General features: G+C 49.9%; 1 protein-coding gene, 3 long non-coding RNA genes and 1 pseudogene across 8 annotated transcripts; 1 reads left to right on the forward strand and 4 right to left on the reverse strand.

Annotated features, from left to right (window-relative positions):
- Positions 1 to 1,092: 1,092 nt before the first annotated feature.
- On the reverse strand, positions 1,093 to 55,729 carry LOC122237155. Its single transcript, XR_006215367.1, has 4 exons — positions 55,010 to 55,729; positions 38,329 to 38,475; positions 24,500 to 24,795; positions 1,093 to 1,497 (listed from the first exon to the last, which is right to left on the reverse strand). It is a non-coding gene; the product is annotated as an uncharacterized LOC122237155 (long non-coding RNA).
- Positions 55,730 to 55,824: 95 nt separating this feature from the next.
- LOC122237156 lies at positions 55,825 to 57,514 on the forward strand. The gene is made up of 3 exons (XR_006215368.1): positions 55,825 to 55,891; positions 56,125 to 56,281; positions 56,973 to 57,514. It is a non-coding gene; the product is annotated as an uncharacterized LOC122237156 (long non-coding RNA).
- Positions 57,515 to 64,374: 6,860 nt separating this feature from the next.
- Positions 64,375 to 150,807, reverse strand: LOC122237157. 4 transcript variants are annotated; one of them, XM_042980150.1, is made up of 4 exons: positions 150,057 to 150,807; positions 148,961 to 149,124; positions 67,206 to 67,381; positions 64,375 to 64,438 (listed from the first exon to the last, which is right to left on the reverse strand). In XM_042980150.1, the coding sequence occupies exons 1-4, from the start codon at positions 150,088 to 150,090 to the stop codon at positions 64,402 to 64,404; spliced, it is 411 nt and encodes a 136-aa protein (XP_042836084.1). In that variant the 5' UTR covers positions 150,091 to 150,807; the 3' UTR covers positions 64,375 to 64,401. The 4 variants fall into 4 exon arrangements, 2 of the variants coding, with proteins under 2 accessions (XP_042836084.1, XP_042836083.1); XM_042980149.1 differs by lacking the exons at positions 64,375 to 64,438; positions 67,206 to 67,381 and adding an exon at positions 118,398 to 119,074; XR_006215370.1 differs by lacking the exons at positions 64,375 to 64,438; positions 67,206 to 67,381 and adding an exon at positions 123,045 to 123,187.
- A 2,140-nt stretch (positions 150,808 to 152,947) lies between these two features.
- On the reverse strand, positions 152,948 to 153,496 carry LOC107180100 (annotated as a pseudogene).
- A 39,390-nt stretch (positions 153,497 to 192,886) lies between these two features.
- On the reverse strand, positions 192,887 to 232,755 carry LOC122237158. 2 transcript variants are annotated; one of them, XR_006215371.1, is made up of 5 exons: positions 232,623 to 232,755; positions 230,217 to 230,477; positions 216,637 to 216,781; positions 215,794 to 215,899; positions 192,887 to 192,999 (listed from the first exon to the last, which is right to left on the reverse strand). It is a non-coding gene; the product is annotated as an uncharacterized LOC122237158 (long non-coding RNA). The 2 variants fall into 2 exon arrangements; XR_006215372.1 differs by having other exon boundaries at positions 215,790 to 215,899.
- Between the last annotated feature and the right edge of the window lie 13,541 nt (positions 232,756 to 246,296).

Consider the following 246,296-nt stretch of genomic DNA (forward strand, 5'->3'; position numbering starts at 1 on the left):
GTAAATTTTGTTTAAAAAAAAAAAAAATTGTTTTTAACGTTAAATTATTATTGAGAGACGGAGAGAGACAGACCATGAACGTGGGAGGGGCAGAGAGAGGGGGGGACCCAGAATCCGAAGCAGGCTCCAGGCTCTGAGCCGTCCACACAGAGCCCGACGCGGGGCTCGAACTCGCAAACCGTGAGATCACGACCTGAGCCGAAGTCGGACGCGTAACCGACTGAGCCCCCCAGACGCCCCTAAATTTTGTTTCATAAAACACAGATTGTTGTTTCGAGCCACTCAGTTTGTGGCACTTTGTTACGGCGTAGCCCTGGGAAGCTAACACACTGACCCACCCCGGATGGTTTATCACTTGGCAAACATCCCGCACAAAAGCTCCCCAAAATGGGCACCAGGAGGCGCCATTCCAGAAGCTGCTCCCTCTGCCTTCCAGGCACCTGCTGTTCACCCGGAGATTGAGATGCCAGGCCTCCCTCCAGCATCCTCGTTGCTACTCTCATTAGACCGTCACTGTCTGTTCTGACCTAGGCTTCGGATTTTCTAGAATTCCCTTTCCCTCCGCTCCAACCCCTGCCAATGGAGCAGCGCCCTCCCCCACAGGTGCACAGGTGCTCTCTTGGCTCCCGCACGGGTCCTTCCCTTCCACCCTGTGACTCCAAAGCTGCCTCCCACCGGGAGCTTTCCTTAACCCCCCCCCCACTTGGAGTCGATTTCTACCCCCCCGGGTCTCCCCTAGGCTGTGAACTCCTGGGAAATCAAGAACCATAGAGCAGAGGCATGGCAAGAAATGAAAGCAGAGACCCTCGCCCTTGGTCAACCACCCCTCTCTGCTGCCCCCCACCCTCGTGCACCCAACGGGCCCGCCTCCCGCTTCCCTCCTGTCAACACTGCCTCTGACCCCACTTAGGCCCTGCTCTTGGCCTGTGACCTCCCTCTGCCACACCCACCCTGGGTTCACATTTTCTGCCTCGTGGCTCCGTGCTCCTGACTCCATCCACATAACCATTCTGACCAAGTGGATCAAGCGCACTGACCTTCCCCCTTGACCTGCCCGGCTCCCGAGCCATGCCCGACAATGCCACTCAGACCTGGAGCTTCCAGAAGATCCCCCTGATCGGAGGTGTGAGTACCAAGTGCGGTCACCCACGCCCCTCCCACCCAAACCACGTGGCCCGTGATTTTAGTCACTAATACTGGCCGGTGTCCTGTGTGATGCCGGCAATGACAATCGTCATCATCGCTCCCAGCCGGGCCAGGCCAATACGCTTCCGGGGGCACGACCGGGATGCACCCCCACTTCCCTTCGGGCCCGCGCGCCCCCCGAGAGCCCCGGGAAGGCCCCGGGCCCGAGCACACACCCAGTCCTGGCCCCCGTCCACTCAGTGTCCTTTCTCATTCTGAGTCGGTTTCTGTGGTGCTGGAAGATGTTTTCAAAATGATGCGAGCATATTTCTGAGGTCAGCTCCTAATCAAAAACGACTCCCAGACGGTGCCCTGGTTTAAAAAGAAAGAAAGAAGAAATGAAGTGAGTCATCATCCAAACCATCTGAATGAAACAAAGACACAACAAACTCCGCTTTCCTCCTGCGCCAGAAGAGATGAGCTCAGCCTTGCAGAGAGGCAGCTGGAGGGAATTAACGGGGATCTCCGGCTCCCCGAGATAGCGGGGACCGCACGGCCGACCGGGCCGTGACTCACGGCCAGAACCACGGGGATACGGCCACCCCGGGCGGCCTGGACCCCTCGGAGGGGCCTGCGGCAGGGGCCGCGGCTCCCAAGGGGGCCCTGGGGACCCACGCCGATGGGGAGACCCAGGAGTGACCATGGAGAGACCCCCAAAGCTGGGGAGATTCCATTCTGCTAGACCGGGTTTCACAAAGTCCCAGACGCCCCCAGTGGTGATTCTCTTTGCAATGTCGGTGACCCCTCCTCCCGATTCTCCCTGGGCCCCTCTTCCCACACCCCTCCCTCTGGGGGAGAACAGCCACTTCCCCGGGGAATCCCGGGGCTCCCACTGAAATGATGAGTCTGCCAAGATTCTGAACTCAGAGGACTCCGCCAGACGGACGTTCCCCCAGATTTGGGAGGGAGGCGTGACTGGACAGAACTGAGGGGTCAGGCCAAGCTGGCTGCTAGCAGCGGGTCCCAGATCCGCCGTAACGGTCATTGCAAAATGTGTGACTTCCAATCAGGACGGTCAAGACGGCCCACCGCCCTTAGAGCAGTAGGTTTTTTGAAAATGGAAGTGATTTCTTGAATGATAGCAGTAACAGATGCACATGTACACGTGATAACACTTCTTTTCAATAATGAAAGTATTAGGCGCGAACATGAAGACGTTAGTATCTCAGGATGTTACGATCAAGGGGGAGAAAAGTGTAACACGGCGTCTCGTTCTACCAGAGGACTCGCCAGCCCCTTCCCCAGGGCTCATAGTTCTTGGTTTGGCTTTTCTAGGTTTTCTGATGGTAAAGTTTACCTTGAACGCTCCGTTTGCTTCTACTTCTTGATCTACCAGCGTTAGATGGCAGTGAATGATTCCTCCCATTGAAAGGTGAGGGAATCGGGGCATCTGGGTGGCTCAATCGGTTAAGCGTCTGATTCTTGGTTTCCGCTCAGGTCACGATCTCATGGGTTGTGAGATCGAGCCGCGCATCCGGCTCTGGACTGACAGCGCGGAGTCTGCTCGGAATGTTCTCTCTCCCTCTCTCTCTCTCTTGCTCTCTCTCTCTCCCTTTCTCTCTCTCTCTCTCTCTCTCCCTTTCTCTCTCCCCTTCTCTCTCTCTCCCTTTCTCTCTCCCTTTCTCTCTCTCCCTCTCCCTTTCTCTCTCTTTCTCTCTCTCTCTCTCTTGCTCTCTTTCTTTCTCTCTCTCTCAGAAGGTTGACATAGATCCTTGAGCAGTTGTTTTCGTAAAGAGTACAAGGATTGTAAACGTTTGAATTCTGGAATGTCTAAGAATATCTTAATTTTGTTTAGCCATATGCAAGGAACTCTAGATTGAGAATCTTTAGCCCTCGGATCATGGTAGGCCTAGCTTCATCTTCTGGCATCCACGCAGGCGACAGATCTGGCGTTCATCTGATTCTTCGTCTTTTGTGGTTTGACACTTTATTTCCCACAGCTTGGTTGGTAGCCTCTTTACTCTTAAAGTTTTGTTTTTTTTTTTAACGTTTTTTATTTATTTTTGAGACAGGGAGAGACAGAGCATGAACGGGGGAGGGTCAGAGAGAGAGGGAGACACAGAATCTGAAACAGGCTCCAGGCTCCGAGCCGTCAGCCCAGAGCCCGACGCGGGGCCCGAACTCACGGACCACGAGATCGTGACCTGAGCTGAAGTCGGACGCCCAACCGACTGAGCCACCCAGGCGCCCCTACTCTTAAAGTTTTAAAACTTCCCCTGATGTCGGTAGGTATGCATTGTAAACGGAACCTGGTGGAACACGTAACCTGCAGACCTTAAGTCTTTCCTGGAGTGCGGCGAAATACTCCTCTCGTTTCTTTTATTATTTCCTCCCCACCATTCTCTCCCTTCTTTGGAAATTCCCATTTCACAGGGGTTGGAAATCCTGGATTTATCCCCTCTGTCTCAACTTTTCTCATATCTTCTAGTGTTCTCCCTTTACATTCTAGGCCATTTCTTTGATCCTGGACTCCAGATACTAACTTGGTCATCGGCTAGATCTTAGTTTTCAGCCCGCTCATTGAAATTTTTGAGCACGATCAGATTCCTCTCATTTTCTTCCCCTCTGACTACTCCATTTTCACACCAACCTACTCCTGTTGAGGCAAACGTCTCTCAAATCCTCTTAAAGACACAAACTAGAATGAAATCTTTGTTCTCCCCTTCCCTGAATTATCTCCGCTTGCTCAGAGTGAAGTATTCCGTTCATCCACTGTGATCCTTCCCTTTTGTGATACTTGTTTTCCCCACGTGCCTTGAGATTCCCCTGAATGTTGGTTTCCATTTACAGATAAAGGATCAAGTTGGTTAATGTCCGTAAGAGGCCTGGTTTTCCTCTGCAGCCCCAATTGGTTTCCTTTCCCAGTGGGTCTCTCCTGGGAAGGGTGGGACAAGCCATGGGCTGTGCCTACGTGGGCAGGGCACGACCTCCCTCAAGCCTCCCTCTAAGGTACAAGGGCAGAAAGCCAACAGGCAGGCAAAGGAGATTCCAGCTTGTCAGAGCAAAGAGGATTAAACGAACAGGAGTTCGTTTTTCTCCAGCAGAAGGAGGCCTGAGGGCAGGCAGTCGGCAGATGTCAGGGTGGCTCAGTGATACTGATCGAGATGCCCACTTTTCGTGTTTGCCAGATGGATGGCTGTCACACCTTGAGCTTCTGGTAGGAAAAGGAAGACCAAGGAAGCCGGAAGGAAGGGCATTTATATCAGGAAACTGAAAGCCACTCCAGAAATCCCCAACAGATTCCTGTGCACATTCGTGGTCTCAAGGGAGCCTGGGAGATCAAACTTTTTAGCCAAGTACTTTGCGATCTTGAACAAACCAGGGCTCCTCTTAGGAACAAAGAACGAGGGTCATCTGGGTGGCTCAGTCGGTGAAGCGTCCGACTTTTGACTCCCACTCCAGTCATGATCTCACAGTTCGCGGGATTGAGCCCCGTTTTGGGCTCTGCACTGACAGGGCAGAGCCTGCTTGGGATTCTCTCTCTGCCCCTCCCCTGCTCACGCTCACCTCCTCTCTCTCTCTCTCAAAATAAATAAGTAAGCATTAAACAAAAGTGTAAAACTTAAAAAAAAAAAAAAAGGAAGAAGGAAATCAGATGCTGGGTAGGCTACCAACCGTGTGTACGAGGGGTGTTTCCACATCCTTCCCCCTGGGGGCGCTGCTTAGTGTTTCCACCAGCCCCATGCCCATGACAGAGACCTCAATTTTCTCTCCTCTCTCAGCCCTGTAGCAGAGATTGCTATCTGTCCCCTACTGTTGATTCCCTCCCTCCCTTTTAGTATCAGAACTCCTACTTTTACTGGACAACTGGCCACCTAAAACAGCCACCCTTCTCAACCTTCTGTTGCAACTGCCTGTGCCTGGGGGGCCAGGTCCCAGACGATGGAATTGTGGCGGAAGTGAAGGATTCAACTTTTGGGTGTGCTCGTAGAGGGAAAAGAGGGGTGGACTCTCCCCTTCGCTCCTTCCCATTGGCTAGGCTGCAGATGTGGTGGAGAATTTTCCAGAACACCCCCGAGGATGGTGAAGCATCAGCGCGGAGAGGGTGAGGACCCGAGGTAATGGACCCCTCCTTAGTTCTGGCAACAGATTCATGTTGTTTTAGCCACTGCTGTTGGGCCTTTGCTGCAAATGTTCAGTCCAAACAGCCACCTTAAAGATACCTTCTCAGTCCCATTAAAAAAAAAAAAAATCACCATCACCAGTTGTGGACAGAGTAGTAGTCCCCGAGATGTCCACATTCGAATCCCCGGAAACTATGAATAGGATGTAAGCCTGAGATGGCAAAAGGGGCTTCAGGGATGTGATGCAGGATTTTGCGATGGAAAATTCCCCTGAGTGACCTGGGGCAGCCCAGTGTCATCTCAAGGGTCCGCAGAAAGGGGGCGACCAGAGGGTCAGAGTCAGAGGAGGAGATGCGGTGACAGCGGCAGAGGTCAGAGACCGAGATTTCAAGATGCTGCCGGCTTTGAAGATGGAGGAGGGAGCCACAACCCAAGAACGCAGCTTCTGGAAGCTGGACAAAGCAAGGGAATGGAGTCCCTCTGGGAACATGTAGGAGGAACTCGGTCTTTCTGACACCTTGACTTTAGAATTTCTGAACTCCAGAACCGTAAGATACTGAATCGGTGCCGTTTTAAGCCATTGCGTGTGTGGTTATTCGTTACCGCAGCAAGAAGAAACTAATACACTAGTGAGAGACGCCGTCCAGGAGAACGTAAGAGGCGCCATTCGTGGAGCGTTTCATCCGGCCCTCATCACGCAGACGCGTAGGGCGAATGACTCCACTCAATCTTCACAACCCTCCCATCACGCCCATCTTACAGAAGACGCGGAGATTCAGAGAGGTGACGTAAGCCGTCCGAGGTCACACAGCCAGTTAAGTGGCAGAGCCCGGTGCTCGTCTGCCATCATCCCACCGAAACGTCAAGAAGGGTCAGAAACGTGGCTCGAAACCCGTGCCCTGCCCGCCAACCTGGGAAGTAATGCCTTATTTTTTTCCAACTTGTCAGGATATCCTGCTCATCCCCTAAACCTCTCTCTTCTGGTTTAAAATAGCCTTTGCTCTGCTGCAGTTCGGAGGCTCAGAGACCCCTCATTTGTGGCTGCCCATAAGCACACCACGGGCCTCCTCCCTTTGTCTGGAGGAACAGTTCTCCTGTGACGACACAAGCATGAGTCAGGGTGCTGGCGGGGACCTGGGGCGAGGGTCCTCCCAAGGGCAGCCAGGCTCAGGAAACCACAGCCAAGCCTGAGGGCGGGGGGGGGGGGGTCCACACCCTATCTCAACACCCTCTCAGGACCCTCTAGGCACCTCTCCCGTCCAGGCCACTTCCGAAGGGGTCGGAGGGAGTTCCGACACTCAGCCGTGAGTGACGGAATCCCTCGTTCTCTCCCACGTTTGCTCTCTTTGCTTCTCTGCTGCAGGGGCACCTCTCCTGAGGCCCAAGGCTACCACTGCCTGGTCGTCTGTGGAGGGGAAGGGCCCCTCCCCTCTCTGTCCCAGCCACAGTCGCGGCTCTGCCACGGTGGGTGTGTGACTAGAATGCATCATGTCCACGGTCTCTGGGGCTTCCTGCTGGCCCGAAGGCTCTCACTGACCACATGTACAGTGGGTGTTGGTCCACGTGTACTGTCATAAACCCTCGGACCCTCGTCTGTAAAAGAACCTACCTTATAGGATTGTTTGAGGATTCAACTAGATAATGCAGGAAAAGGACTGAGTGCAGTCTTGGCACAGACAGCTCATAATAATTCTTGGGCTTTTAATTATTACCACCCTTCTACTTTGGTTCTAACAAAACTCATTTCTTTCCTGTCTTATTCCCCAGGTTTAGGTTTCCAAATCTAAGGCAGAGGTTGCAAACTAGTGGTCCCACAAGTTGTGCCGAGCCTGGGATGTGTCCTCTTTGGCACACCAGGTTGTCAGCCCACACGGTGGTTTTAAAACTTGAGATAGTTGCCAAAGGAATTAGTTAGGGTACAGGTTCAGCTGCTGACCTGGAGACCCCAAATAATAGCAGCTTAAGGAAGAGAGAATTTTCTCTTTCTCTCTCTCCCAGAATTGTTTGACGACGAGCAGGTGGCTATGAACGCTCCATGGGGCTGGGGACTCAGGCTCCCTCCTTCTTGTTCCATTTCCTTTCCAGAGTGCTACCCTCCAGAGTGGCCACGGTGGCTCACCATCATGTCGTCTGGGTCTGCATTCAGCCAGCAGCAGAAGGGCAGGGAAGGGTGTGCCCTTCCTCTGGGGGGTCAAGGCCTTGCAGTTCTTCCAAAGCCCACATCACTTCTGCTAATGGCCCATTGGCCTGAACTTGGTCATTTGGCCACACGTAGCAGCTGCTGGAGGTGAATCGTATTTGGGACGGCCACGGGCCTGACAAGAATTAAGAGGAGCTGTTATCAAAGAAAAAGGAGAGCATCAACTTGGGTGACATTTAAAAATTGGGGAGTTTTAGATTCTGGGGCACGCCGATTACAAGTAGAACTCACGTGCACTGGGCATCTCTCTTGTGCTCTCCTTGCACTGGCCATGTGAGTGGCATGCATCCGAGACTGTGAGCTCGCCCCCCCCATGAAGCAAAGCCCAGCTCCTTCCTACGCTGCCCAGTGCTGCTTGCATGCTAGAGACAGCTTTGGAATGGCCCAGCGAGCACATTCCACAAACCACCGTACCCCCAGCCCCCACCCGAGGGTGACCTCATCCCACCATCTGGGCAGGCAGTGTCCCCTCTCTCTGTTCCTTCCCTCCTGATCGCTGAGGGCCCAAGGCACATGCTTCTTCCCATCCGGTCCTCAGGTTGGGGACCACAGAAGGTGCCCAAACATACTGCTGAGACTACCTCTCACTCAGACCCTGGGAAAGGCCACCGGCCACCCGTCCCCCTGGCTCTCCACTCCCACCAGCCCCAGAAGCAGAAGAGCCTTTCAGAGAAACTGGGCTGGTGACAGCAAGGGGAGGGTGCCGGGCCACACCCGGGCCATCCAGTGGCAGGGTCCACTCCCCTGCCCCCCCCATGCCACGGCCCCCCAGCTGCTGCGACAGGAAGACCAGTGGTGTGTGCCTTCCACCTCCCAGCGGGTCGTAAATATCGCTCCTGGAGGTTACTGGGCCCCACGCTCCGTCCTCAGCCTCTCCAAGGGACACGAGGAGGAAGGACTGAGTCACGGCCCCCGGCCCTTTCTAAATTGGACTTAAAACGAAAAAATAAATAAAAGAGGGAAAGGGCCTGATTGTTTTTCAGAGCAGAAGAACGAGCTTACTCTGTGCTCACAAGCCTCTAACAGGACCCGAGGGAGTGAGCTCACGGCAGCCGTTCCCCTCACCGAACTTCACCTTCAAGGTGAACCCAGGAGCCAAAGAAAATATTGTGATAAAGTCTAAGGTACTGCTGATGCCTGCCCGGCCACTCGATTAACTGAACTGAATGCAAACGAGTCTCCTCGCTTCTTCCTCTCTGCAAATTTGGGTTGGGGGAGGCAAGCACTGGGCCCCCAGCCCAGTGCTGCTCACCATACACTACTCGAGGCCCTTGCTCACTTCTTCCCTTTGTCCTTTCTACACAGATCTCGGGGTCGCTGCACAAGCCACAGGGTCAGGGACAAAATGAAAATGCAGGGCCCTTGTTCAAAAAGCAGGAAGAAAAGTGCCAATAAAGATACCCAAGGTACTGAAATAGAAAGTATTTTCCTTTCTTGACTTGTCATGGGTGTTTCTTTGCTATTTGCTATTGTTCTCCGTGCAGAAAAAACTTAGAATGATTAGCATGGAATTTTGTTGCCCGGCTGTATATTGCAAAACTCCAATTCTAAATTCAAAGAGAAGGGCATTGAGCCCGCCAGCAGAATCACCCGGATTACATGACTTGTATTTTGTCGCTCATGCACACACACACACACACACACACACGTTCCATCCTTGCCAGTGCAGGGGAAACACCACACAGAAACTTCTCTTCTGGACACGCGAACATTCTACCGGCCCCCCTCTGCCTTCTGCTCGCCGCAGAGAGAGGATGGGCAGAAAGGAGAAGGAATCACGGGTTGCGCAATCCTTCCTTTCCTTCCAAGGCTCGTTTCCAGGATCAATGACTGACCAAAACAGAAGTTCCATGGGTAAGACAGGGTTCCTTGGTTGGTCGGGTCTCTTTCCGCATTTGCCTTTTTTTCTACATTCCAAGCAGGTTCTGGTTCTGACAGAAAGCCTGGCCTCTCAGGGCTGTCAGTGCCCCTCCCCCCACCCCCCAGTTACCACTCGGCCGGCCGTGAGTCTAACACGCATCCCTTGGACATCCCCTGAGTCTCGATGAACTCCCATGGTGGTGGGCGTCTCAGATTCCGGATCCTGGGAACAGCCGAGGTCGCCTTGGCTCTCACACATTCCGCCTCCGCCCCCATCCCATCGGACTCCACTTACCAAATACCCGTTCGAAGATAAATTGGGAATTTTTAGAGGACAGAAGTGCCAGATGTGGGGCTGATCTGAGCACGAGGCCTCGGTGCCCAGCCATGACGCGGATCCTCACGTCATGTTTATCTTTCTGACTCGCAACGTATCTGCTTCGCACAGCAAAGCGGGTCTGATATGTGACAATTACCGCCCGGCCATGACACTGGCCGTGAAACTTGCTGGATGTTTCTCTAGGTCTAGGTCACCAGAGAACTCATCAAAACCCTCCGGCGGGTTCTCGAATGGGTCCCCATCCTACCTACACCATAGCACATTCTCCCTACTGGCAGCTGACCCCCACCGGCCCCCCTCCGCCTCCTTTCTCTGCTGCTCGCTCACCCTGCCCCAGGCCTCTTTCCTCGAACAAAGCCTTTCCAGTTTTGCACCCGCCGTTCCCTGTCCACAGCTCCTCTGTGACGGCCTGTGCAGCCTTGAGGTGCCGGGTGCAACGTCACCTCCTCCAAGAGCCCTGCTCTGACAATAAAGTACCTCCCAGTCCTTCTTCATCAGGCACGTGACTGATTGCCCAGCGACTCCCACCAGGGCTACGCTCGGTGCTGGTGGGTTTCAGATTGGGTTTCCGAACCAATCACTGGTTGGGGGTTAGATGATCATGACTGGCTTAGGCCAGGGGTGGGCAAGTCTGGCCCACTGCTTGGGTTTGTTAATAAAGTTTTACTGGAACACAACCACGCTCACTTGTTCATGTATCATTTTTCGGTTGCTTTCTGGCCACCACAGCAGAGTTGATTAGTTACGACAAACACTGTGGCTTGGGGGCGCCTGGGTGGCTCAGTCGGTTGAGCGTCCGACTTCGGCTCAGGTCACGATCTCGTGGTTCGTGGGTTCGAGCCCCGTGTCGGGATCTGTGCGGACAGCTCAGAGCCTGGAACCTGCTGCGGATTCTGGGTGTCTCCTTCTCTCTCTGCCCCTCCCCCACTTGTGCTCTGTCTCTCTCTCTCAAAAATAAATGTAACAAAACCAAACCGAACACTGTGTGGCTTGCAAAGCCTTAAATATTTAATCTCGGGCCCTTATAGAATATGTTCGCCATCCCCTGGGTTAGACCGAGTTTACTCCCGGGTCTGGAGATGGGGTCAGCCTCTCTGGAGTCTCATGGCTGCGTCAGAAAGAGGTCGATGCCTAAGCAGGGTGAGGATGCCGAGAGGCAGGAGGAAGGGGAGGAATGAGAGTGATCAACCAGCAGGGGCAGAAAATACTTCTGAGGACACAGATTTTCTGTAGGTTTCTTTTGGGACACGTGCCTTTGAAGCCCTGGGCCGCCATGTAAAGAAACCCGGCCACCCTAAAGCCACCACACTAGACACGCCCTGAAAAGAGATCGGCCAGAGAGAGCGCTTCCCGGGAGCCCCCCGTGTCTGAGCCGACGGCCGGCTTCAGCATCAGCTTCTGCTGGCATTTTCACTGGCATTCGTAGCCGCTGCGAGCCAGCGAGCCTTCAGGGGTTCCAGATGCCACGTTTCTCGTGAGCCTCCCCAGCTGACACCACATAGAGCAGAGAAGGGCTGTTCTCACCGAGCCCTGCCCGGTTTTCAGGTTGGCGAGATGAATAAATACTGGCTATTTTATACGCCCCCAAAGGTTAAGCGACATGCTCAAGGTCGCCAGCTCGTAGGTGGCAGGATTTCACCTCCGTTTACCTCTCTCTGGAGCTCCTACCATTCACCGTGTGCGGATGAAAGGAGACGAGACGTGAAAAGGGCTTAGCCCAGCCTCGGGCACACACGAAGCGCTCAAGGACGGGGCCACGGTCACTGGCGTTGTTATCTTTGCCCTAAGTTGCCCAAGACCCCCCAGTAACTTAGAAATAACTGGGTCCTCCGCTGCTTCTTAGCCTGCTGCTTTCCACTCTCACTCCCATTTCTGAAGAGAGAGGACATGAGATGTTTGCAGAGCACTTAGGGAGGCGTGTGTGAAATGCTACAAAATATATGTATCAGTCTCCGCCCTGGTTCCCGAGCCAGAGCTCCTAAAACCCGTGTAAATAGGGATGCCAGGAGCATCTTCTGTTGGGCTGTTTGGTCTCTGACCCCAGTTCCCAGAGTTCCTAAATCCCTTGGGATTTCCCGGGTGACAGCGGAAGTTTTTGTTCTAGTGGTGGTCAGCTCCCGGACGGGGGCTGGTCACTAGAAAGAGCCGACCAGGATTAGAAGCTTGGAAATTTTAGCCCCCACCCCCACCTCCCGAAAGAGGACAGGGGCGAGAAAACGAGTGAATCGTGACTGTGTGACGAACACTCCATAAAAAGTCCCGAAAGTATGGGATTCAGAAAGCTTCAGGCTTCGTGGACATATCCAGGTGCCAGGAGGATGGCATGTCCCAACCCCACGGGGACGGAGTCCCCTGTCCTCTTCCGGACCTTGCCCCGTGAACCTCTTCATCTGGCTCTTCACGGATACCCTGAAAAGTATCCTTTGTAATCAATCGGCGGTAGTAAGTGAAGTGCTTTCTTGGGCTCTAGCAAATTATCGGACCCGAGGAGGGGGCTGTGGGACCCCCCCCTGAGCCGCTGGTGGGCTAGAAGCACAGGCTCACCTGACCGGCAGCTGGTGTCAAAGTCGCCAGGGGAGGGGGAGGCAGCCTCGCGGGGCTGACCCCGCGGCCTGGGGAGTCTGTGCCGATTCCGGTTAGTGTCAGAATCGGATTGAGTTGTAGAGTCGCAGCTGGTGTTGCGGAATTGCTGATGGGGGAAAACCCACACACCTACTGTCAGAGTGCTGTGAGCAGCGTGTGAGAAAGCAAACAGAGAACAGGGTTTTTTCCCTTTTCAGTCTGGCATGTGAGCCTGTGCCGTCAGCCCCAGCTGCCACGACCGATCGGTACGGGTTGAAGCGAAGAAGACAGCCCGCCGAGCGCCCGCCCCTCTGGTCTCTGCCTCTCCCCGGCCCCATCTCCTCGTGCCGCCAAGATTTATCCTCACGTATGGATCCAGGGCCGACGGGTCACCCCAAACCAGGGACCAGCTGAGACTCATCTGAGATACTAAGCCCTCATCGGCCCTGGGGCCGCCCCCCAGAAGCTGACCTCTCTCCCCAGAGAGGCTGGCTCACGGGGCAAGATGCCTCGCTGCATCTGGGCAGAAGCAGTTGACATCGGCTGTCAGGACAGAAATGTCCCAGGGCTCGCAGAGGTCGGAAGCTCTGCCGTCAGGAAGCAGACACTAGACTAGCCTTGTGACTCACTGCTTTCCCAAGGTCAGGTATCATTTTGAAGGTCAGCTACGCCTGAGGCTCTGGGAGCCATGCCCTTATTTGGTGAAGCTTACAAGTGGACCTCTTGGCGACCACCCCTTGCCCCCATCCCTCGAGCCCTGGCCTTTATCTGAATTTTCCCTGAGTGCACTCGACTCCTTAAGAAATCACCTTGAAGTGTTTGGTTCTAAACTCTGTAGATGCCAGACCTCATCCCTTCCCCACCCAGGGATGCCCTTGGGGCCGTGGCTGAGTCACAAGGCATCTGGAGTGACATTATCCCGGGGCTGGCATCAAAGTGGCTGTCCTGCTGGGAGGCTCCCTCCTGACTCCATCCAGGTCCTGTGAGTCAGATACAGACTTGTGCAGAAACACCCTGCGTGTGTATGTGAAGCACCACCCCAAAGAGCAGGGCTTAGGAGAAGGGCTTAAAGCTCTGTGTGAGTCCAAGCTCCTGCCCATCACAAAAATGTCCAGTCCCTGGAGGCAGGAGCCTCCCAGGCAGGCAGCGTTTTGCAGCAAGCCTGTGCTCTGTACCATTTCTGGAGCAGCCTGGACGGTGGTGTTTGACGAAGCGTGTGCCCCTCTAGGCCGCTTGCACTGGAATCACGTGGGGATCTTGTTACAAGCGCGGATTTCCGAGCCCTAAGCCAGACCCAGGGACTCAGAATCTCAGGCCTGTGCAAAGGAGCCTTCACGGGACTCGGGGCCACCAGGCCAGGAGGCTGGAGGCTGTCCTCGCCAAGCACCTGCTAAGCACTCATCAGGGGCCTGCTCGGGGCCAGGCACAGTCCTCACCCCTGGGGACTCATAAAAGAAAATGACACATAAAATGTAAAACAAAGGGACAGAACACAAAATGAAAATAAACACAGAGAAAGCCCCCGCCCACATGCAAATTTCGGTTGAGAGCATGTGTGTGTCTTGCTGTTGCCTTAACGGGGAGGCAGAAAGCAGACAAAAAAAAGAATGAGATTACTCCAGAAAGTCCTAAGTGCTGCTCGGGAAAAGAGATGGGATGATAGGGCACAGCGGGAGGCGGAGGGCTGTTTTCGGTAGCAAGACCTTTCTTGGTGGGTGGCGGTCACAGGGAGGGTGGAGGGGGGGAAGACCTGAGTCGTGAAGCCAGGCATGGGAAGTGGGGGGAGAAGGCCCAGGTCAGGCGTGCTGGGCACTTTGCGTATACTGCCTCATTTGACCCTTGAGGCATCCCTGGGGAGGGTTACTAGGGACCCTCCCCCTCCCCCTCCCCTTATGCAAACCTCCCCTAGGGACCCTCCCCCTCCCCCTATGCAAACCTCCCCTAGGGACCCTCCCCCTCCCCCTCCTCTTGTGCAAACCTCCCCCTAGGGACCCTCCCCCTCCCCCTCCCCTTATGCAAACCTCCCCTAGGGACCCTCCCCCTCCCCTTATGCAAACCTCCCCTAGGGACCCTCCCCCTCCCCCTCCCCCTCTGCAAACCTCCCCTAGGGACCCCCCCCTCCTCTTGTGCAAACCTCCCCCTAGGGACCCTCCCCCTCCCCCTCCCCTTATGCAAACCTCCCCGAGGGACCCTCCCCCTGCCCTTATGCAAACCTCCCCTAGGGACCCTCCCCCTCCCCTTATGCAAACCTCCCCTAGGGACCCTCCCCCTCCCCCTCCTCTTGTGCAAACCTCCCCCTAGGGACCCTCTCCCTCCCCCTCCCCTTATGCAAACCTCCCCCTAGGGACCCTCCCCCTCCCCCTCCTCTTGTGCAAACCTCCCCCTAGGGACCCTCCCCCTCCCCCTCCCCTTATGCAAACCTCCCCTAGGAACCCTCCCCCTCCCCTTATGCAAACCTCCCCTAGGGACCCTCCCCCTCCCCCTATGCAAACCTCCCCTAGGGACCCTCCCCCTCCCTCTCCCCCTCTGCAAACCTCCCCTAGGGACCCCCCCCTCCTCTTGTGCAAACCTCCCCCTAGGGACCCTCCCCCTCCCCCTCCTCTTATGCAAACCTTCCCCTAGGGACCCTCTCCCTCCCCCTCCTCTTATGCAAACCTCCCCCTAGGGACCCTCCCCCTCCCCTTATGCAAACCTCCCCCTAGGGACCCTCCCCCTCTCCCTCCTCTTATGCAAACCTCCCCCAGTCTCAGTGCCAGCCCCATCCTTCCAGTTTGCTGGAATGCGGCACCCCAGAGGGCTCAGACAATAGAAATTCATCTACTCCCAAAGTCTGGAGAATGGAGGACCCATATCAAGGCACAGGTCCTGTTCCTCCTGGGGCCTCTTGGGGGGCGTCGATCCCGTACCGCCCCCCACCCCCAGCTTCTGGTGGATGCGTTAGCCACTGGTGCTCCTTGACGGCAGCCCGCTGTCGGTCAACTCCACTGTCCAGCCCTCCCGACCACGGCCATCCCACGGGGCTCCTGTGGAAGGAGGCCCCACTTCTCCTGAGGCTCCCCCCACCCCAGGGCTACCTCCAATGTTCCAGCAAGCCGATGGGAGATCAGGGATGAGATGAGAGCAAAGTGATGGTGGAAGGGCCCACATGGCGGTATCGCCACCTTGAGGGAGACAACGGAACCGGATCGCAGCCCTGGAATGCTTTTCTACTGGGACAGGAGGGTCGTAGAGGTCAGCAGACTGCGAACGAGGGGGACAGGCTCTCGGTGACGGTGACGGAGCTGCCCCAGGGGCCGTGCTGCCTCCGGAGTGGAGCCTGGAGATACACCCCCGAGATCCCAAAGGAAGACTGCTCCTTCGGTTTTGCTGAGCCCAATTTATTAAAGCCAGTAAGTCACCTCTGACCCCAGATCACAGTCCCTCTGGAAGAGGAGAGTCTGCCCCAGGAAATGAAGCCTCGGGGTCAGTGAAGGAGGCTGGAAGCACCAGCGGACTCCTTGGTCCCCAACGCCGTGCCGGGTGGTCAGAACTCCAGTTCTTCTGGGCTGCTGTAGTCACACTGCATCCCCGATGGTGACAGAGACCTCACTGTCAGCCAGTGTCCAAGACTACACGTCTCAGCATCCACTGAAGCTAGATAAGACCGCAGGACTATGATTTGGCCCAGGAGATATAAAAGGAGATTTGGTGGGTTATTGCCAAGACAGCTCTGTAAAGGGGAAGGTGTGAGGGCCCTTGGCTCCTCAGTTTCTTCTGGCAGCTGGCCTAGAAGGTCGATGTGATGGCTGGAGCTACAGCAGCCATTTAGAATCACGAGGTGACCTTGAGGATAGAGGCCACATGCTGAGGACGGTGGAGAAAAAGACAGTCTGGGTCCCTAATTTTTTATGAAGGAATAATAGACTTTGATCTTTTTTTAAGGCATAACATATTTGGGTTTTTCTTCTGTTATGTTTAGTGAAACCTAATCCTAACAGATATAATTGGTTTAAATGGAAATCTGAAGTGAGACTCTTCGTCTGAATTTTTTTTTTTTTTTTTTTTTACAAATGCAGCCCTCCGCATTTGGGAGGTTTAGATTTTAGAAAACCTCAAAGCTCTCTGTGTTAATGGCACAAACTTGGGGTGGGGAGAAAGAAAGGAAATAGGTCTGGTACTGCCCTATTGCCCAGTAGACAATGCTAATGACAGCAGCTGTAGGGACAGAGAAAAGCGGTTTCTTGGCTGGGGACAGGGGTGGGGGCGGGGATGGGGGGCTGAGAGGTGGGGACAGCTGGAAATGTATTCTGAGGGTGGGGATAAAACTCCTGTCTATGTGATTAGCAGAATTAGATGTGGGTCAGTGGCCACAGCTGGAGTTTGTAAACAGTCTTTTGAGTATTTGCACATTTTTTCTGGCTTCATCAAAATGAAACATCATTAAAAACAGCTCCATCACCAATTGCCATCTCTGTCAGGGCCTTGGGAGGCGCCCTCCAGTCACGTCAGGCCGGTTGTAATTGGCTTTGAAGTTTGTATATGGCAAGTGCCTTTGATTGCAGCCCAAGAGAACTCGGGCGGGGGAAGCGACTTTGAGAGAACCCATCGGCCGATACGGCGTCTCAGCTTGACTACAAAAACATCCAGCAGTCACATAACACAGCCTTTGCTGAATGAACCTGAAAACAGGTTCAGGGGGGTGGCCTTCCTTGCAGCCATCTAGAAAGAACGACGTCGTCTTACGACGCCACGGCCGGGACCCAAACTATCCGAGGCCCGTGGGCCAGTCCCTGGGGACCCAGGCTCTGCAGCTGGGTTAATCGGCCTCAAATTCCTGTTCTCTCGTTTACTGGCCACGTTGCCCCACCCGACTCACTTCACCGCTCTGTGCCTCAACGTCCCCATCTATAAAGTGGGGACAGCGTTCGCATGTAGCTCATACGATAAAGCACTTAGGAGGGGGCAATACGGATGAGGGGCTGTTACGACCACCTGCTACTGCTGCATAGTTTCTACTTGAAGTGAATCCTCCTGGAAAGTGGTGTCTTTCTTTTTACGGCACGATGTTTAATTTGCATGGTATTATCATTATTCCATTATAAACTGAACAAGGAACAAGTTCAGAGAGTCTTTTCTGCCTCCTGTTCTTGTTTTCGAAGAACAGATGCCACATCGGAAAAAGTTAAAAAACCAAATACCATCAATTTAAAGTTTTAAAACGACTCAACGAGATATTTGCAGGCATATCCAAACCTCTCACTTCCACAAGGTCGATAGGTTTTTTGGTCAGGTTTCACCTTGAATTTGCTTTATAAATCAACTGGTTTCTTGAGTTTGCCTCCCAATTTTAGGTGAGTTTTTTGGTCAAGAAAGGAAATCCAGCGGGACTTTTGCTCTATGGGAAGGCCACAGGGTCTCTCCAGGGAGGAGCTGAAGAAGTCGGGTAGCGTCCGTGGAGTCTGGGGGGTGCTTTCTTTCCTCTTACTTGTGACCAGAAGGCTCCTGGCTCACCCAAGGAGACAGAGTTCTCAGACGCTAGCCCCTCAGGAACTGGCCGCAGACAGGAAGAACTCCCCAGGGGTCAGAAGCCAACTGAGGCCCTGTGCGAGCCACTAAGGTACCTGCGCAAGAAACGTGCTGACCACTTGGGCTCATGGGGACCCTGAAGGGCCATTTGGGGACACAGGGCTACAGCATACCCTTCCCAGAGTAGCAGGGACTGCTCTCCACCATGGCCATCCCCTGACGAGTCCTTGTGCTACCCGTCTCCTCATACCTTCTGGAAGGTCTATTACCCTGTGCTGGGCACTCATTACCCACCACAACTGGCAAAGGTCAAGGGAAGCGATGGAACCGAGGAGTCGGGGCAAAGACTTTCTGTTGACCCATGAGGAGAGGGCAGGGAGGAATGAATGAATGAATGAATGAATGAATGAATGACACTAACATTTATGGAGCAATAAATGTTGCTGACAGGCCAGGTATGTTCCAGGGGCTCTAAACATATCCCCTCCCTCGATCCCCACAATTCTACCAGGTGGGTCCTAGGACAACTCCCATTTTACAGATGAAGAAACTGAGGCACAGAGAGACGACTTTGCCCAAGGGCACAAGAGCTGAGTACTCGGAACCACTGCCAGCTCAGCAAAGACTCTGCTGAGCACTGTGCCCGGTACAAGGGAAATGACTTTGCGCAGAAACACACGTGGGCCGGTCGTCACGGCATTTTTCAGCATCTGAACTCATCTTAGGAAACACACTTCATTGTCTACCTGTTTCTATCTGTCTTCTCCACCAGAACGGTAGCTGGCTCCATGAGGGGAGCCTCAGGGGTCTCCTTCACAGTCTTACCGCTGGGCTACCCAGGACCTGGCACACAGAGGGCACTCAGAATTCACTCAACGAGTGAGTTAACCTAGAGCTGAGTTTCTTGTGCTCAGCACTATTGACGACTGGGGCTGGTCACTCTCTGCAGGGAGGGGGGGAGGGGGAGCACTGCCCCCTGCATCGCAGGGGGGTCAGCAGCACCCTGGGTTTCCTTCCACCCACGAGGTTCAAGCAGCACCCGGCCTCACTCCAACCCCACGGTCGTGACAACCAAGAATGTTCTCGAACACTGCCAAATGTTCCCCGGGGGGGGGGGGGGGGCAAAACGATTCCCAGCTGAGAACCACTGATCCAGAGCGTTGGAATGACCCCGCGGATACCCTACATGATCCCCCGAGAGGCAGAAACACAACACCCGAGCCCCCTGACGCATCTGACATTCAGGATGATCCCTTTGTCAAGACCCTGAAATACCCGTGATGTGAACAGGCACGACCGGGCCCCGAAGCTAAGACATGACTCGAGCCCACAAGTATGCTGCAGATCCCTGTCAGCACTCGAAACCCTGAAATCTATACATCTGTCGTGGTGAGCCAGAACACGGAGACCCTGAGTGATGTCAAGAGGCAAGGGCCTGCGCTTGGTCGGTCCAAGAAGTGTCCTATTTCAGAGGTTCTGCTGGTCGGGGGAGAGGCCCTTTCTCGGGAGGGTGCCATTTGCAGATGGCAGTGAAAACATGATGCAATCTGCCTCTGCCACAATTGGCGAAAGTGAGCTTTCGTGCAGAGGGTTCTCATTTCCTCTGAGTGGCTTGTTTCTTCCCAGGGACAGAGCTGGAGGAAGGCGTTCCGGAAGCGCACGCCTCTCCCGGTGCCCCTCCAACAACCCAGGCTGCCCCTTCTCCGGTGCTCTGATAGTACGTAGACGGAACGTAAACCTCCCACACGTAAAAAGCACGTAATATATAAATCATGCATTACACATAAATCGCGTGTAAATCTCATTTTTTTCTTATCCCCGGGTCTTTATTCATGACTGTCAGGTAGGATTTACTAACCCCACTTTCCTGATGACTAAGACTGAGGCATGGAGAGGCTAAGTGACTTGCCCCAGGTCATGGCTCGGATATTTTCTATCACAAGAAAACGGCACGACTGTCCCCCCCTCCACCCCCCCCCCCACCCCAGTCACTCTGACTATAGCAGTAGGTGTCCTTATGCCCCCACTCCCCTCTGCCCACACATCCTACCGACGGGCAGGTCCACGGGCCCTCCTTCCAGCAATGCTCCAGGCCTGGTCGCGGTCACGCGTCTCCCCTGTCCGAGGGCCAGGGTGGTCCTAAGGACCCATCCAGGTTCCGTGAGAAGGCCAGCAGACCTCGGCTACCTGCTCTGGGCCCTCCTCCCAAGATTCCCCTCGGCCATTCCTCTCTCTTGATCACGCCTCCCACCCACATTTATGGAGCACCTACTGTGTGCCCAGCCTTCACGCGTGGGCGCTGGGGATATGGTGGCCAGTCAATGAGGCGGAGCTCCTGGGGCGCCTGGGTGGCTCAGTCGGCGAAGCACCCGACGCTTCATTTCAGCTCGGGTCGTGATCTCGCGGTCCGTGAGTTTGAGCCCCGCGTCGGGCTCTGTGCTGACGGTACGGAGCCTGCTTGGGATTCCCTCTCTTTCCCTCTCTCTGCCCCTCACGCTTTCTCTCTCTCTCTCTCAAAATAAATAAACTTAAAAACAATGAGGTGAAGTTCCTGCCCCCACGGGGTGGACGTCTGCAGCCTGCGCTCTGCCCCGACCAGACCGTCGCGGTTTCTGCCACAGCAGCACGTGTTCTTCCTTCTGGGCCCCTGCTCAGTGGGTCCCCGTGCCCACCACGGCCTCCCCGTTCCCCTTCGCTTCCCTCCCAACACAGGGCTAATTCCCGCTCTTCTATGTTGGTTATCTGCTGCCGTGTAACAAAGCTCCCCCAGAACCAAGTGGCTTGAGACGGCATTTTTTTGTCCCGGGGTTTCCACGGGTCAGGAATCCAGACACCGTTACCTGCGTCCCCTGGCTCTGGGTCTCCCGAGGGCCGCCATCACCTCAAAGCTCGGCTGACAAGGCCTCTGGCTCACCCACGGGGCTGCTGGCACATTCAGTTCCTCCGGCGTCGTTGGGCCAAGGACCACGGTTCCTCGCAAGCTGTCGGCTGGAAGCACCCCGCCCCCACCCCCTGCCCGTCCCCGCCGCCTTAGTTCCGCACCATGGGGGCCTCTCCGCAGCACACGTAACGACATGGCAGCTGGCAGACGGAGTGAGCAGGAGGGCAGGAGGGAGTGCCAGGGAGATGGAGGTCACGGTGTTGTGCACCTAATTCTGGAAGTGATAGCCCATCACGCTGCCACATTTTATTCGCTGGAAGCAGGCCACTAGGCCCAGCAGTGCCCACACAAGGGGAAATCTGACACGAGGCTGTGAATACACGAGGCAGGCAGGGATCACTAGGGGCTGTGGCAAGAGTAGCCTGCCATAGCTTCTTTCGGCATTAAATGCCCATGTCTCCTCCTCCAGGAAGCCCTCCTTGCCTCTTGGGTTAGGAGCCCCTTCTTTGAGCTCACACAACCCAGGAGCCCCCTTACAACACTTACTATATTACTGTGTATATTACATGGATGAGCCCCCCCCCCCACCTCACCAGACTGGGGGTTCCTCAAGGACAGTAGGTCTGTCTTTACCAGTTTATTCTTCACTGTGTTCCTGGCCCCCTGCCGCTCCTGGGCACACAGTTGGGCTTGGTGTCTTTGTTTAAACTGTTTCTTTACTAGTTAAAAAGTAGTGACATATGTAAAAAAAAATTTTTTTTTAATGTTTTAATTTCTTTTTGAGAGAGAGAGAGACAGAGCATGGATGGGGGGGAGGGGCAGAGAGAGAGAAGGAGACACAGAATCCGAAGCGGGCTCCAGGCTCCGAGCTGTCAGCACAAAGCCCGACGCGGGGCTCGACCTCGTGAACCGCGAGATCACGACCTGAGCTGAAGTCGGACCCTCAGTCGACTGAGCCACCCACCCAGGCGCCCCACATGACATCTTTTAGTTCCACATTCGTTATCATAGATACATATAACAATAGATTACACAGAATTCATAACAAGATTAATCTTTACCGATCATCTAAGAGGGAGTAGCTAATTTATTTTATTTTAGTAACAGAATCCTGCCTGACTTCAAATTCCTGCCCCTTCCCTACGCTGCTTGTGGAACCCTGGACCCCTCCACTCAAATGTCCTCATCTGTACAACAGGGATAAGGGCAGGTCTTTACTAAGCACCTACTACGTGCCACACAGCCTCATTTAATCCTCCGAACGACCTGATGGGTGGACCCCACTGCTGCTGTTCCCCTTTAAGGAAGAAGGAAAACGGGGCACAAGGAGATGGAGTTACTTGCCTAAGTTGAAAGAGGCAAGAATTGGGGCGCCTGAGTGGCTCAGTCGGTTGAGCGTCCGACTTCGGCTCAGGTCATGATCTCACACTCCGTGAGTTCGAGCCCCGCGTCGGGCTCTGGGCTGACGGCTCAGAGCCTGGAGCCTGTTTCAGATTCTGTGTCTCCCTCTCTCTCTGACCCTCCCCCGTTCCTGCTCTGTCTCTCTCTGTCTCAAAAATAAATAAACATTAAAAAAAAAATTAAAAAAAAAAAAACAACAAAATAAGCATAAATTTATAAAAAAAAAAAAAAAAAGAAAGAAAGAAAGAGGCAAGAATTCGAGTCCAGACTACCCGGCTCCGGAACCCACCTAATTCATCGGGTTACCGTAAGGGTTAAGTGTGTACCCTAGCATATGGCAAGAGTTCAACAAACATTGCCGTGTAAGTTTAACTCCAGCTGAATATAATGGGAAGCCAAGTATAGTTTTTAAAACATGCAGGGCTCCTTTTCTTTTCACGTAGGAGGCAGCACGCCCCAGCCTCCCGCTTAACCATCCTCAGCACAGAACTTCCGTGTTCAGTGATGAGCCATGGTCCAAGGTGGCTGCCAGGGCTCCGGCCGTTACTTTGAAGATCCGAGCAGCAAAAAGGAGGCAAAGAGAAGGAGGGCCAAAAGGACTCACCTTCTAGTGAGTGAGTAAACTCTACGAAGAGCCTTTTGAGCCCCAGCTGGTGACCCCAGCTTTACATCTTACTGGCTGCCTCTAGCTGTAAGCAGGGGAGGGGTTGGGGCCATTTCACTGGACACGATGCCCCATTCAGTAAAACTGGAGTGAAGGAGGGAACAATGGATCTTGAGAAGGCAACGAAGGGCCCCTGCCTTGCATACTTTATATTGTCAGCGTAAATAAAACAAGAAAACTAGTTTGATATTAAGCTAATACTATTCACCTCGAGCCCCACACATGAGAACGGAGAGCGGAGCTGGGAATAGGGAGAAGTGGGTGCCCTCAGTGCCCTCCGTGCTCCTTAGTGTGACCTCGAAATTACCCGGGAGGGGCCCAGGGTACCACAGCACAACAGTGTGAAAACCCCCTCTTCACCCTGGTCAAGTGATTTAACCTCTCGGTGCCTTGGTTTCGTCACCCGGAAAATGGGGCTAACAAAGGCATCCCGCCGTAAGACTCTGAGAAGGCCCACGAGGGACAGAACGACGTACACATTAGCACAGCGCCTGGCACTCAGTCCACACGAAGTAAGTGTCGTGACCTCGTGGCTGTTGTTAATAACCTGGACAGAAACCTAACGTCTGGGCCTCTGACTTCTCAAAAAGTGCTCTACTGGCTTTTTTTTTTTTTTTTTTTTTCAACCAACGTACCGAATCCCACTGGGCTGGCAGGAGGCCACCGGGGAATCTGGGGCAGCACAGAACACAGCAGAGTGCCAGGGTGTACCCCACCGCAGCATTTTTCCACAGACTCTGCCGGCCTGGCCCCAGCTCACAGTGGGAGCCGTGCTCCCCGCAGAACGGCGCGTCCTGGGCAGACCGTGTGGTGCTGCCCGTGGTGATTCATGCACGTCTGTGGGGAGCCAGGAGCAAGGCCGACACACTCCACTGCCAACTGGGCCTCGGCTGGTCCCGCTTTCCCCCGGGGCCGGAGATCCCCAAGCTACTTTGCGAATCATCAGAGCCTTGGACCCGGCCCGAAGCCCGCCCCCCTGGGTCACTTACGGCCTGCACGCTCTCTCTCTCCCGGGGCCCGAAGTACGCGTGCAACGCAGGTTCAACAGGTCCCAATTTGGACAAAGCATCCCAGAGGGTGATGGCTCCTCAGGGGAACAGGCGAAGCGCCCCCCTCCCCCTTCTTCCCTTCCCACCCGAATTCCGACTGGTTATTAAGACCATAGGTTTGAGGACCTCAGACCTGGGTTTGATCTGTGGCCTCAGGTTAGTTACATAAGCTCTGTGGGCCTCAGTTTCCTTATCTGTCAAGTGGGGACAGTAACAGTGTCTACCCCATCTGGTGAGGATTGAAGGAGGCAATGCAGGGGAAGGGCCAGGCCTGGCACTGAGCCACGCCCGGGATCACTAGCCACTATGATCATCTCATCATGGGGCTTTCCGTGCCTCTGGTTAGGCCCCTTGTCATCTCTCTGACCTCACCGTCTACCGTCTTCCCCTCCTCACCTGCTCCAGCCACGTCAGGCTCTGTGTCGAGGGCACACTCAAGCTCCTGCCTCAGGACCTTTGCACTTGCTGATCTCATTGCCCGAGAGACTCTTCCACATAGTTCATTCCCTAACTGCTTTCAGGCTTTAGCCAATTGTCACCTTCTTAGTGAGGCCTTAGTGACTATCTTCTTTAAGACTGCAATTCCCTCCCCACCAGTCCCTTTCCTGCTTTATTTTTCTCCACAGCACTTAGCCTTCACCTGGCATTGTGTGGGGCACTATTCGTTTCTCCCCATGTGTGACTTATTTATTGCTGCATAATGAATTACTACAAAACTAAATGGCTTAAAAGAACACACATCGGTTCTCTTACTGTGTTTGTGAGTCAGATATTTGGGGGCAGCTCACCTGGGTGGTTCTGGCTCAGGGTCCCCCATGAGGTTGCAGTCAAAATGTCAGCTGGTGCTACAGTCTCATCCGAAGGCTTGACTGGGGCTGGAGGGTCTGTTTCCAAGATGGCGCCCGCACACGGCTGTTGGCAGGAGGCCTCAGTTCCTCACTGTGCGGACCCTGTCACAAGGCTGCTCGATGTGCTCGGATTCCCTCAGAGTGACGGATTCAAGACAGAGTGTCACAGAAGGCACAGTGTCTTTACAACCTGACCTCAGGAGTCACCTCCATCATTCCTGTGAATGTGTGTGTGCCTGTGTGTGAGGGAGAGAGAGGAGGAGAGAGAGAGAGAGAGAGATAAGTTACCCCTGTTTCACTGTTCACTGCATGTGAATACAAGGAGGCGAGGAGGCCATCCTAGAGGCTGGCTACCACCGAAACATGAATACGAAGACAGCAGGACCTGCTGCTGTCCTTGGCACATAACAGATTCTTAATCCATCTTGTCGGAAAACCGACCGACTTAACGAACAGCACAGGTGGAACTCAGTCGGCCAAAGCAAAACAAACACACCTCTCCGAGGACGGGCGGAGCATGGCCTCTCCAACGAGACTTTCTCCCAGGCAGCCTGCGAAGGACTCCAACCACGTGGTGGCACAACCGCAGGATGACGGGGAAACAAAAGAAAGAGCAACATCTCCGAATGTGGAGCCGCTTCTCCGTACTTCCAGAATGTTCTGATGTGAAGGACAGACGTGAGGATGTGGGGTGAAGGGCAGAAGGTCCAGCCGCTTCACTGCTCGACGACTAGAGTTCCGGTTGTTATCTTTAAAGGGGAGTGGCCCCGCCCATCCCGCCTAGCACCCAGGGGCATAGCTCATTTATCCATCGGTATTGGTCATTTAGTCATAATCCCTGATGTCATGGATCCACAGTTTAGTGAGAGACTCGGCAGGACTGGTACCCTCTGAAAACAGCACCGTACGATACGACACTGTGGTTAAGTGCCTTGGTGAACTCCCTTTTCATCTGATGGACAGCCACTGTGCTATGTCTTGTGTGTATTATCTACAGGAGTTGGTAGTTTTAATTCCCATTTTACAGGTGAAGCAATGGAAGTCTCAGAGAGGTTAAGCCACTTGTCCTACGTCACACAGTTAGTAATGTGAATCTAAGTTTTCTGACCCCCAAGCCTTTCCTACTATATCGAAGTTTTTCTTATGTGTGTTTTAAATGTCCATTTATACTGACAGTCGGGAGTGACTTAAAAATATTTTTTTAATGTTTATTTAATTTTGAGAGAGAGAGAACAGAGTAGGGGCAGAGTGTGAATAGAGTAGGGGCAGAGAGAGAGAGAGGAAGACACAGAATCTGAGGCAGGCTCCAGGCTCCAAGCTGTCAGCACAGAGCCCGACGTGGGGCTTGAACCCATGAACCGTGAGACCGTGACCTGAGACTAAGTTGGACACTCAGCACAGACTGAGCCCTCCAGGTGCCCCTGGGAGTGACATTTCTTTCTTTCTTCAAATGTTTTTTTAATGTTTGTTTATTTTTAAAGGAGAGACAGACAGAGTGTGAGCAGGGGAGGGGCAGAGAGAGAGAGGGAGACACAGAATCCGAAGCAGGCTCCAGGCTCTGAGCCGTCAGCACAGAGCCCGACGCAGGGCTTGAACTCACAAACTGCGAGATCATGACCTGAGCCGAAGTCGGAGGCTTAACCGACTGAGCCACCCGGGCGCCCCGAGTGACATTTCTAACAAACGCCCAAATCAATTCGTTTACTGCTATCTACTTTTTAATGTAATAACTGTGGCGGGGTTGGATTGTGTCAACTCCCCCAAGTTAGAATTCCCAGAATTCCTTTCCCTGTACAGTTTCTGGCATGGGCCTCAGGAGACATTTTGGGTAAGACTGGGAAGGTAGAAGTGAAGAAGCATAGATGCTGTTTTTTTAAAAGTTTCGTTATTTTGAGAGAGAGAGAGAGAGAGAGAGAGAGAGAGAGAGAGAGAGAATCCCAAGCAGCCTCTGCACTGTCAGCATGGAGCCCAGTGAGGGACTCGAACCCACAAACCGCGAGATCACGAGCTCAGCCGAAATCAAGAGTCCGATGCTTAACCGACGGAGACACGCAGGTGCCCCGCAGATGTGCTGTTTTTATTCTTGAAGGGTGGGGTGTGGGGGCCTGGCTGTGGCTCGCCCACCCCAGCGCTCATCTCTGGCTCTCCTGGCCGGCCCGGGGCCCCAGGAAGCCCCCTCCCAGCTCCCGCAGGTGTTTTTTTCAGTCCTCCGAATCCCGGGCAGGTGCCTGTTTAGTTGCGTGATGAAGGATGCCACCTTCTCCAGACGATCCCTTGGGTGGGGCTTCTGGCCTGTCCTTGTGGCTCCGGGGTGTCCTCGAGCCTGCGTCTCTCACTCGCCCTGTCTTCTTGGCAGCGGCCCTGCTGACGTGAGGCCCCAGCATCGAAGAAACAGGCTCACACAGGCTGTCGAACCACCTCCCGTGTTTGCATAAGGTCAAATCCCTACGCTAAATCCTTCCGGCTGATTCTCTGATCAAACCCTTCTGCAGTCATCGAAGGCTAATTCTCATGGGATGTCCTTTAAAACAGAATAACCCAAGACTATTCTCGCGGCGCCACTGTTTTCAAATAATGACATCGAATGCCAAGGAGCATGTAAGGAGTGAGGAACACCTACAGGCGTGTCACACATCATGGTTAGAAGTTCTGCTTGAGGTTTTGGAAAAAAACAAAAACAAAAACACGCTCGAGACGAACGGCAGGTCCGTCTGTCCGGAGAGGCGCGGCGGGACTGAGGTGGAAGGAAATCCCTATGCCCTTGACCCAGACCCTTTGCTTCTCCCAGATCACTTGGTGGTTTTTCCCCAGACCTGCCCCCGAGGCCGTGGACATGGCTGCGGCTTTGAGGGCAGGAGCACCTCCAAACTGGCTGCTGGCGAGTGTGGACCGTCTAGTGGAAAATCCTGATGCCAATTTCAGCTGTGTTGCAAGCACGCGGCCAGACAGGGGAGAAAGTGCCCGCACACGAGGAAGTGATGTGTCTCCTTGGACGACACGCCAGCGGACAGTGTTCGAGATTCATAAGCTTTTCCAGACTCGTGGAGCAGAAGATGAACAGCCTCACTTTTACAACCGCAAGTCGTACATTCTTGAGCTTGTACGTGTGTGTGTAAGTAGATGCTTTCAAATGACCGAATCAAGCACAACCCACAAACAATGAAAAGAACAGTAAGCAACCCTATGATTGAGCTTACATTCGCCTAAAGGAGAAAATACTAAGCAACTTTCCACCTAGCCAAAGAAGGGAACGGGAATGAGAAAATCCATTGAAGAGCCTCCATTTACTCAAAGGAGGGGAAAAATGAGTAAATCCATAAATAAAATAGTAAAACGTACTTATTGAAGGGAGAAAAGGACAATTAGCAAATCCATGGATGAGACTTCATTTACCCAAGAGAGGAAAGAACACTTTACAGAAACGTACACGATCTTCTGTTTTTTAAAGACGGAAAAACTGACCTCAACTATTTACTCCAGGGGTCGGCAAACGAGGGCCCGCAGCTGGCTGCCCGTTTTTGTAAATAAACTTTTATTGGAACACAACTGTGCTCATTCTTTTAGTTATTGCCTGTGGCCGCTTTCATGTTACAAGGACAGAGTTCATTAGTTGGGACAGAGGCATATGGCCTGCAAGCCTGAAGTCTTTATTATGTAATCCTTTGATAAAAGATGGCCGACCTCCGGTTTATTCTATAACCTCTGCGACCTGTGAAGCAGTCAACTCCTTCCCGATTGCTTTCATGTTTCCAATAAATAAATGACGCCTCATTGAGAAGTCCGACATCACCTCTTCCTCCCTGACCACGCCTACTGTTCAAGAACCCTGGGATTTACCTGGTCCAAAGGAGGGCCAGTCGAGCATCCCAACAACAGAGTTGGGCGGCTGGACCATGAACGACATCCATGGGGCCTCGTCGCCACTAGGGGTCACTGTTGAACACAGGCTGCACACATTCTCCCCAGCTCTCTCGTTCACGATCAGCACTGATCACAGACCCAACTGTACGAGGACTTCTGGGGCCTGAAGGAGCCCACCCCGTCCACCTGCCCTGTCGGAAGCAGCTCTCCCCAAAGTTCATTTGGGTTCTCAGTCTCTGGCCAGAGGCTCCCACCCTCCTGGGGATTTCCCACCTGGGTTTCTTATCCTCCTCTTCCCGTGGGTGTTAGGTGAGAGTTTCAGAGTCACTCTGATGGGTTTTCCTGACTTCAGACCTTGAGGAGCGGTGGTTGGATGCCTGAGCCCCTTCCTTCTCTGGAGATCCAGCCTCCCTCAGCCCCAACCCCAGCCGCTGAGCCTTTACGGCGAGAGAATGGCCTTTGCCAGGTCACACAAATTCTTTACAACCTCTCTCAAGCAACATGCTACGTGTCCCTGTCACATGAACTGAGAGAGACCAGTTGCCTTCTGATCAAAGGCTTACTGTGAGATGACTTGAGAAGGGGTGTGGGCAGGTTCAGGGACCTCATTACAGCCTGAAGGAGGGGACAACCCTGAGCCCACCGAGCTAAGCCTTTGCGTACATCTCACAGGTTCTTCCCTAGTGTCAGCGGTCTCTGAGATGCCTCCGATGGTCTCCACTGGGTGGCCATCGCATCCCGGATAATCCCGTCCCCCTGAGCAGTCTGTCTAACCAACACAATACCTCAGAGTCGGCGGGACATCACACTGTGCTTAGATTACAGAAGGGTCTGATTTCCATCTTGCTGGCAGACTCTCTCCCCTGTTGGTTGTGACGAAGCAGCCGTACCAGCCAACAGCTGGCTGCCATGGTCACGTGGTCAGCTCCACCCCGGGGAGGCCGCTACAGCGAGGAACCAAGAGAGGGGCTCCCCAACGGCCCACAAATCTCAACAACCAGGTGAGTGCACTTGGAAGCAGCTCCACCCCCGGCCAAGCCTTCGGATGAGACCCCAGCTCTGGCGGCCGCCTTGGTTGCAGCCTTGTGACATGCTGAGGCAGTGGACCAGCCAAGCCATGCTGGATTCCTGACCCAAAGAAGCTGTGAGGCTGTTTTCATCGTGCTGTCTTAGGCCACTGGGTTTGTGCTCAGTTCTTAATGCAGCAATAATGAAGATACCTGCCTCTAGCCCACACAGGTGCCAAACATCTGAAAAGCTGTGAGGTATTATGACTGTGTCTACCTTTTAAGAGTTCTGCATTTTTCAATAGCAAACAGCATGCAAATAAAACTCCTTCGTAGAAAACTAAAAAGTATGACCTAAACAGTTTAGTATTTAGAGACTGACTGTGAAGGCCCAAGCGGAGTGACCAGGTATTGGGCGGTATTATGGACTGAATGCTTGTGTCCCCTCAAAATTCTTATGTTGAAACCCCAACACCCAATGTGACGGTATGTGGAGGCAGGTCCTCTAGGAGGTGATTAAGGCAAGAGGGTGGAGTCCTCATGAATGGGATTAGTGCCCTCATAAAAGAGACCCCAGAGAGTTCTCTTGCCCCTTCTGCCACAGTAGGAAGATGGCCTTCTATGAACAAAAACATGGGGAGCGCCTGGGTGTTTCAGTCGGTTAAGTGTCCAACTTCGGCTCAGGTCATGATCTCGTGGTGTGTGAGTTCCAGCCCCGCATCAGGCTCTGCACTGATGGCTTGGAGCCTGGAGCCTGCTCTGGATTCTGTGTCTCCCTCTCTCTCTGCCCCTCCCCTGCTCGTGTTCTCTCTCTCTCTCTCAAAAATAAATAACATATTGGGGCATTTGTGTGGCTCACTCGGTTAAGCGTCCGACTTCAGCTCAGGTCATGGTCTCATGGTTCATGAATCTGAGCCCCGCGTCGGGCTCTGTACTGATGGCTCGGAGCCTGGAGCCTGCTTCAGAATCTGTCTCCCTCTCTCTCTGTCCCTCCCCCAACTGCACTCTGTCACTCTCTCTCCAAAACAAACATTAAAATTTTTTTAAATAAACAAAACATTAAAAAACATTTAAAAAAAAAAAAAAAAGAACAAAGGCTGTCACCCCAAACCTGCTGGTGGCTTAATCTTGGACTTCTCAGCTTCTAGAACGCTGAGAAATGAATTTCTGTTGCTTGTAAGCCACCCAGTCTGAGTACGCTGTTACAGGAGCCCAGATGGACAAAGACAGTGTCTCATGCAACCAAATCTTTTTAAGGCTAATATTTATTGCAGGCACACCATGTGCTGGGCATGGGGCTGAATTTGCTAGCTGTATTATTTCATTGGACCCCCCCCAAATCTCTTGTATTATTATTAGCTCCAGTTTTTAGATACAAAACAGACTTAGTGAGCAAGACAGGCAAAGATCCCCACCTTCAAGGAGCTGACGTTTTAGTGAAGGAGAGACAATCAGTAAATAATCGAATATGTGGGATCATGCGAGCTAATTATAAAGGCTGTAGGGGAAAAAACCCTCTAAGAGTGATAGAATAAAGTTATGGGGGGTGCTGGGTGGCTCCGTCAGTTTAGCATCCAACTCTTGATTTCGGCTCAGGTCATGATCTCAGGGTTTGTGAGTTCAAGCCCCACATCAGGCTTTACGCTGACAGTGCAGAGCCTGCTTGGGATTCTCTCTCTCTCTCCCTCTTCCTCTCTCCCTGCCCCTCCCCTACTCACTTCTCTCTCAAAAATAAATAAACTTACAAAAAAGAATAAAGTTATGGGGATAGTATCTTAGAGCTATCACGGAGGGCTTCCTCGAGGCGGTGACAGGTGAGTGGAAACCCAAGATCCAACACTGTAGGCAGAGGGCACAGCCGCTGCAAACACCCTGAGGTCAGATCGCGGGCAGGAGCCAAACAGCAGGGTGGGTTTTGAGGCTGAATCATCCAGAAGGTGGGCGGAGTGGGGGCTGGTGCTAGACAGGGCCAACATTATGCAGAGCCTGGCGGGAATGAGGGTTTTATTCTCTTTGTGAAGGGAGGCCCGTTCGCACGCAGCGATGGCGCGTCGTTGGGGGAGTGCCACCGCCCTGCTCGAACCTGGCCAGGGAGAAGGACACGGCCCCCTCGCCCCGGGCTCCGGATCTCCCCTTTCCAGGCTCTGCTCCCCCCTCCGCAGAACAGCCGCAGCGTGAGACGGCACACGTGGAAAGGGGCTGGTGGAAAAAGTGACTCACTGCCGGGCCTGGCAGAGGACCCTCCCACTGCCGTATCTGCTTTCTGTGGGAGTGGGGAAAAGCCACGTTCCACAAGGGCCCCAGGCCCGCTCCGGGTCGCACACGCCCATCTCCCCCTTCCTGGTGAGCTGCAGGTCAGGTCAGGGTCCTCGGCCCCCCCGGGTCTCCTCACGCCGCGCTGTGTCCCGGCCGCGGAGCCCTGGGCTTTGGGAGCGCACACCTGCGGTGCCCAGGACCCCCTCCCGCCGGCCGGCCCGCCAGAGCCCCGTGTGCCCCAGGCTCCAGAAACGTTTCTTTTGCAGTTGCCAGCTGGCAAGGCAGTTGTCGGTAACCGAATCCCCAGCCCAGGAAATGTGACTTCACCAGGACACCGAAGCCCAGGAAGGGAGACACTTCTGGGCCCTGGGCTGACCACAGACACCGCGGAGGGCAGTTCCGCACCGTGGCATCGGGTGACATCACTGCGGCTTGTGTCCGAGACGTGACACGAGGCCAACCCCTGAGGTGGCCGGACCCGGGGCGTCTGCGGGAGGTTTCCCCTCCGTCTGCCCACCAAAACCCCAGGCGCTTCTATTTCCGGCACCTCGCAAAGATGGATGTGGTGGCTGGGGAAGGGAATTAGCTGTTAACGGACTTGCCAAAAACACACATCAATTTCCAGCTCTATGGACCTTTGCGTGGAGGGGGGTTTGACGTTAAAGATTTATAAATTTATAAAATACTACCGCTAAAACGACTTGTTGGAGCCTTCTCCGGCACCCTAGAAAAACACGTAACCAAGGAAACGCCGGAAAAATTTCCACACCCCTCTGAGCAAACAGTGTTTCAACCCTGTTCTTTAAACGTACACACGGCCAGTTTCTCTACAGCCGTCGAGCTTTCCGCACAAAAGTCGCGTCACCGATGAAAGCGGATTTCCTGGGGGTACTTCCATTTCCTAAGATCCGAAGGGAATGAGCCAGGGCCTCTGGGTCCTGCTGGGCCCCGACTTGTGACAACGGGGGCTAGAAGCAGTGGGGGAACTGCGGGCAGTCTTGGGTGGCCGGTGAAGCGTCCGGGTATAGGATCGGAGACCTGAGTTCAAATCCCTCCTCCGCATCCCTCTGTTCAGGTAACACTGGGTGGGTTTCATTTCGTCTCCTTCTGGAAAATGGAGATAACGACATTTAGCCTTTCACTACGTGCTGCTGGGAGGACTGGAGGGTGCCATACGTGTAAAGGATCCGGTTTCGGCAGGGTGTGGCGATTATCAGCCGACCCAGGACATCTCCGCTCTGCGGCTGTACGTCCTCCAGCGGCCTGGGTGCCCTGAGCGCACTGTCCGCACGTCCAGCCCTGGAGGGGTGGCATCTGCCCAGGTGGCTCTGAGCTCCAGGCTCTCGGGCCCGAGTTCAAGTGTGTCACGAGCGGCGGGTCTGCACCACTGGCCTGTCTCTCTGAGCCCGGTCTCCTCTTCTGTCTCATGGCCGCAGGTAGCGCTCACCCAGCTGGGGCTGCTGGGCGGATCAGGGCGGCAAAGCCTGGGAACCTCTCTGGTGACTACGAGGTCCTAGATCAAAGTGAGCAGACGACCTTTTCCTGGTCCTTTTCTCCCTTTAAACGGAGTCTTCCTCCCTCACCTGTTCTCGGATGTGTAGCCAAACGGGTAAGAAAGCCAGTGCTGGAATGTGTCCAAATGTGCCCCTGTAAGAGCTCCAGACGAGGCCCCGAGACCAGCTCTAACCCCACGGCAGCCAGTCCAGGCAGAGGGAGAGGGCCCCCCCCCAAGTGTCACACGGACGGCAGGCCCGGGAAACAACATCAGGTCCTACGTCTGTGTTTGTCACGGACTCGCCCTCATACAGCAACCCTCCAGCCAGGCGGTCACAGAGAGAACACTTTTGTGATCTCAATTTGTAGGGTCACCGCCAAGCATTTACGGGCTCGCGGAATTTTATCATTAAGGATTTCAAGCCTACGACAAAGGACAGAGAGTCACCCGCCGCCCGGCTTGGCTCACATCTGCTTCATGACTTACGTTTTTTAATTTTTACTGAAAAATCACAGCTGTGCAGAAAAGTGCGCATCGACTGTGCACTGTGATCGGCTTGATGAATTTTCACAAAGCGAAGCCAGCATCCTGATTAAGAAACCTGTTACCGGTCTCCCGGGAACCCCCTCACGTGCCCAGGGTTTGTTTTCAAGAAACAAAGCTCATCGTTGTGACAGATCAAGTTAAGTCCTCAAGGGTAACTCCCCCCACCCTGCCTGCTTCTCTCTCGCGCCCGGTACCAATGTCCCGAATATGCCGCTCGTCATGCCCAGATCTGCCTTTACCTCGACAGGACTCAGGCACGCACACGTAAACAATGCGTGCTGTTACTCGTCGGGCTTAATGCTTTGCATAAGTAAAACACTACGCTTTCCTCGGTGTTTTGAGATTTGTCCGCACTAATAAATGTAGCCGTAGCTCATTCTCGCTGCAAATGTATCACAAAGCATGGCTCCATCGGCCTGTTGACGGACACTTGGACGGCTTCTGACATCGCTCTGTTACACATGCTCACACACGATGCTGGGATGCACACCCTTCCGCGTGGCCCCTGCAGGTGGGAGTGAGAGTTCTTCCAGGGCATCTAAGCGGAGGGTGGGCCCAGGGTGTCGCAGGGTATGTGTGTGTTCAATTTTGCCCTCCCCGGGGTGTGTGGGTGGGGGAGGGGGGTGTCAGAGTCACAGAAATTTTAAACTGGAGAGAGTATCGTTGACTTTCTGTCCAAAAGTCACAAGCTGTCAGCCAATGGAGCCTGAAGAGTCTGCATCGTATTTGAATAATGAATGTCAATCCCCGCAAATGGGCAGACTGCACACCAAATCTAGCCTCGAAGCTTGTTGCAAAAAACTGAAAAAGCTTGACAATTCTGGGCCCAGATGGCTGCAGAGGTGCTTCTTGGGGGGAGGACCTTGGAAGTCAGGCCAGGCAGAGAGACCCCCCGAGGTGCTCCGCACCAAAGCAAAGAGATCTGGAAGGCAGGGAAAGGTGCAGGGAGAGGGAGGGAGGAGCAGGGGGAAGCGAGGTGGGCACGCGGCTGGGGATGGGCCGGAAGCGTGGAAATGCCTGGAACCTTGTAAGATGGAGGATGTCCAGCATGAAACCGTGAGTTGTGTTTGGTTAGGGAGACGTAAGTAACGTCCTCCAGCGGCCGAAAGCTTCTCGGCTCCCAGACGCCTTCCTGGAGTGTGAGAGTCAGCCTCTCTGTGCTCCTTGCGTGAGATATGTCACCTGGAGTGGTGGCCCCCCGGGCCGGAGACCAGCTCTCATCGCAGCAATTTCAGGGGGAGCGAGAGTGAGGGCTGAGAGGTGCCCTGGGGAGCAGAGCCCTGACAGGCCACCGTCATGCTGAAGCAGCCCAGGGCCTCCCCACGCGCCGGGCGGTGGGGTTAGAAAAATGGGCTTTCTAGAGCCTGTTAAGAGTGGAATTAAACTGTATAAACCAAGGGGCGCCTGGGTGGCTCAGTCGGTTAAGCATCCGACTTTGGCTCAGGTCATGACCTCGCGTTCCGTGAGTTCGAGCCCCGCGTCGGGCTCTGGGCTGATGGCTCAGAGCCTGGAGCCTGCTTCCGATTCTGTGTCTCCCTCTCTCTCTGACCCTCCCCCGTTCATGCTGTCTCCCCCGTCTCAAAAATAAAATAAACGTTAAAAAAAAATTTTTTTTAAATAAAAATAAATAAATAAACTGTATAAACCGGATCAAAACTTACCCTTGTCTGTGACCACTGCTTCCCCTCCACTCCCTAAAAAGGACTTTCAGGATCGCCCACTGTTTTCTAGCATACTGTCTCTGGCCAGTCACACCGTCCATGGGCTACTGTTCGGACACCTCCCGTGTCACACCCTGCCCCAGCACGAGCTCTTTTCCCCACTCTAACAGTCAGTTCTGAGGTCTGTGGGGTCAGGCATGAGACCCCACCTTGCCGCTGGCTGTTAATAGGGCCTCCGGCATGATCCAAGCTGGCGTGTGCCTCGGTTTCCTGCTGATTGGGGCTACGGCACCTCAGTCACAGGGTTGTTGCAAAGACAAAATGGTGAACAGTACCCGCTCCCCAGGTGTTGGTCTGCCCTGCTGTTAGCACTGTACTGGTGGCTCCCAGGACCCCTCTCTCTGAGCCACGGGCAGTGGGACCAGCAGCCTGCCCTGGGTTCCCCAACCCCTGCACCGATCTCTCTAGAAATCCCAATGCCTTATCCTGCACACACCACACCACGACCCTGAGGTCAGGACTGGCACCCTCAAGTCCCCACACCCCAAGTGTCGGGCAGACAGACCCCCGGTACTCAGGCGCCCACCCTCAGTGTCGGCCGAATGGACCCCACTTTCTCCTATGGCTGCCTGGGAAGAGGTAATTTTCAAACCAACCTGAAAGGTAAAGAACCAGAAGTTCAAAGAGGTTAGCCCAAAGCCACACAGCCCCACGGGGGTAGAAATAGAAACCAAATCCAAAGTCCTAACTCTTCTCATCGTTACCCAAAGGCTGGGAACTCCATAATTTTCACGTTCCCCTTTGGCTTTTAAAGACGAAATTTTCATTTCAAATAGGGAGCGGGCTGTGGCCTTCCTCAACCCCTGAGGGGCCCTGATTAGGTGTCCAGGTCAAGATGTTTCCTGAGCCACACAAAAGCTGGTTTATGCAAAATCTAAGATCCTCACAAGTCACTTAGGGCTCAGACAAGCCTTTGTGACAAACGTCTCTCATCAGTTCCATCCCGACCCGCCTCCAGAAGTCTACGGAAGAAATAAGCTTGGCCTCCAAATCGTAAGGCACAGAGGCTCTTTGACTTCTTCCGGCCCCAGCCCCTTGGCCCATCTGATGGCTGCTCTGGGCCTCCGTCCAGGGAAGTGTGCGGACTGGCCTATAGCACTTAGCATCGGGCCCCGGGCTTTCCACGGACCCCTTAAGTCCCCAGTCATGGTTTTTTAAGTAAGCAAGTTACAACAACAGAGGGATGTAATCCATGATCAACGCGACTGTCCCCCGTGCACGTTACAGTCCCCGAATCTGCCGGCTGGAAGCACGGTGTCTGTGTGAGACAGACGCAGGTCTGATTCCCGTCCCTACGGTCGGGCAAAGGCCCCCGTCACTAAAATTTTGAAACATGAATGGGACTGACCGTGCAGAGCTGCCCAGAGGATCGAGCTAATATTTGTAAGTTGCACGGAAGGGTCCCTGGCACACAGCAAGTGCCCAGGAAGTGTTCACTCGTACCAGCATCACTGGGCCCTTCTCCTTCCGGGCTCCGGGATGGACGGATCAAGCCCTCTGCCCGCGTAGACCTCGGGCTCCCTGGAGCCTGCAGGACTCACCTCTGTGCAGCCACTAGAGGGAGCACTTGCCTAACACAGAGGCCTCGCCTCTGCAGGGCCTTCCACCAGGGACGCTGGAGGTGGCCACCTTCCCCGCAACATCCGCTGGCGTGGGGTGGGTGGGGGCGCGGACGGCCCCGCACCTTGGACGGGCCTCTAATTTACAATTTTTAATTTACTTGGCCTGAGAGTTCCCCTTCTCCGCTACCTCCCAGGGCGGGCCTTCTCCTTGCTGGTCTGAGAACCTTGGTTTGTGTGGCAGGTTCAGGGTGATCAACGATGACGGTCGGGCCATTTCCCTTGGGGGAACGCTCCATATCCCGGCCTTCCTCACAGCGGCCTCCGGGACCCAGTTCTGGCCGAGGGCTTGCAAGCGGAAGCTCACCGGGGCTTCTGGAAAAGGCTCTATTCCTGTTTGCGTCACAGACGCAACAGGCATCCTCCTAACCCTGTCTTCCCGCCTTGGATGCTGGTGGCTCCGGTGGCCGTCCTGACACTGTGAGGTGACGAACCACAGACAGATGGAGGGCAGAAAGACAGCCTGGGCCCACCCCTGAACTTCCTGTCCTTCCCGGGAACGTGCTAACACTCCTGCCCCTTCTGAGCCTCCAATGGCTACCCCATTGCTCTAAGGATAAGATCCCAGCTGAGGCTGCTAGGCCCCTACTATAGCCTGGTCTCCTGACCCTCCCTCCCTCCCTCCCATCCGTCCATCTGTCCATCCTGACACACCAGGCTTCTTCTCTGCTGCTCTACTATGCAAAGTCCACTCCTGCCCCAGGGCCTTTGCACTTGCTACTCCCTGTGTCTGCAATGTTCTGTACCCAAATTCCCAACCCAGGCTCTCATCATTCAGGTCTCAGCCCAGACGTTCTCTCCTCAGAGGTGCTCTACCCCACGACCTCCTGCTCCACCCGAGCACCGATCTGCACTATGTACCCAGCACTATCTGCAATGCTGGGTACATTTATTCGGTGCCTGGTTTAGTGACCTCCCTCTCGAGGAGAACTGAAGTTTCCAAGGGCACGGTGTGTGGCACGGGGTAGATACGCGGGGAACACCTGCCCAGTGAGCAACTACATTTACCTCTTTTGCTGGACCTCCTTTGAGTAGGTACCTGTTATTTGCAGTTACAAAAATTCTTGGCCAAGATAACGGAACGGAAAAATCACCCCCAAACCAAGCAACACAACATGTTCTGCTCTGGCTGCGGCGAGGTGAGCTCTCGTTCTGTCTTCTCGGCCTCCTGCCCTCCCTCCGACGCACACACCCTCCCCGCCTCACCCCGAGACACGGCTCGTTCATCTCACACTCGCATGTCATTCCTGGCGTTAACACTCACCTCCTGGGCCAGGGCCTTCTACTGGATTACGCAGTTATGGCAGCACGTCCCCCGTGGACGTTCATCAACAAAGTGGATGCAGGCAGTGGCTGCCTCTGGTGCCCCCTTAGCTCACAGGTGAACCGCGACTTCCCCAGCAGAGGGTTCCTGGAAAAGTATACAAACAGCCAACTTGGGCAGAGCCGCGTGCCGAAATGCATCCAAGGGCGTGCTGCTGAGAGGAAGGTTTGCGAAGGAAATATGAATCACGGCCCCCCTTACGCGGCTTTGTGCATTCAGAATTTGTTCATTAGGGTTTCTGTGAAAACTCAGGCTAGCCACGGCGTTCACAAGCACCCTGAGCCATCCAGTACAATCTCTCCAACCTGCACGGTGGCCGAGAGGTCTGGCCCTGCGGTCACACGAACCACCCATCAGCTGTGTGATATCCGGCCAATCACTGAACTGCTCTGTGCCTCGGTTTCCCCATCTGTAAGTGGACATACAACATAGAGCCGCTTGATGGAGAATGTAGTCCAGGCTTTTTGGAGTGTGATTTGGCCGTATCAGTTTAGATGAAATACGCAAAAGCCCTTTTACTCCAAAACGTCCCTACTAGGGCGCCTGCTGGCTCAGCTGGTGAAGCATCTGGCTCTTGATCTCGGCTCAGGTCATGAGCTCGTGGTTGGTGAGATCAAGTCCCACACCAGGCTCTGTGCTGTCAGGGCAGAGTCTACTTGGGATTCCCCCTCTCTCCCTCTCTCTCCCTTTCTCTCTCTCGCAAAATAAATAAATAAACTTAAAAAAAAAAATGTCCCTACTAGGAATCTAGCTCGAGTGAGATTTATGTTCTACACAGCAACCACCTAAATGTCCCTCGACAAACGTGGGGATTGAATAAATTCTGGCACCAGCAGAAAACTGAAAAAGTATAAAGCCGTTAAATTAACGAGGTAGAACTTACTGAAAGGCTCAGGATGGGGAGAAAAGCAAATTTTAGGACAATGTTATGACAAGATTCCTTTTAATTCTTTTGGAAAACTGTATTCAGCACGAGTATAAACTGTTGCTCACTTAAACCCATGGTCTCCAGGCTCCATGCCCTTCACTGTGGGGAGCGGAGGTGGCTTTGTCACTGCACAGAGCAGCCTGGCTGCCGGCCACGGGGCCGGACACGCACTTGGCTGTCCCGTCTCCACCGGCATCTGCCCCTGCCCGCAAGCGGGCGGGCACAGAGCTCCAACAAATACATACACGAACCCTTGAAATAATGCTCGTTTGGTTCTCTACCTCAGAGTCAGATGACAGAATCCAAATCTCGCCGCGTCCACCAGGGGAATGGGGACTCGGGCGCTGCTCTCCAACGTGGGGGGGATCCATTTGCTGGCGTGAGGCTTGGGATTCTAGGGTCTCAGGGGCCCACAGGACCACTCCGTGGACTCTCTGCCCCGTGTCCCTTTTCTGTCTCAGTGGTTTTTTTTTTTATATATATTTTTCTGAGATACACACACACACACACACACACACACACACACACAGCACGAGTGGGGGAGGGGCAGAGAGAGAGGGAGGAAGAGAATCCCAAGCAGGCTCCGCACTGTCAGCACAGAGCCGGGCGCGGGGCTTGAACTCACCAACAGCGAGATCATGACCTGAGCTGAAATCAAGAGCTGGACGCTTAACCGACTGAGCCCCCACCGGGCGCCCCTCTTCCTCAGTGATCTGAATGCTTCTCCTTTACCCCCTGCCCTGGGCTCCACCCTCTCTTTTCCTGGGGGTGGTTGGCTCTCTGCTTTCTGTCCCGGGGAGGGGACGGACGGCAGGGGGCAGCTGCAAATTCTGAAGGCGGAGAAAAGAAAGGAAGGAGGAGCCCCATGTGGGGATCAAGACTAAGGATGGAAAACCCGAGAAGCAGCCGGTTCTCTGTCAGCAAGTAATGACGCCCAAAGTGCCCCTTCTGCCTTGAGCGGCTTCCCAAAGACTGCTCCCTCCGTTCCTTCTGCCATGGGGACTGCAACCTCCAGGAGAGGGGGGAGGCGAGTGGGAAGAAGCCCACAACACAGGCTGAGTCGGGAGGACACTCCGGGGGGGGGGGGGACCTGGATCTGGGGGGGCAGGGCTGGGGTGGGGGCCGGCAGAGGGGCAACCCTCCAAGGCTGCACCAGCCCAGCATCGGACAGCGCGTTTTCTGAACCACACTTCTCATCTTCTTTTGACAGTTGTGTGTGTAAAACCCCTCCAGTTGTATATTTTTAAGTTTATTTATTTTGAGAGAGAGAGCAAGAACAGGGGAGGGGCAGAGAGGATGGAGGGGGAGGAAGGGAGAGAGAGAGAGAGAGAGAGAGAGAGAGAGAGAGAGAGAGAGAGAGAGAGAGAGGATCCCAAGCAGGCTCCGCACTGTCAGCACAGAGCCCGACGCGGGGCTTGAACTCACCAATGGTGAGATCATGACCTGAGCTGAAATCAAGAGTCAGACGCTTAACTGACTGAGCCACCCAGGCGCCCCAGAACTGCTACAGATATTAAGGAAAGAGTGGAACCAAGAATCCTGTTGGGGCCAGCAGGCAGTTTTGATTCTGAGATCTGCAACCAGTTCGTTCGTGGACTCTCCCGCAGGAGAGGGAGCCAAGGGGTTAGGGAGACAGCTCCCCAGAGGGCAGACCAGAAATACCAAACTTTTTTTTACCCCGGGCCAGAGAATCAAAATTTTAGATTATGGGTCAAGAGGCAGAACTGAATTATGTATGGTATTAACAAGATTTAAAAAAAAAAATCTCCACACATTTTTTTATTGATGAAATTCAAAATACAGTAACTAAGTGCAGTTTTAAAGAATAATACAAGTTTGGGGCATCTGGGTGGCTCAGCCGGTTGGAGTGTCTGACTCTTGATTTCGGCTCGGGTCAAGATCCCAGGGTTGTGAGATCGAGCCCTGCGTCAGACTCTGTGCTGACAGCACAGAGCCTGCTTGGGATTCATTCTCTCTCTCTCTCTCTCTCTCTCAAAAATGAAAATTAAAAAAAAACATTAAAAATGAGAATACAAGTCTACTAATGAGAAGAATGGAACGTGGATGAGAGTATTTTGCTTAACTGGGTTCCGAAGTTAGTGTTCCCTATCACTGAAATCAACCGCACAGTTTGACTTTTTCCAACAGTGTAAAAAGGTAAAAACTTTTCTTAGCTTTTGGGGCATACAAAACCCAGCAGGCACCCGGACCACTGCTGATTCCGGGGCAAACCGCCCCGGGGCCCTCAAGGCCCGCCCCGGAAACCTGGCCACTTCTCTAAACCTCCCAGGCTGGGGTACACAGCCAACACCACACGGGCACCCAGAGAAGTGCAACTTCCCCACGCGCTTTCTGTCGACAAAAACCAAAAGGCTAACAGTGGGTGGTTCTGATTTGCCTCGAAGACAGCGCCTCAAACTTGAATCTCGAATGGACTCTGTGCCACTCAGCCAAAGTCATGAGATCACCACCGGGGAGGAGCCCGGGTCAGCGGTGGGGAGACAGTTGAAATGCAAGTTCCAGGACCCAGAGAGGTTCCGTCCTCAGGTTCCGTCCACAGAGTCTGATTCAATGGGCCCGGGAGTCTGAATTCTAACGAGTACCACCTCCGACCGGCCAGGTGATTTTACGGTAGGTGGCCCACGGGTCCTACTTAGAGCAACGCTGGCAGAGAGGAAGGGTGAGGAGGTGGGACAGGAATGCTGAAGTCCTGCATCATGAACAACAGTGGCCGTGCCCGCAGGTTGCTATTACGGGGTGCCACCTTCCTGCCCTCCTGACCCGCTCCTGTCTCAGAGAACCCTTCCCTTCCTGCAGCCCGGAGCTAGGAAATGCCGTTCAACCCATTTAACTGCTGAGATGCCGGGAGATTAGGTAGCTCACCCCAAGTCACCCGGCTAGTAAGGGGTGCAGCCAGAACTGGAGCGAGCCAGCATCACTCCAGGGCCTGGATCTTTACCTCTACAGCTTCTATCAAGTGGCTTCTGGTGACACAGGGGCTCACAAAGCCATTCTCGAAACCTAACAGTTTGGCAACACTTGGAAAGGAAGGGGAGTGGGGATGACAGCAAGGCACGGGGGACCCACTACGTTTCCAGTTCTTCAGACACAATCTGTGTCATTCTCACAACAGCCCTTCGCAGTAGAGGTGACCATCCATGTTTATCACACAGGGACATTCCTCAAAGGCCGGGGTGCAGCAGCATGCCTCAGCTCACAGGTGATAAGAACAAGAGCCTACCAGGGTCAAACCGAGGTTGATCTGGCCCCAAGTCCGCGCCACTGATGCTCACTGCTATCAGTTTTCTCGAACCTCAGAAAGCCCTCGGCTCTGTATCTGTCAGCTCTTGCCGCATAACAAGCCATGCCAGAACTCAGCAGCACACAGTGAGAATTTATCATCATCTCACAGGTATGTGGGAAAGCGGAGTCGGGTTTTCGCTACATGTGTTTATTCTGATGGAAAGACAGCAACTACCCAGGAGTTTATTATTCTCGTGGGTACAGTCTGGAGCTACCAGAAAGGCAGGTGGAAGTGTGAGATCCTCCTTATGGTCTAGGCTCAAAACTGGCACACTGCCACTTTTACCCTCATTCTATTGATCAAAACAAATCACAAGGTCAAGGGCAACCTCAGTGCGACAGGGCATATGTTTCTTAAGCAGAGGCTGAAGGGAGTAGGAAGAAAGCGAATATTTGCTGAGCAATAATCTAAAGGCTGGAACTCCTCTGCTGTCGTGTGTCCAGATGTTCTGATACTAGGACGCCAAGTGCTTAGTCTCAACGCGGGAGAAGCCAGACGTTAATTCCGCGACAGCAAGGCAGGCGACAGACATGAGGAAACCAGACAGGGTGGAGGGGCCCCTGTCTTGACTTCGGCTCAGGTCATGATCTCACGGTTCACGGGTGCAAGCCCCACATCAGGCTCTGCGCCGGCAATGTGGAGCCTGCCTGGGATTCTCTCTCCCTCTCTCTCTGGCCCTCCCCAACCCATGCTCTCTTGCTTCCAAAATAAGTAAATAAACTTAAAAAAAAAAAAAAAAGGAAGAAAGCAGATGAGTGTAAAACAACAGGGGGTGGTGGGGACTATGACTCTGCCCAGCCACTCCCTGGCTCCTGCAGACGACCGCGGATATGCAACCTTTCCACTGACCCTTGCCACCCTGGCCCTGCCTCCTGAGCGCCTGACCTGCCATCACAGGAAAGGTGACCCTCCGAGAAGCAACATTCTAGAAGAAACTTGCTTCTGTTCTTGCCGTATGGCGTAAAGAGACGTTCTCAGTACTGCTGGAGGTCTACCCGAGCCCTTCATTACGCCTTGCTGGGCTCCTTCCCCGGGAAATCGGGGATTTGTTCATCCTGCTGTTTTCCTCCCCCAGAACTCCTTACCGTGGGGCGGGATGGAGGCACAACCCGGTGATTAGTAGTGTAAAAACAGACAGGTTTGGTCAAAAGAGATTAGGATGATAACTAAGTGGCCTAAACGTTCTGCAAGACTGCCGTGTAGGAGGAACGAGAGTGAAGTGTAAGCACAGGTTGAGCAGCCGTGAGCAGAAGGATGTGACTCTGGAGAATCAGGGCTGGGCAGGGACCCGGGCACCAGCTGTCCCCCCAACACCTGCACCGACCTGCAGGCATCAGGAAGGACGTCCGGCCAAAGTCTGGCTCTGCCCCAAGCCCGATCTCCCACCACTGCAGTCACGGTCCTGTGTGTTAGGTACTGTCCCCTTGTAGTAGAATCTGCCATTTGTGTGTATTTCACATCCAGTCCTCTTTTTAGAACTGAAACAGCGCCCCAACATTTTTGAGGGCCATCCCCCCCAACTGTCACCGTACGTGATAGGGTGGGGCTGTTACTTCTAGTGCTGGATGCCAGCAGGAGTCGAAGACACCCCAGGCCACAGCTTCCGTGTACATCTTGTGAAGTAGGATGCACGGCCGAGGCTGTGGGGGCCACCTCGGCCACCGGCAGCCAGCACACGGTCAGCCCCAGCCGTGCCAAGCCCTACTGGAGCCTGAGCCAAAGAAAACATCAGTCAGGCTGATCCTGTCTTTGTTTAAAAGTTTGATATTCTGAGGTGGTTCAGAGAGTTGAGCATCCGACTTCGGCTCAGGTCATGATCTCACAGTTCGTGAGTTCGAGCCCCGTATCGGGTTCTCTGTTGTCACCCTGGAGCCTGCTTTGGATCCTCTGTCCCTGTCTCTCTCGGCCCCTCCCCTGCTTACTCTTTCTCTCTCAAAAATAAATGAAAACATTTAAAAAACTTTTAATATTTTGCCTTGTGGATATTTGCCATGGATCCTTTTTGTATAGATTTTGATTTGTAAAGTATTGCACCCCAACGTAATTTATCTCGATTTCTCAGCTTTTTGGCAGCCCCTGACATTTTGCACCTGACCTCAGTGCCTCACCCTGTTCATGGCCCTGGTATTTGCAGGAGGAAGGCCTGGGCTCTGGTCCCGGCTCTGCCTCTTACAGATCTATGTGACCTTGGGCGAGATGCTCAGCCCTCCTGAGCCCTGGTTAATGCATCTGTAAAACAGGGGTGCCGATACCCACTGGGCTAGATTAAATAAGATGATGTATGTAAATATTCCTTGTAAACGGCGATTACCTGAATATAAGCGATCTTCTGGCTGAACACAACTCCTCCTCCAACAGTGAATAGGAAAATTCATTTAGGGTCTGGCACTGGGCCAAGGGATGAGACTGACTATCCTACCAAATGCTCACCACTGCCCCCTGAGATTCGGACCACAGGATATAAATCCTGTAGTTAGAGGTCCCCCAGCTCTCCCAGATCCCGTGACAGGCACAGACAGGGGCCACCCAGTGGTGACTGTCAGATCTGGGCAGAAGATACCCGCTGCATAGATTCGTCAGAGCGAGGGAGGGAGCAGTGAGGGTCAGGCTCGAGACCCAGACTCCAGAACTGAGCCAGGCTGATCAACATTGCTCATCACCACATTTTGAGGCTGGTGAATTTTTGTCACTTTGTGTGGCTCTGGATCAGCTTTTACAACTGAAAACGACGATAAAATTCTGCACTCGGTGCCTGCCTTAGTCACTACAGCGAGAGACCTGTGTGGCTCAGGCTGCTCCCGGAGCGGACCGCTGATGTCGGCTGCTGTTGGCATTCGGTGCGAATGGCAGGTGGAAGCTTGGTGCCATCCTGGCCAAACCCAGAGCAGAGGAAGCAACCAAACAAAGCTTCTGTCTACAAACGGGTGAAGCCCCGTGTGTGTCTGTCAGCCGCTCCCGGAAAGCTGAATGACCTCTTGTCTACAGGAGCCCTCTCGTGACCATGAGACAAGAGCAGTCAAAATGTGAAGGAAAGCAAAGTAGAAAGACGTAAAAAAGAGCGAGCTCAGGTTCAAGATGTCACTTCTGAGCAGCTAAATCCATGCCAGCAACTCCCTACCTCTGGGCATCTGGTGTGAAAAAACAAATCTCCAACCCCCCCCACCCCCCCCACCCCCCCCCCCCGGCGCTCCCTGCCCACCATACATCTACTCGTTTAAGCCATTGTTGGTCAGGTTCTTGCTGTGTGCGGCCAACCCAGTTCTACGTGATACAGCTAGGGATCAGCCTCTTGCGCTGTGTATAATTCGGCTGCTCTTGAGCAAAGTGTTGCCTGCGGTGAGAGTTTCTGGTCGTTGGTCAATGAAAACGTGTCTGCATATGCATTTAATGTGCAGATGGACTTCCGAAACAAATATCTTACGCCATGAGGCTGCACAAATCTCCCGTAGTCTGTCCAACAAACAGCCACGAACATGTGTTAACGTCACAGAAGCTTAATATTAAAACAGAGCAAACTGCCTGAAGGCAAAAGCAGATCTTATGTGCATGCAACTGACTGGCCAGGCCTAAGTAACATCTAGAACACCAGCAGCAAGGGACTCTGGGAAACGGAATCGGGCGCTTTCTTGCCTCTGCGTATGGGAAACAGAAGGACAGAATCAGAAATGGACGCTAAACACCAGTCCGTGCCACCTACCACCTGTGGCAAAAGAGGGGCATCCTTGTATTTCAAACATCTCTTAAGATGTAATTTCAGGGGCGCCTGGGAGACTCATTCGGTTGAGCGTCTGACTTCGGCTCAGGTCATGATCCTACGGTTCGTGGGTTCAAGCCCTGTATCAGGCTCTGCACTGACAGCTCAGAGCCTGGAGCCTGCGTTCTATTTTGTCTCCCTCTCTCTGTGCCCCTCCCCTCTCATGCTCTGTCTCTCAAAAATAAATAACACCTTTTAAAAAATTAAAATGCAATTTCACGCTTAAGGATTAGCACAGAAAACAAATACATACCCATAAAACAGAAATAAAAATCTGGTAGCTCTAACAGGTACTTAGGCCAGTTAGTTAGGTTCCCAGCTCCTCTGTTCTTTTATGTCTGAAACGGACACCAGGATCTCCATCCCAGTTACTACGTGGGGCGTCTGTGAAAACAAAGTGGGATAAGGCACAGGCGAGTATTTGGCAAGTGGTCCAGGGCTACGGCGTATAAAGAGCTTCGAGAATCTGACCTACAGCTACGAGTCCGGATCGGTATTTGGGATGGAAAAAAATTAAAAAGACGACAATGGTTGATCAAGGCAAAATATACCCAGCTATGGCAGATGGGCTGAAAAAATATGAGGTTCACTTGGGGAGAGATGACGTCAGCTTTTAGAGATCTCGGTAAGCAACCCATCATTCTATAAGGCACACGTGATGTGTTTTCAAATCACAGTCAAGGGAACCGAGGATCAGATGGAAACTGGCTGTATTCAGTGTTCCGTCCAGCTGAGTTCTGTCCCTCTCACCTGTCTTGGCCCTGCCCCTCCCTCCAGACCATCCCCTCTGTCTGTGGACCGCATTAGCTTCATCTAGATGCCCCCAACAACTTTCCCCCTAAGGAGACTTGTCCCTCTAATCTCCCTTCACAGCAGATGGGGGAAACACCTAAAACTCAAATCTGACCATTCCACTCCCTCATCAGTAAGCTCTCCAAGGCTCCCTGCTGCTCCCAGGATCTGCCCCGAATTCTTGCTATCGTCTTTCCACTTTCTTCTTATCCTCTGACTCTCTGGTTCCATCACATCCCACTGGGGCAGTTACTCAAATCAGGCACAACTTCCTGCTCGTATTATGCCCCTAAGCATCTGCCCCTGCTATTCTCTGGTCCAACTCCTATTCAATCCTCAAGTCCCAGCTCAGTGGTCACCTCCTCCAAGAAGCCTTCTCCGAATCCCACCTACTGTCAGATCGCTCTCCTTCTGGGCTCCCAGAGCTGCCTGTACAAGTGGCTTGTGTCCGTCTTATCATCAACTACACAACATAGAAATAATCCATTTATATAACTCTCTAAAACCTGAGCCACTTTCATCATCCCCCCCCCCCCCCCCGCAACACACACACAGGGACTAGGATATCATCGTCTCTGGAACGGTAACCTTGGCACATGCTTAGCAGTGGCTCCCTATGTGCCAGACCCAGGGCCAAACATGAAGTCCTCCTAACCACCCTCTGAAGCAGGTCATGCGGTTATTCCTGATCTACAGACAAGGAGCAGGAAGCCCTGGGAGGTTTAGGGACCCTGCTCGACAGCATGTGGTTACTAAGGGAGACAAGAATGCAAGAATCCAAACCCAAGTCTTTCAATCCCTGGGACTTGGCATGCTCCCTGGTAACTATTTGCTGAGTCTAAGTGCAATTCTGGGAGTGAATAAACACGGCAAAAGTACTCGTGAGAGCCCCTGGCTGACTGCAGCCTGGAGGACCGAGGCCCTTGTGTTAAAGCAAGAAGGGGGCCAGGGGAGGCCTTCAGTCTGTGACCCTGCATTTCCTCTCCGATTGCCAACCTTGTCCCAGCAAGTAGCCCTGCCCTTTATACTTTGAACATCTTTCTGGGGGATCCCCAGAGAGCAGCTGAGCCTTCAACAGATGCCCCACATGTCCATGTAGGTAAGAAGTGGGGTCTATGCCTTGCCCCTATCTTTCTTCCTTCTTGCTATGAGCCGTATCTTTGCAGTAACATGTGAGGGTGGGAAACTCAGAGACCAAGTTGCTTTATGCGGCCAGGATCACACCAATAGCTATTAGTCAGTACTCTTGCCATCAAACTGAATTTATGAATGCATATACCTATCGACTCCAAACTTAATTAGCTTCAGGAATGGCTGGATCCAGATGTTCAAGTGATCTCATTAGAACTCCATCTTTCCCTCCCTGTCACCCAAGTTCTAGCTCTTCTCTTCTGTGTTGTCCTCACTATCAAAGACACTTTCTCCCAGCACTCTGGCTGCCAGCAGCTTCCGGTCTCCATCTCACCCATTCAGCCAGTTCCTAGCAGGACAACTTCTCTTTGCCAATAGTTCCCATATAAGTCCCCAAACCAAATCTTGCTGGTCTGGCATGGGTTTCCTGTTTGTGTCTGAGTCACCAAGGTAGATCAGGGAGAAAAACACATTCACTGGCCAAGCCTCAATCATGTGACCACCTCTAAAAATGGTGGTGGGGTAGGGGGTAACAGGTGGAATTCACCCCTACCCAAAATGCATGAACTAAGGGTAGAGGCAGCAGTCATGCCCAAAGAGAATTGAGGTCCCATTTCCAGAAGTGACTGCACAGGAAAAATCAAGACGGGCACGACCAAAGGTCTAGGTGAAACAGGAACTCTTTCTTCTGCAGTAAATTTCTGAAGCCTGAACCTGTGTCAGGGGCCCTGTGTCTCATCCCAGAATTAGGGATTCCAAGGAAGGTCCCTGAAAGTCCCCATAATGCAGGACATATGGGTTGTTGATGGTGGCAACCTTCCACTTCCTCTCTCACGTGTCTGGGGAAGATGGCATCAGGATTCAAAGACGGGGAAGAGCACAAGCTGTAAAAATAATCTGCTATTAAGCTCTGTGCCGGCACCAACTGTGGTGGCATTTGGAAGATGAACCAAAACCGTTCCTTTGGAGATAGCAGGCACTTTCCAAGTGAGCTGATAAAAAAGGAAGGCTTGAAGTAAAGTGACATTTACGTGCTAGGAGAAGCAGATCTTCTTTCTTACTCCAAAACCATTTCAGGAGCTGGGCAAGGGGGGCGTTGGCACGCGCTGTGGGGAGCATCTGGCGGGGGGGGGGGCGGGGGAGTGGGGGGGTTGTTGCTCGGCGGCCAGGTGGGGCTCAGCCTCCCATCCCTTGTGCTCTGAGGGGCCAACGCTGCCCCCACCCCCATCTGCTACTCTGCTACTGGCAAATTTAAATACCAGCCTGTTTCAGCTCAGAGATGTGGAAATTAAGAAAGGAAACGAGAGGCGGCGGGAAGGAAAGAAAAGCGATAAATCACTTTGGACTGCTGCCGCATTTGAATGTGCGTGGCGAGAGAGGCAGATCCATGTAGGAGGCAGAGTCTGGGAGGTGAAAAGACCCAAGTTCAAATTATAGCTTCACAAAGTATGCCAAGAGGCCTGGGGCCACTCGCCTCACTGAGCCTCATATTCCTCATCTGTAAAATGGGAGCACACCTTTCACAGGATGTTTCTGAAGGTTCAGGGCCATGGATAGATGGCAGCTGGTACAGAACTGGTGCTGAAGGACAGTGATCCTTCTTGCTTCTCTTTCTTCTCCTAGGAGGCTGGGTCCGAGCCACAACACGGCTCCATCATCCCCCCACCTACACCAGGAGGCAGCAGTGCTCATTTCCCTTCCAATACATCTCCCCTGGCCTTCTGCTCCTGCCTAGCCCTACTCTGACCTCCAGCACTTTCTCCATCCTCAGGCTCCACCCACATGGGCTGTTGCCTATTTTTCAAGTACCCAGGGCTTTTTGCCACCTCAAGGCCACCATGCTCACTGTCCCTTCCTCTCCCACCCCTATCCTTCCTAGGGTCAGCTCCCTCTCATCATTTGGTCTCTGCCTAAATGTCACCTCCTCCAAGAAGCCCTCCTTGACCACCCTGGTGAAAGCAGCTGTCCACACTTCAGTCACACTCTCTGGCTCATCTCTTGAAAATGATCTCATTTATCTATTAGTTCTTATTCCCGAAGGAGACTATAAGCCCTAATAGCTAGGAAACACTTCCATCTTGTTCATCTGTGTGTCCCCTAGCGCTGGATGTGTGCCTGGCACAGAACAGGAACTCACATATTTGAGGAAGGAGGGAAGAAAAAAGAAAGGAAGGTGAGAGTAGAGAGGGCAAGAGGGAGAAAGTTGGAGGCACATCCTCCACCCCATTCTGGAGCTTCTATCCCCCATCCCAATCCCAGGTGCTGGCTCCCTTCACACCTACACCCAGCCCTCTCACCACCCCCCACCCCCAACACACCATACTGGACTCCAACGCCTGGCTTAACCCTGTGTAGACAGCTGCCCTCATATACAACATTCCACCATTAGAACTTCCTTCCGTCTCGAGGGCCAGTCCGGCTCACAGACCACCTTTCCACATCACCGTACTCAGGGGTCAAGCATAATAGTCATCCATTACTTCCCTCTGTCCCCTGTACTGCCCCTTCAGGGCACAGAACCTCCACTCAGCCACACTCAGTCCCTGGAGCTTGGATTGGAGCCCACCCCACCCCCTCCTCCAGGAGCTGAACACGTGACCCAAACCCGGCCAGTGAGAACACAGCATTGTCCTGGCCCCACCCCCACCCCCACCCCGCGATCGGCTAGGAATGGTCCTAAGACTCCAGCTGGGCGGCCCTGGACGTTGAATTCCAGGACCCTTACCACGTGTTGACCCGCAAAGTGGTGCTGTTCCTCTGCCAAGCTCCTGTAGGTGTAAGCCTGGAGCTGACGGCCATCTTGCCACAGCGTGGGACCAGCCTGCCTGAGAATAAAGCCAGCACGGAGGGTGGCAGAGCTCAGAGGCAGGCAGTTCAGATGGCATCATTCGAGCACCTGGATGCCTATTTACCCGAAAGTAAACGCCCCTCCTGAAATCTCCAGTGACCCCAGCCAGTGAACTCCCTTTGGGGCTTAAGGCGGCTGGACTTGAATTTGTCACTTGCCACTAAAACTGTGATTTGTAAAGCGACCATTAGTTAGTGGCTAGTGACTGAGACGTGGGGAGGCGGCCAGGGGGCAGAGACTACCAGTCACGGAAAGAGGGCCACCCTTCCCCACACTGGTCTGTGGCACACGGGGGGCGACGGTCCCCTCTAGAAGGGGGAAGAGGCAGACAAAACTCCAAAGGCCGACTGGAGCAGAAGTCAGCCGGGGCGTTGACCGGGGAGAACCAGCGTCTTCCCAGAGGGAGGGATTCCTGAGCGCCTCTGCTGGCAGGCCCAGCCGCTTGGAGAGCCCTGCTTCCCTCCAGCCCTCTCAGGGTTTCAGGCAGCCTAGAAATCTTTCAAGGCAAAAATAAATCCGAGGCACTAGTCGTATCTTTAGAGGAAAAAGACTTCCTCAGCCTTCTTTAGGGCGCACAGCATTTTCAGCACGCAGGATGCCTCCCACGTGCCATCCGCTCCCAGGCCCATATAAGGCACGCCTTCTGGATGCTCTATACACTCAAAATGGTACCTGAGGGCCAGCTGGGGCGCGTTCCAGCTCTCTCCGCCAGGCAAGTACTCACCTGAGCCCACAGAAGGAAACTATTCCAGAAAAATGGCCCCACGAGTGCGGGGGAAGGTGGGGGACGTACGGCCCAGCTCCCCAGAGCCACGCTTGGGAGCAGAAACACAGCTGGGGGCGTGAGGCACCAGCAAAGGCCTTGTCTGTGTGCCAGGTGTCCACTTCTCAGGAAGAGTGACGGCCTCTGGCGCTCCTGGGATCTCTGACTCTAGGGAGAACGTTCTTTCCCAGCTTCTGAGGCCCGGAGGAGGTCCTGGCCGTTTGGAGGCTGGGCTGGGATTTGCGGGGTCCCGGACTCGCCTCACTGGCTGCGGCTGCTCCTGAGGCTCAAGAAATGGCCTCGGGAGGACATGAGGAGAAGCCCCGTGCTGGAGCTGCAAGAATGTGGGCTTTCAAGAACCCAGCCCCGGGTCTGAACCACACCCTGCTGTTGGCCTCACTCTTCATGCTGCGGATTGGAGGCTCGGAAACCACCACCTTCTGGGGCGCACCTGTCCCTCCCTCTGAGCTCCAGACCCATAATACCAACCTCCAGCTGGACATCTTGGCTGAGACATCCAACAGGAGTCTCAAACTCCACACCTCCTAAACTGAACTCCCAGCTCTGGCTCCCCCTCCTCCCCCTCCCCCTCGCTCAGTGAATGAGGCCTCTGATCCCCCCACCAAATTATGGTATTTCCCTGATTCCTCCTTTCTCCGTCTTGCCACCCGCAGAAAATTAGTTACCAACTCCCGGTGATTCTCCCTCCTAAAGCGCTCACCCAGCTGGCACTTTCCAGCCCAGCCTCCTCTTGCCTGGATTATCTCAACAGACTCCTAACAGGTTTCGCTGCCCGCACTCTGGTTTGTTACTGACAGTTCACTCAGCAGCCAGACTGGCTGTCCCGAAACACGAAACACGAAGGCAGTCCTGTCCCTCCCCTTTCAACCCCCTGCAGTGGTAATCCTCTGCCAGCCCAGCAAGTCTCATTTCCTTGCCAAGCCTTTCCTGATCTGACTTCCGGCCTAGCAAAAATAAAGTATTCGAACGTTTTCTCTAAACCAGGCAAACTTTTTCAGTAAAGGGCCAGATAGTAAATATTTTAGACTTTGTGGGCCATATGGTCCCTGTCACAACTACTCAACTTGCTGTTGTAGTGCGAGAGCAGCTGAAGACATTATGTAAATGAATGGCTGCGGTCATGTGCCAATAAAACTTTATTTACAGAAACAGGTGGTGGGTGAGCGTTGACCCATGGACCATGGTTTGCTCTAAAGGAATGACCTAATTACCCACCATTTCCACATCTCGGGGGCCACATCTAGGAAAAGGGGATAATGCCCATATTGAAGGGTTAGTGGAGGATTTGAAAGAACTTGTCAAGTTCTCACATAGTAGGTGCTCAAGTGGTGATCGTTATCATTAAGTCTATTATATAAGTCTCTTTTTCTGCATGGTTAAGAATCAGTCAGCCCTGACTCCATAGCAAGGTTTACAAGGATAGAGACCCTTCTTTTTCTGAGGCCTGATGATGCACCATGCATTTATGGAGGTGACAGGAAACCAAACAGCTGAGCACCTACTATGTGCCAGGCACTGGGCTTCACACTGTAAAGTGGTCAGAATAAATCAAGGCAATATTCACCCCCTGAGGCCAAGTCTAAAGAAGTGGGGAGAGAGGGGAGAGCTACAAGAAATTCTTTGTTCATCCCGACTGCATGCCTGCTATGTGCCAGGCTTCACGCAGGCTCTAGGGTTGCCCAGAAGTATAAGGGACAAGCTCTGCCTTTAAAAAAAAAAAAAGGCACCGCCTAGAGAAATTGTTTCCTCCCGTTTTTAAGTTTATGTATTTATTTTGGGAGAGAGAGACGGACAGAGAGAGATTCGCAAGCAGGCTCTGCACTGTCAGTGTGACAGCATATGCAGGGCTCAAATTCACAAACCACGAGATCACGACCTGAGCCAAAGTCAGACGCTTAACCGACTGAGCCACCGAGGCGCCCCGGAACTATTTTCTCTTAAATGCTAAGCTTCTCCCTATCCTTGAAGCCACATTTCCTCCCCAAACGGAGACACAGATTCAATCCACCTTGGGTCCCTCCATGGCTCTCTAGGCAGGCCTACCTCCCCTCTATCTTCTGGATGGGACCTGGGGTTCTCACACTGAATGGAAATACAAGGGGTATGGGGCTGCGGGACCCCAGAGGTCCTGCCCCACTCTACGCCTCCTCCTTATCCTAAGCCACATGGGCATAAAACTCCCGCAAGTTCTCTGGGCTGTGAGCTCCTCAAAGCCAGGCCCTGTGGGGCACCTGGGTGGCTCAATCAGTTAAGCATCGTACTTCGGCTCAGGTCATGATCTCATGGTTTGTGAGATCCAGCCCCGAGTTGGGCTCTGTGCTGACAGCTTGGAACCTGGGGCCTGCTGTGGATCCTGTCTTCTTTCTCTCTCCCCCACTCTTTCTCTCTCAAAAAAAAAAAAAAAAAAAAAAAGAAGCCAGTCCCCATCTCTCATGTAGCCCTGTAGTCCCAGCACAGGGTCTGATGAGGGGCAGGCCTTCCACAGCGTGAGCTGGAAGAATGTGCACCCTCTTTGTTTCCACTTTTCCTATCCATCGCTGTGTGCGGCCCACAGCTCTTGTTTTTGTTCTCAGCATCCCTGGCCCTTCCGGCAATAGTGCCCTAGTCTCGGGGATGGGCAATGGGACGCCACCAAAACGCCGAAACATGCAATCGAAGCCTAAACTAATCAAAGCGTGACACCTCCTAGCCATGCCCACTACTTCCCGGACAGGCGCTTGGGCCAATGAGGGAGGAGACCCCCCCCCACTCTTTCCCACTTACTGTGAGCCCATGAGGAGTACTGTTGGCAGTTGCTGTCACCGTCTTGCTCCCGGGCAGAGCAGGAGGCAGAACCCAACAAGGAGGAAAAGCAGAGCTCAGTGATGGGCAGAAGCTAGGGTCCTGCTCACATTCACATTCCTGAGGATCAGTCTGCCCCGGATTTTTCTTTCACACGAATCAATAAATTCCCTCACCCTCTCTCTCTTTTCACTCAAGCCATCTGGCAACCAATTTTCTGTCCCATTTGAACCAAAAGTGTTCTAACAGACACCTCATTTGGGGCCCGTCTCCTTCTTTCAATGAGAATTCCAACGTACCTTTTAAGGAGACACCCTCCCCTCCTCTCCGTGAATCTTTCCCGGAGGCCCAGCTGGTTCATACGGGGTGGTCATTCACAACAGCATTCTACGGTCACTTCAAGGAGGATTAAGGATGACAACCTTGACGGCTTGTAGGACTAGCGCTGGGACTTGGTCTCAGCTTGTCTCAACATCCTATTTAGATTCAAAACCACGTGTCTCCTCATTTCTCGCAGAGACCGCCAAGCTCCACGGGGTAAGTCATGTCCGATGGATTCAACAAGCAACGATTAAGTGCCTGAGGTGTCCTACACGCTGGTGAGAAGCCGTGAACGCAGACATGAAAGCAGACGATTGCTTCTTATAAAAGCTCTGTGCGACGGGATGTTTCCAGTTACGAGTCATGGAGAAAGGCCACTTGAACTGGCTGGCGCAATGGAGGGGATCGGTATCACGCACGCAGAAAGCGCCGGTAAGCTCAAGCCTCCGCGTGGATGATCCAGAAGCTTCGCAACGCCACCGGTGCGCAAGTGTTTGCGGTTTCTCAGCTCTGCGGGCTCAGCGACACCTCTGCCAGGCCGGCCGCACCCCAGCGGGTCCACCCTTCCGCACGTAGGCTCTTTCCCCAGAAGGCAAGCACAGGACAAAACAAGATGCGCCCTGATTGGCCCCCCCCGGGTCACATGCTCGCCTGCGAACCAATGACTGGCTCGTGTGGAAACCGCTGCTCCCTGTAAGCCAATCAGGGCCTCCCCCTGGAGCAAGGGGGTGGAGTCAACTGTCCCCCAAGCGTGGGCCGCGTGGAGGTGGGGTGCGAGCCTAGGAGGGAATTCTGGAAGCTTGAGGAAGGCTGAAGGGGAAGGAACGGTGGTGGCGGACGCCCACTGACGGTTCTCAGAGGTGGGAGTCGCTTCAGGGTACCCGGAGCCGATGCGCAAGCCCTTCTTGCTGCCTCTATCCCTGGGCTGCCCTCGCTACACATGCACAGGGTGGCTTCATGGTCCCGGTGGCTTTAGCAGCCGCTCCCAGTGTATGTGAAGCGCCTCGTAGCGCCAGATGCTACAGTGCCCCACATTGGCCATCCATGGGCTCACCTAACAGCATCGGAAAGCGTGGTTATTTCCCTTTTGCAGGTTAGGCCACTGAGGCCTGGAGAGCCAAAGCGACCTGCCCGATGTTGTCGGCCTGAACGTACAAGAGTCAAGGGCGCACCCAGTTGTCCTCAGATTCCTAGTGTTGGGAAGGCACTAGTCACATCCTTGGGCTGGGCTCACTGGGTGGGGTTGCAAGGTAGGAAACAGAAGCCACTTCTCTGCTGAGCTGTTACCTTTGCCCTTGAAACAGTCCCACGTGTTTGGAAGGATTTCCCCCAGAGTCCTTGGTAAATGCCCGAATTGGCCATCTCTGCTGATGAATTTAACTTACCTTAAAAAAAAAAAAAAAAAAAAAAAAAAAAAGGTTTATTTATTTAGAGGGAGAAAGAGAGAATCCCAAGCAGGCTCCACACTGTCAGCACCAAGCCCAACTTGCGGGGCTCAGACTCACCAAGGGGAGATCCTGAGCTGAGCCGAAATCAAGAGTTGGATGTTTAATGGACTGAGCGACCCACGTGCCCCTAATTTCCCGTTACACTCTAGGAAAATGTAAGAGAAGTGTCCCCTTCAGACCATATGATGCTCTAAAATCCGTGTGAATTCTGCCTAAAAATAAGCTCAACGTCCCATTACGTTGTATTATTGGATAACAGCGACCATCACTTTTTAGAATCAGCAGAATCAACACGAGTTGTTGACTTTGTCCAGAGGGTTGGCAGGGGCCTTGTTTCACAAATCGTATCACTTCGGGACGGGTGTGGGGCGGGCAGGCAGGCAGAGAAGCAGGGCCAGACAACGGTTGGCCACTTCCAGCTGCAGCCGCCTGTCCGCTAGAGGCACGGGTCTGCCTCTCTGGGCTTGGATAAACTCTCAGCTTCTCTCTTCAGCTGGGTCTACACCCTCTCCTCTGGGAGTGAGGATTCCAAGAAACCCTATTCCCCCCACCAGGGTGGGGCGTATGTGCGGGAGAGAATGAGCTAGAAGCTGCACGGCCGTCTCCACCTAACAGAACAGGGCACTCTGCATTGAACACTCATCGAGGCCCCAGCGCTGGAAGTTTCCACTTGCTTTCCTCTTTCTTGACTCCGGAAATGAGCTGCTTTTGCTTCTGCGGGAAGCAATCTGCTCCAGTTTGGTGGAACTTGTCTCCTGGAACTTTTGATTTCCTCCTCGTGTTCGCTTTACTCCATTAAGCTTCACCTCCAATTCAGCTCCGCTCTACAGGGGTCCCCGGCGAGAAAGCGCTCAGCAAAGCTGATAGAGACACACAGGAGGAACATGCCTTGGGACACTGGAATCAGGGGTTCCCCCCGCCCCCCCCCCCCAGGAGCTGTGTGGCGTTAATCACGTTACTTGATAACTCCTGAGGTTCGGGGCACCTGCTTGAGCGTCCGACTTCGGCTCAGGTCATGATCTCCTGGGTCATGAGTCCAAGCCCCGTATCAGGCTCTCTGCTGTCAGCACAATCCTCTGTCCCTCCCTCTCTGCCCCTCCCCTGCTTGCGCCCTCTCAAAATAAGTAAAATATTTAAAAGAGATACTCCTGAGCCTCATCCGTAAACTGGGAACAAAAGTGGCACTTACTCCTCTGGAGGTGCCTCCTCCTTTTCTCTGGTGGACCACCAGCTCTCCTCCATCTTAGGTAAAGGGCTAGAAAACCTCAAACCTCCTTCCGATCAGACTGCCATTCCTCACTCCCGTCCACCCTCGAATTCTGGAGCTGCCGCAGGCCTATTTTATATAGATGTTGTGAAGTTTTAATGAGCACATAAAATGCCTACCGCAGTGTCTGGGCCTAAAAAGCACCCATCGCAGGGTCCTGATTATTATGACCTGATGTTCAGTCTTCAGGATCTCTGTGCCTCAGTTTCCCCATCTGTGAAATGAAGATAAGAGGAACAGAAGGTCTCATGAAGTGAGGTATAAATGAGCTGTTACCACAGTGCCTGGCTCATAGAAAAGACTCAGTAAATGTTGGCTATTAATTAAAAATTGAAATAAATACTTGAGAGACAGCAGGGCATGGTCTGTGGTTTCACATGGTCTCCTTCTAGCATTTACCACTTACTATCGCTTAGTAGAAAAGTTCTCCACCCTCGCTGAGCCTCCGTTTCTTCTCCTCCCAATGGCGAAAATGATTATATGGCTTCATAGAGTTTGCTGGGAGGGTTCATTCATTTTAAATGTCTCACTGTGCAAACCCAGTGACCGTAGCAGACCTGGCTGGTCTCCTTTGAAAGACTTGCTCACAAGGCTGGCCCCTGGGTGGCATCTGAGAAGGTGGGCTGCGGGAGGATTCCCACCATTCCAGGACAAGTGTAGCTCACCGGGCCTGAACAGAATGCAGAGTGTGCTTCCTCCTGGGAGATTCGGTACGTGTCAGCCAGACTGCCTATGTGGCCAGCCCAAATAATGACCTTGGGCTCTCGGTACCTGTGCCATGATTAGTCCTCAGAAGTTGAAGCCTCAAATACGGGTTCCTATCATGGTCATGGCTCAATGTCCTTACTTGCAAGAATCAAATCAAAGAGACCAGTTTTCCCTAAAAGTAAATTTTTTTTTTTTCAAGTTTCAAACGATATCCAAGAATCTAAGGCTGGCAAGGACACAAATATGAACTCATGAGAGTATTCGTGGCCTCTTTTACCTTCAACCCTAAAGAAAATTCTATCAGCTTTGTTTTTGCTCTCTTCCTCCCCAATCCAGGATGGAGTCTTGTCTGATTGGTGACTGAGCCTTTTCTCAATTGAACGCAAGAATCCGTAAGGGAGATAAATTAAGGAAGGGCTAGTGGGGGTTACCATGGGAACTTCGAGGACTTCAGCTGGGGACTTCCAACAGATTGGGGAAATAAGGGAGAGGGATCAAAATCAAAGAGCCCAAGAGGGTTGAGTTAGAGTTTTTTTGGTTTATGTCATTTTGTTTAAGTGGGAGATAAAAAGAGGAACAAATAACCTCATGGCAGCCGTTGTATATTGTAGAAAGAAGGATTGTAAAAGGAAGTTTGGATATGTATTATCCGTGGGTCCCTTCTTTGGCACACTATTCAAAAGGCTCCAATATATATTCAAATGACTCTTGGTGAATTTGGGGCTGCTAAACTGTTTTTGTTTTTACACAGATGCCTTGTCATACTGGACCTCCGTGCAACTGGGCTTTACGTGGGTTATATAAGCCATAGTTATTCCGCAGCCATCGGTCATATTCCTTGTGTGTGTGTCTCTCTCTCTCACACACATGCAAAGTATTCTATTTCAGAATCTGCCAAATGATACGCACTATCGCTAACCTTCCCTCCTCAGGCAGATTTACTTCTCAAGAAGACCGGGGCAGATACAGACATCGGGTACCGCTCACACCTAGACTCAGAAACCTGGGTTGGTTCAGTGATGAACCCCAGTGTGCACCATCATGGCTCCCAGCCTGAGCCCAGCAAGGGCCCCGCTGTCTGAATTCTTTTAGGTCCCAATCTCTGACAGTTTAGGCTTCTTAGTATTCTGAATTTCAGAATCGTCATTATACATGCAAGACACAAGATCAAAATTCCTTAAGGGAAGAGGACCTCAACAAACTCCTAGAGGGCTAACAGCTCACAGATTCTGGAATTAAAGACAAATTAGTAACATCAGCAGAACACGGGCCCCTGAAGACTCCTGAGTTTAGAGAAGAAAGGAAAACCAAATTCTTCAAAGGAGGCTTCCAGATGTATCATCCGGGCAGAGTGTGATCGATGCAAATTTAAAAGGTACAAATGTGGGGCGCCTGGGTGGCTCAGTTGGTTGAGGGTCTGACTCTTGATTTCGACTCTGGTCATGACCTCACGGTTTGGGGGACTGAGCCCCACGTCGGGCTCTGTGCTGGCAGCATGGAGCCTGCTTGGGACTCTCTCTCTGCCCCTTCCCCGCTTGCACGCATGCTCTCTCTCTCTCTCTCTCTCTCTCTCTCTCTCTCTCTGTCTCTCTCTCAAAAATAAAATAAATAAACATTTAAAAATTAAAGAAATAAATAAAAGGTACAAATGTTATTGGAAGGGGCACCTCACAAAGAAGACACCCGAAATGGCTGTAAGCGTACAAAAAGGTGCTGCTGAGCTTTAACACGTCTCAAACACCAAGTGTTGGCAGACAAATAGAGCACCTGGAAAGCCTCAGCACCGCTGGTTGTGGACAGGTGAAAAATCGGGGCCAACCACTTTGCCAAAGCTATTGCGTTGAATAAATGTGTAACTTTCGACCCGGCGGTCCCGCTCCTTGGAACTATCCCCAACAGAAATGCAAACGTATGTTCCCCAAACACACGTACAAGGATGTTCACGGCAGTATTATTCACAGATAGTCTCAAACCACAACCTACCCCCAAAAGCTCGACAAAAGAACAGATGAATCAGATGTGGTATATCCACACCATGGAGTGTTCCACGGTAGGGACTGGAAAATACGGCTTTGTGTTTGTCACCCAGACTGCTGTCTTTCGTGAATAAAGTTTCATCAGAACATAGCCGTCCATTGGTTTGAAGACTGTCTCTGGCTGCTTTCGCCCAATGGCAGTGGTGCCGAACGGCTGTGATAGAGATCAAATGGCCGGAGAAGTCTCCTGTATTTAGTGTCCGGCCCTTTACAGAAAAAGTTTGCTGAGCCCTGCCCTACACTGAGGGGAAAACAACGTATAACTACCTACAATAATAAGGATGTATCTCCCGATGAGGAATTAAAGAAGAGTTGGTTCTATTTTTATAAAGTTGAAAGCAGGCAACACTACCCCATGACGTGGATGTGAGAAGTCAGGACAACTTACCCTTGGGACACATGGTGACGGGAGGGGATGTAAAGCTTTATGGGTACTGACCGTGCTCCGCTCCTGGGTCTGTATGCAGGTGACACGGATGCGTCCTCTCGGTGAAAATCCAACCCGCGGTGCACATATGTGCACGCTTTTCTCTCTCCAATGGCTAGTTCAGTGGATCGTCTTTTACAAACATCACCGGGGCTCCCTGTGTCCCAATAGAAAACTCCAAGCCCCCTGCTTTGCTCTCTCATGTGTTTTTGCCTTCACACAGGTGGAGAGTTCCCCCGGCAGGCACTCCTCCCGTTCTCTTTGATAGAATAACACAAACTCACTCTTCAAAACCCAGTTCAGTCGCCCCTCATCCAGGATGCTTTCCTACCACGTCCCAGCACTCACAGACAATCCAGGGAGAGAGAGAGAGAGAGAGCGCGCACACCTAGAGGGTGACACTGGATTTCTGGGTAATTTGTTACGTGGCATCTGAAGGCAAACTTAAGTTATTTTTGGAGAATAAAAGAAGTGTGACTGGCTGAATCTTGAGTGTTTGTCACATGACAGGCCAGGTGGGCATCCCTAGAGAAGCTCAGTAGTTTGTAGTCTAGACCAGTCTCAGTTTAACCCATCTAGAGTTGAGGGGAGAGTAGCTTGGTGTGGTGGAGAGAAGGTGGGACATACTTGGAAAAAAGATCTGGTTGGCAGTCAGGAGACAGGGAAGTTCAAGCAACCACGAGGCCAACCCTAACCGCCTTGAGCAAAGGGCAGAATTTGTCTCGCATCACAGAGAAACCCAGGATGGGAAGTGATGAGTTCAGTTAGGGCTCGATCCAGCCTTGGAAGTGACACCCGTCGTCAAGAATCTGCCTCCTCTCTTTTGGCTCCTTTCCGTCCACCCCACCTCCTGGGTTTCACACTCTGACGGGGGGTCTCCCTGCAACCCCAGAAGCTCCATGCACATGTCTTTAAGCCCAACAGAAAGAACGAGTTTTTCTTTCACAACAATTCATGAGTGGTGGCAGGGCCACATCTCCTTTGCCTTGCTTGGCTCACGTGCCAACTAGCCCCTGGCTGAATCCGCGTAATCTGGGGATGGAACGTGGAAGTCAAGAATTGCCCCGGCAGCAGGGGAGGAGGAGGAGTGGGTGCCATCCAAACCTTGCACGGCCTGAGGGTGAAGGAGGGATAGGCCCCCACAAAGGAAAATCGAGGTGCCGTGACCAGTGGGGGAGGATGGGAGGCTGAGCAGGTCAGAACTACAGCCGTACCAGCAACTGCTTAATTACTGTGACCTGAAAGAATGATGTTTCCTGGGGCGCCCGGGGTCGCTCAGTCGGTTAAGCGTCCGACTTCGGCTCAGGTCATGATCTCACGGTCCGTGGGTTCGAGCCCCGCATCGGGCTCTGTGCTGGCAGCTCAGGGCCTGGATGGAGCCTGCTTCAGATTCTGCGTCTCCCTCCCTCTCTGCCCCTCCCCCACTCATAACTCTGTCTCTCTCGAAAATAAATAAACATTAAAAAAATTAAAAAAAAAAAAGACTGATGTTTCCTGATCTGTACAAGGGTGTGGCTGTCCTCACTGCACAGGGACAAGGATCGCGTGTGCCACCTGGAGCCAAGCACCTGGCGCTCAGTGGGTGTCTGATAAAAGGTGGACCCTTCTCTACCGTCTTGTCTTTGTGTCATTCCCCAGGGCTGGCGATGAGGGTCAGGTGCACAGGCCGCCCACCCTGCAGCCACTGTGGAGCCCCTGGCTGTGTAAGGGTCCCTGTCAATCACAGCCGCTTGACCTCGAGGAGAATCATTATGCTTTTTTAAAATCATACAATGGAAACAAACAAGAATCAAGCCTCAGATTAATTCAAGCGTAAGAGTGGAACACATTTTGTGATCTGCAAGTTAAATGTGGATTCAGACCACATCCTCACTCCAGTTTAATTTTTTTTTTAACGTTTACTTAGTTTTGAGAGAGAGGGAGAGAGACAGGGCGCGAGCCAGGGAGGAGCAGAGAGACAGGGAGACAGAATCCGAAGCAGGCTCAGGCCCTGAGCTGTCAGCACAGAGCCCAACGCGGGGCTCAAACCCACGGACTGTGAGATCACCATCTGAGCCGAAGTCGGACGCTCAACCGACTGAGCCCCCCAGGAGCCCCGACCCTCACTCCAGTTTAAAAGTCACATCCTCCTGGGCTGAGGTGGGAAGGGACAGAGGGAGGGGGCAGGAGACTTGGCTTCGTATTGTGGCTCTGACACTGACGCTGACTAATCAGTGTGACCTTGGGCAGTCTGCTGACCTACCACAGGCCTCAGCTTTCTCATCTGTAAGATGGAATCATTGTCACGAAGATTGCAGGCGTGACTGAAGTAGGCAGAGTTCAGCGGCAGAAACAGAAGAGCCGTCCTACCTGTTTCGAAGAGAAATCGGGAGAGGGTACTAGGTGCCTACAGAAACCACGGGGAGTTCACGACGAGCGGTCCTGGGTTGGGTCTCCACCAGAAACACGGCAGAACCGGCCCACCAGGGGCCTCGTGTGTCCACCTCCGTCAGGAAAGTGGACACCCAGGGGCTGCCTCCGGAACCGCACGCTTCGGGAACACACAACAAAGGCCGGGGTCCTGGGAGCGAGAGGCCTTCACCGAAGGATCCTGACGCACCTGGCCCGCCTCTCGGGCCAGTCCTGACCGACACCATCTAAACTCTCCCTAAAGCCCTCCTGGTTCCCGGCATCAGGCAGGGAAAGAAGGAGGCTGTCAGACGTGTGATGATTAAGGATTGTCCCTGAGCCCCAACCTGCCCTCTGTGCTCCTCCCGCGACACTGGGCTGGGACTCTGGAAGCCACCCGTCTTCTCTGCCGGCTGGGAGGGGCTGGAGGACGGGGAAGCACGGTCTCTCCCGTCTGCATGCCCGTCCAGGACCGGTCAGCATCCAGCCGGGACACGGTGGCCCCAGCAGGGTCACGGTGCCACTCTGCGGCCGGCCGGAGCCCCGCTTCGGGCCCTTCGAAGTCTCGGCAGGTCTGGCCTTCCCTGGGACCCCCAGCCCTGGCGCGGCAGACGCTCCCCAAACTCACGCCCTCAGCGGCGGCTTTGTGTTCTCCCTTCGCCTCCGCAGTTCTTTAATACTTAGGTCACCGTCCTTTAGATTAAGTGTATGAAGGCAGCTGGTGTGATTTGTCCCCTGACGGGCCTCTCGGCCACATGCAGGGCCTTTGGCGCCCAGCTCCTCCTTCAGGGGCCGTGGGACCCGCCGGCAAGTGGCTTAATCTTAATCAGCCACAATTTCTTCATCTCTGTAAGAGGGAGGAAAACAGTCTCCCTCCACAGAGGTGGGGTGACAGTTCATCGCGTCAATGGGTATAAAGCAGTTAATACGGCACCCGACAAACGCTGAGCTCCCAACAAGCGTCCGTGGTGGCCCTGCACGCCAGGCCGTCCCTGCTAGAGAGTCCTTACCAAGTGTGTAAAGACTTCTGGAAAGATCCCTGGACGCCCCCGTGAAGACCCCTCAGGCAGACGCTGCTGGGCGCACAGGACAATCGTCACCCTCCTGTTCCTCCCGTGTGGGGCGGCCGCCTCCTGGAACAGAAAATGGCAGGTGCTCCGTGTCGGGTCTCGGGCATGTGACCCGCCCTGGCCAGTGGAGAATGGGGGGTCCTCAGAGGCTCCTGAGAAATATTTTCCTCACTGAAGGGAGAGTGGGCTGCACTAAGAGAACATTCTGGGGCCCGGGTGGCTCAGTCGGTTGAGCATCCAACATCAGCTCGGGTCATGATCTCCCGGTCTGTGAGTTCGAGCCCCGCGTCGAGCTCTGCGCTGACGGCTCGGAGCCTGGAGCCTGCTTGGGATTCTGTGTCTCCCTCTCTCTGTTTGCCCCTCCCCTGCTCATGCTCTGTCTCTCAAAGATAAATAAACGTTCAAAAATTAAAAAAAAAAAAAAAAAGAACATTTTTGCTCCTACTTTGGGTCAGTGGTTCTCACCCGGGGGTGATTTTTGTCCCTCAGAGGACATCTGGCAATGTCCGGAGACATTTTTAGTGGCTGCAACTTGGGGGAGGGGTGCTGCTAGTGGGCAGAGGCCAGGGGTGCTGGCAAAGCACCCTTCAGTGCACACGACAGCCCCCCAGCAGAGAGCGGTCCCCTCCGTATGTCCACAGTGCCGAGGAGAGAACACTGCCCTGGATACAGCTGTGTGAATAGATGACGCTGGGGACGGCGACCACCATTTGGGGACCGTGACAAAAGATCCGGAGAGTCAGAGGCGACCAGGGTCCCGACACGAATGAGCTGTTGATACAATGGCAGAGGCACCGCTCTTCAAACTCCTGGCTTCGTAACACAAAGGCCTCGTATTCAAATTACCATTCATCGGACGTTCTGTTATTTACCGTCCCAATATCCTGACCTCCCCATTTTAGCCCACGTGGACGAATCCCCACGGACAGCCAGGGCTTCGATCCCATGAATCCTCACCACAAACCCAGTAGAGAGGTGAGGAGGCGGAGCCTCAGCATCCCTGTGGGTAACTTGCTGAGACGGTGGAAACGGAGACAAATTGGGGGGGGGGGTGTGCTCACATCTGTGTAGCACTTGGTGTCATTATGAGACGTTTCAAACATAAAGTGCAGACGGCCATCTAATCAACACCCACCGATACGCCGTCCAGATTTAACGAGTGTGAAAACTTGCCAAAGGGGCTTCGAATGCTGAACTCCATGGCAGGTTCCGTGTCTCCCAGTGTTTATGCGCCTCTTCCCTTTGGGCGTCGGACCCTCGTGTTCCTGCTGGGAAGATGAGTGTTGGAGTAAGACTACAATTCCCAGCTGCTTCTGCGGCCGAGTGTGGCCACATCACTGAATACTGGCCAATGATAAATGCCGAGAAGGGACGTTTACAACATTTGGGTCATGTCGTTAAAGGATGTGCACACCCTTTCTCCTTTGCCGTTGGCTAACTCACAGGTAAAATGAAGACAGCTGGAGTACAGATGTGGTGGCAGGAGCTAGAGCAGCCATGTTGGGCCATGAGATGGAAACCGTGTCTGGACGATAGAAGAATGAGAGAGGAGGGGCCTGGGTTTCAGACGATTAGGAAGCCGCCCTACTAGCCCCATATGCTTAAGCATCCTGCTGCCAGAGAAAGAAAGATAAGCTTCTATTACATTGTAGCCATTGCCATCTCGGGTCTCTATTTCGGTAGCTGAACCACTTTCTGAATATGTGCAAGTTTCTCGTGTTTTCATATGAAGATTTCATCTGTTCCCCATAACCAGACAGGGTCTAGAACTAAGAAAATTCATTCAGTTGTTCATTCATCCAAGAATTATTTTGGGGTGTCGATAATGTGCCGGGCACTGCTTTATCGGATGTTAAGCGTGGAGGGGCGCCCAGAGTTCTCCTACACTGGCTCGGTCTCTGAGACCTTGGTTTCACCTCTCCCTGTTACCTCTCTAGCCTGGTTCTTTCCAACAGTTTAGGTCAGGCCAGTGTCCATTCCTGCTTAGTTTCTTGCACCTGTCTTCCTGCCCGCCCCCCACTCCCATCATTCCTTGTTCTGGATCTTCTCAGGGCTCCCCACTGCCAGAGAGCAAGAAGTTCAGACTTCTGGAGGTGGACAAGGCCCCGCCCATTCTGGAAGCCTAATCTCTTGCCAGTCTGTTCGAGCCACAATGAACTAGGTGACATTTCTTTCGTGAAAGCTCACATTGGCTTAGGAGCTCACATTGCTTACTTCCCTAAGGCTCAGAGAAGTTGCACAGACTGGCTCGGAGTGAAGCTGGAAATTGACTGAGGGTCTCCTGAGCCCAAGACACCAAACTGCTCTGAAGCCAGTTCAAAGTCTTAGAGTCGCCCCAGTGCTCAGCCTCGGAGCTGTTACTGGCAGGGATGGGAGGTCTGATGTAGAATTCCACAAAGCAGGGTCTGTGGGTGCCCTGCACCAAAATGCCAGTGGGGAGCATGTGGAAAACCTAACTTCTCGCCCACCCCAGAGCTACGGAACGGAAGGCCGTGAGGTGAGGCCCGACTGCTGGCATTTTCCACAAACTTCTCTCGCGTCACTAAGGCTCGAGAACCTGCTGGGGTTCTGAAAATATGGCCTGCAGGTTGCACTGCTGGTGCCTTCTTTCCCATTTTCCACGTCTCTCCCGACACCCCAACCAGAGCCCGCAATGAGGGGGTGAGGCCGTTGGTGCTGTTAAGAGCTCTGCACATCCCTCACCTTACCTTTTATAGGAGATTAATTTAAAAAAAATAAGATGCATTCAAACGATTTGGATGGCATTTTCTTTCACCTTGAAAATCTGACACTTTAAGCAGTTACCATACCAAGGAGTAAAAATGCTTACCCCTTAGCGACAGAGAGAACTAGAAAGGGTTCTGGGGCCCACGCGTCTTGAAGTTCAAGGAGGGAGGCCCAAAGTCTGAGGCAGGGAGGGACCGGCCCGGGTCCAACACACCCCGGTTGAATCTTGACTCGTCCACTTCCTCTCTGCGGGGTCTTGGTCAAGTTCCTTCGATTCACCTGTAAAACAGGGATAATAACAACCTGCCTCTTAGTGAAAAGATCACGTGACTGGGGGGTGCACTGGGCACAGATATGGGAATAGCACTGGGGCAATTATTCCGTTCACTATTCCTAATATTATTTTCAACGTAAGATGCAATGTAGGGAATTTCTCAAAGCTCATCCAACCCTCCCAGAGTTAACCTCAAGGGATAGTCTCTGAAATCTGAAATTCTATTTTATTTCACAGTAGGTTAAAGCTTCGTTGACCTTTTGCTCAGCATTATTACCGTAGGCAGGCGATGTGTTGCTCTCAATGTCTGTGATTTATCATTTCTAACAAGCCCCCTCTGCCTGGAGACGCTGCCCTTTCCCGCATTTTGGGGCACAGACGGCTTACTGCCTCTGGTGGAGAGATGCACCAATGTGAACAAGCACATTTCAACAGAGGGGGAAACCTTCCGAAACACAGGGGATAAAGTTAGACATGTCTTTAAAATAACATGACTCCAGGGGCGCCTGCGTGGCTCAGTTGGTTAAGCGTCAGACTCTTGATCTCGGCTCAGGTCGTGATCTCACGGTTTGTGGGTTCAAGCCCCGCATCGGACTCTGGGTTGACAGCATGGAGCCTGCTTGGGATTCTGTGTGCCCTCTCCCTGCCCCTCCCCTGCTTGCTCTCTATTTCTCTCTCTCAAATAAATAAACTCAAAAAAAAAAAAAAAAAAAGATACAACTGGATAAGAGGGGGTTGGGAGAGAAGAACAAGTTTTTCACTTAAAGGGACCCTCCCGCTTTGTCAGTCAAGACGTGGCAGTGGGGAAAGATCAATGCCACTTGATAAGCTATCGAATGATAGAAAGTGACCAACGAGGTCCTGCAGATTCCCCTCCTCCCCAACATGGCGGCATGAGAGAACCGGTGAGCTACTGCTTCCTCAGAGGGCTCAGGGTGCATCTGGAAGTTTCCTCCCTTGAGGAAAGCAAGGGAGTGGTGGAGAGCGGGTTAGTAGACAGGAAGGGCTCACAGTGGAACAGGGTTAGTGTAAGGCCATCAACCAAAGACCAATGAGAACAGAGATACCAGCTACCACAGCCAACGTGGAAGAACACTGGGGGTGGGGGTGGGAACAGGTCTCCCTCTCGAGATCTCATCGTTTTTGTTTTAGTTTTTTTTACAATTTTTTAAAAATGTTTTTATTTTGTTTTTGAAAGACAGAGTGTGAGCAGGGGAGGGCCAGAGAGAAAGGGAGACACAGAATCCAAAGCAAGGTCCGGGCTCTGAGCTGTCAGCACGTTTGAATGACAAAGCTGAACGATGTCAGTAAACCTCTGAAGTCACATTTTGACATTTGGCTGCGACGGCCGTGGCCCGTGGCGGGGAAGGAAACTCACCAAGGAAGTGAAAGCGTGGCCTTGTCCCCAGGGCTTACGAGCTGCTGCAGATGCTGGGGAGACAGACCTTGTCATCGACACAGGAAGGAGCAGGTCCCGAGGGGTAACTGCTCCCCACGGCCAGAGCCCAACACTGTGACATCAGGGCTTACGGGACCTTAAAATAGAAGGCCAGAATTCCTGCTTTTATTTGTTCAGCCACTGCTGTCTTCTGGGTGGGATTTACCGTGCCGGGCAGTGTGGCCAGCAGGAAGGGTACAGGCCAGGCCCCAACCTTCAAAAACCCACAGTGTCACTGGCACAGACACTTGGGGAAAAAAAAAGTTAAACGTACGTGCCTCCTATGACCTAGAAATTCCCTCCTAGGCGCCTGCATGGTGGAAGTGTGTGCAGATTCTGCCAAAAGGCACGGGCAAGGGTCCTGGGGGCAGCAATTCATTATAACCCCGAGCAGCCGTCAGCAGAGCCGAGGTGAACAAGTCGCGGCACGCACGCACCGTACCCAACCGGGGGCGACTGCGTCCCACGGGGGCCGTTTGGTGGCTTCTGGAGATGTTTCTGACGGTCACAACCAGGGAATGCTACCAGCATCTGGCGGGTAGAGGTCACGGGCGCTGCGAAACGTCCTGCAATGCGCAGGGCAGCCCTACACCAAAGATTGACCCTCCCCAGAATGTCAGTGGTGCTGAGGTTGAGAAATCCTATGGCACATCCCGAGAAGGAATGAACTACACCAGGGAAGGATCAGCTGTGACTGCATATGCACCGTAGGGAAATATTCAAATGGACCATTGAGCAGAAAGAAGCCAGACACGGAACTGCATGCGCGTATGACTCTGTTTGTATTCAGCTCAAACCTCAGGCAGCGAAAACAGAGAGATTAGCCAACATGTGTTGAGGCCGTTTGTTGGAGTGAAGTTTTCTTAGAAAGTCTACGTTTGGGGGAGAAAAGACCACCCACCGATTGGCCCCAGGAAGTTTTGGCGATGGTGCCCGCTCTGTGACCACAGGTAAGTCTCGGAGCCTCTCCGGACCCCTGTACTCCCCTTCGCTCAATGAGAGGCCTGCTTAGCCCAAGAATTCTCCGGTCTGTGCTCATTCCTGTTGCAACAGGCACCTGTCGCTTTCGTCTACGCAGCTTCCATCGCCCCTTTGTCTGGTGACAGCACCTCAATGTTTCTGTGGAGAACCACTCGTCGCCCACCGCACACAGTCCTGGGGGGCTGTCAGTCTAGGTGCCCCGCCCTCCCTCGGCCGTGACCCAAACTGAGCCCACCAGGCTCTCCCCTGGATGGTGCGTTAACCTGATCTGGGGCCAATTCATCCCTGGAGCAGTGCTCCACAGAGACTGGGGACTGTCATCCCCAGAGGTTCCTGGAGTTCTCCCATCCTTTCCTGGGTCTGGCTCGTCATCTTCCCGTCTATTCCGTGAGCGACCCCATGTCCTTTATAAAGTCCCTGCAATGGACCCAATGTTTGTGTCCTCCCCCCCCCCCCCAAATCCATAGGTTGAAACCCGCGTCCCGACGTGAGTGTAGGAGGTGGCGGGGCCTCTGGGAGGTGATTAGGTCATGTGCGTGGCACGCTCGTGAACGGAATGAGTAACCCTTGCAAGACGAGGCCCCAGAATGCACTCTCTTTCTGCCAGGTGCGGACACAGGGAGAATCGGCCGGCTGCAGCCCGGAAGAGACTCTCGCCACAGCCCAGCCCCTCTGGCCCTGTGATCTCAGACTTCTGGCCTCCAGAAGTGCGAGAACTAAACGTCTCAGCCACGTAGGCTAGGGTTCTGTTATAGCAGCCGGAAGTGACTGAGAGGGCCCCGTGGCGCTCCTGTCCCTTGCAACCCAAGAAGCCGGGCTGCTGCTTCCCAGCACGGGATGTAAATAGTCTGCACAGGTTGGCAGTAACTCCTGTTCTGAGATACGAATGCCCTCCTGTCACCCCAGACCTGCCCCCGGTGCCTCCTGGGCCCTCCCGTGATCCTGCGGCTGAATGGCCGGTGCCTGGCACAGCCGAGGCCTCCGGGCCCTGCCCCCACCCCACCGTTGTCCTGTCACTGTGTCCTGTGTCCCTCCTGCACAAATGACCCCGCAGGCTGTCCCCGCCCGCACACCCCTCCCCTCCCCAGCTCAGCCTCGTCGACTGTAAAACAGGCGAACCACACGCACCGCCCTGCCGCTTCCTCAGGGTGACGGAGGTGACAGGGCACCGGGAATTGTGAAAAACGCTCCCCGCACGTGAGGCATTCCTGCCACCGCCCCGAGATCGCACAGCACACAGGGGGCCAAACAAATTTCCCAGGAGAAAGCACCATCTCAAAATAAAAGAGCACCGCTAGGGGTTCTGAAAGGGACTCAGAAGTGATAAACACAGCTTCCAAAAAGGCAGAGACTTAAAAAAAGCTCCCCTGCCTTTCTAGGCCGGAGCTCGTGTTGGGCTGGGATCTCTGCAGGGGACTCACGTGGGGAGTCTGCCCGGCTCCGCTCTGTGTCCAGACCGGTGGGACAGCATCACTCGTACCTCCCGTCCCTCAGACGGTGACCGAGGGACCGCTTCCTGTCACTCAGCTGGCTCTCCCAGGAAGCCGTATGAGGAGGGTGGGGGTTGAGAGGCGTGAGCTCCGGGAGCAAGAGGCAGAGGCTTCTGGAGGAGTCCCGGGGCCCGCAGGGCTGTGACCCCCCGCTTTGTCACCCGGCGGCCCTCCATCCTCCAGAGGGGACACACGTGGGCAGGAAAAGCCCCAGCTCCTCCTGGCCGCGTGTCCCCGGACGAATCCCGGAGGCTCCACTTACCGGGTGTCTGGGGGCAGAGCCTGATGCACGAAGCAGGCAGCGTGGCCCCGGCGTGTTCACGAACCCATCTCCCCCTCCCGACAATCTTCTCCTTGCCCCCCACTCTGTGGGGAGGCTGGAGGTGTAAGAGCTTGCCCAGAGTCACAGGGCTGGGGGGTGGCAGGGCCGGGCCTCACGTGCAGTCTCGGGGCTCCAGGGCCCAGCCTCTCGGCCACTCTGCCCTCCTGCCCCTCACAGGACAGTAGAGGCGCGGGGAGGTCACCGGGCAGAGGGGCATCTGACCCACAGGAAGTCCTAACGTGGGCTGCAGCCGGAGCCTGTCCTCCCGGAGCCAAGCATCCCTGTTCTTCAGAAGGCGCCTGCCGAGGCCTGGGCTTCTCTGGGACGAGGCAGACCCTCCCTACGAGACAGCTCTGACCCAGGAAGAGACTCAAGTCCCGTGGCGGGTGGGTATCACGAGTCCCCAGGGGCAGGGCCGGGCGATGCCCCCGGGAAGGCTGGCCAGCCCATTTCCTACCATTTCTAGCAAGGCCATAGGCCAACATCAAGGACACCAGCCCTTACTCCTTGTCCAGGGGAACGCAAACTCAAGAGAAGCCAAAAATGGCTATTTTCACATGAAGTCTCTGATTTGTGAACATTAGGAATGGGTTTTTTTATTAAAAAAAAAAGTCAGCATGACATGGCTCAGGGACCCCCAATTGTCACCTCTCTCCAACAAGGCTACGACCTGTCTCTCCGACGTTAGGGATTTATCTGATTGATCTGACCAAGCCTCCACCGCCTTGCCCCTTCTGTGAAGGGAGCGCACTGCGGGCACGTTCGGGGTTGGGGAAAATGAGAGGCAGTGGACATAACGTGCTCAGTATAGAGTAAGGCGTTGGTCTCAGCCTGCTCGGGTCACTGTAACAAACGGCCATAGACCGGTGGCTTCAGCAACAGAAACCCATTTCTGAGGACTGGAAGTCTGAGATCAACAGTCCGGCCAATTCAGCTTCCGGGGAGATCTCTCTTCTTGGCCTCCAGATGGCTGTCTTCTCGGTAGGTGCTCAGAAAGAGAAAGAGAAACAGAAACAGAGATAGGGACAGAGATAGAGACAGAGATAGACAGAGGTAGAGAGAGAGAGAGAGAGACAGAGATCGCGTTCAGCAGTCTCATGGGACTGAGAACCACAGGTTGGAGGTCTCAGCTGCCAAAGCATCTGGAAGCCGGGGAAGCAAGATCCCTGACGGTCTGGCAGGTGAGTTCTACCAACCATTTAAGGGCGAGTTAATTCGTGACTCAGACAAGTTCTCCAAAAACTAAACTAAACTACACTAAACCAAGTGGAGAGCTCCAAGCTTCTCGAATGAGGCTGGAGAGGGGAAAGTTGTCAGGTGGGGACAGCGGGGAGCCAAGTCAAAGATGAGGGCACATGGGAGCAGGTGAGTCACAGGCAAACTACGCAGGCGAGAGTACACGGGGAGCAAAGGGCTGGCCTCCAGTGACCTTCGAGATCAAGGTGAAGATGTGTAGGCTTGACACTGTGGGTGGGGGGGGCTGATGTGGGGTCCTGGCTAAGGGAATGTCGCGGAACACGTGAGGCCTTTCCTCCCATCCCATCAGGAAGGCTCTGCCCTTCTAAGGGAGCCCTGTCAGGGCCGGGTAACTACAGCCCATCACGCCCGAGAGAGAACCAGTCGGCATCTCTCACCTAAGAACTCCACTGAGAGAGGGGCGCCTGGGCAGCTCAGTCGGTTAAGCATCTGACTTCGGCTCAAGTCACCATCTCATGGTAAGTTCGAGCCCCGCGTCGGGCTCTGTGCTGACAGCTCAGAGCCTGGAGACTGCTTTGGATTCTGTGTCTCCCTCCCCCACCTCCTCTCTCTCTCTTTCTCTCAAAAATAAAATAAAACTTAAAAAAAAAACTGTACTAAGAGATACCAAAAGTATAAGTGGATTTGGGGTGTAAGTTTGTTTATTCTCTAAGCTAATGACTCTTCCAAGTGCCGGTTCACAGGGACGAATGACACAGACCAGATCCCTGTCCCTAGAGCTTACAGCACAGAGGTGGTGGATAATAAATGAGTAGATAAAAAATAGACAAAAATCCTTCCCATTAGCGGCACTTCTCTGAAGGGAATAAAACAATGATGAATGACCTGAGCGGTCACTTGTAACCCGATGGCCAGGAAAAACCTCTCTGAAGCCACGTCGTTTGAATCAAGACTTGAAAGAACAGAACGAGCCTGCCACGCAGAACGATGAGGGAACAGCAAGTGCAAAGGCCCTGAGGTGGGAACCGTCTCCACACGTTCAGCAAATGAAAGTAAGGGCAGTGTGACCGGAGAGAAGGAACTAGAGGCGGACGGTGACAGGAGGCTGTGGGGGCGGATCACGCTTGGCCATGCAGGCCCCGGTGAGCAGTGTGGGCGTTAATCTAAGTGCTCTGGGAAGATTCTGGAGGGTTTCAAGCAGGGGAATTCCACGAACAGACCTCTTCTACTTTAAAATGCTAACTTGAGGCAGAGAGGAGAGTAAGAATAGAACCTGAGAAAATTCTGAAGCTCCTGCAGCTGTCTGCACGGCGACGGTGGCTTCAGCTGGCACAGTGGAGCGGAGACAGAATGAACTTGAGGTTGATTCTGGAGGCAGAATTTGCAGGAGGTGACAGTGAGTGAGTTTTGGCCTGAGCAGCTGCAGGGGTGGGGGGGGGGCCCATGTAAAGCTGGGGGCATTGCCACATGGAGAATAGGGCTGCCACCAGTTTTTCTCAAAGACCCCTGATGAAAGGAACTCTTTCCATCAATCCTATGCGGCTAGAAAGGTTGGAAGGAGAAAAAGGGAGCCGGCATTTACCTACCAGGCACCTCTAGCCTGGCTCTGGGCGGGGCGCTGGGTGACAGCTGACTCCTCCCAGACATCTGTGGGAGAGAGTGGTTTGACGGATGGATACGCTGAGGCTCATCCAGGGAGTGTGGCCACGTTGGGGCCCCCACAGCCATTAGGGATTATAGCACAGTGAGTTTAGGATTATGAACTGGCTTCCAGTCCAATGGGAGTGGGTGAAACGTGGCCATGCGTGGGGTGGCTCGGTAGGTTAAGTGTCCGACTCTTGATTTCGGCTCGGGTCATGATCTCGTGGTTCGTGAGTTCGAGTCCCGCACTGGCGCTCTTTAAAAAAAAATGAGTTTTGGGTGCTGGGTGGCTCAGTCGGTTCCGCCCAGTTGGTGGGCGTCCGACTTCGGCTCAGGTCATGATCTCACAGTTCATGGGTTCGAGCCCCGCGTCAGGCTCTGTGCTGACAGCTCAGAGCCGGGAGCCTGCTTCGGATTCTATGTCTCCCTCTCCCTCTGTGCCCCTCCCCCACTCATCTGCTGTCTGTCTGTGTCTCTTTCTCTCAAAAATAAAATAAACGTTAAAAAAAATGTGGCCACGCTTTTCAACTCTCTCTTCAGAGATGCTGGCTATGATGTAGATCCAAGAGCCACACTGCCTGGGGCACCTGGGTGGCTCAGTCAGTTAAGCATCTGACTTCAGCTCAGGTCATGATCTCACAGCTCATAAGTTCGAGCCCCGCGTCAGGCCCTGTGCCGACAGCTCGGAGCCTGGAGCCTGCTTCTGATTCTGTGTCTCCCTCTCTCTCTGCCCCTCCCCTGCCCCTGCTCAGGCTCTGTCTCTCGCCCCTTCAAAAATAAATAAACATTAAAAAAATTTAAAAAAAAAAAAGCCACACTGCCTGGGTTCAAACCCCAGCTGTGCCATGTACCTGCTGTGTGACTTTGGGCAAGTGACTTGCCCTCTCTGTGCTTTTATTTGCTAAATCCATTACCTGGATTACTTATCCCTCATAAATCTCTGGGGTATGGAGAATTACTATTCTCAGCCAGGTTTCCTAACTTGCTTGAGCTCACCCGCCTTGTAAGTAACAGGGCTGCACTCTGGAGTCAGGGTCTCAGAGTCAGGATCTGTATGTAGTGCACCACACTGCCTCGGTCGTGGGTCCCGATCTTCAAAACAGCTGCTGCTTTCTGTCCCCGTGTTCCACACCCAGGAGACCAAAGTGGGAATTTTCAGGGAAGACGGCTTAGCTCAGCAGGGCCCGCAACACCCCCTCGCCCAACAAACAGGACCCGGTTTGCGCTTGTCATAAAGCTCAGATATGATTCTCAAAACCAAATACGTGTCCACGGCAACCTGGAGCTCCAGCACCACGCTCACCGTGAGGGCGTCTACGGGTAAGAGAAAGTCGTTAGAAGGTTCATGGGTTCCTCCCCCCTCCGAATCAGGGCTATACGGGGCTTCAACTTTCAAGCGCCCATTTCTACCGCTCAGGTCAGCCACCTGCCACTTGGGGGCAATTTTAGAGAACCCCAGATGTGTCTTTTCCTCTACCTTGACCTTCTCACTCAGGGACTCCTCCTGCTCTGTTCCTACTGCTTTCGTATCACTAAGACTGGAAGAAAGTCTAAAAGGCAAAGATACACCCAGCAGTGTCTGCCCCGAGAACCTAAGGTCGGGGGATGACAGAAAGCAGGACAAGGGCAACGCTTGGTCCCCAGGGTATAGCGGAGACATTTCAGGCAGCAGTGGGACACCAACTTGGGAGGGAGCTCAACTAGTTCTGGAACATTCCTCTAGTCTGACGACACACTCCTTGGAAGGACTGGCACAATCCTCAAACGTCTATTCAAATTTAGGTTTAATACTCTCCACGTATTCCACAGCAGTAGAAAAGGACCCATGTCTCAACTTTCAAGACAGGCACCTCGTTCAACCTTATTTTGCATGTTCCAGACAAACCTGGCAGGTAGATCGCTCAGAGTTCCAAGAAGTCCCCAAGAAGATCCCAGCATTACAATGATGAGCTCCTCTCACCTCCAGGGAAGGAGGTGAGAAGGGGATGAAGGGGGAACCACTGGGCTTGCATTCTAGGTTGGCCGCCGTACCTTCTGCCTCAACCATCGGGGTCCTCCCTCCTCCCTGGTCCCCTGTTGTCATCTTCACAGCCAGAGGGACCCTGTAGAACCTGAGGCAGGTCACATTTCTCCCCTGCTCAGAGCCCTCCAGTGGCTTCCCAGCACACTTGGGAGTAAAACCCAACCTCTGGCCGGGGCCTGCAAAGGCCTTACTTGGCCTGGCCCCACTGCCTCCCAAGAGCCCCCACAGAACCCAGGAGAGATGGGGCTCTTGAAATAGCACCGTCAGGGACCACTGGGCATCCTCTGGGCTATCAAACACACGAACGATTCTGTCTGTGAACAAAGCCATCCTGCCTTGCAGACACCAGCAGAAATGCCCTCCTGCCAGTGGGTAAATTATTCTTATAAATAATGTATTGGCCTGGGTCTGCCTGTACTAGTCCGGGAATAGGATTTTAGCAGCATGTTTAGAGCGGAATCATGACTGAAGCATAGCATAAAGTTCAGCAATGCTCAATGAGGGGAGTGAGAAATCAGGCAGAACGAAGTGTGGTGGGCTCTCCAAGGTACATAAATAAATACACTTGCTATTGTTTCTTACTCCAGAATTTATGTTAGGAAGCAGGAAAGTCACCCAAAGCCAAACTTTCTACCAGCCAGACTAAATGGGCGATGGACCTGTTGTCCCACCACTCCTCTGGGCCAGGGGGCCCCTTGGGACATGAGTAGCTGGATCTAGATTTCTCACAGGTAACACATACGCCCCAGACAAGCAAAAAAGCTGCCAGGCCAACAAGCCTGACTATTTGGCACTAAACAAGGATGGGCAACCTGGATACGGGTTAGATCAGAGACGGCCAATAAGGGGAACGCGCACGGCAAATGCAACCTTCTGGAAGCATCTCTGACAAAACGATAGGATCTCCTCCCAACACTTAGGAAAGACCTTTCTGATGAACAAGTCTGCCCCGGGTATGACAAGGGGAGCCCATCATGCGTAACAGATTATCTATCCATTCAGTCATTCAGCAAATATGGAATGCCCACCACGGGCGAGGCACGAGGGATACAGGGTCAAACAAAGGAGATAAGGGCCTGCTCTTCTGGAATCTATAATCTTAAGCTGCCCAGTGGGGAGCCATGAGTCATATGTGGCTCTCAAGCACTTAAAACGTGGCTGGGCCAGACTGAGATGTGCTATTAAGTGTAAAATGTACACCAGGTTTCGAAGACTTGGTACAAAAACCCCATAAAATATATCATTAATAACACATATTGATTATAGGTTGCAGTGATAATATTTTTGATACATTGGGTTAATAAAATATATTAGTAAGATCTGTTCCACCCATTTGCTTTTTACTTTTTTTTCAATGTGGCTACTAGAAAAATTTAAATTATATATATGGCTACGTTTGCACTTGGATTATCCCTCCACTGGACAGTACTGATCTAGAGTAGCTGAAAAACAGTAAGTAAGTAATCAAATATCATTTAAGGTGATCTCAGAAAGTGATAGGTGCTCCGGAGAAGATATAGTAGGATATGGGATAAAGGATGATGGGCGGAATGAGGGCATTTCTTTTTATTTTATTTTTTAACATTTATTCATCTTTGAGAGACAGAGACAGACAGAGCATGAGCAGGGAAGGGGCAGGGAGAGGGAGACACAGAATCGGAAGCAGGCTCCAGGCTCCGAGCTGTCAGCACAGAGCCCGACGCGGGGCTCGAACTCACAGACTGCGAGATCATGATCTGAGCCGAAGTCGGATGCTCGATCGACTCAGCCACCCAGGCGCCCCCAGAATGAAGGCATTTAAGTGGAATGGTCAGTGTTATGGGCTGAACAGAGCCCCCCCCCCCATTCATACATTGAAGTCCTAACCTGCAGTATTTTATAATATGACTATATTTGTAGTCAGTGATATATTTGGGGTCTTTAAAGAGATAATTAAATTAAAATGAGGTCACTAGAGTGGGCTGTAATCCAATATGATGCTGTCCTTATAAGAAGAGGAAATGATGGGGTGCCTGGGTGGCTCCGTTGGTTAAGTGTCCAACTCTTTTTTTTTTTTTAATGTTAATTCATTTCCTGAGAGAGAGAGACAGAGTGTGAGCAGGGGAGGGGCAGAGAGAGAGGGAGACACAGAATCCGAAGCAGGCTCCAGGCTTGGAGCCGTCAGCACAGAGCCCGACGCGGGGCTCAAACTCACAAACTGTGAGATCATGACCTGAGCCAAAGTTGGACACTTAACTGACTGAACCACCCAGGCGCCCCTACAATCCATATATTTCAGTGCAGACACACAATATTTAAATCTTTTGTCCATTAAAAAAAAGTCTTTATTTATTTTTGAGACAGAGAGAAAGTGTACAAGTGGAGGAGGGATGGAAAGAGAAGGACAGAGTTTTCACTCTTAGGTGGATCCTGAGAAACTTAACAGAAGACCATGGGGGAGGGGAAGGGAAAAAAAGGTTAGAGAGGGAGGGAGCCACACCGTAAGAGACTCTTAAAAACTGAGAACAAACTGAGGGCTGATGGGGGGTGGGAGGGAGGGGAGGGTGGGGGATGGGCATTGAGGAGGGCACCTGTTGGGATGAGCCCTGGGTGTTGTATAGAAACCAATTTGACAATAAATTTCATATTAAAAAAAAAAGAAAAAAGAAAGAGAGGGACAGAGGATCTGAAGTGATCTCCATGGTGATAGCAGACAGCCCCGTGCAGGGCTCGAACCCACGAACTGCGAGATCATGACCTGAGCCGAAGACGGATGCTTAACTGACTGAGCCACCAGGTGCCCCAAGCGTCCAACTCTTGATCTGTCAGCTCAGGTCATGATGTCGTGGTTCATGGGATCGAGCCCTGCATCCGGCTCTGGGCTGACATTGCAGAGCCTGATTGGGATTCTCTCTCTCTTTCTCTCTCTAACCCTTTCCCTTTCTCTAAACATTAATAAACATTTTTTTAAACAAGAAAATGTAAAAAAAAAAAAAAAAAAAAAAAGAGGCTATGAGGACACAGACACACACGGGGTGGAGAAACCCACTGGCATCTGTGGGTACCCACAGTTTACCTGATCTCGGACCTCCAGCCTCCAGAACCACGAGAAATAAATTTCTGTGGTTTAAGCCCCCCAGTCTGTGGTGCCTTGCTACAAGAGCCCTAGCAGACAAACACAGTCGGGAATAGACTTTCCCGGGAGGTGGCATTGGAGTCGACTGACGACAATGGCCCATCTCACCGGCATCTCCGGGAGGACGATCCCAGGTACGGGAAACAGCAAGTGCAGATGCCTGCGGGGACAGGCAGGGACAGGACTCTGTAGCTGGCTCCTGGCGACGGAGGGGCAACATGGGAGGTGGGGCACTGGCGGTCAGGTTGGAGCAACCAGCCCTCCGCCCCACTCCTAGTGCAGGATATTGTCCTCTCTTCATTTAAGGCCTCCGCCAGGATGCCTTCAGGAAGGTCTGTATCTTGGAACCCATTTGTAGCACTTTCCACAGAGTCTGTCGACCCTGCCGCAAGCCAAATGCATCCAGGCGGTCCTGCTTCCCAAGATCAGCTGGTGAGTCACTTCAGCAGAAGGCCCCAGGGCCTCCAGGAACTGGGGTCTGTCAGTGAGGACGCTCATGGGTATTTTTAGCATCATCTGTCCTGGGGACCCAAAAAAGATCTTGAAGGGTGGAAAAGGACAGTCCAAGAGCTACAGGAATAGGGCTGGTCTGAGCTGGTGATGACCACGTGTAGGGGAGGGGGTAGAGGTTTATTTATTTAAAAAATTAACATTTAAGTACCTGCTCCATTAAGCCATTCTCCTTTAAAGTCATAGAACAGTCACAGTTTCTAGGCTCCTCCCTAGATGACCACTGTTACTGTTATATGCTTATTTAAAAAAAAAAAAAAAAGATGTACAGGTCTGATAACCAAAGACTAATGACACTGATTCCCTATTTGGGGTGGGGAGTGGGGGGGGGAGTCTGATGGAAAGGACAGCAGAGGGAGCGCTGCCTACTGACAATATCATTTTATATAGTTTAGTCTTTTGGAATCTTGGTAATCATCAGCAAGATGAAAATAAAATAATTTATTTTCAATAAAAAAAAGAAATTCAATAATATTATATCAACAAGAACAGGGGGAAATCCCTAAAATTGAATAAAAGTGAAGACAAAGGAAACGAGCTGCATTTGGAGGAATTACACAGCCACATGGAGGTTACCAACCGAAGTACCTTCTAGAACTAGCACCCAGGCTATCAACCTTCAGTTTGATTATCCTAAAGGACTGTACGTGAATCTTGGACTCTGTAGAGCAGACATGCTGTTGCAGTGGTTTGGGTATAACAATTCTGAAATGATTTTTCATGTGTTGTAGGATTGAGCAAATGCATAAATATTTGGGTTGTGCTGAAAGCCCGGGTTCCCACTGCGGGAGAAGGGAGACAGCAACGTGGAACCTGAAAAGGCAAGGAAGAGCCCTGTGGTACCAGGCTGGTGTTAAAGACATCAGTACAAATTCACACGGACACGCACACACACGCACAGGCATACGTATATGCTCTCTCCACTGGGAGGTCAAGAGGCAATGACACCCCAGTGGCAGTGAGCACATCCTCCACTCCATCTTGGTTTCTAAATACCATTCCCCACGGAAAGCAACCGGGGCTCCTTGAGAAATGGCTGAATCCAGGGTCAGGACAGGAGAAGCACAAGGTGAGCCTGAACTAGTCAGCTGTCCAAAAAGCGAGGAAATGTTCCAAAAATGGCAGGATATTATCAAAGGGACCCAGATGGAAGACAGAGGTAGTTCATTTAGGTGTCGGTTCCCAGACGAGACCACCGGGCCATTCTTGCTAGGAGACGCCCCTGGGTCTACAGAACTCAAACCTCATTTACTAGTCTTTCCCAAACCTCATTTACTAGTCTTTCCTTCTACCCTCTGAGCACCTTCATAGTGTTCTCTCCTTGTGCCCTCTGAGCACCTCCATAGTGTTCTATCCTGTGCAAAGCCTCTTGCTGTTGCCTATAGCCAAAGGACCCTGTCTGACTGTCAAGTCTCTTTTCCCCCATGCAGAAACTTTATGGTCTTATCCAGAAACATACAGGAGGTCCAGTGAGGATCTCCCTGGCACTCCTTGACCAACACACTCTCCTCCATTGTCCATCCTGGGAGAATTAGGTAGATCACGTTCCTAAGGAGCCTCGAGGCTCCTTAGGAACCACAGCTACCAGAAGCCAACAACAGCAGCCCCACCCTCCAGAATCACTCAGGGGAGTAAATGTTCCATTCGTGTTTCAGTGGGGGTGCTGGTTCCTATTAGCAAGAACACGGTTTAATGTGCCCAGGGGACGCCGAACAACACATGTGCCTCTCTCCGGCCGGTTTCATCGCAATCAGGAGGTGGGTAACGTTTTAGACTCAGTTCGCTCTCCCCGAATTGCCTGTAAAACAACGGGAGAAGATGGAAGTAATTTCCAGCTGCTGCTGAGTGCAAACATCCCACTGGGTGCAGGGTCCAGAGATGGAGGGAGGGGTGCCTCCTCCTGGCTTCCTCACTCATTGGCCGGGGGAGATGGGGCCAGCCACCTGACCTCCCTGCACCTCGGTTCCCCACCCAGGATGTAGGGGCGGCCAAACCTGCCTGATGAGCTGTGGAAAGCCAAATCGGTAATAAAACCCAGGAGCACAGTCTGGGAAGACACTGTGAAACATCAGAGGAGGAACCCACACATTTATTTCCTGCTTGCTCTCACCACTTTTCCCCAGAAAGTAGAAAACACGCATGTCCTGGGAAGGCAGCAAACTCGCTCAACTTATTTCACGTGAGATACAGAGGCATAGGGCGCCCGGGTGGCTCAGTCGGTTAGGCATCCGACTCTTGACTTCGACTCAGGTCATGATCTCACGGTTCGTGAGTTCAAGTCCCATGTTGGGCTCTGTGCTGACAGCACGGAGTCTGCTTGGGATTCTCTCTCTCTCCCTTTCTCTCTGCCCCTCCCCCACTCACATGCATACACATGCTCTCTCTCTCTCTCAAAATAAATAAGTAAACATTAAAAAATAAAAAAAGAATAATGACCCCAAACTCAAGGTGTCCAAATCCTAATCCCCAAAACCTGTGACTATGTTACTTCATAGGGCAAAGGGGACTCTGCAGATGAGATCAAGTTAAGGATCTTGAGATTGGGAGACGATCCTGGATTGCCTGGGTTGTAAGAGGGTAGGAGGCAGGTGGGTCAGAGACAGAAGACGTGACGGCAGAAGCGGAGGTAGTGATGTGGGGCCACAAGCCAAGGATGCGGGAGGCCTCTAGAAGCTGGAACAGGCGGGGAAATGGATTCTTCCCTGGAGCCTCCAGAAGGAACATACATAGCATGGATGACCCGTTTTAGAATCTGACCTCCACAGCGAGGTAACAGATTTGTGTTGTGTTAAGTCACAAAGTTTGTGCTAATTTGTTACCGCAGCACCTGCCGGCTCACCTGGAAAGAAATGGATTCTGAGAAATTGCCCTGTGGCCTCAGAGCCGCTGGGAAAGCTGGTGCCACACCAATTATGTGGGGGGTGATGTGGCAGACAGGGGGCTGCAGAGACGTGTGTGTGTGTGTGTGTGTGTGTGTGTGTGTGTGTGTGTGTGTGTGAGAGAGAGAGAGAGAGAGAGACAGACAGACTCGGAGACGGCAGCAAGGAGCTCTGTGCATTTCTGCACACGGCCACCAGCCTCCTTCCTTCCGCTCTTGCTTTGTGAGGGAAGAGTGAGCCCCCCCGGGATTGGGCTCCGACTCACGTTCTGTTTGGGCTACACGCTGTTTTTTTCCAATTATAACTTCTAATAACAGGAACCATAACGACAACGAGAATCTATTGAGCTCTAACTGGGGACCAGGCGCTGTTCTAAGCTTTCTATCTGTTCTCCCATCCGATTCTTAAAGCCGCCGCATCAGTTATAGGCTGTGACTACCCATGAGAACATCAGTGTTCCTTCACAAAGGAAATTGCTCCTGCAAAGTCCACTTCTCTACCACCCCTACCTCGACTGCTGCCTGCAGTATGGCCAGGGTGTGATACAGAGTTGCTGAATGAATGAATCAATGAATGAATGAATGAATGAATGAATGGTGTGGCCTGCAAATAAGCAGGTGGATACAAGTCAATGACCATTCCCAGCCCCTGTGAGTCTGTGGGACAATGTGAGGGACAGAATATACTTGGGGGTGAGGGTGGATGGCGGTGTTAGAAGCAAGTAAGTAGCCAGGGGGGACAGCACGGGAGAAGGCAGTTTGGGGAAGAAAAGCAGAAAGAACTGGAAATTATGGGAAAGGTGCCGTGGCCAGAGAGTTAAAGTGACTGGTGAGGGGGACGGTGCCAAGGCCAGAGGGACTCACGCCTGTTTCCTGTGGCTTCTGTAACAAATCGCCACGCCTGGGTGACTTAAAACAACAAAAGCGTACTCTCTCCCGATTCTGGAGACCGGAAATCCGAAACCAGGGGGCTGCCCTACTCCCTCCAAAGGATTTCGGGGAGGATCCTTCCTTTTCTCTTCCAGTTTCTGGGGACTCACAGTAATCCTTGGGTTTTGTGGCCACGTTGCCCCCATCCCCCCCATGTCTTCACACAGCCATCTTCCCTCTGCGAACTATTCTCTTCTTGTAAAGACACCAGTCATTGGATTTAGGGCGTGATCCAGAAAGACATTACCTCAGCCCTTGACTCAATGACATCTGCAAAGACCCTCTCCCCATTAAGCTCACTCATGGGACCCGGAGGTTACGACTTGGACCTATTTCCTCGGGGGGTGTGATTCAAGCCCCCTCCAGACATCTTCCCACAATGTTTCCAAAGCCAACCTTTCTAGAAGCTACAGGCCCCGCGAAGTCCCCCACTGTCACCGAGATTGAACAAACAAGAAGCAACAGTGTATGCATGGCGACAGGCGCTAGAAATGTCACTCGAAATGTTAAACAGCCTCCTTCCTGTGTCTGGGTGGTATATTTAGGCCAGTGGGAATGCAATTCAGTCAAGGCCCCCCAAACCCATATGTTCCCTTCCCCTGGTTTCTGTAGTTGTGTTTCGGTTGGTGAACACTACAGCCAAAATCAGGATCCCGAAATAAGAATCTAGAATATTTGAGTAAAACGATCTTTGAGTTGGAAGGCACCCCCTATCAGCGTTTGGCCTCTGTCTCCTGTGACCGGTTCGTGGTCACCTAGGAGTCTGCTCTCTGGCTCTCCCTGACCCCGGGCCCCCTGACCAGGCGAGTCCCCACATGGGGGCCTCCTCGGCGAGCAGGAGGGAGGCATGACTTCGCTGAGAAAAGCACCCAGCCTGTTCTGAATGGTATTCTCAATCACTCACCATCTTTTTCCAGCCTCTGCTAGATTTAGACTTCCTTTTCTCTCTTTCTTCTAAAGGGCCATGCATTATGGATGAGGGCTATTTCTTATTCAACAGCTGAGAATCACTCTTCTATCAAAAACAGCTCTGTGATGCGTCCTCGGATATCAAGGCCCACCCCTGAACTTGGAGAGTTTCCCAGCCTGAGCCTCTGAAGGGGCCCGTCGGGTAACGCTCTTGGGTGACACATTTGAAAGGTAAAACGCACAGGCCGGCACAGTCCTCAGTACGAACGCACGCAGCACGCCTGCTAGACAGACGGTGGCCCCAAACGTCATGGGACCCCTGGAGTCAGCGGAGAGAACTGGGGGTAAGTTCAAGCCTTCAGACAAGCAGTCTCTTTTCCGGGTGGACTGCGTCTGTTGATGTGTCCGTTTTGTCCTGGGCATGTCCATTCAGACGCTTGCCCCCTCCTTTGACTTTATTCACTTAAGCCTGCTCTAAGCCAGAGAGGAACAAAACAAAACAAAACAAAACAAAAGAGATGCTGGTCAAAGGGGACAAACCTTTAGTCACAAGGTGAATAGGTTCTGGGAGCACCTGGTGGCTCAGTCAGTTCAACATCCGACTCTTGATTTCGGCTCGGGTCACGATCTCACGGTTTGTGAGTTCGAGCCCCACGTCAGGCTCTGTGCTGACAGTGCGGAGCCTGCTTGGGATTCTCTCTCTCCCTCTCTCTCTGCCCCTCCCCCTGCTCGTGCACTCTTGCCCATCACGCCTCAATAAAGCTGGGAGGGCGAGTGCTAAAAATAAAAGAGGAAAAAAATCAGGGTACAAACTTTTTATTTTATTTTTTTATTTTTTTTCAATATACGAAGTTTATTGTCAAATCGGTTTCCATACAACACTCAGTGCTCATCCCAAAAGGTGCCCTCCTCAATGCCCATCCCCCACCCTCCCCTCCCTCCCACCCCCCATCAACCCTCAGTTTGTTCTCAGTTTTTAAGAGTCTCTTATGCTTTGTCTCTCTCCCACTCTAACCTCTTTTTCTTTTTTTCCTTCCCCTCCCAGGGTACAAACTTAATTCAGTACGATCCTCACTACAGACACATAGAAACAAAGGCTGACAAAACTCACCCCCAAATATTGGCAAAACTAAAAAAAAGGGGGGGGTTGCCACATCATTTAATTATTTGACATTATTAAGGGAACCAGTGCGGGAAAGAAAGAGTCCAAAGATTACTAATAGTAATTAGAGTGGTAGTTTTCTTCTTTCTACTTCTAAAATGTCTATTACTATCAGATATTAGCCAGTTTTACTAGATAACCAGTCCCTGAAAACCTGCTTTCAAACACCACTCATGGAGACACGCAGACAAGGAAGCATGCACAAATTGTTAAATCGTTGCACTGTGAATTTTTCTAGTCACAGTAAGAAATTCACAATACCAACGTGGCTAGTGCCTGCCAGGGGCTAACGATGTCTCAGATAACATTCTATATCTTTTTCAGGAATGACCTTTTTTAATCCCCTATGAGATAGATGTGCTGACTATCATCCCTTTTATTTATTTATTCACTTACTGTTATTTATTTATTTTTTTAATTTACACCCAAGTCAGTTAGCATATAGTGCAATAATGATTTCAGGAGTAGATTCCTTAGTGCCCCTTCCCCATTGAGCCCATCCCCCCTCCCACAACCCCTCCAGCAACCTTCTGTTTGTTCTCCATATTTAACAGTCTCTTCTGTTTTGTCCCCCTCCCTGTTTTTATATTCTTTTTGCTTCCCTTCCCTTATGTTCATCTGTTTTGTCTCTTAAAGTCCTCATATGAGTGAAGTCATTTATATTTATATTTCTCTGACTAATTTCGCTTAGCATGATACCCTCTCGTTCCATCCACGTAGTTGCAAACGGCAAGATTTCATTATGTTTGATTGCCGAGTAATACTCCATTGTATATACAGACGACATCTTCTTTCTCCACTCATCCATCGACGGACATTTGGGCTCTTTCCATACTTCGGCTGTTGTCGATAGTGCTGCTATAAACATCGAGGTGCACGTGTCCCTTCAAAACAGCACTCCCGTATCCCTTGGGTAAATACCTACTAGTGCAATTGCTGGGTCATGGGATAGTTTTATTTTTAATTTTTTGAGGAACCTCCAGACTGTTTTCCAGAGCGGCTGCACCAGTTTGCATTCCCACCAGCAGCGCAAAAGAGATCCTCTTTCTCCGCATCCTCGCCAACATCTGTTGTTGCCTGAGCTGTTCATGTGAGCCATTCTGACAGGTGTGAGGTGGTATCTCATTGTGGTTTTGACCTGTATTTCCCTGATGATGAGTGAAGTTGAGCATTTTTTCATGTGTCAGTTGGCCATCTGGATGTCTTCTTTGGAGAAGCTTCTATTCATGTCTTTTGCCCATTTCTTCACTGGATTATTTGTTTTTTGGGTGTTGAGTTTGATAAGTTCATTATAGATTTTGGATACTAACCCTTTATCTGATATGTCGTTTGCAAATATCTTCTCCCATTCTGTTGGCTGCCTTTTAGTTTTGCTGATTGTTTCCTTCGCTGTTTCCTTCGCTGCCTTTTATCTTGATAAGGTCCCAATAGTTCATTTTTGCTTTTGTTTCTCTCGCCTCCAGAGACGTATTGAGTAAGAAGTTGCTGCGGCCAAGATCAAAGAGGTTTTTGCCTGCTTTCTCCTCGAGGATTTTGATGGCTTCCTGTCTTACATTGAGGTCTTTCATCCATTTTGAGTTTATTTTTGTGTCTGGTGTAAGAAAGGGTCCAGGTTCATTCTTCTGCATGTCGCTGTCCAGTTTTCCCAGCACCACTTGCTGAAGAGACTGTCTTTATTCCATTGGATATTCTTTCCTGCTTTGTCAAAGATTAGTTGACCATTCATTTGTGGGTCCATTTCTGGGTTCTCTATTCTGTTCCATTGATCTGAGTGTCTGTTTTTGTGCCAGCACCAGACTGTCTTGATGATTACAACTTTGTCACACAGCTTGAAGTCCGGGATTGTGATGCCTCCCGCTTTGGTTTTCTTTTTCAAGATTGCTTTGGCTATTTGGGGTCTTTTCTGGTTCCATACAAATTCTAGGATTGTTTGTTCTAGCTCTGTGAAGGATGCTGGTGTTATTTTGCGACTATCATCCCTTTAAAGATGAGGGAACTGAGGCACAGAGGTTGAGTGACTTGGCCAAGGTCACACAGTTAGTATGGACTGGAGCTTGGATTTGAAACCAAAGGCTCTCAGTTGACATCCCTTACTGCTTCTCTGCGGAAAAGTTCAATGCACATCGATACCAATTAGACAACGTATGTTCTCTTCACAATCTAGAATACCACGCAGCCATTAAAAACACAGGGTAGTCCTCTATAAACTGACATAGAAAGTCTTCCAACATACAGTATTAAAGAAGGTCTCTGGGGGATGTCCATGGTTGAACTGAAGTCTCCTATGGCAATTCCTGATTTTTCTTATCAGAAGGGAAACAAAATCAGTCCACATTGAGGATTATCCTTAAACAATGTTGCAAACACTTAATACTTTCCCAAAGGCATTTATGCATATCACCACACACGGAACGTGAAATGCTTGCAGCCCCTGTGAGGAATGTCCCCCTCCCCAGAGACTGTGGCATCTTGCTGTTCAATGTCAGTGTTAAGAAAGAGAGTCCTATTCATGGAATGGGCCCCAACTTGGTCACTGCCATTGTGATTGCCTGTTACTGTGGTCACCGTGGCCACCCAGGGGAAGTAATGATTAAATAAAAAAACAGGTAGGGGCACCTGGGTCGCTCAGTCAGTTAAGCGTCTGACTCTCGACTTCAGCTCAGGTCATGATCTCACAGTTCATGGGTTCAAGCCTTGCCGACAGCACAGAGTCTGCTTGGGATTCTCTTTCTTTCCCTCTCTCTCTGTCCCTTCCTTGCTCTAGATCTCTCAAAATAAATAAATAAACTTAAAAAAAAAAAGGAAGGGGGGGGCTTTCAGAGTCCAAGGCAGGTCCCCTCCAAGCCACAGCATCATCCTTCACCTTCAGGGAGACGGCTTTCCAGCGCACGAGCTCAGGGGCGCCACCTGCAGGACGGAGCTTTGAGCTTCTGCGTTATCACTGCCCTCTGAACACTCATGAACCATCCCATCCATCAGTTACTAAGTGCAGACAACTCCCTCCAAAGTCCAAGCACCCTCCTTGCCCTGGAAGCTCCCCAAGAAATAAGATTCCTCTTTTGTGGCGGTTTTCATACTGCCCAGCATATATGTTATATTTTGTTTTGTTAATATCTCTCCGTCGCTACCAGGATGTGAACTCCACTCTGGCAGGGTTTTAGGCTTGTTCACTGCTGAATCCCCAGCATCCAAAGCTATTTCTAGCATGTGAAAAATGCTCAGTTCATATGTGTGAAATGCACAAATGAAGGCAGCTTCAAGTTGCACCCTTAAGGGAAAGGGGCGTGCCCTGGCCTCCCTCCTTTTCCCTTTCCACTGGCTGGAACTCTGACGTGTTAACTGAGCACCTGATCTGTGCAGATGAAGACACCTTTACGGATGGTGGAGCCCTAGGGCACCAGGCACCTGGCTCCCTGCACCGAGCCGCACGAACCAGCATGAACTACACCTATGATATTATGGGGACAAGAGCTGAGAACGAACGCGTGTCGGCCAAGCCGCTCCTGCTTTGGCCTCTGATGCAGAGGGCTAACCCCCAGCAAACAATTGCAGCATCCCATGGGAAATGAGCTCTGAGGAGAGGCACCGGGTTCTGCTTGGATGGGCATCAGGGAGCTCACCCCTCATAAGAACATGGTGACCGGGTCTTGACAAGTGGACAGAAGGAAGTGACGACGACCCTAGCCGAGCGCACAAGCCATGCCGAGGTCTAGAAGGACAAGGGCCCCAGCGTGCACAGGGGACAGCAAGTCCGTGCGTGTGCTGGGCTGTCAGGCCGGGCGCGGGGGTAGGGGGGGCGGGGAGATATGTGGTGGATGCAGGCAGGGTCTTTTGAAGCTCCGAGTGTGCTCAGTCTCAGGGCAAATGTTCTTTCTGGCTCAGGCTTCTCTGGCCTGCGTGAAAAGTTCCACGGGTTGTGCCTTGCATGGAAAACCAGTGAGCTCTGGGATTTGGGTCGGAGGCCAAAAATGCTGGACTGGTCTCACCCGGGCCAGACTTGGTTACCAGAGAAGGACTAGAGGCCAAATCACCAGACCCCTCCGTCAGCAGGGCTTTGCCCCAGGCCTGGAGAGGATCGGGGACATCCTAACACCACGTATCGCTTCTGTCTCCCTCTGACTTCCAAACCCACCTTTGGCTGGTCTCTGACCTCCCACTGCCATTCAGATGTGTAAAGTGCATTCAGACCCTCAGCTAACCACGTGCCCAAACTTTGGCTCAGAAAGTACAACCATTCCACGTATCATCTCCAAAATGAATCTGACGTTGTTAGAGCGGTTCACACCCAAGCTGGAGCCAACAGCCCAGGAAGACCCTATATTCTGCCCCTGAAAACCAATGACCAAAATGACCCAGGGAGATGTCACCTGACAGCTTTGCCCCAAAGCATCCTTTGTCCTTCTAAAATGCGCTTTTCAATGTGTGCTCTGGGGGAGAGTTGGCTTGGTTCCTGAAACTCTGCTCTAATTGTATATAATTTTTATAAATATAGTAATCAGGACTCACTATGCCTCACAATTTAAATAGAATTGCATTTTTATGGGAACACGAGAATTTGACGGAAAGTGTGCCAGCGCCCTTGAATCCACAGACCCCACTCCTAACGGGAAATCGGCAGTTAAGATGCTCCCAGAAACCACTGCCTTCTTGGTGGCCACTTGGGAGCAGGAAAATAACAAAAGAAAGTCCTGTCTTAGCTCTTACCAACCATACAAATCCAAACTCAGAGAAAGGAAGTTACAAGAGAGCACCCTATGGTCTCCATTTTTTTTTTTGCCTTTTAATGGATTTTGTTTTTCTCAAAAAATTAGAAAGAAAAACCTCTTTCAAAGTCAGCAGACATATTTTTTCATCGTCCTCTCTGGAGGAGAGTGAACCATCCCAGGTGGTCTCTGGGGGATTTCAGTGCCCCCCACGACACAGTCCCTAGGCCTGCTTGGGGTCTCCACCCTGCCCCCTTCTCTCCAGACTCAGAAGAAGCAAACACAGAAGCCAGCTTAATTTTTTTATGTTTCCTCACTGAGTCAGAATAACCTGGAGATGACCCCCATGGGGGGCTGGGGTGAGCCGGGGGGCCTGTGGTTCAGGGAGGCAGTTTAACAGAGAAACCCATTCAGAGGCTTGAAAAAAAAAAAAATGTCCCTTCTTTTTTCTTTTTCTGTTGCTTCACGACTCCCATCTGTAGCAACAAGCTGTTTTGTTTCATTAAAAATACCCTGAAAGCAGAGAAGTCCGGATTAATTACCCCCTTACCCTAGACTGTCAAAGAAATCAGGGCACCAAGATCGCTGAGAGATGCTGATTACCAATGGCTCCTGTCTTACCCCAATCAGGCAAACGGTGAAGGGATGAATTGCACCTTGTGGGGAAGGTTCACGACAAAGTTATCAACATCTGGTACACAGGCAAGAGGGTGACTCAAAATCACACCAGAAGAGTTCTGCCCAGGGATCAGCTCTCGCTCTTGGACAGTGGTTTTCGAAACGTGCTCCCTGGTCCAACGGCACCAGCACCACCTGGGAACTTGTTAGAAAAACAAATTTTTGGGCCACCCCAGACCTGCTGAATCAGAAATGGGGTGGGGCCAGCAAGCTGGGTTTTAATAAGCCCCGTGTTGGGGGATGCTGATGTTGACCCAAGTTTGAGAACCAGTGGTCGAGGGGAGATGTAGCTTCGTTGGACTGTCTGGGTTTTTTCTTGATGGAAGCCAAGATTCTGGCTACATGTGATGGGTCCTTAACTGTGTGATTCTGATGTTAAGCCCCGAAAGGGAGGGTCTCAGGCCCTTCGCCAAGAACAGTTCTTGGCTTTGCTCGAGAAAGAATTCAAGAGCAAGCCGTTTAGAGAAAAGGACAAAGGTTTATTAAGTGTAAATTATTATTTATTAAGTAAGAAATGAGCTACTTCATAGACCAAGTAGTGGACTTTTCTCCCAGGTGAGTAAGAGAACCCTCCTTTGCCTCTAACAAAGGATTTTATGTTGTTGTTGTTGTTGTTGTTTTAATTAGCTAACTGTATAGGAAGGGACTCACCCTTAAACTTTGGGTTTAACATTTACATTGGGTGGTTGGTTTTTCCATTGTCTTAGGGTTGTGGAACCACTCACAGGGAGAAATTTTCAAAAATGTCCAGCCTCTGTGGCTTTTGTTGTTGGAAGGAGTGTGGTCTTGTGATTCCCCATGAGTCGGACCTTGTAAGTCTTTTTAAGACCTGCTGGTAAAGTGTCAGCCTAAGACTGAAATGGCTTTACTTTGGTCAACTTGTCTCCCTAGTCCCCTTTCCCTCCCGCCTCAATTCCATTAGGTGAAATTCCAAAACAGGAAAAATGGATCAAGGGTGCAAAAATGTTCCATGTCTCATCGATACAGGTACATACGTATGTAAAATCGTCAAGCCACACACTTAAGATTTATGTACTTAAAAAATAGGAAAACATAAAATTCCATGGGTGATCTTGATGCCCCATTGAGACTGGGAAAAGACACCTACTATGTTACTCAAAGAAAAACTGTTTTAACCTGAATCCTGCTAATTAAGAACCAGAACTTCCAACAGCTCACTCTGTTTTGTTCTGAAATCATCATATGCAAAATTTGAGCTTTGTAAAATAGTTTGAATTAGTTGGTGATTATTTACTTTGCAGAAGTGTTCACAACAGGGGTTCTTTAAATGCCAGGCTCCCTTAGGTACATTTGAAAAATGGGATCTGGGGTGCCTGGGTGGCTCAGTCGGTTAGGCAGCCGACTTCGGCTCGGGTCATGATCTCATGGGTTTGTGCGTGGGTCCAGCTCCGTGCTGACAACTCGGAGCCTGGAGCCTGCTTTGGATTCTGTGTCTCCCTCTCTCTCTGCCCCTCCTCGCTTGCACTCCGTCTTGTCTCTCTCTCTCTCAAAAATAAACATCAAAAAAATTATTAAAAAAAGAAAAATGGGATCTAAGTTGCCGAAAGGCTATGTCTTCACAAATCTTAATAAATGTTAATAGATGCACAAAGTGATGGTGATTTATGGATTTGGGGGTTCGGGGGAAGGGGTGGAAGGAGGGAAGCCAGCGTTAATTCTCTGGAGAAAGGCCAGGGCTCCCCAGAGCAACAGGAAATTACTTTCGCCAAATGCTCTGGGTATTGAGTGTTGTTTCATGTGGGTGGAGGGAACCCCCTCAAAGACGGATGGTGCCCAGTGTGGAAGGTGAACGAGGGTATAAAGGCAGAATGTTTCCAACTTCTACATGCATCGGAATCACCTGCGATCTTGTTAAAATGCACGTGCTGGGCGGGGTCTGAGATTCTGCGTTTTCTACAAGCTCCCCTCCCCCCCTCCAGTCCCCCTTCCCAGCCAAGGCTGCTGGTCTGTGCTCCACACTCTGAGAAGCAAGCACATAAGAGACATAACTTCTATGGCTTATCTCACTTCACCTGTACAACCGTGCTCTAAATACACATTATTATCCTTATTTATAGATAAGGTCACTGAGGCAGAGAAGAGCTAAGTCACCTGCCTAGCAGGTGGGGTTTGAACTCAGGTCTGTCGGGCCCTTGCCTTGCTGCCCACACATTCAGGATAGAGCCGAGCTTGAGCAGACAGGGCCTTTCTTCTTCACCCTGCCACCCCCATCCCTGCTCCCACTCCCCCACCCCAAAACTCTGAAGGTACACAATCAGCTAGCTGCCAGCCAGCCAGACTCTGTCTCCAATTATATTCAATTACAATCGGAAGACTATTCTTGGAGAAACGAATATAGAAGAGGACTGTAGTAACATCTCCTCCCCTCCCTGCCACCCTTTCCGTCCTTACTGAGGCTAAAATGCCGAAAAGAATACCAATAATTAGGACCTGGCAAGAGGCCAAGGTGCAGAACTTACTCTTATCCTTCTAGGCATGACCTTGGGCCCCATCATCCGCTTTAGTCTTTAGGTATGTTTCCCGTGGAACCTTGGAACGCTTCCCCCTTCCCCCCACAGCCCACTTTGCAAATTACACAGCGGGGGGAGGTCATGAAAGAACTTCTTTAAAAAACAATTACACCTACAGATCATCCCTCTACCTTCCCTCCAGTACACACAGCAAGTATTTTAAAACGTGAGTTTCTGGGGTTGCCAAGGGCTCCCAACAGTGAAGAGAGGTTGGAAACATGGAATGATTTAAGTCCCAAGTCAGAGGAGCCTCTGAGGCCACGGTGGCCTCCGGCCATACCTGTCTCTCCCTGAAATCTCTTAGAGAAATCACTGAAATCACTTACAGATATATAAGTGCAGGTGGCTATAGATCTCATGCAGATGCCTACTTCACTGACCCTGCTGGGAATCCAGAGGCCCGTCTTCCGCTGGGCGTGGCTCTATGCAACCACACTGGTCAATGTTTAGAAAAAGACACAATTCCTCCTGCTCCCCCTCTCCTACTCCTGCACAAACACCACGTAGCTATATTAACTTCAGACAAAGCTGACTTCGGAACAAAGACTGTTCTAGGGATCAAGAGGGGCATTACATAATGATAAAAGCACCCATTCTCCAAGAAGACCCAGCCATTCTGTGTGTGTATGTAGCTAACAACAGAGCATCAAAATGCACGAGGCGAAAAGTAATAGAGCTGAAAGGAGAAATAGACAAAGCCACAAATGTAGTCGGACGCTTTGACGCTTCTTGGTCATTGTTGAACAAGTAGGCAGACAATCATTTTGGGTACAGAAGACTGAAACAATACTACCAACCAGCTAGACCTAATGGACGTTTTTGGAACACGCTCCCCAACAACAGAGGAACACATACTCATCTGAAGTGTGGATGGAACATTTACCAAGATACATCATAATCTGGTCCACAAAAAACAAACAAACAAACAAACAACCCTTAACACACTTAAAAGAACAGCAATCATACAAGTCATGTTCTTAGATCATAAAAAAAAAAAAAAATTAACGAGCACCCACATAGAGAAAGATGGATGGAACATCCCCAAATGTTTGAAAATTAAACAACGCGCTTCTAAACAACTCATTGAAACTCAAAGAGGAAATCTCAAGGGAAACTTAAAAATATTTGTGCTGAATGAAAATGAAAATAAAACATACCAACATTCATGGAATGCAGCCAAAGCTGTGTTTAGATGGAAAGTTATAGCATTAAACACATTTATTCGAAACCAAGAAAAATCTAAAATCAGCATCCAAAGCTTCCACTCGAGAAACTAGAGAAGGAAGAGTAATTAAACCCCAAAGCAAGCAGAAGGAAAGAAGTAGTAAGGATTAAAGCAAAAACCAATTAAGTTAAAAACAGAAAAACAATAGAGAAGAGTGCAAAACCAAAAGCCCGTTCTTTGAAAAAAATCAGTAAAATAGATAAACCACTAAAGAAAGTGAACAACAACAAAAGAGAGAGAGAAAGAAAGAAAAGAAGGAAGGAAGGAAGGAAGGAAGGAAGGAAGGAAGGAAGGAAGGAAGGAAACTCCACACTCACGTGGTTTTACTGGCAAATTCTCCTAAACATTTAAGGAAGAAATAACACCAATTTTGCACAATCTCCTCCAGAAAACAGGAGAAGAGAAAATATTTCCAACTCATTTAAGGATGCCAGGATTGCCCTAATACCAAAACCAGATAAAGACGTTATAAGAACACAGGTGAAAAAAAAAATCTTCAATAAAATGGCAGCATATATAACCCAACAATCTGTAAAACGTAAAGTGTGTAAGAAGGATACCATGACCAGTAGGGTTTATCCTAGGAATGCAAGGCATTCAAAAACCAACTGAAAAATGTTAACTAACTAAAATTTAAATTAAAAAAAAAAATCAACTGAAAAAAATCAAGTGATGTAATTCACTATATTAACAAACTAAATGAGAAAAAAAAAACATGATCATTGCAATAGATACAGAGAAGGCCTTCAACAAAATTCCACATTTGGTCGGGATCAAAACTCTCAGCAAACAAGGAATAGAAGGGAACTTAACCTAATAAAGGGCATCTACAAAAATCCTACAACTAACAGCACACTCAGTGATAAGAGAACGCTTTTCCCCTCAGATCAGCATTTAGGCAAAGACTGCCTCTCTCACCGCTTCTATTAGCCATCATGTTGGAAGTCTGGACAGCTTGGAACCAGTGAAGTTAAGAAAAAAAAGATAAAAGGCATACAGATTGGAATATATTCCTATTTATACCCAACATGTTCATCTATGTAGAAAACCTGGTTAAATCTGTAACAGATGCCCAGAATAAACTCCTGGAACAAGTTCAATATGCAAGAGTAAATCAATTAGAACTTGAAATTCCAAAAATACTATTTACAATAGATACTTAAGTATGAACCTGACGAAATGTGTGAAGCCTCTATATGCTAAAAGCTATTAAAACACTGAGGAAAGAAATAAAAGATCTCAATAAATAGAGAGATATATTGTGTTCATGGGTTGGAAGTCTCAGTATCATTAAGAGGTTAATTACAGTTTGATCTATGAAGTCTGCAATCCAAATCGAAATCCCAGAAAACTCATTTTTAAGTATTGACAAGCTAATTCTAAAATTTATATAGAAAGGGAAAATGGCCCGGAACAGCCAAAAACATTCTGAAAAAGGAGAACGGAGTTGGAGGAATCTCGCTGCTTGGTCTCAAGACTTACCACAAAGCTACAATAATTAAGATGATGATATAGTATTGTTGAAAGGCTGGATACATAGATCAATGGAACAGAATAGAGAGCCCAGAAATTGACCCACATAAATATAGTCAACTGAGTTTCTAACAAAGACACAAAAGCAATTCAATGGAGAAATTCTCATTCAGAGAAGGGGCCTCCTTCCCTGGGACTGATGAGGGACCCAGAAATGCCCCCAGGCTTGAGTTATCCTCGACTTGGGATGGAATGACCCACCTAGGAAGCCAAGAAACCATTTCTCAAAAAGAGTCAGCACATCCTCCTGTCTGGAGGTCTTTCCTATGTCAAATACACATTCGCCCAGCCATTTCCTCATTCATTCCTTTGCTAAATATATATGTTCTTACTAATTACATTATGTCTGCCATGTTCTCTGTGCTGGGGATACAAAAATAAATCAGACACCTTCGCCGTCCCAGAGGTTATGGTCTAGGAGGAACTGTCATAGACACCTGTGTTTTCTAGAGCTTCTAGACCAACTCTTTCTGAATCTCTCTCGAGTTCAGAGGAATTCCTCCCTTTCCTTGGCTCAAGCCAGACACTTACTTTCCCAGCACCCCTCACAGCCAGGGCATAGTCATGTGACACAGGCCTCACAAATCAGACACTGTACTGCGACACTTTAATTCAGAAGTGAGCCACGGAAGACACAGACACCCAAAGAATCTCCTTTCAGGGACGGTGTCGGGCTTTCCGGGCAGCGGGGGCTGTGGTATTTAGTGAAATTTTAGCTTTATTCCTGGCTGCAGTCTCCAAGCTAATTCTGGTGGTCTTCCCGGAGATTCTGTGAACTATCTAAACTCCTTTTAATAAGTCTTCCTTCTGTTTATTTTTTTTTTAATGTTTTATTTACTCTTGAGAGAGAGAGAGAGAGAGAGAGAGAGAGAGAGAGAGAGAGACAGAGCATGAGTGGGGGAGGAGCAGAGCGAAAGAGGGACGCAGAATCAATCCGAAGCAGGCTCCAGGCTCTGAGCTGTCAGCACAGAGCCTGACATGGGGCTCAAACCCACAAGCAGCGAGATCATGACCTGAGCCGAAGTCGGACGCTCAACCGACCGAGCCACCCAGGCGCCCAGTCTTCCTTCCATTTAAATGTCTAGAATGGATTCTGTCATTTGCAACGAAGAACTCAGGCTGATAAGGGGGCAAAGACAGGAAAACGGTTAACTGGAAAACAATAGGGATGGGATGTAGGGGGATATAAGGGTATCCAGGGTCTGTGCTCTCAGCCATGAGAAGAATAGACTCCTATGACAGTGACATTGCAGGCTAATAAGGTAAACCCTGTGAAGCTCTTAGCACGGGTCAGAGGACAGAATAGTCCCCTTGTCCACAGGGGATACATTCCAGGACTCCCGGTGGATGCCTTTAAACCACAGATAATACCAAACCCTGTATGTACTACATTTTCCCCTATACGTACATACTTATGATAGAATTTCATGTATAAGTTAGGCATAGTTAAGAGTTTAACAACAATATCAGTAAAGGAGAACAGTTATAACAATAGACTGGAATAAAGTTACGTCCCTCTCTCTCTCCCTCTCTCTCTCGTGATAATGTGAGCTGATACGATGCCTACCTGACGAGATGAAGTGGGATGAATGCTGTAGGCACGGGACGTAGCACCAGGCTACTATTTACCTCCGGACCCCACGTCAGAAGGAGGATCCTCGGCTCCCAGGCGTGGTAACTGACACAGGTAACTGACACTATAGGGGAAATACTCCAGGTGAAGAAAACAGTCCACTCACAAGGCTCAGCAGCAGAGCGGCTATGAGCACAGTCCTTAGGGTCACAGTCCTGCATCAAAATCTGACTCTGCTGGGATGCCTGGGTGGCTCAGTCGATTGAGCTTCCGACTTCAGCTCAGGTCAGGGTCTCGCGGTTCGTGAGTTCGAGCCCCGCGTCAGGCTCTGTGCTGACCAACAGCTCAGGGCCTGGAGCTTGCTTCGGATTCTGTATCTCTCTCTCTCTCTCTCTCTCTCTCTCTCTCTCCCTCCCCTGCTCAGGCTCTGCCTCTCTCTGTCTCTCAAAGATAAATGTTAAAAAAAAAAAATCTGACTCTGCTACTATTTAGCTGTGTGGTGTTAGCTCAATTAGTCAAACTCTCTGAGCCTTAGCTTTCTTTCTTTTCTTTGAAATGGGGGCAATAATACCTAACTCAGATGAGGTTTGTGATAATAGAATAGTCTTTGTAAATATATATTAAGCATGATAAAGACTTATTAAATGGCAGTTATGATCAGCATTGTCCTCAACCCAGCCGGCCGTGCTGGGGAAAGTCAGGAAAGGAATCTCAAAGGAGAGGGCATTTAAGCTGGACATTAAAGAATCAGAACCACACAAGAACATACCACACAACTAATGCACCTGTTATGCTGAATTATCTGGGAAACGGACTGGTATATTCGTGAAGCAGGACTAAACCTTACCTCAAACATACAATATGAATCTCTTTTTTAAAGTTTATTTATTTATTTTGAGAGAGAGAGCACGAGCAGGGGAGGGGCAGAGAGAGAGGGTGAGAGAGGGAGAATCCCAAGCAGGCTCTGCACTGTCAGCACAGAGCCCGATGCGGGGCTCGAACTCACGAACCGTGAGATCGTGACCTGAGCTGAAATCAAGAGCTGGACGCCGAGGGGCGCCTGGGTGGCTCAGTCGGTTAAGCGTCCGACTTCGGCTCAGGTCATGATCTTGAGGTCTGTGAGTTCGAGCCCCGCGTCGGGCTCTGTGCTGACAGCTCAGAGCCCGGAGCCTGTTTCGGATTCTGTGTCTCCCTCTCTCTGCCCGTCCCCCGTTCATGCTCTGTCTCTCTCTGTCTCAAAAATAAATAAACATTAAAAAAAAAAAATTTAAAGAGCTGGACGCCCAACCGACGGAGCCACCCAGGCGCCCCCATAAAAATACAATATGAATCTTGAAAGCAATATGCTGAATGAAAGAAACCAGATGCATAAGTGTCTATTCTGTGTGATCGCACTTGTGTAAAACTCTAAAACAGGCAAAGCGGATCCACAGCGACAGAAAGAGCATCAGATGCTGCCAGGGAAGGAGGCTGGGGGCGGGGAACTGACTGCCAAGGGGCATGAGTGACAGAAAAAAAATGCCTGGGGTGCTGGAAAATGCTACATCTTGACGGTGGTGGTGGTTACACAGGTGCGTGCGTTGGTCAAAACCCAAACCGTGGAGGTAAAATGGGTCCGTTGTACATAAATTACACCTCAATGAAGTTTATTTAAATGACAAGCAATATAAGCATTTGGAACACAGGAGCCTTGATAAAACCCAGAATCCTCTTGCTTCTGTCCCTTGACAACCCATCCCAACCGCCAGGAGTTCCTTTTTCCACTTCTGCCCCTTCTCTCTCTCTCTCTCGCTGCAAATTGATGGCTCCAAGCAACACGGTTCCCGGAGCATCATCACAGCTTGTTAACTTACAGTCACTCAGACAAATTTCTTTCCCTCCCGTCCAATTTTGAAGTAAGTCAGGAAAAGAAAGATTGGCCAAACATTACTAAACAGAGTTGGAATTTATGACAGCGGCTAATTTTTCCAGAAGCCTCTGCTAACATCTCCCCTCTGACTCAACGAAGCTCTCGATCTCCGTCTGGCTGCTCCCACCGTCTTCCCCGGCTGCTCTAATCGCGGTTCTCTAACCGCGCAAGTGCTTTTGGAGGGCGCCTTCGGCGTGCCAGATGGCGGCGTCTGGGGATACAGCGCTGAGCGACGGGGTGGTCCCTGCCTTCACGGGGTCGGGTGAGAACCCAGACAAGTTAAAACAGATCACGAGACAGGATGGAGGAGCCCTGAGGGAGGACAGCACAGAGCGTTGGAGGAACGTGGAGGAGATGGGAGGAGGGGAGGGAGAAGAGGAACCGAGAAAGGCATCTGGAGGAAGTGACCCTTGGAATGAGTTTAGGAGGAGGGACAGGCGCTCACCAGGTCCTGCTTTTTCAGTACTTTTTCATAACCATTCCCTGTGGACCATGCCCAGGCTCTGGGCTCAGCTTTTCACACGTTTTAATGATCAGTGATCATTTCAATGATCACAACCACTTTCCATCTTCCAGACGAAGTAACGAGGACTCAGAGGTAAAACGACTTGCTCAAGGTCACCCAGATCAAGAACAATAGTAATTACAGCTAACGGTCCGTATCGCCTTCTCTTGGCCGGCTCAGAGTTATTTCACTGCTCGGTTATTTCACTGAATCCTTTTGACAGTCCTACAAAGCAGATATTGCTAGTAGAGCTTTTTATACCTGAAGGCGCTGAGGCTCAGAGAGGTTAAGTGACTCACCCTGAGTCACACAACTAAGAAGCAATGGACCCTCATTGTCCAACTCCGAATCACATGTTCTCACCCATGACACTATGCTGCCAGACTTGCTCCAGGGGCCTCATTGTCAGGACCCTGAAAAGCACAGTCTCCTGTGAGACTGATGTGCAGGGTAAAGAAGGTAGATTCTGTACGACTCTTAGCATGTGTCTGGCACACCGCGAGCACCCCGTAATGTTGGCTGCTGTTATTAAAGAATGATGCTCAGGCATTAAAACGTGACCTGTCCTTCCAACATGCTTGCCAGGCATAGCTTGGGCACTGGGGACGCAGCGGTGGAAGGGACAAGGGTCCCAGAGTCCACAGAGCTTGCTGCTTACAAAGTACACACAATCCTATCTGTCTATCTATTTATCTATCTTTTTAATTTATTCTTAAGTTTATCTGTTTGAGAGAGAGCGTGCAGAGCAGGACAGGGGCAGAGAGAGAGAGAGAGAGAGAGAGAGAGAGAGAATACCAAGCTGACAGCATGGAGCTGGAAGTAGGGGTCCATCTCACAAACTGTGAGATCGTGACCTGAACTGAAATTAAGAGCCGGACGCTTGGGGCGCCTGGGTGGTTCCGTCGGTTAAGCATCCAACTTCAGCTCAGGTCATGATCTTGCAGTTCGTTGAGTTCAAGCCCTGCGTTGGGCTTTGTGCTGACAGCTCAGAGCCTGGAGCCTGTTTCAGGCTGTGTCTCCTTCCCTCTTTGTCCCTCCCCTGCTCTCTCTCTCTCAAAAATTAAAAATTAAAAATATTAAAGCGTTGGACGCTTAACCCAGTGCGCCACCCAGGTGCCCCACAATCCTAGTTAAAAAATGCTTTCATCCTAAGGGTGACCCAACACACACAACAGGAGATACAAGTGTGTTTACAGTACAATCTCAGGTTATGTTTTAGGGGAAAAAAAACAAAACAAAACCTTAGCAGAGGAAGCAAGGCAGGGAAAAGAAATGCTCCGTAGGAGTTACCTTTGGGTTTTTCCCCTTTAATTCCTTCCCCTACTTTACAGTTCTAAGGGGAAAATGTCCAAAAGGTGAGAAACGGTGATGGTCCAGGAGCAAGGGCGACAGCAGCTGTGGGGGCACCCCTATTTCTGCCTCCCTGGCCCTCCTGAACCCCCAGCCCTGCTACCTTGGAGGCACAGAGGGTCCCGCCTCCCCCTCCAGAACCCTGTCTCCGGCACCATGAGCGTGAGTCCGCGGACCCTCCTCGCGTTCCACCCCTGCTTCCCCCTTCCCTTGAGTTTTGAGTTTTCTCCCCCTCTTGACATTCAATTTCATCCAGAAAACTAATGAGACAAGGGTTCTAAATTGGAACGAATAAATGACATTGCGATTCATTATTTAATCTGCTCTCAGACTTGAGTGAACGCTTTCGGGGGTCATTACTGCACGACTCCAAATCCATTTCTAGGAAGCAGTCGCCGGTGGCGTGTGCAGAAGGTAACGGGACAAGTCAATATCTATGCAGCAACATTTCCCAAGAATGTCCGGCCTGAAGAAACCTCACCCCGTGATGATGGAACCGTTCGATTGTTTTTTGGTGCGCACGGGCACACGCACACACGCACACACACACACACACACACACACACACACAGATTGTGGCCCTCCATCAGTCTAACTCCTAGGGCAATAGGGGGACAGAGTGCGGAGCAGCCTTCTAACAAGGACCCCCAAAACGAGAGAGAGAGAGAGAGCCCAGGGAGGTCACATGTTCATAGACGTGCAAGCTACTTTTGTTCTGAAGGAGTTCAGCTACCCAGGAAACATTTTTTTCGATTATCAGCAGGTGCATAACATGTTTCAAAAACATGACACAATTCCAGTTCCATCCACGTTGCTGCAAATGGCATGATTCCATGCTTTCTCATTGCCAAGTAGTCTTCCATTGTATATATAAACCACATGTTCTTTATCCATTCGGCAGTTGATGGACATTTAAAACCGGAAGGTATTACGCTGAGTGAAATAAGTCAGTCAGAGAAAGATACCGTATGTTTTCACTCATATGTGGAACTTGAGAAACTTAACCATGGGGGAGGGGAGGAGGAAAAAACCAGTTACACACAGAGAGGGAGAGAGGCAACCCATCAGAGACTCTTAAATACAGAGGACAAACTGAGGGTGGATGGGGGGGGTGGGGGAGAGGGGAGAGTGGGTGAGGGGCATTGAGGAGGGCGCTTGTTGGGATGAGCACTGGGTGTTGTAGGTAAGCGATGAACCATGGGAATCTTCCGCCAAAACCAAGAGCACACTGGATACACTATATACTAGCCAACTTGACAATAAATTATATTTCAGGGGCGCCTGGGTGGCTCAGTCGGTTGAGCGTCCGACTTCGGCTCAGGTCATATCTCATGGTTTGTGAGTTCGAGCCCCGCGTCGGGCTCTGTGCTGACAGCTCAGAGCCTGGAGCCTGTTTCAGATTCTGTGTCTCCCTCTCTCTGACCCTCCCCCGTTCATGCTCTGTCTCTTTCTCTGTCAAAAACAAATAAACATTAAAAAATTTTTTAATTATATTTCAAAAAAAAAGACAAAAAAAACCCGTGACACAAAACCACTAAGCATAAAAGAAAAACTGGGTAAATTCATCAAAATTATGACCTTCTGCTCATCAAAAGACTCCATTAAGAAAGTAAAACAGCAAGCCACAAACTGGGAGATAATATTCAACATACGTGTGTCTGACAAAGGACTTATATCCAGAATATACAATGAACGCTGGCAACTAAATAGGAAGACAAAAGCCAATCTTAAAATGAACAAAAGATTCGAACGGACAGTTCAAAAAGGAGGCACAAACATGGCCAGGGAACACATGAAAAGATGCCCAGCATCTTAGTCATCAGGGATGCCTTAGTCATCAGGGAAGCACAAAGTAAAACCACAACGAGCTACTCCCGCATATCCGCAGAAATAGCACAAGTTAAAACGTAAGACAACCTGGTGATAGCAGGTGTCGGAGAAGATGTGGGACAACTGGAACTCTCACACATGGCCGGCAAAAACATAAAGTGGCAAACAGGTCAGCACTTCATTATAAAGGTAAGTAGAGGGAGGGGAAGGAGAAAAAAAAGAGAGAGGGAGAGAGCCAAACCATAAGAGACTCTTAAAAACTGAGAATAAACTGAGGGTTGATGGGGGGTGGGAGGGAGGGGAGGGTGGGTGAGGGGCATCAAGGAGGGCACCTGTTGGGATGAGCACTGGGTGTTGTATGGAAACCAATTTGACGATAAATTTCATATTAAAAAAATTAAAAAAAAATAAATAAAGGCAAGTATATACCTATTATATGACCAAGCAGTTCCACTCTTAAGTATTTAGCGAGATTGAAAAATTAAAAGACTCGTACATGAATGTTCACAGTAGCTTTACTCGTTAATACCCAATAACCGGAAACAACCTGAATGTCAATCAACAAATAAATGGAGAAATAATTGGAAGTATAGTCATCCAGTGGAACACTATGTGGCAAATAAAAAAAAGGAACAAAATACTGATATAAGCAGTAACACGGATGATACTGCAAAACAAAATGCCAAGCTAAAGAAGAAAGAAGCTAGATATGGAGGCACCTGGGTGGCTCAGTCGGTTAAGCACCCGACTCTCCGTTTCAGCTCGGGTCACCATCTCACAGCTTGCGGGTTTGAGCCCCACATCAGGCTCTGCGTTGGCAGTGCGGAGCCTGCCTGGGACTCTCTCCCTCTCTCTCAAATTAAATAAACACTTTAAAAAAATAAAGAAAGAAGCCAGATATAAATGAGCCCAAACACTGTGAATCCATCTACGTCATGTCTGAGAAGAGGCAAGACTAACATATGGTGATAGAAAATGAATCAGGGGGCACCTGGGTGGCTTAGCCAGCTAAGCATCTGACTCTTGATCTCAGCTCAGGCCTTGATCTCAGGGTCATGAGTTCAAGCCCTCCACTGGGCTCCTCGCTGGGAATGAAGACTACTTTAAAAAAATCATAATAATCAGGATCACTGGAGTGGGGCAGGGGTTGGAGGCTGCCTACAAAGTGATACTACTGAAGTGACAGAAATGCTCTGTATCTTTTTTTTTTTTTTTAATTTACATCCAAGTTAGTTAGCATCTAGTGCAACAATGATTTCAGGAGTAGATTCCTTAGTGCCCCTGAGCCATTGAGCCCATCGCCCCTCCCACCACCCCTCCCGTAACCCTCAGTTTGTTCTCCATATTTAGGAGTCTCTTCTGTTTTGTCCCCCTCCCTGTTTTTATGTTATTTTTATTTCCCTTCCCTTATGTTCATCTGTTTTGTCTCTTAAAGTCCTCATATGAGTGAAGTCATATGATTTTTGTCTTTCTCTGACTAATTTCACTTAGCATGATACCCTCCAGTTCCATCCATGCAGTTGCAAATGGCCAGATCTCATTCTTTTTGATTGCCGAGTAATACTCCATTGGATATATAGACCACATCTTCTTTATCCACTCATCCATCGATGGACATTTGGGCTCTTTCCATACTTTGGCTATTGTTGATCGTGCTGCTATAAACATTGGGGTGTATGTGTCCCTTCAAAACAGCACACCTGTATCCCGTAGAGAAATGCCTAGACTACCCTACGACCCAGAAATGCTCTATATCCTGATTGAGGTGGAAGTTACAAGAGTGTTTACATTTGTCTAAACTCATCAGAGTGTATGCTTCAAATGTGTGCTTTTTATGATCAAGCATCGTATCTGATTAAGCGAACTAAGCCTGAAAGGAAGGACCATTTCCTCCGATTCTAAAACCTTATAAATTCTAAGACTCATCTAGCAGTCTCCCGTGAAAATTAATGAAGCAGCCCGCATACACAGACCAACACTTCCCGAGAGCACTCCAGCCCTCGTCTGTATCTCGCTGCTCTGTGAACACGCATTAAGTGTCCCGTGTGCATTGCATGTCGGGGAGCAATGTAGCAAATAGTTAAGAGCACGGCTTTGGGGACAGATGGTTCTGAATCCAAGTCCTACTTATGGCAATGCTGGTGGCCAAGCCCACAAAGACTCCTGGAGTCCACTGGAGGCATTTGCAGGTATGGGTAGTTGTACCTTCTTTTATGGCCACGTGACTTCCCGGAATAAAGACTACTTTTCCCAGTTTCCTTGCAGCTCGGGGTGGCCATGAGTCATCCCATTGGTCAGAATTGAGGGAGAAGTACACAGCTGTGAAGCCTCTTCCAGGAGCCCTTACTATGCGTGTCTCCCCCCCACCCCGGCTCTCTCCTGCCCTCCTTCCTCTGTACCCGGAACCTGTATGCCGCCATATTGGATCACGAGGCCACACGCTGCAGAGCAACGCGACAGGGGGCGTCAAATCACCACCACCAGGCAGCCACTGTGCCTCCCAGCCCTGGCCACGTGCACCTGCACTGTTATGCGAGAGAAGAGAGCACCCCCTTTGTTCATTTTCGATCTCTGTCAACTTCAAACCAACCTTAACCGAAGTGAGCCTGTCTTGACAAAGTTGTACACTTAACACGTGACAACGTCACAAGAGGGCCCCACAAACTGTTCAAGGAATGGAAAGCGGCTCCGCGTGTCTGGAATACGGCATTTGAGGGGGCAAGTGGGGAGCACAGGAGGAGAAAGGCAGCTGGGAAACGGGCAGAGATGAGGCCACCCAGGACACCGCAGGCTGCGAGAAGGGTTTGGGTGATGGTACAAAAAAACCATGGGAAGCCACCGAGGGAATTGAGCCCGGCAGTAGCAGACCGGCTGGGCGTTCTAGACCAATCTCCCATCTGCTTCATGGAGGATCAACTGTAGGAAGCCAACTGTAGAGGTGGGTGGGCTCCTCCAGGCCGTCCCTTATCTCCCACGTGTTGTTATGGCTGATGAGAGAACTTTTTGTCGTTTCTTAGGGACACAGACATCTCAAACCCAAATGCCTCACAGAGGCCCCAGTGGAGGAAGCAGGCAGGACGTGGGACCACAAGGGATGGGGGCATTTGCAGCCAGAGAGCACGCACTCCGCACAGGCCGTGACCACGCGCAGCCCCTGCCTATCCGTCAACTGCTGCCGGGTGAAAGCAGTCCCGGAGCCCCCCAGGGCTTCTAAGTTCTCAGGAGAGGCTCCAAAGGTGGATTTTTGGGTGGGAACCCAATTTTCCTTTTAGGCAAGACCCTTCCTGCGAAGATCGAGACAAGCTTGTCCTGAGGCAGAAGCTGAACAGCAGGCTTCCAGTTCCTTGCTTCTGCTCCTCGCTCGGGGCTGGGGGGGTGGGGGCACCACTAAAATTTAAAATGCAAATTCTACAACAGGCAGAAGGCAGAGGGCTCTGGTCTTTGAGGCTGGTGGCTCCAGGGTGCTAATCAGCTTGCAGGAAGAGCTGGCACCCCCTTCTAGACTTCACTTTCTCTCTTGTCTGGGGTGGACGAGAGGATTTTAAAACAAATGCAAGGGAGAAGTTGAGATTTCCCTCTGAAATGCCAGGGATCCTCAGAAACCCCCAAGGACGGGCCACCCGCTCCATTCAAGGCTTGGTCCCCCGCACGGGGATCTCGCCCGGCCTCACCCACGCTCTCTCGTCCTGTAAGTTCATCCTCACAGAACTTGGTCAGTAGGAATCATGCTTCTCTTTTCCCTCATCCTGGTCCCCGAAGGCTGGAGACGAGAGGCTGTTCCGCTTCGTAGATACTTCATAATCACTGACAACTGCCTTTGGGGCCTGCCTGCTGCAGCCACTGTCGGAAAACCCTCTTCTTCCAGAACTTACTATGATAAAACACAGAAACGTGGACTCTAGGGAGACTTTGATCCGGCCCAGCAGGCAGATGAAGTGGCATGCACACGCCCATGGGTGTAGACGGTGAGCTGCAGCCCACAGAACAAAACCGGCCCACCACCTGATTTTGTCAATAAAGTTTTATTGGAACATGGCTCATTTGTTCCTCTGTCATCCATGGCTGTTTTCCTTCTAGAACTGCGGGGCTGAATAGTTAGTTGGAGCAGAGACTACTGTATGGCCCACGAAGCCCAAGATACTTATTAGCTGGCCTTTTGTGAAACAAGTTTGTCCACTTGCGAGAAGAGAACCTGCAGATACTGAGGGCCTGGCGCGTGCTGGGCGGCCATGTTAGGGCCAGCACACATCAGATCGCTTCATCCTCAAACATTTCTTCAGAGGGAAGATGTATTGTCCCCCATTTTAGGAAAAAAAGAGGCTCAGCGAGGCTCTCCAACTTACTCAGGGACCCCAAGGGGATCCGCCCACCTGTGTGGGGTTCAAATTAAGCCCAGGGTCTCCCCCCACACGTGTGGGTCTTCATGGAGGCGGAAATGCCCCCGGTAGTTCGCAGGGGCATTTGTGGGACACTATTGGTGCTCAGAGGGTGAGGGACACAGGACACAGGACACAGTCCTGAAGGAGAGAGAACCACCCCGTGTACTGTCAGCACCACCATCCATGGCAGCTGAGTCACCAAATAACACACCTGTGCCAGTGTTTGCGGCTGTCACATTCACACGGCGAGCCTTGCACGGCCCTAGTTTTCTATAAAATAAAAAGTGCCAAAGAGGTCCAGTTGAGTATTTACAAGATAAAAGAATGTACGACCACCTCATCTGATTAAGTCATAAAGAGCATTCGCTTAAGTACATAATATCATGTAAATTACTTTCCTTTTATTTCTTTCCTTCGTGTTTTGGCATTGTGTTATTTATTTTTTTTTTTTGAGACAGAGAGAGACAGAGCATGAGCGGGGGAGGGGCAGAGAGAGAGGGAGACACAGAATCTGAAACAGGCTCCAGGCTCTGAGCCATCAGCCCAGAGCCCGACGCGGGGCTCGAACTCACGGACCGTGAGATCGTGACCTGAGCCGAAGTCGGACGCTCAACCGACTGAGCCACCCAGGCGCCCCGGGCATTGCGTTATTTTAAAAAATATGCGTATACGGAAGTTATGTTATCTGTGAGTAGCAGTTTAGGATGGCAAAGGGGATGTTGCAAAATAGTTGCTCTCAACAGAGCACGTTAGGGGGGCCTGGGGGGCTCAACCGGTTGAGTGTCCGCCTCCTGACTTCGGCTCAGGTCATGATCTCGGGGTTTGTGAGATCAAGCCCCCAGGTGGGGCTCTGCACTGACATCTTGGAGCCTGCTTGGGATTCGCTCCCCCTCTCGCTGCCTCTCTCTCTCTCTATCCCTCTTCCACCCTCTCTCTCTCTCTCTCTCAATATAAATAAACATTTTTTTAAAAAAAGAGCATGTCAAGTCTGGCAGCTGAAAACACGCCCCACGGGACGCGCAGATAAGTAAGATACCGTCCCGCCCCATCTTTCTCTGTCATGCTCTATCATGTCCCGGCACACTCCATCATGTGCCTCCGGGCTCCCGCAGTGAAGACCTCCATCACCTGGCAGCCAAGGGGCTGGGAGCAAGTTGCAGACTTCTCTGCTCTTCCTCATCTGTTAAAGGAGGAGCTTATATCGCCTCTTTCATCGCAGTTTGTGAGTGCACGTGACAGTGGCGAGTGGGGCTCTTTGGAAGGATCCCCAGGTAACCAACAGTAGGAAAGAGCCATTCTGGCCACGAACACAAGCATCACACAAGATGCCCAGGGCTACATTCCTCGGGGGAGGGGCGCTAGAATGTGGGGCAAATTTCAACCAGTCTCTTAAGAATTATTTGTTGAGCAACCATACACCCCACTGGGGAGCCGGCAGTGATCCCGCGGAGCTGACACTCCAGCGGGTGACCAGATGATAAACAAATCAAGCAGATCGATTCAACACGCGGCAGTGCCACGAATGAGGCAAATCAACAAAGTGACGCCCTAGGAAATAAACTGCAGAGGGGGATATTATTGACAGAAAGGTTGAGAGGTCTTTCCAAGGAGTGACATTTAAGCTCTAGGGCAAAGAAGACGCGGGCATGTGAAAGGCTGGGACAGAGCATCCCAGGCTGAAACAGCAAGTGCAAAGGTCCTGAGGTGGGAAAGTGGTTTGGTGTTGAAGCGAGCAGAGTGCTGATGGCACACGGGCTTGTCGTTCCCAGCGGGGAACTGCATTTTTGCCTCAGAGCAACGGGAGGCAGGAAAGGCAGGAAAGGTAAAAAAGAGATTTGGGGGGTTCAGAGAACAGCCTTCAAGGAGCAGGGGTGCATCCTGAGGAGATGCAGCGGGAAATGAGATGAAGTCAGGCCAGGTCATTGATACTTTATGCCCGCGGAACCAGACTCCACTGCATTTTAGCAGCGCAGGGAATGTGGTATCTCAGTATCACTGCCACAGGACGGACAGGGGCAGGGAGAGACCGCAGCCAGGGAGGCTGGGGCGAGGCTTCTGTTAGACCAGCCACGAATGGATGGAGGGCTGAGTGAGGGGGGCTGGCGGGCAGGATGGAGGAGAAGCCAGGGGGCGAAGCCTGACAGAAGTGCATGAAAGGGTCCGGGGGAAGGAAGCCCGGGGCAGATTTGACTCCTCCGCAGAGGGGAAGGTCCCAGGTGCCCGGGGAGGGCGTGAGGGACAGACTCAAACACATACACCAAATGTGCTCAGGAAACACAGAACATGTTGGGGTAAAAGAAATATGTACGCATATTTGAAAAATTTTTTAATGTTTATTGATTTTTGAGAGAGAGAGAGACAGAATGTGAGTGAGTTGGGGCAGAGAGAGAGGGAGACACAGAACCCGAAGCAGGCTCCGGGCTCTGAGCTGTCAGCACAGAGCCCAACGTGGGGCTCGAACTCATGAACCGTGAGATCATGACCTGAGCCGAAGTCAGATGCTCAACCGACTGAGCCACCCAGGCGCCCCAAGTATATATATTTTTAATCTCTCAGTCACTTAAAAGCATCATTTAGTGACGGGGGAAGGCTCTTGGAAATGTTGACCAGGATGCCGTGTAATGTTAGCAAAAGTTCCAGGGAATTCCTTTCTCCAGGTCAAATGCTTGACTAAGTGAAACGCCCGCCAGGTCCCTTCTTCTGTAGCCCCGCCCTTCCATCCTGACAATGACCGACAGGGTCTGGAGGCTATTTCCTCCTCCTCCTCCTCCCCCCATCCCTTCCCACCCGCCTTGTCTCTTGGCGGATGGCTTGCTCCCCATTCAGACCCACATCCTCCTCCAGCTACCACCCTGTTTCTCTGCCCCCTTTACAGATAAGCACCTTTACGAGGGGGACTCTGTGTACCACTTCCCCAACCTCCCCCCCAGCCTCCCGAGCCCGCTCGGATTGGGTGTCCTGGCGTGCCCCCCGTGGGGGCAGCTCCTGCCCAGGTCACCGGTGGCTGTGGCTGACTGTGGCCCCTCCAGCAGGTACTCTCACTTCGAACCCCACTCGGCCACACCCTGGCACGCTCAGGCACGCCGTCTACCCAGAATCCCTTGCTGCACTAGCTTCCGGACACAGCCTCTCCCTCCCCTGCACACTCCTTCTCCCCCCCACCCTGCGCCACCTCCCTGGCCACTCCTGCTGAGTCTCCTTTGCTGCCTCCTTCTTCTCCCTGCAACATCTAAACATCAGCGGGTTTCCAGGGCCAGGTCCCCAGACCTCTTCCTAGGGACTCTCCCCCAGCACTCTCTCATTAGATTGCATCCGGTGCCCCCCAAATACCTACCCCCGAGGCCAGGCCTCTGCCCTGAATCACACAGCCACAAATCTAACTGCCATTTGACATCTCCACTTGGACGTCTCAAGGATCTCAAACTCTTGACCTTGACCTACCTCCTCCCCGACCTTGATCCAACCTTGATCCTGGGGAGTCTTTCACCTCCGGAAACGGCGGCTCCAGGAGCTCATGTCAAAACGTCGCAAGTCATTCCCGGTCATCCTTGCCATTTCTCTCCCGTCCCGCATCCAGTCCTGTCCCCAGGTGTGTGACCAGTACCCGCAGACGAGAACCCGACCCGGTTTCCCCAGGGGTGAGACCTCAACGCAGGCCCATCTGTGCAGGAGTGAGAAGACTGTGGTCAAGTCCTAGGACCGCCCACCGCTTCCTTGCTATGTGACTCTGAGCACCCGGCATCTCTGAGCCTCGGTTCTCTCGTTCGTAGAATGAGACGCCAACACGGGGCCTGGCTTGCTCAGCAGGGGGGCTGTGACAGCCCAGGGAGACGTTGCAACTACACTGCCAAGTCACACAATGTGACCATTTCGGTTATGGCCGCATCTGCTTCTGCGCTCGGAACCCACAGGGACAGCTGTGCTGCATGATGCTGTCGCGTGGTCTTGTCATCGGGAGTTTCCCCAACACCGAGCTCTTTGCGGCCACAAAGTTTTGCTACACAGAAGACGTGGAACACAGGCCACCCCCAACCCCGCCTCTCCGGATAATTCCCCAACAGCCTCCCCCACATGAAACCTCTGTGAAATTCCATCTTCTGAAAACTGCAAACAGGTCGTGCGAGAAGTGACCAGGGGTTTGAAAAAGCCAGACTATTTGCCATTTCTTCTTTTTCAAAGGTCTCTCGGGAGGTGATTAGCAACAACTGATAGGGGAGGAAAGGGCAGAAACGAAGCCCCAAGGCTTTCCCAACTTTCCTCAACAAGCTGTGACTTAGAACGAGGGCTCAGACCTGGGCGGCCAGCAAAGTATGATGAATAACACTGCTCATGTGAGTCCTTTGCGATCCATTAAGACCCTGCCGGTGCCCCGACAGCAGGGCTTGACGTACCGGAAGTGTTTTCATATTCCCCGCAGGGCAGGGCGCTGCGTGAGTGGCTAAGCTGCCCCACTCACTTGCTACTTGTGCACAGACTGCTCCACAGAATGCTGTGGACACAGCCACTGACAGCTGACAGCTGAGCTCACAGCTCAGCCACTCTGACGACGAACGTAATAAAGGTTAACTCAACACCTACTAGGTGCTAAGCACCATGTTAAGTGCTTACCCTGCCTTAGCTTCTTTGACCCTTTCAGGCAAGGATACCAGCAGCCCGTTTCACGGACGGGGAGACAGAAGCTTGGAGGGGCATAGTCAGACAGGGGACCAAGGGCACGTGGCTGCCGTGACTCGATCCCAGGCCATTTGTTTCCAAAAGTCATGCCACTTTCGAGCCGCCTGCCAGGGGATTTCAGACTCAAGTGCTCTCTGGGACAGGCAGGTAAAGTAAATGCAGGCCGGCGGGGACAGTGGTGCCTGGGAACACACGCTTATCTAAGGGGACAGCAGCTGCTTGGAGATACACGTGATATGGATGAATCTCAAATGCATCACCTCAGTGAAAGAAACCAGCGTCACAAGGCCACGTAATGCGTAACTCGATTTATACGACATCTTGCAAAGGCAAAACTACAGGGACAGAAAACAGATCAGCGGCTGCAAGGGGCTGAGGTTGGGGAGGGCTTGACCACGAAGAGGCAGCAGGAAGAAATCTGGGAGAGTGATGGAGACGCTCTGTGTCTCCACTGTGGTGGTGGTTAATCAACTGGACGTTTGTCAAAGCTCCCAGAACTGTATGCTAGAAACAGGTGAGTTTTACTGTACGTGAATGATCTTCAACAAAATGAAGCAAAAACCAACTAGAGTTGAGGGGTGGGCCCTAGTGTGTGATCTCTGCCCTGAACTGCCCTGGAAAAGCTATAACAGATGAGCAGTCATGGGGACATGGGACAGTCCATGGGTGTGGCTGGAAAAAAAGCAAGGAGGAGAAGGAAGTGACTGGTTGGTCTGGAACCTCACCCTGACCCGCCGCTTATTGGTGGGCTGACCCTGGGCAAGTGGCCTCCTCTCTCTGAGCCCCTGTCCTCTCTCTGTAAAATTGGGATGATGATACCTTCCTTTATATGGCAAAATTAAGCAAGGGGCGCCTGGGTGGCTCAGTAGGTTAAGCTTCCAAATTCGGCTCAGGTCATGATCTCTCAGTTCGTGGGTTCGAGCCCCACATCGGGCTCTGTGCTAACAGCTCAGAGCCTGGAGCCTGTTTCCGATTCTGTGTCTCCTTCTCTCTCTGCCCCTCCCCCACTCACACTGTGTCTCCCTCTGTTTCTCTCTGTCCCTCAAAAATAAATAAATGTTAAAAAAATTTTTTTTAATTAAACAAGATTCTAGAGGTAATGCTTCTAGAGAGGATGCTCCATAAGTCCTCCTGTCCTTTAGGAGTCACATGGACTGAGCAATCATTCCCCTCGGTGGCCAGCTCTCCCAAGGGGTCCTCCTAGGTCATCCTTAACCGGCTGGCCAAGCTGGGCAAAAGCAAACTGTGACTTGCTCTTTCTAGACAGGAGAACCCCTAGAGCATCCACCTGTAGAGACCAGGATGGGATCCTTAGCCCATCCCCCTCACCACATTATCACAGCTGAGTTTATCAGAGCAGTTGGGTGTGGGAGGTACCACGAAGGCAGAGCAGCATGGTGGTTAAGAGCCGGGACTCTTCGGCCAAAGGGCTATGAGTTCAAGTCTTGGCTCTGCTGCTTCTTCGCTAGAAGACCTTGAATAGGTTACTTAAGCTCCCTGAGCTTTGGTTCCCTGTCTGTAAAACAAGGCTACAAATAGCACCCGTTCTCAAGCTTATGGACGGGATGGAGTGAGATGCCCCCGCAGCACCCCAGCACCCCGTAGGACTTAACTAGACATTGCCTGGGGCGCCTGGGTGGCTCAGTTGATTGAGCGTTCCACCTCGGCTCAAGTCATGATCTCACGGTTCATGAGTTCGAGCCCAGGGCTGGCTCTGTGCTGACAGCCTGGAGCCTGCTTCAGATTCCGTGTCTCCCTCTCTCTCTCCCCTCCCCCGTTCACACTCTGTCTCTCAAAAATCAATAAACGTTAAAAAAGAATAACTAGACATCACCCGCTTTCCTAGACCTAAGCCCACTGGGCATTACTCTCCCCAGGAGACCCTCCCTTGATGAGTATTTGTACGGATTAAATAAGTTCTCAGTGAGGTACCTGGTGCTTAATTGAGGCTTAATAAATTGCAGCTCTCAGTATTACTGCCATTGTTCCTACTGTTGAAAGATCAAACCGGAGACATCAGAGCAGGCACAGGGGCATACATATGGGACAGTGGATACTTGAATCCAAAATGCCAGAAACACGGTTACTAGAGAAACTGAGAGTATCTGGGCCCCATTGTCTCAGACACGAACCAGAAGAGACCCGGAGGACTCTTCAAACACCGAGAAGAAACAAAGCATTGATCTACCCAGGATCCACAGGACAAGACTTTGGACAAAGACCAAATCCCTCACCAGAGGTCACCCAGTGAGGCAGGACTAGAACCCAGAAAAGGATCCGCTCCTCCCAGCTCCTCCCAGACCGTCATAGCGGGCCACCCGCTTCATGAAGGGGATCCATAATCAAAGGAGGGAGGATGATTGAGCAGCAGCACAAAGGGAGCCTGGACGAGAAGACTGAGTAGCAGCGACCCTGACCGCCAGGAGGGAGATCCTCTCAGACTCTGAGAAGTGTTGCTCTCCTCAGCTGTTCAGAAGCTATGTGTTTTGTTCCCCGGGACACCCAGCAGGAGCTGATCGGGACAATGGGACCAGTATACATTCTTTTCTTGCCAGAGTAACACTATGCAAACTTGGGGACAGGGTTCTCAAGTCCTTCATGGGATTAGGACGATGGACGGACTTGGACTTACTTCTACTCAGAGTGTGGCTGGATTTCCTCCTTCTGGACCAGAGCGGGGCCTGGGGTGTCTCCCTCATTTCCTTCTCCTGCCTGAGGATGTTTCTGCCTCCGCAATCACTGAGCCCCTGGCACTGCGTACACACACACACACACACACACACACACACATCCCCCTATACACACACACACACACACACACACACACACACACACACACACACACAGAAGGAGAGAGGAGGCAAGAAGCATAAAGAACAATAGGAAGGCTGCCCGGGCCGCAGGGGCTCTGTCCAACGCTTCCCTCATTTATTGGGGGGGGGGGGGGAGACGAAAGAATATTTGGATTTAAACCACGGTCCTTCCTGACCATTTGAAAATATTCCTTCTCCTTGCCTGCCAGTCTCCTGAGCCACCATCTCTTGGGGAAAGCCAAGCATCTCCCTCTGTCCTCCCGCCTTGGTCCCCCGCTCATCATTCACGTGCCATCCGAGAGCCTCCTCCTCCGAGAAGTCCTTGGCCGTGTCACCACAGATCTCCTCTTTCCTTCCATGAGCAGTTTAAAAATATCTTAAGAAATTAAAAAAAAACCATTTTATGGTGCCAGAAGCTCTGTTTACAGCCACAAACAAGACACTCCGCGGCCCACAGGGTGCTCTCTGGGACTTGTATACACCACACCCAACGCGGCCCCTCGCCCCACACGTGTGTCCCACTCCAGCGAGTCTGAGTGGGTCAGCAGCAGAGTAAGGCACCCGCTCTGTCTCCTCCTCTGTGCAGCTTCGAGCAGCTCACTAAGCCTCCCTGACCCTCTCTTCCTTGCCTGAAAATGGGAATGATGGTAACTACCACTTGGGATTATTGTAACTGGGGGTTAATGCAGGTCAAACACCCAAATCACCACCTGGGACACTGTAAGCACTCGGTAAGTATTCTGTTGTCCTAACACATGTTGGATATGCTATTAATATTTTCACCATTCATTTCAACTGAATATTACACGACTGCCTTCGTTCATCTTGTCAACTCCTTACGGGCAGTAATGTTTCTCTGTCCCCCACAATCCCTGCTGGCAGAAAACAGAGCCACTGGAAACACCATACGTGTTGATGGTCATGAACTTGATTAAAGATTAAAGATTAACAGCTGCAACCATTCTCCTTACAATAGCGGCCAGCCTTTTTCACACGGGCAGCTTATTGTGTTTCTATTTATCTGTGGACATCATGTCACGGAGCCCTCGAGGCAGTCCTAGGTGCTCCAGACTCCCATGTCCAGGGCCACCGGAACACCTCTTCCCTTCCCCTGCCACGGCCTTCACCACCTGGCCTCTGACCCTCTGGGATTTTGTGTCTCGCTTCCCCAGCTCCTTAAGAGGTTAAGACCATAGGCTCTGGAGTCAGATGGACCTGGTCAGAACCCAGCTCGCGTTCTTCGCCAGCTGTGAACAAGTCAGGTTATCTGCGACCAGACAGGCTGTCCAAGGGCCTTTGCCAAAGGCTACTGAAGGCTTGAACATACTGGTGGGCCTGGCTCGCAGAAGACTGTGTCCTGCTGCATGGCCCTCAGGAGTAGCGTCACCAGTGTCAGGACTGTGTTTCAGGGACAATGGGCTCTCCCGTGGTGACACGGGCCCCGGGTAAGAGGTGCGTGTGTGTGAGAATATTTGGGAAGTGCCGACAGAGAAGGCCAGGGTTGCAAGTCCCCGTGCCTGCAGTGAATAGAGGCAGCCAGAGTAAATTAGCAAACCCACCACCTGCTGATTCCAACACATTCAGCCATATGACTGCTCAGCTCACCGCTCCTTCTGATTGGACTAAGGGTGGGCACTGACTCGGGGCACCCGGGCGGCTCAGTCGGTGACGCGTCCGACTTCGGCTCAGGTCACGATCTCGCGGTCCATGGGTTCGAGCCCCGCGTCGGGCTCTGTGCTGACGGCTCAGAGCCTGGATAGAGCCTGCTTCGGATTCTGTGTCTCCATCTCTCTCTTTCTCTGCCCCTCCCCCGTCCCCTCAAAAATAATAAATAAACAAAAAAATTATCAGTACTCAGGGCATCTGGGCGGCTCAGTCGGTGAAGCATCCGACTTCGGCTCAGGTCATGATCTCGCGGTCCGTGGGTTCGAGCCCCGCGTCGGGCTCTGTGCTGATGGCTCAGAGCCTGGAGCCTGCTTCGGATTCTGTGTCTCCCTCTCTCTTTCTGCCCCTCCCCTGCTCACACTCTGTCTCTCAAAAATGAACAAATGTTAAAAAAAATTTTTTTAAATACCCTTCAGGCATGAGGAGACGGGAATTAAATAAATCCCTTAAATGGAAAATTACACAGCGCTTAAGAGAAATGAGGACAATCAACCTGTACGGACATGGAAGGGTGGAAAAGGCACAGTGAAAATGAAAAGCGGGTTACTAATCCATACATACAGCACGATTTCACTCTCATCTTTGAAGAGATATATAAAGCAATGAACTACATATAGCAACATGAATAAATCTCAAAATGAAGGCTGAGTGAAAAAAAAAACAGAATGAGACTTATAAGACAAAGCCATTCCTATGAATTAAAAGCACCTTCACACTAGAACTACACTATTTCACAATATACTTACACCTCCAACTACCTAAATCACACCCGTGATGCCCACGGCAGGGATGGGGTGGCGGTGAGCAGGGGGCGTGCATGAGATCAACAGTGCAGTAGGAAACAGACACGAATTTAAAAAATAACAATGGGGACGCCTGGGTGACTCAGTTGTTAAGCGCCAGACTTCTGCTCAGGTCACGATCTCAAGGTCCATGAGTTCGAGCCCCGCGTCGGGCTCTCTGCTGAGAGCTCGGAGCCTGGAGCCCGCTTTGGATCCTGTGTCCCCCTCTCCCTCTGCCCCTCCCCTGCTTGCGCTCTGTCTCTGTCTCTCAAACAATAAATAAACATTAATAAAAATAAAAATGAAGGGCTTCCCATGAAAAACTGACAGCGTTGTCTGGCAGAACTTTAAGGAAGCCCAGTGAGCCCTGCCTCTGTGTAATCCCCTCCCCTGAGGGCAGACAGGACCTGTGACTGGCCTCCAGCCAACAGCATGTGACAAAGGCGAAGAAAGAGTGTCTCCCCCGTGAGACCGCACTAAACAGCAAACATGACCCATAGCCAGTCCCCCGGCTGCGAGGTTATGGGAGGCCCCCTCTTGGCAGACCGGAGCGAGAGCTACTCCTGCTGGCTCTGAAGACGTGAGCTGCCAAGCCGTGACAGCCCTGCCACGCGTCATGACGGGGCCACGTGGCAAGGAGCTGGGGAGGCCGCCAGGAGCTGTGGGGGACCTCTTCCCACAACGGAAGCGGTGCCTCAGTCTTACAGCCACAAGGAACTGAGTTCTGCCAATGGGCTCTTGCGGTTCAGAAGAGGGCCCAAGTTCCAGAAAGCCACGGAGCGCTGCCCCCACTGACTGCGGCCTGGGGAGCCAGGCCAAACTCCGGGCCCCGTACAGAACGTGAGGTCATGCGCTGACGCTGATAGAGGTGAAATCTGCCGGCAATCAACAGCCGGCAGCACATAACTAATAGAGCAGGCCACGGCTCGGGGAATATGAGGAGTTCGACCGCCTGCTCCGAGGTAAAGGAGAAATTAAAAGTGAATGTACACGTTAGGATACACATTAAAAACGTTCCTTAGGGGCACGTGGGCGGCTCGGTCGGTTGAGCTTCCGACTCGATTTCCGCTCAGGTCATGATCTCACGGCTCATGAGTTCGAGCCTCGCGTCAGGCGCTCTGCGGGATTCTCTCTCTCTCTCTCTCTCTCTCCCTCTCTCTGCCCCTCCCCTGCTCCTGCTCTCTCTCTCCCTTAAAACAAATAAAGAACTTAAAAAGTATTAAAAGAATGTTCTTTTTTTTTAACAGAACTTTTATTTTTATTTTAGATTCTTATTTACATCATTTTTTAATTTATATATGTATATAAATATATATATATATGTTTTATAGCCCAACATGTTTTATTTTAGATTTTTATTTACATCATTTTAAAATTTACATATATGTAAATATATAAAAAAATTAAATATATATATTTATATAAATGTATATATATAAAAATTTAAATTCAACTTAGTTAACATACAGTGTCATCTTGGTTTCAGGAGTAGAACCCAGTGATTCATCTCTCCCTTTTTTTTTTTTTTTAATTTACATCCAACTTAGTTAGCATATAGTGCAACAATGATTTCAGGAGTAGATTCCTTAATGCCCCTTACCCGCTGAGCCCATCCCCCTCCCAGAACCCCTCCAGCAACCCTCTGTTTGTTCTCTATATTTGTCTCTTAGAACTTTAATTTTTTTTTTGAGAGAGAGAGAGAGAGAGACAGAGCACGAGCAGGGGAGGGGCAGAGAGAGAGGAAGACACAGAATCCAAAGCAGGCTTCAGGCTCCGAGCTATAAGCACAGAGACCGATGTGGGGCTTGAACTCACAAACAGCAAGATCATGGCCTGAGCCGAAGTCTGATGCTTAAACAACTGAGCCACCCAAGTCGGATGTTCAACTGACTGAGTGGAATGAGTGGCCAAAGCTGGGTTCGAAATTCCCATAAAGGCTTTCCTAACGCAGAACACAAGAGAACTTCTGACCTTATCTATCACAATCTTTGATCTGGAAGACAGTCTCCCGTGACCATTGTTCCTCCTGCGGTTTGGGGGAGGGATTATATCTGACCCACACTGCCTTATCTCACCCCGAACTGATTTTACGTGAATTTGGTGAAGACTCTTTTCTGGGGACCTTGGGATGTTATTTAAACCAAGCAGCATTTACTGAATACTTCCTATGTGCCAGGAACCGAGACAGATCCTTCACCTACATTAACTCATTTGGTCCTTAGGGCAACAGCACTATGGGAAGTAACACTATCTTTGTTTCATAGAAGAAAAGACTGAGTGAGGCTCAGAGTTTTGACATGTCCATGGTCTGACATGACTGATGGGACTGACAGAGCCAGGATTCAAACCCACATTTCCCTGACTCCCAAACCCACATCATCCCTGCTTTATGAGGAAACCACTGTTTTCGTTCACAAATCAGTATAAACTCATTTCATTCTGTTTTTCAAATAGTCTTTTCTCTGGTTGTTCAAAGCTCTTTGAATTCTATTCCTGTCTTCCAGGATATTAACACTGCCTCTTCTGTATCAACCATGTGTTTCTAAAGCATATTCTCAAATCCTTCACCCAAGTTGCCAACAAACACATCAAGCAGAACAGTTCCCAAACGTTTTTGGAGAGTCACTTACTATCCAGTCGAGATTCTCAAACGACCTGTTTATTCACCTCTCCATCACTTCATTACATTTACGGACCACTTGCTGCACCTGAACCAGGAGGTGTCGGGAGCCCTCGGATGCAAGGATCTCACAGCCCAGCTGGGCAACACAGTGCGGTTAGGGCCACACTTACCTACAGAGTCAATAAAAAGGACAGGGAAAATGTTCACTGTAACATTATCTGCAACAGTAAACCCTCTAAATATCCTACCAGTAAACTACAATTGCCCATCTGATGGAGTGTGGAACAGTCATCGTTAATACATTTTTGTTGGCATTTAAAACACGAGAAAGGGGCACCTGCGTGACTCAGTCGGCCAAACATCCGGCCTTAAATTTTGGCTCGGGTCATAATCTCATGGTTCATGGGTTTGAGCCCCCCATGGTTCATGGGTTTGAGCTTGGGATTCTCTGTCTCCCCTCCTCTCTGTGTCCCTCCCCTGTTCTCTCTCTTCTCAAAACTAACTAAATAAAACATGAGGAGTGCCTGGGTGGCTCGGTCAGTTAAGCATCTGACTTTGGCTCAGGTCATGATCTCAACGGTTCACGGGTTTGAGCCCCGCATCAGGCTCTGTGCTGACAGCTCAGAGCCTGGAGCCTATTTTGGATTCTGTGTCTCCCTCTCTCTCTGCCCCTCCCCTACTCGCACTCTGTCTCTCAAAAATAAACATAAAAAAAAAAAGTTTTTAATAATGGTATTGTGGTTATGTTTTTGTTTTTTCTGAAAGTCCTTATCTTTTAGAGATACTTAAGGAAATCGTATGATGCCTGATATTTGCTTTAAAATCATATGGGGGAGGGGCGCCTGGGTGGCTCAGTTGGTTAAGCCTCCAAATTCAGCTCAGGTCGTAATCTCATAGTTCATGGGTTTGAGCCCCACATCGGGCTCTGTGCTGACAGCTCAGAGCCTGGAGCTTGCTTCAGATTCTGTGTGGGTCTCTCTCTCTGTCCCTCCCCCCCCCTCAAAAATAAATGTTTAAAAAAATTTTTAATAATAATAAAACATGGGAAAAAATACCAAATAATGTTAAGGTGCCGTATTATCTACATAGTATGTTTATAGACAACCTCCATCTTAAGATTTAATTAAGATTGAACAATGGTCAAAAGTCACAAATGTTACAGGCAGACTATGAAAATAAAAGAAAATATACAAAGTAAATAAATGCCTTTACAAACATCAAATACATAAACCTAACATATGGAAAAACTGTGTGGTCAGTGAAACTTTGCGGAGATCGTCAGATGTGTAGGTGGGCTGGACAAACTGGGAATTAATATAACAATTCAACGGAGTGTGGATCAAAGACATCTTCTTTTTCAGACCAATTTCCCCAAAGCAAGTATTCTTCCATGTTCCAAAGAACTTTCATTCGCATTCATTGCATTCAAAGTTAGCATCAACCTTCTCTAAAATTATCATGACGGGTCCACAGATCACACTCCTGAGCAGCAAAATTCTCTACAAGGCACAGCCTTTGGCCTTAACATTGTAATAACAATCACACACCAGTTACAATGATAATGAGGTCTTCTGTGACCAGGCCTTTATTTTAATGTTTTAACTTTATTTATTTATTTTGAGAGAGAGACAGCGCACAAGCAGGGGAGGGGAAGAGAGAAGGAGAGACAGAATCCCAAGCAGGCTCTGCACCATCGGCTCACAGCCTGATGAGGGGCTCGAACCCCACACACTTTGAGATCGGGATCTGAGCCAACATCAACAATCAGACACTTAACAGACTGTGCCACCCAAGCTCCCCCAATCACATCTTTAAAATCACAATATCCCCAACTCCTTACCCCTTACACAAGGAATTCTGTTGTGTCCCCATCGCCATCTGTCACACCACCATTTTTCATTGCATCCAAGATCCTATTTGCTCTGAGACACAGCATTATTTTAGGCACCACTAAAAATGAAAAAAAAAAATGTTGCCAATTAAATGGCATGATGCTTTAATACTAGTCCTGAATCTGTTACAAAAATCAGTGACACCAGCCTCTCAACGTTTTAACATGTCTTTCCCCTGGGGCGCCGGGTGGCTCAGTCGGTTAAGCATCTGACTCTTGATTTTGGCTCAGGTCATGATCCCGGGGTCATGGGATCGAGCCCCATGTCAGGGTCTGCACTGACAGCATGCAGCCCGCTTGGGATTCTCTCTCTCAGTCTCAAAATAAACAAATACATACATACATACCTTAAATTTTTTGTAATAAAAAATAATAAAAAACGTAAAATTTCTTTCCTCTTTCCGGGGATATTTGGTCACTTCCTCTGTCTTTGCTAGTGCTGACGGGCACATGGTAGGAGGTCCCTGGTTAATTTCAGTGACCAGCTGCAATACTGTTGCACTTTCCTTGAGTATTTCCCTTGTTTACGTCCATGAAGCTCTTGGGTATTGCTTTATAATAAAAAATGGAATTACAATTATCACTCCAAGTGATGTCTGTTTGTGTCACTCAACTCACATCGAATACCCTGTTGGTCTCTTCTCATACCCTTTTGCATACGTAATAGAGACGCTGAATCCAACAGAATGTGATGTTACGATATTTTATTTTTTTTTTTTATTTTTTTTTTTTTTGGAATGTTACGATATTTTAAATGGAGATTAAGCTCAGCACATGTCGTTCCAACGGTGCACATAACTCGGCAGAAGGGACAGCCATCAGAACAGCTATGATGATGTTTATGTATGAACATACAATGACAACCACATATGACAGCTGTCTCCCCCGAGAGCAAGCACGGGAGAGCAGTTCCATTGACTGCAAAATACAATGTATCCCGGTTTCCGAGGTATTAACATGGGGAGGGGATCACAACTGAGAATTTATGAAACGAGGCCTTTACTTTACTTGTTCTTCAGCCCCCCCACACCGCGAGAGGGCAATCTCGTTGAGGGCAGACATTCTCTCTCCTGTTCTCCGCTATATTTGCAAAGTGGAGAACAGCGCCTGGGACAGATCCATCGATCAATCGATCAAACGATCAATATTTGCTGAATGAATGATTCGGTTCTGCCCCAGACGTGGCCCAATATACAGACTGTATACACACATTCCACTCCTACAGCGTGAGTCTTACTTACAATAATTTGGCACAGAGCTACTTCATTTGGGGCGTCACATGTAAACCTGAGCCAAAATAAAAACTTGAACGTACATCTCTAACTTGGAAGCATTTTTTTAAAGGACTCGTTTGGACCCACATCACAATCATCCACCAACATCTGTTGACTACAGTGGCCCTTCGATTCAGAAAACCATGCTGGGTTCTCGGGGTGCAAAGAAACACAAGGCAAGCAGGAGAGTTAGGGAGTGCACAGACACAAGGACGCACACTCGTCCTGTTTGTTAAGCACTGACCCAAGTCAGGAGCAAACACACCAGTGGTCCTTGCTTTTGTCTCCAGCCCCACACCCCAGATGAAGGATCCTGCAGGCGCCCAGTGGCAACTGCTAGAGAGGGGGAGTGGGGGTGATGTCCGATACCGACCAGACCTGGCTGTAATTTCTAGAACCCTCCTCTTCTTAAAAACAAGGTCAAGTCTCTGTTGCTCAAATAGAGTCACAGCCCGTTCCATTTCTATCCCACCTCTTCCCTTATCCATCTGCATTTAATTTTTTTTATTTACATTTATTTATTTTTGATAGAGACAGAGCTCGAGTGGGGGAGGGGCAGAGATAGGAGACACAGAATCCGAAGCAGGCTCCAGGCTCCGAGCTGTCAGCACAGAGCCTGACGTGGGGCTCGAACTCACAAGCTGCAAGATCATGACCTGAGCCGAAGTCAGACGCTGAACCGACTCAGCCACCCAGGCGCTCCTCATTTGCATTTTTTAATTACAGAAATCACACATGCTTGTAAGTCTGTAATGAATTCAAAATAAAAAGTTAAAAAGTGAAACATGTTCATTGAATTTAAAAATTTAAATCAAACACATGGACAAATTTAAATTTTATTTAATGTTTATTTATTTTTGAGGGAGAGAGAGAGAGAGAGAGAGAGAGAGAGACAGAGCACAAGCAGGGGAGGAGCAGAGAGAGGGAAACACAGAATCCGAAGCAAGCTCCAGGCTCTGAGCTGTCAGCACAGAGCCCAATGTGGGGCTCAAACTCACAAACTGTGAGATCATGACCTGAGCTAAAGTCAGACACTTAACCAACGGAGCCACCCAGGCGCCCCACATGCAGACAAATTTAAAGTGAGGGTTTCCCACCCATCTGTCAAAGGCAAACACTGGTTACAACTTGCTATATGCCCTACGAGACTTTTTTCTACATTTCTACCCAGTTGTAAATGCACCAATTCCCCTTTTATAGAACGGAACACACTCTAGAGTAAGCTTTCTCCATTTATTGAGGACACTGCATCCGTATCCATACTCATATCCGTGTCTATACTAAATCTACTCACATCTACAGCCATACCCAAAGCTAATTCATTCTTTTTAAAAGCTGAATGTTCTCTTGTATGAATGCACCCTGAGTTTATTCAAGCACATCTTTCTTACAGGTCATTTCCACACAAGACCGTAAACACGCACACGTGTTGCCTCTTTGTGAAAATTTCTGTATTTCTGTATCTCCTGTGAGAAATTCTAAAATTTTTGTAAATTCGGTAAGGCAAAATGACGTGTGCATTTTAAGGTGATGAGACTGATAAAACCGTCCTCCAGAAAAATTGCACCGACATACCTCCATTCTTCCCGATGCATTCAAATATTAACTGAGCATCTTCTATGCACTAGTCTCTTTTCTAGGTGCTGGGAATATAGCTGTGAACAAGACAAAGTCCCCGCCCTTGGGGAGCTTACAGTCTCAAGAAGGAAGCTAGGTAATCAACAGATACAAAAGCTATGATGTGTCACATGACAAGAGATACAGGAAAATCAAGCAGGGAAAGGGATGGAATAGGGAAGAATGAGTGGGGACCATTTTATTATTTTTTAAATATAGTTTATTGTCAAATTGGCTTACATACAACACCCAGTGCTCATCCCGACAAGTGCCCTCCTCAGTGCCCATCACCCATTTTCGAGTGGGGACCATTTTAGATATAGTGAGGAAACTTCTCTGAGAGGTGAAGGAAGTGAGGTGATAGATATGAGGGAGGAGAACATTCCAGACAGAGGGAATAGCGCTCCCGCCAAAAACTTAAGACTCTGTTTACCCAAGCCCTCACTAATACGGCTAATGCCATTCTCCCTCTCCCTCTCCCTCTCTCTCTCTCTCCCCTTCTGTCTCTCTCCCAATTGTTGGCAATCTGAGGTAAAACAGATATATTTTATTTGAGATAAAACATCTTTCCCCATGTTTCATGATCATTTATAATTCTGTGGATTGCCTGTTGTAGGACGTGTGCTCATTTTTCTGTAGTGGGGTTTGACTTTTCCTTATAAATTTGTAAGAGGGTTTCATTTTGAAGATATTGAAACTTGTCAGTTAGAGAACAAATATTTCCCAGATCTACAATTTTCCTCTAACTGGATGCTCATGTCTTTTCCCATAGAGAAGTTTAAAAGTCAATTGTTTATGATTTGGGGCTTTGTGGCTTTTATTTATTTTTTTAATTTTTTAATGTTTATTTATTTTTGAGAGAGAGTGCAAGCAGGGGAGAGGCAAAGAGACAGGGAGGCACAGACCCCAAAGCAGGTTCCAGGCTCCAAGCTGTCAGCATGGAGCCCGACTGCAGGGCTCGAACTCATGAACCACGAGATCATGACCTGAGCTGAAGTCGGACACTCAAGTGACTGAGCCACCCAGGCGCCCTAAGGGATTTTGTGGCTTTTAAAATGGGCTTCCCCAACCCCAAACTATATGAATACTTTCTAAATTGTTTACTACTTTTGTGTTTTAATATGTTTAAGACTGGAACGTTTTGGGGGCGGGGGGGGGGCGGTGGTAAGGGGATATATGGTATGAGGTGGGCAATCTCTCTTTCTCCCCAGCTGAGATCTCAAGTATTCTGGCACCATTTACTGAACACCAGTTTGGTGGTCGAGACCATGAGCTCTGGAGCTGGACCGTCTCGGCTAGAAAACGTCTCCACCCATCACCGGCTACGGGACTTCAGGGGTGTCTCCTAACCTCTGTGCCTCAGAATTCTCACGTGTCCAACGGGAATGACACCAGCACGTCCTTCTTCAGGCTGTCCAGAGGATTAAGTGAGAGTACAGGAAAACACCTAGCATAGTGCACGACAAATGCAAGCTATTGGTTCCTCCCCTCGCTGTGGGTGCCACTGTGAGCGTGCCCTAAGCTCCCACGAGCCTACATGAGCTCTCACTCTGGTCCCTTCCTCAGCCACGACCAGGCCACTTACAGTGTCCTTGCCTCGTGGGTTGCTTTTGTTGGTTTGGGTTTGGTTTCGATATTTGAAATTGTATCTTCCTTCCTTCACTTCCTTTTTTCAAGATTTCTTAGCCAGGTCGCATGTTGACTTGTTATTGTCCACAAACTGATCAGGGTTTCATTTGGGGGAAATGGTCATAGTTGTTCTACTGATTCTCCCCATCCGGGAGCAGAGCAGGCCTCTGGGTGTGCCCTCCCCTTCCGTGTCTTCCCCGGGACATGAGGGCGCCCTCTGCACAAGGTCCTTCAGTTGCCTGTTTGATTTATTCCCAGGCCTTTCAGAGGTCCAGATCCTGCTGTACGTGAGATCTTTTCCATTTCAGTTTGTAACCTGGACGCTGTCGGCCCATTGAAAAGCCCCTGATGTAAGTTATGCCCACCCCCCTTCCCAGTTCCCATGGTGCTTCTATTCATCTGACCCCTTTCTCTCTTGCTAACTCCTTACGATTCTATAACGACCTAGAGCGTGCAAGAAATTTCCAAGTACGCTCTCTCATCAATTCTCACAACAACCCCAAGTGGTAAGCAGAGCATAGTTTTGGTTTTTGTCTTCATTGTGCAAATGTGGAAGGCGAGGGCTCAGAGAAGGTATGTAACCTCCCCAAGGTCATGGTCCCTGTGGTGATGGAGCCGGGACTTGAACTCAGGACCATCTGACTCCAAAGCACTGCCCTCATTCATTAGGGCTTTGTCATTCTGCTGTTACCCTGCAGTTCCCTGGCCCCCAAGCCGCCTCTCTGTCCCTCAAACATGCTGTGTTGACTGCCTCATTAGCATGTGAGGCCCCTAAAGGAGAGCCCTGGTCTATTTCACCACCTTTCGCGGTGCCTGGGGCAGCGCCCAGCCAGGGCCACCTTCAAGGGCATGTGACCTGCGCAGTCACACAGACCCTGCGATCAGAAGTCCCCCACACTTGCTTCAATTTGCTGCCCCCTTCTAAATACTCTTAACCATCTGATCACTGACTTTATGACTTCTAAGTGGAGTCTGACGGGACAACGGAGCATGTGCACAGGCAGAGGAGATAACACGCAATCCGTGTGCCCCCTCCTTCTTCACGCAGAGGATTCAAAATGCGCCTTGGACACAGGCTTGCAGCAGACTCAGGATGCACAGTGGATCGGTGAGGCCCAAAGTGAGCACAAGGTACGGGCTGCATCTAAGCAGTAAGCCCGAGAAGGAGCCTGCTTCACGGCTGTGTACCTGAACTAGGCTAAGAGAGCTTCCGCCAAAAAAGAAAAATAAATAACCATGCAAGGTGACAGATGTGTTAATTAACTCAGCTGTGGTGATCATTTCACAACCTATACGTCTATCAAATCATCTCGCTGCACACTTTAAACACAGACGGTTTCATTTGCCAATTACACCTCCGTGAAGCTGGGGAGAAACTTGCTTCGAACCCAGAAAGAACACAATGACACTCCAAGAAACCTGAACAATCCGGGAGCCCTACCGTCCCCGTCTCCGTGTGTCTGAGAACTCTCGTGTTAGCCAACCGTTTGCGCTGAAGAAGATGCCGCGGAAGGAAAAGGAAAGAGGAGATCACCCACCGCCCCACCTCCTTTCTGCCCTTCCTTACTCACCAGTGAAATGGAGGCAGACAGTGTTGGCACAATGTGCCCGGATCAAGAAGCGAAGTAAGAGCAGTTGAGTTTGGGGGCGCCTGGGTGGCTCAGTCGGTTAAGTGTCAGACTTCGGCTCAGGTCACGATCTCACGGTTCATGGGTGCGAGCCCCGCATCGGGCTCCATGCTGACGGCTCAGAGCCTGGAGCCTGCTTCGGATTCTGCGTCTCCCTCTCTCTCTGCCCCTCCCCAACTCACACTCTGTCTCTCTCTCTCTCTCTCTCTCAAAAATAAATAAATATTAAAAAAAAAAAAAAAAGAAAAGCAGTCGGGGCACCTGGGTGGCTCAGCCGGTTAAGCAGCCGACTTTGGCTCAGGTCATGACCTCACGGTTCGTGAGTTCGAGCCCCACATCAGGCTCTGCGCTGACAGCTCAGAGCCTGGAGCCCGCTTTGGTTTGTATGTCCCTCTCTCTCTGTCCCTCCCCTGCTCACGCTCTGCCTGTCTCTCTCTCTCTCAAAAATAAACGCTAAAAAAATTTTTTTTTTTTTTTTAAAGCAGTTAAGTTCATTTTGTGCAGGTTCCCAGTCTTGGGGCATGAACAAAACATCTATCCAGGTATAAGCTATAGAGCACAAACTGTAATTTTGGTAATTGCACAAATGAATTAAATGCTTATACCTGCATTCTAAACAGGCACTGCACAATATAAAGGTGAACAATCAAAATCACACTAATTATTTAGAATTCAATTTTGCTTTACTTAGAACGACATTACATAGCAAGTACAAAACGCTATGAGAGAGAGAGAGAGAGAGAGAGAGAGAGAAGGAATAAGCTCTGTATTTCAGGCTGGATCCGTCCTGGCACAGAGCAGGTACCCCACAAATGTCTGGATGAATCAACAGATGCTCCGATCATCGACCCTGATGAAGTGCCGTGTCAGGAGGAGATGGCACAGGAGCGGTGAACCTGTACCAATCAAGCAAGTGAGAGATGCACGGCCGTTCACCCAGCCCCACTCCTACTGACTGTGCACAAATCCACGTGGGGCTGGACCTGGTCCAACAAGAGGCCATTCTCCTTGCAAATCCCTGCAGGCGAAGAGGAGCAGCTCATAGGGCTCAGGGACTTGGACATAAGGAACACCTTCCAGTCGGAGTCTATGAACATCGGCCCTAAACTCCCTGTGGCACCGGGCACTTTCCTGCCTCTTATTCCCAGACACACCCTTCTGCAAACAGCTTCACATCCGCTCGGCCAGGACGGGGACTTTTCCTGTGTGTCTCGCAAAAGTAATGGTTAAAGCTGCAAGGTGGTATCTCCTAAGTTCTTTGGGGAGCCAGAGGGAGGAGCCCAGGGAGGAGCCTGGGAAGGCGCCGGGTTTCTTAGTTCCAGACCTTCTGCATCTTTAACTACAGTCCCTGTTATCTGTTGACTTTCTAGCTGGGAAGTGCTCCGGCCGGTGACTTATGGCTTATCTTTACTGAAAAGACAAATGTAAAGGAAATAGCCTGTGTCCAGCCTCCGTCCTGGGGGTGTTTCCGTCCAGACCCAGTGGATCAGTGGTCCCTGCGACCTCCGTCCCTCCACCCAGCACCGCATGGTCATGGGCTCCTGTACCTTTCCGTCTTTGTAAGCTAAGGCTTCGGCCTCTCCGATCTCATGCCCCACAGCTGTGCTATTTAGCTCCTGGCCTTTCTCATTAACTAGACTCCTACCACTACCCCTGGCCGTTCCAGTTGCCCTTGAACTTGGCATGAAGCTCGGTCAGCCAGCACGGGCCTCTTGCTACCCTCCTAGCCGTGTCTTCTTGCACACCCATGGCGAGGACCACCCACGTGTGCCCTGATGTGTGCACGCACATGCACGAGATTTCCTGTCGGTCGCAGCTGTCACCGGCGGGGACTATGGGGCTGCCTCGCCCTCTGAATGCGTTATTTTGTTCCTCAGAGTCACCCTGTGAAGGGAGGAACAGTCATCCCCATTTCACAGAAGACCAGACTGAGGCACAAGGAAGCCAGGAAACTGCTCCTGGGTGAGGGGCCTGCCCTCTAACTCCAAAGTCCACCCCCAGCCCCCACATGCGCAGTTCTAAGCGAAGAATGACGCTGATCGAGTATCCTCGTGAGCCAGGCGTGTGACCTCGTTAGCCGCGTGTCCTCCTGGCCTCCTCAATCATGACATGCTCTCCACGGTGTCCTTTTGTTCTCGTTCTTTACCAAGTGATATTTACCAGATACAGATGGAAGAATCTCCATCTTTCTCTCTTGCTAGGATTTCCCTTCTACCCTGTAGGACTATATCTGAATTAAATTCTCTGCAGCACGATCCCTGAGCCCGAAGTGCATGGGGATCTCCCCAGTAGGGATCCCTGGAGCCCCAGATCTACTGAGTGGGGGCCTCTGGCGATGAGCCCAGGGATCTTCATTTTAAAGCACATCCGTGTCACTGTCACAAGCTGGTGCGTTTTGGGGAACCCCAAATTCTTTACCTTTACTGTGGGTAAGAATTAGCTGAGATCTTATTGAAATGCAGGTTCGGGGTGCCTGGGGGGCTCAGTCACTTAAGGGTCTGACTTCGGCTCAGGTCATGATCTCACGGTCTGTGGGTTTGAGCCCCACATCAGGCTCTGGGCTGACAGCTTGGAGCCTGGAGCCTGCAATGGATTCTGTCCCTCTCTCTCTCTCTTTGCTCCTCCCCCGCTCATGCTCTGTCTCGCACTGTCTCTCAAAAATAAATAAATGTTAAAAAAGAAAGAAATACAGGTTCTGGTTCAGCAGGTAGGGCCTGAGAGCCTGCATTTCTTATAAGCCCCCAGGTGATGCTGATACTGTGTCGATGTCCACAGACCACGGAGTACTGAGGGTTTAAGTCAGTGGTTCTCAGCCCTGTACCAACATCAGAATCACATGGGGAGCTTTTAGAGCTAAACTGCCCAGACTCTACCCCCAGGAATCACGTAATGGGCCTAAAATCAAATCAGCATCCCCCAGCTCAGTTGTTGATTGGAGTTGCCCTGCCCTGGCTTGCAAAGCCCTATCGTTAAGTTTTCAGGAATTTTGTGAGCCAGTTGGTAAACAGATCTACTATTAACCATTATATTATATAAACTCAAAATTAAATTTGAAAAAGGTAATAAATACTCAAAACACATCACTTGATAATTATTTTACTACATTTAACTATTGTACTTCAAAAAAATTGTTTTTAATGTGTATTTATTTTTCGGAGAGAGACAGAGTGCGAGCGGGGGAGGGACAGAGGGACACACAGAATCCGAAGCAGATTCTCAGACGCTTAACTGACTGAGCCACCCAGGCAGCCCTAACTTCTGTACTTCTGTGCTCTTGAGGTCTTGATGCCTGTCGTACCTGTCCGGTGGAAATACTACGTCATGATATGCTAGTGTATTTCTTCTCCATGGTCAACGCTGTCAGCCACCATAAGAGCATTTACATCTAAGAAATTTGCAAACGTTGCAAATCAGGATTTACTTTCCCAGAAAACTGTCAGGGCACCTGCATTCCCCAAATACCTGCATGCACTATAATGCCCTGGGGGGCTTGATAAAAATGCATTCGGCTAGAGACCGCTTGAGACTTCTGAATCCAACTCTCCGGGTGCGGGCTGGAAGATCTGGGAATGTTTTTAAAAAATGTGACCCAGGCGATTTCTTATCTCCAGTAAAATTGCCTTAGAATATCAGTGAAATCTTCCCATTTGGGAAAATTCAAATAGGATGAAGACTATTCTCACCGGCACCCTCTCCTTGTTAAGAATTCATTTCTGGTGCATTCTGAAAAGGCTTTTGATCTGGGATCCTGTGAGTTGCTGTCCCACTCGACTTCTGGGCAGAGCATTTCACCCCCAGACCCTAACAGAAAGGTTCATCAGGAAGCTCAACACGGCCTTGTCCCCTAAGTGTCCTGGCTTCTGACCCCACACCCCAGAGCATCTGCCTCTGATTTTTCCCTGGTAAAGATAGTGGGGTGCCCAGAATTTTACATGCTCAGCTGTCTCATCAGACTTAGGTCCAAGTTCAAAGTTCAGACCCTTTTGCTCATGGTTGGAGAGGATCAAGGCTCAAGAAACTAAATGACTAGGGCATAAAGAAAGTTCTGCCAGAATGTGTGGTCTAAAGCTTTATTGAGATCTGCCAACGTTCGCCCGTCTCTGGGGTCACGGAACTGGGCAAATGTGACCCTTAGGGGAACTGATCCTATAGCCCAGAGTTCTAATTGACAGTTATTAACCTCAATATTTCCCTCATGTTAGGTAGGAACTCACATGTGTTTCCTCATTGTTCCTCCAGGAACTCTACAAGCACGTATTCCTGTCACCAGGGTCCAAATGAGGAACCAGTTTAAGAAACTTGTCTGGGTTGATGGCACTTCTGATGTCTTCGTCTCTAACCACGTGTGTTTGTTTTCTCCGGCTGCATAACAAATCATCACAACTTAGCAGCTTAAAACAACACAAACGTTATGTCACAGTCTCCATCTGCATGCCAGGAGTCCAGAAAAGGATTCCCAGGTCCTCTGCTCAGGATCTTGCCAGAATGAAATCTAGGTGTTGGCCAGAGACGCAATTCTCAACTGAGTTTCTGCCAAAGACAAGTACCGCTTAAATTATTATTTACTTGATTTTTCTTTAAACTCACTTTATAAAAACTCAGGCTTGTCCTAGCCATAATGTCTATTTGAAAGTACCAGCTTTGATGGTCAAGTTCTTTTTTTTTTCCCTAATGACGTATTAAAATAAGCATATTGTTCTTAACAAAAGTTTTAAGGGTTCTATCTAAAAATCAACTTATGCACCAACTGTATCACATTCTAGAACTTCTCGTCATGCCCCATCCGGACTTCCTGACACCACAGCAGGCACTAACAGGTCCCGGGCACCTGACAAATGATTTCTCTGGCCAACCAGCCACACAGAAGCTACCAAGTCCAGCCTGCCAGACCCAGGCAAGTGCGGACCTGCAGACAGGTGAATATTTTTTCATACAAAGGCCTCCACATATTATCAGCACCAGAAATGAACTTGCACAGCAGATCCCAGCGTTCGCAGATGTTTTGAGAGCTTTGGAAAGCATCTTCCAACACCACGTATCACTTTATCTTCACAAACCGTGAGGTAATTACCATCCTCACTTTACAGGTGAGGAAACTGGGGACGGGGCAAGTGGCAGGTTGAAATGCAAACACAGGTCGTCGGATGCATTCAGCAACGTGCTCCGTGGCAGAGTCGCTCTTTCCCAAACAGCCCGCTGGTTTTCTCCAAGTGATCATTTTCCTTTCTTTCTTACAGCTGAGAACATGGCTGATAGGGATGGAGACTACACCTCCCAGCCTCTCTTGCAGCCAGGCATAGCCGTGTGACTATGTGGTGGCCAGGTGGCATGGGAATGGAAGAAATGTGTGCAACTACCGGGAGAAGTCCTTCAAGACTCTTGCTCTTTCTCCTTTCTGTTGGCTGGAACGTAGCCATGATGGCAGGAGCTTCAACAGCCCTCTTGAGCAATGAGGTGATCTTGGAAAATGGACACCAAGCACAATGAAGCAACAAGCTACAGGGACTCACAGTCTCCGAGGACGTTTTGGAGCAGAACTGAACAGCCTCCCTCTGGACTGCTACATGAAAGGGAAATAAACCTTTGCCTGGTTTAACCCACTCTTATTTAGGTCCGTGTTATTTATAGCCAAACCTTTCTATAAGTAATATAAGGTTACAGCAAGGAAGGGAAACGCCAAGGTTTCACTGTCCCCAATTCACAGATCAAGGCCTTGTTTTCTTGGAAACCGAACACCTGGCTGGGGGGCTATGGCAACAGGAGAGATGGCTGAGTCATGGCCCACAGGTGGTACTTTGTAAACGCTTCTATACTTCGGGGGAGCCTGGACCAGAGTCCTCGTACCTGCCACCTACAAGCAATCTGGTGCCACAGATCCATTCCTCCTGACAGCTCCTCTTAATAATGTTTCCTGTAAGCCAGCTCCTCAGCAGAAATTTAAAAAAAGAAAATCAAAGCAGCCCCACCAAGCGTGCCAGGCACTGACAGATATCAGATCAAAGCCAGCTGGGCTGGCAAAATTCTGACACCTTCTTCCCTGAGTTCTTCGAGCATTTGGGAAATGGCAAATGACTGTAATAGAGGCGAATCAAAACTTCATTAGGGAGTGGAGGGAAAATGAGCCCAAGCTAAATAATACCCACCCAGAGATGGTGGGGAGAGGAGGAGGAGGTCTGGCAGGAATACACTGGGCGAGCACAGAAGGTGTTGTTGGCCAGAGAAAGAAGAGAATTGTCGTTTCTGGAAGCATCTCCAATGTTGACCTAACGGCATCAGGTCTCTAGCACTGGCCCAGCCCCTGGAGTCCTGCCACGATATTTTGTCACTTCTCAAATTGGGATTTTACACATCAGTAACAACTGGAGGTGGAATCCTTCCCAAGAGCAGCTGCCTCCAGCCTGAACTCCCCACTGGATTCTCCCCAAGTGGCTTCCAATGGCGCTGCGAATACCCAATTTCTGGGGTACTGATTTTCTCCATTCTCCGTTGGCTCCAACAAGGGAGACAAGATACTGCTGGCCCGGCAGAAGGAAAAACAATTAACCGGATGTCAGTATCCAGAATTGGAGAAATAATGGTAAGTACCACTATTTACTTGTTGCCTATGAGGTGTCAGACATTGTGCTAATTGATGTAAATCTTTAGTCTAGTGAAAATGGCTAATATTTATGGAGTATTTACTATATGCCAGGTACTATGTTAAGCACTCACAAAAACTCTGAGAAGTAGGTACTGTTCTTACCTCTATGTTACAGATTAAAAAGAATGTCTGAGGCACAGAAGTGGGGATGTGACTTTCTCAAAGCCACATAGCTAAGAAGCTGAAAGCTAGCACTGACCCAATACAAAGCATCTTCTGTCGCCTGAAGTGTGAAAAACACGAACAGGCACAGGATAAACGGGAGGCTGAGAGCCTAAGACATTTGCACACCCCCATCTCCGTCAATCCCCCTACTCAGCTTTATCTTTCTCTATAGCACTTATCACCATGTTACAAATTGTTTACTGTCACATCCTTCTTTCGCACATCAGCTCCACGAAGGCAAAGATCTCTTTATGATTTGCTATGTTCCCAGCTCCGAAAACAGTGCCGAGCACATAATAAATGCTCGGGAAATGTTGGAGCAAGGAAGGGTTGGAGGGGGTGAGGGAGGGGAAGGAAGGAGGGGAGAAGTGGCGGAGGAATGTTCAGCAGCATGGAACACTGGAGAAAAAGCAGCTGTGAGCACAGAGTCACGGCGGAAAGAAAGGATAGGCAAATGGGCTACAGAATGACTCTGGGCCCAGGCTCGGGAAGGGTTACGAGGAAAAGCTGAAACACTCTGACTGGAAATAAAAGCCCACAAAACCACACTGAAGATGATAAGAAGAAATTGACCATTGGCTTTAGTCTGGGGGAGATAAGAGCGAGGGGTGGGAACAGCAGCAAACTAGAAAACCCAGGCTCTTTTCAAGGGGATCTGGGGTGGAGGGGTGGTCACACTTAACTCCGACCGGTTCTTGCCACATAAGAATCCAGCCTCCAAACCAGATTTTTGTGAAACAGTCCACCTATTCATGTGGGCGTCAAACTCCAAGTTGTGACCACTGTTATTGTTATTCAGTGTCATAGGAAGGGGAGCGCAGCCTGGTTGGACTAGCTCTCCTACACAGAATTATAACATCTGGACAACGTATCTTTAAAAACAACTACTTGAAAGTTCTGGAGAGCAACCAGAAATCTGTGGAAAGTCGAAGAGACCTTACCCTTCGAAGGCGGGGAATTGGATGTGAGGGATTTGCACATTTGTGACTTTTTGCCTGAGGGCACTCACCAAACTTCAGGCAGCTCAGAGTGTCAACAAGCTGCAAGCTTACTGGCTTTAAGTATCAAAAGTCAGAGTTCAGGGCTGGAAAAGCAGCCAAAAATTTAGGGAGTGAATCCTAGAAGGGAAAGAGCTATAGCTAGAATGAGCCCCAACATCTGCATATAAAATGCACCCAAATAATTGGCTGAATATAAACTATATGTTCAGAGGGAAGGGAACATAGGAACTACAGCCAAAAAAAAAAAAAAAATCAGGTAGAAATAGAAAGAACTAAGCAGAATTTTCAGCTCCTGTTGACCATGAGGGACGTATGGTTTGGGGTATCAGTCCATCCAAATTAACTGCCTGCTACCACAAAAATCACTCTTCAGTGGAACACAACAGAATCCAAAATCTTTATAACATATCATACACGATGTCCAACAGTTAATCATAAGTCACCAGACAGGCAAGGAGGCAGAAAAATGTGATCTATCATCAAGAAAAAATGAAGCCAACAGACAATGATCCTGGGTGTTGAAAGAATTTCACACAAGAAGTTTAAGGCAGCTATTATAAATGTGTTTAAGGATTTAAAGAAAATATGTACATAAGGAATGAACAGATGACAAATCTCAGTAGAGATATAGAAACCAAAGCAAAACAAAACAATATCAAATATAGATTGTAAAGCTGAAAATAAAATAATACCTAAAATGAAAATTTCACTAGATGAATATAACATCAGATTAAAGGCAAAAGAGCCACTGAATTGAAATCTCAGTCAATAGGAATGATCCACTCTGAAGAAGAGAGAGACAAAAGATCGACAAAAAGTGAACAGAACCTCAAAGACCTGTGCGACCATAGCACGTGGCCTAATAGACATGAAATTTGAAGCCTAGAAGAAGAGAAGAGGGAATATAGGTGGGGAAAAAATAGTGGAAGAAAAAAGCCCAAGACTTCCCAAACTTGCTAAAAGACATTAACATACAAGTCCAAGAAGCTTGGCATACCCCAGACAAGATAAATACAATGAAAACTACACATAGATATATTACAATCGTATTCCTGAAATTCCAATATAAAGAGAAAATCTTGGAAGCAGCCAGAGGGGGGGAAAAACATTATATAGAGAGATAATCATATGAATGACGGCTGACTTCTCATGAGAAACAATGAGTGTCATAAGAGGATGGAACGTACATCTTTACAATGTTGGAAGAAAAAAGACCCATCAACCCACAATTCTTTATCAAAAAAATTATCCTTCAAAAAGGAAGGCAAAATAAAGACATTTCAAATAGACAAAGGTTGAGAAAACTCATCCCCAATAAACTTGTATGATAAGAACTGCTAGGGGCGCTTGGGTGGCTCAGTCTGTTAAGCATCTGACTCTTGATTTCAGCTCAGGTCATGATCTCATGGTTGGTGGGATCGGGCCCTGCATCAGGCTCTGCACGGACAGCATGGACCCTACTTGGGATTCTCTGTCTCTCTCTCTTCCCCTCCCCCCTCTTTCTCTCTCAAATAAATAAACATTAAAAAAAAAAAAAAACAAAACCAAACCTGAACTGCTAAAGGGAGTTTTTCATGTTGAAAGGAAATGACACCAAATGGTAATAATTCAAACCTACAGGAAAAAATGCAGATCACCAAAAACGGTATATGTCCCAAACTATCCTGCCGGAATGATCTCATGAAAGATGTGAAAGACTAGCCAGATGAGTGAGGACTGTGTGTGCGAGCCTGTCCACCAAAGAAGCGATAGAGGGTTAGCCTTCTCTAACATCTGCCTCCCAGCTGCGAAAGCCAGGGCGTGTCAAGAAGAGGGCGGGGGGAACTCCATGAAGGGCGTCCTCTCTCCCTTCACTTTCTGATCCTGCAGACAAACAGAGGTTGTGTGATCCAGGCCATGCTGAAGACCCGTGTGGTGTGTCCACAGCCCCTGAGCAGTAGGGGTGAGCTGGCTTAGGAAGTTTCATGGCCTCCTGCTGCCTCTGTGCCTATAAGCGGGTAGAAAGTCTCCCAAGATCAAGGCAAGGCGTTGTGAATAGGGACCCTGTAACAGGGAAAAACTCAGCATGTCTGGCTCTATGTTGCTTCTATCTCCCTTGCTGCTGTGACCTATAGGCTAGAAGCTTCTGCTTAGCCTTACACATAGGCATGTCAATCACTGAATGAATTTTGCCTACAGCTAAGATTTACAAAACCACTCTTTACTCAAAACCTACCTCACCCGAGGAGATAAGGATGTCACCAGAGGGCTTATCATCATAATTCCTTTAATACTGAGAAATGGGGGTGCCTGGGTGGCTCTGTCAGTTGAGCATCCAACTCTTGATTTTGGCTCAGGTCATGAGCCCATGGTCATGGGATTGAGCCCCACATAAGGTTTCATGCTGATCAAGGAGGCTGCTTAAGATTCATTCCCTCTCTCTCTCTCCTCGTCCTCCTCCTCCTCTGCTCCTCTCCCCCGCTCATGTTCTCTCTCTCTCGCTAATAAAAAAAATAAAAGGCTGAGAAATGATCATAACTCGAAGGGGATTGAAACCATGCCCCATAGGGTTAATGAGGTTGAAATTAGAAAAAAGTTTAAAGCTTGTTTTTCAGAGAACTGTTACCCCGAATTGGCTATTGTGTCTTTTCAGACCCCACTAACTAATCCAGCAGCTACCTCTGCAGAAACCTGACTCAAGGTCAACTGATTTGGTTCCAGCCTGGGAACAAACAAGGCCTTGCCTTCCTCGCCGGAGATAACAAGCCCAAGACCCCATCCAGTTAACACAAGCTCTGACAGGATGCCCATAGACCCTTCTCCCTGTCCTGAGATAACCTGTTGACATCAGGGGCTGGATTTCACCTCGTCTGGATGTTAAGTCCCCACCCCAAAGTGAACGTGGTATGCACGTGACGTGTGTGTTTGCTCGATATGCATACTCCAGCTTTCCTCATGAACAGTCACAAACTTCCCTGCTGTTTTCACTAATACGTAATCATGTAATCTCAACCCCTCTGATGATAGAACCTTGTTCCCTCCTCCTTCAGGGAGGCAGATTTGAGCCTCACCCTCTCATCTCCTGGTTTGGCTGCCTCTGGAATGAACCTTCCCCCAACGAACCCTTCCTTGTGGCACATGCTGTGTCTCAGTGAATGACTTAGCTGTACGAACTTGGGTTCAGTTACAACCCGTGAAAGGCAAACCGTTAGCTCTAAGGAAAAAGGCCCAAAGAGCACAAGAGACTGGAGTTAGAGTTCGGAATCTTCTAGACTCTCTGAGATGGTTCTTCTGCTTCTCCCTAGATGCAAAACTAAGTCGAGAGGGAGGGACTCATGAGGGAAATGGGTGGCCTCGGCCGTGTCCACTTTGCCGTGCTGTTGTGAGCATGTAATGTGCAACTGCTCAGCGGAAGTGTCTGAAGCTCTTTAAAACACAAAGCATCATGGGGGCACCTGGGCGGCTCAGCCGGTTGAGCCCCTGATTCCTGGTTGCGGCTCAGGTCATGATCTCACAGTTCATAGGTTCGAGCCCCATGTCGGGCTCTGAGCTGACAGCGTGGATCCTGCTTGGGATTCTCTCTCTCTCCCTCTCTCTGTCCCTCCCCACCCACCCACCCCAAAATAAATAAACTTTTTTTAAAAAAGCATTATATAAGAAAGTCCCTTCCTTTACACACACTCCACTATTCTCAGGGTGTAAAAATCCAAGGCTTAAAACACAGTATTGGTGAGGATGTTGAGAAATTGGATGACTCAAGCTTTGCTGGTGGGATTGTAATATGGCGGGGCTACTGCGGCCGACAGTACGGCTGTCCCTCAAATCGGTCAACGTAGCATTAGCATAGGATCCAGCAACTCGACTTCTGGATAGAGACGCAGAAGAATGGAAAGCGGGGACTCCAACATGTGTTTGCACAGCCAGGTTCACAACAGCAGCACTCACAGCAACAGAAGGTGGAAACGACCAAGCACCCATCGACAAGGAGCGGATAAACCGGATGTGGTCTACACGTGCAGTGGGGCACTAGGCAGCCTTAAAAAAGGAAGGGAGGGGCGCCTGGGTGGCGCAGTCGGTTAAGCGTCCGACTTCAGCCAGGTCACGATCTCGCGGTCTGTGAGTTCGAGCCCCGCGTCAGGCTCTGGGCTGATGGCTCGGAGCCTGGAGCCTGTTTCCGATTCTGTGTCTCCCTCTCTCTCTGCCCCTCCCCCGTTCATGCTCTGTCTCTCTCTGTCCCAAAAAAATAAATAAAAAACGTTGAAAAAAAAAATTTTTTTTAAAAAAAAAAAGGAAGGGAACGGAGACACAGGCTTCCACACGGATGAGCCCTGAAGACGCGCTAAGCGAAACAGTGGACAAACAGTGCAGGATTCCACTTATTCGAGGCCCGCGGTCGAATTCACAGAGGCCGAAAGCAGAATTGAGGCTCCCAGAGGCTGGGGGAGGGGTAGGCGGGGATTGGTTATTTCATGGGGACAGAGTGGCAGTTTGAGATGATGACAAGGTTCTGGAGACAAACGGCGGTGATGGTTGCCTAACAGTGCGAACGTACCCTTAAGGTGGCTAAAATGGCTACGGGTGTTCATGTTATGGATGTTTCACCATGATTAAAAAAGTAATAACCTTTATAAAAAAAAAAAGGCGGGGGGAGCCACATAGGAGCCCCCAAGACACAATGACTTCTTTTTTAAGTGAAATTTCCGCGGGGCGTGGACTCCAGTGTCCCAGACCTCAGGGATAGGTGCTTGTCATTCACAAGCCTGCAGGCACAGGGACAATGATGCCGAGGGTCCAGAGAGCAGCAGAGGTGGAGACAGCCACACGCAGTCGTTTGCTCGGCCTAGAGGTGCTCCCCCACTGGTGTTTTCTCCCAACGTGCCCCTTCCCTCCCCCATCACGTCGCAGGGACCAGGCGTGTGTAATATCATACTTATTAACGCAGCGGCTTATTGGGTGGACTCATCAATTCCTCATGACCCCGTGAGATAGGAACCACCATTGCCTTTGCTGTACAGGGGAGGAAACTGAGGCACGGAAACGTTCAGTCCCTTGCCAGAGTGTTCACCAGCGTTTGGGGACAGACACAGGAAGCAGAAATAGGCCAGCTGGCCCTAGAGCCATACTCTGAGTCATAACGCCTGTCGCCAGGAGTAAAGGGATTTCCTAACGCAGGTGAGTATTTTATCGTTGATTTGTCTGGGGTTTTGTGAAGTCGGGCCTCGTGGGAGAAGCCAGCCACCTCAAGGGTGCTGATGCGGACGGCCGCTCCCTTGTAGCGAACGCTGTGTCCCGGGTGCCGTCGCCGTGAAGCCTCACAATCCTGCCAGGAGGGCAGATAATGCGCCTATTTCACAGACGAGGACAGCGGGGCTCAGAGTCTTTGACCAACTTGTCTGCGTCGACTCCTGAGATGGAACCAAAATCCAGGTGTGGCTGACCTAGAATCCCTACCCCTAAACCCAGCAATCCTCAAAGGGGCCTATCGGGGCTCCCAGGGGACTCTTGGCCTCATCTAAAGACATCTTCGCTTCTCTGGACTCAGCGAAGCAGCTGAACGCCCCAGTGGGCAGGACACACACCGCCCCCCACCCCCACGAGGAAGCATCCAGCTCAGAACGTCAACAGTGCTGAGGTTGAGAACCCTGTTTCAACCCTCAGCGGTACTGGGTTCTCAGTTTTAAGTTCCTAAAAATCTCCCCAACGTCTTAAAATACACGCCGTGGCACATCAGGCGTGGCTATCTCCGGGTGGTGAGTTGTATTTTCTTCTTTTGGCAAAACTGCGTCTTCTCAATTATCTTTGGTGAATATGCATGAGTCTTGTAAGTAAGTCTCCGCTTTTTAAAGAAGCTTTAAGTCGGAGAACCCTTCTGGGTTGCCATTTCGTTACCTGATGCTGAGTTTCAGGAAGGCGGGTCAGGGTCAAGGTCTGGCTCTGCCAGTTAGTGGAAGCCACCCTGGGACTTCGCCTCTCTGGACCTCTGTGGCCTCATCGGCGACAAGGAGACCAGACCTTTGGCACCTGTGCCTCAGTCACCTGCGGTGCCCGGCCAGGCGCCAGGGACTGTGTGGCTGAGCGTCTCACACACGTTAGCTCTGTTCACCTCCCCCAAAGCCCACAGGGTTGGACCCTGGAGCCAAGGAAGGAGCAGTAGCCCCTGCCCAAACTCACGCTCGTGGTAGGCGGTAAACCTGAGGCTAGAACCCAGGATGTTTGCCTCCCAAAGGCCTTTCGTCTGCACAGCCCACTGCTCCTCTTCACGCCAGCGAAGGACTCAGCAATGGCATCTCTGCCTTCCTGCCCGTGGGGGTGCTTTGCACAGGCTGCCCCTGAAAGACAGGGGAAGAATCCCGCGTATGGCTGGCGCCCTCGAGCTCCTTGAGCATAAAGGACTGTGTGGCACCCATCTCGCTCTACCCTTCCAGGCCCAAGGGATCTGGGCTGACTCAGGAAGCTGCCTTCCTTAACCCTCGCAGGCAGGGGCGAAAGGCCAAGTTCGGGGTGGGGGGGGGGACCAGCGTTCTGCAGAAGAGGGGTGAGGAGGGCTAGCTGACCGGAAGAGGAAAGAAGCCAATCGCGAGGCTCGGAGGAAACTGCATGGAGCTCGTTGGTCTTGCTTCCCCCTCCAACGCAGAGGGAAGCCGCGGGCTGGTGAGATCTTATTTAGGAGGCTAGCAGGAGGCAGTGCAGGAAAGGCTGTTATGTGTTTCCACAGAACATTCCAGAACCTTTAACCCATCTTGTGAAGACGGGACCCTGCCCGCAGCAGGCGGAGGGCCGAGCTCAGGTGAGCACTGAGGCACGTGTTCCGCCACCCAGAGGCTGTCGGCTCCAGGCCGTGACCCCACGGAGGTCGGGGTGCCCGAGTTAGCAGGTGTTTTAGTACAAGCATGTTTGATGCAATATTTGGAACATACTTATACTTAAGAAATTATCTGGGGCGCCTGGGTGGCTCAGTGGGTTAAGTGTCTGACTTCAGCTCAGGTCACGATCTCACGGTTCATGAGTTCAAGCCCTGCATCAGGCTCTGTGCCATCAGCATGGAGCCTGCTTTGTCTGGATCCTCTGTCTCCCTCTCTCTGTCCCTCCCCCTCCTCTCTCTCTCACATGTGAGTGCACACACTCTCTCTCTCAAAAATAAACATTTGAAAAAAAGAACTTGTTTATTTGAAGTTCAAATTTAACTGGGCATCCCTTATCTTACACGGCAGCCCCACACGGGACGAACAGGGCTGAAGGCCTCAGTGCTGGCCCTTCTCGTGACAATTCTATCCAGACTGGGTCACAGTGGCCCTTTTCGTACTGGCACTGGGACCTGAACCCTCAGCCTTGGCATCTTTTTAAAGACACGTTGTCTTACCCCCCTTTCCTGCATAATATCCTTCCTTGGCTCCCCCATTAGCCAAGGCTAACGGCTCAACTCCTTGGCCAAGTCTGTTCCATGCCCTGCTGTGCCCCCAGGGCCCAGACACAGAGCAGGGCAGTGAACACTGGCCAAATGAACAGATGCGCCATCGTCTACAGGAGGATGGCCCCAGCTACCTCCAGCCCCACTGCTCACCCCTCCCTCCCTCGCTCCCTGGAACCACACCCAGCTTCTTTCACTCGCCACCGTCACCCGCCTCCCACCCCAGCTCATCCTTCAGTCTCAGCTTTCCTGACTTCCACCCCGGGTTCCAGAGTAAAAAGAACACCGTCCCATTCTGAGCACGCGGGCGATGTCGCACTGCTCTAAGCGCTCCGGGGTGGCTAATCCTCCGGACATCAGGGTGAGGTGCACAGTTCCAAGTGTGGACCACCTTTTCATTCTCAGTGAGGGGGCGGCCACAATTCCCGGCCACGCAGTCTGGCTCCCAGCCCACACCTGCACCAGCTCCCCTCCTAACCTCCTGCATATGGGACTTTCCGCCCTGGGCTCTGATTGCCTGTTCGCTAGTCTGCCCGCTGCACTTCATGAGGGGAGGGACGGCGTCTTGTTCCCTGCAGAACCCCCCCAGCACCTGTCACGGACCAGGTCTGGTAGTAAGAATATCAATCAACGTTTATTGAGCGCTATGTTCCAGGCACTTTTTTTTAATTTTATTATTTTTGAAAGAGAGAGAGAGCATGTGAGCAGGGAAGGGGAGACAGAGGGAGACAGAGAATCCCAAGTAGGCTCTGTGCCAGCACAGACACGGGGCTCGAACCCACACACGGTGAGATCATGACCTGAGCCAAAACTAAGTCAGACACTTAACCAGTTGAGCCACCCAGACAACCCCCAGATACTTTCTAAATGTTTTATGTGCTTCATTCAATTTCCATGACAATCTCAGAAATTGTAAGCACTATTGTTAGCCCCTGCCTTTACAGATGAAGAAGCTAAGGCACAGAGAGGTTAGGATAGTAGCCCAAGCCCCACAGCCAGTCATGGATCTGGCAGCCAAACTTGCTGATGTGGTTGAGTGAATAAAGGAGCTTTTCTGGAGACTTAACAAGATCCCGGGAACCAGCTGGTGAAATACAGGGGGGTTACTGCAGACGCGAGGACACAGGCACAGAGGCGCCCCACACCAAATCGCCTCTGGACAGAACAGGCTCTCATCTCTAGAGGCCAGGACCGGCTGCATTCACACCCTTAAAAGATTCTGAGACCCTGAATACTTATCTAATACTTTATCCTGTTTGATATTAATAAATAGCAAACCAGAGTAACAGTAGCTGGTTTTGAGAACACACGGTCTGCCCGCTGAGTGCCGACTGCCCCACACGCCCTCTGCCACCGAACTGGTGGCTATGACCCTCAGTTTATCAAGGAGGTTCAAAGCAGCAAAGTGGCTCTCCTAAGGCCGTGTGGCTCCTTGGTGACAGAGCCGGGATCTGAGAGCCAGCCTTGAAACGAGGGTTTCCATCAATGAACAGGTGGTGTTGTGGGGCACCGGGGGGCTCAGTCAGTTAAGCTTCTGACTCTTGATTTGGGTTCAGGTCACAGTCTCACGGTTCGTGGGTTCGAGCCCCACGTCGGACTCCGTGCTGATGGAGTGGAGCCTGCTTGGGATTCTCTCTCTCCCTTTCTCTCTGCCCCTCCTGGGCTCATGCTCTTGCTCCCTCTCTCAAAATAAAATAAAAATAAAACTTTAAAAATAAGCAGTGTGACAAACTGCAACACTAAAGTTCTGTACAAGACATGCCTCAGGGAGGGAGGGTTGCCCCTCTTTCGCTGCAGAGCAAACGTCCCTGGGGAGAGGCCACGACAGCTTCCCTCTCTGTCCCCAGAGGCAGCCACGGATCATCGGGAAGCTGCGGTTTTTACCAGAAGGATCTCTAACAAAACTGACTTCAATTTACTCCACACTTCCCACGATGAGGGCCCAAGCCAACCGAAATAAAAGTTCATTCGTTGCTTTTCTTTCATTAACTGGTGGCCAGTGAACACCTGTGCTGGGTGCTGGGCACCTAGGAGTTATCAGGGTCAAGTCACAGCTCAGGCTGGTGCAGGGACAAAGTCAAGAAGACGGAAAGTAAATGGCTGGGCAATGAGGCACCAGTGACATCCACGCAGGGAGGTACGGGGGCCACAGAAGGTGCCCCAGCCCACCTGGAGGGGACAGAAAATAAAACCCGAGATGAAGCATGGAGAATAAGTAGGACTTGGCCACGAGGAGACGGGTGGGAAGGAGGAGGGTCAGAGGGACAGCATGTGCAAAGGCCAGGCGGTAGGCATGAGGGAAGCCTGCTCTGATGCCTAAATTCCCTCATCCCCGCAGAGCATGGACGGTACAGTGGGGAGTGGGGAAAGCCTGGGCAGGCAGGTGCACACTTGACGCTGAGGACAAAGGGAAGCCACGAAAGGCAGGTGCAAAGACACACTGACTGCTCCCTGCTGACCCAGGGCTCCCTGGCCTTTCCCAGCCCCCCACAGATGGGGAGGGGGGGCTTGTGATTCCTTCTAAGTGTGGCCAACGGGCTGTGAGCGGAAGGGAGACGTGTCCCTTTCAGGCTGAAGCACCTAAAACACAGTGCGTGGGCCTGCAGGTCTCCTCCCTGCCATGGGGACCCTAAAAGACAGAGCAGTCGGGGGTCTGAGTCGCCATTCCACAGGGAGCTTCCCCCGAGAGGCGCCAGATCCACAGCCGACCTTGTGGGAGTGAACAGTAAACTCTGGGCTCAGCCACTGAGGTTCTGAAGTTTGTTTCTAGAAGCACAGGCACGGCAGAGTGAGTCTAGCCTGACTAAACCAGAATATGACATCCTTGCTGACTCACAGTCAGAGAGAAGCTTTGGTTAGACAAGCCTCATAGGTATCAAAAGTCGGATCAGAAATACTTAGGTTTGGGGGCACCTGGGTGGCTCAGCTGGTTAAGCCTCGGACTCTTGGTTTCAACTCAGGTCATGATCTCGCCATTGTGAGTTCGAGCACAGAGCCCGCTTGGGATTCTCTTCCTCTCTCTCTGCCCCTCCCTCACTTGTGCTTTATCTCTCTCAAAAATAAATAAACTGAAAAAAAAAAACTCTTCAAGTGTCAATTTCCATCATTTAACATAATTTTTTTTTAAAGACAAAAAAATACGGGGCGCCTGGGTGGCTCAATCGGTTGAGCGTCCAAATTCAGCTCAGGTCATGATCTCGCAGTTCACGGGTTCGAGCCCCATGTCGGGCTCTATGCTGGCAGCCGGGAGCCTGGAGGCTGCTTCAGATTCTATGACTCCCTCTCTCTCTGCCCCTTCCCTGCTCATACTCTGTCTCTGTCTCTCTCAAAAATAAACAAACTTTTTTTTTAAAGACAAAAAAAAAAATTTAGGTTTGCAGTAAGCACCTGCAAATGGGTTTGTGCCCACTGGGATTTGATCCTGGTCTCTGCCCCACAGGCTGAAATCTCTCTCTTGTGCATCGTGGTCACATGGTGACTAAGTAAGCAGTGGCATCAGGAGAAGACGGGGGGTGGGGGGGTCCAAGGCCGCCTCGACTCAGCCCCTCAGAAACCGACGGGAGGGCCATCAGGGCTCGTGTTCTCACTGCCCCACCACGGTGGACCGCCACCCTCCCACCAGCGCCTTTCTCCTCGGCCTCCCGCACTCGGGTCTGGGATGTGCTCCCTCCCGGCCACCGGATGAGCAGGTCTCTCAGAGGCTGCTAGAAAAGCGTGTCTTCTCAGATCAAAAGACACAGGCTGGGGCCAACCGGTGGCCAACTCTTGTTTTCAGCTTGGGTCCTGACCTCAAGGTTCTGTCCCGACAGTGCAGAGCCTGCTTGGGATTCTCTTTCTCTCCCTGCCACTCTCCACTCTCTTCCTCTCTTTCTCTCTGTCAAAATAAACAAACTTAAAAAAAAAAAAAAAAAGACACAGTCTTGCAAAGACAGCCCCTCGCCACGACGCTGCTCCCTCCCTAAAAGGCATCTGGGGGAAGGTCGGGGTCCCCGTGACTCTCTTAGAGCACAAGGTATCCTTATGCTTTGGTCTCGAAATTTCTTACTAGAGGAGCAAATATTCTAATCTTTGTAGCTGCTGCAAACAGGGTTTTTGCGACTGGTAGCCTAACACCCCCGAACAAACAGGCTCGTCTCCTTCACAAATGTGATCGATCAATAGCATCACGGGTTCACTCAGCCCCAGGAGGACGGGGACCAATGAAAGCTCAAAAAAAAAAAGCGCCAGCTGTCTCTGCAGGCTGTTTGGCCTGGCCACCTCGGGTATGTCTGGAACCTGAGAGACAGAGCAGCCGGAACTCAGGTTTCTGCATCTCCTCAGTGTGGGACCCTGGGCACCACTCCTGCAGGTCACAGGCATTCAAGGTCTGTGTTAAAAACTGCACAGCCACATCCCCGTATCTGCAGCTGATCTGATGCCAGCTGCCCTGCTTTCTCACATCTCCCTCCCCGAGCTCAGTGCGCAGCCCCACAGCCATCTGCAGAGGGAGCTTTGTGGGCAGGTGTAATCCTTACGGATGCTTTGTGTCTGCAAGGGGCAGCCGTACCCTCATGGGCTGCTCTGGCCTCCCACAAACGCGCCCCTGCTCCCCGTGCACTCGGTCCTCGGCCCCGCTCCTCTCCGCCTCAACAGACAGAACTCTGAGCCCAGCAGAAGACACCCTAGGATTCTCAGTTTCTCCTTATTTGGTTTCATCTCACTGACTAATCCTAAATTCACAGATGGGAAGAGCAGAAGGGACGTTAGGAGGCAGGGGGCCCAGAGTATTCATTTTACAGATGGGAAGACTGAGGCCCAGAGGGAAGGTGAAGCTGGCTCATGCTATGACTTAAGAGACAAAGCCAGAACTAAAACCCAGGTCCCCGTGGTATAGAAAAATCTCCTAAACAAAAAGCATGCCTTATGCTTGTGGTCAAGTGCACATAAGGTAGAAACCCTACTCAAACTGAGTTGATTATTTAAAGGTGTCATGGCCTCCCATACCTGAGAAGTCCAGAGACATGCCCAGCTGGGTCCTGTAGGTGAAGAAATCTCTCTGGATTCTCCATCTCCTGGCCCTGCTGCTTCCACGCTGCTGGTGGACGGGGTCTCCCCCCGAGCTGGCAGGACAGCCCTCGGCATCTCCAGGCCGTCGCATCCATCCACCTCTACAAGCCCAGAGGGAAGAAAGTGTCCACCCAAGGCCCAGGGCCGACCCACCTCTGAACACCTCTAACTGTGGCCCTCCCCCACCGAACCACCTGAACAGGAGTGAGGGGGGCCCTCCAAGGGCACCTGGTGCTGTGGTCAGAGGAGGGGTCGGGGGTTCACAAAGCATCAGATGTCCACCACTGTAAGGACCATGCGTTATAGTCCCTTTGTGTCGCCCACAGACCCTAGAACCAACGTCTGCCACGTATGAATAAACAAGATGAGTGAACGGATGGTGTTTCATAAACATTCACCGACCTGCTGATCATCAGCACTGTGCACTCGTGCTACAAAGCCCCAGGGACCCCCTGATCTCACCCCACATCCCCTACCCCCACCCCAGGTGCCCTGCAGGACACTGGACAAGCCCATGAGTCACAAGGCGGGAAGCTGCCTATTTCAATCACTCCAATGAATCGACAAAGCCCCCTGCCCAGGGCTGGCCCAAAGCTTCTCTCCCAAGCACTCCCCACCGCGACAGGATCCCCGACTGTAGCAGCACAAACACTACTGCAGAGTAAAGAACACAGGTTTCCGAATCCAAAAGACCCAGGTTCAAACCCCAGCTCTGCCCCTTAGTAGCTGAGAGTCCTCCTGCACGGTGGGACCCCTCCGTGTCCTTATCCATAGGGTAGGCATACTCATAGGGGCACCTGGGTGGCCCAGTCAGTTAAGCATCTGACTTCAGCACAGATCAGGATCTCGCGGTTCCTGAGTTCGAGCCCCGCGTCGGGCTCTGTGCTGACAGCTCAGCCTGCTTCAGGTTCTGTGTCTGTCTGTCTGTCTCTCTCTCTCTCTGCCCCTCCCCCACTCACATGCACACAAGTGCGCTCTCTCTCAAAAAATAAACAAACATTAAAAAAAAAGTAGGCATAATCATAGAACCTACCTTGGGGAGTAAGGTGAGGGTGAGGTGACTGCATGGGAAGTCCCCCGCACGGTGGCTGGGACACTCCACGGGTGGCCACTGTTAGCTATTCTGGGTCCCAGGGGACCACTCTTCACCCAACGCCATCCGACAGATTCGTCAGATAAGCACTGCAGAAAGCAGACGCTTCTGGGCGCCCCCTTGACAATGAGGAGTGGGGAAGGGGTCCGGAGTAGGGGGAAAGCAAACCCACGGGGCCACCACCGTTTCCAAAGGACTTCTGCAAACATTAACTCGCTTAATCCTCCCAGTAATGCTGGCGTGTGCTGCTACCGCTCCTTTTACGCAGACGAGGAAAGCCGAGGCTCAGAAAGTCAAAGCCCTCTATTTGCACGTCTACCGCACCCACGCAGTTAGATGACCCCGAGATCAGTCCTCTAGCCACAGTCTATCCTATAGGACCTGCTCCCACTCACGGAGCCGCTCGCCTCTCCCGGAGAGAAACCCTCCGACGCGGCCCAGGCAGAGGTCCACGAAGCAGATGGCAACACGCCGCGCTCCTCACAGCCCTCTTCTCCCCCAGGAAGAAAGTCTACCACTTCCTGCTGTGACCTGGGACAAGCAACGAAGACACCCCGAGCGTCCCCGCCTTCCCTGTGGGGTTGGGGTGACACTGGTGCCTTCCTCATTGGCGGCTGGGCGCTGAGGCAGGGAGAGAGGTCGCCCCCCCTGCGCACCCCATCGCTTCCGAGGGGAGCGCGTCCCCGCGCCAGCGCAGCTGCGAGCCATCTAGCCCTCCCCCTCCTTCAGAGGCGGCACGTGACCCAAGTCCATCCAATCACGGTGCCCCAAGCGCCCGCCTCGGTGCCTGGATGGGCACGTGACCCAAAGGGGCCAATCCGGTCCCTTGCAGGAACTTGAGGAAAAGACCTCTCCTGCCGCAGGAGTGGCTAAAAAAGGGCCCGCTGGAGGCCACGCCCCCCACGTGCAGCTGGGGGCGGAGTCAGAGCCAACTGAACAAAGACGACTGGGAGTGGGGCAAGGGAGGTTGCCCCCAAGAAAACTGAGATGCGAACTGAGATGCTGTTTTCGGAAGAGACAGGAACGCGGGCTGGGGTTGGCCCGAGCGACAGATGGTCATCACAGACCTTATCATCAGCAGGTTCTAGGAACTGAGCTGACCTGTTGCCAGACATCAGACCATTGGCGCCCTGGTGATCCCAAATTCCTCAGGCCACCTCCCAGTTTCTGGAAGGAGGATCCTGGTCAGAAAATGAGTTAAGGACCCCAGACAATGCACGGAGTATTTGAATTCAGTCCCCAGCTTGGATGCGGGGCTCAGATGATTTCAGATTTATTTGCGACTCACCGCTCTCTTGCTGACGCTGTAATTATTTTGTCAGGATACTTCTTTAGCACCAGGCTTTGCTTTTGCCCGGCGGCCTCCCCAGGGCTTGGCTGTAAACAGAAGGTGGGATGTAGATGCTCCAGGAGCAGCAGAACTGCAGCGGTGAGACCGTGGAAGCCGCTGTGCACCGACTACGGAGGGGCCTGGGGGGGGGGGGGGGGGGGGGCTTGAGTGTCTCTGCAGGTGTATCTCCGTCACCTGCTGCCCCCCAGCAGCACTTGTTGCAAGTGACCTAATACTGCCAGGTGCCTTCCACCAGCACCTCCACCTGCCAAGGCAACTCAGCACCTGGTCCTGTTCTTCCTCTTAAATCTCTCTCAAATTCCCCACTTTTCAACCCCGTCCTGGTCTCTGTCGCCATCCACCTGTGTTGATTGCTGTTGCGTATGAAAAAGTCTTTATATCTAGTGGCGGAAGCTCTCCAATTTTGTCATCTTCCTCGAGATTGCTGGGTTGGTTGTTCCGGGACATTTACATTTTCATATAAATTAAAGAATCAGCTTCTCAATTTACACACACACACACACACACACACACACACTTGTTAAGATTGTGAGGGATTGTATTGTACCTGTACATTAATTGGAGGATAATTAACTTCTTTATGCATTAAACCTTCCAATTCACAAATATATCTTTCCATTTATTTATGTCTTTTAATATTTTCCTAATATTTTATAATTTTCTGCATAGATTCTTACACAGATTTCATTAGATTAATTCCTAGGTATTTGATTTGTGATACTGTTACAGTGTTGTCTTAAAACTTCATAACTGTTGGGGCGCCTGGGTGGCTCAGTCGGTTAAGCGTCCGACTTCAGCTCGGGTCGTGATCTCGTGGTTCGTGGGTTCGAGCCCCCACTCAGGCTCTGCGCTGACAGCTCAGAGCCTGGAGTCTGCTTTGGATTCTGTGTCTCCCTCTCTCTCTGCCCCTCCTCCACTCACACTGTTTCTCTCTCTCTCTCAAAAATAAATAAACATTAAAAAAACTTTATAATTGTTTCTTGATGTTATATAGAAAAGCAATTGATTTTTGTATGTTGACTTTGTATCCAGAGACTTTAATTAATTTGATTTAATGAATTTAATAAAATTCATTTATTTATCAATAATTTACCTTTAGACTCCTCTGGATGCTCCAGTTACTCAAATAAGTCATCTGTTGATGATTTTATTTCTTCCTTCCAATTCTTACACATTTAATTTCTTTTGCTTTACTGTAGTTGCTGGGACCTTAGTACAATGTTGGATACCAGCCATGATAGCAAACATGCTTTCAACATTTCATCAAGTTGTTTTTTTTTTTTTAGATACAGCCTATCAGATTAAAGAGGTTCCCTTCTGTTCCTAGTTTGGTAAGAATTTTTAATGACTGGATGCTGGAATTTACCAAAAGCCTTTTCTGCTTATATTGAAATAATAAAATGATACTTCTGCCTTTATTCTGTTAATATGAGAAATTGCCTTGATTGATTTTATTTTATTTTATTTTATTTTATTTTATTTTTACAGTCTTGATGTCTTTTATTTTTTTTACATTTATCACGCCATGAATTCATAGGGAATGGGTTCCAACAGCTCAGGCTCCTTTCCATTGGTTCTCACAAAGTGTGCTTCTCTGGGTGGGGCAGGCTGGCGCTTCGGTTGAACCCAAGTACCTTTCTCCTTGGCTTCCTTCTTTTTCTGATCATTTTCCTTTACACACTTCAGGAAGCTGTCTCGGCTCTTTGAGTGTTTAATGTGCTCGATACATACATTAATTCTCTTAGCAAGAATCTTGCCCTTAACTTGTTATTTACAACAATGCCAACAGCATGCTGGGTAACATCGTAGACTCTTCCAGCTTTGCCGTGGTAACATTTGTGGGGCATTCCTTTTTGAACAGTGCCCATTCCCTTGATGTCCACAATATCACCTTTCTTGTAGATTCGCATGTATGTTGCCAAAGGAACAACTCCATGTTTTCTAAAAGGCCCAGAGAACATATAGCGAGTACCTCTCCTCTTTCCCTTTGTGTTGGTCATTTTGGCGAATTACTGGAAGATGGCGGTTCCGGCCGAAAGGCCTTGATTGATTTTAAATGTTGAACCTTGTATTTCTCGAATAACTCTGATTGGTCATGACATGTTACTTTTTAATGTATCATGAAAGCTGATACGCTAATACGTTTAAAATGTTTGCATCTATGCTGAAAAAGGAGATTGGCCTATGATTTTTCTTTCTTGTAATGTCATCAGGTTTTATCAAAGTTATCATATCCTGGTAAAGTGAATAAGGAAGGACTCATTCCATCGAAGAATTTTTGATATTTGTATTATTCCTTCCTTAGATGTTTCAAACATTTTGCCAGTGAAGCCACCTGGACCTGAAATTCTCTTTGTGAAGTGGTTTCAAATTATAAATTCAATTTCCTTATTAGATAAAAGACTCTATCCGACCAGCTAGGCTAAGCCGGGGCCAGACGGCCAGCTGCCTGAACTACCGACATTGGAGAAGTGTTCCTTTGGGTTTGGTTGGCGCGTTTGCTAGTTGATTCTTGTTTCAAATATAAACACTCTTGTTGGAATCAAGCATCCTCATTAGCACCCTGATGCCTCTGCCCCCAAGAATGAGCAGAGGCAAGTGTGAGCATCAGAATAGGGAGGTAAGAGAGTGAGAACTTTCACTTGGGTGCCTGAGACTCAAGAGAGTGGAGAGAATTTCGTAGGAGGAGTCAGATGCATTTTTCACAAGCATCCACAGCCATTTTCTCTGGGCCCTGAACCTTTATAAAGGATGACCTGATATTCACCAACCTCTAGCTTTCGAAAGCTTCCTGAGTTCCTGAAATGAAGGCCACTGATCGCATGAGGAGAAAGTCGCTGAAGAAGAGTAAGGTCTGCACGTGCCACAAGCCGTGAGGTGACAAGGAAAGCTGACGGTCTTGCCGGCCACCCTGGCCTGAGATGACTGACTTTGATTACCCTCAAGCCACCGAGACAGAATCACCCACCCAGCGCCCAGCCTGAGTTTACTTTCACATCGTGCGGCTTTCGCAGATGAGCGATTGGAAGCAGTATTTATCGGGGAGATCTTTTTACACACAGCCACCAAACCTAGGCAGCATTTTTCTTCTTTAATTTCCATCTTGTGCTTCCTGCGGAAACAAGTAAGAATGAGTAAAGGAACCACTGCAGGAAGGCAGGGAACATGCATGTGTCAGAGCCAAGAGACACCTGTTCTTAGGAATGGAAGCTCAGCAGAAGGGCCGAAGGAGGGAGGTGGTCCCCAGAGGGTCCAAGAAGTCAGCAGTCAGCAGGTGTGCTTTGGGATGAGCAGTGCGGTTGGGTTTGTTTTTTTTTTTTAAACATGTTTACACGACACAACAATTCAGAGATTTGACAAAAACCCCGCTGTCTGGCTTCTCTTGAAAACTCAGCTCTGGTGGGCAAGAGGGCGACAACCAGGAAGTGAAATAACCAAGGTGCACACTCTCTAGTTTGCCTCGCGGCACGCTTCATTCATTTCTGGTCCTTACCGAGCGGTCAGCTGGTCTCAGTTTGCACTGGCTGGTTCTGGTCTTCACACGGCAAGTCCCATGTCCTAGAAACCCACCCAGTCCAAGCCAAGAGCATCTTAGACACCTGCTTGGCCCCAATAAACAGAGTAGATAATATTCACATAGCGCAGGTTACATTTAGGTTCTGGGTCTTTTAACCAGATTAACTCAATCCTCACAGCACCTGTGTGAGGCAGGTACCGTATCCGTCCCCATTTTATAGGTAAGAAACTGAGACACAGGCAGCGGGAGTCATACATGGCCCGGGGGACTCCACTATGAGTTGGGACTTCAGTATCGGTCCCTGGAAGGGGTCTCTAACCCAGGTGAGCCCAGACCCCTTATCTTGGGCTGTTGAGAGAGAAGGAGGCGGACGACCCGCTTCTTATCCACTCGCCACTATGGCTTTCTCCGTGGCAGGTGCTGTTCTTTGCGAACCCAACGACTGGTTCCTCCCCTCAATTTGTTGTAGGGCCCAGCATGTTCAGGGAAGGTGATGCTTTCCCCCAGCCCCAGAGGATAAACCGAGGTGGTCCCCAGCATGGTTACTCTCCTTTTCTTGGTTTAGGGCAAGGTATGCAGCCCAGTTCTGAGCAATGAGATGCACGAGAGATAATGGGGAGGCTTTTGTTCCTTGGCAGGTTTTTACTCCCTGATGAAAGTAGTGACAAGAAGGAGGCCTCCTGCTACTTGCTAGTTTAATGAGATTGTGTGATGGTAAGATGCTTGGAGCTATGGCAGCCATTTTGTGACTGAGAGACAAGCCTGAGGATGCAAAGTCAACAGATTCAGGACAGTAGAGCAGGAGAGTAGAAAGAGCCTCAGTCCTTGATGACATAATTAAGCCACCAAACCACCTGTGGAGTAACCCTCCCCCAGGTTCCTTTATGTACTACTTAGGACGCTGTCAGTTCATTACGCTGTTACTTGCAATGGAACATATCCTAACTGATACACTATGGAACCCTCAAGAACTCCTTTGTTCGCATAAAGTCTAGAGCAGCTTACTCCCTATTTTTCTTTTCTCTGGGATCCACCCTGATCTTGTGGGGACTTCCAAAGGTCTGGGGAGACCTCCTAAGCACAAGGTACCCCCAGACCCAGTCTCACCATGCCAGCCACATTGGAGAAAAAACTGAAAAGGAAATCAGTTGGTTGATAAGCCAAAAGCTCACCATGGGGGAGAGAGCCAACCTAAGAGAAGGGACGTGCCCCCCCCGCCAAACCCTTCATTCAGTAAGTAATGTGTTGAGGGCCTCCAAGGACCAAGGACCACCCATTTCTAGCCCCTCCCTGCCTCCCCCAAACACCTCTCCTTCATCCCAGTGTCTTCAAGCCCTGGCTCTGGCACTCACTGGCCGTGTGGCTTTAACAAAGTCCTTTGCCTTCCTGTGCCTCAGTTTCCCCATCCTTAAAGTGGAGATGAGAATAATTGCAACCTCATAGTGTCTTTGTGATGACCGTAGTAAGATAATGATTGCAACGTTTGCCACAAGGCGCCTGGCACACAGAAGTGCCTGTAAATGCTTGTGGTTGCCATTGCCGCAGGGCAGGAAGTGGAGTAAGGAAAGACTCGGGCAACAGTGTTCCCGTTTGTAGGTAAAGAGCTGAAACTTTGAGAAGAGAAAACTCATTTTATCAAGTCACCCAAATAATAAGTCAATAAAAAAATTTGATTTTATAATCTTTTAATGTTTATTTTGAGAGAGAGAGAGAGAGAAATAGAGTGCAAGCCGGGGAGGGGCAGAGAGAGAGGGAGACCCAGAATCCGAAGCAGGCTCCAGGCTCTGAGCTGTCGGCACAGAGCCCGACGCGGGGCTCGAACTCACAAACTGTGAGATCATGACCTGAGCCAAAGTCGGATGCTCAAACGACTGAGCCACCCGGGTGCCCCAATAATTTGATTTTCAACTCAGATTTGTCCAAATTTCAAACCTGTTCCAGAGAAGAATATGATTTTGAAGTAGGTGGTGAAGATGAAGAAAAAACAGAATTTTCATTCGTATTTGGGACCCTAATGATAAAGACAAGCAGAGAGAATCCTGTACAGCTGGCCGCATGTGTTTACCGAGGCTTTTGATTCAAGACCATCACCCTTGGTGTGAGAATTCAGCCAATTCTGGCGTATCGAGAAAGTCAGCCCCTAATGGCAAAGGAATGAAATATCCAACCAGCTACGGCCAGATGGTCTCCAGAGCCACAAAACCACAGGACTTGATTACGGGACAAGGAGAGGGTCGTGGGCCCCAGGCTGGAGGAGAACAACATCCAAATAATTCTCCAATGACTTCAAATTAACTGTGAGCTAAACCAGGCAGTTAGTTGTATAAGCATAGATCTTTTTGTGGTCTTAATTAAATTTCCTCGAGTATAAATACTGCTCTGAGATTTTGCGGAAGGAAAACATAATGCTCAGGAAATGCATCTGGACCTAAACTGTCTGTGTTGTGTAATTAGGGTTCAGGCGAGCTGTCACCGATCCCTGCGGCAGGTGTAAGGGCTCTTTGGTTGGGTGATAATTATTTATCATTATTATTAGCAACATCCTCATAAGACCTGAGCTCCTACTTACCTGTCGATTCCCACCCATCCCATACACGACAGCAAACAACAGCCTTTGGGCCAAATGTGGCCGCTGCTCGTTTTCGTAAATAAAGTTGGGGAACGCAGCCACCTCGTTCATTTACATACTTCTTAGGGCTGCTTTTGGGCGACCACAGCAGAGGGGGAGACCTTATGTGGCCGCGAAGCCTGAAATGTTTGCTGTCCGGTGCGTCACAGAAGATGTGTGCCGACCTTTGCACGGACAGCGTGCACGGACAGGGAGACCTGCCGAAGGCGTTGCTGGCCGGGCCCAGGAGGTGACATCACCCAGGAGGCGATAGGGAGCCGCTGCAAGATTTGGAGGTGCAGGTGAAGTGGCCTCTGTAGCAGATGCCGTCAGCCAGCGCTCCCACCCCATCCCCTCGTGGTCCTTTCTGCCTGGATAAGGCTGCTCAGTGTAAACACCTCTGAGTCTCCCTGGGCATTGCAAGCCTGTGCTGCCCGGAAGCAGGACCAGCCAAAATGCTGGGGGGCGGTGGAGGGGGGACAGTCCCCTCCCCAGCGGGCTGCAGCCCTCAGCCAGTGGCAGCCAGGGAGGTGATGGGTCCATACCCCGGCTCCCCGTCCCACACTGTTCCCAGTGCTCCCAGCAGGACGGAGCTCTGGATGCCCTCGCAGTAATGGTAACTTGCTGGAGACGACAGACCCTCTCCACCGCCGGGCCCCGGACCCAGTCACCGTCCTCTCTCACTCAAACAACCAACACCTCCTCCCGGAGCTTCCTAACTCTGCCCTTGGCTTCAATACAGCAGCCAGACTGGTCTGGTTCCTCCCTGCTAACTTCCTCCCATAGCCCCCACCTCACTCAGAAAAAAACCCAACACCTCCCTCAGACCTCTGGGGACCTAGGTGATCTGCCCCCTCGTCACCACTCTGACTCTATATCACCTGTCACTCGCTCCAATCCTCGCCGGTTCCCAAACATGCCAGGTTCACCCCAGGACCTTTGCATGTGTTTCCTCTTCCGGGAACACTCTTCCTCCAGATGTACATCACTTGCCCCCCCAGCTCCCTTACTTCTGCTCAAACATCACCTTTTCAGCAAGACTGTCCCCGACCACCCTGTTTTAACTGCATGTCCCCTCCTGACACACAACCCTCCTTCCCTGCCTCGGTTTGTCTCCACAGCACTGACCATCCTCTGACCTAATGATGTCTTTTACCTGCTTCCTTAGCTCAGTGTTCATCTCCCCCCACTACAGTATGAGCTCCTTGGGGGCAAGAAATTTAGTTTGTTTCGTTCACTGCAATAGCCACAGAGCCCGGCACAGTCACTGCGTAGAAGGATCCTCAATAAACATTTCAGGGAAGGAAAGAAGGAAGGAAGGGAAGGGGGGAGGGAGGAACTGTTCCTATTCCTTAATGAGCTGTATCCACCCCGCTGCCCCCCACCCCTTCCCAGGCGCAGACCCTCTCACCACACCCCCAGCCAGGCAGGAAGTAGAAAAAAATCAGGAGCAAGCAGTGCCTGCCCTAGGTCCCAGCTCTCACCAGTGTTTCCAGGTGTTTCAAGGTAGAAAGATGTCTAGAGTCAGCTAGACTTGGGTTCAAATTCCGGCTTCTCCACTGACCTGCTGGGTGACCTCAGGCAAGTTGCCAAACCTCTCTGTGGCTGACGAGGTGGGCAGGCCAACTTTTCAGGGCCTTCGGGGCCATGTGAGGAGAATGCAGGTGCCGTGTGCTGTGTCCTTGTTTGAAAGACTATCAAGAAGGAGCATACCTGCCGATTCTGCCCCTTTTCTCCAAAATCTCCTTCGGGAAGTGCTGGGGCCAAGAACGGAAGTCTGTGGCCTCGTATTTGCTCTGGGATTCGAGTAAGTGCACCCCCACCTGCCTCCACCTGTTTATTATGTTTTGACTCAAGCAAAGGATCATTTTCGTCGGGAAAGTTCACCAAAAGGATTAACAGGCAGTTGTACAAACTCAAGGGAGAGGGACCCACTTGGTTCAAATGACAGCAAACCACATTTGAGCTTGAGCAAATGCCATTCTCTGCTCCAGCTCAATATTTCCAATGAAGATTTTGAGAAACAAAATCAGATTTTCAGTGGCAGGGATGCACTTTATAACACATGCCACAGCTGCGTGGATTCAACTTAGTACATCGAAGTTGCTAGTTCCTGGCCAGTTTGAAGGGGGAAATCTGGAACTCACAGTTTGTATGAACCCAAGAAGGGAAGTAGGCCTTTTAGTACTAGGCAGGGTGGGGAGGGTTCTAGCCAGGGACTTAAAGCCCTGAATTCTGAGGGACTCACTGAATTGGGAGAAATAATGACCCAGCTCTTGGGAATGTATGCTTTTTGAGCTAGAAGAGATTTTAGACATCACCTAGAGCACCTGGGGCTCTGTAAACATGGGCCAGAGGCTGTTTTTAAGAGTTCAAGAGCCAGCACGAAGTGATACTGTATTCACCTAGTAAGAAAGGTATTTCATGCTGATTTGAAGGGGCACGTGCACCCCAATATTTATAGCAGCACTTACCAACAATAGCCGAGTTATGGAAAGAACCCAAATGTCCATCGACAGATTAATGGATAAAGAAGATGTGGTCATCGCTCCTCGGCCTTTTGGCTAAGATCAAGTGAAGAAGATGTGGTTTACTGCTGTTTAACGTAGTGTTGGAAGTCCTAGCATCAGCAATCAGACAACAAAATGAAATAAAAGGCATCAAAATTGGCAAAGAAGTCAAACTTTCACTTTTTGCAGGCGACACGATACTCTACACGGAAAACCCAAAAGAGTCCACCAAAAGTCTGCTAGAACTGATATGTGAATTCAGCAAAGTCTCAGGGTACAAAATCAATGTACAGAAATCGGTTGCATTTTTATACACCAATAAGGAAGCAACAGAAAGAGAATTAAAGAAACTGATCCCATTTACAATTGCACCAAGAACCATAAAATGCCTAGGAATAAACCTAACCAAAGATGTAAAAGATCCGTATGCTGAACACTATAGAAAGCTTATGAAGGAAATTGAAGAAGACACAAAGAAATGAAAAACATTCCGTGCTCATGGGTTGGAAGAATAAATATTGTTAAAATGTCAGTACTACCCAAAGCAATCTACACATTCAATGCAATCCCAATCAAAATTGCACCAGCATTCTTCTCGAAGCTAGAACAAGCAATCCTAAAATTTGTATGGAACCACAAAAGACCCCGAATAGTCAAATATTGAAGAAGAAAACCAAGGCGGGAGGCATCACAATCCCAGACTTTAGTCTCTACTACAAAGCTGTAATCATCAAGACAGTATGGTACTGGCACAAAAACAGACACATAGACTGAGTAGAATAGACATAGACACATGGAATAGAATAGAGAACCCAGAATTGGGCGCACAAATGTATGGCCAACTAATCTTTAACAAAGCAGGAAATAGCATCCAATGGAAAAAAGAGTCTCTTAGCAAATGGTGCTGGGAGAACTGGACAGCAATAGGCAGAAGAATGAAACTAGACCACTTTCTTACACCATACAGCAAAATAAATTCAGAATTAATGAAAGATCTAAATGTGAGACAGGAAACCATCAAAACCCTAGAGAAGAAAGCAGGAAAAAACCTCTCTGACCTCAGCCGCAGCAATTTCTTGTTCAACACACCTATAAAGGCAAGGGAACTAAAAGAAAAAAATAGACTATTGGGACCTCATCAAGATTAAAAGCTTCTGCACTGCAAAGGAAATAAACAACAAAACTAGAAGGCAACCAACAGAATGGGAAAAGATATTTGCAAATGACATATTGGATAAAGAGTTAGTATCCAAAATCGATAAAGAACTTACCAAACTCCATACCCAAAAAACAAATAATCCAGTGAAGAAATGGGCAGAAGACATGAATAGACACTTTTCCAAAGAAGACATCCATGGCCAACAGACATATGGAAAGATGCTCAACATCACTCATCCTCAGGGAAATACAAAGCCACACTGAGATACCACCTCACGCCAGTCAGAGTGGCTAAAATGAACAAATCAGAAAACTACAGATGCTGGCGAGGATGTGGAGAAATGGGAACCCTCTGGCACTGCTGGTGGGAATGCAAACTGGTGCAGCCACTCTGGAAAACAGTGTGGAGGTTCCTCAAAATATTAAAAATAGAACTACCCTACGGCCCAGCAATAGCACTACTAGGAATTTACTCAAGGGATACAGGAGTGCTGATGCACAGGGGCACATGCACCCCAATGTTTATAGCAGCACTTTCAACAATCGCCAAATTATGGAAAGAGCCTAAATGTCCATCAACTGATGAATGGATAAGGAAGATGTGGTTTATATATACAGTGGAATACTACCTGGCAATGAGAAAGCATGGAATCCTGCCATTTGCAGCAACGTGGATAGAACTGGGAGGTATTATGCTGAGCGAAATAAGTCAGTCAGAGAAGGACAGATATCATATGTTTTCACTCATATGTGGATCTTGAGAAACTTAACAGAAGACCATGGGGGAGGGGAAGAGGGGAAAATAGTTACAAACAGAGAGGGAGGGAGGCAAACCATCAGAGACTCTTAAATACAGAGAACAAACTGAGGGTGGACGGGTGAGTGGGGGAAAGGGGAAAATGGGTGATGGGCGTTGAGGAGGGCACTTGTTGGGAAGAGCGCCGAGTGTTGTATGTTAGCCAATTTGACAATAAATTACATTTTTAAAAAAGGGAATGGAATAAATGGAATACTACTCAGCGATGAAAAAGAATGAAATCTTGCCATTTGCAATGACATGGATGGAACTAGCTTATATTATGCTAAATGGATAAGTCAGTCGGAGAAAGATAAATACCATACGATTTTACTCATATGTGGAATTTAAGAAACACAACAGATGAACATAGGGCGAGGAAAGGAAAAATAAGATAAAAACAGAGAGAAGGAGTGAAACCATAAGAGACTCTTAAATACAGAGAACAAACTGAGGGTTGCCAGAGGGTGTTGGGTGGGGGGATGGGCTAGAGGGGGGATGGGCATCGAGGAGGGTGCTTGCTGGGACGAGCATTGTTGTTGTGTGTAAGTGATGAATCACTGGGTTCTAGTCCTAAAACCAATATTACACTACATGTTACCTAACTTGGATTTAAATAAAAATTTTTTTAAAAAGGTAATCCGGGTTGCTCAACACTCTTCATTTCAGCTCAGGTCATGATCCCAGGGTCACAGGATCGAGCCCTGTGTCAGACTCCTCACTGAGCATGGAGACTGCTTATGATTCTCTCCCCCTCTCCTCTTGCCCCTCTCCCCCACTGCCCCCTCTCTCTCTCTCTCTCTGTGTCTCTCTAAAATAAAATTTAAATTTAAAAATATTTAAAAGAAAGTTATTTCCTTTCCAATCAACCCTTTTCATTACATCCAAGAGCCTCTGTGATTAAGATATGTTTAATTATTTATAAATTGCATAAGGATGCCACTTTTAAATTATGTTATACAAATTACGACACATGCAAAAAACTAAAATCTCGCATTCTAAGATTTTCTCCCCACGCCCTGCCCTGCCCACACACCTTCTGTGTGACCCGCCTCGCAGAGGAGCTGGGGGCCAGCGGAGGACACACTCACACCTGCAAGCTGTTGTACGGGGGTGAGCACGCAGTCAAGGTGTGACTGTGTTTTCTCATGGGGGAGGGAGGCCCAGGGCAGTTGGGGACATCCTTGAGAAAGGGGTGTGCGTGGAACGGAGCCCGGAGCAGACTGACAAGGAGCCTGGAAGTCCCAAACGGGTGGTCCCTCGGAGCAAGGCGCTGTGGGCTCCCAGCTCTCATTCCCACCACTGCTGGGGAGGAGGAGGGGACCGGAAGTCTGAGATGCCCGCTCGGGGCCATTTGTCCTGGCACATCATTCTAGCACTGCCTGGACAACTCCCTCCCATCTTCAAGTTAGCCTGAGGGTTTTTCCTTAGATCCCATCCTGTGTTCAAGGAAGCCTGCAAATCTCAGCCAAGCCGCCCGTTGGGCCTTCCTGGCGAGGAGCCCAGCTTCATCAGGACTTGAGTGCTGCCCTTTGGTGCCTGTATGGAACATGGAGACAAAGCCTGATGGTTGGGATTAGGATTTAGGGCCTTCAGCAGTAGGTCCGTGGAACACTGAAGCCTTAAAGGGGCCCTACTCCTTACAGGAAGAGGCAGACAGAAAAAAACGCTGGAGAAGTATTTGTGGGAAGAATGAATGCAGGAATGAATGAATGAATGAATATTTTCCCAGGTCCTAGCTCCACCGTTTCAGAACGAAAATAATCATAAGAACGGGAGCTAGGTTTTATTATTTCTAATTCTGACAGCAAGCACATAGCAGAGATCGTTTCACCAAAGCAGACACTGAGGCTCAGAGAAGAGACGCCTCCCCAGCATCTCCCTCAGTTGGCAAGGGGCAGAGCTGAGCCGCAGCCCCAGGCCGCCTGACTCCAGGCCACCTTCTCATCCTCTCTGCCAGTGGCTTCAACCTGGGGACCGGAAGGGGTTCCAGTGGCCTTGTCAGCCTAATTATCTGGCCCCCGAGTGTCCTCTCCCACAACTCTGCTATCTGTTCACCCAGAACCTGCGGGGGTATCTCCAGGGATGGGGCTCCCACTTGCACCTTTGGAGAGCTGGAAAATTCTTAATTTGGGGCTGTAATTGGTCTCCCTGTGACATTGCCTACGGGTTCCAGTCTCAGGAGCTTTAGAAAACAGGTCTATTCCTTTAGACACATGACTAATTGTGTGTGTGGCCAATTTTGATAGGAGATAGATAATATGATGTTATCCTAGCTTGATAGTATATTTACATATAATTAAGATTTATTGAGTGCTTAATATTTGCCAGACACTTAACAGATCACCCCCACTTAATGCTCCTAACACCGTTCTTCATCAGCAGACGCCCTTCTTCAGATGAGAACTCCAAGGTTTGGAGAGCTTGCGTCTCAGGCCCAGAACCCCACGGATAATACACACGCGCGCAGCATTCGCACCCAGGCCCAAGGTGACCTTGGCACCCTGCTCTCAGCCACCATATATCCTTCCACCCTCACGGGCTTCCAGCCTGGTTCTTTGCCTCTAAAGACGTTCCATTCGTGTCATTCAAATAATCACGTTCTCCTTAGAATAAAGTTAGGAAGCACAGAATTCACCCATCGTACCATCACATGGAGGTAAGGATTATTAATATTCTCCATATATAATATATGCACATTCATATGGATGCACATATATACATTCACATGTATACATTTTCATTTATATATATAATCCGTCTGTAGGCAGATGGGTTTGTTTTTCACAAAACCAAGATCACACCAGGCATGTTACTTTATCACCTTATTTTCTACCCAACAATATATCTGGAGCATCTTTCTATAGCATTACATAAAGTGGTGTGGCAATTTTATGACTGCTTAGAATTTGCCACGTGTCTATGCCACGTGGTTGTCTCCTGTTGGACCTCAACTTTTCTCCAAATATAAACCCTCCGGCACACACCCTGGCAGGTACATCTTTGCACACGTCTCCCGCTACCTCTTAGATTACTGCCCATAAGGAAAATGGTTGGGGTCCAAGGTTATGCCCGCCCCTAAGGCCTCCTAAGAATCCAGGTGCTCCTACCAGCCAGCAGTGTGGACGAGGACTCGTTTCCCCACCCCCAACCCACATGGAGTATTCTTATCTTTTCGTTTAAATCCTGGCCTGTCTTTCAGCCAGGGAAATAAAACAATAAAACTACATCTTGTTTTAATGTCCTTATCTTTTATTACCAGTGAGATTGAATTTCTTCCAACGTCAGCCAGGGGCAGCCTGTTTTAGGCTTCTTGAACGTTACCTCAGTGTCTCTAAGGGCACAAAATACCCCGGGTGGGGGGAGGGGGGTTCCAGCCAGCATAGGACTGGGAGGTGTTTGGCCAGTGGGCCTCTGCCAGAACGGGCTGACTGGTCCCCCCAGGACACACTGCCCAGCTGCCGGGGTCCTAAAGGACCTCAGAGGTGGGCCGAGACTGGACGAAATTCCCTGCAACCCAGACACCCCAGGGTGGCATTCGGCCCTGCTCTGGTTTCTGTCAACTTGACCTCCGCTAAGGCTGAACCTCGTGGCTGTCGAGCCTGGACTCAATACAGAGCTGGCTCGTGGGCCAGGCCCCTCACCTCCTCCCTCCACCGGCCCAGTACGCCCAGTACGGCCAAGAATGTCTCCCGTGCTCACGGAGAAGGCTGCTGGTGCGAACCTCTCCCTGGGGCTGGCAGGGGGAGGGGGCTGTGTGTAAACACGGGTATGGCTTTCGTTTCCCTCCCTGATGACGGTCTTGAAGCCAGAAGTTAGATAAGATTCAGCTCAGGCATCTATTCACTCACAAGCCTGCTGAACCTGTTCCCACTTTGCAAACTGAGGACCTGCTTCTCATTTATGTGCTCAGTGGGGCGGGGGGGGGGGAGACAGACCACCCCCCTTCCGTGATGGGCATTATGTGCAGAGACATCTGCTGTCCACCTGCCCAGCGTCCCTCCCTCTCCCGTGGAAGCAGCACCTCTGTTCCCCCCGCCCAGACCCTCCTCTTCTCCTTCCCACGCCCCACCTCCAGCGTGTGGAAGAGGCTGGGCTCTGGATTCAAGTCCCACGCTGCCAGGTGCCAGCTTAGCTTCTCAGAGCCTCAGTTGGCTCATCAGTAAAATGGGGGAATAATACCTATCTCACAATGCTGTTTTGAAGATTAAATGAGAGCATGTTGGTTAACATCATTTTGGAAACAACAATATGTGGAGGCGATTTTGTTCGTATTGTACAACTACCTGATTGAGTAACTGGCTGCATTTTAGTCTAACCACTTCCCAAATGCAAGGCAGCAGTGGGAAAGCCTTGGAAGAGATTACAGTTATTTAGTCTCCATGCCTCCCTCGGGCCCTTCTGTGGCCTCAGGTATGGGCCGTGACACTCTAGGCACGTGATCACTGATATTTGTTGGCTTGAACTGAGATAAGGTAGGTATGAACCTTCGAGTTCCCTCTAGGCTGCAACAGCTCAGTGGTCTGTAACTTGGCGACTGGACCTTGTCTTTTATCCAACCATTCGGCAAGCATTGGTGAGCCCCAAATGTTAAGTTCTATGCGGAGGAGATCCCAAGAAGAACAAGGCAAGGCACCACGGTCAAGGCGCCATGGAAGAGCTCAGGCGTCTCTTCTCATCAGGGCATTAATCTCATCACGAGGGCTCCACCCTCGTGACCTCCGCTGAGCCCAATGACCTCCAAAGGCTTCATCTCCAAATATCATCACCTTAGGAGTCAGAGCTTCAACATACAAATCTGGGGGGTGGGGGGATCACTAGTCAGTTCATTCTGCACCCCCTGGCTCCCAAAATTAATATCCCTCTCACACGCAAGATACATTCATTCCATCCCCCCACCCCCCAAGAGTTTGAACTCTTCTGGCATCCACTCTAAAACCTGAAGCCCAAAGTCTCATCTAAATATGATCTTTCAGGTGTGAGTGAGACCCAGGGTACGTACAACTCATCCTGAGGCGGAGGTCCTCTCCAGCTGCGAGCCTGTGACACCAGACAAGTTGCGTGCACCTGAAACACAATGTTGGGACAGGTGTAAAATAGACGGTCTCAGCCCAAAAGCAAGGAATGGAAAGAAGGGGTGGCACATCTAAAACGTAGGAAGGTGATTCCGGGAGATTTAAGGACTGAGAATAATCCTGAATCTGTGGGTCTGAGCTGGGGCCTGGGAATCTACAGTTTTCATCTATGTTCTCTAGGTCCCTGCGCCTCAAAATGTGGTCCTTGGACAGCAGCTTGGTTGTCACGTGAACCTGTTGCAAATGTAGACGCAGGTCCCACTTTCAACCCACCGAGTAAGAATCTATATTTAAACAAGACCTACAGTGTTTCTTGTGCACGTTACGGTTTGAGAAGCCCTGTTCCCAGTGATTCTTATTTAAGGAATCCAAGTATCACTTGAAGTCCGTCAGTTAAGCGTCCGACTTCGGCTCAGGTCGTGATCTCACGGTTCATGAGTTCGAGCCCCGTGTTGGGCTCTGTGCTGACGGCTCAGAACCTGGAGCCCGCTTCGGATTCTGTGTCTCCTTCTCTGGGCCCACTCCCCCTCCCTCTCTCGCTCACGCTCTCTCTCTCTCTCTCTCTCCCACTATCTCAAAAATAAATAAACATCAAATACCACTCGGAGCATAATAAAACAATAGCGAACGACCGACAAGGCCGTGTTTGTAGTGCTTGATGTCTAGTAATTCATTTATGAGTCAAAACAATTCCATGAGGCAGAGACTATTATTATCCCCATTTCATAGATGAGAAAAGTGCGACACAGAAAGACCAAGGTCTCAAAGTTGGCCTGGGCTGAAGCTGGGACGCCAGCCCAAGCGTCACTGGCACCTGCTGCTGGTACTCAGCTGGCATGCTCACTTGGGAACAGACAAGCCCTGAATCGTCCTGGCTGCCCTCCAGGGCCCAGACGCCTCAACCAAGGCATTCAGCACCTCTGCAAAAGCAGCAAGAGGTACACGGCTCCAGGATGTCCTACAGCTAAGTAACGCACGCAAATTACATCGATTTTCAGGAAGAAAGTGGCTGTGCAAATTTGGGTATAATTATTACATGTTTTAACTCAGCCAATTTGAAAAAAAAAAAAAATCAGTGCATGCAGGAAGACACCCTGGGGGCTCACGTGAGCCTGACAATTAAGTCAATGCTCTATCTCCAATCTGCTCTGGGGATTACATTCCAGAAGGTTCTGGGGCAAAAAAAATGGAAGGCAAAGCAGGTAAAGAGCCATTCGTCCTGGCCTCCATCTGTAAGGACTCATTTGGACATTTTCATGTGGTCTGCCCTCTGGACTGAAACTATTTTATAAAACCAAGCTGTGTTCTCTGAACTTGAAATGTCAAAGCAAAAAAACATAAAACAGGGCTGAATTGCTTCAGCATGCCTCATTTCTGCCTGCCAGCGCTCTTCTCTTCGCGACTTTGTTTGTATCCAGAGATTCTTTGCTCCTACCACTGTTGCAACTGAGTTATTGGGTTGTCATGCTCCCAAGTGACATCAGCCTTTGGATTTAGTCCCACTTCCCCAAAGACAAACAGCCATAGGATGATCAGAAGTCATTAATGTCCTTCGGCCAAGGAGAGCCCCAAAGTAGATTAATATAACCATCATCCTGAGAGGTCGTTCTCCCCAAGGCTTCCGGGGGCACAATCCTGAGAATGGATGAAGCCATTAGCTGCTTGGTCATAAGTCAGAAGGCTTTAGCAATGCATATTGTAAGACAAAACAAGGCTGGCAATCAGCGTCAGCAGTGGGAGCTTAAGGCTTTCTGTGTCCTAGCAGAAGACAGAGAGCCATGTCCCTCTAGAGATGGATGGCTAAGGGCCTGAATTCTTGAGGACCTTAGGAGGTGCCCCCTTGTCCCCGCCCCCCACCAAGTTCTATGAAACAAGAAAGACCAGGGCAATAAATGAAGATATCACACATGCAACAGAAACAGAATGGACTGAGTTTAAATGCCAGGAAAAGGATTCCCTATTGATCGAAAAGGATTACGTGTTTGTACATCTCAGCAGAGAGCAGACCCTCCTTCCAAGAGGCAGAGAGTGACAGATTGGGCCTCGGAGCAGCCCCGGGCCCACCAGTCAAGGCTGAAATCCGTTGGTCTCTGGCATGTACACACAAAGCGTGCTGGCAAAAGCTGAGCCCGGCCAATCGGAACTGTGGCCAGGAGACTGCCCTTTGGGACAGGCCCATTGAAAGTCTGACCAAGCTCAAGCACAGTTTTTAATAAAAGGTAAAGAGCTCACGGCAGCACCGTTTATAACAGAGATAAAAAGTTGCATGATCAACAAGAGGCTGGCTAAATGAATGTGTATCTAACCATACAGTGAAAATTAGATTTCAAAGAGTATCTAATAAATTGGGAAAACACTTATGACATAATATTAAGCAGGGGGAAAAAAAAGCAGGACCCAGAGCACATAACAGATTTTTCTGTGTATATATAGATACATTTTTTAAGACCATAAAAAAAAAAACCAAAAAAACAAATAAACAACAAAACAGAAACAAAACAAAAAACCCTCGAAGAATAATTGCCAAAATGTTAAAAGTATCTATCTTTAGTGAAAATACCGGGGGGGGTGGGGGGGGGTTCTTTCTCATATCTGTCTGCATTTTCTAATTTTCTATAGAAAGCATGTATTACTGTTAGAATTCTAAAGGCTGACATTGAAAATACTGTTTTTGATGTTGCTTCCTAATAACACTTACTGCTTATTGAGAGATTAATATATGCCTTACATGCATGGTTTTGCTTAGAGTTAAAAAAAAAATTGGGGGCACCTGGGTGGCTCAGGCAGTTAAGCGACCGACTCTTGAATTCTGCTCAGGTCATGATCTCAAGGTTCATGGGTTCGAGCCCCGCGTCAGCAAAGCCTGCTTGGAATTCTCTCTCTCCCTCTCTCTCTGGCCCTTCCCACGTTCACAGTCCTCTCTCTCTAAAAATAAAGTTAAAAAAAAATTGGTTAACTATTTTTAAAAATTGAGAGAGAGAGAGAGAGGCTTCACTGACTGGTACAGGTCAGCTGCCTGGAGCAGAGAGCCCCATAAAAGTGAGAGAGGCCTGGGACTCATAGACCCCATTAAGCAATAGTGCTGAGCACTTTGAAGCCACACTTTGGGCAGTGCCCACCCTGGGTGCGAGCACGTTTCTGAGTTCCCTCTATGTAGAGTCTGGCTTGGCTGTCAGCAGTCAGGGTGAGAAGTGATTCACAGCCCCCAGGCCCACAGCCCCACCCTACGCCATCCCTGCTTTCCTGGGACTCGTTTTGACCACCACACGGCCTTCGGACCCAGACGCAGGCCAGCGGTTCTCAGCCCCATTAGGATCATTTGGGGAGTTTCAAAATCATACTCGCGTTTGGTCCACTCCCGGAAATTCTGGTTCATTTGGCCAAGGCGGGCCCAAGGGTGGGTATTCTATGCCAGCTCCTCCCCAGGCGGCCCTAATGTCTACGTAGGGCTAACCGTCACTGCACGCTGGGCCACCCACAATGAACCGAGTGCTGGGGATGGTGGGCTCCACAGGGGTGGATGTGGGATTCATCTGGCAAACAGAGACACCAGGGGGAAGCCTGCAGGATCGCTGAAAGGCCTAAAAAGCTCAGCTCGGACAGCGCATGGAAAGTACATGGCAAATGTCACTTCCTTCCCCAGAGTCAAGCACACTGGCTCACTTGTCACCCACACCTGTGATCTCATTTAGTCCTCAGAACAGTTCTATAAGGTAGATATCATCATTGTCCCCATTTGAAAGAGAAAGGTGACATCTTTCTCAAGGTCACCAGCTAGTTAATAGTGGAGCCGGGACTTGAACTTGGGGTGTTGGGGCTCCAGAGCCCCAGGCTCTCAATCTCTTCTTTATTTTCTCTTTCTGCTTAGAGAGGAGGCCAGGCTGTCCTCCGGTCTTACGTGGCTGTCCCCCTGTCTTGAAGGCCAGTCTCGTCTCTACCTGCTGGTGGTAACCCAGCCAGGAAACAGCTCTGGTCCTTTCTAGGCGCTTACAGAGCCGACACTGAGTGCCCTTTCATCCATTCCTTTCTCGTTCTGCTGTTCGGCACACATCTGCCGAGCATCTACCTTTCCAGGTACTTGCCTGACACTGGATATAAATGCTGGGGAGCCTTGGTGGAGCCTGAGATCCGACAGGGGAGACCAAAAACAGACAAACTGCAGTGACAGCCCCAAAGCAACCTTCTGTCGCACCCTGAGCACAGCAAGAAGCCAGGTGGTGTGACCAGATCCGTCTGGCTGGCCGTGAGTGGAAGATGCATTGGCTGGGGAGCTTGTAGTGAAGTCGGGGAGGCCGGGGCGGGGGGGGGGAAGGCTAAGGTTGGAGGCGGAGGAAAGAACCAGGTGACACAAGAAGGGGCCTGGCCCAGCATGGGTGAGGGTTGACATCTTCCAAAGAAACTTGCTGCCCACTGGATGGATGAGTGGTTGACATGCTTCAGCCCCTATGACATCTGCACTATTTTACCCTGTGGCTGGTTTAGAGTAAGCACTGCTTCCAGAGTCATGTACAGAGTGTTTAACAATCAGGAGCCTCTGGAGGGCTGACCAATCAGAACGGATGATGACTCCTGGGCTGGGGCAGGGTCTCCCACTAAGCCAGGCGTTAACCCTTTCACTGCTGGGTAGTGTGGATTTCCCGGCGGGGCGGGGGATGCTGGCCTGGGTAGAGGAAGGCACTCTAGGGGCTTGAGATGAAGCTCAGTATTTGTTGTCAATATTTTAAGAACTAGTATTAAAACCAAATGGTTCATACCAGCCAAGGCTTGCCCCCTCACTAGATTTTCAGCCTCTAGAAATCGAGGCTAGACTTAGTAAAGACGGATTAGCTAGAAATTAATCAAACGGGCAGCCCGTCCCCGGCGACAACCCCCTTGTGAAGTCCTGGGCCCCCTTTGGGGCAGGTGTTCAGGTTGACAGCTCAATCTGGAATCTCTGAGATGAAACGCAGAGCCTGCTGGAACTGACTCCTGGGCGTGCAAGGGCTGTGTGTCCTCCGAGCCCAGGACTCTGGAGGGGAAGGTGTGATCTGTGGAGGATCCCTCCCCCCACCCCGGGAGAGGCTGTTCCGTGCAAGGACACGCTGATGGTGGGTGGGCGCTCTGCTCCTGGGCAGACAGGCCTGGGAGCCCAGCCCAGAAGGATGAGGCGGGGCCGCGAGGGAGCCCAAGCCACTCCTCCTTGCTTTTGTCCTGCACTTTGTCATGTTGAAGTTCTGACATTTTGCAGCGGGGGAAAGAAAAAAAAATGGAAAAGATCACGGTTAGGAACAAAGAGGCAAAGAAATCGGAGTGGCACTGGGCTTGCTCTGGCCTCCTCTTACCCAAGCAGGTACTCTGTTCCCCACCTACGACATGGGTAGAATTTCTTCTGCCCCCTTTGTTCTTCAGGAGGATATTCGGAAGATGGATGAGATTATATTAGTAGCCACCATTTTCGTGGGTTCCTCCTGCCTCCCTCCCTTCTTCCTTCTCCTTCTTCCGGAGGCATTTGTCAAGCACTAATTTGGATAACGGGAGCACACGTACACAAAGCCCTGCCATTGGGAGTCTGTGTGTTTCTAGTAGGCTCCTTCACCTCATCCTGGCCACCAGCCTGGAGGTGGTGTTCTTTTTGTCATCCTGACGCTCAGAGAGAATGACCCACGGAGGCTACACTGCCAGTGAGAGGCAGATCTTGTATTAGAATCCTGGTCCCTCTGCCTCCCCAGTCCAAGCTCTTGGTCTGCCTATCAAGGCCATCCCTATACACCTCCCCCTAGAAAAATCCATCTTAAAAAGGAAGATGCTCCACAATTCTAAATCACGGTCAGCCTAAACAGCCTGAAGAGTAGAAAGAGTGTATTAGACTTGGACCAACCTGTGTTCGAGTCTCATCTCCCCACTTACCGGCTGTGTGACCTCAGGCAGAGTGCTTAACCTCTCTGAGTCACCACGCCTATCAAAAGAACAAGGATAGCGCGGCTTTGAAGAACACAGAAATAAAGGCCTACGCACCAGAGTATCATCCTCAGTGGGGAAAACCTGAGAGGCTTCCCCCTAAGATCAGGAACACGACAGGGACGTCCACTGTCACCACTGTTGTTCAACAGAGCACTGGAAGTCCTAGCCTCAGCAATAAGACAATCAAAAGACAATGAAAGGCATCCAAACTGGCAAGGAAGAAGTCAAACTTTCACTCTTTGCAGACGACATGATACTCTACGTGGAAAACCCGAAAGACTCCACCAAAAAAAAACCTGCTAGAGCTGATACATGAATTCAGCACAGTCGCAGGATGTAAAATCGATGTACAGAAATTGGTTGCATTTCTGGAATTCTCAAAAAAAAAAAAAAACAGAGAAGGCTTTGGTCAGCCCTAAAGTCCAGGCTTATCTGGCTGCCTAGTGGCTGAGGGCCTTGGGCGATGTGCATAAGCATTCAGGGCCTCTATTTCCTCATCTGTAAAATGGGGACAAGGGGTAGGCGTGAGAATCAAATGTGATCGTTCCCATCAAGTCCTACCACTAAGCTGATTCTGGGCATCAGTCTTTAGGAGGGAGGCATCTGCAAAGGCCTCCGAGCACTTTGGCCAGCAGGGCAAACCCCTACTGCCAGGGCCATCCGAACACCAGGCAGGGACGCCTCTGCATGGTGGTGAAAGCAGGAGCCTGGAGCCAGATGCCTGAGTTTGAACCCTGGCTCTGAGGCCTTCTGGCCCATGACCTTGGGCAAATGTAGCCTTCCTGCGCCTGAGATATTACATCAACCTCACAGATACGTCAATGCCTTGGGACGGGGCTGGGCATATCAAACACTCAAGGGAGGGAGAGGGACTTCCTGTAATTATTATTTTTTTCTCACCTTGTGTTTGGTGACCTCCAAAAGAAGTGGCTCTTTGCTGGGGACGGTGCCCTAGGGATTATGAATCATCCTCGTGCACCTGAAAACACTGCTGTCTTACCCCAGAACGTCCGCTCGTCTGAAATCTCCCTCCCCCTCATGCCTTGGAGTCCTGCACATTGGAGGTAATTCAGCTGAAACTGGGACTTTCCGGGCTCCACCGAGGGGACACCTTTCCTCCAGTTGGAGTCCCTGGCCACATGTCACTGCTTCTCAAGGGTTTATTCCAAGGGCTGCTTTGCTTCCCGTCCCGACTCCGCTGCGGGCCTTCCAGGCCTGCCTGATACGTATAAATACACTTAACTTTTATGGGGGGTGTAGTGTGCTCAGCATCAACCATCTCTTCCGTCCCTCGGGATCCGGGGAAGGGCTGGGACATGGAAGGGAACGTGTGTGTGCGCAGCGAAGCCGGGACAGTCCGGGACCTGCACCACTGGGCCGTTCCCCAGCTAAACGACGGCCTTCGGATCTCCCCCAGCGCATCCGTGGCGGGTACGGCAGGACCCAGGGGTCTACCCGACGTGGGTTTACACCATCAAACCCCACTTCTTTCCATCCGGTCGTCGGGCCGCCACAGAGGACGGCTCGCTCCAGTTCCCGCCCGGGCGATAGTTTACAATGAGGCCTCCCCTTGTCCCAGCCCTGCTGTAAAGCCGCACGGCCTCTCAGAGGATTGCTCTCAGAATAAACGTCCCACCCACGCCCAGCCTCCGGGGCCCTCCTGGTCCAGCCCTGCCTTTAAATCTTAACAGATAAGCTGACCTCAGTAATCAATGGTTAGGAGTATTTCCTTTCTGTTTTGCAGATGAAGTAGCCGCTAAAACCATCAGCTCTGGACTCTCATAGCTCAGTCAGTTAGTCAGTCAGCAGAGAGCACGGGCAGTAGAGGGAGACAGAGAATCTTAGGCAGGCTCCACGCAGGGTGCAGAGCCCCATGTGGGGCTCGATTCCATGACCCTGAGGTCATGACCTAAACTAAAATCACAAGTCGGACACTTAACCCCCCTGAGCCACCCAGGTGCCCGTGGTCTTGAAATTCTTCATCAATCAGTTCTTAGTCACAAGGGCCCGATTTTTATTTTCTCCTGGGGCCCCCAAGTCTTGTAGCTTCCCTGGCCCTTCCCTCAGAGAGCTCACATTCTAGTGGGGTGACAGACACTGCACAGAACCTAATTTCAGGCCATGAGAAATGCTATGAGGAAAGGAAGCTAAGATGCATGTTGGCGAGTGACTGGTGACCCTGGCAGGTGGTGGGCAGAGAAGCCGTCCCTAACAAGGCGATGGTGGGGAACGTTCACCCAGGCAGTGGTGGGAGATGGGTAGGAAGAACCTTCCAGGAAGGGGAAAGGAGAGCAGCCACTTGGGCCCCGAAGCAGGAGCACGTTTGCCGAGTTGGAGGGACGGGTGGAGGCCTGTGTGGCCTGAGCTTGGAGAACCGGAGGGCGAGGTGGAGCCCCCAGGCCAGGTCTGCACCCCACCCTCGGCCCCATCACTCCACCCAAAGTCAAGCAGGGGCTGTGGAAGGCAGCCTGACCGGGTCCCGAAACCCAGCTCTTGAGCCACGGAGCCCCACCCATGGGGGGGTGCACTGAATGACCCCCACCGCGTCTTCCCGTCATAGCAGAGTCTGTGACACGTTTCCCGCCCAGCGTGGCACTGGGTCAGCTCAGGGGCGTGATCATCCCGGGAGGGTCACCCTGTCCCCACGCCACAGAGGCGGTGCTGGGGGAGGAGGGGCCACCTGCTGTGTCTTCCCGGCCTGGGTTGAGGGGCTCCCGGCTCAGGGGTACCACAGGCCCCGCCCCACAGTCCTGGGTTTCCAGGGAGCTTGGCTGCACTTGCTGAGAGCCCCGAAAGGCCAAGTTTGAGTCCCAGATGCAGTGCTCCCCAAAGCCTTTCATTCAAGAACTATGTTCACCATATACAACTGTACTATTATTTAATTTTTCGTGAATTAGATAATGATTTTTACTGAAGTGCTCTGATTTATTTACTTATTTATTTATTTATTATTTTTAATTTGAGAAAGAGTGAGTGTGAGCAGGGGAGGGACAGAGAGGAAGAGAGAGAATCCTAAGCAGGCTCTATGCTCAGCGCAGAGCCCAATGCGGGGCTCGATTCCATGACCCTGGGATCATGACCTAAGCTGAAATCAAGAGTCAGACACTCAACCGAGAGTCAGACACTCAACCGACCGAGGCACCAGGCACTCCTTAAGTGCTTTGATTTTAAAAGGAAACAATATATCATTACCATATAATAAATACTTGCCATAAATAGGAGGTAACCGCAAAATAAACACTTTGTAATACCCGCATCATTAAATCCTAAAATCCTAGCTGGATACTGACACTGGCCTCCAGCCTGCTCTGTCCTTATTTAAAAGGGAGATTCTCTCACTCTTTTGTGGATCCTGAGAAACTTAATAGAAACCCATGGGGGAGGGGAAGGAAAAAAAAAAAAAAAAAAAAAAGAAGTTAGAGTGGGAGAGAGCCAAAGCATAAGAGACTCTTAAAACCTGAGAACAAACTGAGGGTTGATGGGGGGGTGGGAGGGGGAGAGGGGAGGTGGTGGATATTGAAGAGGGCATCTTTTGGGATGAGCACTGGGTGTTGTATGGAAACCAATTTGACAATAAATTTCATATATTAAAAATAAATAAAATAAGGGGCGCCTGGGTGGCGCAGTCGGTTAAGCGTCCGACTTCAGCCAGGTCACCATCTCGCGGTCCGTGAGTTCGAGCCCCGCGTCGGGCTCTGGGCTGATGGCTCGGAGCCTGGAGCCTGTTTCCGATTCTGTGTCTCCCTCTCTCTCTGCCCCTCCCCCGTTCATGCTCTGTCTCTCTCTGTCCCAAAAATAAATAAAAAACGTTGAAAAAAAAATTAAAAAATAAATAAATAAATAAATAAATAAAATAAAAGGGAGATTCTCATGGAGGGGGGTGGGGTGGGGGTGGGGAGGGGGTGGGGTGGGGTGGGGGTGGGGAGGAGGTGGGGTGGGGGTGGGGAGGAGGTGGGGTGGGGTGGTGGTGGGAAGGGGGTGGGGTGGGGGTGGGGAGGGGGTGGGGTGGAGTGGGATGGGGAGGGGTGTGGAGAGGGGGTGGGGTGGGGTGGGGTGGGGGTGGGGTGGGGTGGGGTGGGGAGGGGGTCCTTTCATGGTGTACACATAGATCAAATTGCCACGGTATACATTTTAAATATCTTACAGTTTCATATGTCAACTATAGCTCAATAAAACTGGGGAAAAAATACAATAAAAGGGAGATTCACAGGCATTAGAAGGAGGTTAAAGGGATTGAAGGACCTAGAAGCAAACAGACCTCCTCCTAACGAATCAGAAAGGTCGAAGGAGAATGGAAAAGGGAACATTTCTCTCTGTGACTTGATCTCGTTTAGCATCGTCTTAAGATTACCTTCCTCCCTAAGAAACAAAACCCAACCCTGTCTGACTTAAGACAAGAATGTGTTCACTCCGTCAGGAGTGGTGCCCGGATCGCCCTGCGGAACTGGCCCAGGGAAGATTCCGGAATGCCCCAGCACACCACCGCCACCAGCAGGGCTGGACCCCGGCCTCTGACAGTGCACCTGTTGCCGTTACCACCCCTGAAACAGGAGAACAAGCGTGGTCCCCTCTTGTCCCTGTCACTGGCTTCCAGTTCCAAATCTGGGTGGCCTCGTCCGATTGGCAGAAACTGAGGTCACGTCACCGTCCCCTAGCTTCAAAGGCGGCTAGGAAAACGAGTATTTGAGATTTTCGGCGTCTCTCACGAGAGGTGGATTTTCGTCTTGCAAGTTGGGACACTCCCCAGGCACGGAAAGGGGTTTTGAACACCCGGAGGTCAGGGAAGGAACGGAAGACGACCATTACGTACACGGCTCGTGCAGAGGAGAGCTCCCACAGCAGCCCCAGCTGCTCTGTGAAAGGCCTACCTGTAAATTTGGCCCTCGGCTGGTACCCAGAACTTAGATTTCTGTAGGGGGTCCCAGCCACCATCAACAAGAACGGTGGCTCACTAGGCCGAAAGTGTTGGTACAAACAGGATAGTTTGGGCTGCACGCCTGCTTTCTCTCTGGGAGCCTGAAATTCTGGTCCGTGCCAGACAGAGGCTGCCCGCATGAGTCCCTGACGAGTTCCCCTGGTTGACCACATCGCATAGATGTGGTCAGAATTCGTTGCTGGGGGAATTAATCGCTGGTGGGAGTCACCCAGGAGGAGACCCTTGGCAACTGGCCGTTGTTTTCTCCAAACTTCAGCCATGTGACTCTCCCTTTGCTGATTTCTTTGCGTCTTTCACTGTAACAAGCCCTGAGGGTGGCCACGTGCTAGGAGTCTCTTCTCGAATCATCAGTCCAGGAGGTGGTCTTAGAAACCCCCAAGCACACCACCCGTTTCACAGCCTTTGAGAAACACTGACTCAGGCTAACCTAGCAGCCCTCAGGGGCTGGGAAAGTCCAGACGTGCTCTGGATTTTTAACTTCCAAACCCTAATGACTCTTGGAGGCAAATGTGTGCCGTGGATCAGGTAGCCTGCGAGCCCAGTTCACAGACTGGGAAAGCGAGGCTCAGGCAGGGCCGTGATCTGCCAGAACTTAGGGCCGGTGCATGTACAGCCGAGGCAACCGAGCCTGCTCAGTCAGGCTCCTTGAGCAGTGCTCGCGCCCCGCGTCCCTCCCTGCAAAGTTCTCTCCAACCCCGGGAGCCTGCGTCAGATTCATACCCTCGGTGAGCACTGTCCAGGAGCAAAAGCATTCTGGGTAACCTGAGCCTTCCTGCAATCGTGTGTGTTTTTTCAATCTGCACCAAATGGAGTGTGAGACTGGAAACTTTTTCCCTCACAACCATCTAGCAGTTCAACATGAGTTCCCCGCTACACCAGCATCCCTCCCCGTGGTTCTGAGGGTCCACAGAGAGCCCGCATCTGAAGCAGAATCACCTGCTGTGCTCCTTTAAAATGCAGCCTCCCGACCTCAGCCTCCAGGAATCTTACTAAATGAATCCGTAAGAGAGGAGGAGCCCACAACCCGCACCTAACAAGCTCCCGGAGGAGGAAGGTCGTTTAAGCTCGGCACAGGGCCTGCCACATCGCAAGGCCTCGTGAAAGAAAACAGGACCGCGGACGACACAGATGGAAAAGCCCCTCGGGCCACACAGCCACACCCCTGCCGGCAGGGCCCCGCCCCCGCCCCACAGCAGGTTTGCAGCTCGGGTTCTGAATTTGTAAAAGCTGAGGTTGTCACAGCTGGAGACTGTTGTTCTCAGCTCAACTGAAAACAGAGGTGAGGTTTTGCCTTTCTGTGGTTGCTTTCAGTGTCGAGAACCTGGCCCACCTTCCTCAACTGTTGTAGTGGGGCTAAAGGGTGGCCCCCGAAAGACTCGCCAACATCCTAATCCCTGAAACCTGTGAATGTTACCTTACAGGGTAAAAGAGGGGATATTACCTTGTATGGCAAGAGATGTGATTGCTTTAAGGATACCGAGAGGAAGAGCTTATCTTGGATTCCCTGGGCAGGCCCTAAATCCAATAACAAAATCATTCTTATAAATCTACTTTTAAGAGCGAGGCAAAGGCACGTGTTTGCCAGACGGGAGAGGAGAAGGTGATATGAAGGCTCAGACAGAGATTGGAATACTACAGTTGCAAGCCAAGGAACAGCAAAGATTGCCAGGAGCCAGCAGAGCCGGAGGAGGCAAAACACAGATTCTCCCCTAGAACCTCCAGAGGGAGCATGGCCCTGCCGACCTTGATTTCAGACTCTGGCCTTCAGAACTATGAGAAAACACACTTCCGTTGTTTAAAGTCACCCAGCGTGTGGTGATTCACTGTAGCAGCCCCCAAAGCTAATGCAACCATGAAGAAAATTATTCCAAATTCTGAAAAGTAATCGAATTTGCCCCACCTCAGGGCCTTTGCACATACTGACCTTTCCACTGCCATTCTCTGGGACTGCAGTCCCAGCTCACTGCATGCCCAGCTCCTTCTCATAATTCCTGTTTCTGCTCAAATGTCACCTCCCTTCTTCCCAAGGGAGGCCAAAAGACTTCCCTGACCCCCAGTTCCTAATAGAAGGAGCTACCACTCACTCTCTAGGCCTTACCATATTTTACGGTTTCTTTGTCCTTACCGTAATATAAAATGATCTGTCAGTTGATCCACTTACTGTCTACATGCGAGTGGAAACCTGATCTGTCTTGTTCATGGCTATATTCCCAGTGCCAAGGGGCTAAATAAGTATGTGTTCAATAAAAGGAATTAATGTTATTTGATACTAAAACACAGAGAAACGCAACCTCTGTATGACAAAACTGAATACTCGAAAGAATTCTTTAGCTACGACACGTCTCTTGGCCACATCCCAGCTCCCTGGAGCACGCTGTCACTTGCTTGTGCCGTAAGTTCAATTAGGTGTTGAGCGGAAGATTTGACCTCTGCCCCTGTCCTATGGGTTATGGCTGTGTGGGCTTATCACCTCCTGCTCTGAGCCTCAGCAAGCTCCTTAGTAGAGGGAGGGGCTTGATTTACTGTTGGCAAGGGATCCTATTTATGGAGCTGGTTGTACGTGCCCAGCCCTGGGCCAAGCCATTGGCATATATACTCCCCTTTGGTCCTCCTGATAATCACATGCAGTAGGTACTATTATTGAACCCATTTTATGGGTGAAGAAACTGAGGCATAAGAAAGTTTCATCACTTGCCCGGGGCTGCATAGCTAGAACCCAGACTCCTGGGTTACACAGTAGGATGCTGTACTACTCAAGATGCCCACAGCTTTCAAGCCTATAACTCACTTTGAACAGTTGGCGGAGAGTTACTTAAGTTGCTAACAAATGCATATATGCACAACAGCGTGCTTGCTAGCCTTTAATCGGAGTAGACGTCTGGGCAAATTGTTTCCTTGTTCCCTTGCTCTTTAAAATGTGTAATAAGAGCCAGCGTGCTCCAAGTGTGAACTGTCGTGCCCCTAAATCAAAGGGCAGATGCAGATTGTGTTGCCCACGGCACTATGTAAACACACATGGGGGAGAATGTTCTAGACATAATGGCCCTTACATTTTTATTCTCTGGCTCCTGCTTCTCTCACACAGCAGGCAGATATACTGATCTACTGGCGGGGGAAGTGTAAAGGCTACTTGAATTATTTACTATTAAAAGGCACTGAGTTGGCAGCTTTCTCTCTGAATTATTTAGCACTGTCATATACAGCTATGTATGTGCAATATTGACATGTTATATCCACATTAACTCTGTTATAAGTGGCTCCCTTGTAAGTAGTGTTGCAAACTCCCTTGCCACTCTGGCATCAGCTACCCTCTCCGTCCTGAAGTCAGGAATAGCTAAGGGTGTCTGCTCGGGGCCCAGAAGGTTCAGAATCAGGTCTGTCAGGAAACACAGAGGGATTCATGCTTCCCAGAAAAGGAGAGATGGCGGGGTCCCCCTTGCAGGGAAAAAAAAGGCAGAGTAACCCACACAAGCAAGTTTGAACTGTCTGTTTTCTGAAAGCCTATGGGAGGCTCATCCAGTCTTTCCCTCGAAACGGAAGGTACCAATCCCGCCTCTCCAGAAACAGGTGCCATAACCGTAAAGAGGAGAAAAAGCAGAAGGGGATTCAGCCAAGGTCTCCCACTTCAGCCGGGTGGTCTCTGGCCCTTTGACCTCTTGGAATCTTAGATTCTACATCTGTGACGTGGGACCAGTATGCCGTCCTCACAGCACTGTGGTTACGATTAAAGGTCGTGCAGGATATCTGGTAGACGTTCTCCATTTACCCCAGCTTAGGCTGACACAGCCCAGGCACCAGGAAGCATGCGGGGGATACATGAAATGAATACATGAAAAGACAGGCAGCTGGTGTCTGATGGGACGGAAGGACAGAGAAAAGCCCGCGGTGGTTGAAGCTTGGAGAAAATGGTATCGGAGACACTGGGAACAACTTTCCTTATTGCTTCCTTCTTACAGGCGCCGAGCCCTCTGCAAAGCACATGGGGTGCGTATTTACTGAGCACCTATGAAGTACCAGGCACTGTTTTAAGCTGTGGGACGATGGCAATGAATAAAAACCAGAGCAAAATGCCTATGCACTCTGGTAGGAGTCACTGGCCTCAAGGAGCTTAGGAAGGAAGACAAGTAAAGAAGTCATAGCATAGAGCATCACAGCACTGAGAGGACTCAGTGAGGGGACAATGGAGCAGAAAAAGGAGACATGCTTGGGGCTGCAGGGAGGGGGGCAGTTCAAGAGCAATGCCATAAAGGAGGATGATCTAAGCTGAAGTTCAGGGCTATTCAACTGCCTTCTGCACGACCCAGCAACGCCGAGGGACAAAATGCTGGGGTTTGGCTAAGGATAGGATGCTTAGCTGAAGTACCAAAGGGGAATTTCAGAGATGGGTCCTTACACTGCCATAATAGATGAATTTCTATGTTAACTTTAGGAGGTAATGAAAATTTTAATTAAACATCTGCCGGGTTACAAAAGGGCAGCCATCATGAAAAAATAATCTATGTCATTTCCTCTTGAAAATGGCCAGTTTCAAAGATGGTCTTGGAAAATAAATGGGGAAAAGAAGACTAATAAAATGTAAGACGGTGTCTCGGCCAGGCCGGGGAGATTCGACATGGAAAGTTAGGACACACGTTTTCTTTCTCCATCCCCCTCTCGAAGGTGTCTGTTTGCTTAGATGCCTATGAAAAGGCCTTGAGGTCAGCCTCGTAGTGGAATTCAGGGAAATTTCTGCATTTCTGGCCGGCCAGAGGGGGAGGAGTTGAAAGGAGCTCAAATGCCAGGGTTAGACATGGGACCCGGAACTAGCAGAGACTGGCTTGAATGCAAATGATAGAAACTCAACTCAAACGTGCAACCTTCAGGAATGAGTGGATCCAGGTGCTCGTGATATCATCAGGAATGTGTCTCTGGCCATCTCTGGTCTCTGTTATCCCCTGTGTCGGCTTCCTTCCTGGAAAGTACCCCACCATGTCCATGCAAAATGGCCTCTGCAGTCCCAGGTGTACATCCCACCCATTGAGCAACCACAGCAGAGAAGTCCTGTCTTTGCTAATCATTCCTGCAAAAAAAGTCCTGGGATTGGCTGCGATTGGCCTGACTTGGTCACATGCCAATCCCTAAATCAGTCTCTGTGGCTAACGGGAATAAGCAATCTCACTGGTCAGGCCTGGTCACATGGCCACTCTTGGCACCAAAGATCTGGAGTGAGCCCTTCTTGAGCAGCAGGGACTGAGAGTGGAGAACAGGTAGTTCCCCAAAGTAAAAGTAAGGGTCAGTACCAAAATAAAGAGGCCGGGATTCTGGGCAGACCAGAACCACCGTCATCCGGATGGGCTCCGGAGAGAGTCGTCTCAAGGACGGAATCTGACTCAGCAACCGAACCTGGGATTTGAAGGGAAGGAGTGCTTCCAGGTGCACTGTGAGGTGTAGACTTTGGCTTCACCTTGGATGACCTTGACCGCGTGCACTCACCCTGAGGAGGAACAGGCAGTGTGTATAACTCGGACAGTCATCTCCCCAAAGACGGTGCCGTGCTGGGGCCCCAGCAGCTCCCTGGGTGACCTCCGCTAGGAGATGCCCCAAAGGCGGGAACCTCCTTAGCTGCCGGGCTGACCAGGTACCATGAGGACGGAAATCTGGTGGCCGGGGTGACCAAAGGGGCCTGCTCCCCAGCATGGGCAGGACTAGCAGGGCTTAGAGTCAAGCAACATCCCAGAAGAGGCACCCACATGTGGAAGCCACGTGCATCTGGGACTGACGTGTGTGCACGCGTGAAGCCCCAGCTACAATCAGAAACATTTGACAAGCCAGCAAATTCGGGCAGCGGTAATAACGATGACTGGAATCCACCTCACCCCAGGTGTCACACTGAGCAACCTGACAACAGACCCATGAGAATCATGATGTCTTACCGGTGAGGACACTGAGGTTCAAAGACATTGATTCACGTCCCCGAAGTCAAACGACCAGAAGAGACAGAGCTGGGATTTGAACCCAGGTCTTCTTGACCACGAGGATTCTTCTGCTCTGGCTTTGTTATGTTACTCCCCCCTCCCCGGTCATATGCTTTGCACGCATCCACCGGGGAGGCCCCGGGCCCTGCAGGTTGCGGAGAAAATGAAGAATCATCCATAGTCCAGAAGCAGACATTCTGTGATGGGGCCACCGTGTGGATCCTGGCTGCACCTGTTTTGAGCTGTTGACCTTTAACAACTCCCTTAAGTCCCTCCCAGCGGTTTTATCGCCCGTAAGAAGGGGATAATAATATCCCGGCCATCCCACCCGTGGTAGTGCGCGTGGCTGTGTTGGGAAACCGTGAAGCGCCGTGCAGATGTAAATAATCGTAATAATATCCTGTGCAGAGGAGGCCAGCTAATGCATTAAATACTTCTGAGGGAGGAGACGGTGTGTGTTGATATCACCACACTTTCTCAGCCCGAACAATGCCATCCGCCTGCAAATATTATGATATGGAAAGGAAAAAACAATCTTTATCCAATTAGCTTCCTTATCAAGATGTATCAAAGTACAATTAATTCTCTAACTATTCAGTAATATTCTCTTAATTAGCGGTAAAAATAGGCATTTCTTCCCGATGCCTCTGCTATTATATACTAAACGCTGCTTCTCCATTCGTAATATGCTAATATGCTGGTAATTAAAAGCTTCAAGATTCCATTTAATGACGGCGTCTGGTTCGTTGGGGATGGTTACATCTGCTACCCACTCTTCTGGAGTTCCTAGCTGGAATCTAGGGGATAAATGGCACAGAGGGACGAGAGGAATCCTTCCCTGCTGAGGGTGGGGACCCCTTCCAGACATGTCTCCTCTGGACTCTGACAGGACATAGACTTGAGAGCTTTCTTCTCCTTTCTGAAAAGAGAAGCATTCTCATGGCATGAGCATTTGCCCCAGTTCTGTGCCTTCGGATGTGACACGTGACCCTTCCCTGATTCCCCACGCCCAACCTACGTGCTGAGGATGTCACCAAGCACAGGTCTGACATTCTGGGCAAGGTCATTCTTTGCTGCAGGTGGCTGTCCCATGCACCTGGGGTATTTACCAGCAACCCTGGCCTCGTGCATCTAGTGAACCTGTTTCACCAGGGATAAATCAGTCCCATATGAAAAGACGCAGAATGATGTTCATGCAAAAGACGCAGAATGATGTGCATAACAGTATATATCGTAAGCTAACTTTTGGGTTCCACTTATTTGTATATTTGCTTATATATGTATTAGACGGCAGGAGAAAAAAAGCCAGTACCACTGCCCTCACCAAAAGTCTCTCCAAATAGAAAGAGGATCTCTTTTGCACCTGCTGGTGGGAACGCAAACTGGTGCAGCCCCTCTGGAAAACGGTCTGGAGGTTCCTCAAAAACCGAAAAATAGAACTACTGAGTGTGACCCAGGAATTGCACTACTAGGTATTTATCCAAAGGATACAGGAGGGCTGTTGCGAAGGGGCACACGTACCCCAGTGTTTACAGCAGTGCTATCGACAAAAGCCAAAGTATGGCAAGAGCCCAAATGTCCATCGACTCACGAATGGTAAAGAAGATGTGGTATGTATATACAGTGGAGTATTACTCGGCCATCAGGAAGAATGAAATCTTGCCATTTGCAACAACGTGGATGGCACTAGAATGTATTACACTAAACGAAATGAGTCAGAGAAAGACAAATATCATGTGACTTCACTCATATGTGGAATTTAAGATACAAAACAGATGAGGGGCGCCTGGGTGGCTCAGTTGGTTAAGCGTCTGACTTCGGCTCAGGTCATGATCTCATGGTTCGTGAGTTCGAGCCCCGCATCGGGCTCTGTGCTGACAGCTCAGAGCCTGGATGGAGCCCGGTTCGGATTCTGTGTCTCCGTCTCTCTGCCCCTCCCCCACTCATGCTCTCTCTCTCCCTCTCTCTCTCTCTCAAAAATAAATAAACCTCAAAAAAGAAAAAAGGAACAAAACAGATTAACCCAGGGGAAGGGAAGCAAAAAAAAAGATAAAAACAGAGAGAGAGAGACAAACCGTAAGAGACTCTTACATACAGAGAACAAACTGAGGGTTGCTGGCCAGGTGTTGGGTGGGGAGAAGGGCTAAATGGGTGGGGAGCATTAAGGAAGGTACTTGTGGGGATGAGCACTGGGTGTTATATGTAAGTGATGAGTCACTAAATTCTATTCCTGAAATCATTATTACACTATATGTTAACTAACTTGGATTAAAAAAAAAAAAAGTCTCTCTAAATATTGCCAAATGCCTTCTGGGAGAGGCACAAAAATCACCCTGAGGTGAGGACCACTAACCTAGTGTAGAAAGATTAACAACATTTTAAAAGTCTATTCCTAGGGTCAGCAGGGATAAATCAGTCCCATATGAAAAGCCACAGAACGATCTTCACGCGAAAAAGTCAGGGTGCACAACAGTATATATAGTAAGCTAACTTTTGGGTTCCACTTATTTGCATATTTGCTTTTACACGTATACGATGGCAGGAGAAGGGCACAGTGACCTTCTGGGAGGGTAACTGACCAGCTGGACGTGCGTGGGAGGGATACACGCTCCGAGTTTACAAGTTTGCATCTGTGTACGAAGTTTGTGCCCTGGTAATGTATTACTTACTTAAAGAGTAAATATGATTTTAAAAATAAACACCTATCACATTGTCTGGCTGGGAACATTCTCCGTACATTCTATTCCCACTCCCGTCTCCCCTGTCACTCACTCTCAGCGAGCCTCAGACAGGATATTTCTTTATCTGGCACATTCTGTCTGCCTGAACGTTATCAGCCATTCACATCTTGAGAGCAGCTTCAAAGCCCTGCAGACCGACACCTCCTGGGCAAGGAAGGCCACGCCGCTCTTCAGTTTCCAGAGAGCGAAACTGGGTTCTCAGGCTTGGAAATGTCAGATCCCTGATTCTGAGATGGCTTCTCGAGTCCTCAGAGACCCTTCCGAGCCGGGCGGCTGCAAAGGCTGAAATATGCAATCCAGACACACAAATGATAAACTGGAAGGACAAACAAATTTGAAATGGGACTCCTTCAGTGAACCCTTAACAGAACGAAAGTGTGGTTTTGCCTGAAAAGGAGTTTGATTTACTTCGCCCTTTGTAGGAAAGTCTCTCTCCGATGACAGACATTTAAGTCCTGGCTCATAGAAGGGGTGTCAATTAGGAAATGTTAACCAAAAGGCAACGCCTCGTCATAAAATAACCTTGGAAAAACTGGATTAAAGGAAGTGAGGCACGTTTCTTTATTGCAGGACTTCTCAGCACCTTTATTGAGGATGAAAGGATAATTTTTCTCCAAAAAATTAACGTGTGGGTGTTTTCCTCCCTACCTTTTCCCAGGTCCTGCTCCTAGAAGGCATGGGGGCCCATTTGTGCTTTCTGGCCTTGGGGGGCTATTACAGGGGAGGAAGAGAAGCAGCCTCTAACCCGAGTCTCTTTCTGCCTTTCGTGAGTCAGGTGAAATAGCGTGGAAATGCAGGAGGTCTGGCAGCAGAGAAAGGGTAATGGGTTTCGAATATTGTGGACTGAATATTTACGTCCTCCCTAAATTCCTAGGTTGTGACAGATTCCAGAGGTAATTAGGTCATGAGAGTGGAGCCCTCAGGCATGGGATTAGTGCTCTTGGAAATAGGACCCGAGGGGGGCACCTGCTCAGTCAGTTAAGCATCTAGCTCTTGATTTTTCGGCTCAGGTCGTAATCTCACGGTTGCTGAGCTGGAGCCCCCACTCGGGGCCCTGCGCTGACATCCGTGGAGCCTGCTTGGGACTCTCTCTCCTCCCCTCTCTCTGCCCCTCCCCTGCTCACATGTACAGACTCCATCTCTCTCCCCCTCTCTCAAAGATAAATAAATACAACCTAAAAGAGAGAGAGATCCCAGAGAGCCCTCCTGCCCCTTTCACCAAAAATTTCTCTGCTTTAAGGGCACATGTGATTAGGTTGGACCCACCTGCATGATCTAGGCTACTCTCCCTATTCCAAGATCTATAATCTTAACATCTGCAAAGTCCCTTTTGCCAGGCAGCATAACAGATTGACAGGCTCTAGGAATTAGAACGCGGACGCCTCTGCAGAGTCATTCTGCCTAACGCGGACCTGATACTCTTTCCTCCCAATTTCAAAAGTTCTTTTTTTTTTTTTTTTTTTTTTTTTTTTTAAGAGGAAGAGAGAGCAGATGTGAACGGGGAAGGGGCAGAGGGAGAGGGAGAGAGAACCTTATGCAGGCTCCCTGCCCAGTGCAGAGTCTGATGGATCCCATGACCATGAGATCATGACCTGAGCTGAAATCAACAGTCGGACGCTCAACCGACTGAGCCACCCAGGTGCCCCAAAAAGTTCTTGACCCGCGCCCCCTTCTTGCTCACCTGACTCCTTACATCAGAAGGGGCTTCTTATTCTGCACCCAACCCAGAGAAGCCTGAGCTGTCCCATCTCGAAACATTTGCCCGGAGCTGGAAGGCACCGATCGACTCCAGCCTCCCAAGCTGGGACCCATATGGAGGCGTTTGATTATTTTCTCTACAAGAAAACTGTACCCACAAAGAATTCTGATGAATGTATGCGCAGCCAACACTAAGCAGGCTGCAAGTACCCCAAGCAAACATTAATCCAGGGGCTGGGGGGGGGGGGGGCGGGGGGATGTGCCTTTCACTTTTCATCAGCTGCCCTCATCTCCCTGCCAGACTTTCGAAGCAGGATGACTGTCTTCCTTCCAGATGTGATCCTCAGAGGCACCTGGGAGCCACAGCTGAGGAAGCCTGATTCCTGGGGCCTCACCTGCTGAGTCAGACTCTCTGGGCATTCGGGCCCTGCAATCTGGGTTTTAAATGCGTCTGCCTTTCCCCCTAAGTGATTGTCATGCACTTTCCTTCCTTCCTTCCTTCCTTCCTTTCCTTCTTTCTTTCTTTCTTTCTTTCTTTCTTTCTTTCTTTCTTTCTTTCTTTCTTTCTTTCTTTCTTTCTTTCAGCAGGAAAGGGGTAGAGAGAGAGGGAGACACAGAATCCGAAGCAGGCTCCAGGCTCCGAGCTGTCAGCGCAGAGCCCGACGCGGGGCTCGAACTCACGGACCGTGAGATCATGACCTGAGCCGAAGTCAGACGCTCAACCGACTGAGCCACCCAGGCGCCCCACATGCACACCATTTAAAAGGGTGTCTCCAGGGGCACCTGGGCAGCTCAATCAGTGGAGCGTCCAACTCTTGATTTCGGCTCAGCTCCCGACCCCAGAGTTGTGGGATCGAGCAACACCTCAGACTCCAAGCTGAGCATAGAGCCTGCTTAGGATTCTTCCCCTCTCTCTCCTCTCTCTCTCCCTCTTCCCCTCTCTTCTGCTCCTGCGTTCTTTCTCTCTCTCTCTAAAAGAAGAAAAAAATGAATGAATGAATGAAGGGGTGTCTGCAACTGTAAAGCCTGAGGGTAACGGATGAGAAAGGTTTACCCGCCTGCGTGAAGGGAGTCAGAGGGCGCTCTGCTCTGAGCCCTGGAACTGCTGGGGCGGCAGTAGCTGAAGGGCAGGATTACTGGTGAAAAGGAAGAGAAGCCAGCGCCACAGAGGAAGACAGATGGAGTCCTCCAGCGCGGTGATCTGTGCTCAGGGCAGGAGGGAGCCAGAGGGGCCGTTCGGAGAGGACACCCCTCAACCAGAGCTATACTGAAAGGGGGCACCGCATCGTGCCCCAGAGCCCAGGTTCAGGGCCCAGCCGGACCTGGGTTCACCAAGTTCACCAGTGTCTTACGCGGGGAAATAGCGTGGGGATTGTCTCCTTTTCTGCAAAACGGGGGGCATAATAGTCCTTACTTGAGGGGGCTCTTGGGTAGATTTGTGGGGTGGGGTTTCCCAGAGGCTGTTGAGCTTGTAAGTGGTTACACCGGCTAAGAACTTTTGCTCTTGGCTGCAAGTAACAGAAAACCGATGTCAAAAAATCCAGAAGTCGGTTCCTCCTGGCAACAACTCAGCAGCTCGACATCATGAAGACAGAGGTCTTTGTGTGACTCTCCAGGCAGGGGAGGCTCGGGCGCATTCAGTCCATCTGGAGTGGAGTCTAAGGTTCTGCATCTCCAACAACCTGGCCCTCAGACTGTGAATAACAAGACACTTGACCTTTCTCCCGTGGCTGCAAAAGGGCCACTCCAGCAGCCAGCCTCACATTGGCAAGCAGGGGACAAAGGAGCAGTGCCAGCCCTATCTGCTTCTTTCATGGGAGAAAAATGAAGCTTTCTCAACCCCCACCCCCCGCCGCCATTGGTCTACACCCCCCGGCTCAGTCATTCACAGCCTTCCCTGGAAGCTGGGGGGAAAAAAACGAAAAACAAGGTTGTGAGGTTGGGTTTAAGGCTTAAACCTTAAAACAATCATGATTCACCCAGAGCTGGGCGTATTGCCACCCAGCAAGAGATCGGGTTTAGTTAGCAAGCAAGGAAAGGATGGACACTGGGGAGCAGATACAACATTCTAGCAACGCTCCACACTGTTACATAAATAAAGCACGTAACACCAAGTGAACTCTCAATGATGGTAGCAGTGCGCTCATCAGCCTCTCATTAATATGTAATGAGAGGACAAGGTGCAGCCTTCGCCATCAGCCTCCCCTCCTCCGTACCCCAAACAACCCCACGCAGAATGGGGGTGGGGGCCGCTTTCCAGGGGCACAGGGTTCTTGCTTCCGGGAGAGCTGGGCTCCTGAGCTGGGCAGAGCATTCACGGTGCTGGGACTGCCTCACACAGCTCAAGGAGAGCGTTCACATGGCTCAATACCTAAGCTTCCTGGGGCAGAACAGTTAGAGGTAAGTCCCAAGATAAATGGCCCAGCTGCTTGTCCTTCTTTGCTGCTCATAGCTCCCTGACGGGGTGGATTTCCAACTTCAACCGTTGACCTTGCCCTTGACCCCAGCCTTAGACTCATAAAAGGCAACGTGGGGTCCTCCTTGGGTCTGTTGCCCTCCTCTGAGCTGTAAAGGAGACAGACGCACAGCAGGTGCCACCTTGTGTGGGAATTTAGCTGACAAGAGAAAGCACCTTCTTGCAAAAGGGAGTCTGAGTTGACTCCCTTTTCCAGAGTCAAAAGGAGCATCTGACTTCTGCTCAAGTCATGATCTCACGTTTCATGAGTTTGAGCCCTGGGTCGGGATCTGTGCTGACAGTTCAGAGCCCGGAGCCTGCTTCGGATTCTGTGTCTCCCTCTCTCCCTGCCCCTCCCTCCTCTCTCTCTCACTCGCTCAAAAATAAATAAATATTTTAAAAGTATTTTTGAATTAAAAAAAAAAAGGACAACCGGAGAACCCAGAAGCTCTGGAAACTGAACTTGAACTCCTAGCTGCTTCTTAGAAGAGACACAGTTTTCCTGCGAAAAACCATCTGACCTTCCAGGGCCCAGTGGACAGAGGCCTGGTTGATTCTGACCTCCCTGCAGCTTGTCATTTTGGTCTTGTTTCGGACTGAGCGTCTGCCCCGAGCATGTCACATCCTGGTTGGGATCACAAAGTCGATTTTACAGACAGAGAAATGCAGAGAACCAGACAGGAAGTTCGGAAAGTTGTTGGAGTCCTCTAACCGTGGAGGGCCTTGTATCTAGGTCTGGTTGACAATGTAACCGGTGTGGGAGTGTTTGCAAACATAGAACACCTTCCACGATGCAACCATAGGGCATGAGGAAAATTCAACGAGATCTGGAGTCGGAAGTCTCGAGTTTCAATCCCGGGGTTTTTTTCCACGGCAGTTCTGGGATGACATGGAGCCAGCTTTGCTGATTTGGTCTATTTGGAAACATTGGTGACGAGAAGGAGAATGTAATCCTAAGAGCGAACACAGGAGAGTGTCCAGGAGGCACTGTTCCGATTGCTGTACGTGTATTAGCCCATTTTGCAACAGCTGGGAGGCGAGTAGGTACCATTTTCGCCCTCGGTTTTCAGATGGGGAAATGGGGGCTCAGAGAGCTGAAGCAACTTGCCCAAAGTCACACAGCTGATAAGCAAAGAGCTGATTCCAACCCAAGCACTTGGGCCCTTCAGCCCAAGCTTATTCCCACTGCACACCACTGCACTTTGGAATCTTTATTTATTTTTTTACATTTTTTAATGTTTATTTATTTTAGAGAGAGAGAGACAGACAGACAGACAGACCATGAGCAGGGAGGGGCAGAGAAAGAGGGAGACACAGAATCCGAAGCAGGCTCCAGGCTCTGAGCTGTCAGCGCAGAAGCTTTAATGTTTTATTTTATTTATTTTAATTTTTTTAATGTTTTTATTTATTTCTGAGACAGAAAGAGACAGAGCGTGAGTGGGGGAGGGGCAGAGAGAGAGGGAGACACAGGATCCGAAGCAGGCTCTGGGCTCTGAGCTGTCAGCACAGAGCCCGACGCGGGGCTCGAACTCACCGCGAGATCATGACCTGAGCCGAAGTCGGACGCTTAACCGACGGAGCCACCCAGGTGCCCCTGCACTTTGTAAACTTTAAAGTGCTGGGCCACGTGGGGTATGATTTTGACGTTTGGGTATCATCACCCTCATCTTACCCAGAAAGGTCTTAACCAAAGACACAGAGACCACCCACCTTCCGAGCCAAGGGAACAAGAAAACATCTCCTCCGGGCTTCTATACCCCTCCCTTTCTGCGGCCCACGTCCCCACAAAGACCCCCACGCTGGAGCCATCCGTCCCCACTCCTCAGGGTCTCCACTGGTGCTGAGCGCAGTCCCTGCAGCCAATGACCCCAAATCAAGGGGGCAGGCATCCATTCATCCCACTGGCAGGAAAACCATTTTAGCATTTTGCTATTTTCATTTCTGCCAAGCCATAGGGGTGTTGCAAAGAACAATTTCTCTCTCTCTCTCTTTTTTTTTTTTTTGCATTTAATAATACATAATTACCTTCCCTCAATCATCCTGTTGCAATGTGCTTTTCAATCCAGCGCTGAGGCTTTTTGAGAAGTGGGGTGGGGAACGGGTGAGACATGTTTTCAGTGTCCAGAAAGAACCTTCTGCGGTCCCTGGAGGGAGAGTGAGAAGAAAAGGAGGTCACGCTTGTGCTGTTGATTTTTCTGTTCCTTGCGAAAGACTGTCATGAATAAAAGATATGAGGCAGGGGGTGGGGTCGGGAGTAGACAGACCGGGGCCGTATGGCTCCTTGCTCATCACACTCTCTGAAGCCACTGGCCTGAGAAGCGGCCTCGGGGACCTCAATTAATCCATCTCCGTGGGGACAGGGCATCTGACGCCAAAACCCAACTGCCCCTGCTCTTCTGGACCAACATGTTTGTTGCTACTCCGGCCCTCGTTCTAAAATGATGGAAGTATACATAATCCACGGGAAGAGGGGGAAAAACACACAAAACAAATATTCCCCGGTGGGCTTAGTATGGCATATCCGACGGGGGCTGGCCTGTGGAGCTGAATCTCAATTAAAGAAGGTTTTTAGCTGTTTTTTTTTTTTTCTTTTTTTAAAAAAGAGGGCCCCAGTGGGAGATTTATAAAGAAGAGAGAGACGCCTGCCTACATAATGTAGGTTACAAAATAACGAGATTAATGATACAGAAATCTATGTGGGAACTATACTACAAGCAACATACGAATGATGGTGGGCACCTGGCTGCCTGTTAACTGTTTCAGCCACTAGCACCGATGGTAATTGTGTTGCAGCGTTCGGGAGTGATTCTACCCACACCTAACATTTAGTGGAGGGTTACGGTGCTACGAGCACTTCAGGAGTCTTGACTTCATTCCCTGTTCCAACAACCCTCAGGGGTAGGTACTGTCATTGTCCCCATCTGGCCAAGGAGGAAACGGAGGCGCAGACAGGTGCATTACTTGCCCAGGTCACTCCGCTGGAAAATGGCGGGTTCTAACCCAAGGACACTGACTTCGGAGGCCACACGGTCCATAATGATCAGAACAGCAGGAGTTAGGGCAGTGGCTGAAAGTACGGCTCTGGAGGCAGACGGGCCTGGGTGTGCGTGCTGGGTCTGCAACCCTCAATTCTGCCATGGCACCGCAGTATTTAAAACCTGGATGGGGGCGTCTGGGGAGCTCAGCCGCTTAAGGCTCCGACTTCGGCTCAGGTCACCGGTCTGGTGGTTTGTGGGTTCAAGCCCGACGTCAGGCTCTGTGCTGACAGCTCAGAGCCTGGAGCCTGCTTTGGATTCTGTGTCTCCCTCTCTCTCTCTCTCTCTGCCCCTCCATTGCTCATGCTCTCTCTCTCTCACACACACAAATAAAGAAACATTTAAATAAATAAATAAAACCTTGGTCAACGCTGGAGATGGTCTGTTTAAACTCCTTGGTTTCCCAAGTACAGACCTGTGGGAGCAAAAGGGAAACTCCTGTGGCGACTCAGACAACTACACTTGGCAGGTCCTGCTGGGGCCGAACGGGCCCCATCACCCTTCAGCTGGAGGGGGGATCCCCGACCTCAGTGCAACCCCCTCCTCAGCGGTTCTGCAGTCTGACTATCCCCACACCTGGAAAGGGTGCTGAGGTACAGGAAGCTGAGGAGGACCCAGGACTTCTTGAGCTGCACAGCAACCGCTTAGGGCCTAAGGAATCTGCAAGTATCTGGCATCTCCCTAAGAACCTCCTGGACCAAATCCTGGCGCGTGGGTCAACTCCAAAGGCTCCACTTGGGTTGAGCAGTACCGCATCACCAAGGAGGAAACATAAAACAAAGTGACTCACAGCTCAAAGAATTCCTTGAAAGTTTGATCTTTTAATTAAAAAACAAAAACAAAAAAGCACTTGGGGCACCCGGGTGACTCAGCTGGTTAAGCATCTGACATGACCTGAGATCAGGTCATGATCTCATGGTTCATGAGTTCAAGCCTCTGTGCTGACAGCTCAGAGCCCGGAGCCAACTTTGGATTCTACGTCTCCCTCTCTCTCTCTGCCCCTTACCCGCTCGTGCTCTCTCTCTCTCTCTCAAAATAAATAAACATTCAAAAAGTTAAAAACAACAACAACAACTTACTTTTTCCCTCTCGGTTTTCTCACTGACCAAAAGCAGATCATGGCAATACGTACCTCACAGGGCCCTTGGGAACGAGAAATGAAGTAAAGACTTGTGAGATGCTCACAACAGTGTAACTCTCCAAGAAATGCCAGATACGATTATAGTCACTCTATTACCCTCTAACAAAGGCACCCTTAAGATTAGCAGATGCAGTGACTGACGGCTGAAATGATTCACGCGTAGGCAGGCATCCGGAAAGTATGGTTTCGTAGGGGGCCGTGCCTTTAAATGGTGGCTGATATGCTGGAGCGCCTGTGTCGTGCTGGGTATTCTCCTGGGGGCCCAACAAATAGATCCCTCACATAGAACCCTCACAACACACCTATAGTGAAGCTGAACTCCTTCCCATCTCCCCACGTTTCAGCTTTGGGAACTAAAGCACAGACAGGCGAAGTCACCTGCCCGAGTTCAAACAGCCAGCAGGCTGCGGAGGTGGGATCCGGTAACCAGTATACAGACCACTTCTCGGAACCACAGACGAATGCGTGTTTCAGGAAACAGCCGCCAGAGACATCACGTAGCAATCCTGCACCCCCGCCATGCCCACCGCACTCAAAGCCTCCTCCTACCACACCGATCCCCTCTTCCTCTCTGTTTTCATTATTTGTTTTCCTTGTTTTTTTTTTAGACCAAAAAAAAAAAAAAAACCCAATCCTGAATGAAACCAAGTTTAGTTGCAAATAAAACTGAATTGTCCAAAACCGAAGCATATAATTAGAGAACGTTAATCTCTGGGCAGTTCTCCACTCCCCACCCAGCCCCAAAATATACTAACATTTGCAAAAGAGAATTCATCTTTACCTAAAACTATAATTAAGCGGCTGCTGGCGGTTACCTTGGTGACATTAAAAAAAAAAAAAAAAGCCTCCACAACAGCTCCCCACACTGGATAATACAAACCAGGCAGCCAAATAAGTCAACAGGTTGTCCAGGAAACTGTTTCCTTGACAACCAGGAAGATGGAGGGGGACAGAGAGTTGGGGAAATGTCAGAGCCACAAACCTACGTTAAAGGAGAAAAAAGCCCCTTTGGCATGACTGAGCAGATCTTCAACTTGTACCAAGCCGCAGCACATTGAACAAAAATGACTCTTTGTGACACGAAGAAGGCGACCGGGGGACATGGCAGAACCCAATCTCCCTTTCATTGCTCACGCACTGGGTGAGTTTCCTTTTCAGGGCATGGAGTCTGACTTCGCAAAAGAAGCTCCATTCACTCTCTCACCCATCAGACGTTTGTTGAGCACGTACTACGTGCCAGCACTGCCCATGTCTCCTGGCTCTGGTCTTGCATGGATCTCCATGCTTGGCAACCTTGGCCATGTGGGCCAAGAATTCTGGAAGTGACACATAGAATGTAGGACCATTTTTTTCTAATTTGAACATCTGGGTTTCTCCCTATGTATTCCCTTTCCTGTCTCCCATTCTAGCAAAGGGTCAGTTCTATGCTTGCTTGTCTCGGCTTCAGAGAGAAGGGGAGAGGCAAGAGGGTTGTAGGACAGAAGCTGGAATGGTCTAGAAGACAATCTCACCACCAGCTTTGTTGGCGAGGACAAATGGCTCTTGGATGGGACTCAGCCATGTCTCCTGGAAAACCAGGAGAGGACATCAGTGCCCCTAAGGAATGGGCAAGGGGAGAGGGAGGGAGGAGCCCATGGCACGAAGAGATTCCGTGAGACCATGGGCCTTTGAGCAGAGGTCCGGGACCCTGGTCCTTGGCCGTGCTGCAGGTGTGTGGAAGAGTGTTGTGCCCCTGGAATGGAATGGTCACAGGGTCCCAGCGTGACAAAGAGTGGCCAGGAAAGAAGCAGCAGACATGGGCACGTCTGGGTAAACATGTGTCTCCAGAGTGAGCACTGTGGACAGATAACTACAGGGGCCGGGCCAGGGCTTCAGGGCTATGTCCCCCAACCTTTCTTCACCGTGGGGCGATGGTGGTGCAGGGAGTCCCGAGGAGGTGGGCCTGAAGTAGATTTACAAAAATAATGTTCCATGTCTTGTCCTCCAAAGGGCCTGGACAGAGAGCCATTGTTGCCAAGTATAATTTTCAGAGCTGCATTTTCCAGACTACTTGAGAAGTTCCTGCTGCTGAATTTTGCAGAGAAGGGACGGGGCGGGGGGGGGGGGGGTGCATCCAGAAGCATCTACACCTGGAAATCCCAAACCTGGTTTCCCTTGCATAAAACTCTTTCACCTCTGGCTGGCCCATCCGTGCTTTTTTGCATTGTTCCTTCTCCAACAGTGCTTTCCATCCAATTACTTCCTGATCGTAAATGAGACTGCCGTGGTGTCCTATTGATCCTCGCAGGGTGGACAGCAAATTCAGGAGTAGCCTCTTTTCCAGCCCAACTGACTCGGACAAACATAACCCATCTGACTGCACGCATATGTCGCCAGCACGCAGGCAACAATAAGAATTACATGGATCTCCGCTGCGCTTTCCCGACAGGCAATTTTTTCATGTGCTCTCTGCCACAAATCTTGTGTGCCACATGCCCATTTTACAGATGCGAAAACCAAGCCACAAGGATGGTGAAGACCTACCCAGGGCGCCCGCAGCCAATTCATTCGTGGGGTGGAGCCCCAGGGCCAGGTCTTCTGAGCCCGACTCCGCCCCGAACATTCTCCCTCTGTTCTCACACCTCGCCTTTCCAGTGTGTGGATTTCTCTCCTGTTTTCCTATTTCACCTCTCCCTGCGGGTTTTCTTCTCCTTCTTTTTTGCTTCCTCAAACGCTCCCACCCCCAGGGGACACTTGGTGATGGCTGCAGACCTCTGTGGTGGTTGTACTGGGGGGAGGGGGTGCTGGCGGGCACAGTAGGGCTGGAGATACTGCCCACATCTTACAGCACACGGGACGGTCCCGAGCAACAAAGAGCTGTCTGCCCCAAATCTCAACAGTGCCAAATCTGAGACACCCTGTCACCCTAGGAAGATAAAAAGTCTGTTCGTATAAAGACTTGGAACCAGCTATGACTACTTTTGTTCATGATGTTGCTCACACACTATTGCACCTGTGGGGTCCGGGTTATTTACAACAAGAGGAAAAAACGCCGGGAGCGCCCTCACGCTTCAGTCCTTAAGTTCACTCATGTAATCAAGTATTCACTGACTTCCCTCCACGGGAAAGGGGCTGTGGCCCACAGACAAGAGAAATGTCCTGTCCTGAGGACAGGGTCAAGCCCTGGGCTTTCAGCCTAAACGTAAATCCAGGAAATCATCCCCAAGGGCACTGGGGGATGAGGGTCCCGGAAAACCTTTCATGGGTCTTGAGATGGTCCTGCCACAGGGTCTTTCTCTAACCGCGGGATCCATGGGAATATTGCTGAAATTCTTTCATTCCAAATGCCAACAGGATTCACTGCAAAGAAAAAAAAAACCAAAAAAACAAAAAAAACAAAAAATAAAAAGCCTCCAGGAAACGCGATTGCACCCACAAGGCACTGCTTACAAATCGAAGACTCTCAGCCTCGAAAACAACCAAAGATAAATTATTTTGCTCAACCACCTTTCTTCCATCACACCCACCACCAGGAAACACAGGAAAAGTCTGGAAGGTGAGGGAGCCCAACGCGATTTGCATATTCAACAGCCCCGTGGAAGGTGAAAGAACATAACCAGAGGTTATCACGTGAGTGGGGGTGGGGGTGGAGGAGGGACCGCTCACCTTCTGAAACACAGGAGCTAAAAATACCGCTGCCACATGTCATTTACAAATTTCAAGGGCTGTTTAGACAATACCATGATCAGACTGCAGTGGATACATATTTTCCCCCCAGTGATTAAACACAGCCTGATTTTTAAGTACCACCTAGCAGCCTCCAGGTTGGTCTGGAGAAACCACTCTTTGATTTCTGTATTTGATTGGCACGCCGGGGGGTCCCAATCATGCCTCCTTCACCCAGCACCTAAAATCAGATGTTATTTGACTGCGGGAAGGGGGGCTGAAAGGAGGCGGGGGGACAGGAGAGCAAAAGCTTCAGCAAGAGGGGCTTCTCATCAGAGGCAAAGAGGGTACCAGGGCTCCCCACTTGCCTTCTTTCTAAAGAAGGTTTTAGGTTTCTCCTAAAACCAAGAAAGATGTGTGGGGAGAGGGAACCAGGCAATAAAACGGGAACAGCCTGTGGCCCCGGAAATAATTACATTTTCCCCCTTCACATCGGGGCAGGGGACAGAATAAATAGCTCAATATAATCAGGTGACGCTTTCTGGGACTGGACAAGGTGTTCAGTGAATGTGGGCAAAACTCTCCTGCTTGAGTCTCCCCACGTCCCGGTGGGGCCAGCTGGCTGAGCTGAGGCTGGTTTCTGGGGAAGCCGAGAGATACGTCCAGTGTCTCTGAGTTTCTTTGGGAAGAAGAGGGGGCATCTGGGTTCTCTCTCTGTCTCTCTTTTTTTTTTAGGTAGACTTCACACCCAGCGCGGAGCCCAACACGGGGTTTGAACTCACAACCCTGAGATCAAGACCTGAGCTGAGATCGAGTTGGACGCTTAATCGACTAAGCTACCCAGGCACCCCCGGGGGTTTTCTTTTTAGAGTGGTGGAAAGATTCTAAAATTAGAAAATGGTGATGTTTGCACAGCTCTGTGATTATATTAAAAATTCAGCTGCACACTTTAAAAGGAATTTTATGTATGCAAATTAAATTTCAATAAAGCTGCTGTAAAAAAGAATAAAGAAAACCAGGAAATTACTGTAAATAAATGTGGTTTTTTTTTCCCCCTTTAAAAAAGTAGGAGGGGGAGGTTTAGATCCAAGCACTCTAGATTCAAATCCTGCCTCTCCTTCCTTGTAGCTGTGAGACTTACTCAGTCTCCCTGGGCCTCAATTGTCCCATCCATAAAATGGGTATGTTACAAGTGTACTTCCTTCACAGGACTGCCGTGGGGACTAAGTGGGGTGTTGTTTGTGAGGAGCCTGACCCCAGGCAAGTGCCTTGAGCTCTGCATGAATAAATGATCTGTAAGAGGCTGGTGGCTCAGGAGGGGCCTGGGCAGGAAATGGGGTATGTCAACCACTTTCAGGATGGGCCTGCCTGACCCTGTGGTGTGAGTGTGTCTACCCAGACCCTTGCACCAGCAGCTGACCAAGCAAGGCAGCACGAGTAACACAGACTGGCCTTTACTGAGCACTTACTCCGTGGGAAACACCTCACATGCACGATCTCATTTAAACTTTGTTTCAATCCAGGCAATCTGAGACCCAGGGTGGGCCTGGGTGAGCTTGAGAAAGCCAGTGGTTCAATACCCAGGAATTCCGGTGTTAGCTAGGCAAGAATTTTACAAGCAGGTTATTTTTTTCTTTTTTTTAGAATTTTTTTTTTAAGTTTATTTATTTGGAGAGAGAGGGAGAGAGAGAAGGCACCAGGGAGAGGCAGAGAGACAGGGAGAGAGAGAAAGAATCCCAAGCAGGCTCCTCAGGGTCAGCACAGAGCCCAACCCAGGGCTCGAACCTATGAACCGTGAGATCATGACCTGAGCAGAAACCAAGAGTCGGACACTTAACCGACTGAGCCACTCAGGCGCCCCTGCAAGCAGGTTATTAAATCATTGGTGGCAACCATGGTAGAAATCAGCCGTGATGTGAAGATTTACACCCAGGAAATCTGCAGCTGTTAGAAATCTGGGTTCTTTCCCCCTTCATCCCTCACCGCACCCCCACCCACAGCCAATTTGTGAGCGCATCATTAACCACCACACTAGGAGGGTCCGTTGGGTCCTCCTTCCTACACGTGGGGATAAGAAACCCTCACATTTGGGGCGCCTGAGTGGCTCGGTGGGTTAAACGTCTGACTTCGGCTCCAGTCACAATCTCCCAGTCTGTGACTTTGAGCCCCATGTCGGGCTCTGTGCTGACAGCTCAGAGCCTGGAGCCTGCTTCGGATTCTGTGTCTCCCTCTCTCTCTGCCTCACCCCCGTTCATGCTCTGTCTCTCTTGCTCTCAAAAATAAAACATAAAAAAAAAGTTAAAAAAAAACCCTCACATTTTCATGGCACTTTGGGATTCACACTATGCTTTTAAATCCATCAAAATCGAACAAAACCGTGAAATAAAAATTATTTACATCGATGATGATGAAAGTAGGCTCCAGAGGGAAAGAAACCCCAGGAGCTGAGTGCACCACAGACCTCCTGAGCTCTAGCCAGGCCCTTCGGTCTCGAAAGGCAGAGGCCCCAGAGTAAGTGGCCGGTAGGGTCTCCTTAAAGCTACCCAGCGTCTCCACGGTGACAGGCAGTAGGGGCCCCATGGGCTTTGGGACGTGGACCCTCTTCCCCACTCTACAGGCCCTATAGTTCCTCCAGAAGAGTGAGCAAAAGCTTTTCACAGTTTCCACAAGGAGACGGTCTGGAGGTGGAATTTAAGTGGGTGTGAATCTTGAAGCAACTAAAACGTCCAAGTAAAGTCTGACAGAGCCTGGTGCTTTGCATAAGAGAAAGACAATAAATGTTTCATGAATGAATGAGTGAGTGAGTGAATGAATGGAATAATCCCACCTATGCTCGGAGTTTTACAGACTCAACCTCAGGCTTTAAGTCAGAGCTGTGCACTCGTCTGATTTTACCAGTGGCCCCAATTACAGGCCTCCCTGCCTCCATACTCTTTGTCCCCACTTTGCCGTCCCTCCCTCTGCTGGGCCCGGCATATGACTTGCTTTGGCCCGTGGGATACATTAGCAAATGTGATACAAGCACAGCTCGAGAAGCGGGTGGGTGTTCCTGCTTGTCCCCTTGAATGACTAGCTCTCTCTTGGACCACTGCCACCACCATGAGAACACGCCTGAACTGTGAAGAACATGGAAACACATGGAGGAAAGCTGAGCCATCCCAGTCAAGGCCATGCTACACCACCCAGCCGACCCACCTGCTGACCATAGACACGTGAGTGGGACCAGCTGAGGTCGGGGCACCCGCCCAGCTCACCCTTAAACACATGAGAAATAATAAGAGGTTGCTGTTTAAAGCCACAAAGTTCTGGGGTGGTTTGTTACTCAGCGGTCGCTACCCGATGCAGCCTGCCTGCTTGGCGACTCTCCCAAAAGCTCAGAGGCACCTGCTCCTTTCTCTCTTCTGAATCAGCCACGTCGAGGATTCTGATGAAACGCTTCAGCATGGCTGCTTCTTACCTAACTAGTCAGGTACAAGATCAGCCCCCAGTGAGGAGAACAGACAAAGCTGCCTTCAGCTGAATGAACAAAGATATTCTTGAACACCACCACTCCCTTGGGGAGTACAGTCCCCACAGTTAAGATTCTTAAAGAAATTCTGAAGGAACAACAGGCTTCCTTTCCATTCCTGCTTTGAAAGGTGAGTTTTGCCTGAATCGTTGCTGATCTGTCCTCTCTCTCCTCTCTCTCTCTGCTTGCAGCCTGATACTCTGCCAGAATTAAGACATCATCTAGCGCCTCTGATTTAGCCTTACCCTTCGAATGGGATTTCTTTTCCAGATATGACGTAAAGTCCCAAGATATGCCAGAGCTAGCACTGCCAAAGACCGGCAACATCCAAAATCTGATTTTCAGGCTCTTTCCCAGTCGAGGCGAAAGAGAGAAGCGGTCTCCGATCTCCCTGCTCCAAGGATGGCCCACAGACCAGCAGCACGGGGGCCCTGTCAGACTTTTTGCTCTCAGTGCGGAATTCTGGGCCCCACCCCTGAGCTACGGCATCGGAACGTGCATTTGAACAAGATGCCCAGGGGACGTGGCATGCTCGGGTTTGGGGGGGCACTGCTCTACGACACTGGTCCCCAATTCTCCATCTGCACCTGAATTTGTCCTGATGTCAAGGCCTCTGGGGTGGCTGCACAGGGGGGTTTTAAAACTGGACATCAACCCTCACTCTTGCCGCATCAAGGACACCTTCACCCAGCAACAGAGCCCAAATCCCTCCAACACAGGGCACAGAAGCACACTTCCTACCACCAGGCTTGAAGTCCCTCGTGTACGACCCCGACTTGCAAGGGTTTTCTCTTCTCAAGTACAGGCTGGGTATCTTGAAGGGCTTCTCGACACCCCACGGAGACCCCAGGATTCATTCACAAGTAACGCTCAGTCTTGCCACAGGATTAAAGGTTTCAAGGGATTCCCTTTTGATCCCGACGTGATAGCTCCTTGCCTAAACATAAGAGCTTTGCTGGGAGTAATCTCCATGGAAATCAGTAACCCAGTTTATTAACAAGGAAAAAAAAATACTCCTAAGGACATTTTAAACTTTTAAATAACGTTGCAAGCGAATAACAAGGAAAACAAAGCATTTTTAAAGCGAACAAGCCCCTATAGCAGACATGAAATTTGAACTACAACGCTCTCTGAATTTTAACAATCCGATTTTAAGCTCTTAATAAGCCCTGGAAATCCAGTTAATTTAAATTACTGGCCACACACCAACACGCTCCCTGAAATAATTCACACCTTCAATCGTCTCAGGGAATGTATTTCCCCCCTCCCCAAAAAAACCCAAAAAACGTATATGAGGTTGTTTATATGCTGCTTCTGCTGACATATGATTTTCTAGAAATCTCTGAACTTTGGGATGAAAAGACAATTGGAAAACAGACCTCGGTGGTGTTTCCAAATGACTTTTTGTCCCCTGTTCACAATAACCTTTTCAAGAAGGAATCAGTGAGGCTGAAGGTGACTGTAATTATATAGCTACCAGCACTGAAAAGACAAGACTGTGCAGTCACAAAGATAAGACACGAGTTTAAAATGTTTTAGGTAACATGCAAATGTATTCTGATTTTTTTTTTCCCAACTCCTTTTAGAAGAAAAAAAAAATCTTGCTTGAAAGATGGTCTCGAGGTGGAAAATTGGAAAACTGAACCGTCTCTCTCTGCCCAAGCTGGGAGGAAGCAGCTTTTAAGGGCCAAGCCTTTAATTCTAGAATGTGGTCAGCTGGGTCGCTGGCGTGACCGGCTGGTGCCGGGATCACAACCACCCCCCTTTTTTCTAATTCTGCCTCCTGATTTTCCCCCTATGGAAACTTTGCTCCTTTTCTCTCAGTCTGTGGAGGCTGGGGACTGCTGACCTCACCTCTGACCCCGAAGGTAAGCCTCTGATCCAGCCCTGGCCCATCCACTCATTTCATTCTGAGGTTCCTAAGGATTGGTTCAGGGGTGTGGCATGTGACCTAAGCCAGTCCCAGTAGCGGCATCCCCAGGAAGTCTCTGGGAACTAGTAGGGAAAAAAAGGTACTTTCTTTCCAGTGAAGATGCTTAGCTGGGATGCAGAGGATGTGGCAGAGAATAAGGCTGGAGACCACTTCGCCAGAAGAGCCAATACTGAGAATGAAGAAGAACACAGTGGAAGGCGGGACGTCAGTGAGCCCTGGATCCACACAGTGGAAGGCGGGACGTCAATGAGCCCTGGATCCAGCCGTACCTGAAACCTCCAGACTTCTAAAATAGGAGAACTAATATATTCCACCCCTCCTCTTTTTTTTTTTCCTTCTCAACCAGTTTTGAGTTTTATTCCTGTCACTTGCCACCCTAATCATCTATCTGCTTCTAGTAAAACCCCCTCATGGTTTTCACAGGACAGTCAAGAGAAACCATGAATTCCTGACCCAAAAATCTCAAGAGATCATCTGGTCCAGCCCCTTGTGTCTGAGCATACGAGAGGACTAAAATGTTGTAAACTATAGAGCCTCAGCAAAGATCCCAAGGGACTCAGACTCTGCACCCTCTATCCAGAACCCATATGACAACATACTATTAGAGCCTGAAGATGCACCATACGTCTGTAGGTGGCCTGGGAAATATTCTTCTGGCTGACAAAAAAAAAAAAAAAAAAAAAAAAAAATCCACCAACGAAACCAACATCCTAATATTAGATTTCATGTGCTACCAAGTAAACTTTTTCTCTTATAGAACGAATTGTTTCTATAGAAACGAATGCTTTTCTAGCAACCCAATCTCTATTAAGGTTGCTATAGGAACAGTTGAGAAATTGGAAAAATGTAGAAAAAGGGTAAATGACTGTTCGATGTCTTTTTTTTTTTTCCTGGAAACCCACAGAGGGCAAATGCCTTTTTACTTCTGAATACCTTGGTCCTTGGAACAGGCTCTGGGAACACTTGGGAGTATAATTCTACTTCTGTTGCCTTCTTATTCCCTGGCAAGGGTTTTATCAAGTGGTTGAAATTTAACTTAGAATATGGCAAGTTTTACTAAGAACCACCCTCTAGAGATCATTTTCGAAGACCAGGGGTACAAAAGAAGAAGGTACAGAACTACGGATGCAAAAGCATAGTAATAAGTGCTGTTGGCCACACAAATGCTGCAGATATTGTCTTTTGGAAAGAAACCCTTCATTTGGGGAAATATAAGTGCACAGTTTCATGCGAGCTTTGTTATACACAGTAAGCCCATGCGGCATGCCGCTCAGGCCTTGTGATATCAGTGGCCAACACACCAGGGAAAGTTTTCCTTTGTTTACTGGAGAGTGGGGAGGAAATACGAACACGGTCCCTTCTCTATTACCCTGCTTCTGGAATCATCTACGGACAAGTAGGGTAGGATATCTGTCTGATGGAGAGAGAATTCTCTCTCAAGTCTCACTAACTGCAAAAGCCAGTAGATTGGAGAGAGAGAGAGTCACAAAAGCCAGAGAGTCATAATCACCAGCTCAAACCATAGAGCCTTGGGTGAGTCACTTCATCGCTCTGAGTGGGCCTATTTGTTCCCATCTATAAAATGGGGCTAACAAGATCGGTATAATATGGGTCCCAGCTGGCACAAAGTAGAGTTAGCAACCCCATTTCACACTAGCCTCGTGTGTCTCCTTCAGAAACCAGATAACGTAAAGGGGTGGAACCGGCAGTGTGTGAAAGGCAGTAGAGAGCAGTGGGGTCTGTGGCAAAAGTCAATGACAGCACGCTGCTGTAAAAGAAATGCAAATATTTTTGATGCCTTGTCTGTAGGCTAGTTTCATCTGGGGCCCTGCGACTGAAACCCCCCCATCTGCACCTGCTGAGGACTTGGGGTTGAACTTTGTCCGCAAGTGGGATTAACATAGCCAGACCTCCGACAGAATGGAGCCTCTCCTGTGGAAGCTTGGTCACCAGGGGGAGGGCATCCGTGGCAAGCCTTCAGGGTGAGAAGCGAAAAGTCTGGCCTGTCAAGACAGCCCGCAGCTTCTCACCGCCCCCCCTCGGCCTCTAGCCTGGTCCAAGCCACGGTCACCTCTCGAGGGAAGGGGCACACGCTAGGCAGGGTTCTCCAGAAGAACAGGACCAAGAGGATGCATACGGAAAGGGACACGAGGGAGTGGTCCACACTGTTATGGAGGCTGAGACCTGCCGTTTTCAAGCTGCAGGCCAGAGCAGCCGGTGCTGTAGTTCTGATCCAGACCCGGAGGCCCAAGAACTGGGACGCTCCTGGACTTGCTCTCGGACCCTGTCCAAGTCCAAAGGGCCAAGGCAGAAGGTGGATGTGCCAGCTCGAGTAAGAGCAGATTCGCTCTTCCTCTGCCTCTTCAGACGCCCCCTGGATAGATGCTCTCCGCCCGCAGTGGTGAGGGCAGGTTTCTTTCTCATTCAGTCTTCTTCACCAGTGCAAAGACCGATCTCTTCCAGAGACACACTCAGAGGTAGTGTTTCGCCAGCTACGTGGCATCCCTTGGCCCGGCCAAGCTGACGCGTAGAACTGACCTTCACAAGGCAGTTGCCTCCTCACCGGTCTCCCTGCTTATACTCACACCCCCCACGGCCCATCCGCAATACACAGGGGGGAGGGGCAGAGAGAGATGGGGACAGAGGATCCGAAGCAGGCTCTGAGCTGTCAGCATGGAGCCCGACGCGGGGCTCGAACCCACGAACCATGAGATCATGAGCTGAGCTGAAGTCGGATGCTCGACTGACTGAGCCACCCAGGCGCCCCAGGAGGAATCCTTTTAAAAAAAAAAAAGTTAAGAGGTGTCTGGGTGGCTCAGTCGGTTAAGCATCTGTATCTTGGCTTTGGCTCAGGTCATGATCTCACAGCTTGTGAGTTCAAGCCCCACTTTGGGCTCTGTGCTGGCAGCCTGGAGCCTGCTTGGATCTGTCTCCCTCTCTCTCTGCCCTTCTCCAGCTCACTTGCTCTCTCTCTCGTTCTCTCTCTCAAAATAAATAAATAAACTTAAAAAGAAAAAGTTACATCATGCCCCTTCTCTGCCTCAAACTCTCCAATAGCTTCCCGTCGCCTTCAGAATGCAAACCAAAGACCCTAACTGATCCTCCCTAACCCTGGCACCCCACCCATCTCCCACCTTCTCCACTAGCCACGCTGGCCCTCTTGCTGTTCCTCAGACACACCAGGCATGCTCCTGCCTCAGGGCCTTTGCACTTACTGGTCCGTCTGCCTAGAACATTTTTATGCTAGATGTACACGTGGCTGGCCCCCCGGCTCCTTTAGGCAGTTAGCCCACTCTTACCACTTCCAAGTAAAGCCTTCCTTTGGCCACTCCATATAAAATGACAATACTCCACTGCCGGAACTTAGCCCCCTTCTCGCTTTGGTTTTCTCCATACCACAGGTTATCAGCTGACATATTTATCTGTCTCTCTCCCCCATTAGAAGACAAACTCTATTGAGGGTAGGAATTTTCATCTCCTTTGCTTCCTGCTGGATTCCTGGTGCCCAGAACAGCCCCTAGCACAGAGTAAGTTCCCAACAACCCTCTGTTGAATGACAATTAATGAAGCCAGAGAACTGAGATGCATGGAGGAGGGTGTGTCAGAGCAGGGAGAAGGTACCAGAGCTCATGCTAGTTCCGTCTCCCATGGCCGATAGTCACGCATCAGGCCATTCATTCAACGTGCAGGAGCACCTACCACCTGCCGGGCACAAAATGCTGCAGGAAGCCTGCCTCCAATACAGCTTACTCATTAGCTGGGGGAGACAGACAATAATGAGTAAACCTACAGGCAGTGAGATGTGCGTGAAGGAAAAAATAGCCCAAGGTGAGTAAAAGTGGGGCAGAGGGAAAGGAGGCTTGGTGTTTCGATCCAGGGGTCAGGGACAGCTTCTCCAAGCAAGGGATACTCGTACTGAGAACTGGTAGAGTGAGCGAACCAGTGCCTGGGGCACAGAGCCCACAAACCTCCCAGATTCCCTCCACCCCTTCCTTCTCGACCCTCGCACTCCATCAAAGCCCCGTGTGTGCAGGGATGCCCCGCCCCTTTCAGGACTGAGAGCCACCCACACCCCAGGTGAGGGACCTGGAAGGAGGAGGGCCCAGCTCTCTTCTGTCTCCCTCTTAGTCAAGGCGTTCCCCACAGAGAAAGCTACTGTCTTCCGTACTTCTGGGTCGTGTTCCCTGGCCTGTTCTTCCATTCTTTGGTATAAACTCATCTTTCATTAAAAAAGCAATTCTTTGAGCCAAAACATGAAATTTCCTGGTCCCCTGGCTAAGCTTGGCCTTGGGACCATAAGTTCAGTGTTGTGCAGAAATTCTTAGAATGTTCCTTAAGGGGGGGTGGGGGGGGGTGGGGGGGGTGGGGGGGGGGAGGGTGCCTGGGTGGCACAGTTGGTTAAACATCCAACTCTTGATCTCAGCTCAGGTCATGATCTCACAGTTTGTGAGTTCAAGCCCCATATCAGGCTCTGTGCCATTAGCACATAGCTTGGGATTCTGTCTCTCCTTTTCTCTGCCTCTACCCCACTTGTTCTCTCTCTCTCTCTCAAAATAAATAAATAAACTTTAAAAATTAAAAAAAAAAAATGTTCCTTAAAGGGAGCTCCCCTAAGAAGTGGGTTCCTTTTGCCCTTTGCCCCTTCTTCCTCCTGATGCCTGGAATGCAGACATGATGGCTAAAGCTTCAGCAGCCATTTTGGGCCATGAGGCAAATGTAAGGGCCATGCTACAGAAAAATAAAAGTGCAGGACCTTGAAGACCAAGGAGTTGCCAAATCAATGTGAGACTGCCAACTTCTGGACTTGTTTTACATGAGAGAAAAATATACCTCCATTTGTTGACGTTACTGTTATTGGGTAGTCTAATCCCAGCCGATACACTATGACCTTCATGGATCCCGGACACATGCCTTCATGGGCTCCTTTCTTCATTAAAAATATTTAAAATTATGTTTTACGACTGTGTTGGTGTAAGGACATTATAATCTGGGCTAGATTCATTATTATGTATTCATTATTATGACATTCCTATTTTTCTTCTGATTTTAAAAAATTAAAATGGAAACATTTTTGCGGGTCCCTAAAAGCATCATGGCCTCATGCCTTCTGTGCCTAATGGAGACGTCCACCACGATACTCGTGCCTTATCTTGCTTTGCCCCTGATAGAACTTGACGGGGCAGGTAACATTATTCTTCCTGTTTTTCACATCAGGGAACTAAAGCCAGAGAGGTTGAGTCAATGTCCAGATTTGAATCCTGGTAAGTACAACTCCAAAGTCTACACTCTCAGCTTTTGACCCTAGGACAGGAGCTATTTTTAGCCCCCAAAGGCAATTTTGGGAGAGCTATTATTATTACGAGTGCAAACAGCTCTGACAACTTAAGAAAATAGATCTGATACATGGTAAGAAAGCATATTGGACACAAAGACCTTCTGGTAGCTCCTCATTATTTTAATCCACAAGATAAACCTAACTATGAGACTCATCTCTGCAGGCATGGTTTTAAATCCCCATCTTTTAGGGACTGGATTTATTCATCCAACTCCAGAAAGAAAATAACTCCACTTAGCTTGACAGACTCCACAATGAAAAGTAAATTATTTTTCTGGAAATGACCCTAAAAATAGCACGGAATGGGTCTGCGCACAGATACCAGAGGCAGTAAGACTGAATATGTTAGTTTTAAGGACATGGAGACTCTTCTGTGGGCTTGAGGGAAAAAAAAAAAAAAAAAAAGCACTTGATTTTCTAGGTAGCACGATAAATCACTCAGGGAAACAACTCTGGAGTAAAAACAGCGTGAACTTTGAGAGGACGGCAGAGTTCTCCATCCATCTTGCACGACTGCCCCGACGGGAGCCAAGGAGAAGTTCATCGCTAGGTTTATTTCTTTTCACGTCCTCTTACCACAAATTAGCACAAGGGAATGTTAATGAAAAAAACGCCCAAGGATGGCTTAGGCCTGGCAATCCACCGCCTTGCAGGCAGCCATGTGCAAATGGCTGGTTTCTTGAGAATAGCTACAAATCATTGCCCTTTACGTCGCTTTTTCTCTCCAAGCCCGGTCCCAGTAGACAATTTAGGCTCAGACAACGGCATTCTGTTTAGTCAGCCATCCATCCGGCACTTATCAGGTGCCTTCTGGATGCACCGCCCCCTATCAGCCACCAAAGACCACTACGAGGGTCCCACTTTTGGAAAGGGGAGCTGGCGTTCCGGGAGGGCTTGGAATACACAGAGGGATCAAGTGCACCGTCCTTTCCCCGACCAGAGGATGAGAGGCAGGAGGCTGGAGCCAGGTGGCCCCAGGTTTAAATCCCGCCTCCACCACCTGCAGAAACAATTTGGGCAAATTAACCTAAGCCTTGACATCCCCATCTGCAAAATGGGGACACTAAGAGTAACTTTCTCTCAGAGTGAATGGGGAGACGAGACGAGGTGATACGTGTAAAGCATTCAGCACACGGCAAGTGTTCTCTCGGTATTAGCCGCACGCTGTGCGCACGGTGCATGGCAAAGGGAAACGTTGGGAGGGCTTCTGAGTCTGGGGAGGAGGCTTGTGGGGAGCTAGAACGCCCTGCTCCCAACCCAGGCACTGGTTAACACAGGTGTGCTCACTTTTGGCAAAGTCATGAGGCGACACATGCGTGACTTACTTTCTGTAAGTACCTGAACAAAAAGTGTACGTGCGACAACAGAATGCCTAACATCCGGTTGGAAAATTGTCCGCCGTTCGGCCACATAACACACCTCCTCACCTTCCCCCCAACCTTCTGTGAGGCCCTTTGTGTGCACAAATGTCAAGTTACCCTGCGGGTGGGGGAGAGAAAGGCTGGTCAGCCGGGAGGGTCAGAACGAACCCGGCCCCTGGCACCACACGGGATCTGAGACGAAGTCTAACTATAAACCTGGAGAGATGGATTCCCTGCAGCCGAGGGTGGAGACGTCGTAGGCAGAAGCTGAGCCGTGCCACCTGCCCGCACCCTGCCCCCGGACACGTGTGGGGTCGACTTTGGGGAGGGGGTGGCCAGCTCCCCCAGCCCAGAGCACAGACCCACATCCCAGGCAGACCCTGGGTCAAATAGTAATTCTGCAATTTACCGCACAGATGGCCTTGGACAAGCCCTGGCACCTCCAGGCCTCAGTCTCCCCATCTGTAAAACGGACACTCACCGTGCGTACGTGCAGGCGAGAATCGCAGAAAGTGCCTGGCACGCGGGAGTTCTGCCAGCAAAGGCAGCTCTTGCTATTGAACGAAATTAGACCTGGCGGAAGACAGCACCACGAGAGCCTGGAAAGGCCGGGGGGGCCCGCTGAAACCACTTTGCTCTTTTCCCGTCTTCCTGGCAGAAGCGTCCACAAGCTAAGACGTGACCTTCACGTTAATAGTTTAAGAAGAGTCGCTGTTCCCACACGCACAGCATTGCCGTCCTCTCCGAGAACTCGGCTGCGGCAAAGGGGACGGGGGTTGCGGGGGCCGGAGCGCACCGGCGTGTGTAACAGAAACGCGGATATAATTAAGAGGCGGTTCGTCGGCAATAATTAGGCACTGGCTGGTTAATTCTTTCAAGATGCTAAACAGCCCTTCCCTGGAGCTACGGTAATTGACTCTGTCAATGGTGTTGCACACTGTCATCGAGAGACTTCCGCCTGGACAACCTGCTGACTCATTTTAACACGCGCACACATGCTCACTCTCTTTGCTCATTAACAGACAGGTCTGAGCAGAAGTGCTGGGCGCAGGGGTGGGGAGGAAGAGAGGTCTGGGGAAAGGCTAAGCAGGGAAGAAGCGCTGTCCTCAGGGAGAGCAGCACAGGGAGAAAGAGGAAGCCAGATGAGCTCCCACGCTGGCCTCAGACTGCCTGGATTCAAACCTGCTTTCACGGCTTCCCAGCTACGTGAGTGACCTCAAACAAGTCCCTTAAACGCTTGGAGCCTCAACGCTCCGTCTGTGAAATGGGGATAAATACCTTCACTTCAAGTGGGTGTTGCAAGGATTCGGAATAACACAGTGGCCAGTGCCTGGCACTGTGAGGGTGTTTAATAAACACTGGCTGGGGGGGGGGGGGTGTCATAGGGGCTCAGTCAGTTGAGCATCCAACTCAGGTCATGAACTCATGGTTCATGAGTGCAAGTCCTGCATGGTCCCCCCACTCTCAAAAATAAATACGCCTTTAAAAAAAATAATAAAAACTGGCTATTTGCTTGCACAGAGACGTAGGCTGAGCAGTGATAATGTATCTGGGACAAAAATCAGAGAAGTCTACCCTTGGTCCAAGAGAACCGGTTCCACATTTGCCTGCTGCATTGAGACTCTGCAATGTGACCTTAGGCAAGGTCCTTAATCTCTCTCTGCCTCAGTTTCCTCTTTTGAAAATTAATAAAGTGATAATACTTCCCTGGGAGGGTTGCATGATGAGCAAACGAGACGGCTCCTGGCACATAAGAGCTTCTCAAGAAACGGTGGGTCCGTGACTTTGTCTACCTTCAAGTTTGGCTTTGGAAAGCCTTCTCTTCAGACACCAGTGAGCAGGCAGCTGCTGACTGTGGATTTCACAGGTACGAAATTAGCAAGTGATTCCCCCAAGAAGCCCAACCTACCTTGAATTTTTTATCAACTCCATTGCTTGCCCTTTCTGGTTCCATCCCAGACTTCTCCCAAGTTGGCTCAACTTGTCTTAGAAGCCAGATAGGGGAGCGGAGCCTCAGTCAGGATGAGCCCCCCACATGTGGTGGGAGGAGGGGGAGGCATCCCTAAGTGAGCTCCCACGCGGTCACCGGGATGACAGCCAAGGTGACGGGAAAGTCCCCTCATGATCCAGGCTGACATTTGCTCCCCTGCCTCCCTCACAGTGGAGACAGGGAGGTGGTCGCCACCATCCCGCCTCCTGTGCCAGGAATTGGGGGTAAGGACGGGAATCGGCTTCCAGACATATCAGAGGGAGCCCAGCCCAGCCTCTGCTCCCGACTCCTAACCCTCTGGGCTGCCGCTGCCTGAGTCGTCGTTCTACAACACAGACTTCACCGTCTCATCCACCTGTGCACAAACATCCAGTCGCTTCCAGTGACCTCCAAGGTAAAGCCCACGACCAAGCGCAGCTCACAGGGTCCTTTGTGTGATCTCTACCAACCCCCTCAGATTCACCGACACGGCTCCCCGCCCTAGGCTTTTGCTGTGCAAACCTCTCTGCAAGCACGCTGTTCTCTCCCGTGCCTTCATGCATTTGCACCTGCACCTCTCTCTTCCTGCAAAGCCACCCTCCTTCTCCATCTGGAAGAGTCCGACTCATCCCTTAGTACCTAGCTGACATCACCTCCTCGTGTGACTTTCCCACCCCTCCCCCAGAGTTAGCTACCCCCATTTCCATTATACGTTGTGAAGCTTCATTCATTCTTTCTCTCTGTATTTACTCAGCCCCTGCCGTGTGCCAGCCACCGAGCTAGACCCTGAGGTCAGAGAACAAAAAAAAAGACCAACCCCTGTGCCGTGCAGCCACAGTCCAGTTGCTGGAGTCTAGCAGAAAAGACAGGTTTGCCTGATGGAGACACACAGGGCACTGGGAAAGCCTGGGAGGAGGGTCTCAGCCTAGTCTGGGGAGCAGCAACCCCCCCCCCCCGACCCCGCCCAAGGATGTGCTGTTTAAGCTAAAATGTACAGAATGGATAAGCACAAGCCAGAGGAAGGAGGGAAAGACAGAAAGACAATCACGGTCATGACCCATGATGAGACAGGAGAGACCCTGAGCCCTCCTGGAAGGGAAGGAGGCAGGGTGGCTGGAGCTCAAACAGTGAGGGGGGGGAGGAAGAAGGGCACGATGGGGTGGGAGAGGTGCTACGGGCACTTGCGAGCGGGAGAGGGCCTCTGGGGCCAAGCACAGGATCCTGTCCTAAGGGCATGGGAAGCCGGGAGGACTTTTAAATGCAGAGAAGAGAGCTGCTCGATGTGCACGACATACACGTGTGTTAAGGTCACTCTAGCTGCAGCGTGGACTCTGGTGCGGGGGCCAGTAAGAGCCGCGGGCGCACAGCTGGCGGACCAGCCTCGTCATCCGGGCAGCTCAGAGCGGGTAGTGGCATTGGAGGTGGAGCATGGTGAACGGACCTGCTCGAGACAGAAGAAGAAAGACTCTGGACTTAACAAGGCACTGATCTGGGGGAAGTGGCGGCGGGTGGGGGGGGGGGGCGCGGGAACTGAGTAGGATGTCCGGGCTGCTGTTCTGAGCTGCCCGGTGCCCGGTGATGGTCACGGAGATGGGCACGGCCGGGGAGGATCAGGCTGCTGGTGTGGGAAGCCAGGTCCCGGTCGGTTCAGGCTCTGGGTCTTGTGCACCTGATGCTCGCTGGCCTGTAGATACCCGAGGGGGAGTCCCGCAGGCCCCCGGATACAGGAGTCTCTGTATATATTTTTCCGGTTCCTGGAGGCTCCCCAGTCAGAAAGAGAGGGGCCGCGGGGCTGCTTTCACTTGCCTGTTTTCCTCTCCAGCACCTGTCATCCAGGTGACCCATCCACTGCCACTCCGCAGTTAGGCCAGATGCCCCCTCTGTGTCCCATGCAGCAAAAAGGGAGGAAGCCCCCTCCCAACTCACTACTGAACAAGCCACTGAAGCCTCAGGTGGTGTCTTGAACCCTACATATCCCCAAATGGCCCCTCCAGCTTGTACCTCTAACTTGTTCAGGCAGCAATGCGCCCAGCACCAAGGGAGATGCAGTAGCATTGTAGACCCATCTTGCTAATCCTTTTCCATTTTGTCAGTGCATGGGCCGGGCTGGGCACGTGACCTGCTTCTAGCCAATGAGCTCGAAAGGGAGGTCTGTGGGGGGTTGTAGAAAAGCCTGTTCTCCCTGATAAAAGGGAGAGTCACAGGAAGAGGAAGACTCTCGATACCTTTCTTACCTTTCCCCCTTGGATCACAGCCATAGGCAGATGTGATGCCTGGAGCTGCAGCAGCTATTCTGTGACCATGAAGCAATAAGCCTAAGGGTGAAAATCCACCCCGCTGAGGGAGGTGGAGCTGAAGTATAGAAGCACACCGGGTGCTCGGTGGCGTCACTGAGTTGCAAACCATAGGACCATCTATCCTTGTTAAGGAAATAATGGCTGATCTATGATTTCAGCTATTGTTGGTTGGGGTGTCTCTTACTTGCAGCTGAAAGCCATACATCCAAGTCTCCATTTATCCATCATCTCACAGACTAGAATGCCAGGTCCTTGAGAAAAGGGATTTTTGTCTGTTGTGTCTGTTGTGCCAGAATGGTGCCTGGCATATAGGGGGCGCTCAGTAAGTGTCCAGTGAATGAGTGGATCTCAGCATCCATGCCTCATCACCAGTTTCCAGCCACCTTCATTCGGAAAACCAACACCATGAGCACATCAGCTCATGTCAATACTGCAACGGTAATCGCTATTACCAACTGCTGATCACGCGCTAGGACTGTGCTAACCCTTTACAGGTGCTATCTCTTTGAATCCTCACGACTATACTCGGAAGTAGGAACCGTTGTTATCTTCATCCCAAGGAGAGGGAAACTGAGACTCAAAGGAGACAGGTGATGCACCCAAAGGCATCCAGCTGGAAGAGCTGGGATTCAAAACCAGCCAATTCACTCCAAATCTCGTGCCCTGAATTGTCATGCTACACAGCCTGCTTAAGTCAGTAGCAGCCTTACCTACCCATGGGCCTCTCGGGGCAGCTGAGACACAGAGTCAGGGGAGGCGGAGCAGAGCGGAGGTCCAGAGGTGAGGAAGGAGCGTGCCTTACTCCAAAAGTGTATCGTCCCTGGAAGGAGGAGGTAGTCAATATCATTAATTCAAAGACAGCTGGTCAATAGCATTAATTCAAAGACATTAATTCAAAGACATCATTTAAGGCAAAGCAATGAGAACCAGAAGTGGGTCATCTCAAGGTGTGGGAGAAACAGAGACAGAAGGTAAAGACCCCACAGCATAGACTCCAGGGTGGGCTCCACACTTTTTAGCCACTGCTTCTTTCCACCCAGGACTGCCCTACCCTGCCCTGCCAGGGGCGCTTTGGGGGTAGAGAGTCCCATGGTGTCTGTGACATATCCATTCCATCTCCCTCTGTCCAGGTTTTAATTGGTTTGGGGTTAAATCGTGCTGGGGCGGGGGGGGTGGGGAAGGTGAGGAGGTTGGAGCTCTTATTCACAATGGAATGGAGGAGACAGACACGGCCAATGACACGGCCAATGGGAGGTAAAAGCTCTGAAATACACATCTCCATCCCGTGGGCGGGTCTGTTTAACCAGCCCAGGTGCAAAGCTTGAGTTTATTAAATAAACAACGTCACCAGTATTTTAAAAACTGACTTGGTGAAGGGATGCATGGCACGTTGTAGAGAGGGCTCATCACAGCCTGGGCAGCATCTGAACGCGATGGGATTTGTCAGCCCAAATTTTCAAACCAATTAGATTTATGTCATGGAATCAGCTACACAGACCAAAGTTTATATTCCGATAAACTTGGAATCACTACAAATAATGAGCCCGACACACTCACCTGCCTTGTTTCACCTCCCAGGGCCCTGCTGTGGTGGGCTCCATGCTGGCCTGTCAAGGACACTTGCTTGCCCCCGATGGAGGCATGTGTCATCAGTCATATCACACCCCGCTCTAGCCACAGCCCCTCCAACTCCTCTTCTGTTCTAGAAGAGACAAAGCCTCTTTCAGGGAGGGAGGGACAGAAGGAACTAACATGGGGTGAGAGTCTACAAGGAGGCAGCCCCCCGGCAGACACTCATCTAACGGCCGAAATAAACCAGGGAGGGGGACAAAATCATTCCTCCTTCACAGACACAGAAATTGAGGCTGAGAGAAGTGAATTCTTAAACAGGAATATAAACCTGGGTTTGCATTCTAACACCTCAATTCATTCTCTTTCTCATTCGCCACGGTGCCTCTCTGACCATGAACTGACCCTTGGCCCTCTGCAAGCCCTCCTGGGATTAACAGAACACAGATAAGAATCTTCAACTAGGAATTGAACACTGACTTCAGGTAGAACACAACTAGTGGCTGGATAAATGAGTCCAGGTACCAGAGAAAAATGACTATATCAGCATTTTGTATTCAATACCGCTATTTTATCAAAAAGTGTATGGAATTAATAAAACTATTTTAAATCGCTGCAGTGAATCATCCAATATATTTTGAATACATAACTTTATAAACACTGCAAAACGTTAAGCCTCCAATGAGCGTATAAAATGTAGGTGGCACATATTAAATATGTAATACAAATTACTAGCAGGTAAAATTTAATACAGCATGACGAACATTGAATTCAATGTTGAATAAAAATTTTAAAAGTTTTAAATAATTGAGAAGTTTTTAAATAAACATTATTCTATTCTTTTTTTTAAGTTTATTTACTTATTTTGAAAGAGAGAGAGAAAAGAGAGAGAGCGCAAGCAAGGGAGGGACAGAGAGACAAAGAATCCCAAGCGGGCTCCATACCGTCAGCTCAGAGCCAGAAGCGGGGCTCAAACCCACGAACCACGAGATCACGACCTTTGTGGAAACCGAGAGTCGGACGCTCACCAAACTGAGCCACCCAGGCACCCCACACACTTTTACTTTTAATGACTGCATTTAAAGAATCAAATAAGGGGCGCCTGGGTGGCTTAGTCAGTTAAATATCCAACTCTTGATTTTGGCTCAGGTCACGATCCCAGGGTCATGGGCTCAAGGCCCTCATCAGACTCCATGCTGAGTGTGGAGTCTGCTTAAGATTGTCTCTCTGTCTCTTTCTCTTCCCCTCTCCCCTGCTCTCTCTCTCTTTCTCTCTCTTAAATAAATAAATTAATTAAATAAATAAATACAGTTTAAAAAAAATAAATAAAATTTTAAAAAAGTGTGCATCAGTGATGTCAGAGTTGAGTCCCGAGCATTTCATTGTGAACATTTTCCCAGCTATTAAAAAATGCTTATGCCGCCACACAACTCAGAGGAACAGAGAGAAGAGAGTTAGCTGATCCAAATATTCTCCTTTGACAGTCTCCTACTCAAATAACTTTGAGATCTCCTGGAATAAGTTATGTCTTCACAGAGAGTGTAATTTTTATTGCTAGGAGCCTGGTGTTTTTGTTTTAAGGAAACTGTTACCAATTCAGCTTCGTATTTTTGCATTTCGTCAACACAGCCGCAGAATCATGCACATCGGCTACGGCGGAGTTACCTGCATTGGTTTCAAACTGTCATGTGCACATCCCACTGACATGGGGAATTTTTATTAGCGTTATCTTTGCGACACGAGTTTTGCCTTGTCAAGTAGGATTCCGCTCTTTCTCTTGAGGACAACGGAGATGAGAAAGACGTTCTCTAAATGATCTTTTGTTCAATTAGAATTTTTAATGCAGCATAAAATTCTCTTAGAATATCTCAACATATAAATGATTCAGCTTTCTGACTTCTTAAAATACCACAATAACAGTATCGCATTTAAAAAACAACAACAACTGTATTTTGGTACTTAAAAATAGCATGGTATACTGGAATACAAAAAAAAAATTGACTGCAATCATTAGCCCAGTTGCTAGGAAACCTGTGAACAAGCCCAAAGCTAGGGTACATGTAGGAAAAGGTGGTTCTTCAAGCAAAATAAGAAAAACCAGAATTAATTTTAGCAACCACAGGTAATAAAGAATGCAAGACATTAGGATGATAATTAACGGTCTTAGGGGTTTGTATTTCTTTAGAACATGCTCTTAATTCCATCCTCCACTGAGTAAGTATGCAAATACTAATCATTAAAAATAATTAGACATGTTTGTTATTCTTTTTTTTTTAATGTTTATTTATTTTTGAGACAGAGAGACAGAGCATGAACAGGGGAGGGGCAGAGAGAGAGGGAGACACAGAATCCGAAGCAGGCTCTGAGCTGTCAGCACAGAGCCCGACGCGGGGCTCGAACTCACGGACCGTGAGATCATGACCTGAGCTGAAGTCGGACGCTTAACTGACGAGGCCGCCCAGGTGCCCTAGTATGTGAACATTTTTAGAGGCTGTATAGTATTTTATTATCAATATATAATAATTCAGTTTTCTGATGTACATTTAGGTTATCTTTTTTTTTTCTTTGCCAGAATCAAATATAGTGAAAGTTTGTCCTTACTTGATGTGTTATTGAAGTGAAACCTTTTTTTGTGAATGTTTAAGTAATTAGCCTGGGGGTGCCTGTCGGGTTCAGTTGGAGGAGTATGGGACTCTTGATCTCTGGGTTGTGAGTTCAAGCCCCACGTTGGGTATACAGATTACTTAAAGATAAAATCTTTAAAAAAGTAACCAGCTTTAAGAAATTTATATTTCTTGGGGCACCTGGGTGGCTCAGTTGGTTGAGCGACTGACTTTGGCTCAGGTCATGATCTCACAGCTTGTGAGTTTGAGTCCCGCATCGGGCTCTGTGCTGACAGCTCAGGGCCTGGAGCCTGCTTCGGATTCTGTGCCTCCCTCTCTCTCTGCCCCTAACCCACTTGCATTCTGTCTCTGTCTCTCTCAAAAATAAATAAGCATTAAAAAAAAAATTAAGAGAAAAATTTATATTTCTTTTTCAAATTAGTTTAAAATTATACATAAAATTAAAAATGTTAATCGTTTTTTTAAATGTTTATTTATTTTTGAGACAGAGAGAGACAGAGCATGAACAGGGGAGGGTCAGAGAGAGGGAGACACAGAATCCAAAACAGGCTCCAGGCTCTGAGCTGTCAGCACAGAGCCCGACGCAGGGCTCGAACTCACGGACCGCGAGATCATGACCTGAGCCGAAGTCGGACGCTTAACTGATGGAGCCACCCAGGCGCCCCTGTTATTCTTTTAAATATTCTTTTCAAACAGCTCACTGATGTTTTCATTTTCCACAGTTAAATAAAGACTCTGTGGATGGGTCCATCCCCGCACTAAAGGCCCCGTGGATGAAGGCACATCAACTAAAACTACAAATATTTTCAAGTGCTATCTGTGGGCATCCTGGCCGATGACCTATGACAAGCAAAAGGGGAGCCAGCTTTTGACAAAGAGGGAAAAGCTGAAAATGTTTTTAAAAGACTGATGATAGGAGTTCTGCTTGCTGTTGAGTAAGCTCCTAGTGGACTGATCTCCCCACAAACAGCAACTACAAACTTAGGGAGCAGAAGACACAGCTACATGAAGGCACTGGAAAGTCAACCAAAGCAGGTGGATTCTAGGGAGGAGGTGACATTTGGAAGAAAGGAATGGCAGGAGGTTGGTTCCCAGCATTTGATGTTTTTCAGTCTGAGGCCAGGTCACAGTCAGTGCTGCATGGGCATCTAAAACTCTGGTTGAAAACCCATAATCTTGGGGCGCCTGGGTGGCTCAGTCGGTTAAGCATCTGACTTCAGCTCAGGTCATGGCCTCACCTTGAGCTGGAGCCCTGCGTCGGGCTCTGTGCTGACAGCTCAGAGCCTGGAGCCTGTTTCGGATTCTATGTCTCCCTCTCCCTCTGCCCTTGTCTGCCCCTCACTCTCTCTCTTTTTCAAAAATAAACAAACATTAAAAATTAAAAAGAAAGAAAGAAAGAAAGAAAGAAAGAAAGAAAGAAAGAGAGAAAGAGAGAAAGAGAGAAAGAAAGAAAACCCACAATCTTTCTGGCCTTAACAACCAGAAGACAGAGTTCAGAAAAACCACAGCCATGGGAAAGTGAAGGGTAGAAGGAAATTTGGAAAGGAAGAGATACAGAGGGAAGGCCCCCAAATTCTGTATTTAACCTTTGCACAAATCTCCATCTAATCTCTGAATTACATATGGAAGATTCCAAGCTGCCTAGATACAGTTAAAAAAAAAAAAAAAAGCAAAAACAAAACAAACACAAACCTGAACTGAGATATTACTGCCACTCAGGAGACATTTTGCAGTGTTAGTTCAACCAAGTTAACTGCCTGCTTTAAAAAAAAAAATCCAAAAGATTCCACCTAAAAACTGCCAGAATTGATCCATGAATTCAGCAAAGTCGCAGGGTATAAAATCAATGCATGGAAATCGGTTGCATTTTTATACACCAATAATGAAGCAGCAGAAAGAGAAATCAAGGAATCAATCCCATTTATTGCACCAAATTGCACCAAACCCCATTTTGCACCAAATTGCACCAAATTGCACCAAAACCCATAAAATACTGAGGAATAAACCTAACCAAAGAGGTGAAAAACCTACACACTGAAAACTGTAGGAAGTTTATGAAAGAAATTGAAGAAGACACAAAAAATGGAAAAATATTCCATGCTCATGGATTCGGAGAACAAATATTGTTAAAATCTCGATACAACCCAAAGCAATTTACATATTCAAAGCAACCCCTATCAAAATAACACCAGCATTCTTCACAGAGCTAGAACAAGCAATCCTAAAATTTGTATGGAACAAGAAAAGACCCCGAATAGCCAAAGCGATCTTGGAGAAGAAAACCAAAGCGGGAGGCATCACAATCCCGGACTTCAAGCTGTATTACAAAGCTGTAATCATCAAGACAGTATGTTATTGGCACAAAACAGACACTCAGATCAATGGAACAGAATAGAGAACCCAGAAATGGACCCACAAACGTATGGTCAACTCATCTTTGACAAAGCGGGAAAGAACATCCGATGGAATAAAGACAGTCTCTTCAGCAAGTCATGTTGGGAAAACTGGACAGCGACATGCAGAAGAATGAACCTGGACCCCTTTCTTACACCAGACACAAAAATAAACTCAAAATGGATGAAAGACCTAAACCTAAGACAGGAAGCCATCAAAATCCTGGAGGAGAAAGCAGGCAAAAACCTCTTTGATCTTGGCCACAGCAACTCCTTACTCAACGTGTCTCTGGAGGCAAGGGAAACAAAAGCAAAAATGTATTATTGGGACCTCACCAAGATAAAAACTTCTGCACGGTGAAGGAAACAATCAGCAGAACTAAAAGGCAACCAACAGAATGGGAGAAGACATTTGCAAATGACATATCAGATAAAGGTTTAGTATGCAAAATCTATAAGGAACTTATCAAACTCGACACCCAAAAAACAAATAATCCTGTGAAGAAATGGACAAAAGACACGAATAGACACTTTTCCAAAGACATCCAGATGGCTAACAGACATATGAAAAAATGCTCAACATCACTCATCATCAGGGAAAGACAAATCAAAACCACAGTGAGATACCACCTCACACCTGTCAGAATGGCTCACATGAACAGCTCAGGCAACAACAGATGTTGGCGAGGATGCGGAGAAAGAGGATCTCTTTTGCATTGTTGGTGGCAATGCAAACTGGTGCAGCCGCTCTGGAAAACAGTATGGAGGTTCCTCAAAAAACTAAAAATAGAACTACCCTACAGCCCAGCAATTGCACTACTAGGCATTTATCCAAGGGATACAGGTGTGCTGTTTCGAAGGGACACATGCACCCCCATGTTTATAGCAGCTCTATTGACAATAGCCAAAGTATGGAAAGAGCCCGAATGTCCATCGATGGATGAATGGATAAAGAAGATGTGGTATATATATACAATGGAGTATTACTTGGCAATCAAAGGGAATGAAATCTTGCCATTTGCAACAACGTGGATGGAACTAGAGGGTATTATGGTAAGCGAAATAAGTCAGGCAGAGAAAGACAAATATATGACTTCACTCATATTTGGAATTTAAGATAGAAAACAGATAAACATAAAGGAAATGAAGCAAAAATAACATAAGAACAGGGACAGGGAACAAAACCATAAGAGACCAATACAGAGAACAAACTGAGAGTTGCTGGGCTGGAGGGTGGAGGGATGGGCTAAATGGGCAAGAGGCATTAAGGGGGGCACTTGTTGGGATGAGTACTGGGTGTTGTATATAGGGGATGAATCACGGGATTCTACTCCTGAACTCATTATTGCACTGTACGTTAACTAACTTGGATGTAATTTTTAAAAATAAATTTAAAAAATCAACATGTTTTGGAAAAGTAGAAGAATCTAGTCTCCATGACATAATATTCACAATGTCCAAGATACAAACCAAAATTACTCATGATAGGAAATAGGAAAATGTAACTCATTCTCAAGAACTGTTATAACTGCTCAAAGATGAAAGGAAAATATGCTCATGACAATAGAAAAGATGGGACATCTCAGCAGGAAAAGAAAAAATGCAAAAAAAAAAAGAAATTCTAGAACTAAAAAATACAGTATATGAAAAAAATTCAGTGTACAAGTTTAACAGCAGAATGGAAATAACAGAGGGAAGAGTTGCCTACCTTGAAGCTAGGTCAAGAGAAATTATTTAATCTGAAGAAGAGAGAAAAAAATGATTTCTAAAAAATAATCAACAGAACCTCCAAAACTTTCAGGATCGTGTTAAGAGGTCTAAGAAGATCATTAAGGCAGCAGAGGATCAAAACACCTGGAGCCCAGAGAATGGCTCCCACAGCCATGTGGGCACAATGACTAAGATGTTAGCCATGGGTCTGTGGAAAGGAAATACCAGATTCAAGAAATATTAGGAAGAGGAAACACCAAGTCTTGGTAATTAGTTGAATAAAGACATGCAAAAGAGCGAAATCTCAGAATTGACCCTAAAGTTATGAGACTATGAAAACCATTAATTAAAATGAGGAATGATGACTACATTTAAAAAATGCTCAACTTTATTCATAATAAGAGAAATGCAAATTAAAACTACATTCCCCTATCGACATTGCAAGTTCAAAAGCTTAACACCAAATGTGCTGGCAAGTCCGTGGGGGACATAAGTACTTCATATGTTGGTAGCAGGTGCATATGATGGCACAATCCCTACGGAAGGAACTTGGGCAACATCTAACAAGACTACATATGCCTATGACTGCCAATCCCAATCCCTAATTTGACCCACCAATTCCTTCGTTTCTTTACACAAGAATATCAGCTAATAAATACAAAAATGAATGACAGAATTGGAAGATTGTAACTACCAATGCAACAACTGATGCAGGCAAGGATCATCTGTAGACGCTAAAACCATTGAGGAAAGGCCTTTGGGAACAGAATAGTCATGTAGCCTCAACTGTTAATTAGAAAAGAAAACAGGGGCACCTGGGTGGCTCAGTCAGTTAAGCCTCCAACAAACACTTCGTTTCGGCTCAGGTCATGATCTCACAGTTCGTGGGATCAAGCCGTGTGTCAGGCTCTGTCCTGACGGCATGCAGCCTGCTTGGGATTCTCTCTCTCCCTCTCTCTTCCCCTCCCTCCCTCTTGCTCTCTCTCTCTCTCTCTCTCTTTCTCTTGCTCTCACTTTCTTTCTCTCTCTAAATATAAATAAATAACTTCTAGAAATAAGAAAAGGAAAGAGGTACCTCTACAGGGAGAAATCTAGTAGACACAGCCTCAGTATTCAGATGCAGCATTACCAGTAATGGATCATGACTGACAGTCTGGACCTCCCAATGTGACACAGTGGGAAGTAAAAACCATTCCTTGTGTATTACACTTGCCAAAAAAGGTTTATCCTCAATCTGATCATAAAGAAATAATCAGACAAATCCAAGTCATTGGACACTCTGAAAGACAATTGGCTGGTTCTTCAAAAATGCCAATGTCATAAGAGACAGAAAGAACAAAGGTTAGGGGAGGAGGGTGTGGGGAACATTCTAGATTAAAGAACCCTAAGAGACAGGACAACTAAACGCAATCTGTGATCCTTTACTGGATATCCGATCAAAAAAAAAAAGAAAAAAAAATAGCTTTGAAGGACAATAATGAGATAATTGAGAAAATTTTAATATGAACTCTACATTAAAGAAAATTATAATATCAGTCAGTGCATTTGTGAACATGGTAATGGTATTGTGGTTATATAGGAGAATGTCCTTCTTCTTAGGGAAGGCAGGCTGCAGTATTTGGAAGTGAAGGATCATAACGTCTGCGGTCTTCTTTCAAACAGTTTGGGAAAAAATAAAAAATGTGGCAAAAATGCCAAATGGCAACAATCGGTGAATCTAAACGAGAGGTATAAAGAGGATTATTATACTATTCTTTTACCTTTCCTACAGATTTGAAAGGTTTCAAAATTAAGGTTGGGGGAAATGATAAATTGGGCCCGAAAACCCAATTACGCCTGTGGATAAAGGGAGCCCTCTTTCATCAATAGGTGTGAGCACTGTTAGAATAACAACAGGTGAATTGTTCACTGCTCTGCTGTGAAAAACTCAGCAACATCAGTGGAAATGCCCTGTTAGTTTATTTGGGGTATTGGAGAAGCAGGAAAGAAAACCATTTTTGACTAAGCTCTGCAGAAGAATAAGACCCCAGCAGTCCCGACTCAGACAGCAAGTGAAAAACTAGATCCTACTGATGTTGGATTTCTGTGAAGCCACTTGGCAGAACGTTTCGAAGCCTGTGTCTGTGATTATCTGCAATCACCCTGGTTCTTGACACCTAGATGGCACGCCCAGAGCTTGTGAAAGCTGGCACAGCTGTCATCTGTGTCTTGCAGGCATATGCTAAAAGACCAAGGCGCAGGATAGAGTATAGTTTGCTGACATTTGTATATATAGATACATTGTGTGCACACACGATATTTATGGAAAGAACCATAAGAAACTCGTGGTTCTTTCCCCCCGCCCCCCAGGGAGGAAAACCAAGTTGCTAAAGTCTTGGGCTTACGTTTTACCCTTTTGTTCTATTTCAGTTTTTTCCATGTGAATGTGTTAGCTACTCCAAAACTTTCTTTACTAGTGGTAAGGAAGGGATGGGAGAATGGACGGATAGATGGATGGATGATGGTTGGATGATGTATGAATGGCTGGGTGGGTGGATGGTGGATGATGGGTGGATGGGTGGGTGGGTGGTTGGATGAGGTATGAATGGCTGGGTGAGTGGATGGGTCGATGGATGGGTGGATAGGTGGATGGAGGGATGGATGGATGGATGGTTGGATGGATGGATGGATGGATGGATGGATGATGTATGAATGGCTGGGTGAGTTGATGGGTCGATGGATGGGTGGATGGGTGAATGGGTGGATGGATGGAGGGATGGATGGATGGATGGATGGTTGGATGGATGATGTATAAATGGCTGGGTGAGTGGATGGGTGTATGGGTGGATGGATGGATGGATGGATGGATAGGTGGATAGATGGTTGGATGATGTATGAATGGCTGGGAGAGTGGATGGGTCGATAGATGGGTGAATGGGTGGATGGATGGAGGGATGGATGGATGGATGGATGGATGGTTGGATGATGTATGAATGGCTGGGTGAGTGGATGGGTGGATGGGTGGATGGATGGATGGATCGATGGATGGGTGGTTCGATGAGGTTTGAATGGCTGGGTGAGTGGATGGGTCGATGGATGGGTGAATGGGTAGATGGATGGAGGGATGGGTGGATGGATGGTTGGATGGATGGATGAGTAGATGGGTGGATGGGTGGATGGATGGATGGATGGATGGATGGATGGATGGATGGTTGGATGATGTATGAATGGCTGGGTGAGTGGATGGGTGGATGGGTGGATGGATGGATGGATGGATGGGTGGGTGGTTCGATGAGGTATGAATGGCTGGGTGAGTGGATGGGTCGATGGATGGGTGGATGTGTGGATGGATGGATGACGGATAAGTGGGTGAGTGGGTGCGTGGATGATGGATAGGTGGAGGATGGATAGTTGGATGGGCAGGTAGACAGAAAAATGAATTTATGCACAACTCCCATTCCAAACATTTGCTCCATGCTGCTTCCCCATTTCCACACCACAATTACCACGATGGGCTGCTCCCAGGTTAATCTCTGACTTGAGGATTGCTGGCTCTAACCCCTTTTGGGGGTCTTCAGCTTCTGAGACACAACTTCTCTCAGCTCTGCATCTCCCTTGATTCCAGGGGTTCTCCCTCACCCCCTACAGCCCTGAGGCACTTTCTTCTCACCCTCTGCGGATACCGTAAGTAAAGGGACTTCATCTGTCAAATTCTAATGCCCGTCTGCTTTATCTGCAAGGACAGAACCGAATTGCAGCAAATCTTGTGGACAGGAACTGCTCAACCTCTAGCACACAGAAGAATTCTATTCACACCCCTGGGAAGCCTTCTGATGAGTTGCCAAGGCCCCATGCATCCCTGGGGACTGCTTGGTGACATCCTTTTCTCTGTCTTTGTGGCGATGTGCTTTTTACAGCAATTTCTCTCACATCAAGCAGCCCCTAGGATCTCATCTCTCTGGCCTCTGCACAGGCAATATTTCTGGCTGCTTTCATTTCCAGCGAAGGGCAAAAAGGACTGTGCAGAGGGCAGAGACACCTCACTTCTGCTGCCCAACCCTGCCAGGGCTGGGAAGCAAAGAAAAATCAATCCCAAGTAGAGGATACCACCTAATCAATATGCTGGCCACTACCTCCATCCCAGGCCATGGTCTTAACAAGAGTTTGCATAGACACCAAGGACCATCATGTCTCAATCTTTTAGGAATGAAGAAGAGTTGTAGAGGGTCCCATTGATGCCCACCCAGATCCCCTTTACCAGGCACACACCCATCCCTACCTACTGTGGATGTGTAGGGATTGGCTTCTATTGGTTCCTACCTGTCCCCTTCTCCAGAAAATTGCCCACTCCACCCCAGGGGGCAGCCCAGGAGCAACAGCTGGTGGCAGGGTTACAAAGGCTAGTCCCTTCCCTTGACTTAAGATGTGCAACTCACAGATGCAATTCACACTCCAGAGCCCCAGCCACCTACCCACCGATGCAATCAGGTGGAAGCCGAGACCACAGCCTTATTCAGCTCTTCCCCTGTCCCATCCAGCTTCCCTCACCCCCTTTATCAAGAGGGCATGCCCTCGGGAAGCCACAGGTGCTGCAATCCCCTGCAGGCTCTGTCTTTAGAGAGCCCCACAGAGACAGCATTCTCTTCTCACCGCGGGCATCATTGCTATCTGTTGGGCTCTCACTATGCACCTGATACCCTGCAAAAGTTGAGGGACGTTATCCCAATAATCTTGTGATGTGGGGACAATTTTAACAGACGAGGACACACAGGTGGGGGCGGTGAACACACTTGCCAACCCAACTCTTAGAGCCAGGAAGGGGCTATAGACACGTTTACACTGCTCATTTCACGTTTAGAGAAACTGAGAGAGTAGGACAGAATGTCTGACAGCCTCAGGTTGGATGTTCAGACTCTTTCCATCACGTCATACCTTTTAGCATGTAGTCAGATTTATGTCTTTCAGCACAAAACAAAAGACACACACACACACACACACACACGCACACACACACACACTCAGATTGGATCTTTCATGTCAAACAACCCAAGACAAATAGAAACCAGTCTGTAGTTTCCTTAATCCGCAAACATGGATTCCACAAACCTGGATCCTGGGCCACGTCACACATTTTAATAACCATCAATTAATACTGCCCCTCATGGAGGACAAGCAGGACAGCAATGCTCCCATCTTTAGGGAGGTCCAAGAGCTGGTATTCCCGGAAGGCCATCCCGCCTTTCAGGTAAGCAGCGTGAGATCCACGGGTGGGAGGTCAGGGGACTACAGGGCTTCCCCTACTCCATCATCCCCAACTGCCCCCCACCCCAGTCCCCACTAGCATCCATATTTTGCTGAAAATGTTAGATTGCTTACGGTACAGCAGGCACTACACCAAGTACTTTCCCTGCATCATCCCTTTTGATCCTTATGACCACCTGTGTGGTGGGGACTCCAGTTTGACAGGTCAGAAAAGCGAGTCTCAAAAAAAATCAAGTAACTTGCCCAGGTTCACACAACTAGAAGACGCCGGCACCACGTCCTAATTCTGGTGCCGGCTGTGTCTCGTCCCCGTGCAGCTGACCTCAAGGCAACTTCTAACAAAACGGCCCCAGGAAGCAAAAGAGAACAGATGGGGCCGTTGGGTCCACGCAGAAATGTGAAACTAAAGTAGAACTCTCAGCCTGCGAAATGGGTCCCTTCACATTCCTGCGGCAAAGATACAGAGGCGAAATACACAGAGCTGAGGCTGTTTGCAAACCTGTCAGCTATTTCCATACGAAGAGAAAGAGACCGAAGGGAGCAAGGCTATTTTTACTGTTTTCCCCCCTTTTCTGGAAGGCCATTGGTGGATGCTTCTGCCCTTGCTGGCGGTATAGCGTTCCTTTTAATTATCAGTTTGGGGCTGAGGCCAGAAAGCTATTTTCCTCCACTATTGTCACAAGGAAATGAAAGGCATCCGCCTCCCAAGCGGCTCATTTGGGGCCACAGGTGGTCAGAGACAGGCTGCCCGTACAGGAGACTGAGCTGTGTGTCGCGATCAAGGCCGCTGCAGTGACTGCCCAGGCGCGGATGACATTACCCTCGTGCCTGGTACTATCACGGGAGACAGTGCCAGCACCTTGAGCCTGTCTGCTACTTCTTGCCATCCCTCTGGACCTCACCCCCCCTTCAGAAAACCGGGGTGGGAAGGAGACCAATGGGGGATTGACTTTTCCTCCTGTGACCCTCAGCTCAGCTCCTGAGAATATTCCAAGGTCTTGCCAGCATGATCCAGATGTCCCACGCCCCTAGACCGGCCATCCCAGGCTGAAATCTGGACATTCGACTCAGGAGGACGCAGGCTGTCCCAGAAACTTTCAGCAGCTTGCCGTTTCCTTCTTGAAAGAAGCCACCACACTCTTGCAGCAAGCATTTTAGGTGGCTGTGGTCTAGACTCTTGAGGCACCGAGGTGGTGACAAAGAGTTGAGCTGAGGGTTAGCACACCAGGTTTGGGATCTCAGCTGCGTGGCCTTCACCAAGTCTCTCCACGAGCTGCTTGGTTTCTCTATTAGTTATCTATTGCTGCATTCAGAAATTACCCCATTTAAAAAATTTGGAGGGGGGAGCGCCTGGGTGGCTCAGTCGGTTAAGCGTCCGACTTCGGCTCAGGTCATGATCTCACGGTCCGTGGGTTCGAGCCCTGCGTCGGGCTCTGTGCTGACAGCTCAGAGCCTGGAGCCTGTTTCAGATTCTGTGTCTCCGTCTATCTATGCCCCTCCCCTGCTTGTGTTCTATCTCTCTCTCAAAAATAAATAAACATTTTAAAAAAATTTTGTAAATCATCCTCAAAGTTAGACACTTAAACAACACATTTGTTACCTCACACTTTTGGTGGGGCAGGGATCCAGGTGTGGCTTCCCTGGCTCCTCTGCTCAGGATCCATCACAGGGCAGGTGTCGGCCTGGGCTGCGGTCTTGCCTGAAGGTTCAACTGGGGAGGGATCCACGTCAAAGCTCACCCTTATGGTGTGGGCAGCATTCAGTTCATCGGAGGCTGTTGGACAGAGGGCCTCACTTCTTGCTGACAGGTGGCAGGAGGTGCCCTCAGTTCCTTGCCATCCACATAGGTCTCTCCTGCTTGCTTCATGAGAAGAGCCAGAGAGAAAGTGCCAGAAGAGAGTGCCATTTACATGATTAGGTCATAAACAAAACCCATCTTCATAGTCTCATCACAAAAGTGACATCTCATACCTTCTACCATATTCCACCTGTTATAAGCAGGTCACAAGGCCCAGCCCACATTCAAGGGGAGAGGCATAAACACCGGAGGATGGGGATCATTGGGGGCCATGTCAGAAACCGCCTACCTCAGTTTCCTTCTCCCTAAGATGCAGAGGCTACAGGGTTGTTACAAGATGGAATCATAGGTTGTACACAAAATGCTTAACACTTTAGCATAAAACACGTGTCATCTGATAGATTACAAGTACTCACTAAATGTTCCTCTGACTTCTCTAGACCAATATTTCCTGACTTTTCTCACTGTCACCCCCAGCCCAAGGGGTACTGTTGGACAGTTTTTTTCCTAATCAACCGAGACTCTCCTCATGAAAATTAAACATCACAGGCATACTTCATAGGGTTGAGTTCTGGAGAACCATCAATCACTGTAAATCTAAGATTTTTCACTGTCCATGAGAACCAATTTTTCTCCCTGTTGGTAACATCGCCCATGTGACAAACGCATGCTCTAGATTTCTCTCTCTCCTCGTGTCTCCCTGCAACCACAGGTGTGTGCACATAAGCACACATGTGCACAAACACACACACAATCTCGATGCCAGCCCCATGGGTCACCGCTTTCCCCGAAAGGAGCATGTGTCCTCCTTCCTATACCTGTGCTTCTGCTCTCTGCCCAGGAACGACACCCTTGTGCCTCTTGTTCTCCCGATAACTCCTGCTCACCTGTGAAGCTTGGGCTGAAGCATCCAGGTGATAGGCAGCCTCTACGATGGCCTTCAGTGATCCTACTTCCTGGTATTCAGACCCTTGTGTAATCCCCTCCCCTTGAGTGTAGCCCCTCCCACTGACTCACTTCCAACAAATGGAATATAGGAAAGGGGCTGGAATGTTACTTTCATTTTTGTTTTTTTTAACCTTTATTCAATTTTGAGAGAGCATGAGTCAGGGAGGGGCAGAGAGAGAGGGAGACTCAGTATCCGAAGCAGTCTCCATCCAGGCTCTGAGCTGTCAGCACAGAGCCTGATGCGGAGCTCGAACTCACGAACCGTGAGATCATGACCGGAGCTGAAGTCGGACATTTAACCAACTGAGCACCCCGGAATGTTACTTTTAAAATTAGGGTTACCAAGACACCGGCTTTCACCTTGCTCATTCGGTCTTGCCCTTGCTAGATCACTCGCTCTGTTGGAAGCCAACTGCCACCGTGTGAGATGTGCCATGGAGAGGCTCAGATGGCAAGGAATTGAGAGTGGACCCAGTCCCATAGCCCACGAGGACTGAGTTCTGCTCATAACCATGTGAGTGAGCATGGAAGCAGATTTTTCCCCAGTCGAGCCTTCAGATGAGATCGCCAGCCTTCATGGTGGCCTTGTCCGAGGTGAGGCAGGGACACCCAGCTAAGCCCTGATTTCTGACCCACAGGAACTGTCAGATGACAAACGGCTGCTGTTTGAAGCCACTACGTCTCATCATTTGTTACCCAGCAACAGATAATTAATGCAACCAGCTCCTTTGGGAAGACTTTCCTGACACTGCTATTTGGCCACAGACACCACAGGCAAGCACACACTCATTTAAACACACACACACACACACACACACACACATTCACACACACACATATTCCTACTCACACTTTCTCGTAACCATGAATGTCTACACACCCACCTACTTCCCCACACATCCACCCACACTCACACACACCCACGAGGATGAGAAATCCTTCCCCCATAATGACTTGACCTTAGAATGGATCACACTTTCTTGTCACTGTGTTTTTCCTTCCCAGTCCCCTCCACTGTGAGCCGTTGAGGTCAGGAACTGTGTCCTTGTCTGCCTATCTTTAGAGTCTGACACCGACAGGTATCGATACATTTTCAATAACCCAATGTTAGTCACCACTCCCTTGCGAATGTGAGGGTCAATGATTCATTCCGCTCCTTGAGTGGCTGTCTCTCCTTCCTCTTTCATACAAACAGAAAGACTGTCTTCAAAAGAGCCTTCGTTCATCAGCATCTTCCACTGACGGCAGGAGACTGCTTACCCTCTTTCCTGGAAAACAGCCTGCAGATTTACTCATAGACAGCAATGAGACAAAGATAAGAAATATTCTCCAAGCACCTGCTGCATGCCTGGAACACCAGGAAAGGAAAAGACATAACGCTCTCGAGAAGGGCATCAACTTTGCCCCTTAGAGACAGTGCCAGGTGGTTTATGATGATGTAACAAAGTGAAGGGTTCAGACAGCAACGTGGCAAGAGCAGGCGGTGCTCTGGTGGGAGTTTCAAGATCCCCCAGTCCTGCTGCTTGAGCTTGGAACCAGCTGTGCCATTGGACAGCATGGTACCTTGGGGCAAGTTCCTTCACCTCCTTGTGCCTGTTTCTTCCCCTGTAAAATGTAACTAGTGTATGCCTCACAGGGATTTTGCAAGAATTTTTAAAGGTAATACCTATATGGCACCTGAGATAGGGCTCAATAAACAGTAATTATCATTTATTATTATCATCATTATTAAGTTCAGAAAAGGGAGAGATGAACATGGGTAGGAGTAAGCAGGGAAGGCTTCCTGGAAGAGGTGGAACAGAAAGAGGAATAACTGATGGACAGGATCAATTTAGCAGAAACTACTGAGGACGTAACTCTGGCAGAAGAAACTGTACAAACTGAAAGGAAGAATAACCATTGGGTTGTTGGCATCCATGACTACAAGAGACGACTTCACAAGAGATACAAGTGATTGAGCTTGAGTGTTACTCTTGCAACACAGCCGTGGGGTGGGCAAAGAAAGCTACAGCCCAGCTCACAGGGACTCCATTTCTGCCTGTGGGTGGGAGTGGGAGTGGGAGGTGGGTCTGTCACATTCTGGGGGGGGGGGGTCACTGCGACCAGCTAAACAGTAGAAGATAAGATCGTGGCTGATTATGGACTTGGCACGAGAGACCAACCGCTAGTCCAGTGAAATTAAAAGTGTTAATCAAGACCATCCCCAACCCCAGAACATTGATTTGGTCAGTGTTCACCTTAGGGAACATTCCTGTGTGCACATGGAGACACGTCCAAAGACAGTCACAGCAGCACTGATGGCAGGCAGAACCAAATGGAATGGAATACCATACAGCAGTATAAAAGGATGAGGAAGAGAAAACAGTATGGAGACTCTCCAACGAATTAAACACAGAACTACCCCACGATCCAGCAATTGTACCTCTGAATACATACCCCTGTGAGGTGAGGCAGGAGCTTGAAGAGAGATTTGCACACCCATGTTCATAGCAGCATTAGTCATGACAGCCAAAAGGGAGAAGCAACTCAACCCATTCCCAACTGGAATATACAATATTCCAGTGTGTGTGTGTGTGTGTGTGTGTGTGTGCGCGCATATACACACAATTGAATATTATCCAACCTTAAAAAAGAATGAAATTCAGACATATGCTATATATACATGAACTTTGAGGACATTATACTAAGAGAAATAAGTCACACAACAAGAACAAGTAACATACGATCCCATTTATATGAGGTTCCTAAAATGGTCAAATTCACACGAAGAGTTGAATGGTGTTTGCCAGGGGCTGGGGGGAGGGGTGATAGGGAATTATTATTTATTGGGTACAAAGCTTCAGTTTGGGGAAATAAAGTCATGGAGACGGATGATGATGATGGTTACACAATAATGTGAATATAGTGCCAGTGAACTATAGACTTAAAAATGGTTAAAATGGTAAGTTTTATGGTTGTATATATTTTACCACCACAACAAAAAAACGGAATGAGATGGATGTGCATGGCATATTAACATATAAGTGTATTTCTTACATTTATTTGAGAGAGTGTGCACACATGCACAAGAGAGAGAAGAGGGTGGAGTGAGCGTGCGAGAAAGTCAAGGAGAGGCAGAGAGAGGGGGAGGGAGAGAATCCCAAGCAGGCTCCACACTGTCAGCACAGAGCCTGATGTGGGGCTTGGTCTCACAGACTATGAGATCATGACCCGAGCCAATATAAAAAGTTGGACTCCCAACCAACTGAGCTACCCAGGTGCCCCACATGTAAATGTAAATGTATTTTAAAGAGGAAGGTAGTGGGCCGCCTGGGTGGCTCAGTCGGTTAAGCGTCCGACTTCGGCTCAGGTCACGATCTCATGGTCCGTGGGTTCGAGCCCCGCGTCGGGCTCTGTGCTGACTGCTCAGAGCCTGGAGCCTGCTTCTGATTCTGTGTCTCCCTCTCTCTCTGACCCTCCCCCACTCATGCTCTGTCTCTCTCTGCCTCAGAAATAAATAAACATTAAAAAAAATTTTTTTTTTAAAAATAAAGAGGAAGGTAGAGGGGCGCCTGGGGGGCTCAGTCGGTTGAGCAACCGACTTCGGCTCAGGTCATGATCCCATGGTTCGTGGGTTCGAGCCCCGGGTCAGGCTCTGTGCTGGAAGCTCGGAGCCTGGAGCCTGTTTCCGATTCTGTGTCTCCCTTTCTCTCTGCCCCTCCCCCGTTCATGCTCTGTCTCTGTCTCAAAAATAAATAAAAATGTTAAAAAAAATTTTAAGAGGAAGGTAGAGAAAAATAGGTAGTGTATGATACTACCATCCAGGGTTGTATATTATCACACACACACACACACACACACACACACACACACACACACACAGCTCTTAGAGGGCCTGGGAACAAATACCCTTGTCTGACAATAGACATTACCTCGGGGGCAGGGACTACACTGATGGGGAGGGGGCCCAGTGAGCCAAGGGCACAGGCCGTCAAGCCACTCTGTCTGGATTCAAAGCCCTCTGAGCGACCTTCGCCTCTCTGTGCCCCTTGTTGTTCCATTTGTAAACATGAGAATAGTAAAACACCTATCTGTGAGTTGCTAGGATTGTTAAATGAATTAAAACATATAAAGCCCTTAAAATAGTACTGGGCACATACTCCCTTGCTAAAAATTAGCTCATTATTATCATCATTATTATCATTAGCCTGAGTGCCAAATAGTCGGAAGAGTTAAGAAAACTGTTTCAGGAGACGGGGTTTGCCTGCAGGAGGGGCAGGTAACGTAGCCCAAATGCGAGGCTTGCCGAGGGACCAGTTCCTCCACGACAGGGTGCCACGGCAGGTGCCACGCCGGGGTCAGGCCCACGCCCCGTGCAACAGCAGCGATCCGGAGTTTGTGCACTCCCTCTCCAACCTAATTATTTACTCTCACGTTGCTGTCACTTCATTCACCCCTTCAAGACCCTCTGATGGTGCTTAACTGTGTTTGCCTTGCCTTTCCAGCCTCTTATCTGCCAGGCCGCTTGCTTCCTGGGCTGTTTCAACAAACCCGATGAATCCAGATGGACTAAATCACTCTCCGAAGCACTGGACCCACAGAGAGAGCCCCAGATGCGGCTAAACGAACACAGTTAGGAGGCGGGTGGAACAAAGACGGCTTTGCGGGCTCTGTTCCCATCCAGCGGCGTCATCTGTGGTGTGACTGTGCCTTGTGGCTCAGTCTCATCTCCAGCGTGGGAACTCGTCACCAGCCCCGCTTACTGTGCAGCCCTGCCTCAGGGTTACAGAAAGGGGAGTCTGGGAAAGCAATGTGAAAAGAGCCACAAAACCCTGTGCAATCTCAGAGGTTGTCCTGCAGGTGCGGCGGCAAAGCGACTCCACTCTGCTATGAGACCCCAGCTTACACCCTGGCTTGGCTCCTGCATCTGTCGCTTTGGTCGGGTCCTTTCCCACCACCCCCGCCCCAGACACAACAGTAGAGCCCGCTTCACGGGGCTGTCAGGCTGCTGAGATCAGCACGTTCCCCTGGAGGACCGAGAACCAGGACCAGCCCGGGGCAAGCATCCCATAATTAGGACAGCTATCGTCCCTGCTAAATTCAGTCATTTGGGTTACAAAACACACCAACAAATCAGTGCTTTACACAACAGACGCAGGGGCTAGCAGGATGAGCTGGTTTTCATTTCTGAACTATTCAGCATACAGCTGTTCACTCAGTAATGGGCTTTGAGGGCAGGGGTCAGGCCAGGACGTCAACTGGGAGACCAAGTGCCGAATGTGGCCCATGCCGTGGGGCTTCACAAAAAAACACTCCGATTTCAGGCTTCTCTTGGGAAAACGGAGGCTCTGGCAGCACAGGGCTATATTCTCTCGTGGCAGCAATTCTGCCCACGATGGGCATGCCCTCTCCTCTCACTATCCGTAGCTCCCTATTGTATCTCAGTCAGACCCTGACCCACTCACATTACCTGTCTTTCCCTGTTGTCATGCCAATTCACCCTCCTATAATCACAGCAAGATATGCAGAAATGAATTACAGGTGCCTCACGTACCCGAGCAGCCTGGAAACCAGCCAGAAAAACACTCAGAAGTACGAAAATGGTAACTGGTCACTGTAGCACGTGACAACATCGATCAAAAGCAGCCAACAGACAGGGAGTCCAGGGGTCTCCCTGCAGGAGGTGACTATTCAAGTTGACCTGTAAGGATGGACAAGATGGAAAGGGGGGGGGGTCCAGGAGGAAGGAGTGACAAGGACAAAGACCCAAGACAAGAACGCAGGGCTGTATTCGGAGAACGGCACATGCTCGGTGAACAGCCACATTTGAAAAGACAGGAGGGGGCCAAGGTTAGGGGGACGGGTTAGAACCATGGTGGAGAGCCGCTGACGGTTTGCAGAGCGAAATAAAAGTCCAAGTTGCGATGTGGGAAGGATCTGACCACATTGGTTCCAGGTGGGAGGCAGTCAGAGAAGCAATTGCAATAATCCAGCAACAAGTTCAGGGGCCCGAACGTGCGGCGACTATAGTAACAGAGAGGTAAACCCTCAGATCCCCAGGAAGTCTTTTAAACCCAGACAGTGTGGCAAAATCAGCCAACCGTGAAGGGGGACGTGTTCCTCGCTCTCTGAAGGAGACATTGCCTCCTAGCCCTGACTCCACAAGGCAGTGAGCTTTCTGCACTTTAAAGTATTCTGAAATCCAATTTTCTAGCTACCCCAAGCATTGAAGAAACAGCTGGCCTGTTGGCAGATATGACTGTGATCACACCTGCACAAACGTGCACAAGACAGCTCTGGTCTACCCAGTTCCAGACATGAACTCCTCCAGGCCCCAGCTGGGCAGAGAAGCCTTTTTCCTACATAGTCACCGGCATATTTCTGGTCTATAACCATAAAGCAGAGTCAAGGTTCCCTGACCCTAAGCCACTGCTTGCCCATATTGGCAGGGAGACCAGTAATTTCCCAAGGAACCCATCCACATTCCTTTTTGTTTGCCATTGTGGTAAAATACACATAACATGAAATGTATCACCTTCGCCATTTGCTAAGTGCACAGCGTTAAATACAGTCGCACTGTGGTGCAACCAATCTCCAGAACTCTTTTTATCTTGCAACTCTGAAACTCTGTATCATTAAACAACTCCCTCCAGCCCCTGGTGACCCCTATCTACTTTCTGTCTCTATGAATTTGACTGCTCTAGGGACCTCACCTAACTGGAATCTACAGTATTTGTCTTTGTATGACTGGCTTATTTCACTTAGCATAAATGTATTCAGGGTTCATCCACGTTGTCGCCTGTGTCATTTCCTTTTTTAAAGGCCAGACAATATTCCCTTGTATGGATAAACCACATTTTGTTTATCCATTCATCAGTGGACACGTGGAATGTGATTGGTGGACATTTGGGTTGCTTCCATCTGTTAGCTATTATAAATGCTGCTGTGAGTACGGGTATACAAATATCTTTTCAAGACCCCGTTTTCAAGTGTTTGGGTATATGCCCAGAAATACAATTGCTGGATCATATGATAATTCTATGTGTAATTTTCTGAGGACCCATCATACCGTTTTTCCATATTGGCTGCACCATTTTATATTCCTACAAATAGTGCACAAGGCTCCCATTTCTCCACACCTTTGCCAACACTCGACACTTTCTGTTCTTTGATAGAAGCCATCCTAATGGGTGTGAGGTTATACCTCATTGTGATTTTGATTGGCATCTCCTTGTGATTAGTGATGCTGAGCATCTTTTCATATGCTTGTTGGCCATTTGCCATCTCCTTTGGAGGAAGTTCTTTGCTCATCTTTAAATGAGGCTATTCTTTTGTTGTTGAGCTGTAGGAGTTCTTTATGTATGCTGGCTACTAACCCTTTATCAGATATACGATTTGCAAATATTTTCTCTCACTCCCTAGGTGGCCTGACCCCACCATATCCTTAAGGACCACCATCCTCAAGTTACTGATGTCAACCCTTAAATCATACCTATTTCCAAAGTTGCTTTTTCTGAACAGCCTCCTCCTAGACCCAGCCCCCTACCTCATTCTCAGCTTTTCTCCCAGGACAACTGACAAGTGTCTATTCCCCCGAAAAGATCTTACTGCCACCTACTCTGGCTTCAACTAACAATCACAAAATAACCCAAAGTCAAGATACTTCCCATAGGCTGAGGGATCCAGGTTCAGATTTACTCAAGAACAATTTATTATACATATTTTCTTGAAACGGTACATGTAAGTTGGGGGCGGGGGAGGTAAACTTTTTGTCAACAATTTTAAAAGTGTTAGAATTTTGTGCTAACTTTTTCACAAACTGCAGCATTAAGAAGCTGCAGCATTAAGAGTTTTCCAGAACACGAAAGAAAAAACAATTTATAACTCTGGACATAAACAGGCTGGTTCGGCTAACATTGATTTTTCAGAAAGTCCATAACTTGCAAAAGTTAAGTAAATGTGATTGCTGACCTCAGAGTAAATTAGTGTTGAAAGGTATTATTGGATCCCTACAGTCACTGTGAAATATCTTGGGGATTACGATAAAGAGATGTTAATACAAATTAATAAAAGGGGGGAAAATGTTGTTAACCAAAAAGTCACACTGTATTTCACAGTAATGTTCCGCTAAGTATGATAAACTGCTGAGGAATAATTAGGTATAATAATCATATTATTTATGTCTAACTCCTATGTCAAGACCCACTGCCTCATTTATGAATCTTAGGTAGTTTTTCAACTTTAAATTTTTTTCACCAAGTATGATTATTCTCCTCAGTGTTTCGCTAAGTACAGTACAAGTTCAACTGTGGTGTGCAAGACGATTTTAGGTAACATAAAAATAGATATTTTGTTTTCATTTAGTAACATTAGAGAGTCTTGTATTATATTCATATTTTGGATTTTTTTAAATTATGCCAAGTGATTTTGATTTTCCAAGTACTGTAGTGATATAAAGTGTCTGTTTAAAATAAGTCTATTTAACCAAAAAGAGTTAAGTTGGTTTAAAGAAAAGCTTTAAGTCAGTAATAATACAGGTGTTTTACTCTGGCATGGATGTGATAAATAGAGATGACAAATATAGAGACAGAAGGTAGAAAACTAAAGTTTGAAAAATATAGCTCTTACTGGGTATTTTGGTGGGATCTAACAGACAATTTCCTGGGTATTATTTCCCTCTCATTGTATTCCCTTTAAATAGTTTCCTATCATGTCCACAATCTTAGCATGGCAGGCTTTAATGTATATTTGTTGGGTAACTGAGTGAACAATCAACCAGTAGAAGAAACTTACCGTAAGACCCACAGTATCAGTCCTGATTAATTCCAGTGTAGGGACAGTAACAGAACCATCTACATTAAATATTTATTATATGCCAGGCACTTAGACAAAATTTTACACACATCATCTAATTAAATCTCCACAACAACTTTATTCAGTAAGTATTTATTCTCTCCTTCTTAACAAGAGTAAGACAGAAGTTACGTCTCTTGCCCAAGTGTATCAAGGGTGGTCTAAACCCTAGGGATATTTGTGGCTTATGTAACAAGATGCCTGAAGATGGATGGTTCCAGGTGCATTCAGTGGCTCACAGAGGTCCGGCATCTATATGAGTCTCCTGACTTACCTCATGGTTGCAAGATGGCTGCCTCAGCCCCACACATCACACCCTCGCATGAGTGCTCCAGGAAGGGAGGCTATGGGGGTGGACACCAGCCAACTGTCCTTTCCAGAACAGCTCACTCAAGAAGCGATCTCTTTTCCAGAAGCCCCTAGCACATTTCCCCTTGTATTTCATTGGCCAGAACAGTCACATGGAAGCCCCTAGCTGCAAGGGAAGCTGGAAAAAGGTCAGTATCTAGCACTGAGGTGTGGGTATCATCAGTCACAACCTCCTCTTTTTTTTTTTATTTTTTTTTATGTTTATTTATTTTTGAGACAGAGAGAGACAGAGCAGGAACGGGGGAGGGTCAGAGAGAGGGAGACACAGAATCTGAAGCAGGCTCCAGGCTCTGAGCTGTCAGCACAGAGCCCGACGCGGGGCTCGAACTCACAACCTAAGAGATCACGACCTGAGCTGAAGTTGGATGCTCAACCGACTGAGCCACCCAGGCGCCCCAGTCACAAGGTCTTCTAAGGGTGAGGCACCTTAGATGTTAACAAGAAGAAAGAGGGAAGTTACATTCAAAACAACATGAAGAGAAAGGAAATGTGGTCCCCAGCCTATAAAGTGGTCAGAGTCCAGAAGGCTGGGAAAACAGAGTGTTGTGAATCTCTCTAAAGGCTGGGCTTCTCAGTCTAAGCACAATTGACATTTGGGGAAGGATAATCCTTTGTTTTGTGGGGGGCTGTCCTGTGACTGTAGAATGTTTAGCAGCACGCACGGCATTGCTCCCAGCTGAGGACGAGTGTCCTAGGATGATGCAGGGGGATGCCCACCCTCAATGAAGATACCTGTGCCCCAAACAGGGGACAGAAACAAGGGTGTTCTCGCTGCTTTGGTGGTTGTGAGGGAGACAGAGAACCCTATCAAATGACTGACACTGAATTTACCACCAGCCTGAAGCAAAAGGAAATAAAGAAATGTGCTATACTTCTTTTTTCTGGCATGCCCAGCTCTTATGGGCTAAGATTTAAACCTGCTGCAAGGAGACCCCTGACAGATCAAGGTGACACATATACCGAACTCACTGAGCCGATCGGGGGCACCCACTGGAATGACTCAATGGCCCCCAGCCAGGCTGCGTACATCCCTGTGCCCACCCATCCCAGCAGCTCTTCTCGCTCAGGTGACTTGGACCAGGGTCCCAAATCATGAATCCACACACAGTCAGGACGACTGACACAGGCCTGTGTGAGCACAAGTCTCAGCTGTAAATGTTATACTACAGGACTGTATTTATGATGATGTAATTAAGGGGCGCCTGGGTGGCTCAGTCGGTTGAGCGTCCGACTTCGGCTCAGGTCATGATCTCTCAGTTCATGAGTTCAAGCCCCACATCAGGCTCTGTGCTGACAGAGCCTGGAGCCTGCTTTGGATTCCGTGCCTCCCTCTCTTTCTCTGTGCCCCTCCCCCACTTGCGTTCTGTCTCTTGTCTCTCAAAAAATGAATAAATGCTAAAAAAAAAAAAATGTATAATGATGTAATTGTTCTGTGTGTGTTGGGTGATAGATGAGAGGGGCGTTCTTCCTTTTTGTCAACCATTTGAAAAGTGTTGGAATCTTGTGCTGAAGTTAGGAGGAAACGGTAGCATTAGGAGTCTTCTAGAACAAGAAAGAGAAGACAGTTTATAACTCTGCACGTAAACAGGCTGGCTCAGTAACATTGATTTTTTTTTCAGGAAGTCTATATATAACCTGCAAAAGTTAAGTGAATGTGAATGTTGAATGCAGAGTAAATTATTGTTGACGGGCACAATAATAATTATTAGTAGTATAACTAATAACTAATATAGTTATGATTATACTTTCTTAGGTTGTAGTGCTGGAGAGGGAATGTGAGGAACCTGCCCGCGGAGACTTTCCTGATCTCACCCAGGCATGTTGGGAGTTCTTGGCCAGCCTGAGTCACATGGAACCATTTTATGCAGACCCAGGCATGTCCCTTGTGGAGCTAAGTGCAGCCAGGGTTCACACTGGGGGCTGCTTAGCAAATCTCAAGGTTTCGTTTGGGTCTTCAGAGAAGGGAGGGGGCTGGCAAGGCATCCAGAGGGAACCCAGGAGCAGGCAGGGAGGCACAGCCCAGTCAGGAGCACGGGGCCGGCTGCGTGGACAGACAGCCTGGGGGCCCCATGTTGAGAGGGGCTTGAAGGCTCTGCTCTTGCCATCTCAAAGTTCTTCATGTTTTTTTAACAAGGACCCTGCATTTTGACTTTGCACTGGACCCTGCCAACTACATAGCCAGTCTGGAAGACCTCCCGCCACCAAGGGCAAAGGCCTTCGAGTGGCCAGGTCTGGTTGGCTGGCCTCTGGGTGAGGCCCGGCATATGGTCTGCACGATTAGCTACGGAAAGCAGGGCAGGTGAGTGCCTTGGCTTGCGAGGCAATTGGCCTGGGTTCGTTCTCTGCCTCTGCCACTCGGGAGGCCTGAGACGTTGTCCCTCAGTTTCCTCATTTGAGCGAGAACGGTGATGACGGCATTACGTCATCGGGCTTCTGTGAGGGATACGTGGGATGACACGTTAAAACCACACAGCATCAGGCCTCTCTTATACCAGGAATGCAGGAACTGGAAACGCTTATTGGCATAACCATAGCTGCTAGCGATACACTTCACAAACATATTTCACAAACGACGCTAAAGATACAAGTATCCTCATTTTGCACAAAGCATCTGAGACACACGCGGCAGATGAAATGACTCACCCAAGTCCTAAGTGAGCGGCACAGCCAGGATCCAAAGCCGGGACTCCCAGGCTCAAAGCCAGCCATCTTTCAGCCACGGCTCACTCCCTCTGGGCTCTTATCCTTTCCAATAACTCTGATTCCTGAACGCCAAGACTTGGATCGGGCTGGTGGGTACGGAACAGGTAGAGGAATCGCCAGGCGGTTTGCAGGCAGGGGTGGGTCTCAGCTGAGGCTGTGGCTGTGGCTGCTGCAGATGTGTCCTGGGAGTGTCCGTCCCAACCTGCGTCTGTCGCTCAGCTTCCCAACCCGAGAGTCGGCGGAACTCTCGGTTTGTCAATTGCTCATATTCACAAGCCCGCTCTTGCTGTTACCTTTAGTGAAAGGAAATGTTCAACAACCAAAAAACAAATAATCCAGTGAAGAAATGGGCAAAAGACATGAACAGACACTTCTCCAAGAAGACATCCAGACGGCCAACCCACACATGACAAAATGCTCCACATCCCTCATCATCAGGGAAAGACAAATCAAAACCACAATGAGAGACGAACTGACACCTGTCAGGATGGCTCATTAACAACTGAGGCAACAACAGATGTTGGCGAGGATGCGGAGAAAGAGGATCTCTTTTGCACTATTGGTGGGAATGCAAGCTGGTGCAGCCACTCTGGAAAACAGTATGGAGGTTCCTCAGAAAATTAAAAATAGAACTACCCTACGACCCAGCAATTGCACTACTAGGCATTTATCCTCGGGATACAGGTGTGCTGTTTCAAAGGGGCACGTGCACCCCCATGTTTATAGCAGCACTATCGACAATAGCCAAAGTATGGAAAGAGCCCCAATGTCCATCGATGGATGAATGGATAAAGAAGATGTGGTATATATATACCATGGAGTATTACTCGGCAATCAAAGGGAATGAAATCTTGCCATTTGCAACTATGTGGATGGAACCGGAGGGTATTAGGCTAAGTGAAATTAGTCAGAGAAAGACAAAAATCATATGACTTCACTCATATGAGGACTTTAAGAGACAAAACAGATGAATACAAGGGAAGGGAAGCAAAAATAATATAAAAACAGGGAGGGGGACAAAACATAAAAGACTCTTAAATATGGAGAACAAATAGAGGGTTGCTGGAGGTGTTCTGGGAGGGGGGATGGGCTAAATGGGTAAGGGGCATTAAGGAATCTACTCCTGAAATCATTGTTGCACTATATGCTAACTAACTTGGATGTAAATTTAAAAAAATAAAAAATAAAGGAAATGCTCTCAGATACCACACTGCAGCATGATAAAGTTTACCAAGCACCAGTGGGGTGCCCGGCATGGGGCTGGGCATCAGAAGGAGGGATAGTGGCTGGGAAACCAAGAAACAGGAGGCTGATAGCCCTGCCTCATACAGTTCATCTTCTTCCTGGAAATTCTGATCTATTCAGTCATTCGCTCATTCATTCATCCATTCGGCTTCTTCATTACAAATGTTATTGACCAATTCACGAAAAACATATGCGAATGTCTATGAACCATACAAAAAAGATGCTCAACCTCACTTACAATAAGAAAAATGTAAATGAAAACCACACTCTTAACCCACCTCTCCCTATCAGATTCGCTAAAGTCCAAAGATCTGAAAAAACATATGTTTTTGACTGAGTTTGGGGGAAGCCAGCTCTCTTGATCATTGTAGGTGGTGATGCGCCTGGGCGGCTGGGCAGCTGAGTCAGCTAAGCATCCGACTTCAGCTTAGGTCATGATCTCATGGTTCGTGAGTTCGAGCCCCACATTGGTCTCTCTGCTGTCAGTGCAGAGCTCACTTCAGATCCTCTGTCCCCCTCTCTCTCTGCCCCTCCCCTGCTCGCTCTCTCAAAAATAAATAAAACATTTTAAAAAACAAAAGCAAAACAAAACCCCAAAATGTTATAACCTTATGGAAGGACACTGACCATATCTACAAAATTACATATCACTTACTCTTTGATTTCAGAATCTATCCCCAAGATACACTGGCAAAAGCAAGAGAAGACATATGCCCTGCAGTACTATTTACAGGAGCAAAAATCTAGAAGCAACCCAATGTTCATCAAAAGGAGAATGATAAAAAATGGAGCTGTCACACAATGGAATTCTATACAGCAGTAAAGAGAATGAGGAGTATCTCTACCTGCTACCGTGGAGTGAGCTCTATGATATACGGTTGAGTGAAAGAAGCAAGAAAAAGACCACGTATAAAACGCTATCAATCTAAGGACACAAATATATATGCATTTGGCTATATGTTTATGGTTGATAATACACATATTTGATCATGTTTTTAAAAGATCATGTTTATAAGCCATAAATAGACTTTAAAGATTATAAAGGGGGCGGGGGTGGGGGCGGGGGTGCCTGGGTGACTCAGTCAGTTGAACATCCGACTTCTGTTCAGGTCATGATCTCATGGTTTGTGAGTTCGAGCCTTGCCTTGGGCTCTCGAATATCAGCCCAGAGCCCGCTTTAAATCCTGTGTTCCTCTCTCTCTCTGCCCCTCCCCTGCTTATGCTCTTTCTCTCTCAAAAATGAATAATCATTTTTCTTTAAAAAAAATATTACAATGGAACGATAGAATAGAGAGGAGATAGCAGGAATAAATGCTAGACCCAGTTTGGGGAAACATTTGACTTTCCCAGGGGTGCTATAACAAATTTCCACGAGTGTATAGGGGCTTAAAACACAAATGTTTCTCTTACAATTCTGGAGGCTAAAAGTCCAAAATGGGTCTCACTGGGTAAAATTAAGGTACTAACAGGGCTGTGTTCCTCCTGGAGGCTCCAGGGCAGATGGGCTCCTAGACTTTGCCAGCCTCTGGAGGCTGCCTGTATCCCCTGACTGGCAGCCCGATCTCCATCTTCGAAGCCAGCAATGTGGCACCCTGTCTCCTCTCTGAGCTTTGCTTGTATGATCACATTTCCTCTCTGACACTCCTGCCTCCCTCTTATAAGGACCCCTATGGTCCCATTGGGCCCACCTGTTTTATCAAGGTGCTATTTGAAATTGGATCATCACTTCACGCGGTTACATGAATATCGTCTCTCTCTCCCCAAGCCCTATCTAGAATATGGGTT

Source organism: Panthera tigris, chromosome A3 (assembly GCF_018350195.1).
Source record: "Panthera tigris isolate Pti1 chromosome A3, P.tigris_Pti1_mat1.1, whole genome shotgun sequence".
Taxonomy (NCBI): domain Eukaryota; kingdom Metazoa; phylum Chordata; class Mammalia; order Carnivora; family Felidae; genus Panthera; species Panthera tigris.

Excerpts from the sequence above, each read along its gene's own strand:
- LOC122237157 (XM_042980149.1), bottom strand. The coding sequence starts at position 150,325 with ATGTTTGCAGAAGTCCTTTGGAAACGGTGGTGGCCCCGTGGGTTTGCT. Across the intron at positions 149,125-150,056 it reads CCCTCACCTTACTCCCCAAG|AGGTGGATGGATGCGACGGC; the intron begins GTAGGTTCTATG and ends CTGGGCTTGTAG. Across the intron at positions 119,075-148,960 it reads CATGTCTCTGGACTTCTCAG|GCGGTCGAACTCCTCATATT; the intron begins GTATGGGAGGCC and ends ACCTCGGAGCAG.